Source organism: Syngnathus floridae, chromosome 9 (genome assembly GCF_059516105.1).
Source record: "Syngnathus floridae isolate MCC-2025c chromosome 9, RoL_Sflo_1.0, whole genome shotgun sequence".
NCBI classification, from domain to species: domain Eukaryota; kingdom Metazoa; phylum Chordata; class Actinopteri; order Syngnathiformes; family Syngnathidae; genus Syngnathus; species Syngnathus floridae.
In genome coordinates this window covers 163,294-431,995 of record NC_142421.1, presented here as the reverse complement: position 1 = coordinate 431,995, position 268,702 = coordinate 163,294, and the positions used below count along the sequence as shown (strand labels likewise).

General features: G+C 47.2%; 25 protein-coding genes and 4 long non-coding RNA genes across 79 annotated transcripts in view; 20 read left to right on the top strand and 9 right to left on the bottom strand.

Moving 5' to 3' along the window:
* The window catches only part of vax1 (ventral anterior homeobox 1), a 22,711-nt gene extending 18,387 nt beyond the window's left edge, over positions 1 to 4,324 (top strand). For both annotated transcript variants that reach the window (XM_088385665.1, XM_088385666.1), the window contains one exon: positions 2,282 to 4,324. In XM_088385665.1, coding sequence (XP_088241791.1) covers positions 2,282 to 2,812 — 531 coding nt within the window. In that variant the 3' untranslated portion in view covers positions 2,813 to 4,324. The remainder of the gene's footprint in view (positions 1 to 2,281) is intronic.
* Positions 4,325 to 7,080: 2,756 nt separating this feature from the next.
* atp6v1ba (ATPase, H+ transporting, lysosomal, V1 subunit B, member a) lies at positions 7,081 to 18,397 on the top strand. Its single transcript, XM_088384065.1, has 14 exons — positions 7,081 to 7,364; positions 11,838 to 11,893; positions 12,112 to 12,210; positions 12,365 to 12,458; positions 12,585 to 12,662; positions 12,788 to 12,927; positions 13,885 to 13,986; positions 15,135 to 15,232; positions 15,314 to 15,437; positions 16,050 to 16,200; positions 16,753 to 16,835; positions 16,922 to 17,026; positions 17,214 to 17,343; positions 17,556 to 18,397. Exons 1-14 carry the CDS (start codon positions 7,247 to 7,249, stop codon positions 17,696 to 17,698), a joined length of 1,521 nt encoding a protein of 506 aa, XP_088240191.1. The 5' UTR covers positions 7,081 to 7,246; the 3' UTR covers positions 17,699 to 18,397.
* A 415-nt stretch (positions 18,398 to 18,812) lies between these two features.
* shtn1 (shootin 1) lies at positions 18,813 to 41,505 on the top strand. Of its 3 annotated transcripts, none has more exons than XM_088384062.1 (16): positions 18,813 to 19,378; positions 20,237 to 20,289; positions 20,716 to 20,776; positions 22,277 to 22,371; positions 24,072 to 24,231; positions 24,316 to 24,413; positions 24,815 to 24,896; positions 25,043 to 25,137; positions 25,224 to 25,370; positions 25,921 to 26,074; positions 26,375 to 26,501; positions 26,584 to 26,663; positions 26,806 to 26,906; positions 27,170 to 27,220; positions 27,840 to 27,957; positions 41,429 to 41,505. In XM_088384062.1, the coding sequence occupies exons 1-15, from the start codon at positions 19,180 to 19,182 to the stop codon at positions 27,954 to 27,956; spliced, it is 1,620 nt and encodes a 539-aa protein (XP_088240188.1). In that variant the 5' UTR covers positions 18,813 to 19,179; the 3' UTR covers position 27,957; positions 41,429 to 41,505. The 3 variants fall into 3 exon arrangements, with proteins under 3 accessions (XP_088240188.1, XP_088240189.1, XP_088240187.1); XM_088384063.1 differs by lacking the exon at positions 41,429 to 41,505 and adding an exon at positions 29,021 to 35,198; XM_088384061.1 differs by lacking the exon at positions 41,429 to 41,505 and adding an exon at positions 36,865 to 37,144 and having other exon boundaries at positions 18,815 to 19,378.
* eno4 (enolase 4) lies at positions 29,117 to 35,216 on the bottom strand. 4 transcript variants are annotated; one of them, XM_088384057.1, is made up of 13 exons: positions 35,000 to 35,216; positions 34,191 to 34,319; positions 33,903 to 34,087; positions 33,603 to 33,739; positions 33,340 to 33,506; positions 33,082 to 33,207; positions 32,547 to 32,615; positions 31,940 to 32,104; positions 31,699 to 31,824; positions 31,251 to 31,425; positions 30,868 to 30,929; positions 29,820 to 29,937; positions 29,117 to 29,467 (listed from the first exon to the last, which is right to left on the bottom strand). In XM_088384057.1, the coding sequence occupies exons 1-13, from the start codon at positions 35,159 to 35,161 to the stop codon at positions 29,373 to 29,375; spliced, it is 1,716 nt and encodes a 571-aa protein (XP_088240183.1). In that variant the 5' UTR covers positions 35,162 to 35,216; the 3' UTR covers positions 29,117 to 29,372. The 4 variants fall into 4 exon arrangements, with proteins under 4 accessions (XP_088240183.1, XP_088240184.1, XP_088240185.1 ...); XM_088384058.1 differs by having other exon boundaries at positions 33,121 to 33,207; XM_088384059.1 differs by having other exon boundaries at positions 33,391 to 33,506.
* On the top strand, positions 38,485 to 53,913 carry hspa12a (heat shock protein family A (Hsp70) member 12A). 12 transcript variants are annotated; one of them, XR_015860134.1, is made up of 16 exons: positions 38,485 to 38,745; positions 41,429 to 41,505; positions 41,588 to 41,712; positions 41,836 to 42,022; positions 42,130 to 42,234; positions 42,476 to 42,592; positions 43,447 to 43,621; positions 43,708 to 43,797; positions 44,019 to 44,111; positions 44,784 to 44,888; positions 44,973 to 45,231; positions 45,353 to 45,456; positions 45,551 to 46,041; positions 48,727 to 48,917; positions 49,001 to 53,465; positions 53,872 to 53,913. XR_015860134.1 is itself a non-coding variant. In XM_088384046.1 (16 exons), exons 1-16 carry the CDS (start codon positions 38,715 to 38,717, stop codon positions 53,900 to 53,902), a joined length of 2,178 nt encoding a protein of 725 aa, XP_088240172.1. In that variant the 5' UTR covers positions 38,485 to 38,714; the 3' UTR covers positions 53,903 to 53,913. The 12 variants fall into 12 exon arrangements, 10 of the variants coding, with proteins under 10 accessions (XP_088240172.1, XP_088240169.1, XP_088240168.1 ...); XM_088384046.1 differs by having other exon boundaries at positions 43,708 to 43,722; positions 44,022 to 44,111; positions 49,001 to 49,075; XM_088384043.1 differs by having other exon boundaries at positions 44,022 to 44,111; positions 49,001 to 49,075.
* Positions 51,150 to 56,621, bottom strand: LOC148392748 (inactive pancreatic lipase-related protein 1-like). The gene is made up of 13 exons (XM_088384064.1): positions 56,525 to 56,621; positions 56,387 to 56,444; positions 55,994 to 56,145; positions 55,700 to 55,819; positions 55,244 to 55,378; positions 55,024 to 55,132; positions 54,838 to 54,957; positions 54,155 to 54,271; positions 53,004 to 53,122; positions 52,249 to 52,378; positions 52,035 to 52,149; positions 51,616 to 51,783; positions 51,150 to 51,253 (listed from the first exon to the last, which is right to left on the bottom strand). The coding sequence occupies exons 1-13, from the start codon at positions 56,525 to 56,527 to the stop codon at positions 51,184 to 51,186; spliced, it is 1,416 nt and encodes a 471-aa protein (XP_088240190.1). The 5' UTR covers positions 56,528 to 56,621; the 3' UTR covers positions 51,150 to 51,183.
* Positions 56,622 to 60,034: 3,413 nt separating this feature from the next.
* On the bottom strand, positions 60,035 to 71,380 carry pitx3 (paired-like homeodomain 3). Of its 2 annotated transcripts, none has more exons than XM_088384071.1 (4): positions 71,136 to 71,380; positions 65,464 to 65,624; positions 62,464 to 62,669; positions 60,035 to 61,740 (listed from the first exon to the last, which is right to left on the bottom strand). In XM_088384071.1, exons 2-4 carry the CDS (start codon positions 65,570 to 65,572, stop codon positions 61,153 to 61,155), a joined length of 903 nt encoding a protein of 300 aa, XP_088240197.1. In that variant the 5' UTR covers positions 65,573 to 65,624; positions 71,136 to 71,380; the 3' UTR covers positions 60,035 to 61,152. The 2 variants fall into 2 exon arrangements, with proteins under 2 accessions (XP_088240197.1, XP_088240196.1); XM_088384070.1 differs by having other exon boundaries at positions 60,036 to 61,740; positions 65,464 to 65,581.
* A 2,907-nt stretch (positions 71,381 to 74,287) lies between these two features.
* Positions 74,288 to 101,435, top strand: gbf1 (golgi brefeldin A resistant guanine nucleotide exchange factor 1). 3 transcript variants are annotated; one of them, XM_088384036.1, is made up of 41 exons: positions 74,289 to 74,514; positions 74,576 to 74,713; positions 76,425 to 76,528; positions 76,866 to 76,932; positions 84,458 to 84,589; positions 84,834 to 84,952; positions 85,134 to 85,242; positions 85,362 to 85,422; positions 86,399 to 86,453; positions 87,642 to 87,792; positions 87,872 to 88,092; positions 88,188 to 88,350; positions 88,726 to 88,937; positions 89,129 to 89,227; positions 89,302 to 89,496; positions 89,729 to 89,912; positions 90,049 to 90,180; positions 90,250 to 90,338; positions 90,464 to 90,666; positions 90,829 to 90,952; positions 91,369 to 91,494; positions 92,556 to 92,638; positions 92,712 to 92,948; positions 93,107 to 93,200; positions 93,488 to 93,664; positions 93,896 to 93,960; positions 94,104 to 94,227; positions 94,298 to 94,369; positions 94,531 to 94,625; positions 94,697 to 94,850; positions 95,277 to 95,505; positions 95,866 to 96,023; positions 96,094 to 96,343; positions 96,804 to 97,027; positions 97,219 to 97,369; positions 97,781 to 97,911; positions 97,992 to 98,093; positions 98,399 to 98,512; positions 98,588 to 98,765; positions 99,209 to 99,388; positions 99,594 to 101,435. In XM_088384036.1, exons 3-41 carry the CDS (start codon positions 76,433 to 76,435, stop codon positions 99,848 to 99,850), a joined length of 5,613 nt encoding a protein of 1,870 aa, XP_088240162.1. In that variant the 5' UTR covers positions 74,289 to 74,514; positions 74,576 to 74,713; positions 76,425 to 76,432; the 3' UTR covers positions 99,851 to 101,435. The 3 variants fall into 3 exon arrangements, with proteins under 3 accessions (XP_088240164.1, XP_088240162.1, XP_088240163.1); XM_088384038.1 differs by having other exon boundaries at positions 74,288 to 74,713; positions 87,642 to 87,774; XM_088384037.1 differs by having other exon boundaries at positions 74,290 to 74,713; positions 96,804 to 97,015.
* A 438-nt stretch (positions 101,436 to 101,873) lies between these two features.
* Positions 101,874 to 105,762, bottom strand: macroh2a2 (macroH2A.2 histone). Of its 2 annotated transcripts, none has more exons than XM_088384068.1 (9): positions 105,621 to 105,762; positions 104,751 to 104,938; positions 103,933 to 104,039; positions 103,599 to 103,790; positions 103,419 to 103,523; positions 103,229 to 103,328; positions 103,052 to 103,141; positions 102,790 to 102,964; positions 101,874 to 102,620 (listed from the first exon to the last, which is right to left on the bottom strand). In XM_088384068.1, exons 2-9 carry the CDS (start codon positions 104,920 to 104,922, stop codon positions 102,455 to 102,457), a joined length of 1,107 nt encoding a protein of 368 aa, XP_088240194.1. In that variant the 5' UTR covers positions 104,923 to 104,938; positions 105,621 to 105,762; the 3' UTR covers positions 101,874 to 102,454. The 2 variants fall into 2 exon arrangements, with proteins under 2 accessions (XP_088240194.1, XP_088240195.1); XM_088384069.1 differs by having other exon boundaries at positions 103,629 to 103,790.
* Positions 104,740 to 108,159, top strand: LOC148392744 (uncharacterized). The gene is made up of 2 exons (XR_015860137.1): positions 104,740 to 104,951; positions 106,193 to 108,159. It is a non-coding gene; the product is annotated as an uncharacterized LOC148392744 (long non-coding RNA).
* Positions 106,437 to 114,600, bottom strand: LOC148392743 (C-type mannose receptor 2-like). Of its 3 annotated transcripts, none has more exons than XM_088384040.1 (29): positions 114,262 to 114,600; positions 113,287 to 113,486; positions 113,085 to 113,188; positions 112,755 to 112,867; positions 112,608 to 112,649; positions 112,381 to 112,536; positions 112,147 to 112,289; positions 111,816 to 111,939; positions 111,700 to 111,717; positions 111,435 to 111,602; positions 111,147 to 111,269; positions 110,963 to 111,064; positions 110,855 to 110,890; positions 110,601 to 110,729; positions 110,368 to 110,511; positions 110,180 to 110,290; positions 109,945 to 110,099; positions 109,758 to 109,881; positions 109,576 to 109,633; positions 109,429 to 109,495; positions 109,233 to 109,363; positions 108,956 to 108,993; positions 108,715 to 108,888; positions 108,487 to 108,635; positions 108,257 to 108,403; positions 108,103 to 108,188; positions 107,915 to 108,023; positions 107,588 to 107,803; positions 106,437 to 106,666 (listed from the first exon to the last, which is right to left on the bottom strand). In XM_088384040.1, exons 1-28 carry the CDS (start codon positions 114,326 to 114,328, stop codon positions 107,630 to 107,632), a joined length of 3,192 nt encoding a protein of 1,063 aa, XP_088240166.1. In that variant the 5' UTR covers positions 114,329 to 114,600; the 3' UTR covers positions 106,437 to 106,666; positions 107,588 to 107,629. The 3 variants fall into 3 exon arrangements, with proteins under 3 accessions (XP_088240166.1, XP_088240165.1, XP_088240167.1); XM_088384039.1 differs by lacking the exon at positions 106,437 to 106,666 and adding an exon at positions 106,695 to 107,150; XM_088384041.1 differs by lacking the exon at positions 106,437 to 106,666 and adding an exon at positions 106,695 to 107,029.
* Positions 114,601 to 124,128: 9,528 nt separating this feature from the next.
* On the bottom strand, positions 124,129 to 129,348 carry LOC148392742 (uncharacterized). Its single transcript, XR_015860138.1, has 3 exons — positions 129,170 to 129,348; positions 127,743 to 127,847; positions 124,129 to 125,463 (listed from the first exon to the last, which is right to left on the bottom strand). It is a non-coding gene; the product is annotated as an uncharacterized LOC148392742 (long non-coding RNA).
* LOC148392741 (collagen alpha-1(XXIII) chain-like) lies at positions 129,312 to 150,127 on the top strand. Of its 2 annotated transcripts, none has more exons than XM_088384072.1 (3): positions 129,312 to 130,147; positions 133,680 to 133,749; positions 148,791 to 150,127. In XM_088384072.1, exons 1-3 carry the CDS (start codon positions 129,860 to 129,862, stop codon positions 148,841 to 148,843), a joined length of 411 nt encoding a protein of 136 aa, XP_088240198.1. In that variant the 5' UTR covers positions 129,312 to 129,859; the 3' UTR covers positions 148,844 to 150,127. The 2 variants fall into 2 exon arrangements, with proteins under 2 accessions (XP_088240198.1, XP_088240199.1); XM_088384073.1 differs by lacking the exon at positions 148,791 to 150,127 and adding an exon at positions 139,140 to 140,203 and having other exon boundaries at positions 129,313 to 130,147.
* Positions 150,128 to 151,462: 1,335 nt separating this feature from the next.
* col13a1 (collagen, type XIII, alpha 1) lies at positions 151,463 to 169,190 on the top strand. Its single transcript, XM_088384066.1, has 34 exons — positions 151,463 to 151,508; positions 152,576 to 152,611; positions 152,825 to 152,851; positions 153,177 to 153,203; positions 154,012 to 154,038; positions 154,113 to 154,139; positions 154,485 to 154,511; positions 155,028 to 155,099; positions 157,515 to 157,598; positions 157,806 to 157,847; positions 157,943 to 157,960; positions 158,124 to 158,150; positions 158,244 to 158,288; positions 158,679 to 158,696; positions 158,965 to 159,009; positions 159,533 to 159,568; positions 159,645 to 159,689; positions 159,946 to 160,032; positions 160,202 to 160,237; positions 160,314 to 160,370; positions 160,463 to 160,486; positions 160,656 to 160,709; positions 160,873 to 160,917; positions 161,030 to 161,071; positions 161,171 to 161,221; positions 161,377 to 161,403; positions 161,581 to 161,667; positions 162,424 to 162,459; positions 163,102 to 163,155; positions 163,225 to 163,278; positions 163,372 to 163,407; positions 166,392 to 166,469; positions 167,762 to 167,800; positions 167,896 to 169,190. Exons 4-34 carry the CDS (start codon positions 153,201 to 153,203, stop codon positions 167,896 to 167,898), a joined length of 1,326 nt encoding a protein of 441 aa, XP_088240192.1. The 5' UTR covers positions 151,463 to 151,508; positions 152,576 to 152,611; positions 152,825 to 152,851; positions 153,177 to 153,200; the 3' UTR covers positions 167,899 to 169,190.
* Positions 169,191 to 172,382: 3,192 nt separating this feature from the next.
* Positions 172,383 to 180,634, top strand: prkg2l (protein kinase cGMP-dependent 2, like). Its single transcript, XM_088384053.1, has 20 exons — positions 172,383 to 172,503; positions 172,758 to 172,920; positions 173,928 to 174,278; positions 175,232 to 175,398; positions 175,597 to 175,710; positions 175,803 to 175,908; positions 176,081 to 176,144; positions 176,239 to 176,316; positions 176,463 to 176,557; positions 176,817 to 176,885; positions 177,019 to 177,117; positions 177,201 to 177,348; positions 177,511 to 177,647; positions 177,978 to 178,067; positions 178,399 to 178,540; positions 178,616 to 178,779; positions 179,629 to 179,751; positions 180,039 to 180,101; positions 180,171 to 180,237; positions 180,392 to 180,634. The coding sequence occupies exons 2-20, from the start codon at positions 172,823 to 172,825 to the stop codon at positions 180,485 to 180,487; spliced, it is 2,271 nt and encodes a 756-aa protein (XP_088240179.1). The 5' UTR covers positions 172,383 to 172,503; positions 172,758 to 172,822; the 3' UTR covers positions 180,488 to 180,634.
* A 428-nt stretch (positions 180,635 to 181,062) lies between these two features.
* On the top strand, positions 181,063 to 181,999 carry sdhaf4 (succinate dehydrogenase complex assembly factor 4). Its single transcript, XM_088384074.1, has 3 exons — positions 181,063 to 181,231; positions 181,382 to 181,495; positions 181,574 to 181,999. The coding sequence occupies exons 1-3, from the start codon at positions 181,153 to 181,155 to the stop codon at positions 181,681 to 181,683; spliced, it is 303 nt and encodes a 100-aa protein (XP_088240200.1). The 5' UTR covers positions 181,063 to 181,152; the 3' UTR covers positions 181,684 to 181,999.
* A 151-nt stretch (positions 182,000 to 182,150) lies between these two features.
* cep68 (centrosomal protein 68) lies at positions 182,151 to 186,508 on the top strand. 2 transcript variants are annotated; one of them, XM_088384056.1, is made up of 9 exons: positions 182,151 to 182,311; positions 183,065 to 183,338; positions 183,417 to 183,429; positions 183,585 to 184,547; positions 185,010 to 185,112; positions 185,329 to 185,510; positions 185,671 to 185,784; positions 185,872 to 185,959; positions 186,036 to 186,508. In XM_088384056.1, exons 1-9 carry the CDS (start codon positions 182,251 to 182,253, stop codon positions 186,122 to 186,124), a joined length of 1,887 nt encoding a protein of 628 aa, XP_088240182.1. In that variant the 5' UTR covers positions 182,151 to 182,250; the 3' UTR covers positions 186,125 to 186,508. The 2 variants fall into 2 exon arrangements, with proteins under 2 accessions (XP_088240182.1, XP_088240181.1); XM_088384055.1 differs by lacking the exon at positions 183,417 to 183,429 and having other exon boundaries at positions 183,065 to 183,354.
* Positions 186,509 to 187,297: 789 nt separating this feature from the next.
* On the top strand, positions 187,298 to 195,038 carry hells (helicase, lymphoid specific). Of its 6 annotated transcripts, none has more exons than XR_015860183.1 (25): positions 187,300 to 187,679; positions 187,769 to 187,805; positions 188,346 to 188,443; positions 188,701 to 188,819; positions 189,278 to 189,400; positions 189,549 to 189,581; positions 189,663 to 189,690; positions 189,783 to 189,841; positions 189,910 to 189,951; positions 190,059 to 190,286; positions 190,495 to 190,677; positions 190,852 to 190,995; positions 191,145 to 191,341; positions 191,646 to 191,739; positions 191,819 to 191,980; positions 192,300 to 192,445; positions 192,557 to 192,704; positions 192,824 to 192,907; positions 193,013 to 193,132; positions 193,201 to 193,317; positions 193,461 to 193,620; positions 194,015 to 194,111; positions 194,193 to 194,269; positions 194,396 to 194,569; positions 194,614 to 195,038. XR_015860183.1 is itself a non-coding variant. In XM_088384194.1 (24 exons), exons 2-24 carry the CDS (start codon positions 187,798 to 187,800, stop codon positions 194,414 to 194,416), a joined length of 2,583 nt encoding a protein of 860 aa, XP_088240320.1. In that variant the 5' UTR covers positions 187,298 to 187,679; positions 187,769 to 187,797; the 3' UTR covers positions 194,417 to 195,038. The 6 variants fall into 6 exon arrangements, 3 of the variants coding, with proteins under 3 accessions (XP_088240320.1, XP_088240321.1, XP_088240322.1); XR_015860181.1 differs by having other exon boundaries at positions 194,396 to 194,573; XR_015860182.1 differs by having other exon boundaries at positions 194,396 to 194,577.
* Positions 195,039 to 195,159: 121 nt separating this feature from the next.
* On the top strand, positions 195,160 to 198,262 carry calhm3 (calcium homeostasis modulator 3). Its single transcript, XM_088384200.1, has 5 exons — positions 195,160 to 195,713; positions 195,917 to 196,044; positions 196,113 to 196,240; positions 196,451 to 196,909; positions 198,128 to 198,262. The coding sequence occupies exons 1-4, from the start codon at positions 195,424 to 195,426 to the stop codon at positions 196,904 to 196,906; spliced, it is 1,002 nt and encodes a 333-aa protein (XP_088240326.1). The 5' UTR covers positions 195,160 to 195,423; the 3' UTR covers positions 196,907 to 196,909; positions 198,128 to 198,262.
* On the top strand, positions 198,204 to 199,899 carry LOC148392734 (calcium homeostasis modulator protein 2-like). Its single transcript, XM_088384197.1, has 3 exons — positions 198,204 to 198,352; positions 198,507 to 199,100; positions 199,359 to 199,899. Exons 2-3 carry the CDS (start codon positions 198,549 to 198,551, stop codon positions 199,788 to 199,790), a joined length of 984 nt encoding a protein of 327 aa, XP_088240323.1. The 5' UTR covers positions 198,204 to 198,352; positions 198,507 to 198,548; the 3' UTR covers positions 199,791 to 199,899.
* Positions 199,900 to 201,037: 1,138 nt separating this feature from the next.
* On the top strand, positions 201,038 to 206,369 carry LOC148392733 (ras-related protein ORAB-1-like). Its single transcript, XM_088384198.1, has 6 exons — positions 201,038 to 201,413; positions 202,666 to 202,738; positions 203,172 to 203,267; positions 203,516 to 203,611; positions 204,129 to 204,260; positions 204,604 to 206,369. The coding sequence occupies exons 1-6, from the start codon at positions 201,400 to 201,402 to the stop codon at positions 204,802 to 204,804; spliced, it is 612 nt and encodes a 203-aa protein (XP_088240324.1). The 5' UTR covers positions 201,038 to 201,399; the 3' UTR covers positions 204,805 to 206,369.
* A 247-nt stretch (positions 206,370 to 206,616) lies between these two features.
* ncapd3 (non-SMC condensin II complex, subunit D3) lies at positions 206,617 to 217,341 on the top strand. 2 transcript variants are annotated; one of them, XM_088384192.1, is made up of 35 exons: positions 206,617 to 206,778; positions 207,320 to 207,492; positions 207,635 to 207,797; positions 207,876 to 208,033; positions 208,176 to 208,328; positions 208,393 to 208,454; positions 208,530 to 208,617; positions 208,923 to 209,056; positions 209,238 to 209,310; positions 209,402 to 209,527; positions 209,631 to 209,886; positions 210,360 to 210,398; positions 210,468 to 210,554; positions 210,663 to 210,736; positions 210,828 to 210,962; positions 211,036 to 211,256; positions 211,470 to 211,661; positions 211,729 to 211,826; positions 211,894 to 212,003; positions 212,225 to 212,332; positions 212,545 to 212,659; positions 212,786 to 212,875; positions 212,935 to 213,173; positions 213,300 to 213,379; positions 213,824 to 213,958; positions 214,084 to 214,217; positions 214,702 to 214,898; positions 214,976 to 215,086; positions 215,160 to 215,327; positions 215,701 to 215,816; positions 215,980 to 216,047; positions 216,193 to 216,240; positions 216,328 to 216,387; positions 216,584 to 216,632; positions 216,886 to 217,341. In XM_088384192.1, exons 1-35 carry the CDS (start codon positions 206,727 to 206,729, stop codon positions 216,950 to 216,952), a joined length of 4,179 nt encoding a protein of 1,392 aa, XP_088240318.1. In that variant the 5' UTR covers positions 206,617 to 206,726; the 3' UTR covers positions 216,953 to 217,341. The 2 variants fall into 2 exon arrangements, with proteins under 2 accessions (XP_088240318.1, XP_088240319.1); XM_088384193.1 differs by lacking the exon at positions 216,584 to 216,632.
* Positions 217,342 to 218,375: 1,034 nt separating this feature from the next.
* LOC148392731 (uncharacterized) lies at positions 218,376 to 229,322 on the top strand. Its single transcript, XM_088385241.1, has 8 exons — positions 218,376 to 219,034; positions 223,367 to 223,977; positions 224,516 to 224,677; positions 225,276 to 225,420; positions 225,998 to 226,113; positions 226,490 to 226,611; positions 226,891 to 226,999; positions 228,718 to 229,322. Exons 1-7 carry the CDS (start codon positions 218,956 to 218,958, stop codon positions 226,988 to 226,990), a joined length of 1,335 nt encoding a protein of 444 aa, XP_088241367.1. The 5' UTR covers positions 218,376 to 218,955; the 3' UTR covers positions 226,991 to 226,999; positions 228,718 to 229,322.
* A 489-nt stretch (positions 229,323 to 229,811) lies between these two features.
* Positions 229,812 to 236,590, top strand: LOC148392729 (uncharacterized). Of its 4 annotated transcripts, none has more exons than XR_015860455.1 (5): positions 229,812 to 230,002; positions 231,046 to 231,432; positions 233,588 to 233,706; positions 236,099 to 236,221; positions 236,331 to 236,590. It is a non-coding gene; the product is annotated as an uncharacterized LOC148392729 (long non-coding RNA). The 4 variants fall into 4 exon arrangements; XR_015860454.1 differs by having other exon boundaries at positions 235,962 to 236,221; XR_015860453.1 differs by adding an exon at positions 232,540 to 232,735 and having other exon boundaries at positions 233,588 to 236,221.
* tlx1 (T cell leukemia homeobox 1) lies at positions 230,448 to 234,019 on the bottom strand. The gene is made up of 3 exons (XM_088385242.1): positions 233,544 to 234,019; positions 232,510 to 232,747; positions 230,448 to 231,420 (listed from the first exon to the last, which is right to left on the bottom strand). Exons 1-3 carry the CDS (start codon positions 233,944 to 233,946, stop codon positions 231,210 to 231,212), a joined length of 852 nt encoding a protein of 283 aa, XP_088241368.1. The 5' UTR covers positions 233,947 to 234,019; the 3' UTR covers positions 230,448 to 231,209.
* Positions 236,591 to 240,154: 3,564 nt separating the features above from the next.
* On the top strand, positions 240,155 to 258,513 carry slc2a15a (solute carrier family 2 member 15a). Of its 12 annotated transcripts, none has more exons than XM_088384289.1 (13): positions 240,155 to 240,435; positions 250,000 to 250,098; positions 250,282 to 250,442; positions 250,685 to 250,809; positions 250,895 to 251,040; positions 251,145 to 251,277; positions 251,423 to 251,610; positions 251,702 to 251,816; positions 251,885 to 251,986; positions 252,114 to 252,189; positions 252,314 to 252,441; positions 256,575 to 256,618; positions 258,369 to 258,513. In XM_088384289.1, the coding sequence occupies exons 1-12, from the start codon at positions 240,337 to 240,339 to the stop codon at positions 256,601 to 256,603; spliced, it is 1,401 nt and encodes a 466-aa protein (XP_088240415.1). In that variant the 5' UTR covers positions 240,155 to 240,336; the 3' UTR covers positions 256,604 to 256,618; positions 258,369 to 258,513. The 12 variants fall into 12 exon arrangements, with proteins under 12 accessions (XP_088240415.1, XP_088240407.1, XP_088240414.1 ...); XM_088384283.1 differs by having other exon boundaries at positions 240,156 to 240,435; positions 251,702 to 251,812; positions 258,369 to 258,486; XM_088384280.1 differs by lacking the exons at positions 256,575 to 256,618; positions 258,369 to 258,513 and adding exons at positions 249,262 to 249,521; positions 252,861 to 253,282 and having other exon boundaries at positions 240,156 to 240,435; positions 251,702 to 251,812.
* LOC148392728 (ladderlectin-like) lies at positions 241,708 to 243,243 on the bottom strand. 3 transcript variants are annotated; one of them, XM_088384297.1, is made up of 7 exons: positions 243,144 to 243,243; positions 242,939 to 242,989; positions 242,806 to 242,827; positions 242,618 to 242,703; positions 242,378 to 242,512; positions 242,104 to 242,212; positions 241,708 to 241,988 (listed from the first exon to the last, which is right to left on the bottom strand). In XM_088384297.1, the coding sequence occupies exons 2-7, from the start codon at positions 242,987 to 242,989 to the stop codon at positions 241,912 to 241,914; spliced, it is 480 nt and encodes a 159-aa protein (XP_088240423.1). In that variant the 5' UTR covers positions 243,144 to 243,243; the 3' UTR covers positions 241,708 to 241,911. The 3 variants fall into 3 exon arrangements, with proteins under 3 accessions (XP_088240423.1, XP_088240421.1, XP_088240422.1); XM_088384295.1 differs by having other exon boundaries at positions 243,087 to 243,163; XM_088384296.1 differs by lacking the exon at positions 243,144 to 243,243 and adding an exon at positions 243,095 to 243,137.
* On the bottom strand, positions 250,699 to 251,362 carry LOC148392727 (uncharacterized). The gene is made up of 2 exons (XR_015860197.1): positions 250,924 to 251,362; positions 250,699 to 250,839 (listed from the first exon to the last, which is right to left on the bottom strand). It is a non-coding gene; the product is annotated as an uncharacterized LOC148392727 (long non-coding RNA).
* On the top strand, positions 258,377 to 265,575 carry fgf8a (fibroblast growth factor 8a). 4 transcript variants are annotated; one of them, XM_088384293.1, is made up of 5 exons: positions 261,292 to 261,430; positions 261,542 to 261,578; positions 262,092 to 262,239; positions 263,598 to 263,704; positions 264,575 to 265,575. In XM_088384293.1, exons 1-5 carry the CDS (start codon positions 261,402 to 261,404, stop codon positions 264,857 to 264,859), a joined length of 606 nt encoding a protein of 201 aa, XP_088240419.1. In that variant the 5' UTR covers positions 261,292 to 261,401; the 3' UTR covers positions 264,860 to 265,575. The 4 variants fall into 4 exon arrangements, with proteins under 4 accessions (XP_088240420.1, XP_088240418.1, XP_088240419.1 ...); XM_088384291.1 differs by having other exon boundaries at positions 262,059 to 262,239; XM_088384294.1 differs by lacking the exons at positions 261,292 to 261,430; positions 261,542 to 261,578 and adding an exon at positions 258,377 to 258,488.
* Positions 265,576 to 268,702: the final 3,127 nt, after the last annotated feature.

Below are 268,702 nucleotides of genomic sequence, written 5' to 3'. Positions count from 1 at the left end.
AAGTCTTATTTGTCAGTCTTACCGTCTTCATCTTTAATTGATTTGCAAAATTGATCAATGGTGGCGCATTTCGCATGGCCAAAGGTGATTGACTCATTTTTGCAGCAGTCTGCAGGTCAGCTTTTTCAAGGGCAAAATTGAGATTTCTTTTCTCTTTTTTTCGGCACGCTTTCTCAGTGTCACTTCTCAGTCACCAAATGACATAGTGCATGATTAGATTAACATTCGGTCCAAATAAGTCACATGATGCTACATGAATCAATCATTTCTATTCTCATCTTATCCTTGATGTGTGATGTGGAAAGTGGACTCAAACATCATTTACTCTTCCTTTTGCTTCCAGCAACAGGATCTTTACTTACGTAACAAAGAGAGCGTTGTTGACATCAAACGCTTCAAATCATTTGGGGAACTGAATAATGACGACAAATATGTTTGGCTTTTGGGACTAAGCTGTTAGGGGGGAAAAGAACAATACAGTCGCTCTGTCAAAATAACACAGAAAGGATCTTCTGAATCCTTCCTCCAAAAAATTCTACAACGCCCTTACATTTATTTCTACAGACTTTGAGCAGCCACTTGCACCGTCGTTCAGAATTGTTGCGCAAAAATGACCGGTGCGCCTCCGAAAAAAGAAGAAGAAGAAGAAGAAAAAAAAAGATTCATTGCTGCAGTTTATTAGAATTGAGATGTTTGAGCATATTATTTGAATTGAGATGTTTGAGCATACACAAATGAACATGAGATGATTCGCAACAAAGTTAAGGCATGCGTGACAAATGGAAAATAATGCATTGCGTGTTTGTCTTTTGTTGTTAAGGATCATCATTTTTATGATAACAAATGTACATGACATGATGATGAGTTGCTTTGACAAAAGCATACATTTTCATAATTGCATTTATAAAAACCACGATAGGATCTCAGTTTACAATACAGTGACGCCCAAAATTCCATAGATGTGGAAGGACATGAAATGCTTTGCAACGCAGCACATCAACAAATAGATTCACTTGCATTTTCAGTCTAACCAGGTTTAAGAATATTTGGAAGTTTTATTTGCGACAGCTCTCAAGAAAAATTCGACAAACATTTTGGAATTTACGATGCTCCTTGACACATTGGTAAATAGATTGGATTGGAGCGAGTGGACCTATCAAGATTGCCTGTCTGTTCCTCACCAACTCCCCAAACGAATATTTCTTTAAGTCCTGGCTCCTCATTTATTTGCGATTTCAACGATGGTGTTTGGATGTACTTCCATATTTGCTGACGTAAAGACAAACGGCAGGCTAAATCTTCACCTGTCGTGTCTGCGATGTCATTTGACGGACTTTGAACAGAACTGCACTATACGGTCTTTGTTGAGGCCTTTAATGCGTGTGGAACATCCACGCCGCTCCGCTCCGCTCCGCTCCGCTCCGCTCCGCGCCCTGCCGCTCCGCTCCGCTATGCAGTTATGGGCATTAGACGACCTGATTAATGCGACCTTGTCAATAAAATACATCAATTGCGCATAACCTGGGATTTTGTTGATGGCTGAAAAAAATGCTTTTGCTCGCATTGAGAAAGGAATTAATTAGTGGCGCTCCAGAAAACACCTTTCATGAGCCACACAACACGCGAGTTAATTTTCTACGTATTTAATCAGCATGGCTGTGGAGCAACTGCACTGCAGTGATTTATTTCGACATGGCTGTGAGCTTCAAAGGACTATGAGCCAAAGGTTAGTTAGGAGCCGAATCAGAAATGCTAAGCACCAATGGCCCCGAATATGTTCGATTGTATACATATTTATCCACCTCAATGCAGATGGTTTTATGTATAAGCGTGACTTGTAAACCCTTAGCAAACAAACAAAACAATTCCCTTTCTGCACGGGTGGACTGAGAATCTTTCTAATCCATCTGATTCATAGATTTTCTCACACTATATTTTGAAACCTATTCCAGAAATGAACAGCAGAAACACGCATTTTGTTTTTAGCTTTCATTTTTTTTAAAGTCAAGCCTGCATAACAGCCAAGCTCTCCAGAACAATATCAAGTTATGTCTACAGCAAATACAACTTTAATAAAAAAAAATTAAAAAAAAGATTTACAGACACAGGGTTTGGGTTGATGGATGGATGGATGGATGGATGGATGGATGGATGGACGGACGGACGGACGGACGGATGGAGAAGTAGGGTTCTCTATGTCCATGGTCCTTTTGTTGTATTGCAATCCTTTGCATATTTAAGAATTCCTTTTTTTGTTTGTTTATTTTTTTTTTGTCCACAGGTAAAGGTTTGGTTCCAGAATCGGCGCACCAAGCAGAAAAAAGACCAGGGGAAAGACTCGGAGCTGCGCTCAGTGGTGTCGGAGACGGCGGCGACCTGCAGCGTCCTGAGATTGCTGGAGCAGGGTCGGCTTCTCACGCCCTCGGGCCTGCCGGGCATCTTGCCTCACTGCGGGAGCGGCGCTTTGGGCTCTGCCCTGCGGCCCCCATCCATCAGCATGGGCGGCAATAGCGGCGGCGGCGGCGGCGGCGGCGGCGGGAGCCCGACTCTACCCGCCGTCAGCGGCTCCGGGACGGTGCCCGGGCTGCAGAGCTCGGCAGCGGCGGCGGCGGCTCACGGCTTGTTTAGCTTCCCCGTGCCCTCCTTACTCAGCGGCGTGGCCAGCCGCATGTCGTCGAACCCGCTGACCGTGGCCAGTTCGTTGGCCGGCAATCTGCAAGAACTCTCGGCCCGCTATTTGAGCTCTTCAGCTTTTGAGCCTTACTCGCGGACCAATGGCAAAGAAGCCATGGAGAAGAAGATTGTGGACTGACGCACTGTTTTCACATGTATGCTTTTGGCTTCAGCTGTCTTTGTTTTGGTTCCATCTGTCTGTGTCACCACAGTGTTCTGTAACTGTCTGCTAATCATCTAGATCCATATCATTTGAAAATGTTTATGATGAAGGAGGGCTTTAGAGAGGCCATTTCCAAGGGGGTTCTTTTCAAATCTTGACACCTTGAAGTATTCCTTGGAAAAATTGGAGGAGCGAGCCAGCGAGCCAGCCAGCCAGCGAGCGAGCCAGCCAGCAAGCGAGCAAGCGCACACCGCATCGGCTTTCAAAACTTACTACAAGATATGTGTGTCTTGACTGTGTAATATTCTTTCATTGTATTGGCTAGGTCAAACGAGACCCACCACGTGCGTGAGTAGTTGTAGAGAAGAGAAAGAAGCCCTTTTTGTCCCTCCCTCCCTCCCTCCCTCCCTAACCCCCCAGCGGAAGCAAATCACAGTCAGTGTGTCTTGTAGTATATTCACTGGTTGGTGAGAAAGCTGGCTTCAAGCAAAAGAAAAGAGATTGTCTTCTGAAGACTGAAATCTTTTTTTCACCACACATCTGTGGCTGGCGTTTTTGTCCTCAAGTTGCAGTAGCTAACCTTTCCGTTTGATCATTTTTCCCCCCTCGTCTGTGATTTCAGTAGCATTGTGAGTGGCTTTTGCTGTATAGTCTGTAAGAAAACGCTTGCTTTTCACCCGGCACCAATAGTGTGCTGCTTGCTGTGATGATCACCAAAATGGGAAAAGGTTTCTCAGCCTTGAAGAAATCCCGTCAGCTCCTTTGTGAAATCAGCGGCCATTCAGGCCGAAACAAATGATTGTAGTGCAAATGAGATGTATGTTGTTATTTTATTGTAAATTATTCCATTTGGTAATGATGACATTATTAGTACCTTTATCTGGTAATCAAGGATGAATGAATGAATGAATGAATTGAGTAATCTGTTCAAAGCTATTTGGTGCTGTACTGTGAGATTTGTCAAACATGGAGTACAAATGTGGATATATATACTATATATATATCTATATCTATATATATATAGATATAGATACTGTAAATCTGGCATTCTGTTTGACAACATGCGTTGCCTTTTTTTTTTAAATTTATCTTCCCGTTCATCAAGTTAATTGATCAATTCCATGACTGTTATAGTACATCCAATACATGGTGGTTTGATACGTATGACGACGCCGATTTTTTCAGTCTTTCAATGCTCAAAAGGTCAGCGCTCTTGATCATGATGAATTCTGCCAACACACTCTTTCCGCTGCATCGTGTAATATTTGATTTGATTTGCTCTTAATACCATACGAGCTGAGGAGTACAGCAAAAAGAAGGAACTTTAGTCAGAGGGAAACTATTCAGGACCGCACTTCTAGGTGCAGATAAAAGAAAGCATTTGTTTGGACAGCATCTGTCTTGGGAGGAGGACGAGGGAATGAAGGTCACATTTATGTAGGCTTCCTAACACCCCTCCAACCATCCTCCAAAGCTCCCCCACCTATTCTCTTCCTTCACCCTAAGCCCAATTAGGATGAAGATATGTGTTTTTTTTCAAAGTGTGTGTGTGTGTGTGTGCGCGCGTTTTGGGGTGGTGGGGTCGACATGGGGGTGGGTGGGGGGCAGTCATAGCAGCAGACCACCAACACATTTTCTCTCGTCACATGGTCCTCAGAGTATTCAAGCTGAGGAAAGAGAGGTCACAACCTGACTTGTTTTCTTTCTTTCTTTCTTTCTTTCTTTCTTTCTTTCTTTCTTTCTTTCTTTCTTTCTTTCTTTCTTTCTTTCTTCTTCTCGAGCCTTGCGTTTCAGCGCTAACGTACTCGCACACCCCTTGCAAGAGTAATCGTGAGGTCATTGCACTGGAAAAATGTTTCAAAGAAGCTCCTTTTTTTGTCTTCATGTGCGGAGGGGAAACAACATGCTGCGTCGCTTTATTGGCCTGCTTTTTTCAAAACGAACGAATCCCATTCAGTTATCAAACAAGTGCAAATGCTCAGAAATGATCCATCCACCTTCTGGATTTGTAAAGCAGAAAGCCCAATTAAAGTATGACATTTACATCGCTCGAATTATTACTTGAGCTTTGTTGGGTTGCCGCTAAAATTATAGACACGTTGATTGCACAAAAACATGAACATTGAGTCGATAATAAATTCCATCATTTGTCTTTGAAGGCGGCATGACGGAGCACCAGTTAACATGTCTGCCTCACCGGTTAACACCGGTCCGCCTGCCTGCCTCCCTCCCTCCCTCCCTCCCTCCGAGTGGACTGGAGCAGGCTGGGATTCCGGCTCCGGCCTCCCTGTGTGGAGTTTGCGTGTTCTCGTGGTGCCTGCGTGGGTTTCCTCCCACGTTCCAAAGACATGGTCGACATAGACAAAGACATTGGAAGCAGTGTTCCACCGTGCCGCCCGCCCGCCTGCCCTTATGAATGAACAGATGCCTGAAAAGAAATGAGAATATCGGCGCTCTGACATTTTTCTTCTTCTGTTTAATGCTTGATGTCCTGTGAGCTGACCAACTAATAATACGTAACAACAAGCATCATCCTGGTTGGGTAGGTGAAATCCATTTGGTGTGCCAAGCTATGACTCGTGTTTAGGTATTTGATACTATCTTTTTTAGTCGGAGCTTGGCTTGTTTAAAATTGTATACAAAAGTGTCACTTTAATTGGAATCCTTTTTGACTTCCAGCATACAGGTACATTCAATAGCAAGGGAGCTTGGCTGAGCAATTATATTCATCGGCAAACATATCAGTCATTGTAGGAGGTCCATTGTTGAAATAAATTCATCAAGATTTCAAGACTATCCGTAAATAGGCAGGCTTTTGTTTGATATGAAAGCCAGGGGTGTTCTGTGACCCGCACAATCTGCTGTTGTTATTCATTAGTGGACCTGCGATATGACGTTTTCAAACATGTCAAAGACCATCTATTCAGTCATTGACTGCATCTACAAGTAGAATGCGGAAGGAAGGAAGGAAGGAAGGAAGGAAGGAAGGAAGGAAGGAAGGAAGGAAGGAAGGAAGGAAGGAAGGAAGGAAGGAAGGAAGGAAGGAAGGAAGGAAGGAAGGAAGGAAGGAATTCTTCAGGCTGCCAGACTCCAAGTGACCAATAATCACATTGCAGGAGCTTTTTCTCATACGCTACCCAATTCAATTGGTATATCATGAAAATCAAATCAATCCGAATGGTTTCTTACTATTGAGATTTTCTGGGATAGAATTCATCAATTATTAGTCATAAAAAAAGATTTGAATTTGAATTTTGAAGCGCTTTCTTTCATGCATTCGTTGTTGACGCACATGCGCGGCGGCTTCAAGGGAACATTGGTTACAAGCTTCATCGAAAATAGTCGTCGAAAAATGGGATCAGCTGTTTGCATTGGTGCGATTGTAAAATACAGCAGCTTCACACATCCGGGAGGAGATCCAACCCCTTTGACCTCATCGTAAAAGAGTGGAGACAACAGGTACGTATATTTAGAAAACGAGGGCACAGCTTGTGGAGGCACAAGTCCTTCACTTGCATTATTTGTCTATTTTTGCATGCATCCTGAAATGTTTGAATGAGCTCTCAAGGGACTAGCATCAGCCTCAACCTGGCAGTGCTTGCCTCTTCAGTTTTGTAGTGCTTTTTTTTTGGGTGTGTTATATGCATGATGTGCGGCTGCCTGCAGCCTGCCTGCCTGCCTGCAGAAGTGCTAGTTAGGTAGGGGCCATGGTTCAATCATCTTCAAACACATCGTATTTTAGCTCATGTACAGATGAAGAATGTCCCATAAAGTGACCGACAACACTTCCAGGTACCATACCTTGCTGCACCTCACTGACATGAGAGGTACCAGATAAAATCTTAGCTCAATCTCTGGGCAATAGGTTTGTGCCCATTTGAAGTCGAGCTAGACGAGGTGTTCAACTCTTTGTGTAGGCGGGCTGGACAATGTTTTTTTTTCCTTTCTTTTTTTCATAGACACCCACTGCTTGGCATAGTTAAAAAAATGGCCGTTTTGTGCTGCTGTTGGTATGAAAACAGCCACATTTATAATAAATGCAAAAACTGAACTTGGAAAATACTGGCCAACCAAGGGGCCATTGCAAGTGACGAGCACTCAACAGAAGATTACTGTCTCGTGATAAAAAGGGAAAAAATGACAATTTCTTTGGTCGAATTATTTGGTGAATGCTTTTGTTTGTTTAGCATTAAATTCTTCTTGCAGAGACTCGGTGACGCCTAAAAGCAGCAGTGCGCGGCGGCGGCGGCGGCGGCGCATCGCAGCTCAGCGCTCAGCCACCGTCGTCATCCGCTTAGTCAGTCAGTCAGTCATATGACCGCTGTCATCTGGCTTGTGCAGCACCGGCCCGGCTAGCTAAAATCACCGAAGAACGTTCTCGTTGTCAACTTGTCGTCAATTAATCCCGCAATGGCAACATTGGTGGCAAACCGGGCGATGGACAACGGCTTGGCAGCGGCGGCGGCGGCGGCAGCGCGGACGCACACTCAAGCTGTGACCAGAAATTACATCTCTCAACCGAGGCTAAGTACGCTGCTTCGAGCTGCTAGCTAGCGTAGCTATAGGCTAACACAGATGGCAGAAGAGAGTAAATATGTATGTATATATCCTGATGTTGCTACCGAAAATTCACCGCAATAGTCGAATGCAACAAGCTGTTGAAATCTAATATCATGTTGCAGCTGTATCAAATGTGTCGTTTGAATACGGCCTTCAATTCATTTAAAACCGGAAGCAAAACGAAAGGCTACATCATTCAAGACTGTTTTGAATCGGTTTGCAAGGTGTCTGTCTGTCTGTCTGTCTGTCTGCGTGCGTGTGTGTGTTTTTGTTTCCAAAAGTGTCATTCATATCAAGTAGCAAAAATGTGAAGCTACCTCGTAAGCTATTGCTAAAGGTGGCTAACGTGGCTCATTTTGGCGAGATGTCATTCTCGCATTCGCTAAATTGTTGTTATTAAGACAAGTGTTGAAAATGTTTCTGCTTATATTTGCATTTGTTGTCGGGACGACTGCACTCCAGTCTTTGGCCTGCAAGTCATGCTGTAGAGCTCCGGCGGGTGTTGCGGTGCCGCCGCCGCCGCTGAGGCTATTTCTTGAATGATTTCGATCAACGGTGCTTGTTAGGTGGCTCGCCTGTCAAAATGTTTGCACATCAGCATAGTGTCCGGGAAACTCGGCAGAACCCCGTACGCTTGGCGAAGAGCAAACAATGAGGATTTGTCATGTGACACGATCACGAGCGAAGGTCACGTGAATCGTGGACTCGTTGGACACGCTTGCGGCATTCAGGACATGCCATGTTTGTTATTCTAAAATACGAAAAGCAAAGAAGTGTACAGTGTTTGTTTACACAAAGAAGCCATACATTTAAGTATGGCTTCTTTGTGTAAACAAACCGTGCACTGACTATTTATTATTGCGCACGAACAATCTTTGGAACAATTATGCTCATCATGGAGCGTCGTGCACAGAATTGAGATGAATTGCACAGCCCTGCCGGCCGTGGATGATGAATTTTCCAATGGTGCATGACTGCTCTGAATGCTGTTGGATTTGTTTTTTGAAAGCAACCTCTGTTCCCTAACATTGCTTTCACCACACAACACCATGATGATGTTGTTTTTGTGTACCTTTATGTCAGAGAGGCAAGTACTGTATGTATGCACTAAAAGCCTCTTGGAGAATGAGAAGAAAATGACTTAATGGGCCTTGGCCCATCTTAGTGCGAGGACAAGGGTATTTTGTAATGCGGCCCTTCTACTTAGCCCTAACAATGTGAAATGCTGTAATTCTGCTGCCGAGACTTTTTTTTCTGAAGCATATTTGAACTGCTACATGAGCTTGCCGCAGTCTTTATTTTATGATTAGCTGCATCGGTTCACTGGCCTTGGACTAAAGATGGGGAGCTGCTGATGTAAAAGGCTCCATTTACAGTTGGAAGAGAGACGCCTTCTAATTTGCTGTCCCGTATCTATTTTTTGCTGTCGGCCTATTCGAGAAATCAAACGGCACGGAAGCTTTGTTTCCTGAATGCGCTAACAAAAATTGCCGCAGCTAAGGCCTAACAGCACAGTGTTCACCACCGTTTCTTGGATTTGGTTTTGTTTGCCAGGCATCGTTGCTTTTTTAAAATGAAGCTTTTAGCGGTGGTAAATGGCAAATGGAATGCTTTTATCTACACTGTATTGTGCTCAAAGAACTTTACAAATACCATCGTAGCTGGGCTTCGAAGAAAAAAAAAAGTCAAATATACGCTCTGTGGAGAAAAAAAAATTCCCATCCACACTTGATTTGTTTCCAAACTTTTTCCATGTGGACATGGTCTGGGAGAGTCTCAAGGTCAGCGATAGGTGAGATATCCTAACCCTAGCCCAAGGCCAAACATCTATAGGCTAAGCCACTCTTTGCAAACGACCTAGCACAATTCCAAAATGTCTCTGTCGGTGATGGCGAATGCTGCTGCGGCTGCCGCCGCCGCGGCGGCTGCTGCTTTGAAGCAAATGACAACAGCTCAACATGAATGCGGGCGTGCATGTCACACAGTTCATAAGATCAACGCTTTTTGTCGACTTGCCGGAGGGCTCGGAGAGGCAACGTTTGAAAAGGCACCAAATGAGGACCTTTTTCCATCGTACTGCGTCTTTTCTTTCTGCAGGCTTTTGTCTCTCTGGTGTCAAACAAGACAAAAGCTATTAGTCCATGAAATGGTGGCCTTTGTTTTAGCCTTTGCTGCATTCTGACATCAAGTGCAATGAAAAGACATAGAGCAAGGCACAGTGCAGCTTTTGTGAACATTTAATTAGTCGTGGTGATAATTGAAAGCCTCGTCTGTCATTTCCATCAAAACTTGCCTAATTTGTATTCTAATGAGCAAACTTGCTCTTCAATAACCTCTTGCGCAGACATCCACCCGTCCGTCTTATTTTTGTCAGAAAGAACAGGAAGTTGTCAACTTGTGACTTGTGGCCGAAAATCCCCCGTTCCATGACTCCACTTCCTCCTTTTCACTCCATTTGGACAGTGTCGCTTGGTTGGTTCTCAACCAAACGGAGGTTTAGCATCACGTAGCAGTCGCCGTAGCCCTCGTCATACACAGTCAACGCGTAGTACTACATGCATCGAGTCATTCCTATTGATTTGACGGTAAGATTAAAAAGCCAGCCGGCGTGTCCGCAAACGGTGAAGCGCAAAGTGGCGAGGGATGGCTGTATTCATTTTCCTTTGCGAACCAGCTATTTGGCTGGCGCAGTGAATGTCGTCATGCAAATGTGTTGATTTGTCAGCCAATTAGCATTCCCGCTTTGAGCAGGGCTGTGGGAATCGTTGTGAATTTCAAGGTGCACATCACAGCAGCCACTGCTTTGTTGCGCTCATTTATTGTTGGAACACTGGCGCCCCATCCCATCCCATCCCATCGCAACCTTGCCCCCGACTCCGCTTTTTAGCTTGAAAATTGAATTGTGTTGGAATGCAACGTGTCTCTTTTCTCTGGCACTTGAATAGCCTCTTCAGTATTTCACACCAAGGTGTCCTTCAGGGTGCGAGGTCAGGCTAGCAAAACAGCCTCTAGTGGCAGATTAGGACCAATTAACATCTTTGTTCACAAAGGGCTTGGCAGTTGAACAGGCTGCAGGGTGACCCACACTGCGCTTGCATGCCAAGCCAACACCCCCACGCCACGCCACGCCACGCCACGCCGCACTTGAACTTCAGTCGAAAAGAAGGGTGGAGAAAGTTTGCCAAACCTAATGGCAATTGTTGCTACTTCACAACTCCTAAATACGTATATAGTCCATTCACTTATGGTGATTGTTATCAAGTGAGAGAAAACCCCCTTCACTTTTTTTTTTGCCTTGGTGATGTTTTTATTATAAAAGTTCTGCACACAGGCATAGTGCCACCACCATGCCACAAGAAATCAAAAGAAACCAGTCTTCAAAACACTCGAATCAATCAATCTTAAGAACACTTTGCCCCCCCCCCCCCCCCCCCCCAAGGATAAGAAGCCATTTAAGATATTTGGGCAGACTACAATCAACTTGCTGTATTTACACGCATGTTATTGAAGGCATCACTTAAGAAAACAATCTGGTAAAACCAAACGATGGACAGCAATGCATTTGTGAATTTCTGAGGTCGATATTTGATGGAAGAAAAGCGATTAACCGGCCCGTTCATTCTAAGAATGTACACCGCTTATTTTTCCCATCACTTCCAATTAATCTATGAATCAAATTGTACAGGACAAAAAAATGGAGACCAAAAAACGAACCTTCTCTTGTGTTGATCTTTTGGTGGCAAAACAAATTCTTTTCAGTCTACGTGAAATTTCAATCCATACTTTTCGAAGGGAGTGTATCATGATGGCTATACTGAAAGTGGAAATGCATATTTGTCCTAAAATGGACTTCACCGACCTCTTTAGGAGGCCTTTACTGGATGTGCCACGAAGATGCTGTGAATGTACCGATTGCCAAAAGCTTTCTATATTATTACGTCAATCAATTTTGTGATTATTATTGTCATCACCAGCCAGTATATACTTTTGCTGTATCTAGTATATCTCTTGAAATGTTTTGGCAAGTTGGAAATGTGGTTATTATTACCACCCCCCGCATTTTTGATTCCATTTGTGTTGGAGCCGCGGTTGTATAATTTTCTCGTGATTTTCTCGAGTGATGAGCCATTCTCTTTTCGAAGACGGTCGGCCGACCGGCCGGCCGGCCAGTGTCAATGTAATTGTCCATGGGCAGACGAGTGAATTTTCTCCATTTTGATGACATTTGCCTGCCTTTGACATTTGGACCCGGAGCATGTAATGCACAAAGCTCTGTGGATCTTCCAGTTAAAGGTCAACGTGTGACTATTCAGTGCAATTTGTGCCAGCAAGTTGATTGGTAGCTTGTAAATGTGAATACAGTCATAATGAGATTGCTTGTAGTTGACTGACACTTGAATCAGAAAAATGAACTGTGTTTTTCGATCATCTTGTCTTTCAGCTTATTCGACAGTGTCAGGAGTGAATGGACCCTTAGTGATTCTGGATAATGTCAAGGTGAGGCAACCTCTACTGTTCTACTCGTTTGCTTTATTCGCAGAGGAACCTGCTCTTTCATCATCACAATCTATTGATCACATGTACTTTCTGTGTAAAACGTGCAATGTTCAAATTGTAAAATACTTCAGCAGCCTATGGAATGCGCCTGTGCGACTGGTCAGTGTTTTTTAATATGGCAACCGTGTATAATCCTTTTTTTTTTCTTCTTCGACTAGTTCCCCAGATATGCTGAAATAGTACACCTGACCTTACCCGATGGCACAAAAAGGAGTGGTCAAGTGCTGGAGGTGATTGGTAGCAAGGCAGTTGTTCAGGTGAGACACAAGCGTCCATCCTGGAGCAAGAACAAGCGAGATGTGTGTGTGTGTGAAACAAACGAGAGGCATTTTGAAACGTCACTAACAATGTACAAGCGCTAACATTTTGGACAACGGTATCTTGACAAAGTGTGACGTTACGTCTCTTCAGGTGTTTGAGGGAACATCAGGCATCGATGCCAAGAAGACAGCCTGCGAGTTTACTGGCGATATCTTGCGCACACCCGTTTCCGAAGATATGCTCGGTATGAGGAAGGAAGAAAAAAAAAATCTTCACAAAGCCAGCGAGCTCATCAATTCATACTTGAAGTGTTTGTGGATAGCGATGAATAGGTTTTTCACATCTGTGTCAATTTCCTTGTCTTTTTCAGGGCGCGTGTTCAATGGCTCAGGCAAACCTATTGATCGTGGACCCAGTGTTCTGGCTGAAGACTATTTGGACATTATGGGTACCTGCTCTTTTTATCTGCGTGCATTTTTCCCCATAGTTCTACTCGCAGTCGATGAGCGAGTGCTACATGTAGCTTAGCTTGTACGAAAGCTCTTTTGACAAAGCCCCGTGTTTCCTCCCCAGGTCAGCCTATCAATCCTCAGTGCCGTATCTACCCAGAGGAAATGATCCAGACCGGCATCTCGGCCATCGACGGAATGAACAGCATTGCCAGAGGACAGAAGATCCCCATTTTCTCCGCGGCCGGCTTGCCCCACAACGAAGTGAGATCACACGTACACGCGCATCCGGGCTGTCGCTACTTAAAGGCGAGCTTCTGGAACCTGTTTGCCAGTAACGTTCTCGCAAATCCGTATTTGCGTGTACGGCGTCGCGCGACGTATTTGCCAGTAGCGTTTGTTGTTCAAATGGATTTGCGAGTACCATTTGTTTGAACATATTTGCATTCCAATACATTTTGGAGACCAGCAGGTGACTGTCAAATGTCAAGGTAGGTACATATGTGCAATAAGGAGAAGACAATAGCACCGGTTTCTTGAATGAGGATTGTATTGAAAAGGGCCGCGAATGCAACTGCCTGCTGCCATGTGTAATCTCATTCAGCCTTCCTAATTGGCTGATCAAAAGGGTCCTACTGTAGAATTGGTCAAACAAACACAGCTCCTAATGATGACCCACTTGTCGTGCCAGCTGTGAAATCCTGGCTGCTTATTTCGTTAAGTACAAGTCACGTAGGTCATTCATGTTTTGGTGGGGGTTGCTCTATGGACCAGGTGCCTGCTTACCCCTAGGGTGCATGGAGAGGTTAGGGTTAGGGCCGGATCAACACACATTAGGTGAAAAGCAGAAAATTCCTCTTCACTCCTTCTACAAAGGAGTGGCTGGCCGGCTGGCTGGCCGGCTGGCTGGCTGGCCGGCTGGCCGGCTGGCTGGCTGGCTGGCTGGCCGGCTGGCCGGCTGGCTGGCTGGCCGGCCGGCTTAATATTATATTTGATATCGTTTATTATTGTTGTTGTTATTATACAGTATTCTTGTGCTGGGTGGAAACTTCATTCTGATTGGCTCCGAAAATGACATTGCTATAATGTATGTCCTTCACACATCTCAAGTCGTTCCTTATCAAATGATGACATGGTTTCAAATGAATTTTTGTCTGGAAAAATCAATTGTGGATTTTGTTTTTGTTTTTTTATAATGACACTCCAAACACATTTGTTAAGATTGCAGCCCAGATCTGTCGGCAAGCTGGCCTGGTGCAGAAGTCCAAGGATGTGATGGACTACAGCTCGGAAAACTTTGCCATTGTGTTTGCGGCCATGGGGGTAAGCATCCGTCCATCCGTCCGTCCGTCCATCCATCCATCCATCCACCCACCCATCCAACCACCCATCCACCCATCCTCCCATTCCATCCATCCATCCATCCATCCATCCATCCATCCATCCATCCATCCATCCATCCATCCATCCATCCATCCATCCATCCATCCATCCATCCATCCATCCATCCACCCATCCACCCACCCATCCAGCCGACGTGCTTTCTATCATGCGCATCTGCGGCGCTAATCCAGCTCTTAACCCTGAAATGTCCTTTCTCCCAGCCTGCTTTCAGTCTTTTATTCATTAACCTTTCAGTCCTTCTTGTTACTTCTGCACCTCTGAGCATATCCTCCCACCACGTAGAGGTTACTAATTCAAGAGACTCTTAACACTGCCATCCCGCCAGTATCAAATTCTCTTCCCTCCCGCCTGCCTGCCTGCCTTTTGTGACAGGTTGACCTTTACCAAAGTCCCAATTTGCTTCACTTGCTGAATCCGTCCAACCCCCCCTCGCTAAGTCACATCCTTTGCAAATAAGCGTTTCTGTGAGTTACATTCCCTGCCAAATGCAATGAATGTCCTTGATAAAAGATTTCCATGTTTTCTGCAATGCGGCGAGTCACATTCTTCCGGACCTAATGCATTCATTTCACGTTTGAAAACAAACAGCTGCGTAGTCGTAATCCATCCAAAAATGCCAGGTGCTCTTTATTATTAATTGCTTGTGTCATCGTTTGCCTTTTCTTGACATTATCTCAGCACGTGATACTTGGAAGTGCAGTTTCACCTCCAAACTAGAGTTGGTGTTTTTTGTTGCTGCTTTTCCAACGGGTATTGTATTTTCCATGCGTTTGAAAGGATAACATAACGTGGGCTCCCGTTTGAAATGCAAGATCCATGTGTATAGCACACTGAACTTCTTATTGATTGTGAATGAACAAAAGATCATAAGCCGATAAACAGCAACACCTTTTTCATGGGTTCACCTGCATTTTGTCCGAGGGGTTGGAGGCGTGCGTCAAAATTGTGGAAATTCGGGATGCAGTCAAATACGACATACGTGCATCCACGGAGTGTGACGGTTGACGGACGGACAGAGGGTTTGATTTTAAAGTGCAGTAAAAGCCATTTGTCCATTTCGCCCCCAGGTCAACATGGAAACTGCTCGTTTCTTCAAGTCTGATTTTGAAGAAAATGGCTCAATGGACAACGTTTGTCTTTTCTTGAACCTGGCTAATGATCCCACGTAAGACTCGCTTGGATTGGATTTACGAGCTGCAACGACAGTGTTGACTCCACTTGAAGTTCCTTCTTTCTTACCGATTAGGATCGAACGTATCATTACTCCTCGCCTGGCGTTGACTACAGCAGAATATCTGGCCTACCAGTGTGAGAAACACGTCCTGGTCATCCTCACCGATATGAGCTCCTACGCTGAGGCTCTGAGAGAGGTAAACGCATCGACGGCGGCGGACATACATATTGAAATAAGCTCCGTCCAGCACACCCCGATGAGGATAAGCAGTATAGAAAATGGATCGACGGATACAAATGTAGTACGTGGAAACTGTTCTTTTGAATTGAGATTGTAAAGCAACGTGCAATTCGTGGCTAGAAAATGGTTGGCGGTCAACGCAAATGAAAGCTGAAAGTCTCCGCTTGAAGAGGGACATACCGGGGCCAAATGTTGCCATTGTGCTTCAAGACCGCGAGTCTTAAATATATTCATGTAAATGGTTCCAAAGTTCATTTTCCCCTTTCCCTAATCGATGGAGGTTTCATTCCACCTTCTGGGGTTTTGTTCTATTTGCCTTTAGCCATCGACAGTGTCGTCACCTCATTGTCTCTCAATGAAGATGCGCATTTTAAAAAGATTGAAAAGACACAACGCGTCAAATTGTTCATTTTGAGAATGACATTTGAATTTGTTTTCCTGTCACTGTGACTCAAATCCAGATTGGATAACGCTTGTTGGTAGTTTTTTTTGTTTGTTTGTTTGTTTGTTTGTTTTATGTGGCCCTCTCACTTCCTACTACCAAGCAAGCCTTTTCTCCACCTTAAAGGTGTCCGCTGCTCGAGAAGAGGTGCCCGGACGTCGAGGCTTCCCTGGTTACATGTACACCGACTTGGCCACCATCTATGAACGTGCGGGACGAATCGAGGGGAGGAATGGCTCCATCACCCAAATCCCCATTCTCACAATGCCCAATGACGGTACCAGTTGTCAATCCTTAAACAAAAGCTTATAGATCCAAAAAGCGAGCTTTCAGAAATGAGTCCCAGAGTCCAAGTGTGTCTCTCTTTGCCCATTTTTTTTCTTTTTCCCTTCCCCTCTTTCATTCAAGGACCTTCATGGTTCAAATTTTGTGTCGAAAGTGTGTTGTGTGGGTTACTTGTTTGGGAATGAAACCGATGAAATGTAAAAAAATGTACGAATTGGAAATGGGCTTGGATATTTCTGAAGTTACCATAGCAACTGCACACTCCTATCTAGTTGAAGAGTAGGTCCCCATTACAGCATTACAGGCGGGTGAGTGTGTTAACCTTTAGTCCAACACGGCTGGCTTCCCAGCCCTTCTCGGGCACTTGATTCCGAGTGAAGGTTGTCAAAATGGCTACTGGAGAGGTGAATGATCCATTTGCATCTTCTATATTTGGCTTTGTTGCTCCAAAGTCTTGATGACACCATGAGCTGGATCTGAGGAAAATGGCTAGTTTGTTGCTTTAGTCCATGGTGAAAGACGTGTCTTGTTCCCCCTTTGAAAGACATCACCCATCCGATTCCTGATCTGACGGGATACATCACTGAGGGTCAGGTGTACGTGGACAGGCAGCTGCACAACCGTCAGGTAGGCTAGCCAGATGCCCGCCCTTCCCAAAAAGTTTCGAATGCAAGTTTTCTTGAACTGATGTTCCAAATACGCTTGTCTTGCAGATTTACCCGCCCATCAATGTTTTGCCCTCCTTGTCCCGTCTGATGAAGTCAGCCATTGGAGAGGGTATGACCAGGAAGGACCACGCTGATGTCTCCAACCAGCTGGTAACACTCTATCCACTCGAGATATCGATGTTACAAGTAGTATGTCGAAGCGGGTACGCTTACTTCATTGAAGAGTATTTTGGTGCTGACTGACTGACTGACTGACTGACTGAGATGTTTGTGTTTTTTTTCGAGCCATTTGCCCCTCCATGATTCCTTTTCTTTTCATTGACTGTCCCATTTTTAGTATGCCTGCTATGCTATTGGCAAAGATGTTCAAGCCATGAAGGCTGTTGTGGGAGAAGAAGCCCTCACTTCTGATGATCTGCTCTACCTTGAGTTCCTACAGAAATTTGAAAAGAACTTCATTGCCCAGGGTGAGTTGCTTCCACCGTGTGTAGAGCAAACGGACTCCTTTGGCTGCCCGAACACACACACGCACACGCACACACACACACACACACACACACACACACACACACACACACACACACACACACACACGCCTGACCTAGATCAATGTAACCCCTTGGGTTGCCCAAAAACACGCCTTTCTAAAAACGACCAACAATGCGTGTCCCTCCCTCAGGGCCGTACGACAACAGGACGGTGTACGAAACCTTGGACATCGGCTGGCAGCTGCTCCGTATCTTCCCCAAGGAGATGCTGAAGAGGATCCCTCAGAGCACATTGGCCGAGTTTTATCCCAGGGAATCTGCCGCTCGCCACTGAGGCACCAAAAGGGATGTTGTGCTTCTTTGTCATCTCCTCCCTCCCTCCCTCCCTCCCTCCCTCCCTCCCTCCCTCTCTGATGCCGCCAGTCCAGTCTTCTGCCCTCTGCCTTGTGGCATGCAGGTGAATTTTCTTGAGCATCCTGATCCCAAAGCTTCCTTTCCCCAAGGTCACCAACTTCTCTCGCACCGCAAGATCGCAGTAGTCATTTTATCTCGGTGTGCCGTAGTGTATTGCTGTGCTGTCCAAATGATGTGGCGTCTGAAAAGTAGTATCTGTGCTAGCGTTCCTCTTTATTGCAAACAAATGTGATCATATCTGTAAACATTTAGTGAAGCCCATATACTACAGGTGACGCTTTTAATGTACTGTCCAGAATCACAAAGCATTTGTTCCGTTTGATATGAGCTGAGTGGTGTTGTTTCGCTCAGCAATCAAATAAACACTCAAAGCCGTCAGTGTGAAGCATATTCCTGCCGGGCAGCCGGGCAGCCGGGCAGGTGGTAGTCGTGCCGTACTTGACTCTTTGGGCACCCCGTACAAACTACATCACGGATGTTTACATTATTAGTGCTTTGTTATTTGTTTTGTCTTATATATTGAACATTCCCATTAGTCAGCAAAAACAAAGTTGTTGTGCAATCATGATTGTTTCTTGAGTTTGTGAACAGAATGAAATTAAATTATGAGTGAGTACAATTTGTTATCCGTAATCCGTCTATGCAAGCCTCCTCGGCACATTGCTAACAGCCGTGATCCGTCTTTCACCACGTCTCTCATCCTGTCACCTCAATTATTTCCAGTTGAAGCCAAGTCAAGTTTATTTGTCTTGACAATTGACAATTCTTCTCAAAGCATTCCCTGATCTTAAGCTCCCAAAAGGGCAAGGAAAAACTCCAAAAACCCCTGCCAGGGGAAAATGAGAAACCTTGAGAAGGGACCACAGATGGAAGGATCCCCCTTTCAGGATCACCAGCTTGTAATGGATGCAGAGAGGGCACAAGTAATACATCATATGAAAATCAATGAAAAAATGGATGTCGGAGGTGCCCTCGATTGTCCTGGCAGTGTCTTCAAGCCAAATTGATTTTGTATTTTACAGGATATTCTGGGCGTTTTCTCAATCTTTCTGCATGACGTGTCCGACAACAGTGCCCGTTTAAATGCATGTTCCACATATTGAAAACATCATTGTGAGTTTGGGTTTATAAAGTGTTGATACCGGCTGACGTGTGAATTCAAGGTAAGTAAACGACATGACGTGAATTCAAGGTAAGTAAATGACATGACATGAACATACTTTTTACTCACCAACTGCCAGTACCTAGTATGTATCTTTATATTGGTTGAACTTTTCCAAGTGACCTATCGTCGGAAAATGAACATTTCAGCACATCAAATCATTTGAGATTCACCCATACGTAAATATTCCATTTTCTTAAAAGGTCAATACTGTGTTTGTTCCCTTAAGATTGGTATGTATGTCACTGCAGGTGGGTCGCGTGCGTGCGTGCGCAGCGCGGACTTTGAACGGCTATGCTCGAGTTGGTGTCACTGAAAGCGTTCAGGCGTGTCACGACGTTCATTCGCTTCCTGCTGCAAATAATTTGAAAAAAACAAGTCCTATGGCTTCGGAAGAATTGGATCGAAAGAACACCATTGCTGACTTGACAAACAAAGGTAGGCCTGCTGTGAGACGACCAGTGCATGTCAATTAGTTTGGGGTTCATAACAACAACCAACAACGACGACAAGAATGTCAATTTCGTAGTACCTCATATTGCACTCGGCTGCAAGGTGCTGAATTGTATCCTGCCTATGTTGATTCAAAAAGCTACTTTAGCCAATACGTTACGTGTGCATGCAATGTATTTGTTTGACATGCCAAAGTGGAGAACCGGCTCGAGGAGTTTTTCTACAGCTGTACTTTGGAATGAGAGTCCAACTTGCGACATTGTGTACGATCAGCAAGCCCGAAGCACAACCAGAAGGGCATCTGAACGGGACCATTTTGGAACTATTGTGCTTACAAAGTTAACACCAGCGGATGGGTCTTTGTGCGGTTTGCTGGCTAATAGCCACGCCCACTGACCTCATTCAGCAGCACAAGAATCCCTCCCTTATTGCGATTCGGATTCATGGCACTTTTTCGAAATGCAAACGTTTGGTGCTTCTTGATTATGCTTGATATTTCAGTCGAATATGAGCTATGTTGGAATCACTTGGAATCATTTGTCACCATATGTGCGGGCGGACTGATGAATAATATACGTAGATGTCTGAAAAAATGTTGAATTTACCCAATTGAGGTTTTCAGGAACTCTAAAACATGTATTTATAGTATTGAGGAAATGGATTTGTTTCCCCCAGCCTCGTACTGCCGCACTCAAACAACACGAGCGGAATTAGTCACTATGTGAGAAGTTATCACATGTTTGAGAATGTCCCATGTGTGAAATATATTCATGTGAAATTGAGGAGGCTTTGTGTCGATTTTTGGTGTGATGATGGATGAGCGGCACCCTTTGCTTCCCACAGCTATACGGGCATATGAAGGCCTGCAAAGGAGACATGAAGCAACAACCAAGGAGGTAAATATCTGTCACAATCTGCCACTACTAATTGTAAGGAACAGATCACATTTGTTTGCCTTTTTTTGCTAATATTCTCATTCAGCCGGGTCTTTTCATTCTCAGTCGAATTGCTAATGGACTCTTTGAAATATTCCGTTTCTTTGAGAACCTATTAAGAAATGTCATACACTGTTTCAACAAAATGAAAGAAAGGTCTGTTTGTCCAAATGTATAGGACTGCGTTTGGACTATCAATCTATTATGCATCAACAATTCTGGCATGAACAGCAATGACTCTTAAGTGAAGAGCAAAATTATTGTTAAGTGTAAAAGAGAGAGAGAAAACTAACCTGAATTATAACGCATCAGAATGATACTGGATTATCAGTCTATAAATAATCTTCAGCATTTTTTGCATGAAAACTGTATATCTGGCTCTCCTAGTGTAAGATACTGGAGGAGGAACGAGATGAGGCCATCAAGAAGCTCAATGAATTTCAACAAGGTAAGTTGTTTCCAATACATATCCGCAGACTCTTTTGGAAAAGTTAATTCCGTCTAGGCAGATGGCCGATAAGCCACCCGTGCTGCCTGTGTCCAAATTGATTGCATCAAAGAGCTAAGTAAGACGGCAACGTCGGTGCTCCCCCCCCAACAAGAAACACATGCTTTGACGCATAATCTGGTGACATTTGCAAGGAACAATGGCACCTGGAGCGCCCTTAACCAATTGCCCTCCCTCCCACTAATGAAACATTGTGGTTGAGCACAGGAGAAATGAAGTTCCAAGACCAGCTGCAATTAGGTGACACCTAATTAAGATGGCCGGGCGGGATGATGCGACACCCATGAACTAACTCCCTGCGCCCGTCACGTCAATAGCACTTAGCTGCCTGCCTGCCACTTTTCATTGTGTTTCCCTTTGGGCGCAATCTCCCTGTCACGGCCAGCCACTCCGACAAATCTTCTGGCTCGGACCTAATGACGTGTTAATTATGATTACTGGTAGCCGTGGTAAACAAACAGCAGTGTAGAAGTGCTGAAAGTCAACGGGGGCCCCCGCTGCCGCCGCCGCCGCCGCTGCCGCCGCGTCAAATATGACAGTCTTAATTGTGAGTTTTGGCATGCCCATTATCCTCCATCTGTTTTCTTCCCTCTTTTTGTGTGTGTCCTTATTCATCGTCCTCTCTGCAAAGACAGTGATTAGCCACCCCTACGCCGACGGGCTGCATAATGGTATCAACAGAACAGTGAATTAAATCGTATCTGCAGCCAGCGCGAGGCCAGGCCAGGCGAGCCGAGCCGAGCCGAGCCTTGATGAGGGGGGCAGATGCCTTTGTGGTGTTATCATTATAACACAATGGTCATGTTGTCATCAACCTTGCCATCAGCAATTGAAAAGGCACGATTGTGTGTGTGTGTGTGGGGGGGGGGGACTTTTTGCGGTGTCCTCAGCGAGCCTGCCTGCCACCCCACCAGCCGTTTTGTTGTGAATAGGAGCAATTTTCTAAGAGCTATGAAATCACGTAATAGCTCCTAATATGCAGCTGCTTGGCACAGTCGGGCAGCCTCTATTAATGTGCGAGTCAAGCATAATATGTGTTTTGGCTGGAGAATTGCTCCATGTACGAGCAGCCGCCACATTTATTCCCATGAAAAACGTCTAGAGCTGTCATCGTCACAAACACAAACTGTTTGCTTTTTTTTTTTTTTTTTCCGGGGGGGGGTTAGATCTCAACCTCTATTTGAAATTCGATCTTCAGTAAAGTGGTCTCAAAGCGTTGGGCCTTTATGCAGAATCATTTGGGCAAAATGAATGGAAACGTTTGAAGCCAGTTGTGCTGCGCTCTCATCTTTTTTAAAATGATAGGTGTCGCGCTTTCTTTAATTGTTGTTTTTCCAAAATACTAGCTTGGCCTGGATGTCACTGAGGACGGACGGACGGACGGATGCCTGGTTGATCAATTCATGTGCCTTTCTCTCTCTCTCTCTCTCTCTCTCTTAGTGTCAACAATGGTCATTGAGGAGATCAACGAGATTCAGGAGAAACTGGAGATTGAGAGGACGTGCAGAGAAAGCGCTGAGGCCCTGGCCTCCAAGGTGCACTTCCACTACAGTTCATTTCAATGACTAGCGTTAACTCAATGACTTATGGAGAATGACGACTAAATGCGGGAGGAGCGGCTCACTCATTTGTCAAGTAAATGGTCCGAGTCATTTGTCGACTTGACGCGACGAAAGCAAAAGCACTCTGCGCCCACATACGTAGCTCCGGTGTCCAAAATTGCATTCGATCCGTTCGATTGCGACCACTAATTTTGGTGTCCTTGCTAAAGCGCGAGTTGTTATTTGGGAGCCATGGAGCCTGAGCATAGTGCTTTGCCGCTCTTTCTGCTTGAACATATGACTGTCATCATTTCTCTTTCAATTCCTGGACAAAACGCGTTCAAGCAAAGTGGCAGGCTGTGGAAAGCCAAGCCTTTCTCCTTACCTTCCAATGGTTGTTTCATTTTTACGTTCAAAGTTTCCAATCTCTACCACGGTGAGGCCCGATCCAAATTGGATTTAGCAAAGGGCGTAAGCGGAATGGCAATCGAGCGGACGGACCGTTGGCATTTTGCCGGCATTTCAATGAGAAGGTGACGTTATCGCGAAGAAACCAAAAGTTAGTCAGTCGTAAAGCACGGCTATGTCTCGGTTTATTCTCGGTGTTCATTTTGCCCATTGCGCGTCTTATTCCATGCTGGATATTGTTTGAAAGCAAAAAAGTCCCTGTTGCTTTTCTCACGAGGGTGCCGTTCAATGATCTTTTGCGGCTGTTCGCTCCCATCTTTGTCCGTTTTGCTTTTCTGCAATTGACTTTTCTTTCCTCGGTTGCAAATTGCATTCATCTCCAGCATTTGCTATAAGCCGCATTTATCTTTGGAACGGGCTTGGCTTCATGGCGCTGCTTCCTGCTGATTGAACTTGCAATGCAATCAATTTGCAAATAGGAAAGAAATATTCGATGCAAAGAAGTTCCAAGGCATCAAATGTGTCATCGCTCATGTTTTCCCCCCCATGCACCTGGTCATTGCTTTTGCATGGGTCCTGCCATTATGACTGATTGCAGAGCAAAAGAAAAGAAGAAAAAGCTCATCTGGCCTGTCACTTGTTTTGTTGCTTGATTGTCATCCAAAGTCGGTGGCACTTCACCCATCTGAAAATCTCAATACGACTTCCGTTATATATGCAAAGCGACGTCTTGGGCTTTCCACTGTTGCAATTGATGTATGTTGTGCCAAATGAAACGAGCGGTAAATGCTAAGGGATCGCTGTGAAAAAAAGACCCTTTCTTCCTTCCCGACTGTAATTGGGTTTTTATTGACGCATAAGATGTTTCTTGAAGCCAAAGGCCTGCAATCAGTTGGCCGTATTGCGTCATTCCCAGGCCAACATGGACACATTTCCCAAAGTCATTTCAAAGGAAATGGATTGTGTCATTTGTGACATTGTTGCGCTTGCAAAGGCCTCGTCCAATGGCTAGCTCCTAATGCTGTTCTGTCCGTCGAGAATGAACCAACCAACCCATTAAGGTCTTTTTCTCAAGGGAAGAATTTGATGACATTTTGACGAGCAGCGAGCGTAAATGCTAATGTTATGACAACCACCAGTTGAACACCGCATTTGTGTTTTGAAATCACGAAGCCACGCGCACACAATGGAATGATGGATGATTCGTAGGATTTGCTTGAGTGACTAGTTAGTATTCTGCAAAAGCATCCATCTTCATTTGATGTTTGTCTCTCTTTTGGCTGTAGTTGAACCAACAGAAGCACTCGTTGAAAAGGAAGAGCATGATGTTGCTGTCTCAACTCGGACCGGGGACCATCAGCCAGATAAACCTCGAGGATGAAGACGAAGGTGAGCAGCTGAATGCTGCCAACTGCTTGTCAAGCGTGTGCCAGTGCAAGATATCAGGTGCAGCATTTCTCTGAATATTTTCACGCCTCTTCTCTCTCCTGGATGTCCAGTCTGTCGAAATGATCATCTTTCTTCTTTCAGAGCTGCAAAGTCAATTGCAGTTGACACTGAGGGAGAAAAATCACCTTTGTGATAACCTTGCAATGCTGAAAGAACAACTTGAGGAAAGCAGGCAAGAGGTGAGTACTAGCCCAGCATTTCCTGCTTTGGCACCTGTCTGTCTGTCTATTTTTTTTTATTTTTTTTTTGTGGTCTGCGTTATTGACACGAAAACTCACTCAACGACTCTGTAAATGGCTCCTGAATGTTTTGCTCAGTGAAGCAAAGGGTGCTGTCCATTGAGGTTGGGAATTCATTCAATAGCCAGACGTGAATCCTATCAGGCATTGAGAAGGCAGCCATCACACAAGTCCAATGCAAATGTTTGGTGTTCTATTCTCATCATTCTGAGCTATTTGAACTTTCTTTTCCAATACTAGAACAAAGGCCAAATGGATTGCCACCCCGGTGATAAGCAAGCGCGGTGCTCCTCAGCCTTCATTGTTTGTTGAAAATCCCACTTTCTCTTTTCCATTTGCAGCTGCTGCAAGAAAAACATGCTAACAGCGTGTTAATGGCTGAGACGGTGCAGCAAAAGAAGCTTCTGAGAAAATATAACAGAGGTTAGAATGGGAGGCTATGGATGCAATGAAATCCAAACCATTTGGGGGGGGGGGGAACGTACGGTCTGCTAAATATGAACATGGCTCGTAAGGTTAACGTTAGGCGGATGGCTCGTGTCAAATCAATCCAAAATGTGGAAATTCAGTGTCAAGGTTTGCTGTGGAGGAATACCAAGCTCTACAGGACACCTTGAATCTGGAGCGGGACTTGAGAGAGGGGGCAGAGAACTTTGCCAGAGCAGTAAGTTATATTACAATGTCACCATTACGTATCATGGTAGCGCCCCCCTTCCTTCCAGCTATATTTCACAATGGTGGTGCTTTCAGATGGTTGTAGAACAAAAGATGCTCAAGCGACACAGCCAGATCCTGATGCAGAGCACGACACCGAGCGATGCTCTGCAGGAGGCACTCAGCCAGGTGACGTCGCTGACCAAGGATTTGGAAAGCCTGAAGCAGGAGCACCAGAGCCAGGTCGACCTGACGCCACACTTGTCAGAGAGAGAGAGAGAGAGTGTGTGTGTGTGTGGGGGGTCTCCTTGATGTTCTGTTGTCAGATAGATAGGTGGATAGAATAACACCGCTAATACACAAACATGAGTGAGTGAAAAGATAACCTCAGAGTTAAGCAAACGTTTTCGACATAAAGCAAAGCATTTAAGAAAAGGAAGCTTGGCCTGGAAGCACCTCCCTCCCTCCCTCCCACCACTGACTGATGTAAAACAATTAAAGCTGAGTGGGATCACTGACCTCTGCTGGTGATGAACAATTGGAAAAGGTTAGGGAAAAGCTGACATCTACCCAGCCAGGATGACTTAATTGCCACTGCAAGAGCTGCTCCAAAACATTTCAGTTTGGCACCCCCAAGTGAAATAAAACGGACTGGTGCTTAAAATGTATGCATGGATGGATGGATGGATGGATGGATGGATGGAGGCTAAACACAATCAATCACACTCGCCTCCTTATCAAGTTGTTTGTGCTGTGAAATTCAACACAAAAGGAAAAATGTTTGTGTGCTCAGATCAACAAAGTGGAAGAGAAGTTAAGTAGCTGCGAGGCGCTAAAGGAGCTGACGGCCTTGAAGTGTAAACTTGAGCTTGTGGAGGAGGAGAAGAAGGAGTACAGTGATGAGTGCTCCAAGGCCCGAGCAGAGGTCAAGGATCTGAGGTCCACAGGTAACAACACACAAGCATGAAAACAAGCTGCATTGACGCTCTGCCATGGATGTAGGCATGGATGCATTTATTTCTTGGATTCCAGCATTTTCTTGTGTCTTTTATGATATGGTGGAAGGGGGCAACGTGCTTCTGTTTGCAATTTCTCTTTTGAACAAGGGCGCAGCAGCAGCTGCAGCTGCAGCAGCAGCAGCAGCAGCATCCTGTCCATTCCAATGTCTTTAAGAAAGGGAACAAAGGGGAAGGGGTGTCAACTAGAAAGGTCTATTCACTCAATCATTTTCTCATTGGATTGATCAGTTGAAGAACTTCAAAAGAAACTGCAAACGGCCAGCGATCCTGCACATCTTCCAGTGCCTGTATGTCCACCTCCGCCGCCGCCGCCACCGCCACCACTTCCAACCTTGGCAGCCTTCAACCCACTCAGGTAAACTTTTCCATCCTTAGTAGAATGAAATTGGAATGGTAGATTGATCCAAAGGTGATGTTGATTTGTATGCTCTCCCTAGCTCCTTACTGTCATTAATCAGAAAGAGGCAAGACAGCAGTGACATCCCACTTGCGCTCCGCAATTCTGCCCAGAGAGCAGGTACCAAAATTGCAGACTTGCGGCTTGGCTTATCCATGCGCGACTCCAAACCTGGCAAAACACAAACACCTCTTTTTGTTGACCTGTCCTCCCACATAGCAAATAGCGTGCGCATGTGTGTGCGCGTGTGTGTGTTTTCCAGAAGTGGATGTCAGGCAGCAAGCTGTGGAGGAAATGATGAACAGGATCAAGAATGGGGTTCAGCTTCGGCCCGTCAGCCAGAGAGCCAATAACCGGAGAAAGGTTCGAAATTCTTCAATGTTAGGGGACAAATAAAATACAGTGACTTGCGTCGCTTCATGGCTATGCAGACTTCAGGGTATCTTGTCACGTAGTCCTCAGCCCGCCACAATAATTGGGAAAATGGTCCATCATTGAGACGCCTGCCTCCGTGCTGGGCTTTGTCATCTTCTTGTAATTGGAGGGGACTGAATGCATCGCGTCAGAAATAATAAGAACGATATTTATGTTTTGCTTGTCTTTTCCCATTATTTTCCTTTTATCAGATGGAGAGGAAGCCGTCTAATTCCGCCTTCCAGGAACTTCGAGCCATCATGGTAATAGCCTTTGTCAAACACTCTGGCCTTTTGACGGTTTGCTCAGAAGCCCAACAACTGGAAGGCAGAGGAGCCTGCGAGGTTCCTCCTCATTGAACCTCTGTGGAACGGAGAAACCTTCACCACTTTGGACAGTCCTAGCCGCTCGAGTTTGCGCGGCTGAACGTGGACGCGGAGAAGAAGAGCGACCGGCGTAGCAGAAGAGCGACCTGCGTAGCAGAAGAGCGACCGGCGTAGCAGAAGAGCGACCGGCGTAGCAGAAGAGCGACCGGCGTAGCAGAAGAGCCACCGGCCTAGCAGAAGAGCCACCGGCGTAGCAGAAGAGCCACCGGCGGAGCAGAAGAGCCACCGGCGGAGCAGAAGAGCCACCGGCGGAGCAGAAGAGCCACCGGCCTAGCAGAAGAGCCACCGGCCTAGCAGAAGAGCCACCGGCCTAGCAGAAGCGCCACCGGCGTAGCCGACCCGCTCGGCTCAACGTAGGCTCGTGCTCCGCGGAAATGAACGCCAAATATCAAGGCGCCGTTGGACACCGAAACTTAGAGCTTGTGTGGCCTTTGGACGATGCAGCCTAGAGCAGAAGAGGTGACCGCAACACATCATCCTGTATTTTGTCTTTCAGGGGAATTGTGACAGAAGCGTTCCTCCTCAGCCGAAAATGGGATCATCACCATCCCCAAATGACGAACTGCAGAAAGTCTTGCTGAGACGGCGCCATGTACTGGGGGCAAGCTCCTAAGGTATTGTTTTATTTACACGACAGACGACATGCATTTTTCTTTTGCTGAAATCACGTACACCTAACATCTGTCCGAGCAAATTCTTATCGGTTGAGCAATCGCTGGTGTCGGAAAATGACTTTGCATGAAAGCAGGGGCTTTTTAAACAGACTTGGAAATGGGTTATCAATGAAAATCTTTCTGCTTATGACTTCAATGTAACAACCTCTGGTGAATAGTCTTCCACACATACGTAGTTTCTCCCCGTTTGCACACGTAGTAGAGAGGATCCATCCGTATTTGTTTTCATTTTCACTTCTTGTCTGGACAGCTGTTGCCAGGATTTCAAATACTTTGGTCCAACCAATTAGAGTTGTTTTGTCATGGTTGAATTGAAGGCCGTGCCAGTTATTCGTTCGACAACGTTGGCTTTTGTCTTGTTTTCTCTCGACACCTGCCCGGCCACATTTCCCAGACGCTTCCCGGTCGGAAACACGAGAGCCCCGTGTCCTGCCCTGCCCTGCCCTGCCTTGCCCTGCCCTGTCCTGTCCGTCACTTATCGGACACTTTTGGTGATTAAGGTTTTAGGCTTGGTTTAGCGCTGAGGTGTAATTTCCAGCTTGCCGTCCCCTTCATGTGCACAGAGTGGAGCAAATGCCATTGTTGTTTGAAGTCGCCTCCTTTGCAAAGCAGATTCACCCTCAAAAGGCTTGAAAGAAAGCCAAATGCTGACTTGATTCAACAATAGTCCTTATCCAAACAGGAAGTCATCCATCCATGAAGAAAGCAAAGCGCATATGGAGCTAGAATGATGTTGGGTGTTGGGTGACACACTTGAAGGCAAGCAAAATGAGGGGAAAAAAAACAAGCGTGTATTGATTTGATCCCTCCATCCCAATGTCAAACTGCTGTTTTTTGTTGTCCTCTTCACAGCTCAATTTGAACCCAGTTTGACTCCCGCGATTGGTCGCGTGCGTGCGTGCGCGCGCTGGAACGAAAATGTGTTTGCTCCACACAACGGACGTAATGACAGAGGCCATATTGCGTCATCATTGCGGCTCAATTTTCCCCTCTGGCTTTTCAGAAAAGAATGACAGTGCCAGCCAGCCAGCCCTGAAGTCCACCGCAATCCATTCAAGCAGTTGGGATTCAAAACAAACAGGAAATAGAGTCATAGCAGTTACTGTGCCCGCAAACTATGTTGAAATGCAATTTGCTGCTACTGCAAGGAAGTACGTACATGTCATTCTTAAGTGTGCCCTAAAAGGCTTGAGAGAAGTTAACCATCGTGTAATCAGAAGGACAGTATCAAATCAAACATGGGAGAGCTTCTCATTAGTGCTGTGGCTCTTGAAAGCGGTCGAAATCTCACAAGTGACTGAAGGAAGCGCAATAAATGTGCCATATGCTGCCGTCCAAACAGCTGATGCTCTCTTTCAGACTTCCTCCGCTTCCGCTTCCGCTTCCGCTTCCGCTTCCGCTTCCGCTTCAGTTTCAATGAACAGCGGCAGGGAGTGTTGCTCCTTTGGGACTGCGGATGAGACAAATCATCAAATCATCAAAGGGAAAGGAACCTCTCGCTACCACTCAACTCATTTGGAGGACTTGGGGATCCTAGGACAACCCACAACACGTCGTTGCCTAAGGCTTTTCTGCTCAGGATGCTCGTCCTCATTTACTCTTCTTTGAAGTGCGTGCCGTCGTTTACAGACAAGGGAAGAGTTTGCCCTCGCATGTCATTAGGCAGCCAATTAACACGTCCGTTTCATCCATTTTGCACACTTCCTCACACACTGGTTTCTTTCACGCACGACAGAAGAGAGAGAGCGAGGGTGAGACTTCCTCTCTTGCTTTGGGCCTTTGTCAGAGAGAGCCAAGCATACCCAGGATCCCCTGTTGAGACAGCTCGTCCTCTATAGAAAGCAGCCTGTTGTATTTAGTCATCCTCTCGGCACTGCTCAGACCTCCCAGTTTGACATAGTCCAGGCCCAGACCCACAGCCTGAAAGAGGGGGGGAAAAAGAAAAAAAATCGGTCTGACGGCACCAAAGGAAGAGAGACAATTAGGCTGTGTGCGCGTGTCCGTGTGTGTGCGCGCGTGTGTCGTCTCTTTCTTTGGCATCGGAGGTGTAAACACTTTTACTGGCCTGGGACATTCCTGTTCCCGCAGTTGAAAATGTGCCATTTTGTGTTTTTCTAAACACATCCTCCCATTTGCGTACTCGCAGCCTCCAATCAAATGTATGCGGCTGCATTTCGTACAAAAAGCACATCTGAATGGGGTCCAAACAAAAAGATCAGCACAATCAAGAAGCTTCACCTTGTTTGGAGATGTGCGAGAACGGCCGCTGGCTGCATCTCGTCCGTGCCATATGGGCAAAAGGATTCCATGTTGTTGTTTGCAATTCTCAACAGGAATGCGTAGACTCACATCTCCATTTTAGCATCCAGGCATGCTGTGAGTGGACTACTATTCCAATTTGGAGGCATATTTGGCACAGTGTACGGCTTTTCAGATTTCTACTGATTTTGATGTGTATGGAAGTTCATTCCAAAGCCTGATATATATCTCTATATTTTGTTATTCTTTTGTTTGTTTGAGCCATTCAGAGGTGACTGGCTTGTATGTTTCCCATTACTGCCTAAGTGAGAGTGCTTGAGCTTGAATTGATGGCCAGAGATGTCAATGTGCTTTATGTGCTACCTGTACTGCGTATTGAAGAAACAATCAAGTGAAACACATCCCGTGTTTTTCACATGGCAGTATTTTGACGCCCCTATGGTGGCTCCTCTGTGTTAGATCATTACAATCCCATGTGTCCCAGTTTGCATAGCAAGTATGGATGGATGGATGGATGGATGGATGGATGGCTATCACCATTTCGCTCTGCCATTCGCAAGTAAGCAGTTTTCCGAAGCTCCAAACACTCACTATGTCTGACAGAGAATCATCATCGCAGGACTCATTCGTTGCTTTGGCCAGTAGTACAGAACCTGGAAGAGATGCAGGCACGCACGCAAACAAAAGTTAGCAGTGACAGCAATCCAACATGCCACAAGAGCCATGTTTGAGGGCCCGGAACCTACGTAGTATCATCTCTGAGTCTACATTTTGAAGGGAAGGCATTTCCATCATATTCTAATTTTTGGTCAATGATCTGTACATGTTTCATACAGAAAGAAAAAAGAAAAAGCTTGACCGATGATGACCTTCGAATTTTACTTGTGATCACTTTCAAATACGCTATTGTGCAGAAAGACGCATCAAACGCAAGACGAGCGAAAGGTTAAAAGGGCATGCATCGACGTATCTACCTTGATGCTCGGATGTGATGCGGATCAAGTCGCTGACCGTCATCTGGTTGGTGTGTTTTAAGAGATGACCTGTGACTCCAGGAAGGGGTGGAGCCTGCGCCTTGTGCGTGGCGTCAGAGAGCAGCACGCACGACTGTCCAATGGCGTCGCTCAGTTTCTGCCACTGTTCAGTGTCCTTGCAAAGGCCACGAAAGGATGACATTTGTCAGAGCTGGTCTACGTACGTACGTACATACGGCCACGGCCACCCTTTCTTTCATGGAACAAAAGCAAAAGCCGCAGCAAGCACTGAATGAAAGTCCTATCCTCATCAGTCTTACGTGGCCCAACAGAAAGCAAAGATTTGCTGACAGTTGGCTTTGCGTTTGTTCATGGCTGCAATCAAACGCTCAACGTGCGTTGTTGAACATCCATGCCATTTGTTTCTAGGAAAGCGAGACGGACATACCTCCCTCCTGAGTGGGTCGATCAAAGCCACCACTGCAGTGTACTTGCTTAGGAGGCTTTGATACACGCTTACGAGCTCGTCCGGGGACTTGAACGCTCCTGTTGCGATTTCGTACTTTTGTTTCGTCTGTCGGAGAGCGAGAGAGAGAGAGAAAAGAGGCGCTCAGCAATTGCCGTCTCCCCCCAGCCCCCCCCCCTTGCTTTCTCCCTTTCCCCGGCACTAGCATGGATGACTGCCTTACGTAGTCCATGAGGTCGGGGCCAGCACAGTTCACTGCCAGACGGATCTCCGTTCCCGCTTCCAGCTCAAGGTTGTTGCACGCTCCCATAATCAGATCCAGTGCTTGTTCAGGACGATCAAAACTCACGGGCAGCACACCGTTGTCGCTCAAAATGGCGGCGGTGACCTCGAAGGCGACACAATCGACACTTGATTTCTTTTTTTCTTCCTCCATCTCCGCACGTATTGAAAATACTATCGTTTGTGCTAAAAACGTCATCATTTATCCGGATCTGCGCAGAAACATCTCGCTGTGTTGGACTGACGAGAAACGAGCGTGAATGTAACAGTCGGCGGGATTGCAAGGTTATGGCAGTCGAACGCGGCCGCCGCCGCCGCTCACAAATTCCATTGTTAAGCATTTCTGTACGGCATTATCAACGGTTGAATCATCTTTTCAACGCCAGTCCGGGAATCGAAGGATTTGAAGAGTGGTTATAAACTTAATGCATATTGTATTTTTGCAGACAAAGGAATTGCACTCACATTAAACTTGTCAGACTATTGTTGAGAAAAAGGCTCCGAAATTCTTCCACTCCTATTTATCAATAGATGAAAATGTCCCTCACCCCAGGCTTTGACGATTCACTCAATATTCTCATCATTTCCTTCTGTAGCTGCGTTGCCATTGTGACGATCTGCAAAAGGAGGTCACGCTTTAGTACGACATGCGCAAACGCCCGAATCAAACCGTGAAAACGCAAACAGGGGATGTGCTGTGCACGCACACAGGACCACGTGGAATTCAAAAATAACAACGGGGGGCTGCGGAGATTGTCTGTCAGTCACGCTTAGGACAGATGGCCCCATCTTGGTGGCATTTCTTTGTTGTTTGTGCAAAAGACTTGAAATGATGATACAATCCGAGCCTTCCCATTGATGTCCGCCGAGCGAACGTGCCAATTTTAGGCCCATCTGCGCTGAAGCAAAAGGACCGAAAGCTCCTGAATGCTGCCCACGTACAAATGGGTGTACATGGCCAATCACATTTTTGAAAACACCACACGGTGCTGAAAGAGGTCACGCATCATGGAAAGTCAACAGTTTGGAGCCAACATCCATCCAGCTAGGCAAAAGCAACAATGCGACTGCTCGGTGGGCTACTTGTTTGACTGGTTGTCCTGCGTTGGGAATCAGTATGACCTCTTCCAGCAAGTTGAGCTTTCCAGGACACATCTTGCCACAGCTTAATAAGGTGACCAAGGAGACAGGGATGTGAAATGTGTCATCCTGTACACACATATATTGAAGACAGTGCTTGAGTAAGCAGTCAGTCAGTCAGTCAGTCAGTCTACGTTGATGAGTGATTTTCTGGGGGGGATGCCGAACCTCCCGTTATGCCCTGGGCTCTTTCTCTCTCACCTCTGGGTCCTTCAGACTGCGGATGTATTTGTAGAGCGGACTGGCCTTTACCTGAGCCCCGCTCTTGGCCACAGCAAGAGACACCGAGCCAATGGCCAAGCAGCCGGGGAGCACCGGCTCTGGTGGCTCTGCAGGACAAAACGGCTTCTCCGAATTGCGTCTTTTTTCTGTAGTGTCACAAAGACATCATGTTGGATCACACGTTTGGAAGGAATCGATTCCGCTGCCGTGTCCTGTCGGCTACGGCAAAGTGCGTCAATTACTTTTATCGTTCTTCTTGTCTTTCTTCTTTTCAGGTGGCGAAGACGGCGGAGGTTCCGCCTCCTGTTCGCTAGCAGAAAGAATCTCCTCCTTTTCCCTCTTTTCTTTCTCCTCCTGTTTGCGAGCCGCGAAGAAATCGCTGCGCAATGACCAGCAACGTACGCACTTTGATTGAAGATGAAATAATGACTTGCGCAAACAACGAGTCGCTCTGTTTCGTTTCACTTTCTCACTCGACTCCACTCGAGCGTATTTAACGAAAACGTTGGAAAGCAGCACGGCTCCGAACATTTCCATTCTACCTGAGTTGCTGGTCAACTTGCGATTGGTCACATGGGTTGTGTCCCTTCAGCAGTCCGTTCAGAGGTTCAGTTATCCACTGAACAGCTGTGGCGACGTGAAGCGCTCGCTCCTCGCTTTTTGCTCGCCACTCGGCCAAAGAGTCGTTCCGCGGAAAGTGACTGGCGACGGCGGCCGAGGACATCCGCTAGACCCGAAGAAACCGCACGGCTTATTCCGGTGGCAAATCGGCTCGCCTCGAAGAGCAACGCGTCGCTCACTGGGTGGCATGTTTCTTGAGCGAGCGTTACCTTTTCTTGATTGCAGATGATGCAAAAGAGTTCAGCCTCAGCACATCGTTGCCCTTTTGAGTCATAGACCTCCTTCCCGTTCAGTCTGCTGATGAATGGATGCGATGAGAGTCTCGTGAAATAATTGGCCTAGGGAGTCGGTGGTTGAAGAAAAACATGTTCAAATAGACAACATCTGGAATAGTATTGTAAATTCAAATGTAAACGGAATGTATACGGGTGGTTCTCCGAAAGTATGGCGCGGGCACATTTTCAAACGCTGACCCACTTGAACCGCTTTTCTTCCCGCTCCAATCAGTCGTGCACAGAGCAGTGCGGGAATGATTATGAAGGGGCGACGGCAATGGCAAAGGTTTACGTATTGGGTTCGGCTTTCAAAAGCTTGACTATTGTGCCTTGTAGCACAATGCAACACTCCCTTTGGTTTGGCCGCGCTGCGCTGCGCTGCGCTGCGCGTGGTGTCTTAGTGTGGTGTGGTGTGGCGTGGCGTGGTGTCTTCGAGTGGCCACCATGCAAAAAGCGCTCTTCGAATTGACTTGCAACACATCCATGCCCTCTAGCGGCCAACAAGAAATACTACGTGTTGGAACCTTCAATACAATGGCGTTTCCATTTCCAAATAAGACACGCTTGACTGATCTTGGTTTCTTGCGGGTGGTTGTGGAACGACGCACGACGCATCTCCCGCGATAAATGAGGGATCGCTGTCTTCCATACAATCACTTGTGCTGTCTTTGGTGCTGAGTGAACATAAAACAGGCTTGGCTGCATAGACGGGAAATATCAGTAGCAAGTAAAATTGCAAGCACCAGGTAACCGTGGATGTCCTCGGGGTTCTGGAAGAAAAGTTCTCCCAAGGCTTTCTCAAGCTCCTCGGGTACTCGGTTGGCCCGGTAAAACTCCGCAGCTGCGTCTTTGATTTGGTGAAACTCCTGGTCTTCTTCCGAAAGGGACTTGACGAAAGCAGACATTGTTGAGCTGTCTTAGCGATCGTCCTCGCTGAAACGGCTGTTTGCCGTTACCATGGCAACGCAACGTTCGCGAGGGAGGGAGCCAGGGAGGGAGGGACCCAGGGAGGGAGGGAGCCAGGGAGGGAGAGAGGCACCACGAGACAATCTCTCTCTCTCTCTCTCTCTCTCTCTCGCTCTCTCTCTCTCGCGCGCGCTGCACTTTTCCTTTTCCCTCTGTCACGCGCAATAGACATAGGTGAATATTGATTGTAGAAAACAAGCAAAATGCATCAAGTGTTCAAAATACGTGGATACTAAAATCGAATAAATGTCATTTCTATAAGAAAAGCATGTATCCACCCACTTCTGTGGGGTTATTTCTTCCTTTCTTTTCCGTCCAAGAAAATGGTGATAAATGATTCTCGAGAAGCCATGTGTTGGGATAAGTGCTCAATCTCTCATGAATACTTGCGAATATTCATTTGAATGCTATTTACGTCTTCATCTGCGTCGTGTAAGAAATTGGGTGGAAAAAAAATGAAAGAAGAAAACCAAAAGGACTGGTGAATGGAAATTCAATAAATAATCGCTACGCAATCGCTACACAAATTCAGATGAGAATGATGCGGATGGTCCTTGTCCATATTCGATTGTTCAAAGCCCTTAAGGTTGGAGGCCATTATTTACAAACTCTTACTTCATTTGCGCAACATTTCAAACATGATTCACTGCACATTTGCACATGTCTAATACGGGCAACTAAGTCAAATTGAACAGTGCAAAAGGATGAATCACTGTGTTCTCCTGATGACAAAACGAGAACCAAAAGAGGGCAAAGAGAGAACAAGAATGAGCAACCCTTTTTCATCCACTCAGGTCTTACACTTAGTAACTTAGTTGTCAGCACCCTTTGCTTCCCTTTGCAACATGCTATTTGCTTCTTTGCTTTGTTTCTTTTTACACACTCATTGTTCTGTCGCCATAAAAGAAATACATACGTACATACGTCAACAAAACCGAAGACAAAGGCAGTCATGATACAGAGCAGAATGCTGGAGCAACCTTTCCGAGCATTAAAAGACCTCTTGAGTTTGAAATAACGGTGAGCTACAGCCTCCTCGTGGACATTCTCCTGTCAAATGCAGTCGGCTCAAATAGGGCCATCATTGTCGTCTTGCGCTCTCTTTTTGTCGTCCGCAGGACAGAAGGTTACAACAGCAGGGTGTCCAAACACTCACAAAAAATTGCTGCCGCTGCTGCTGCTGCTGCTGCAAGTGACATCAAAATGTAGCCAGGCCACTCTGGTCTAATTGACATAAATGGCACATGAAATAGGGCTGGATGAAAAGTGTCGCTGGCTAATTTATCACTGAAGAGTAATGCTGAATGTCTGTTTAAAGCTGCTCTGGTTTCCATTGTGTAAAGGAGAGGGGGTGGCATATTTCCGCTCGTCTTCCCTGTACAGATCATTCCCTCGATGTAGTCCCCAAATCCTCCAATTGCTGTGCGCGAGGCCGTGAAAAGAATCAAGCGATCGTACGAATTTGTCTGTTTCGGAAATCGAGTTATAACATTGAGCTGCCTTGTGGTCGGTCGCCATTTTGTGTCCGTCCTCCCATCGGCGTGAAAGTGACGGCGTTTGTTGACATCAACACGCAACGCGCTCAAATGAATTGCCATTAGGCTACATGTGACATGAAACAGCTTGTATGGGCTCTGTGCAGGTCACAGCAATAAAAGTAGCCGGCCAGCCATCCAGCCAGCCATCCATCCATCCATCCAGCCATCCAGCCATCCAGCCAGGCAGCCAGCCATCCAGCCATCTATCCATCCATCCAGCCATCTATCCATCCATCCATCCATCCAGCCAGCCAGCCAGCCAACCAGCCAGCCTCATTAGTGCATCCTTTTTCTCTTTCCCCACTAAAGAGCAGGGGAGCTTTTGCTTGCTCCGTCACCCTCACTAATTGCACCTCATTAAAATATCCCAGTCATGTTTTCAAACTTGGCCAGGTGTGCTTTCAATGGGGATATTGCTCCTCTTTAAACTGCTATCGGCAGAAGAATGGCTTTGCATGGGTGCCGGGACACAGCTCAATGTTACTGAATAACTAGTGTCTATATACTGGTTGGCCCTTGGGGAATGAATCATTTCAAGGCTTCACGCTATATGTAGTATGTGTCCTTTCTGTGTTTTCCTTTACATTGTGCAGATAGACATTGGGACAAAGGGGCGTCGAGAGTATGTTTATTATATATAGAAACACTTTTAGGAACAACGACAACAAAAGACCGACTTGCTTTCCAAAATAGCGACAATGAAAAGTTGGAATTGATTTCTTGAACCATTGTCCCGTGCACGCTGTTGTCATGAATGAATGAAATGATATGATGACATCACACGTCCACAAAGTGCCCAATGTGTCAGTCCAGTCCACCACCTGCGCCACCATTGTGAGCTGCTTTGACTCAAATTGGCTCTCCCGGTTTTTTTTCTCCCAAATTGGCAGGTGTGCTGAAAGGGCTCTGGCTCCGTCCGCTAAAGTCGACTTGCAGCGCAACACCAAAATAGATGGAGCCCGCGTGTTGAGTGTCGCGCTGAACGTACGTACGCTGTCTCATCGTGGAATAATGCACCGAAGCCGTGAAATGGAGTTGTCGCTCGCTAATATCCTCAAATCAAAGCCGAGAGCGAGTGGATAACAAGTGAGGGGTGGCCTAATGATCTTGTTTTCTGCTCTTTGCGCTTGAGATGGCTTTTTGCCTCAATCATCGATCCTTGGTGAGTTAAAAGCCAGGAGAGGCCAAAAATGAAAAGCCTACTTTTTAAGGAAGCGTCTGCTGTGACTTCATTCTGGATGACATTTATGTAGTATTAAGCATGGGTGCTCGCCAGAAAGAAAATGACATCTAGATCAGCAGACGTACTCTCCATTTTACGATAGAGGCGAGACCTAGCTAGTAGGTGTGCAATTGCATTTGGTTGCATGGAGTCCAATTCACGTTTGTCTCACAGTCAAGAGGTTCTTGGTTCTTCTGCAAAGTGTTTGTGTGTTTCGAGTTGATGATTGCGTCAACTCAAAATCCACATTGAGTTGCATGCATGCATGTGTGGAGGGAGGGCAGCAAAGCATGGTGCAGGGAGGGGGTCCTGCGCCAAGCTGCGGCACCACCACCACCACCAGCAGCAGAGATGATTCCAGGCTAGGACAGCCGAGAATGTGATGGGCGGGGTTTTGAGTGCAGCCGCAGCAATGAGGGGTCCCAGCATCCTCGGTGCTCGCTCCTTCCGTGCTCTCTCCCTCCCTCCCTCCGTGCTCCCTTCGTGCTCGCTCGCTCCCTCCCTCCCTCCCTCCCTCCCTCCCTCCCTCCCTCGAGCAGGTCGTGCCTTTCCATTGCTCCATGTGCTTTCTATTCCCGAACACGGGACGTTGCAAGGGGAAGTGAAGTTGCAGTTCCCCCCTCGCTCTTCGCTTTGTATGTGATTTGACCGCTGCTTGGGTTCTCCCCCTAAAACGAGACGATTGCTTGGTGTAGCTGCATCGGGGAGAAGCACGGGAAACGAGGAGGCTCGATGACGACGAAAGAAGACAACATTATAACAGGTAACGCTCTTGGTACGGCGTGTTGTGCGCCAATGCACTTGGTGCTTGAAAGTGCTTCAAGACGATTTGCTACTCCGGAAAGTGTTTTCGAGGAGAGCACACCGTAAGGTCGCTCGCGTTAGCCATTGCCTCATTGTGGAACTAACTGCAGTGTGGACCGACCTCGCCTCGCCTCGCCTCGCCTCGCCCTGCCTCCTCCTTGACCAACCATCACTGCAACCAACATGGCGACATTGTAACTTAAGCATCCTTTTTGCAGTTAACCTTGCCATCTTTTGTCATTTCCGACGGTTTAATGATGCCACTCGGCTGCTTGATAACGGCACTGAGCTGGATCACGGCCCATCCCACCAGAGTTGAGACACTGCAGCAAAAAAAAAAAAAGTCTGCACCATGTCAGGTAGCGCAGTGTTTCACGCTTGGCTGCAGCTGCGCTTGCTTGCTTGCTTGCTTGCTTGCGTGCTTGCTGGCTTGGGTGGGCCACAACGCATCCCAAAGCTTCACAGTTTCACCTATTCGGAGCACTTTGATCAAATGAACAAAAGCAAAATACAAAACTGTGGTTCAAAGAAGTGTGTGATGAACAGCATTGGAGCTGATGTTAGTCTAAATGATCGTTAAATGGGTGACTTGCCCGATATCCATTCCATCGTACACTTGAATTACACTCCATTCGTCTTCCCTGCTACCAATAAAAATACCCATTGCTACTTAATGATGTTTTCAAAGAAAAATCGCCTCATTTTTCAGCTTGATCTTGACTCTTTTGTACCCTGTGCTTGGCTGGCGACCAGCTTGATGGTGCACCACATCTCATCCATCACCAGCTTGATGGTGCACCACATCTCTTCCATCACAGTCAACTAGGACAAGCACCAGCTCACCTGCAAGCCAAGTGGTACAGAAAACCTGATTAAGATACCTTTTGTTGAGTATCAACTTGTGTCTAGTTTAAACGGCCGACACTGCCAGAAGCGATCTGGACCTTTCTCTCTCTCTCTCCATCAGTTGGAGAGGTGTAGCGCCCTGCCCTGGCCTGCCCTGGCCTGCCCTGGCCTGCCCTGGCCTGCCCTGGCCTGCCCTGGCCTGCCCTGGCCTGCCCTGGCCTGGCCTGCCCTGCCCTGCCCTGCCCTGCCCTGGCCTGCCCTGCCTTGCCCTGGCCTGCCCTGGCCTGCCCTGCCCTGCCCCGCCCCGCCCCGCCCCACCCCGCTTTCTGTGATGCCAACCAACCCTGCCAGTCAGACCTATAGTGGAATCCTCTGTCATGCTACTGTTAGCTGTCATACCCTGCAGTGTTTGCCAACTGGTGACGAAAATTAGCCCAGGCAGGCCTATGCTAATAAGGCATACTCACCATTTGAATGACTTCCATGAGTTGTTGTTGTTGTTGTTGTTGTTATTTAGGCTTGAGACTGGCTTTGCAACTCTTCACATGAGAAGCAAATTTTGCCTGTGTGGACTTTGCACCTTCTTCCATCCCCTCGCTATGCTATTAGTAATGACCAGGAGGCTGCCTGCTCACTTGAACCATTTCATGTATGGCGGCAAGATGGAGCCGTAGCTGTGGAGCCTTCTCTGCGCAAGAAGGTCCAACCCTCCAGGATTCCTGCTCTTCTACTACTCTCTTGCAAGCCTGTGTGATAATGCTCCATCCGTTTTCTGATCTGCTTATCCTTTCGAGCATTTTCAGACAAATGGCACCAAAGAGAAAGGGGATCATTTGTGGGCGCCGCTGAGCCCTTTGGACGAATCACTGGCTCAAGTGGAATCGGAAGCCAGAATGACTACTTGTCTGTCAACGACCACGTACGACATGCAGGAAGCGGTGCAACCAAGAGGAATGGGATTCATCCAATTGAATGCAACAAATCGGACACTTTTTTTGGGCAACATGCATAATCGAAGTTAGTGCTTAGGTCTGCGTAGAAAGCCTTGCTGCCCATGACCGTATACACTTATGCTGTATCCATATAGTATAATCCGTGTGATAACACTTTTTTTGGACTCACGTTCAGGTAAGAGTCAAAGTCAATCATGTATTTCTGCAGTCGGTTTCATTTTGGGGAAGGTGACTTGGTGACTTGAACATTGGATTGTAGGTGTAGCCACAGGTGGTCCGTAATTGGCCTCTCTAATTGCTTGCCAAAGTGTATTAAGGGACTTGAGAGCACTCATCTTCTCCATAGGGGTGGAAAAATGAGTGCGCTCGCTCGCTCGCTCACTCGCTGGCTGGCTCGCTCCATAAAAGGATTGGATAACATGAGAACGTCATGCTGCGGGACAATTCGACAACATGCTTAGAATAAGTCCGACAAATTGATTATTATCGTGTGCGTTCACACAACGCTAAAAAGTGGAGGCTATTTAGACCGCTAAATACAACTAATGGTACACAAATGGAGACACACTTTCTTTCATTCAATTCAAATGTCACGTCATTTTCGGAAATGACTTTTACCGAATGGCCAAGGTGTGGAAATGTTACAAAAAGCAACATTAACTGCTCGTATATCTATCACATTTTTTTTTTTTTTCTCTCGAGTGATGTCTTCTAACACTTTTTAGGGACTTTTGGTTCTATCCGGAGCTGTATGACAGCGGGGACCTTTGACGTTCCGCTTGAGCTCATTGTTAGACGATGAAAGCGGAGATGGTATTCATGCGTCCTTCTTGTTTTCCCCAGATGAAATGGCTAACCCATCTCCAGCAAAGAGCATAGGCGACCCTGGAATCACCCCGCTGTCTCCTACACATATTCAGGCAATTCTTCTCCGCCGGTCGTGAATGTGCGTGCTCCGAGCTCGGCTAACTCGCGTCCCTTTCAACCGCGCGGCGGCGGCAGAATGACGCCGAGCAGGTTCCGTCAGGAATGGCCTTTGTGGTGGTGGTGGCCATTGACTTTGGCACAACGTCCAGCGGCTACGCTTACGCCTTCACGAAGGAGCCCGAGTGCATTCACACCATGAGGTATGTTGATGGTTTAAGTTTCCAACCATGAATTTCCTCATGGTCTCAGACATGGACAAAAAGAGAAAAAGCTCAATCCTACTTTCATGGCCTATCTTGTGTATGGGATGATTTGCACCCCAGGCGATGGGAGGGTGGTGATCCTGGAGTGTCCAACCAGAAGACACCAACCACAATCTTGCTGACCCCAGACAGAAAGTTTCACAGTTTTGGCTACGCGGCCCGTGACTTTTACCACGACCTGGAGCCCAGTGAGTCCAAGCACTGGCTCTACCTGGAGAAATTCAAAATGAAACTCCATACCACAGCGGTAAGAAGCGTGCTCGCAGAAACCAGGAAATCCATCCCTGTAAAAGTGACCTTTACTTTGTGTGTGTGCGTGTGTGCGCGTGTGTGTGTCATCATCCCCACAAACAGAATCTGTCCATCAACACAGATCTCCAGGCAGCCAACGGGAAGCGTGTGAAAGCTTTGGACATCTTTGCCTATGCGCTGGCTTTCTTTAAGGAGCAAGCACTCAAGGTGATCAGCGTTGAGGGCACCCTCTATTTGCAGACATGATTTCTTACTTCAACTGCACCTCGGAATACCTATTGCGTTCTTAACAAAAGGCCAAAAGGTTGCCGTTGTAGGGAGGAAGAACAAACGACCGAGCGAGCGAGCCTATACATACAAATGCTACATATATGCATGCATGCGTACGTGCTGTATATCGAGGTAGTCCATCCATATTTGACAGGCGTGTTTGCTCTTCACCTGGCAGGAGCTGAGCGACCAGACGGGTGGCGACTTTGACAATAATGATGTGCGATGGGTCATCACCGTTCCTGCCATCTGGAAAATGCCTGCAAAGCAGTTCATGAGGGAAGCTGCTTATAAGGTGGGCTCTGAATTCCATTTCAAACACCCAAACGGATGCAATGGGGAAACGCTGAGGCGTGTTTCCCAGGGTCAAGATGGGACGAGACCTTGCACACGGTGCTATGCTTCTGGTCGTGAGCATATGGGTTCTCCTCACGCCGCATCTTCCAGACGCTCGTGGTTACGTCGATGAGCGTCGGTTCTACTTTATGGCTCTGATATGAGCGGTTGGCTGCACTGCGTTGCATCTGGAAGTGGCTCTTTGTGTTTTGGGACATGACATCACAGTGTGCCGTTGTCCTTTTGTTGCACTTGCATGTTTCCTGTGTGTGGTGAAAAAGGAAGCGGGATGTGGATGATTTCATGGGTGCAGACACAGGAAGGAAAAGGCAGGGCTTGGAGCGCTTATCAGCCATGTGTCTGGAGGGAGGGAGGGAGGGAGGGAGGGAGGGAGGGAGGGAGGGAGGCAGCGTGGCGGCGTGAGCTGAATGTGAGAAAGGGAGCAGTGGATGGGTTGGGCATCTGCAGTGACTCAGCATTGGCACTGAGCTTGCTTCCGTCATAGAGCACAGAGGGAGGGAGGATCCATCCAATATTCAGTCCATCTCCCGGGGCCATGACGTCATCCGCAGCCCGGCGTTTCTAGACTAGCCAACCCCTCAGACATAATTGGATGGTCCCGATTCTTTGAAAGAGCGCACTTTGAAATAACTTAACGGCTTCGATGGATTTACCATCTGGAGAAGGCTAAAAACAGGCAGGCCTCTGTTCTGTTCATGCTTTATTCCTGACCTCATCTTGTTTGATTGATTTCCATCTGCAGTGCAATGTTAGGATGCAAGACGATTTTTCCTTCATTTTTCCTCTTTGTAGTCGGGTCTGGTGCCCCGTGACAACCCGGAGCAACTGATCATTGCCCTGGAACCCGAGGCGGCGTCCATCTACTGCCGTAAGCTCCGCCTTCACCAGATGGTAGATTTGAGCAACCAGACCGCCGCTCCGAACGGCTGCAGTCCCACAGACAATGTTGCCAGTACAGTGACCCAAGGTAAGTCATCTTTTCCAATCACACAAAGTCTTTCTTTCCCGTGACTTACATTGTTCTGCTCTGCTGTATCGTTTGTTCTCCTGTAGCTTCTCCGGGCCACGGTAAACAAAGCTTCATTTTACATTCCCATAGATGCATGGAAAATCAAGCACATCTACTACATGGATGCCTTTTGCGTATGGAAATCAATTCTCATCTAATTGAAACCAAGGCAAAATAGTTGTTTTCTTCAATGTTTTCTTGTCTTCTTTTTCAACAAATGTTTCATGCGCTGCATCTGAGCCAAGCCAACGTGTCTTTGGTGCTGGCTTCGCAAAGCAGAGCAGAGCAGAGCAGAGCAGAGCTTGGCGTTGCATTCCTTATCACACTCACACAAACTCTTTTCCCCGTTAACAAGCAGCCAACAAGGAGCATGTTCGGCGCAACCGGCAAAGTCGCACCTTCTTGGTGGAAAATGTCATAGGGGAGATTTGGTCGGAGCTGGAAGAAGGTAGCGTCCTTTTCACCTGCCTGTCCTTCTGTTTCTTCGGCTTCTGCTTGCGACTAACTCTTGCTCTTTCCTCTGATGCACTCGTCATTTACTCTATTAACCAAGCGGTTCTATTCCCAAGATGTTCTGAAAATCACTAAAGTGTATTTTCCAAACTGTAGCCTTCAACAATGATGCCCTTACTTCATTTACGTATTTTTAGGGCTGAGCAACGCCACTAATGTACGTTCGGCCATGAGCCATCGATCAAGTGTGAGAACAAAGGGGTGTCCAAATTCTCCCAAAGTCCGGAAGTGATGCCAGCACGCCCGTTTTCGACGGAATACGTACAAGCCACTTTCTGACAATTACAGTACAGTGGTCCCCTAGGGCCCTCTGTTTGCTTTTGTGCAAATTGCCATACTGAATGTCTAGCCAGGTTTTTCCCTGATGGATTTCAATGGGCGTCACCGATTTGGGATGCCATTGGGCCCATCCGTCCGCCCGTCCGTCCGTCCGTCCATCCATCCATCCATCCCGTGCGAATATTGTATGTAACATTTGGGAATAGAATCCAACCCCTATGAAGGATACAAGTTCATGCATGTGGGTGAAATCGTTTACAGGAATCATCTCATCATGTTGGATCTCTCCAAACACTTTGTTTTTTTCGGGTTTTTTTTTTACACGCAGGTGACCGATATGTGGTGGTGGACTGTGGCGGCGGGACAGTGGACCTGACTGTCCATCAGATCCGTCTCCCGGAAGGACATCTGAAAGAGCTGTACAAAGCTTCCGGTACCTCTTTTTTGTTTTTTTCCTGACTATTTCTCTGCACGTTGCTTTTGGCTTTTCACTCAGCTCACTGGTTTTCCACATCAGGCGGACCGTACGGCTCTCTGGGGATCGACTATGAATTTGAGAAGCTGCTGTGTCAGATCTTTGGCCAGGACTTCATTGACCAGTTCAAAATCAAGCGGCCAGCCGCTTGGGTGGACCTCATGATTGCCTTTGAATCGCGGAAGCGGGCGGCGGCACCGGGCAGGGCCAACCCGCTCAATATTAACTTGCCCTTCTCCTTCATCGACTACTACAAGAAGTTCAGGGGCCACAGCGTGGAGCACGCGCTGCGCAAAAGCAAGTAAGTGAGTGGTCTGCTGGCCAACAAGTTTGGGATTCGATCCATTCTCTTCTGAAGCCATCGTCTTAACCCGTCAGGTCATCCAAGTTTGTTTCATGATAACCGCCCCTTTTCTCTCCAGTGTGGATTTTGTTAAATGGTCATCGCAGGGCATGCTGAGGATGAGTCCCGATGCCATGAATTCCCTTTTCAAGCCCACCGTCGACCACATCATTCAACATCTCAGTAAGAAGAACACTTTTACAGGTCACATACGTACTAGAAGCCGGAAAGCAGGATGCGTATGAACGAACGAACGAACGTTTTTGATCCCCCGCAGATGAGCTCTTTGAGAAACCCGAGGTGAGCGACATCAAGTTCCTTTTCCTAGTGGGAGGTTTCGCCGAGTCGGCACTGCTGCAGCAGGCCGTCCAGAACATGCTTCGGGGCCGCAGTCGCATTATTATCCCCCACGATGTCGGTCTGACCATCCTGAAGGGCGCCGTGCTGTTCGGTTTAGACCCCAGCATCATCAAAGTCCGCCGCTCGCCACTTACCTACGGCGTGGGCGTCCTCAATCGTTTTGTGGAGGGCAAGCATCCTCCCGAGAAGCTGCTGGTGAAGGACGGCACGCGCTGGTGCACGGACGTTTTCGACACCTTCATCGCCGCCGACCAGTCGGTCGCGCTGGGCGAGATGGTCAAGCGGAGCTACACGCCGGCCAAGCCCTCGCAGCAAATTATCGTCATCCACGTCTACTGCGCCGAGAAGGAGAAGGTGGCCTTCATCAGCGAGTCCGGCGTCAAGAAGTGCGGCTCGCTACGCTTAGACGTGAGTGGCACGGAAAGCGCCGCGCCGCGCCGCGAGATCCAGACGCTCATGCAGTTTGGCGACACCGAGATTCGGGCCGTGGCGGTGGACGTGTCCACCGGGCGCACAGTCAAGGCCAGTATTGACTTCCTCAGCCATTAAGGGAGGAGGCGGAAGATGGGCGGGCGGGCCGACGGGCGGGCGGGCGGGCCGACGGGCGGGCGGGCGGGCAGCCGCATCCCTCCTACATGTACTAAATTGAGGCTTCCAGACTTTTTGCCCTATCCACATAGTAATATCAATTCAGGCCAGTCGTTTAACCAATCGGGCTGGCCCATTTAAATGTACTCTTTATGCCTGATCTCTTATTAGCTGACGCAACATGTCCAAGCCAAAAAAACAAACAAGGTGTAGATCACGTGGATTGAAAACAATGCTGAAGCGATGAATGTGCCTCCGGTAAATGTGCTCACACGAGCAGAAAAGAGCTCACGTGCATGTAGTAAAACTCGGTGGCAAGTACGCTTATCGCTCTTCTGAATTCAACATTTTTGTACATTGGATTCGGCTCGTTCCATGCAAGCGTCTCTCCGAATGCAGTTGAGCATGGCCGCCTTTGTTGTTTCTTTTCAACGCGCCAAATGTGAGGACGGGCGGGCAGGCGGGCGGGCTGTTTCCATGAAAGGCAAGAGCACGCACGCACGCACGCGTGCCTTTAACTGAAAGTCAAATGGTGAAACGTACATAAATGAAGACGCGACGAATACAAAAGCCTCAACAGTACCTACCGTTGGTGAGCATGGAAAGTGGCAAAGGCTGCAGTTGCGCTCAAATCTTTCATTCTTTGTTCATGCTTCCTTCCAATCATTCGTTCCCATGTTACCTTCCCCGTTGGATCGGCGCAGCTCTAGTGCGACAGAGTAATATTTGTTTATTTCTGTATATACGGCCTTTAAATAGTGTACAGATTTGTAGCCTTAGCGTGCGTTGACCTTTCTCAGTGAGCACAGCATGAAAGCCACCGCGGCAGGCACATTTGTGGGAGACAAGCAGGTCTTTCTTTCGTTCATGATGCTTCCTTTTTGTCACAACGCTGCCAGCTTGCGCCTCTTCCAAAAAGATGGCAATGGAATGTCTAATCAGCAGAATTCAGACCATCAAATGGCTTCCCTAATTTAGTCAATCACTGAATGGCAGGCGAAATGTTGTTTCTCAAAATGTCCGAGGGTGAATTGAAAGGGAATCAATCTGTGGTCGGGCAGACGATGGGAGCGAGCGAGCGAGCGAGGGAGGGAGGGTGAAAGGGAATGAATCTGTGGTCGGGCAGACGATGGGAGGGAGGGCCGCCAGCCTGCCAGCCAGCCAGCCTGCCAGCCCGCCGGCCCGCCAGCCTGCCAGCCTGCTTGTCGCTGACTGAAAAGTGTCACCGAGCGAGCACACATGCAGCATCTTGCTGTCTTTGTATTCCTACTTGTAGCGCTTTTGTTTGAAGCTGGGAATTTGTGCCTTGTTGACGTGTCGCCAACATTAGCAGTTAAGCTTGAGCCACGTCTTTGGCTTTTGTTTGTTTACCTTTCGGGAAATATAGGTAAAGCGGCGTTCATAAGAAGGGATTCAAGTCTTTCGGACTGTTCTCAACTCTCATCGAATAAATAGTTTGCTGTCGAGACAAGTCCCGGAGCTAGTCACGACGGCCGTACAATTGTCTTTCTGGTTTGCGTTGTTGGGCCAGTCCAAACGCTATTGAGCGCAATTTGCACACCACATGAGAAGTCAGCAAGACGTAGTGTATGTGCGCTGTCGTTGTTTTGGTGGGAAATGTGAATCAAGTCGCTACGGAGCGATGCTCCTGTTTGAATACTCCTCCAATAACGTTGAGGTCTTCAAGAGGGGTAGAGCGCTGAAAAGAACTTCCTGTTTTTTCTCGAGTGTGTGATATTCATGCCGTGCAGGCTTGTACTGTGTATCGCCCAGCATTCTGCGCCATTGGCAGGCAAAAAGGTCACTTTTCTTAGAATGATATCAAACGCCAATTGTAGTCTGGCAGGCAGCGGCGGCGGCGCACGTGCGGCTGCGTGGTCAGCGCTGCTTCCCGCAATGCACGCTTTGCATGGCTCGCAAACCCAAATGAATCTGAGAAAAAACAAGATTGACAGCTGCTTGTGTGGGAAGCTGGGAAGTGAGCACCACATCACTCTACTCTATACTGTACTATTGCATTTATCAAATGGAATCAATCACGTGTTCGCCAATGTACGGGGTGCTTTCACGCCTTTCTTACTTTGAATCAAACTCGATCGAGTTGCTAATGGTGTCACATTTGTCAGAAAGAGGGGCACGTCGACTGAACAGCAAGTGTTTAGAAGTTGCCAATGTTTTCTGTGCGGAATGTGCCATTTCAGTTGCTGAGTCGTCGTAAAGCGAGCATTGTATTCGCCTCCCGCAATAAGTCAATCACTCCTGAAGAATGCTTTTTCTCGTTCATTTTTCAATGGACACTTTTTCTGTTGCTTCGTGTCGTTGTCCGCTCATTTCATTGAATAAAATGTATTCTAATCATTTACAACTCTTCACTGTCAGATTGTCATGAATAAAGTAGTGTATTTCAAAGATTGGTTTTCTGATTGTTTTTTTTGTTTTCCTTTTATTGATTAAATTTGACCCCTCTGATCTAACCAAATGAATTTCTCTAAATGTTTCAATTAGGCATTTGGAAGGATCCAGACACATTTCTGCTGCTTTGTAAGCAATTGTGAAGCACCCCCCAGGGCTTGTCTAAAGGCTGGCTCATTTGCCAAGGCTCCATTTGGGTTGAATATCTCCGCAGATGGCTGCGCACTGATGTTCCCCATCCACCACTTCCAGAGGTGCATGCTGCCAGGAAGAATGGGAGAAAGGTACAAAGCCAAAGTTGTGCAGTATTGAGCAAAGGCAATGAATACTACTACTCATACGCACGTCTCACAATTCTGAGGCGCAGAGGTCCTTCCATTTGTCTTCTGGCCTGTCTTCTGTTTCCCCCCATCCGCGCCTCCCGCATTCCAAAAGACCCAAGGTAGGTAGGCTCGAAACTGGCCGTCAGTGCGAATGCAACTGAATGGTGGCTTGTTTGTGTGTGCGTGTGTGTGTGTGTGCCCTGCAATTGAACGGCAACCGGTTTAGGGTTTGTGCAAACTGCTGCTTTCAAAACTGGAAAAAAGTCAATATGACCCAACTTTTTTGCCAAACAACCCAGGATGATGGGGCAAATTGACCATACTGTGTATTCGTTTTACACAAGTAGCACTAAAGAGCCACTCAAGTTGCTGCACAGTGCGTTTGTGGGCAGGTTGCATAGGCATGGCCCATTTTCCTCCAATAGCCGTTGCTACGGTCATGGGGCAGCTCCTTCACTCCCACGTCCATTTTCTCTCTCTCTCTCTCTCTCTCTCTCTCGCTCTCTCGCTCTCACCGCACGGTGGCAAACCAATGAAAATGACCGCACAATAACACCGACTCGTCAAAGTTAAGGTCAGCTAATCGTGTTTGTCTGGACTGACTATTTGTTTAAAGTGTCAGGGGGAGGGAGATGGCCATTTCAAACTCAATCAGGAAGTGACGAGAGAGAAAAAACACGACACAACCTCACGTAAAGTTTGATTGCGTCGATTGCAATTTTTGTCTTGTCTCGTCAAATGTTGTTAAGGTGTGACATCTTTGCCCATTATTGACAGGAAGTCAAATGAAAGTAGCTTCCTGTCCTTTGTCTTGCGTCTTTGGCGCTCAGCTCAGCTCAGCTCAGCTCGGGCCGGGCCGGCGGCCGGCCGGCCGGGGGTCACGTTTGTTTTGCAAGCAGTCGCTCGGCCCGCTATTTTTCCTCTCCGTCTATGTATACCTCAACTAATTCACGACGTGTCGATAAAAGGCTTTGTGAGTAACAACGGCGCCCCCCAAGCTCGCGGCTTAAAGAGCAGAGAAAGGAAGTGCTGTCATTTGGAAATTTTCTCTGACAAACACACGTAATTACAGGAATTAGTCTGCTATTTTGTCATTAGCCTTCACTTTCAATGAGCCAATAATAAAAGGAGAAACAAGACTGTGAGACAAAGACGGACGTCTTTAGAGGATTTCAAGACACCCCCGATGCGCCGCCACGCCACGCCACGCCACCTCTTAGCCCACACATTCACTTTGCCCTTTTATTAATATTATTAATGTAGTCAGGCTTGAAGCGCGAGCGAGCCTCTGATTGGTATTGTGTGAGCGCTGATGGCTCCGCTCCGGGTGATTTCAAACAGACTTGGTGATGAGAATGGCAGCTCGCCTTTTTAAAGCTGTGTATTTGCAAGCGTGATTACAGGCTGGGCGTTTCAATAAATGAAGCCAAAACAATGACGCGCAATCAGGACTTCATAAAGCGCCCAAAGGCCACCGACAGATTAACGAGTCCATTGCAGACTCAAGACTTTGGAATTACACATATATTCCACACATTGTGCATTTAAATAGGCAGGTGAAAGCAGCGATCTCACCATGTCGTTTGCATAAATGCCACATGCATTCATCAGGCTAATATTTACCCTTGCCTTGTCCTGACAGCCCTTGACAGTGACAACAACTATGGATGTCACAAGCTTGATGCGTCTGTCTGTCTGTGTGTGCGTGCGTGCGTGCGTGTGTGGAGAGTAAAACCCTTTGGTGGGATTGTCTCCTCTTTTTAATAAGACGACTGGGGCGCTTGTTTTCCCCCCTTCATTCATTCACTCATGCATTCCCAATGGAGCAATTTGACTGTGGCAATTGTATCATGACCATTTCAAACGTTTCATTCGATTGCCATTGCGGAGGAGGATATTTCCAGCAGAAGATTCCTGTCAAGCATTGAACCTCATTTAAAAACCTTCCGCTCATGTGCCATTATTGGAAAGCTGGCGACGCCTTACTCACATCATCGGGCACAACGACCCATATGTGACGTGACAGAAATGTTAGCAGGAAGGCCAAAGCTTTTGTTATTGCGATGTTCAGACATTTAACATCGCGGAAAAGAGCACAACGTGAATCGCATCGCCCCTCGAGGGATTCAAATGAATCTGACGACACACGATGAGTTCATTTCCGTATTTACGAGTGAAGAAAACAGAAGTCACTTGAATCCAAGATATGTATTGAGAGGCAGGCCGCTTAAGCTTGGCACGGAAGCACAGACTGAACGGCATTCTCGGCGACATTTTCCGTTCCGCAGAAGTGAGTGCTGCAAAAGAGGGAAAAGTTGACATTGTCATTTCAAGTGGCTTTAACAATGTTAGTGGGGTTAAGTCACTCAATAAATATAGTCAAGGGGCTCTGGTTTTGTTTTCCCCAGCATGCGTTGACGCCCGTTGTCATTCTAATTGCTGCCCTCTCTCAGCATGAGATAGTCCAATGCTGCTCTCTAGCGGCCGCGTGAAGTACTTCGAGACCTCAGCTCAGAGAGAGCTGTTGAATCATGCGGTTTCAATTGCCGGCCAAAATGACACTTGTTTGTTTTGTGTGTTTAAAGTGGCACTCAAATGTGGCAAAGTCAAGCGGTGTGCTGATGGGGCCATTCTCCACACCACTGTTTTATTTACTTACACTTTCTTGTCTTTTGTTCTCAACAGCTCCGCCTTTGACACCCCATATTTTGGCTTCATGGGGTTGAAGATGTGGTTGTTCCACCGAAATTTGATTTCCGTGACAGAAGTCACATCAATCTCAGCATCAATGTGCACTTCGTAGGTCCTTCCCGGCTTCATCGTGCCCCTAAAAACAGACGGGAGCTCACTCCAAGCAATTTGTCGCCAGCATTTCCAGAGACGTGGTGGCTAATAGTTGCTTAAAATATCACGGCGTGCGTTTATGAGCTTGGCCAATGTCAGTCGCGGGACGAGGTCGTAAGAGAACCTGTGAGAAGTGTCAACTCGAGAAAACAACGCCAAATCCTGGTCCGCTTCAAAATGGGACTTTCTCAATCCAAGCGTGTGATCCATCACATGAAACAAAAGATGGCTTACACGTGAAGCAGGTATTCCTTTGTGCAGGCACCTTCTTCAGCGAGAGCTACATACATGAAGCCTGGGTTAGACCAGCTGGGACCGTCCAACGTTACCTTTACATTGTAGCTGTAACCTAGTAACACAATCGAGAAATCCATCAATCCATCAATCCATCAATCAACCAATCAATCAATCAGTCCGAGAGTTTGCATGATTTCACAATTGCACCTACGTCCAAAGGGTTCAGAACTGCCCGTGTTGAGGAAGTATTTGGTCTGCGAGGTGCTATTAGTCAAGGGGAACCGAGCCGCATACAGGCCCATCAACGGACATTTGTCGGCAGCGCACGGGAAACATTTGCCCTGGAAACAGAAGGCAAGGCAAAGCAAGGCAAGGCAAGGCAGCTTTACTTATACGCTGCATTTCAGACACATTTTGTCCGCCAAGTGTGCGGGCAAGCGTGTGTGTGTGTGTGCGTGTGTGTGTGTGTGTGTGTGTGTGTGTGGGAAAGCAAGTGGGTTTGTGGGCAGCTTCAAGAAAAACACAACGCTGCCTTTGATCAAAAGTGCCATTCTCACCGACAGCTGCAGAAAGGAAGGCAAGCTGTTTATACGTATCTGCTGCAACTCCAGTCCAATCTCACCAAATCATCTCGGAAAAGCAAATAAATGGTTGACGGCCGTATGGGTGTCGCATTGCAGCAACAGCTGCCGGGGCTGGGCAAACACGCTGCCGTGGACATAGCGGCAGGCCTGTTGCTCTGCTCCAATTCTTTCATCCCAAATTGCTTTCAATGAATAAACGTGTCGGCGTACGGATTGCTTGTCATTGCATTGTACGGACAAGTTGTGTACGAGGCTAAAACGAGAGTCGGTTGCACATTTCGGTCGCTGTCTTCGAAATGACACCAACGGCGGGCCTCCTTTCAGTCGTAAACGCTCCGCCGTTGTTATGCCTCGCTTTGTCAAGTTTAGCACACATACTTACAGCTGCAAAAGTGGCAGCGTCGGGGCAAGGGTAACCGACAAATCCTCGCGGTTTAACCATACTCTCCTGGTAGTACTGGTAGGCTCGGACATGATTGCAGGCATCGAATTTCTTCGTACCTGACGGGGAAGAAGATGTACCTCAGCGCAGTGGTTTTTCAAATATAGCCAATATAATGATGGAGAGAAAAGAGCTAAATGAGGCCCAAAGACCTTGCAAGCTTTGATGGCCTTCGGCCAGGCTCACTTCAAGCTCAGTGGTGATGACAGTGAGCTAAGGAGATAGAGACTGTGTGGAGGTTTCTTCCGGCCGCTAGAGGGCGTCGGGCTATCAGGTATTGTTAATTAATTACACCTTGTGGCGTTAGGCTTTCTTTCCGGTGTTTCTTTCCGGGTCGGATCGTGCAGCAGCAGCAGCAGTTTCACGTGCAGCTTGTTCCGTGCTGGCTGCCAACTTGAACTTGTGAGTGTCCCATTTGACTTGTTTTGCTCCAGTGTGTGTTTCTAGTGCTCTGTGCATGTTTAGCAAATGTGCTCATCGCTGAAACGTTGCACTTTCAGATCATAATCGTTTGTGTGGGGTGGAACGGGCAATGCCACTTGTGCCGACAATTGTAAAAAGTGCGCTTTTTTAAAATTGCTTCTCTTGCTATAGCTGGAACAGTGTAAGTCTGCACTTGCCATCTAACAAAGTGGAATGCAAGGCAGTTCAAAGCGCCTGCATTTTGCCTCAGACAGAACCCAATTTGCCAAAATGTCATCACAAGCAACTTATAGTATTTTGACCCCAAAAGTCCATTGCATTTGTCATACGTGCTGTATTTGAACTACGTTGGCTAACTTAAGTCTCTTTTGGCTATCCGTGGCAGGAATATGGTGACAGAGCCTCCGGTAAGGTAAGGTAATGTAAGGTAAGGTAATGTAAGGTAAGGTGATTACCAGACCTGTGACTATATCTTTAAAACTTGTCTGTTGATGTGATACAACTCACTTTTCTTGCATCGTATTGAATGAAATGAAACTTATCATGAATGTTGTACTTCTGACATGATGACAGTCTTGTAAATGACCGAAACAAAGAGATAAAAGACAAACTCCTCATCTTCATCGGAGTCATAAGAATCGGATCGTGCGTTTGTGAGTTCATCCCACCTTGCCAGACAGCATCCAGGTCGGTGAAAGTGCCTCTGTTTGCACTGCAGCCGGGCATCAGCTCTCCTCCGTTGGGGTAGAAGTCCACGTGGCCAATGGGCTGGGACATCCCGAGACCTGCCGGTTTTCAAACATTTTCGAGCTTTTGAAGGAAGCTCAACAAGAATGACCACATCGCAGTATAGCTGAGGTGGCAATTCTACTCGCGACAGACATTATGTCATGATGTGCATGCTGCTCCGAGCAAATGCACCCTTGTTTTTTGTAAGCGTCACATGTCAGGCACTTGCTGCGGATCCTATTTCTCCAATACTAGTCATCTAATCATCTAATACTGCACTGGCTCCCTGTCAAATCTAAAATAGGATTGATACGCCTGTAAGGCAGCATCTTGGGAAAATAAAATAACCGAAAGTCAGATTGCCTGTCTGTCTCTCTGTCTGTCTTTCTGTGTGTGAAAACACAGAGAGGGAGAAGCTTCAGTCAGAAGGACCTATCTTCCCTTACGCGTACGTACGTGTTATGCAACAGCCTTAATCTAGCATCTGTCTCTCTCGCAGCCCAATTGCTAGTGGTACGATCAAGTCGGCTGGAAATGAAACAACAAATGGTGACGAAACGTCCGTCCCCTTTCTCTTCAACGTCCCCTTGAAACAATTTCACCACCAATGACGGCCGGGTACCGAGTTCAGTGGCGAAAGGGCTGCCGTCGGTGTGAATGACGTCGACAAAGGCGGCGTCGCTGGTGTCCAAGCGCATCGCTGCGTTTGTGTCACGGAAGTAAGGCTCGGTCGGGTCCAGTCCTGCCGAGTGACGGCGCATCATCGAGCGGGCTGCCGACGACGGCGTCGCCTTCGTCTCGGCTTTACCTGTGATGCGTGCCAGGCCGCCGATCTTGCTCCCCGCTTCTCCAGCCACGTGAGCGCCGAGGCTGTGACCGATCATTTGGAACATATTTGCTCTCTGCTTGTAGTTGTCCTGGGCGGCAGGGAAATACGTACGTATGTCCACGTTAGTCATACTGTGGCTTTGTAAATCTGCGCAAATGTTGCGTAGTGCAGCCGTGAGTCATGAGTGCAAAGGGCCTACCATGAGAAATGTCATCATGGATGCCACCTGTGCAGCCAGCACCCTGCCATTGTTGACTGCCTGGGCATACTGAGTCCTCACCCCATTTTTCCACTCCACCGCGATACAGTTGACATTCTCCCACATCAGCATAACCTGGACATTGGAAAGCAATGTTGAAAGGAACACGCGAGTCACGTAGCGCTTTCTGTGAAAATGAGGTTAGCTAGCGCTCCAAATCTTTTTGGGGATGAGCTGCGCCAGCCGCAAACTGACTGGACCTCACTTGCTGTTTTGAAGCTGACAAAGAGTAAAGTTGGATGTGAGGAAGGTAATAGATCAAATTGACGCATTGCTGCTTGGCTATTTGCATAACGTGTCTGCACAAAAGGCACTAGCATGTGCCACTGCAAAGACAAGAATAGACAATTGTGTCATCATTCCAAGTATTCCTTCATGCTAATCTAGTATTCCAACCTTGCACATCTCTCGAGGCCAGTCTTCATCATCTTGATGCAGATAACCAGGAATGATGAATCGAGTCTTTCTCGTGCCAGCGTAGTTTGACGCCTTGATGCTCGGGTCGGTCTTGATCTCCTGAAGGGTTCAAGAAAACGGCTCCGTCACGCTGAGAAAAAGTACGTCGCCAAAAACGCAGACGGTCCTTCACTGGGGCGACAGAGGTTTGTGCCGGGAAGCCGGCGCCCTCCGGCCCCAGTGTAGCACCAGAGCTGTTGAAAAGACACAAGGATAAAAGAGCCTCCTTCTTGCCTGGTAGTATCGGTTTCTCTGGGTGAAGAGAAGGAAGCGGGTGCCTAGCCTGTCTGCAGACCACGGGAGGGCAGAGACGGGTCTTTGGCTGGTTCCCCCCCACGGAGGCTGGTCATTAAAGCAACCGAGCTCACCGAAACAGACCTCTGCGGCTACACGTGGTGGAGCAGATATGCATGCACTTACTCACTCACTCACTCACTCACTCACTCACTCACTCACTCACTCACTCACTCACTCACTCACTCACTCACTCACTCACTCACTCACTCACTCACTCACTCACTCACTCACTCACTCACTCACTTGCGTACATGTGGTCGGGCCCCTGTGCCAAACCCACGAGCTAGCATATTTCAAGAGTAGACGCAAACATTCAGCTTTCTAACTTACCATAAGATGCACCACCGGCAAAGAGGCACAACAGACATAAACTCCACATTGGTGACATCTGTTGAAAATAAATCCAATTCTTAGTCCTTAATAATACCAACAAGCACAATGCAATGCAAAAGGATGGACTCGATTTACCATAAGGTCAGGCAAGAAGACTGCAAATTGACACTGTCTTCCTTCACTCTGGACGGGCTGCTTTAAATAGTGCCGCCGGCAAATGAATTCAATCCTGAGCTAGTGGGAAAAGGGCAGATGGCAAAGATGTGGTAAACACATGTACATGGCTCATGAACTTCATGCATGTTCCAGCCTTCACCCTTGGCTCACGCTAATCAGTATGGACAAACCTGCACTCAACCCCCGACCAGAACAACTACAGATAAAGTAGAAAATCCAGTCAATTGGACACAACTCTCAAATTTGAAACTGTTATAGAATGAAAAGTGTTTGGAGCAGGACAATACCATCATTTTCTAAATCCATTTGTTCATTTCACCAAAAACGAATGAAAAAAAAGCCATGACTGAACTAGGAAAAGTACTCAAATCTGCTAGACACACACACACACACACACACACACACACACACACACACACACACACCTTCACACTCGCAATCCTACCTGTATGGACAATTTTGAGTGTTCAGTCAAACTACCATGCATGTTTGTGGAACGTTGGAGGAACACTGAAGAAAGCCAAACACCCACCCAGCCACCCGCGCAGGCATGTGAAGAACATGCAAAGTTCCCACAGGATCCCCCATTTGACTACCCGTAGCTCCGTATCATTGGCTTTGATCAATAACAAATTTGTGAGCACCCAAAGGATGGATCGTCAGTGGCCACAAAGTAGCTCTACGTTTTTATAAAGTTGCTCTCATTGGCACACGTGTCAATGGTTGTTTATTTGTGTCCTGTAATTGGTTCACCGCAAGCCCAAAGCCAGCTGGGAAAAAGCCGACCGACTGTATTGTTAAGAGCACCGGATATGTTCCAAACGAACGAGTGCAATGTCAGCAGCTTGGGACTTGTGTTGGCTAAACAGGCCAGCAGGGGCCAATCTTGACCAAAGCTGGTGCATGCTGGTGCACTCTCAACAAAGTCAGACAAGATTTGGACCTGGCTTCATCCCATGTGAAAACACTGCCACGTCTCTTGGATAAATATCTGCCAATTAGTAGTGTCAGGCTTCGCTTGGAGACAAGCTGTGTGCCTGCCTGCGTGGCTGCCTGGCTGCCTGCCTGCCTGCCTGCCTGCGTGCCTGCCTGCCTGCAGGGAAGAGAGTGATGGCCTGGCCTTATGTATTGTGAAAGCTTTTTTCTTCTCCTTTTCCTTCCAAAGGTGTCCTCCTGTTCATCGTGATAATTGCTCCATTTCAAGCAAGTAGTGAAGCAAAATAGGATCTGAAGAGATTTCAGAAAAATGGTCAACACAATTAGTCAGACACATTTTCAATGAAAGGCAAACACATTTCCAACGCTTTTTCCTCAAACATACTACGTACAAATTGTCAACGCAAAAACGTAACGAGTATAAAGGAGTAGAAAATACTGCAGTGGTGAGACATTTGTGCTCCCCAAGACCTAACAATAGATTGCACAAAGAAGCGTCAAAGTGGAGTGAACGTGCGTAGATGCTTGACTGGAAGGATTTGTCTGGCGCTAGCACTTAGCACAGGCATGCAACACTGTCACCGTTGAGCATGTTGATGGATCAGTCAGTCGCTGCAGTAACTCACTGCAATATCAACTTGGGCAATCAAACGGAGCACTAAGCCTTTTGGACCCTTTAAAGCCCACCCATTTTCAACCCAAAGCTAACATGTTGTACTAACATACAACAAATAGCGGTCAGCCTTCACATAGGCTCCTCCTGCGTGATGAAAGTTACGGGGCCGGCCGGGTCAATGAAAGTGAAATACGGCTCGAAATTTTCCTCGGCATCGTTGGCATTTTTTTGCTAGCTAGCTCCTGAAATAACCAAGACTCAATAGATTGAACAAACAGTTCATAAAAGTCACTTTGTTTAGTTAATAACTTTGAAAGGCATGACATTTGTGCTGATCCCCTACGCTAGCGGGAACAAACAGTACTAAGAGAATGACTCGCTCACGCTTGATTTCCAAGACTAATTACTGTGAAGGGCTTTTCATCTTGAATTCTAATGACATTGTCTGTCAAAATTGCAGCGTGAGGGATGATGAGAGAGAGAGAGAGAGAGAGAGAGAGAGAGAGGAAATGGAGCAGATACGTAGACACTACCATCCATCCATCCATCCCCCAAATTAGAATGGAGCGACATCATGAGCAATAAAGCCGCAACTAAACATCCGCTGATGGAAACATTTCTCATCGGGTTTAATCCTACAAATCCTACAAACAGGGCGGAGGATCCTTTTACCATGACCGTATGAGTCGAATCCATCATCTTTCTAATGACGTTAGCAAAGCGCCCGCAAGTGTGACAGAAAAGGGTCCTTCCATTCCAATCGTGAAAAAGTCAGCTGCGCTGTAGCGGCCCCTTCTCGTTGTGACTTATGAAAAGCGATCCCGTCCTTGATATGCCCCAAGAGGCTTACGTGAGAGATCCAGTTGCGGTGAAAGGCCTCCGTTCCAAGTCGTCACCTTGGTGCCGACACGATGTTGTCTGGCTCGCATTCCAAATGCTACGATGTACGTACGTCGCTCGTGTACAGTTTGACTTATTTATAAATCGTGTGAAATGACGCTAAAACTACTCACTGCCTTCATTTGAGTCTGATACAATAAGATGGGATTCATAAAGCCTTTCCACGTTGGTCTTGAGTCTCTAAAAGTACGTTTGTTATCATTTCAAATCTTTCCTCATGATGGACATCGTAAACGGCAAGCGAGCTAAGTCGACGGGCAGCGAGAGATATGAGGCGTCGGATTCTCCTTTCTAGTGCTCCGTCCCTCCGTCCGTCCGTCGTGTGAAGTTGTGAACGTGACATTGTAGAGTTGACGTGGAAATGACATTGAAGTGGTGAAATGTCTGAGCAGTAAACAGCTGCAGGAGCTGATGGATGGCGGGGATTGATGAGCTGCTAACCAAGCCCTCATTTGGCGCTCCCCTTACGTACTATGTAACAGCCGTGGCCTCTGTCAATTCCTGCTTTGGAGGTCAAGCATGTCAGAGAACCCCAATCAAGAACATCCACTATCCTTAATTTCCGAACAGAAATTCACATTCGGTAGGTCGGTGCGCCGGTTGATTGGTTGATTGATTCGATTGATTGATGCCGGAAATGTATTGAATGCCGGAAATGTATTAAATATCAGATCAGATGTCTCAGGATTGCTATGATATGTTGGGATGGATGGATGGACTGAATTGAATTGATTCGATTCATGGATGAGTTCTCAATTCCTGGCTTTTGTGCCATGATCCTGAACAGAACGAGCCAAATGAATGAAAAGTCATTCACTCACTCACTCACTCACTCACTCACTCACTCACTCACTCACTCACTCACTCACTCACTCACTCACTCACTCACTCACTCACTCACTCACTCACTCACTCACTCACTCACTCACTCACTCACTCACTCACTCACCTTTGCATTCAACCTTGTTCATTGCAGTCCCCAACAATGTTCAGACTGTGTTGCGTACTGTTTATGTTGCTTTACTAACTATTTTGACAGTGGCGTATGAAAAATAACAATTTACAGAGATGACACCCCAAATGTTCCAATTTACTCACGTCATCTGAAATCACTCATTTTAGAGAACATATTCATCCAGATGTAGAAACTTGGCAAAAGTGACAAGATCAACTGTATTTGTTTTTGATTTGCTAAAGAGATATCAAGAAAATGACAATTGTTGTCTTATTAGTAGTAGGCAAATACATAAAGCATACTAATTAACGTGTAGAAATATTTGAGTGAAGTGTAATTCCTTTCTCTCTTTAGATATACATACGTATATATATATATATATATATATATATATATATATATATACACGTATATATTTTTAAAAACTGTTCTTTTCATTTGTTCTTTAATGAGACAAAGCAGGCTACATCAGGGGAAAAAAACCCAACATCTTTTTTCTTATAACAACTGCACTCTTACATATATTTGACTTTCACATACTCGCTTTGTAGAACAGCACACAACTCAATATAAGCGATGGCTTTTTCATGGTGAAAAGGTTGATGAGATTCCTACTTGTTGCATCAAGCTGGATATTTTTGTAATCCGGTACTGCCCTGCTCCGGCTTACCTAAATTGGCCTTTGACCTGTGACCTTCCCGGGGGCAACGGAATTCACAACACAAGTATTCATTTTCCCAAAGGAGGTCAAGCCTGGAGCTTTGCATTTGAGGAACATGCTTCTTTTTTCCATTCTTAAAGTACTACAAATGTTTTCTATTTTGTCACATATTACAAAACTGAAAAGAGTCTGCTATGTACAGCCCAGAGTGTTCCGACATGGAAACCGCAGCTTCCTGATGTTGAAGCTTTTCTGGCTCATTGACCCGTCCGTGCTGACTAAATCAACGAATCATGCAATTTGGAAAATGACATCTTGTTAGGTTTTTTTTTTTTTAGAAATGTAGTTGCGGTTGGTCAGTCGGCAAAGTGTTCCTTTGCGCCCGGGTGGTCCGTCCATCACGTTATTTCTCGCGGCAGTTTGGAGGAATTGCCTGCCCTATTGGCTTCAGTCTGCAACACATCCGGCACTTTTGAGATGGAACCGAAGCGGGACGGTCCGTGACCGAGAGAGCGAGCTCATACCGGCCGATCGACGGCGTACTGGCAGGGGCTGAGGTTTGACACGCTGTTCTGCACGCTGGGATATGTGAAGTTGGTGTGTTGCTTGGCCTTGAGTCGCAGACTGGCCAGACTGGAGTTGCAGGTGTCTCTGTACATGTAGGGGCTGGCCGTGCCGGCGTACGGGCACGTGGCCGCCGCCGCCGCCGCCGCTGCCGCCGCCGCCGCCGAGTTGAGCGCCGTGGGGCTGTTGAGGCTGTTGAGGTTTCCCAAGTTGTTGAGGCCCGTTCCAGGAACACCAGGCACTGGCGAGGGCACCATGCCGGACGCCATGTTCATTGAGGGCATGGAGCTCGGGGGAGAGAACATGGGTTGGGATGACAGGGGGCTTACGTTCATGGAGTTAAAGAAGGGGAAGCTCTTGGCAGAGAGTTGGCCGCCGGCTAAACTCTTGCCGGCCCAGTTGTTGTACGAGTAACCGGCGTACATATCGTCGTAGGGTTGCACCAGTCCGTTAAACTGGGCGCCAAAGCCGTTCTTGCACAATTCGGCCTGTTGGTTCCTCTCGCGCTTTCTCCACTTGGCACGTCGGTTCTTGAACCATACCTGCAGAAACCAAAATGAGACAAATCTTAAGCGGCCGAATGCGCCTTCAAGTTGATTGCGCTCGGGGACGGTGGTTGCGGCGAGTGCAACATCAGGGCTGAACAAATGAGCGAGGCGTCCCATTTCCAAAGTGCTCGGAGCTCTGCAGTTTGACTTTCTGGAAATAGACGGACTTGCGTGACATGGTAACTTCTCCTATTATGATGTTATCGTAGTAACCAAAGACTGTTGACATCAATATGAGCGAGCGTAAAGCTGATGACTTTTCCATCTCACTCAGTGAGGGAAAGCCCCGCGAGAGGACACGAGCCAGCCGGCCAGCCGGCCAGCCAGCCAGCCAGCCAGCCGGCCGGCCGGCCAGCCAGCCAGCCAGCCGCTCAATCGTTGGAGTGACTTCAAGGCCATGCTGTTTGAAGGTTTACCCAAAGGGCTCAAGGTCAAGCGTTAGGTGCAGCGTCTCTGCCGACGTTCGGCTCATTGCAAGCAAATCAGACATTAGGAATGGTTCTGGATGCTAGACTCCCGCCCGTTGCAGCTGATCTGACTTTGAAGCGGTCCAGGTCATTGCACGTCCAGTCTAGGTGAAAACTAGGAACGGGCGTTTGACCGAATGTCCTTAATACGAGCATGTTCATCCATGATTCTGAATAAAGACATTCGAAGCAATCGAATCGATGGAGTTGATCGAATCAGCCGAAACGGCGGCGGCGGGCGCGTACCCACCCTGACCCGTGCCTCAGTGAGATTGGTCCATACGGCAATCTCCTCTCTCGTGCTCATGTCGGGGTAGCGGTTCCTCTGAAAGGTGGCCTCCAGCTCCTGAAGCTGCTGGCTGGTGAAGTGCGTCCTTTGCCTGCGCTGCTTCTTCTTCAGCGAGCCGTCATCGGTACTGGATTCATCCAGCTGGTTCTGCTGGGATTTCTCTGTGTCTAAAGGCACAGACGACGTACAGTAAAGATCAGCCGTTGCATTACTGGAATGACCAAACATTTGTGTCTTTTGGTCAAGGTAGAAATTGACGTCAGGGTTTGCCAGGGTTTGTCCAAGGTCGCAAATGTTTGCCAAATGCTCGACAGACATTTTGTGATTTTTTCATTTCTCGCAAGTAAACTTTGAACATGTTGAAAGTTCCCTTCCACTTCATGGCAGCTTCCATTACATTTGGAGATGTGCTGAGCTTGTGAGCAGTACAGTGAGTGTGGGGGACCACACGTCTGTCTGTCTGTCTGTCTGTCTGTCTGTCTGTCTGTCTGTCTGTCCGCCCGCCCTCTCGCCCGCCCGCCCGCCCGCCATTCCATGTTATGTCTGCCAGGAAGGACTCTGGCAGATTTGGCTGCGGCTGCAATGAGGACCTCACAGAAAGAAGTGAAATGAGTTGGCCAGCTAATCCGGCGGCTCAGGCTTTTGTGACTGGGGCAGGTTGGGCTCTGTTTGGTGAGGGTTTAACTCTCTGGGAGCGCTTGGAAATCATCAGCAGGGTTTAAAAAGACACTCCGCAGGGCCACCAGCAAAACCAATAAGAGCCAAGCTGAGGCTGTTATCTGCCAGTAAACTGACACTGGCTAAGCTGTCACTTAAGGCCAAAGTGGAAAACACAATACAGAGGAAAGGGCAGGCCTTTTGAGAGCAACGCGCTTCCTAACAATGGGAGCAATCTGACTGATAATGTGCTGACAAACCCGATTTTTTCCAGGTCAGCTTCGCCCAGCCCAGCCCAGCCCAGCCCAGCCCAGCGGCTTATTATGCCAGGCTTTTAAACAAATAACCCGGCTCATGTCATCTTCTGATTGAAAATGTACCCTCGCAATATGCGGGGAAGTAGAACACATATTTTGATCAGTCATTTCAGGCCATTCACCTGGAGAAAGAGAGAGAGAGAAAAAAAAAAAGCCAAATCCATTTGGTGTCTGCCCTGCAGGAAACTAGACAAACTCCTTTTACTAAGCTTATGAACAATAATTTCTCAGGGTGTTTAGGAGAACATTCATTCAATTTACAGTAGACGTCATTTTATTCGGGAAGCAGATCATGCATCCAGTCACTTTTAATTTTTCTTTATGAAGAAAAAAATGACCCTATTCAGCCTTCATGTTGAATTTCCATCCTTGCAAATGAAGCATACGGTGCTAAAAAGATCTGCTTGTATTTATTCCCTTTGTGCGACTTTTCTCAAACGAACGAAGGCTAAAATAAACAGTTGTTGGCCCTGCACTGTGTAGCTCCCTCCCTCCCTCCCTCCGTCAGCCCGCCCAGAATAGTTTGACTTTGACACTTAGTTAGGGCGTCAAAGCATGCATAGTCGCCGCCGTCAGCAAATGCATGATCCGAATCAGCCATTTCAAATCATAAAAGACGAGGCTCGCATTTATCTATGTAGATGTCCGTTTAACAATAAGTGGTTGTATTTTTTTTTTTTTTACAGGTGCTAATATATACGCAATTTGGCTTTGTGCAATTTATACCAACGTGGCCTGCGCGTGATTAGTTGTGAAGGATACATACGGTAGTTATTCATTTATTATCATCCTCTGAACTGCTTATTGGCGCGAGGAGGGTCGCTGATCTGTTTCCGTATATGCCGTCTAAATATTGACAGAAATGATTCGATTTGTCACGTTCATCTTCGACGTGATACATTTGATAATGCAGCAATGGTTTGCTCCCCCCAGTCAGGCTAAGCAATTGGGTATATTTTGCTTTTAACACAACGGCTCGAAAAAAAAATACACGACCATACCTGGATTAGTTGTTTCATCCTGCCAAGAATTTTGTTTTCATTTGATTCGGTTAACAATAACACTGGATGAAACGGAAGAGCGCGAGTGTGCACGGCGCTGACTCTCCGCCGGGGCGGCCGGACGGGCGGGCGGCCGGCCGGCCGGCCGGCGGGCGGGCGGGCGGGCGGGGATGTTTTGCGACCCATGCAACTGTATATTCAGCGTAGATGGAAAAAGCGAGCGCTTATCCTCTTAAGCATCATCCGAACATGCCACAAATTACTGACAAGAGTGTCTAATTATTGAGGATTACAGGATATCTGATTGGATCATGCATTTCATTCTTCATGCATTCACAAGCAAGTGCGCTTTCATTTACATATACCAAATGAGGCGCTAAAATGACCGGTGGCTGGATTTTTAAATAATAATCATCGAATCCAGGTTATGCGGGACAGAGATGTCTGAACTAGACCACTGAATAATAACTTCAAATGAATAATTCAACGCTATGCAATTAATTGAAAGCGGTCGTGTGAAGACACACTGGGGAATAAGGGAAATTAGCCCACGCAGACAGACAGACAGACAGACAGACAGAGAAGAATTTGCCATTCATTGAAGAAACGTATGTTGTCATTTCATTGCCGTTTTAGTGCGACTGTATTCTCAAATAATTATGAACAAAACCAACAGTGCTTGTGCTGTTTTAGTGGCGCAACCAGCTCGTCACCTCTCCTCGGATAATTGAAGCATAAATATTGTAGATGACGTGAGGCCCAGCCAAGTCTTTTACCCAACCAAAGCGTATAAAAACATCCATCCATCCATCCATCCATCCATCAACACATCTGACGTAGTGTTATTTTGAATGAGCCCTTCGATATGTAGATCATTTTCTTTTTCAATTTTTCCATTTAGCATATTGACGATAACATACAGAGAAATAAATACTTTGATGCTCGTCGTTCATGCAAATAATAGCGAGCGCTGGTTCGGCACTTACCGCTGCTCTCCTGGCCTTTGCATCCCTGGTCGTGCTGCGGAGTTCCGGAGTCGGAGAGCGACAGTGCCGGGCTGCGGGCGTCACTATCCGTCAGGAGGTTAAAATCCATAACCAGGCTCTGCACACATCGGAGAAGCAAAAGACACGTTCAACGCTGATCGCTGTCAAAACGAACAGATTATTTTTTATTTTTTTTCTCACATCACCAAGGTCCACTATCCGTCGCAATTTTTCATATTCCCATTTCCATGCATCCTTTAAACGAATTGCTTATTGACAACCTAATTAGGAAACGCGTGAAAACACAAATGTTGATTTAAAAAAATTCCAAAGTTCAATGCAGAAAATTGCAATTTGTTCATTCATTCATTCATTGTTCTTTTTCAATATTTATTAAATATATTCTATATTTCTGTTCTTATTATTATTATTATTGTTATCATTATGATCACTTTCATTATTATTATTATATTGTTGTTGTCATTGTTGATATTATCAAACCCTTATTATCATCATCATCATCATCATCATCACTCCCATTATTATTATTTTATTATTATTATTATTATTATTATTATTATTATTATTATTATTATTATTATATGTTGAAGTTGAATTGACCTGAAGCCATTCGTTATGTTCAATTTTCCACTCCCACTTTGTGAGCTGATCGAGGCCTGCCATAAAATGGCTATTTTAGGCTCGAGAGGAAAAGCAATATTTATTGCTGTTGCATTTGCAGGCCAAGTGGCAAGCTGATGAGACGAGGCCCCAAAATAGCAAACGGTTTATTTTATTTACTGCAGAGCAGTTAACACCTCCAATCCGTAGGCTTTGGGTGGGATGGATAGAAAATATGTTGGAATATGAAGTGTAACGTGTGATGCCTGGAGTGCAAAGTTTGGAATGCCGCATACCTTTTTGTAAGACGACACTAAGTCCTGACAGAACATACAGGCGGTGGGGGGAGTCCACCTAAATGCAACCTTGTGTCATCATTTAGGCAATATTCTCTAGGAAGTCATTCAAGCTTTCAAAAGGTGATAATCCATCCTTTATCCATCCTTGCATGTTTTGAGATTGCATTTACTAGACATTTGGATCCGGGCAGCCTCCATGCAGCGACGAGTGTTGGTGCTGTTACAGCTTTCGTACTGAGAAGTAGCACATTTAGATTTTCAGGAAAGGCTGAAGTGTATTTGCCTCCACGCATGCATGGCGCTCGCTCGCTCGCTCAGCTTCACCTAGCTCTGCTGGTGTGCAGCAGAACTTAGAGTTCAGAATTGTTGTGCGTCTTTGCCATAAGCATCACATCATGTGAAAATATCAAGGCATTTGAAGCTATAAAAGCTTGCTTTAAGCGCTTTTAAGAGCCCCGACCCCGTTAGGGGTTTTCCAAACTCATCCACTTTCTTTTGTGTACTGGGGCACAGTCACGTCCCAATAGAAAAGCGTTCCCGCAATTAAAGGTTGCTGCCGACGAGGTGTATCCCAATACTTATGTCCGTGTGTGGCTTGATCAAACAAGCAAAGAGGCAATCTTCCAAGGGAGGGTGAGCCCTCCCTGCCTCCCTGTCGCCCTGCCTCCCTGCCTGCCTGCCTCCCTGCCTCCCTGCCTGCCTGCCTGCCTCCCTCCCTGCCTCCCTGTCTCCCTGCCTCCCTGTCTCCCTGTCTCCCTGCCTCCCTTCTCTCATTCAAGGAGGATCAACTCAGGATCAGTGCTATAGATATTTCATGGCTCAGCTCCCTTTGAACATCATTCCACAATATGTATCCTTTACATTCTAACCGGATGACCCTCCCTCCCTCCCTCCCTCCCTCCCTCCCTCCCTCCCTCCCTCCCTCCCTCCCTCCCTATGTTTAGAACTGAACTGACTTTCACGCGTATCCGGTTGTGGGGGACCCCCACACGCCTTGCAAATGAGATGTGGCAACTCAAGATTTGGCCCCAGTTATTGCTTGGAACTTGTTGTTAATTGTTGTTTTTCAACGAAATCCCATACGAACGACATGATTGTGATCAAGCAGCTTCCAAAGGGCTTTACTTTTTACATGTAAGTTCACGTGACAAAGTTCATTTCGGAATGACCATCCAACATGTCCCAAGGACAAGAATCTTACTATGTTGGAGACACTTGAATGAAATCACATGGAACCTCTGCATCCTTGCTGATGGACGTATGAGAAGTTCCGAAACTATACTTTCAAAATGTTGGCTCTGTAATCTCTCAGCCTGACATCATTTATATTTCCCTTAGCGATATGCTTTCAGACTTAACGCGTCTTTACCGAAGCAAGAAAAAAAATCTTGAAAGACTCTTATTCCATCTGCGCCTAAATCGTTTTGATGCGACCGCTGATGGATTGTCACGAAATGGGAGAAAACCCATTTTAAGGCAAAAGTGAGCGGACGATACAATCCCATTCATCGTACATGAACACAAACTCACGGTAATAGTCTGCTATATCATTTCCACAGACTACTGTACAATAATATGTCTGAAATGTGAAAGAGCGCATGCAAACCTAAAGTGGAGATTTGGATGCCAGTCAATGGCATCTGTTTTCCATTGAGCGTCCGTGAGAATGATCATTGCCTTTCACCTCAACATTTGCTTTTCAAAGCCCTGGGCTAAAAGGCCTTTCTTGGGAAAGAACATTCGGGGCTTTATACATAAGGTCATAAACTGAGAGAGCTGATCTTTGTAAGCGCACTGCCTTGGATTATTGACACTGATAGAGAATTGGGAGGTTAAAGTCGATTTGGCGCTCACTATACTCCAATTGTTCACGTGCATGTGAATAATGGATGCAAATGATCCTATTCATGTCCTTTAAAGTATCATTCATTAGCAGACTGATAGTGTAACCCTAATGAAACATGCAGCTGGTTCCCATCACACGGACCAAGTGGGAAAAGGCTGACAAAATGTCAAATTATAAAAGATAGTCCTCAGATCAGCTTCCTGCTTTGAGTACGTCCTCTGTGACCAAACTAAAGCTTGAGTCCACAAATGAGTCCCTTTTGGTGGAGTCAGGCGGGCGGGCAGGCAGGCAGGCAGATAGGCAGGCAGGCAGGCAGATAGGCAAGCAGGCAGGCAGGCAGGCAGGCAGGCAGACAGACAGACAGACAGACAGACAGACAGACAGACAGACAGACAGACAGAAATGCAGCAGGCCCATTTGCGAGTGAGCAAGGTCTATTTTTTTGGGGGGGTCTGGAATACGATGGTAAGACAATCCAGAAGGGTGATATATGTCTGACAGTGATGGATGGCCAGACAGACTGGTGTCAATGTGGTGCTGAGAGGCCCAGCGGCTTGGCATGCAGGCAGGCAGGCAGGCAGGGAGGGAGGAAGGGCCTTTGGGTGCTGCAAGGGAGGGAGGCAGGCAGGCAGGCAGGCAGGCAGGCATTTTGTCCAGAACAAGGTGTCAGCACCCTGATGCCCCCTCCCTCCCTCCCTCCCTTCCATCATTCCTGCCTCCACACACAACAGGGGTGCCACTTGACAATATTTCCAAAATCAAGATCCTTCTACACCCCCCGCTAATGACCAACAAGCTGCCGCATAGGCTAATAGGGTGTGTGATCTAAGAACAAACTCAAATGTGCAAGTCACTTGGGAGGTTAATGACAAATATATATATATATATATATATATATATATATATATATATATATATATATATATATATATATATATATATATATATATATATATATATATATATATATATATATATATATATATATATATATATATATATATATATATATAATTATGAGTGAATTTGTTTTGATGCTGCAGGCATGTTTGACTGGCTGAATATTCCATTTGCAGTGGCTGTGCAGATTAGCATAAGCAGTATCCCAGCAACACAGTTCTCATTATTAAGTATAGTAGATCTGAGGATGATGACAATGATAAGAGTAATAAAAGATAATAAAGGATGTAAAAATCCTCTCATTTTTGGGGAGATTGCCGGGTCCATCTGGTGGTTCGTTGTGCAGACGCTTCACATTTGCACGGACAGCAGCTATCAGGGCGGGAATTATTCACAAACGCGTAGAGAATTAATTCTAGGGATTAAGAGTTGATTAAGATGTGTGTCACTTTGCTGTCTGAGAACTTATTAAGGGCCTCCTTGAAGAGGCGGCAGATGGAATTTCGGTCCACTGTTTGTAGATGTTAATTCGTGCCCTCCAATAAGAGTCATTTGCATATGATTGGGGGAGGGAGGGAGAGAGGGAGAGAGAGGGAGAGACAGGGAGAGAGAGGGAGAGAGGAGGCCGAGACCCGCACAATCAAACACCAACTAACTAACAGCGCACGTCTGGATGAATTGTTTACGATGACCAGACTATTTATTATAGTTTGTCACAAATATACGTAAATCGGTATTTGTTACTTTACATGTGGACATTTCTGAGAAAACCGAGTTATTCTTAACATTTGAACACATCCAGTCTGCTTGTACGGGGGCACCAAATTCCTTTACAGGGTTTGAATTGTAAAATCTTGACTTGTTTTAGCCATTTCGCATTGATCGAACAACGAGGGAGAAAAAGATTTCCGACTACGAATCTATAATGAAACGTTATTTTTGATGGTGTAATTTAAAATAATAATGCCGAGAGACGGGACTACAATAATAGACTGCTTGTACTATTGATTTAAATGACTCCTATTATAAATGATTTGTATATTTATTTTCACATGAATTCCTCTTGAACGCTCTTACTTCGGGCCGTCTCCCACCCAAAAATCACAAAAAGGAATATAGCACTGGCCAAACATTTATCGAAATGAACATTGCTGTGCATGTGTCGTTGCTGGAAGGTGCGTGGCTGCAATATTGGAAAGTAGTTTTTATTTTTATTTTATCTTCTTTCTTGCTTTCGTTCTTTCGTTCGTTCTTTCGTTCTTTCTTTCAAGATTAAATTAAATTGGAAATAAAAATCTCAACATCAACACACTGAATATATATCGGGTAGTGGACGATGAAACAATACCGAATTTGCTAAGATCTTTTCCATATACGTATATATTTATAGTATTTTTTTTTCTATTTTAATCAAACTCTAAATAAAAACAAGGTAAAGACATATTTAAAAAAATATTTACACTAACGGAATAGTTCTGTGTAAAGCGATAGTGAACTTCTACTTGTTTATTGCCGTGCGGCTGTGTGTGTGTGTGTGGGGGGGGGGGGTCGGGTCGGGAGGGGGCTTATGGAGTGTCTCTTGTGGCCCTGCAACCACCTGCCACCTATCAATTTTGGACCTCAAAATATTTTGCACATACTTTTCTGCAGCCTCACATATTTATTTTACAGTCATAAAATGATTCCAATGAATTTCCGCAATTAATTGGAAGCACTTGATTTTCAAGTGCAAGAACAATTTACTATGAAGTTTGATACACGGCAACAACAGACAAAAAAATGCTAGGAAAAATCTGTTAATTTGCTTTTATTGTGGATTTTTTTTTTTCCGTGTTAGAATCTTCACTAAAGCCAGATCATCTGTCAAATCGAAGGCGCAAAAGCCAGATCATCTGTCAAATCGGAAGCGCAAATGCGGCTTTTAGGAAAACGTGATAGCGGAAAACGTTCCCGGCCGGCGGCAAACAGGGTGGGCAGGAAAAAAAAGTGCGGTTGCGAGCACTTACATCCAATCCCGGTCTGGTTCAATTAATCCGTCGAGAATAAGGCAAAGAGCTTTGCTGCGGCCGCTGGCTGTCCTGGCTTCAGGTGTGACGGTGACATGGACAAAAAGTTGTCAAAAAGTCCCAAAATCATGCAGTCGGCGGGTGCGTGCGTGCGTGCGTGCGTGCGTTGGGTCGCTTTCTTTCCTAGCAGTTGCTCGTCCCCTCTTGCGCTGGCTGTCATGTAGACTGCAAGAAGAGTGCGGCTTGATCCCCCCCCACACACAATGTAAGGGTGGGGAGAGGGCGGGGTGGGGTGGGGGTGGGGGGTGTCTGCTCTCATGCTAAATATTGTGTGACAGACAGCCAGGCAGGTCCACCAAAGGACGGCCCCCATATCGCGCTACGCTCTCTCACTCGGACAGCACACACACGTTTTCCAACCTGTCTCACTGACGCAGCATTGCCACAATGTAACACGAATCTGTACGAGAAAATGACGTGCTTTGGACTCTGCACAACAAGACTGGCACGCCGCGCCGCGCCGAGCCGCGCCGCGCCGCGCCGAGCCGCACCGCGCCCGCTGCGCCGCGCCGCACCCGCCGCGCCGCGCCGCGCCCGCAGCGCCGTCCAAATCCCAGGAGATTCATGTCTCCAAAATTGGATTGGGGAAGAGAGGGCTGTTGAGCCCATCATGCAATGGATGACAGTAGTCACCCAAAAAAGTGTGGAATCAGATGGTGCAAGTGGACATCTTGGTTTTGGGATGTTGCCTTCCCAATTTGCATCTGTTTTTAGGTGTACTTTGTTTAGTTTAGTCACATTCCGCGACTTTGCTGTCTTAGGTAGAATCCAGTTGTCATAGTTGTATCACGGTTCTCATGAAGAGCAGGGGTCCCGGAGGCTATCACTGCCTGAAGTCGCTTGGGATCGGCTCCAGAATAGGCCGTTTAGATAACGGATGGGTTTCAAGCATTTATTGGGTAGAGCTTTCATTTACGTTGATGTGCAATCCATTTGAATTGGATCATATTTAGTGGCCTATTCCATATGTCAGGCTGGGTGAGTATGGCATGGTGGCGTTAGAGTCCCGCTACATCCAGGGGGAAAAAAAAAAAGAAGCAATGAATCATACATGTTTATCAGAGTATTAACAGATTCTTAACACAGCTGTGGGGGCTCCAGATATGACACTGTACACAATGTCAACGTTTGTTATCTTTCAGTGACCTTTACTAATGTTGTTCGAGCGGCGGGGCTTGCAAAATCTCCTGCCTGCCAGAGTTGGTTAGAAAAGTGACGGACGCAAACAATGACGCAGGTGTATTTGTTTCAAACACCTGCTTTGGAAAAGGAGCTGAGCTGCATGCCGCCACTGATAAACGCATTTGTGATTAGAGCAATGCCAACCAAGCGTGCAGCTGACAAAATGGAACCGAAAACAGAAATGGAAGGGGGAAAAAAAAAAAAAAGTCTTTCCATTTCTGAGCTGCAACATGTTTCACTTCAAGTGGTTGCTTGCTCAAAGTCACAATTTAGGTTGGAAAATAGGACTACTAGCTTTGTGACAGAATAACTTGGAAGTGGGGCAAATAAAGGAATATCTGATCTTAGAAGCAGTATTACAACCATGAAGGAGCGGACTTCAAGCGGAATCATCAACCCATGACGCACATCCATTTTCCTCATGCAGACTGTAGAGTTCTTATTGATTTCGAACTGCTACGCTCGAATGTGGGGAAGATAATGGATATACTTGGAGACAAATGAGGAAAATGACAAATCCAACAGGTGCGCAAGCATTTTGGATCAAGTCAACAGGGGTCGGATTCCTCACGCTGCTGTGTATCCTTGTGAGTCCCGAACGACCGCTGGAATAGACAGCCCCCATGACCGTCAAAAACATCCATTTGACAAGAGGGATTAGTCTGAACCAAGAAAAGGCGCAAAGGGTATACTGTAAGGCACAATACGCTCTTCATTCAATCTTGAGATAGATAGATAGATAGATAGATAGATAGATGGATAGATGGATAGATGGATAGATGGATAGATAGATAGATAGATAGATAGATAGATAGATAGATAGATAGATAGATAGATAGATAGATAGATAGATAGATAGATAGATAGATAGATAGATAGATAGATAGATAGATAGATAGATAGATAGATAGATAGAAAGAAAGAAATATATCAATTAGCACCTGCATTTATAGATGTTAAAAACAAACGACATGTTTTGTCGAAAAAAATCGCCTCTGACAATGCTTGTTAGTGTACTGCATATAAAAAAAAAAATCTAATTAGTCTGATAAACCGCTGAAAGCATATTGCTTCATGTCCACGAGCCAGAGGCTGAAACACACTATATTTGTTTATGGGGTAAACTTGAGGCTGATATCATATAAGATATTAGGACTATGATAAGGCTTGTTTTATTTGGAAATGTGTCTTTTGTTTTGCATTCACCACACAGTCTGGTAAATTGCATAAACAAAAATAAAGACTACAGACTATATTTGAGTTAAAATAAAATAGGGGCCAAACTAGTGGTGGCTAAGTTACAAGGTGGCAATGTTTCCTGTCACTTAACTCATATGTTCAATGTGGGAACTTGTTATGCTCTATAGAGTCGCACAAAAATAAAAAGAATTACATGGCATTTGTTAGCGACCCACCCAAAATAGGTCCACCACCCACTTTCGGGTCCCAACCCGACCAGTTAAGAATCACGTCCACCATACACGAATGTTTTTGAAAATACAACCAAAGCTTAGATGTCACAAAGAAATACAAAATGAACTATGTATCAATGATCGTTTTTGACTTAATCACACAAAAAAGTATATTCATCATTCAAGTCAGTGAAGCCTGAAATTGCAAGGGCAAATGTTGTGTACTATTTTAAATTGATCTGATAATACTTTATCAAACTGCAATTCATATAGTCACGTTTTATGCGCAATTTCTAAACTAATTGTGAGGGGAATTTTCCTCTGAGGAAATCCGCGTCCGTAAAGGTAGTCGCTGGGGAAGATGACGTCACCTCCGCTCTACAGCTCATCTAACTTTACTGCTGTGTTAGTTCCGCCTCTATTTGTTTTGCTTAAATATAGTTCGTCTTCTCTATTTTGTTATATGTACTTTAACAGATCGTATGGTTTGTACAAAACTAAAGGCGCATTTTCAAATAAAAGAGGCCTTGTTATATTCCTTATTAGGCCACCTGTAAGCGAGTGGCAAACTGTCAATCAAAATGCCGTTTTCAAGTGCGGTTGAGAGCGCATTGCTTTTTCCACGTCAGTGTGTTTACCAGGGCCAGACTGACAGCTTCTGCAGGGCTATTCTGCTTTCTCTTTCTTAAGCGTTCGCCATTTACTGATGATCGAATAAATTAGCGGTGCGTGGAAAATCGATGCCAATTTCCCTTGGAATGTCCCAAATTTGTGGTTTGTCTATAGGTTGTGGTGAATTGAACTACGATACTGGTCTTCTCCACTCACTGTTGGCCGGCCGGCTAGCTGCTAGCTTGCGCAGCTAGTTTGTCAATATCTTCCACGGAGCTGCCTCCATCTTCGAAGTACAAGTCACACACACAGGTAATGCTTCTTTCGTTTATGGTGAACCTTTCGGGGGGGACCCATTTCTCGTGAGCGTTATGCTTACTTGCCCGTGTTGTTTGCAGGCAGGCGACCAATCTGAGAGAGTTTACATGCTAGTCGCACCTGTCAGCCTTGTAGGCTGCTTTTGCTACAGGTAGCTTCAAATTTGACTCGAGCTGTGGTCGCGGTGACACTATGACACCGCTGATCGGAACAACGTCACCCGCTGCTGCTGACAGGAGTCGTTCTTAACAACCCTTGGAACGTGAAGCTGCATGCTGAAATGAAGGGATGGGAGATTTATTCACAAGTCTGTTATTTACTTGAAGCTATGCACAGTAGAGGAAAGAAGTAATTGATCCCTCACTCATGCTTGGGTCTCCCAGCACGACCACAACCCAAAACATCCACGGCCAAGGCATGAAAGGAGTGGCTCAAAAAGAAGCGCAGTAAGGTCATGCAGTGGCCAAGTTGTCTCCATACCTTAGTCCCATAGAAAATCTGCGGAGGGATCTGAAACTTTTAATTGCCAAGCGACAGCCTCAAAACTTTAAGGATTTCTCGATGAATTGCCGAGAGGAGTGGACCAAGAGTCCTCCTGATCAGTGCAGAAAAGCTGTAGTTAACTGCAAGAAAGGGTTTTACCGCCAAGTTCTAAGCCATGCTTTGCCAATATGTAAAATGCAAATCTGTTCATTTTGACTGTATAATGTGGCTTTCTGCATGAAAACCTCCCAAAAACCTATTCCAGCTGGCAGTGGACGGAGGAGACCCTGGACAAGTTGCCAGCCAGCCAGCCAGCCAATAGCCAGAAAGACCAGGGCCGGAATGGAAGCTGCAACATGTGCACTGTGAGGCGGACGTGCTCACCAGTGCACCTCTGTGCCTCCCTTTTTCACCCTTTTGATTTGATTTTGTTAGCAAAATCAAAATGATAGCCAGCGGCTGTGGCCGTGCTGGATTCTCAGCAAATGCTGCAGGCCCACCCATCCTCACTATCATTGTCTCCCTTCTTGCGTCACTTGTACGTAGTATGCGTTTGTCCGCTTTGCGACTGCTTATCGTTACGGTAAAAGAAGGTGGTGCCACCTACTCAGCAGCGAGGCGTGTGCACTTTATATTGCGTCAAAGTAGGGCTTTTATCTGGAATGGCTTCCACGAGTAAAAGGTTAATCCGGCAATTTTTCAGATGCACTCTTCAAATATGAACAGCCCAGGATTTGGATTCCTGTAATCCATATTGGTTTTAGGTGTTGACAAGGAAGACATCTTGCATGTCATTTTTGGAAGAATAAGCGTGGCTTCGAATGTCGCAGTTCTTCTGTCGCGGGGGCAGCAGCAGCTTTAGGAGGGACTCGCAGACTTCCCTCTCCCCAGCCACTTTGTCCAGCTCATCCTGGGGGATCCCAAGGCGTTCCCAGGCCAGCTGAGAGACAGAGTCTCTCCAGCGCGTCCTGGGTCGCCCACGGGGTCTCCTACCGGTGGGACATGCCCGGAACACCTCCCCAGGGAGGCATCCTGGCGAGATGCCCGAGCCACCTCATCTGGCAATCCATCGGTGGTTTTTGATGATCTACCAATTGAATGATTATGCAAAAGCTGCGCTGCTCTCGCACTATACTGCTCGCAGTAGCGTATATGTCAATCTATCTTCGTCAGTCTTCCCTTCCCTTCAGTTCAGTCATTCACACTTTGATTTTTCCATCAGAACTCAGCATGGTGGACAAAAGAATCTACATTGTCCAGGGTGAAATTACTGCTGTTGCCGGGGCTATCAAGAGGAACTCCAGATGGAACACCCACACTCCCTTGGTAAGTGGCTAACACTTTGCTTTTGAGCTGTGTCCAAAATAATACACACCTCGAAAGAAGTTCAATCGTCCCTTAATTGACAACTAGTCGACCATTAAATGACTCAATAATGATTTGGGATGATCAATCATTTATTGAGCTCCCCTTTTCAATGTCAAACCGTCCGAATTTCAGCTGTAAATGTTCTCCAATCCGTCATCCTCCGTGAAAGCAGTCTGATGGTCTTCATGTTGACATTTGTTACGTCCTATTTGATTTGATTTGATTGCAGCAAAAAGAAGGTTTCCGAATGAAACACTAATATTGTGCCACCCCTTCTCCTTTTGCTTGCTGTCAGGATGAAGAACAGGATCCATTGTTGAACAGCTTTGGCCACCTGAAGGAAATACTCAGCCACATGAAAGGTTTGCGCTTGCCATACTCGCAAGGTTCCTTGCAAGATGACACACTGCGTTCCAAATTAGGATGCAATGGCTAATGGCGGCAGCAGCAGCAGCAGCAGCAGCAGCAGAAGAAGAAGATTTGGGCCATTCAATCCCCCATGCTTGTGCGCTGCTGCTGCTGCTGCTGCTGTTGTCTGTCTCCAGGGAATGCCGCTGCCGTTGCGAGATGGACAGGCACTGCTGGCCGACAAATTCGCCACCAAGCAACCCTCCTGTTTTCTTTCCTTCCTTCCTTCCTTCCTTCCTTCCTTCCTTCCTTCCTTCCTTCCTTCCTTCCTTCCTTCCTTCCTTCCTTCCTTCCTTCCTTCCTTCCTTCCTTCCTTCCTTCCTTCCTTCCTTCCTTCCTTCCTTCCTCCCTCCCTCCCTCCCTCCCTCCCTCCCTTCCTTCGTTGTTCCATGATCACAGTAGCAGCAAAAAATCCAAACATGCCCTGTATCACTTTGTCATTCAACAGCGCACCCGATCCTTTGTTGCGGGTGGGCTGTGTTTGGTTGCCGCTCCAAGGCGTTGTGCTTTTCCCAGCTGAACGTGCATTATCGAAGCGGCGTAATGCCATTCGGTCAAGCGTGCGCGTCTGCTCTTCCAAAAACTATGAATTGGCTCCCTCAAGATTTGTCAGCTAGGCCAGGTCTCCGCTCTGTTGTTTCTTTTCTGGCTAACGGCTGTTGCGTTTGACACAGCGTGATTGACGGGAGCATGTGCCACCGAGCCGGAGCCTTGTGCAGCTGGAAGCATATCATCTGTGATTTTAGTTGGGTAAATATAGCAGGTTGTCTTGTCAAGGAGAGAGATAAATTGTTCTGGGAAAGGAAGTGTTGCCCTCTTTTGAAACGCAAGTTTCCATCATCTCCCTGAAAATCTCTGGACTGAAACAATGAGAGCGAGCGAGCGCCAAAAGAGAAGCTCGCTCCCTGATGGAACACGTGGCGCCGTCCGTCAACTGGCTCGACATTGTCCGAGGCAGCGGGGCCCCGGTGGCGAGGGGGAGGCGTCGCGGCTGGCTGGCACCTCGCTGGCCTCGAGCGTGTACGTGTACGACGTGCTTTCGGGGTGCACGCCATTCCCAAATTGTACAATACTTCCATGCTTTTCATCCAACATTGGGGTCTGAAGGTCTCTTTGGTACCATTGCTGTTTTGTTGTTGAATTGGCTTAGTAGGACGGCTGCTTGGGGAATATCCTTTGTTAGACACTGCTCCGCCTTCTACGTAAGTCACGGAGCTTTTCAAATCTTCCGTCCTGTCAAAATTCCCTCCCTCGGCTGCAATGGGGGTCAGTTTTTCTAAATCCCTTCATTCTTATTCATACAAATGCAGGTTTGGAGCCAGCCGGCCGGCCCCTGCGGTGCAAAACCTGAGTGGCCTTTTGACTCGCAGCTTTCCTCCATTAGATTCCAACGCTGAAGACACATTCACAAGCACACATCTAATTGACTGGAATCGGCACCAGAGAGTAGGATGTTGCCCACTTAGTCATCCCTACTTTAAAATTGCATTGTGGGATCTGGTGGATAGTTCACATCCATCCAAACATTCCAAATCCACTTACAAAAACTATTGCACTCCACCATGACAAAATTAGCATCATGGCAAAAAAGCCTGTGATTTTTAACGGGAATCTCGACTTTCTGTATAGCACTTATTGGCCACGTAGCAGCGCTCGTCGTGTCGAAGACGGCAGGCATCCGTCCTTAATTGGTCGCATTTTACGGCCACGTCAGTCATGGAGAGAGAATGCATTGCGCATGATGCCGATCCTTTCAAGGTCGTGTGTGTGTGTGTTTCTCAGACCTCAGCTGTGGCCAGCCAGGCGCTGGTGGGCGTCTCTGGGGTGGGTCATGGTCTGAGCACATGGGAACTGATGGTGGCCTCCCCCCCCCCCCCCCCCCCCCCGTATGCCATCTGATCTTTGCACATATATCACTCCCGATTGAACGGGCGGGCGCAAGGCAGCTGCTAAATGCCGATGAGCAGGAACCGTATTTCATATCGTTCACCCACTTATGCAAATCTGTTTACTCGCGCTGGCATTTGGAGCAAAGAGAATGCACCTCATGGAAATTGTCGACATGTCTGCCGCCGCCTGACCCTCGCTCGGGTCATGTCGCTTTCAAGATGAGATCATGGAAGAAGAGACTCTCGCTTTGCTGTTAGTGTTATTTTGATGAGCTGCTCAAAAGACAATACACGGCCGGCCGGTGGCGTCAGGCTACGCTTGCTTTGATCCTCTGCGCCTTGGTTTTTCTACAAATCTATTTTTTGCTGTAGGCCGACGCCAACAGACAGCGGATACGGTATTGCCTGCCTGCCTATTCATCTTTTACACATAAGGTTCATTGAAGAGCAGTAGTTAATCCCAGGTTTGACATCTAGTTGGGGTTAGTCGCTGTAAATTTCAACAGTGGCCTAACTGGGGAATGACAGGCAGGGCTTAGGTCCAGTGTGAAAAAAGGATGCAACTGTTGTCGTGAATCAGAGACTCCCTACTATGTGACGAGTAGAGAGCTATTAATCACGCACGGCGAGATGTCTGCAGGGGTCAAAGGGTGGAACGTTTCGACTGAGGACAGGTTGTCATCTGCTGGATCTTGATGCGTTGACAGGAAAAGCAGGCCGCGTTTCAGCGAAACTTCCCTTCTCACCCCAAACAAACAAAGGAAGGCAAGTTCAGCAACTTGAACTTGGCTTTTTCATGCACAAAGCAATCCAAGTAGAAATAACTAGTCACGGATATGTTGATGAATTTGGAAGCGAGAAAGTAAGAGCGGGAACGCCATGTGTACGTAAGCTCCTCCGAGCTACTGATTTGGAACTGGACTTTTGATTTCTGTCATGAAGGATCCGGGGGAGTCGCCCTTTCTGAGCTGAAAGAAAAAGCAGACAACCAGGAGCTTTTTAACCCGACAACACCTTCCATATGGCCGAAAAGACAGTGGAGGGAGGGAGGGAGCCAGGCAAGACAGTTGTAGGCTGACGAGGAGACGCAGAGACAACAAGGTGTTGATGGCTTTGAATGCAAAATAGATCTGCTGATATGTACCACCGTGTTCACTCCCTTCTCTCGAAGCAGCGTTCACAGCGTTGGGTTTCACATTGGTCGCACACAGATACCGCGCATTTCCAAGTGTGAGACAGTGATCCATTTTCTCGTCTGCCACCACTAGGTTCCTTCTGAACGTGTCCAGCCCGGACTGGCTCGGTGCCTGTCCCACCAGCGAGGTAGGCAGGCTGCTGCGCTTCTGGCATCAATAGCCTTCTGAGCTCTGTGATTTTGACATTGATTAGGGTGAGGCTTTACCTTTGTTTGGATGGCGTATCCCTCCAAATAGCTGTCTGAAGCTGTGTCGCAGGTCCCCACCGAGTCTTTACAAACGAAAATCCAGTCGGTCTCTTGGGTGGTTTGGTCGCTCAGGCTCAGGGGTCAAAGGAGCATGAACTTGTGAAGGAGTGGACTTGGCTGTTATTGGTGAGTCAAGTAAAGGGTCAAACTAGAAGCGTAAATTCCTCTCAACCCATCACCGCTGACTGACACTTTACAAGTTTACAAATGAACGGCTGTACTTAGGATGTTCCACACCAAAATGTTTGGATTTTTTCGGTTCCGTTTCCAAGGTGAAGCGACCTATCGGGGCCCCGTTGCTAATCTTTTAGTGTTGCGATCTTAGCATAAGGCCAGAGTCCTTCCACTTGATTGAATCCGTTCCGATTGGCGGACCCGAAAGAGCTGAGGGTTCGAGGGAAGTCAACGTAGGACGGGGTTAGGGTTAGGCACGTTGCTTGCAGGAATAACGCCTTCCCTCCCACCCAATTTGCCAGACTTGAGTTTGTTTGGACCGTAACGCCTCGACAAGTTGTCGCCCAAGCGTGCATATTGTTGGCAACTTTTGATTCCAGACTTGGGTTGTATCTACCAGCGCCTGACCACATGACGGCTGGGTGCCATTTTCTTTAAAGGTGACAAAAGCAATAACCAATTGTTTTTCTGTTTATCAGAGGTGACATGAGCAGTGGCGCAAGGGGATGAGGAGGCCCTGTGTAGCCATAGCTAAATATACATCCCTGACAGCTCCATAATAGGTTCCAGGAAGTTCAGTCGAAAATAAAAACAAAGCAACATTTCTAGCTGATTGGCTTTGAAAGGCCGCTTTTCCTTGCTGAATGGGAAAAATGTGGACTTCAGCATTCCATGGCCATGATGCCAGTCAGATTGGATCGACGCAGCCTTGCGTGTGCAGGCTGAGCGGAGCGGAGCGGAGCAGAGCGGAGCAGAGCATGCTTGCTGTTAGTTGGTTAGTTGGGGAGGAGACAAACACATTACACTGCAGAATTCAACTTCATGGGAAAGAATTTGTCCACATGTTTTCAAAGGCCTCCTCACATCATATTAACAGGAAGTTTCTCAAGTGTCTCTCAGTATTATCAATAAATGATAGTTGTCCCTTCCCGCTCTGTTTGAGTCTTGTGTTGTTGTGGTGTCCTTGGGGAAGACACTTCACCCACCTTGTCACACTGGTGTTTGGGATGGATGGGAATGTCAGGCGGTGGTCGGTAGGTGCACGGTGGCAGCCACGGGCAGGGCAGGGCAGCTGTAGTTGCAGAATGTTGTTTGCCACCAGCACCACCACCAGCACCAGCACCACCACCACCAGCAGCCAGCACCACCCACGTGTGAATTGCGCGTGAGGAGCATGTCCACTTTGGAGTGCCACATAAATCCGCTATCAATTGTTAGTAGCATTCATTCATCTTTTTCAAAATGTGGACAGTTTTTACTAGTTTCTGATTGCCAAACCAGTTATTGATCTTTTTGCTGACCTTCATCCATTCCATTTCTTTGGGTCGACAGTCAAAATGGCCCTCCGAAGTGAAGGAAACTGACTATGACAAAAATGACTTTGACACCCCAGCTGATGAAAGCATCAATGAATGTATTAGCTCTTATGATCAGAGCTCAAGTGAACTATCCAGCTGAATGACAGGTACCTAAGTCTTGTTTGCACATTTCATTGGTGACTCTTCCTCCCCATGTGCTCTTAAATAGAGTCCCCTAAAGCTGGCAGAGCAGACATGTGGATCCGCAGGGGAATCATGGAGGACAGTTGTCGCCTTGGTCCGCTAAGCCAGTCCAGGAGCAGTCCAAAGACGAAGAAAAGGGCATTTCGGGGCCGCCCCGGCGGGGTTAAACCTGATAGGCTTGAATGTTTCCCCGCCATGCAGCCAGTATCAGTGCTTTGAAATGGCCCGTGGAAGGAAGGAAGGAAGGAAGGAAGCCACTGTTGTTTGAAAGTCATTCGCACTTGCCAATCGGGAGCACGTCGTACTTTACGGCACAAACGTATTGTCTTTGCTACTTGTGAAATATCGACATGTGACGTGAGGTCCACCGTCTTTCCAAGACTTGCGTATTTCCGTACATGCAGTATCACTCAATGATGGCTACTATCAAGTCTCTTTGTGAAACAAAAGCACGGGTGGCTGACTGGCTGGCTGGCTGGCTGGCTGGCCGGCCGGCCGGCCGGCCGGCCGGCTGCAGTGGCATCGCTCCGATGATCTTGTCTTCTGATGCTGCTCTTTGCCTTTCCAGCCTGTGTGCTTTCTGGAATCTCCGCATGGGAATGTCATTCGTGGAGACTTGTAGGAGGACAGCAGGTCCGACAAACAATTAAGGGTCATCGATTGCTGCAGTGTTTTCTGGGATCTTATTCCTGCCGGTTCCCTCTTGTCACATCCATCCAAAAGTATCAAATCGCCCTTCCGCAAACAGTCCCTAAATTGAACTTTTGACATTGACGAGAGTTGCAAGGTAATCCTACTGTGCTTTTGATGTCCTTGCTCCACTCTTCAATTGTGTGATTCTGCCTAAGACTGCCCTGTTTGTCTAACTCCTGACTCTGCTTAGATAGCAGCCTTACAATAATCTGTCGACGCTCCAGATGGAAAGAATGATTATTTTATAGTCACAAGGTTTGCTACATAGTCGCTCGTGTTTGTATTTGATTTCTGATGTTCACTTCTTTTCGTCATTGTCTGGACAACACGGCTCAGTTTCATCTCCCGTTTTTTTTTTTTTTTTTTTTTTGGTTCTAAGCCTTTTCTGCTCCAGTGCCAATAGATGTGCATGTGTTAAAGCGAGCTTCTGTTTCTGCAGTAAGCCAGCTTTATCCCGAGGTGCTCTCTGGAGGGTTTGAGGTTCACCGGCGCACCTTTGCTTTCTGCTGGGGTCATTCGGAGTAGTAATCCACACATGGCTGAACTCAGAGCAGAAAGATGGCGCTTGAAAGGATGAAGCTAGTGCTCAATCAGTCTGTACACATTTTCGACCACTTTCCAAGAAATTTATCTTATGCTTGATTTGGCTTTAATGAGCAAACTCAAATGACATGACTTCTTTAGTTGCTGTCAGTTGCAAGTGGAGGTCATCTGGCTTGTTTCACCGTGACCACAGGCTGATTCCAAATCTCGAGTCCGTTGGTGGGCTTTATTTATGATTGCTGACGGCTTCAGTCGGTCAGTCAGTCAGTCCGTCAGTCAGTCCGTCAGTCAGTCCGCAGCGACCGACCGTGTGCACTGATGGCCATCCCGATCAATACGGCACAATTTAGTTTTTCAATCTGCTCTTTGGGAAAGAAGCTATAGCACTTATTGGGTGATCACCTCTGAAAAAGTCTTCATCAAGATCTATTGACAGATTCATTAGAGCACTCTGCTTCCCCCAATACAACCTGTTCCCCCCCTACCCCACCCCACCCGGAACCGTAATGCATCACCAAAAGCGTTTTTTTATTTTATTTTTTTGTAGACATAAACAAGAATTAAAAACCTCAGCATGAATTCCATTATGATGCATTTTTGATGATGCATTCTCTGGTTGTATTTTCTTGGCGTAAAGCTCCCATTTTCTTTTGCTTGCTTCTGAATTTACACTGGGTTGACCCCCCCCCCCTCCCCCCCCTCAAAGTATGACGGCTCAAAGCCCTCAGATTTAACCCGAAATAAAACACCAGGTGAAAAAATATTCAATAAAGCAGAAAGTAATGGGTTTGCCTTTGAAAGTAAAGAAGCCTTCAAGTGACCTTGGCGGCAGATAAAGTCTCTTTGAGTTTCCAAATGATTCCATATTTTATTTCCAAACAAAGCCGTAGGGCTATTGGATATCACGCTCTAATTCGAGGTGGTCATATGTGCACTTTTGGAAATGAGTTGGGCTCTGGCTGCAGCTCTTTTGATGCCCAACTTGTTTTTCTATGCCTGGAGTGGAGCCATGATCTACACAGTATGCTGAGGGCGTCTTTCACTATGCCATCCATGCGTGTCTCCCTCCGCTAACTTTGCCTCTTGTTGTTTTTTTATGATTTGCCTTACCCCCATGACCCCACCCTCTCGCTTGGAATGTTCCCGTGAAAGATGGGTTCCCAGACCTGCTGCCATATGAAAGGATTACGTTAATGATGTGCTGTCTCATCCTAGTTTGTATTTTTCCTTACAGAACTGTCCGACGTCGAACCCAACGTATTCCTACGACCGTTCCTGGAGGTGGTCCGCTCTGAAGATACCACGGGACCAATCACAGGCCTCGCCCTTACATCTGTCAATAAGTTCTTATCGTACGGCTTAATAGGTAAGAAGAGCTTAGCGATCTTTCCGAAAATATCGTGGAAATCAGACGACCCCCCCCCCGGTGTAGTCGAGCATTGCCGTCTCCTGTGTAGCAGAAAATATTCTGTATTTTTTTTTTCCCCTCGACCCTGACTGACTGCGCGGAACCCATATTGTCATATTTTGCTGTCCAGCACCTCGGTCATGTAATCAAGTGTTCAAGTTTATATTTAATAAACAGTGTATGGAAAATACTGTATTTGCAGATGCCAACCACGAAGGTGTAGCCGAGGCCATCGAAAATATGGCCGATGCGGTAACGCACGCCAGATTTGTCGGAACGGACCCTGCCAGTGATGAGGTGGTCCTTATGAAAATTCTACAGGTAGTGTCATTTAGTCTACATATTTTCACAACTAGGTACATTGGCTTCACAATCTCCTTGGTGCTTTAGCAATATCGTTGTTTATTATTATATTGAAGCAATGCTTGTTCATGGCATTGATTTGAAAGTAGACTGTCAAGTCCAAGCTGGTGATCTCCTCCTCCTCCTCCTCCTCTGTCAGGTCTTAAGGACCCTGTTGCTGACACCAGTTGGAGCTCACCTGACCAATGAATCCGTTTGTGAGATCATGCAGTCCTGCTTCCGAATCTGCTTTGAGATGCGCTTGAGCGGTTGGTTCACTATCCTCCATTTTTTTCAAACTTGGATTCTTTCTTGATTTTTTTTTTTTTTTCTTCTCTCTCTCTCCTTTCCTCCAACATCACGCATTGTTTTTTTGGTGTTGACACAGAGCTCCTGAGAAAATCAGCCGAACACACCCTTGTGGATATGGTGCAGCTACTGTTTAGCAGGTAAATTGATAGAGCTGTGGAATGAGCTACATTCTCTGCGGTTGTTGTCGTCGTCCTGCAAATATGTTGTGGCGAGATGCTTAGTATTTTTTCATTTCAACACAGGTATATGTTTTGCTTCATTGATCCTGTTATTGCAAAGTGCCCAAACCTTTGAATTTTATTTCATAAAAAAGAAAAGAGAGAGAACCCAGGACTGCTTGGACACGCCCAGCTATCTATCATTTCAAATGATAGAATGGATTATTCACACATTATTTACGCACACGCACACACACACCACCTTACTTAGCTCCACCCGCCTCCTGGCCATAGATGGTGGATAATAGAGATGTGAATGAAATGGAGCCTTGAATGAGCAGCGCCGCTCGTCTCGTGGATTCTAAGAGTATTAGCAGGCTAATCCGTTGGACCCACAGCTCATCCAATAATCATCCTTGTGAGACAACTGGCGAATATCACACTTGATGTCACTGGGGGCTGCTTTCTCCCCCTTTTTTTTTTTCTTCCCTTTTTCGTGTTTGTCAATTTGATTGCTGGTGACATCTCATTTTCCAGTCAAGCCTTTAAGTCCACAATATTGTAAAGATGCACACAGACACTTGGCTTCACCCGGCCGGGAATGTTGAGATTCCCACCAATTGATTGGCTTGAAAGTGTCCTACAGGCTATTTATTCCGACACAGGGCTGCTCCAGAGAACATTGAATGCCTAACCGAAAACCCGCTGCATTTTCACTGTATAGTAATTGATCAAACATAGTGGTCGTGGCTGTTTGCATTAACAATCCCATTTTGCAGCTTTAAATGTATGAAAGGCACATTTTGATTTGTGTTTCCAAATCACGAGTTTATAAGACGTAAAACAAAGTCATGCAACATGATTTTCTCCAATTGAACCCGTTTTGGGACGTAAGCATCACAATTTGGACAGGTACGCTTCTGACCCAAATTGTCTTTGTTTCCTTTTCTCAAAGACTTCCCCAATTTAAGGAGGAGGCCAAAACCTACGCCGGTGCCAGCATGAAGAAGGTAATGAAATGTTGCTCTGCTTGTAATTTGATCCTGAATGTGGATGTTTTTCCCCATTCTTTTGACACTGACTCGTTTCCTTGCTTGCCAGTGGTGATGGATGGATGGATGGATGGATGGATGGATGGATGGATGGATGGATGGATGGATGGATGGATGGATGGATGGATGGATGGATGGATGGATGGATGGATGGATGGATGGATGGATGGATGGATGGATGGATGGATGGATGGATGGATGGATGGATGGATGGATGGATGGATGGATGGATGGATGGATGACAAGTCATTTGTTGTGATTTGATTTGATTTTGGAAGTTGCATGGGCAACAGCAGTGGATGTAGCTTCAAAGTCAAAGAGCTTCGAAGCTGCACAGCCTTTTTCTGTGGCCTTCCGTCTCCTGCCTCCAACCAAAGCACATCCCGTGCAACCTTCTGAAGACACTTGTCAAACCATGTCAACTCCAAATCAAATCAGTCTTCAAACAAGTATATGAATTCATCTCAAGGATGACGTTCCGAAATTTTCAAATGAGGCTGGAACATCGCCGATATTTCCAAAAGTGACGCACTGAACAATTTCCCGATGGGCCTTGTACATAACTGTGCCTGCATGTTTTTTTGTGCCGCTGCCATGTTTCCTCTCACTAATCATGGGCACCTGCTTACTCCCCTTCTTTTCTGAGGCTTACAATATCTTATGGAAAAACAAACGAGTACAGGTAAGAAAGATGACTTTAAATTAAGGCCGAAAACCTTACCTCTCCCTATTTTAAGAGTACCGACCGACCCCGCACTGTTATGTGGGAGCAGATTGTCCGTAGTTGGGGGGGGGGTGGAAAAAAAAAATTAAGCAACACAAGGCTACAAGGCTCCCTCCCTCCCAGCCTTTGACCGTCGACTGGCTCGCACCGAATCTGAGTTCCTTGGCCCTCCGAGATTGCCGAGCCCATGGGAAGAGTGAACCATGTTGCGGCTCACTCCGCCCAATTGCCTAGATGACCCCAATCTAGGAAAGCCAAATCCTCTTTTCTTGTCCGCCCCATGTCATGTAGTAGCTACTTGCTGGATAAGATGTAAGAATACAATACAACATTGTACACAAAGCATGCTATGTTATCCAGGCCTTGTTTCTCATTCCAAAGTTTGGGGAGATGAATCAGGCGCATTGTCTTTGTCTTTTCAGTTGAAGATGCGTACAGGTGGGATGAGTGAGTCATCCAAATGGAAAAAGCAGAAACGGTCACCAAAGGCGACTCGCCACATAGTGCCGAGCGCTTCCGAAGCCACGGACTCCGCCGCCCAGTCTACCAACCTCGCTAATAGCAACTTGTCTGGTACGTGCTTTCTTCCAATCTCCTTTCTTTCCAATTGTATCTGACCCCTGTCGGCTCGCCGTCCTTGTTCTGGTTTTAGGCGCGGTCGTCTCCACGGAGCAAAGGTGTTCGCTGCCCGCCTCCGAGAGTGCCGGCTCATCCGTCTCTAGTCCCACCGCCACAGACAGCGGCTTCGACTCGTGTTCCAAAACCACTTCTCGGGAAGACCTCTCTGACCTGGATCAGTGTAGCTTGTTTGCAGCTACACCTGGCAATGCTAACCCGCTTTTGGAGACAGATCCTGGCTCCGCCAATGCGCAGGTGAGCGAGCTCGCGGTCCTATTTTTGGAGATGGCTAACGCGGCGGGAATCCTATGCTCACAATGCGCTCCATGTCCATTTGCGTGCCGTTCAAGTCGGACGATAGAGCGACTCAGTCGGCGTCGGTCGAGTCCATCCCCGAAGTTCTGGAGGAAAAAGACTCGGTTGCCGAACAGCCAGCAAGTAGCACCTCTGTCCACGACATGGACTACGTCAATCCTCGAGGTGTCCGATTCACACAGTCCACGCAAAGAGATGGTAAGAATATTCACAAAGTTGTCTGTGAAGCACATGTTGATTTTCCATGGCTTTCTCTCATCTCACCCTGCAGTTTAGACACGTTAGGCTCGCTGCCTCCATTAAGTCTGCAAAGGCTGCCTTTTGCTGGTTGGAGTTAGTCATTGCACCCTATTCCACTTCTATACATTCATTTATTGATCATGTTGAGAAAAAGAAAAGATGCGTCTCTTGTCATGTGTTTCATTTGAATTCCTATTTTGAAAGCGTCGGTATCATCTCGAGTTTTGTCCGTTTTTAGCACCGGTCGGTGCTGTGAAATGGTTCAAAACTGAAGAGAAAAACCAACAAAAATGACTTTTCCACCATTTTGCCCATTCCTGCCATTACCTTTAGGCGCATCCCTCATCCCCTATGGTCTGCCATGTCTAAGGGAGCTCTTCCGCTTTCTAATCTCCTTGACCAACCCTCACGACCGCCACAACACTGACGCGATGATGCACATGGGCCTGCAACTGCTGAATGTGGCCCTGGAGTCGGCGCACTTTGTTAACTACCAGTCTTTGCTTGGACTCATCAAAGATGAGCTGTGTAGGCATCTTTTCCAGGTAAACTGGGGTAGCTTGAGCACCCGCTCGTTCATTGTACATTCTTATTATCGTACGCATGAGGTTTTTGTGTCTGTCTGTAGCTCCAGAAATGTTCCAATTCAAAACGTAAATGTTCTCAAGTTTGATGAAAGATGGCAAGTGAATGATGAGGGTGAATAACTTTCTCTCGCTCTCTCCCCTTCTCGCAGCTGCTGAGCATGGACCGTATGAACCTCTATGCTTTGTCGTTACGAGTGTGCTTCTTGCTATTTGAAAGCATGAGAGTGCATCTTAAATTTCAACTGGAGGTAATGAGCATTTGTCAGTATTTTTCGAAAGGTAACAGAACATAGTAGTTGTTGTAATCCCCATAACCCGGCAGATGTATCTGAAGAAACTGATGGACATCATCACGTCAGAGAATATGAAGATGCCGTATGAGATGAAGGAAATGGCTTTGGAGGCATTGGTCCAGCTGTGGAGGATCCCCAGCTTTGTTACTGAGCTCTACATCAACTATGACTGCGACTTCTACTGCTCTAATCTGTTTGAAGACCTGACCAAGCTGTTGTCAAAGGTAACCCTGCATGGCTGGCTGGCTGGCTGGCTGGCTGGCTGGCTGGCTGGCTGGCTGGCTGGCTGGCTGGCTGGCTGGCTGGCTGGCTGGCTGGCTGGCTGCCTCCCTCCCTGCCCCCCTCCCTGCCCCCCTCCCTGCCCCCCTCCCTGCCCCCCCGTCGAGGACACATTGACATGACACATGATTCTTTCCAATGCTGTTTGTTTGTTGTTGTTCATTGTTCACCCGCCAGAACGCATTCCCTGTATCAGGGCAGCTCTACACCACTCACCTTCTGTCACTCGAAGCTCTACTCACTGTGATTGACAGCACCGAGGCCCACTGCCAAGCCAAAGTGCCCGACAACACGGCTCGGTCCGAAAAAGTGCCAGCGGAGGGAGAAAGTTTCATGAAAAATGGAATGGATGCGACAGCTGGTAAACTCCAGTCATAGTTGGCTACGTGAACATTGTTTACCTGTGGGGGATCTGGACTTTGTTTTCAATATTTGATCATGTCCTGACTTTGACTATGTGTCCATTCCGATTTTGATGATGCGCATGCGTCTCTCAGATCCTATTCAAGAGGCCAGTACCAATGGATTTCCACTTGTGGACGGTGGTCCAGGAGGCCCAGTGACCAGTGGAAATCTGATGGCAGAAAAGATGAACCTGTGTAGACAGGAGCAAAGAGAGAGTGACGCGGGTAAGATGAGCGACTGGCATGCTTTTCATTGTGTCCAAAAAGCAAAGGATCATTTTCTCTCCATTCCAGATGACAAGAAAATCTTTCAAAAACCTCAGCGTTTCACTTGCAATTTACCCGACTCCCAAGAGTTGCTGGAAATCAGAACAAAGAAAAAGGTGGCACGCACGCACGCACGCACGCACGCACACAGCTTCTTTCACACTGTAACACAATCGAGTGCTCTGTAACACAATCGAGTGCATCTGTCGTCATCAAGTTGCTGATTTTGCCTTTTTCCTAGCTTCTGATAACCGGAACGGAACAATTTAATGTGAAACCCAAGAAGGGAATTCAGTTCCTTCAGGAGAAAGGCCTTCTCAATCAGCCAATAGATAACAACCAAGTGGCCCAGTGGCTTCGAGAAAATCCGAGACTGGACAAAAAGATGATCGGGGAATTTGTCAGCGATCGCAATAATATGGAGCTCCTCGACAGCTTTGTCAAGTGAGAAGAGTTGCCAATTTGCTTGATGACTGACTGATTGATTGATTGATTGATTGATTGATTGATTGATTGATTGATTGATTGATTGATTGATTGACTGATTGATTGATTGATTGATTGCTAGCTTTGGCCCTCATTCCCATTTCCTTTGTCGCGTGGCAGCACGTTCGCCTTCCAAGGGCTTCGTATCGATGAGGCCTTGCGGCTTTACCTGGAGGCTTTCAGGTTACCCGGCGAGGCTCCTGTCATCCAAAGACTTCTGGAAACATTTACAGACAACTGGCATGTAAGACAGCTCATGGTGATATTGATTATTCATACCTGAAATTGTCTGCCGTCCGTTTTTAACAACACACAACAAGGGCGTCCCATTCGTTCGACCGACGATGCGTACGGTGGCAACAAAGTCAACAAGTGTCAGACGAACATATTCTAGTCGTTGGTTGACAGCGGGGCTCAAACGCACGAGAAAGACCTAGTCGACGGCGACAACATTTGTCTTCCCGTAATAGCGAGAGAAAGCATGTGACCTGGAAACTATTCCTAGTAGTGACCTTTTATTGGCTCGAACACCAAAATAGCCTTCTTAAAAGCGTCAATGAGTTATGATGACTCAGCGTGACTTCGCCACTCTATGGCTTCCAAAGGTTGCGTGTAATTTGGCTTCTAAGCGTGCCGTGATCTCTTGACTCCTTTTTGCAGAAAGTGAACGGCTCTCCCTTCCTGACCAACGATGCAGGATTCGCCTTGGCCTACGCTGTGATCATGTTGAACACCGACCAGCATAATCACAATGTCCGAAAACAGAATATCCCCATGACTGTCGAGGTGGGTGATTGCTCATTTGTTCGTTTTCTTCTGCCCAACTTTTGACTTGTCGCAAAATGTCAATGTTTGTCAACAAAACCTGAGTGGAGATGAAATTCGACCGACCTCAAATGTGCACATTCCATACTAATGAAGCAAAAGCTGATCGATTGTTGCCGGTGCCACGTCGGTTCCCCCGGGGGTTTTGGCATTTGCGCCGATTGAGCCGGGCGACTCGGAAAGCCCTCGCTCGACAGCTGCGAGCAGCGGTGGTCTGTCTGAGAGGCCGACTCGTTGGTGCCAAACGGTCGCCCGAGGGTCGGGCGGGGGAGGCGCGCTCGCTCGCTCCGTCTGATGTCTCTGCTACCTACGTTCCGTGGTGGCAGATTCCCAAAACTAAACAGGCTCTGGGGTCTTTGCCGATGGATTGTGGGTGGGCCACGCAGCTCCATTCAAATAGCGAGTTTTGATTTATTTTCTACTTGACCCACCCAGCCCCATTTCTTCCATGTGCTTTGAATGTGGAATGAGGCTTCCGATATCACGTTTCCAAGAGGGCATTTGTAGGTGAGGGAGGGAAAAAGGCATTTGAGCAGTTGGCTCTGGCTCCAAAACAATCGTTTAGATAGACCCAATAAAAGTGGCGCCAAACACTTGAGTGACGCCACGCAGCAGGTTGCAATGTGCAGTCGTATTCCACGTTGGCACCGACCGTGCTTCTTTTTGACGTGAGAAAACGACGCCGAGCATCCGAGCCTTTCGATATGAACTGACGGCGTCCACATTTAGCAAAGCCTACCGACCTGCCTGCCTGCCTGCCGGCCGTCCGTCACTTATCACTCAGCCCGAGTGTTTATTTACTGGCGGATCTTTGCCCTAATCCCTGTTTTGGAGACAACCGTATTAAGTGACACACGTAATGAGTGCCGTGCCGCAGTCAGTCACCCGCAAGCAAGCAAGCAAGCAAGAAAGCAAGCAAGCAAGCCCTTTAATTGTTCACTGGATGCTCACTTGAAACAAAGGCACGAGACGAGCTGAAATGCAACGGCCGGGACCAAAGTGTTTGTTTTTGTTTTCAACAGCAATTCAAGAAGAATCTGAAGGGAGTTAATGGGAACACCGATTTTAATCAGGACATGCTCGAGGATATCTACAATGCCATTAAGTAAGCTGGAGTACACACGTCGTGTCTTTCCTCTAATCTGAGCCCAGAGCACCAATGTATGTTCCTTTTGCAGGAATGACGAGATTGTGATGCCAGATGAGCAGATGGGTTTAGTGAAGGAGAACTACGTGTGGAGTGTGCTGCTTCACCGCGGCGCGACACCAGAGGGGATTTTTCTTCACCTGCCGCCCGCCAGCTACGACCACGACTTGTTCACCATGACCTGGGGCCCTACTATCGCAGCGCTCTCCTACGTCTTTGACAAGAGTCTGGATGACACCATCATCCAAAAGGCCATTACCGGCTTTAGGTATCTACGTCTTGACAGTTGGCTTGAACGAGAAGATGCTCAGCTTTTGAACATGTGTGTACGTGTGTGTGTGTGTGTGTGTGTGTGTGTGTGTGTGTGTGTGTGTGTGTGTGTGTGTGTGTGCGCGCGCGTGTGTGTGTGTGTGCGCGCGTTTGCAGGAAATGTGCCAAGATTGCTGCTCACTATGGATTCAACAATGTTTTTGACAATTTGATCATCTCGCTGTGCAAGTTTACGACTCTGAGCAGTGAGGTGGGAAAAGTGCACTTGTCACCACCGCGTTGTTATTAATTGGCAACAGACACGTAAATGTTTTCTTTGATGCCATACACGTCATTTCACAAAGGCACGATATAATGCGAAGCTCATGCAAGGTCTGAAGGTAAGAGCGAAAATATATGGAGGTCCGTTTGAAGAGAAACAAGTTCTGTGATGGCATCGGGCGTTTGCAACAGCATACTGCATTGACAGATGATGGAACGTTGGCGTTGGTATCGATCGATCGATCGATCGATCTGACTGTTTGTTCTCCTTTGTAGTCAGTGGAAAATCTCCCGACTGTATTTGGGAGCAACCCCAAGGCACAAACAGCCGCCAAGACAGTGTTTGATCTGGCCCATCAGCATGGCAACATCTTGAGAGAGGGTTGGAAGAACATCATGGACTCCATGCTGCAGCTGTTCAGGGCCGAGCTCCTCCCCAAAGCCATGGTTGAGGTCGGTCGGTCGGTCGGTTTCAATCGTGCTTTTTCATTTGGTATTGGGACCACCGTCCGTCACTTCAATTTGTAGCTGATTTATTTGATCATTGTTTCTTTTCTTTTTGATGACTTCATTCTTTGAGTTGCTGCAGCGCTGCACTTTTCTCTGGTTTGATTTGGAGGTCGCTGCTCCCACCTACTGGCAGTCTGTCAACATTGTTTTGGGCTTGTTGTTTTTTCCAATCAGGTGGAGGATTTTCTCGAACCAAACGGAACGATTTCTCTTCAACGAGAGGAAACTCCTTCTATTCGGTACGTGCGTTGTTTGGTACTGTGAAAAATCTAATAATAATAATAAGAATTCATGGATAATTCACCCATCTCTCCCAGATGTTTTCTCAAACTGCAATATCAGCTTTTCAAGCGACGCAAGACATAAGCATTTCTCATTTCAGTGGGGAGTCAGCAGTGCTGAGTTTTGTCAACTGGCTGACACTGAGCGGTGCTGAGCAGTCTGGACTTCGAGGACCATCGATGGAAAATCAAGAAGCCAAACAGGCCGCTATCCTTTGCATCAAGGCAAATATGCTCCCCAAGCGCAGATGCACAAGGGTCCGCTGCGTAATGACATTTTTGTCTTTATTTTCAGCAATGTGACCCTGAGAAAATGATCACAGAGAGCAAGTTTCTCCAGCTGGAGTCTTTACAGGAATTAATGAAGGTAATTGTTATTATTATCATTTTTTTTTTTTTTTTTTACATATCCTGCTACTGTCGAGTCATTGTTTTTGTTGTTGTTGCTGCTGCTGCTGCTAAAAAAAAATCCAATTTGTTTACGCTATTTGATTTCAAATGAAAGAATAACTAAATGATCCTCTCCAGGCGTTAATATCGGTCACCCCCGACGAAGAGACCTACGATGAAGAGGACGCCGCCTTCTGCTTAGAGATGTTACTGCGTATTGTCATGGAAAATCGGTAGGAGTGGGAACACAATGGAGTGGCGGAAGATGAAGGTGTTTTTCCAAATATTTCTCCTCTTCTTTTAGAGACCGTGTGTCGTGCGTGTGGCAGACCGTGCGCGAGCACCTGTGTCACCTGTGCGTCCACGCTAGCGAGAGCTGCTTCTTGGTAGAGAGGGCTGTCGTGGGCCTGCTTCGACTTGCCATCCGCTTGCTACGACGTGAAGATGTTAGCTCTCAGGTACGGCCCTCGTCGTTTTTGAGTCGCTGTCTGACAAAAGATGCATCCTTTGAATTGATTTCCTAAATAGCTCATTGCAATTGTTACACGTTGAAGGGCTACATCAATCAATCAAGTCAAGTTTATTTGCATAGCCCTAAATCACAAGCAGTCTCAAAGGGCTTTCAATCAATCAATCAATCGATCAATCAATCGATCAACAAATTTGACTCGAGTGAACCGGTCAACTGTTTGACGAAAACTCCACCACCCCTGAATGTGAAATTTGACCTCGCAAATAGACCTTACGATGGAGCCGTTTAGGTGGAACATAGGATGTGGAAATGTGTTTAACACTGATGACCCATCTGCATGTACTCGGTTCATTGTGGCATTGAGCTGCTTCTCTGTTCTTCATTCCCCCTTTTCTTGAAATGGCACACGTAGGTGCTGCTTTCCCTGCGTCTTCTGCTTATGATGAAAGCGCACGTTTTGTCCCGGGTAAGCCGAGAGGTGGCTTATGGCCTTCACGAGCTGCTCAAGACGAACGCGGCCAACATCCACAGTACCGAGCATTGGTACACGCTCTTCTCGTTGCTGGAATGCATCGGTGCTGGAGTCAAACCTCCGGCCTCCTTTCAGTTTACTACCTCTGCCAGCACCGACATTGAAACAGGTGAGATATTTCTTCTCTGCCTCTAGATGTCGGTCGGGCACACATTTGGATTCAGTACATTTTCAATGGATAAGTTGCGTATCAGATCCAGCATGTAGGAACAAAATGCAAAGCCCGGGCGCTCGTATTGGTCTTTTGCGTTCAATTGCCATCCATCCATCCATCCATCCATCCATCCATCCCTCCCTCCATCCATCCCTCCATCCATCCATCCATCCCTCCATCCATCCATCCATCCCTTGCTCCCTCCCTCGCTCCCTCCCTCGCTCCCTCCTTCGCTCCATCCCTCCCTCCCTCCCTCCCTCCCTCCCTCCCTCCCTCCATCCATCCATCCATCCATCCATCCATCTGTGCCTGTAGGTGCTCAGTCAGATAGCGAGTTGCCGTCCCCTCATCCGAGCGAAGTGACTTTAGATCGTGGCTACACATCGGACTCGGAGGTCTACACGGAACACAGCAAGGCCCGAATCCCTCGCTCGGCAACAGACGTGGACGTCGCGAGCAGTGGATGGCTGGTGGTCAGTAACCCACGCCGCCCGCGTATGACGCTTTGACATTGTTTTTCCAAGCCACAACTTTTGGTTTTAGGTGGGAAAGGAGGATTTCGAAAGCAATAAGAGCCCGGCACTCGGCTCCAAAGCGCAACTCAATCACCCCTTGGTGAACCAGTACAGTCTGACGCTGGGTCAGGACCTCGGCCAGCATGACACCAAGTCTCTCATCAAGTGTGTGGAAACTCTGTCCTTCATTGTCCGCGACGCCGCCCACGTCACACCGGACAACTTTGAGCTGTGCGTTCGAGCCATCCGGGTCTTCGTGGAGGCGAGTCTCAACGGAGGTTAGCCACGTACTCCGACGGTTCACACTGGCAGAAAGTGCGCGTGCGTTTTTGAGCGACTCGCCTCAACGCAAACAGCCCCTACGATGATACGACTGACTAGCGTGGAGGAAATGACAAAGCACTGACACAGGGATACATGCACACATTTGGCAAGGCACCATGGTGACTTCATTGAACCTCTCTCTCGGTCCCTATGTAACAAATGACGAGCTTCCCGCCCGTATTGAGTCCTTCGTTAACTCTCAAGCCAAGTTGAGCTCAGGCCCAGTTTCCAGCAAATCAATCATTGCAGTTCATCAAGAAGCAAAAGTTAGAGGTTGCGCCTGCCTCTCTCTCTCTCTCTCTCTCTCTCTCTCTCTCTCTCTCTCTCTCTCTCTCTCTCTCTCTCTCTCTCTCTCTCTCTCTCTCTCTCTCTCTCTCTCTCTCTCTCTCTCTCTCTCTCTCTCTCCATCCTCAGGTTACCGCAACCACGACAAGAAGAAGAGTCATCGGTACGATTCGGCCAAGTCTCGTTTGAGGAAGAAGGCCGGCGGCGCAAAGGAGAAAGAGAGCGGCAACGGCGCAAGACGAGGCGCAAGCCGGGCTTCCGGCCATCGTCCGTCGCGTTGCCATAGCGATGACGAGGAGGACGAGGGTGTCCCGGCAGGTTACCATACGCTGTCATTACAGGTTAGTCGGGATGTAAGTACCGGAGCCTTCTTTTTCATTCCGTCCAATGTCATTGATATCACTTTGACCAAACCCAATGGCCACCAATACTCCAGGAGTTTGCGATGGCATGATGGATGAATGTTTATGTTGCATTCTTACATAAACATTGCTGAGAAGCATACCCCTTTATTATTGTGTCGTGTTGTTTTGATGTTGCTCAGCTTTTAGATTTAATGCACACGTTGCACACCCGGGCTGCCAGCATCTACAGCTCTTGGGCAGAAGAACAGTGCAATGTGGAGGCTGCTGGGAAAAAGATTGAAGCTGACTCCCAGACACTGTGGACCAGCTGCTGGTGCCCACTGCTGCAAGGTTTGCATCCGCTTGGCACAAACACGTACTTGCAATCGTAGTCGAAAGAAAGAAAGAAAGAAAGAAAGAAAGAAAGAAAGAAAGAAAGAAAGAAAGAAAGAAAGAAAGAATGTCATCCCAAACTGTCCTTTCTTTGCACACAATACAGACAGGAATGCACACTGTAGACATTTTAATGAAGCATTTTATTTGAATTGTAATTTTTTCCATTCATTTTGCCACACGTTTCTTCATTCTAATAACACACACTATCTACACAAGCAGCAGCAGCAGCGTATAAAAAGAGTCCATTTGAACGCATTGAGCAATTCAAGTGTACTGTTGGAATGATGAAAACACCCCTGGTTTCATCTGTAATCAAAGCCGTTCAACTTGTTTGACACATTTTGTGCTCATTGTCTCTCGCTTAAGGCATTGCTTGGCTGTGCTGCGATGCCAGACGTCAAGTGCGCACGCAGGCCCTCAACTACCTCCAGAGGGCTTTGCTGGTACACGATCTGCAGACGCTCGATGCCACGGAGTGGGAGTCCTGCTTCAATAAGGTAAACCTTCATCTACTCCAGACTATGAAGAAGGCGTCCGTCCGTCCGTATATTAAGCCAAGCCAATGATCTCCTTGCAGGTGCTATTTCCATTACTAACCAAGCTGCTTAACAACATCAGCCCGGCCGATGTCGGTGGAATGGAGGAGACCAGGATGAGAGCCTGCACTATCCTATCAAAGGTTGGCACTGTGGATGGATAGGTCAACGTATTTGGATTGGCATTGGAATTTCAGTAACTGCTTGTACGTAGTATATTGAAGGCAGCTGATGAGCTTGCGCTACCTATGGCCAATTGTGAAGGTGTAGTGGCGGGCATCAGGCTCTCAGATGCCTGTGGCAGCCAGGCAGGCAGGCAGGCAGGCAGGCAGCCACGCGGGCAGGCAGGCAGGCAGGCGGGTTCTCTTGATAAAAGACCCTCATCCTTGACTTTTAGGCTCGTGCTGTGGGCAAACTTTCTTTACTTTTGTCTGTGTCACGTCGGCAGGTTTTTCTCCAGCACCTCCTCCCGTTGTTGTCCCTGCCGACCTTTGCTGCCCTGTGGCTTACCATTCTGGATTTCATGGACAAGTACATGCATGCAGGATCCAGTGACTTATTGGTGAGAACAAAAGTCATTTGAGTAGTATACCTTAGGAGTGTGTACATGTACGTACCTCTGTGTTGCCATGTCTAGTTGGAGGCTATCCCAGAATCTCTGAAGAACATGCTGTTGGTGATGGACACGGCGGAAATCTTCCACAGCCCAGATTCCAAGACAAGATATTCGGATTTGTGGGAAATAACGTGGGAACGAATCGACTGTTTCCTCCCTCACCTGAGAGAGGAGCTCTTTAAACAGACTGTTTTACCAGGTACTTCTTTCAAGCGCACACAATTGATCAATTAGAATAGATTTCCACGATACAATAGCAAGATGTAGTGCAAAACAACCAAAAGACAATCTTTTTGACTTTTTGGACTGCATGCTAAAAAAACACACCAAAAAAACCCCGTTTTTCTTCTTTTTTTTATTATTATTTTTTCCTTTTTTTTTTTTCCCCCCACTTCCTCACCTGCAAAATGGCACATTGTAAGCGACGCATAAGAGCCACAAGTGTGAAGAAGCGACTCTGAACTGGCAAATGATCTCATCTGGCAATGCCAGGCCAGGTCATCATGTCCCTCTTGCATTTGTAGGGGATCTGGTTTCTTCTCTGGACTACGCACTATATCTCCATCAATCCTGACTTTTCAACGATGAAACCTTTTGCATGTTCATTGGAGTGACTTGATATTGGTGATGTTGTCTCTTTAGGTCCTTCAGAAGCTCCTTCTGAGGTGCAGCCACCATCCTCATCCTGCCGGCCTCCCTCCCCGCAGGGCTCTGGGGTCCCTGCACTCCAACAACCGCCCTCCCCTGTCCCTGTGCCCGCAGAATCCCCAACTCCCAGCCGGCCAGCATCACCCCAAGAGAGCCAAGTGGCCGATTCCAACGGTACCTACCGCATGCAAATGATTCGGCACAGGAATAATGACAGCGCGGCTTCTCTTAAAGAAAGCAAAGCGTCTTCAAATGACACTTTTCCTTCACGTGTTGACCGATTTCAGAGAAGAGACCTGGCTCAGATTTGGGGGTGGGAGGGGGCGGGGCGGGGCGGGGATCTGTACTGTTGACATTGAAATGAAATTGGGTCTTTCAGGAGCAGAGCGATCATCTTCCCCAACGTTGCCCTCGGTGCCGGTGGCAGCAGCGCAACCCCCTCATGGTCAAGTGTGCGCAGCCTTGAAGCAGTCCCCACTCATCATCCAACCGCTGGCTTCCCCGCTGCAGGTGGGAGTCCCGCCCATGTCGCTCCCAATCATCCTCAACCCCGCCCTCATTGAGGCCACGTCCCCGGTGCCACTGCTTCCCGCTGGCCCCAGGCCGGCGGGAAGCACATCTCACGAGGTTCAGTAGGAGCTCTGTGGGACCTCCCTCCTCCACAAGTCAGATCCCACACTTTTGGCTCTGCTACTACTACTACTACTACTACTGCTGCGACTTATCATGGTCATTCTGGCAGAGGAGGCTTTCTTTTGACTCCAAATATAGACATGAGAACAACAAGCTCATCACGTTTCCTTTTTAGTAGCTACATTTGCTACTCTGGGAATGTTGGTGCGATGAGTTGCTCTTCATGTTTGAGATGATACTCTAAAGCCATTGTTTGTTTTCTGACAGCCAGACTTGTGCTTTAGTAGTGTTTGGACACTCCACAACAGTAGAAGGAAATTTACATTCACACAAAAGGGTGTGGGTGTGTGTGTGTGTGTGGGAGGGGGCATTCCATTCTTCTATCTTTTGTGCCACTTGCATCGTTAGAAAATATGTGTCTATATATATATATATATATATATATATATATATATGTTATTTTTTGTGGGGTCCGTCTCTTCTGTTGGACACTCCTGTAACAATTCCAAGAAGTGACGGTGCGCTTGCGTACGCTGGCGGAACGATTCTATAAATGCCTAGCAACTTACGTAGTTTGTCACCTTGCCAGTGACGAAGCATGCTCTGAGTGTGCTTTCCAACACGTGGCCCGCATTTCAAGGTCCCAAAAGTTGTGAGCTTTGCTCATGCCTCTTTGGCGTCTGTAAATGTTGAGATTGCAGGCAGAGTTCAGCATTTTCCATCCTGCATGTCAAGTTGGTTGATCTTCTTGGCAACCTCAAGTGAAGGATTTGTCTATTGAGAGAGGCTAAGAGGCCGCCGGTCAATGCTTCCTTCCCTTGCCTGCCCAGACCCCAAGAAACGATTTGAAAGCACCTCAGGAAGGCTTTATGTGCGTGCATGTGCAGTCCTTCAGAGGATCAACATTCCAATGTGGAGATGAATTCTGTGGAGTGCAATATTGTTATTTTGTTGCGCTTTGTATAACTTTGCACAATGTAGCACAGTCTAAAATCACGAGGCCTGCAAAAGTTCATGATGACCATAGATTTCCAAAATGACTTCAACGGAATCCTGAGGAAAGATCACATCGTGCTTGGCCATTTTCATCGACTAGCTTGCTTCCAGAAATTCTGTCAGTTCACGATAATATTATTTCCCTTTCAAGAGTATTCAACTTGAATTGATATACGTATATTTTCCGACTTGCTGAGCAATGGATACGTGACATTTACTGAATTTGAAAAGAGAATGTCATGTCTTGCTTCTGTTTTTGCATCATTCTGACGCTAAAATGTACGACTTGAATCCCAGTGATGTCACCAAGATAGGACAGGACAGGACAGGACAATGCGCCCAGAGGTTCTCTTTGTAATCTTTTATGTTATTTATTGACTTGGAAAAAAATCACACCACCCAGACCAAGCAGGAAAATGAGTCTCCTACCACCAACAGCTTACGAGATTTTGTTTTTTTGAAACGTTGTATGTTGATTTTCTTGTGGATCTGGAGCTGATGTTTTGCTTAAAGAGGAATCAAATGAATTGAATTTGTACATACTATATCAATGAAAGGTGATGTACTTATGTAGTAAAGCTCATGTAAATAAGTTGTTGTCGTTGGTCATCTTCTCCCGCAAGCCTCCTGGACTGAATTTCCGAGTGACTGCGTTGGCTTTATAGAGGGGAAAGAACTCGGGTAGTGTATTTGCAAGAACGTAATGTTTCCTTTTATAAGGTAAGAGGAACGTGAAAAGTCCGAAGATGTCCTTTCTTCAATGTGTTGAAATGTGTTTCCTTCATCAAGCCCAAATAGCGCAAATACGTAGTACCTCTTGATCATAAAATGAAAGAGCTTTGGACAAACGTCACCTAAAAGATGCAGCCATTATCATCATAGCCATGAAAGCATCCCAAATGTCCGTTTCAAATGAATTCTCAATCACAGTTGGGGTGCACCTTGGTTTAAGAGTCGTCGAAATGAAGCCGAGCTTGTTGCAGTCCATCCAGCCTTGGTTTCACATGTGAAACGCTCACCCAGAAGCAAATGATGTAAACCATTTTATTTCAAAGCAAAATGAGAACCCCCCCCCAGTATCAGAAACTACCGAAGCCAAGAAATAACTTCTATTTGTACATGGAATGTAAAAACACCTGTGACACAGCAACCTAATGGCAAAATTAGGGACTTCAAATCTCGAAGGGACAGACTTCCTTTGAAATTTCACTTGGAGCCACTCCTGCTAAAAAACAAAACCAACAAAGCATCCTCTTATCTCTCTCTCTCAAATTGTTACTTTTTTCAATTTGCCCTTTTTTACGATCATCAAACAAATGTAAATAGAAGAAATGCAGTGCAAATGGTGATTTGATTGACGAAAGGCAAACCAAATCTTTACAGTTAGCTGGCCCTGTGTGGAAAAGGTACCATGTAGCTTTGAATCCTTTTCATCCCCTTTTCTTCTCTTCTCTTCTCTTGACTTGGTTTGATCTTTACATTTGAATGACAAACTTAAAGTAGGGAAAGGATGCAAAGAAAGATCAAACAAGGAATTACTTTTCATCGACAGCAGCCAGCCAGCCAGCCAGCCAGCCAGCCAGCCAGCGAGCAAAATCCTCACGAGTCCTCTCACTTGGAGTCCAACTTGGCCATTTCCTGAAGGTATATTCCGATGCTCTCGCTGTCAAACACCACAAAGTATATATTTTTCAAAGAGGAGTTGGTGGATGACACAAAGTGGTTGGAGATGGCCTTGAGGACGAGCTGGGCAGCTGTTGGCTTTGGGAATCCATTCCTGTCAGGGAGGGGAGAGCGAAAGGGAGGTTCACCATTTTGACAAACTGAGTCTCAAATTCATCTGGTAACATTGGGAACGCTAAACATTGGCAAGGTTTCCTTTTTGTCACTCAATCAATCCCAGTGACCCCCTGAGCCAAGTTAAAAGCGGGTGCGTCCTCCCTCACCGTCCAGCAGGGAGTGACGGGAAAGCCAAAGACTTGAATTTCTTCTCCTCTGCGGCCGAGAGGCAGTTCTCCACTGTCTTTTCTAGATGTTCTTCACACTTGTCTGAACCCCACTGAGGAACATTGCAGTGAATGACGACGCGGGCGGTCATTCCGCTGGCCTGGCTCACTGCCACTGCACAGTGGCGAGAATAATGCATCAGCAAATGGAGGCCAGCACAAAGATCCGATTCCTTTCTTGCAACAGTGGACAAATGGGTACCTGACGCCACCTCCAAAGGTCCCTGTGCTTTCCGTAACTCCTTGACTCCCTCCAGGAATTCTTGCCCTCCTGCCTTCTCCAAAGCATTGCCTGCAAACAACGCGGCAGCGGCGGCAGCAGCAGCAACAGATGAGGACTAAAAGGTAGAAAGAGGTCTCCAATGCGCTGCTTTCTCACCTACACCGTCTTTGAGGTCCATCTCTGCATTTGTGGGGTTAATGATAGCATCCACCTTGATGGTTCCGATTTTGCCCATTTCAGTCACGGTGAGAGACAGCTGCCGTTCGCCGTCATCCACAGCATGGTGTTGGGAGGAAAAGCCACGGTGAAGAGCAAATGTGGCACATTTAGTCCACAGTCTTCTTACCTTTTGACCAAGGAACAGGCTCTTGGCTGAGAGGATGGTAAAGCCATCTCCTGGGCCATCTTCCACCGTGGAGTTGGGTACGGATTCTTTGTCGTTGTCTGTGCTCTAGGCCAGACGGAGAAGGGTACAAAGTATACGTTAACGCTAGCACTGCTGGGGGGGCTAGTTTTGGTGACGGACCTTTGGTTTTCGCCCTCGTTTGCCTTTAACCTTTTTCGAGGCACTGCTGGCTTTGGCGCTTTTGGCGCGGGCCGATTCCTGCTTCTCGGCCTGGCTGTCGGCTTTGACTCGGCTTCCTCGCTTCTTGGAGAGAAGCTCCGGGTGAATGCGAGGCAGAACTCCTCCGTTCGATATGGTCACGCCACGAAGAAGCTGGAAAATATGGATGGAAAGGTACTGTGTTGTCTCATTTCATCATGATCGAATAAAGCTGATCAGAGAAGCGGTTTTGGAAATGGACGGAAAAACAAAAAAAAAGGTGTCACTAACTCCAGCAACGGACGCTCGTCGCTACCTGGTTAAGCTCCTCGTCGTTGGCCACGGCCAACTTAATATGTCTTGGCGTGATTCGGCCTTTTTTGTTGTCCCTTGCAGCGTTTCCGGCCAACTCCAAAATCTCCGCTACAACGGAGAAGACAGTGGAAATTCATGAGACGTCAGCTATGCCCCCAAATCAGGGTGGCCAAGCATCCGTTAACGTCCACACAGTCATCATTCATGTCAGATGTCGGTTTGGTGCGTTGTGAACGTTGGGTGTTGCTGTCACGATCCGTCTCCGTTTGGTTCCTTCTTTTAATGTTGCCATGGTTTGTGTTGGCGTCGCCCCTCCCCTCCCCTCCCCTCCCGCGTCACCCCTCCCCTCCCCTCCCCTCCCGCGTCACCCCTCCCCTCCCCTCCCCTCCCGCGTCACCTCAATCAATGCAACCGCGGTCACCTGCCTCTCGTTACCTGTCTTGTATTTAAGTCCTGTCCGCGTTTCCCTCCCTGTCGGATTGGTCTCGTCTCATGTCTTCTTGTGTCTAGTCGCCGGTCCGGTCCGGTCCGGTCCGTTCCCGTCTTGTCTCTGGTCGAGCCTCTCGTCTATCTTTGGAGTTCTTCAATAAACCAAGCTGGTCCGAGCTGCATTTGGTCGCCCAGCTCCAATCTCTTCATGACAGTTGCTAATTTGAAATGTTTAAAAAAATGGATCCATTTTGGTGCTAATACGGACTTGGGAAGTGCAGTGTATCTCCAAAAAAGGAGGAGGAGAAGAAAAGTTGGATTGCCACAGAGAGTGTAAGCAAAAAGCCGCGCCGCGCCGCGCCGCGCCGTGCCGTTGCGCTGCCATCTCACCTGCCAAATATTCGATGACTGCTGCCATGTAGACTGGCGCCCCCATGCCAATGCGATATTTATGTGTGCCAGTGCGCAGGTACCTCATCATTCGGCCGACGGGGAAGATGACCCCTGCCCGGGCTGAGCGGGACAGCTTGGTCACCTTCTTTTTCCCCCCTCTGGCTGACATCCTCCCTCCAGATGCGCTAAGAGACACAGGTAAGGATGCACTGCCAGGTGTCCCAATACTTTGCTTGTGTATAGTATATCACGTCCACCGCACCGCACCGCACCGCACCGCGCCGCGAATCGGAGGCGATCATTTTGAATGTAGTTCTGGGAAGCATTTGATGACGTAGTTAAATGACGAAAGCTTATTGCAATATTTTGGAACATTGCGACGCCATTGAGTCACGCGCCGTGTCGTGTCGTGTCTGCACTAACTCGCTCGCTGCACGGCTTGAGTGGAGCGGAGCTGAGCGGAGCGATACAGGCACACTTCACGCAGCCAATGCTGAGGACGGACGGACGGGCGGACGGGCGGGCAGGGGGAGCGCTTCGCAAGCACAAGTCAACAACGCAGCTGCGCAGACGCTGCCGTTGCACATTAGTGTCACTTACTAGCGGTATAAACACGGAATCCGAAACCTTGTGCAGTACCCGAGAGACCTATGCAATGAAATGAATCATTTGGTTGTCAAATGACGCCGCACAACTCGCTCCTGTTATTTCGATAGGTTTTCCTTGACTTGAACAAGGCCCTTCCTTTTCCTTCGCGTCTTATTTTGACATGCACAGTTCCGATCCTCATGACAAGCACATCAGCCATGGAGAGTCGCGCCTGCAAAACATATGCGTGAATGGAGAGCAACGCTCCAAGTTTCCTACCTGTTTTTCTGGCACGCACGCACGTACACGAGACAAGCGCGCCCGCCCGCCTGCCCGCCTGCCCGCCCTCGTTGCTCCTGAAGCGAACACGCCAGATGAATCCAGTCGGCCAGCGCAGCGCAGAGCACAGCTGGCTGTCTCGATGTGATTTAGCTGCGTTCCCCTTCAAGCCCCTGTTAAACACGGCAAGAAGGACAAGCGCAGGGTTTATGGACCTCCGGAGGCTGCTGGCTGGCTGGCTCTGTGCTGCTGCTGCTGCTGCTGCTGCTACTGATGCTGGAAAGGGGAAAAATTCAATACCCGATGGTGGGGGGGGGGGGAACAAAAGCAAAAAAACGCCCCCCTGTAACGACACTTGAAGTGTTTCAATCGCGTCGCGATCCACCAGTTGATTTCGAAGAAGTCTAGGCGCCAGCAACCACCGAAATTGTGGGCTTTCTTTTTGTATATTCTTACAAATGTCGACGTTAAGCTGACAGGCTTTGTCTGATCATGTCACAATGGAAATAGAACGGCGGCCACATTTGGAATGACCTTTGATTTGATTTGACCTTTTCCAATCACTAACGCAGGGGCGTCGCTAGGCGTAAAGCTCGACTGGGGCACAGCGGCCCGCTATCACTACTGGGCTGCGGAGATGGTTAGACAAGTCAAAAAATGCCATGTGAGGTGTGCAATATTATTCTGGCCCCTTGCAGTATTGCATTTCCCCTTTTTAAATTTCTGTCATTTCATCTCAGGCTTTTTGGGGTTTCAATCGGACACACTTCTCCCTCCAACCTTGCCTCTTGCACTCGGTGGAAATGTCAGACAAGGTTTTGTCTTTGCAATTTTATTGAGCATGCAGGCAAGTACATTGGAATCCAAAATGCTTAAGGCTACATAGTGTTCAAAACGAGCATGCAGGCGACCACAACAATCCAAAACGCTTAAGGCTACATCATGTTGCAGGCAGGCAGGCAGGCAGGCGACAACAATCATCCAAATCAGCTCACGACTACTGTTCAGCTTCCGCTTGGGTCATGACGTGCGTAACTTTAGCAAATCTGTCAAGTAGAGAAAATGTCTTGTTACAAATCGACTTTTCGGAACCTCTATTGTTCCAAATCAGCTCACGGCTACTGTTCAGCTTCCGCTTGGGTCATGACGTGCGTAACTTTAGCAAATCTGTCAAGTAGAGAAAATGTCTTGTTCCAAATCGACTTTTCGGAACCTCTATTGTTCCAAATCAGCTCACGGCTACTGTTCAGCTTCCGCTCGGGTCATGACGTGCGTAACTTTAGCAAATCTGTCAAGTAGAGAAAATGTCTTGTTCCAAATCGACTTTTCGGAACCTCTATTGTTCCAAATCAGCTCACGGCTACTGTTCAGCTTCCGCTCGGGTCATGACGTGCGTAACTTTAGCAAATCTGTCAAGTAGAGAAAATGTCTTGTTCCAAATCGACTTTTCGGAACCTCTATTGTTCCAAATCAGCTCACGGCTACTGTTCAGCTTCCGCTTGGGTCATGACGTGCGTAACTTTAGCAAATCTGTCAAGTAGAGAAAATGTCTTGTTACAAATCGACTTTTCGGAACCTCTATTGTCATTTTAAACACTGTATTATACTTTTAAATGTCCTTTGTTGGTCAACATTTGAAAGTCAAGCTGGATGATTTAAATCCACCTTCTCCTTGATTGAACTAAATCAGAAAATAAACAAGAGTATATTGCTCTCTGGCCTTCCTATGCTAGAAGTGTGCAGTTCTGCTGCAAAGTTTGCCCGCCAACTTTCATTGGCTCTCGCTCCATCGTTCTCTTACTGGTTGTCCATGACATTCACAACATTGACCTACGCTCGGCTCCAACGCCATCTTTGAAATATTTGGAGCGTTTTGCTTTTAGAACCTCTTCCTGGGCTCATTTTGATTTCGTAACGTCGGTGCTTTTTTAAATTTTTTTTTTATCCCAGACTCGACTTCCGATTACCTTTTGAGAAGTATATTTGCGCGCGCGTTGTCGTCGTTTGGCTCACAACGGCTTCGTCTGGAGCTCCACTTGGAGGTGGTTAGCCCTCAGCAAGGTGTCGCCAAGCAGGTGCAGCTGCGTGATGTTATCGGGGCGGTACATTTGGTACGGGCGGATGAGCGGAAGGTCCTCGTCGATGAGCGTGCGGAAGGCCTGCTCGCCGCACTGGATGACAATCTAAGCACAGCGGGACAAATGGGTGTCAACAAAGCAGACTTTTGACTTTGGTCACGCGGGAGGGAGCACGCGAGCGAGGCAAGGCGCGTTTGTGACGTCGTCCGCCGTCACCTTGAAAGGGACGCCTTGTTTAGCGGCAGTCAGCGTAGCGTTTTTTTGCATGCTCAAACTCAACTGCAGCGCCACTTTGGTTGAGCCCATGTGCAGGCTGACTTGAAACCTGCAGCAAACGCACAAACATCATCACGGGAGACGAGCGGATTGATTTTCCTGCTCCCGAATCGTACGGCACGTCGTACCTGTCCGTCCGGCTGACTCGTCCTGTGATTGTGATGTTGTCGTTCACACGGAGACCGTTGTCAAAATGGACATAGAAGTAGTGGTGCTGCACACATACACATGATCTTGATTGAGCATCATTTTGGCACTCCGCTCTGCGTCGATCTAACTCACCGCATCATATGTCATGGTGAGCATGCTGGTGGAGAACTTCGGATTGCTTTGCGGATCGGCTTGACTCCCAAGCGCATAAAAGGCTGTGGGCATTTTACACATGAATATATTGGGAGTTTTGCAGGACATCCGCATCCATCTTCCAGTCTGAAAGACAAACGGGATAGGGAGGGTTAGGGAGGAGCATTTTCAGCCGACGCTGTGGACCAAATACTCATTTCTGCACATACCTGGGAAGCGGCCGCCACGCACCCGTTTGACCCAAACAAGTTGGGTTCTCCGGAGTTCCAGTCGGTAAATGTCACATTGCGGTGGTCCGACCACATGAAGGCGCCGCCAACTGCCAAGTCGTTCAATCCTGTCCACCTGTTGCCGGTGTCTACGGGAAATGGATGGGATCAGATGAGATGAGATGAGATGACGGGGTCAGATGTGTTGGCGTGAAGCAGCCTTCTCACCAAAGTACAAGGAGTCTTTCAGCCACTCCTGCTCGGCCTTGGACTGGATGGACACGAGCTCAGCGCCAAGACCTTTGCAGGCGTATTCAGCATCAGCCCATGGCTTTTTCTCCTCAAAAGTTTTGTAGCAAAAGCCTGCAAACTCCGCCCAGTCGGGTCCTGAGCATCTCAGCTCTGTCGATGGATGAGATCCCGCGTCATCAAAAGTTGCAGCGCAAAGACTGATGATTGATAAACTCACCTCCGTCTGCAAAGGTGAAAGCCTTTTCGGCGTCATGTCTGTGGATATGGAAAGGCTATTAGGGAGCGGACTTCAAAGAGGCGGCCGGCCAGCCAGCCAGCCAGCCAGCCAGCCAGCCAGCCAGCCAGCCAGCCAGGCAGCCAGCCAGCCAGCCAGGCAGCCAGCCAGGCAGCCAGGCAGCCAGCCAGCCAGCCAGCCAGCCAGGCAGCCAGCCAGCCAGCCAGCCAGCCAGCCACGCAGGCAGGCAGCCAGCCACGCAGGCAGGCAGGCCACTCACTCTTGCACGACGAGTCCGTTTTGAGTGAAGACGGTGACGACTTTTTTCAGCGCGCTCATCAAAGTACACACTCCTCCCATCTCCTTTAGAATGACGCCGGCGTGAAGAGCGGCCGCGCAGATGCTGGAACTCTGCGCTCACAGAAGAAATCAATGAGAACTCAAGCGGCAAGCTCAGGCTATCATCCATCACGTACCACTTTGTACAAGAACTTTTCCAAGTGTGCGTAACCCGATTGGGAGCAACCTGCTGAACAGTAGACCCTGCAAAAGACAGACGCAGCTGAAAGGTTTCAGGAAATAGCTTTCCTTCCTGTCACTCAACGCGCGCGGCGGCGACTTACGTCTTTGGAGCATGGTAGAAGCGGATGCTTTCGGCGGTGTCATTGCAGCGGATCAGATCTGTGGGGGGCAGGCAGGCAGGCAGGCAGGCAGGCAGGCAGGCAAAAGACGAAAAGTTAGAGCAGCAGCAGCAGCAGCAGCAGCAGCAGCAGCAGCAGCAGCATTCTTGTTTTGTCTTGCTCACTGTCAGGCACGCATCCTAAGACACCACAGCGGAGGCCAAAGCTCCCGCTGTACTCCAAGGGCAGGATGCGGATGAAGCGAGCCGACAGGGGCGTGTCCAGAAGCTGAGTCCCGCCGGTGACAAACTAGAGAGAAGATTAGCTTTGAATCGGGGCTGAAATCGGCATCTGATCTGTCTTCTCACTCACTTGCTGAGAGTGGTTAGTCCATAACACTTTGTCCATGCTATGTTGCATGGCAAGTTTGGACCAGGACGTGACGGCAATAGAAGGACACGACTGGATGACGATAGCCGTCACTTTTGCCACCCGTCTGAGGTCCATCTGGATCCAGCTGCCGATTGCTGAAGACGGGGGCTCAATTCAAACTGCAAGCACGCATGCACGCACGCACGCACGAGCGAGTCCTGAATTTTCTACGTACGGTTTTCGCTTGGCTTCCAGCAGCTCAGCCATTCCAGGGCCGCGTGGTCAGGGCTGCTTTTTCTTTGGGAGGAGGAGGCTGAAAACCACACGTGGGCCTCTTGAAGGCACTCTTGGGAAAAGCAACAAGTTACCATTGCGCTCAAAGGACTCCCTCCATTCTTTTGAGAACAACAAGATGAAGCTTACCTTGGGGTTTACAGCTGTAGACCATCTGGAGGTATTTGGAGACATTAGGGCAGGCGTTGGTCGCCATAGGCTCAATGAAGCACTCGCGATGGTTCTTGCATTGGTTCCTGTAGTGAAGGAGGCCACCTTCCACCGTGCACTCTTCTGCAAGTCACAACACAGCCATAGCAGCAGGCCTGTTGTACGTAGTAGCCTTATCCAAGACATGAAATATTTCTCCACTGGCGTCCTACCGCTCAGGGCTCTTCCACAGACGTGCCGACTCCTCCATCCGTAGAAGGCTGACTGGATACGGATGACTTGACCCTCAGGACACGCGATGCGGTTGGCTCCGTCCATGCACACGTCGCGCTTGACGAAGCCTATGGGGGGGCGGCGGCCATGGAAGGAAGGGAGGGAGGGAGGAAGGAAGGAAGGAAGGAAGGAAGGAAGGAGGCTCATTTCTCTCTCTCTCGCTCTCTCGTAGCCTTTGGAGTGACTTTCTTACCGTCGTGAGGCAGCCGCAGAGGTTTTGCCGTCTTTGCTGCAAGACCAAAGGCAAACACGCATGTCGACACCATGCCGCCTGCATATCAAGAGTAGCGTCAGGTCGTACCTCTTCTCATGCAGATGTAGCTGCTCAGGTCGTAGCAATTGCTCATTTTCCAGGAGCTGCTGCCGCTGACAAATCTCAGACATCCATAGCTATCCAGGTCAGCTGCGACAAAAAACGTCCAGCTGCATTTTATGACGCAAGCAAGCCGATAGATAGATAAATGTTAGCCGGCTTTCAGACAAACCTGCGTTCAATCGGGTGTAAGCGAAAGGGGTTCCATCCGCCCACTTGGCGCCGTCGCGAAGAAAGGACGTATTGGCATTCATCCAAAAAGAGACATCGTCGCCCAGCAGAACCTTGCTGTGACCTTTGGACCCAAGTTCAAACACAAAGCAAGAGTTAACAAGTGCTGAAGAGCGCGCGCAATGCGTGTTGCAGGATGGCAGGAGAGGTCAGACAGGCTGGAGAGAGAGAGAGAGAGAGAGAGAGAGAGAGAGAGAGAATAGGCTAGGAAGAGCTAGACAGACCCTACCAAGTATGAAACCCTGCTCATAGGAGTTGGTGATGGTGAGCAGGCTGGCTCCATTGAGGGCGCAGTCATCTCGTGCCTCCCTCCAGCGACTCCGGTCGCTTCTTATTAGGTAGCAGAAGTTGTTGACCGGGTTGTTCAGCCACATCCAGCCGCATTGGTCATTCCAGTCTGCAAGCAACAAGTCGGGAGAAACAACAAGTCGGGAGACACAACAAGTCGGGAGACACATGGCACACAAGCTGTGATGGCGGCGGCGGCCACTGACCTGGCCGATGAAGCCAGGCTGCAGGGATGCACGCCAAAGAGAGGGAGCAAAAAATGAGATGAGCACAAATCAACTGGCTGGCTGGCTGGCTGGCTCGCTCGCTATGACCCACGGACCTATTTTACAGACGACTGCAGCCCGATTGGAGCAGTTGTAGTCAAAGAGCTCTCCGGAATCTAACAGGTAAGCGCAGTTCAGCCTCTCATCTCTGGAACTTTTCTTCGACCACACCATTTTGCGCTGTGGACCATGTCGGTGTGCTTAGCAAGGGCCTTCTTTCATGTTGGACTCAAGTGAGTTAAATAGCATGCAAAGGTTTTCTCATCATGACACTTGGCGCCTCCCAAATTGCATTTTTCGTTCTTTCTTTTCCTGTCTGTCACATATTGTGTGGGAAGCTTCTTGCAAATGTTCAATCTTGCCAAATGAAAATGCTGCGTTACTTACGCTCAGTTGCCTATCAGTGCGTGTGCCGTCAGTTAACAGATACTCAGTACTGGTTGACATGCTGTTCACGTCCCTCTCAAGGCCCACCCAGGGAGATCTCGTTGCATTGTTCTTCGACACGTGCTGGACGACTCGCGTGTGATCTTAAGCAAGGAGAATAGCAGCAGCAGCTTGGAGACTTTTGGCCAAACTTGATGGCTGGCATTGTGTTGCTATGTGCTAAGCCTTCCTCACCGTACACCCATTTGGCATGGTGCCGCGAGAGGTAGTATGCAACGCTGCCTCCCCGTTGTCTGCAGTAGGACTTAGCTCCCAACCAGGTTTTAAGCGTCTTCCCAAAATGATAACAAAATTGGCCATAGATCAAGCCACCGTGGCTGCAGACAGAAGCTGAAGGCCAAAAGTAATATTGAGAGAAAAACCACCACAGTTGCTCGCTCAAGTGCAAAAATGCCACTCACTGTGCATGGGCTTGAAGAGAAAAGGGGCGTCTTTCTCGGAGCCTGCGGGAAGAAAAACAACGTGATTGCGCCTCTCCGTCCGTCCCTCCCTCCGTCCGTCCGTCCTTTCTTTCTTTGCAACGTGACGACCGTCGAGTGTGGGCTTACCGTTTGTGATTTTGCATATGTACGGCAATGCGGATTCGCACGGGCCGTATCTCCACGAGCCGTTGGAGGCGAGACCGCCTTGATTGACGTACACGCACGGCTCAATTTCAGATCTGTTGGTTGGTTGGTTGGTTGGTTGGTTGGTGCAAGTTGTGTACAATGACCGACAAAGAGGGACAAAGCAAATGTCCAAACAAATTAAGAACAGCAACAAAAGACCCCATCACAGCTTTTTTATTCGCCATGTTTGAGCGTGCCAAACAAGGAATTTGACTTCGGACTTTGAGAGCAGGTTTCAAAGCAAAGCAAAGCAAAGCCTTTTCCTCTAACCTTCCGTTTTGATTGGGAGCCCAGTTGGTGTAGTTGACCACAGTTTTGTCGGACCAAGTCTTCCTTGGCCCTTTGACCAAGTGACACCAGGTGCTGTGGCATTCCTGCAGGGAACAAACAATGCATTGCTGGCGCTGGTCAATCCCGTCGCACAACGCCATCAAAAGACGCTCGCTCGCTCAGTGGCTAAGCTTCGACCCACCAGATTGGAGAGTCCGATCCAGAAGGGAACGTCGCCCATTGTCTGCTTCACAAAGTCTTCCTCTCCCTTGGAGGTGATGGAGGTCAGGTCGGCGCCCATCATGGTGCAGTTGTTGTGGGCTCCCAGCCAACCGTTGTTGACGTTTATACTCTTGTAACAGTTGGGGCCGTAGCGCCTCCATCCGCGTTGGCACACCAGCGCTAGATGCACAGTGACTGATCTCAAAACATCTTCCTTCATTTGTGGCCATCACACATGCCCATCTTATCACAAATGAGCGATCATTCATTCAGAGTACGAGTGTGCCTCATCTTCCAATTGACCATCTTAGCCTCCTCACTTTGGAGGGCAGACTTGAATCTTCATTCTCAGACAGATGACATGGAATCACTTGATTTATCACTTGATTGGTGTCAAATTGGAAGGTGTGCGCGTGCGCATGCGCGCGCGCGCGCGCGCGCGCGCATCATCAATCCCCAAGGCGCGGTGTACTACGCACCATATCAAACTGAAAGTGCAGTGGAAAGTCGTGAACTTGACATCAAAGGAAACAAAACAGAGCCAAACTGGAAGAACAAGACGAGCTAGTACGCCATAAAAATGGATAAAAGACAAGCGATGGCGACATCACGGGGAAAAAAAATCAGCACGCAGAAAACCAGTTGTAATTCTCACATTCACACGTCCTAGCTCCAGAAATTGCACCTTCTTGTCATGTCAAACAATTTGTTTGGTTAATGGGGTCAATTGCTTGAGAAATGGGGAAAGGCGTCATTTGTTTGGTTCATGGGGTCAATTGCTTGAGAAATGGGGAAAGGCGTCATTTGTTTGGTCAATTGCTTGAGAAATGGGGAAAGGCGTTTTACAACCTTAGTTCAACTTCCGAATAATACCTATTCCGTTGACATTCTCCCCAAATGCGTTGCCTTGAAGTATTCCTTTCCTTTTGGAACAATTCCAAGTGAATTGGCTTACCGTTACCAAACGTCTTCCAGACGCTCAAGGCAAGCACTAACACGCCAAGTGCGCGCATCATCATCATGGTGTCCGCAGCCCGCCCGAAAAAGTCAGCGGCGGCGGCGGCGGCAGCAGCAGGGTTCGGATTTGAATTTCTTCTACGGGTCCAGCGGAGAAGAGATTTGAGGGTAGCACAGCGCTCACAGCCGACCGACCGACCGGCTCACAAGGCCGAGCGAGCAGGCGTGCAGACACGCCACAGAGCAAACGTGACGTGGGACGCGCGATGGTCATGACGAAGAGCTGGAGTCTTCATTCCCTCTCAAAGCGCCTTATGGTGTCACTTGAAAGCTTCGGCCGTCTTGGCAGCTCCGCTCCTCCCTCCCTCCCTCGCTCGCTCGGCTTTGAATGAAGGCAGGTAGGCAGGCAGGCAGGCAGGCAGGCAGGCAGGGACAGGAGTTCAAGTGAGGGCAACATGATCAAATGGAGATCTTTTGCCCTAAATTGGATTGATCTCAAAATGATTTGATAGCCGCAAAATCAATGCGTGCTCCTTGTAATGAGCCGAGAGCCATGCATCTTCTTCTTTGGCTGCCACAAGGCGAGAAGCCAGATCCAGCACATGGAGTTAAAGGGAGAGAGAGAGAAAAACCAAATCATGCTGTCTGTGGCCAAAGCACTGGGCGGGCTCACCCTTCTGTCCCTATGGCCATAGATTTGATATATTGATGAGATATATATATATATATATGTATAGACACATTTCCATCTAGGTATCATATTTCGCTCTTTGACTCCATCTCTATGGATTGTATACAGTTGGCTCCTGTTGTTTTCATCTTGTGCAGCAGCTATGCTGTTTCAAACTGTGTGAGCAACAGCAATTGGAACAGGAAATATTCATTTCATGTCAAATAGTCTTGCTTTTGTAAAGAAACATTTCATGAAATGCTTAGGAGTGAGTCCAATTGTGATTTGACTTCTTGTCAAATGGAATTCTTTAATGAATCATCACATGTTTCTATGTGGGCAGGGCCAATGGTGTTCTTTTCTTTTCATGATTGGCATGAACGAGACAGTTTACAATGAGCAATGTGCGTTAGGGTACGTTTGGTAAGAACTGCTGGACACTGCACTGGTTGGTGCTGTATTGCACTTCACCGGTAGAGGTCAGTGCAGAGCTGTCTGAAGTTCTCCGTTTGTCTATACGCGACAGCTGGTGTGGCCAAATCCTTTTTGCAAGAGGCCGGCCGGCCGGCTGGCCATATTAGACACTGGAAAGGTTGGGTGCCTGCCAAGGACCTCAATTGTTCTCCATTTCATGTGTTAAGAAAAAGACTTTTGCTTGCATCGTTTTCATCAACTTGTCATTCAAATGACATCAAGCGTACTTATTTTCATCACTATTGGATTCACAAAAAGTCTAAATTGATCTGTCTTTTATTTCTAAGCAGAATTGACTAGGCCTACTGTTAGTTGTGACTCACTTCACTCACTATCAGGGCAAATATCTCTCTTCATAGTAATGTTGCTACGTAGTGCTCGCTGTGAACACTTGGCAACAAATTCTTGTCCCTAAATTTGTAAGAGAAATGTCACTCGCTTGCTTGTACATTCAAGTAGAAAGGAAAAGAGCAACAACTTTCAAAACAGATGGCGCTCAAACACTGCGAACGGACCCGATGTGGGCCGCGGGCGCTGATTGGCCCTTGCAGGTCTCATCCATGCCTGACCCTGTGGCAAAAAGAAAAAAAGCTCCTATCTAGAGTGCCATTTGTATATTGAAAGAAGGCTGGCTGGATCCGCTTTCCAGAATGTGATGGCAGTCTGCTGCTGCTGCTGCTGCTGCTGGTGGTGCTGCTGCTGCTGCTGTTGCTGTTGCTGTTGTTGGGTAGGCTGCTTGAAGTTAGTCGTCAAGCAGATGCTCCAAAGTGGCCCAGCAGATGGCTTTTGCAGGCAGAGCTAATTGGGCATAGACAGCCATAGTCAGCGCTGGCTTGCAATGGACAAAACACCTGCTCACCAAAAGTACTACTTTCCCCAATGTTGAACTGTTTCAAAACATCACTTTCAAAACCAATTTTGAAATAGCCGGCCCGACCAGATGAGCGCACTTATTATAGATTAAAGCATAGCCGCATGAGCAATGACTTTGGCAAAGGCCAGAGGTGGGAGTAACTCACATATGTCTCAAGCTAGCAGAAAGTCATTTAAAGTCGTCCTCAAGTTGGACTATAGCTGAAACTGAAGGCGTCGCGTCGCGTCGTGCCGTGTCGTGTCGTGTGAGGAGTTTAGAAAAAACCCTGATCCCAGGCTTGCCAAAAACGTCATTTCTCGCTCGGACAATGGTGCTTGAAATCTCGACTCATTTGAATTCATCTGTTCATCTTATCCGCCGCAACATTGTTTGCTTCATCCTGGGAAAATGACCTCGTCAGCCAGGTTCAATTTGCCGTGGTCCTTGGGCCGAGAGCTCACACCAGTCCAAGAGGGAAACCCGGCCTTTCCTCTTTGCTCTTTATGGATGGAGGCAATGACAGGTTTGGAGGTCACGCTGGTTTATTTCAGGGTCTTTGTGCTTTGTCGACAGGCAGAAGGTGATGGAGTTCATCCTCGCTGAGGATAGGAGGGAGGGAGGGAGGGAGGGAGGATCTGGACACTTTGTACAACAATGAGCACTTATCCCAGATTAGAGTGAGCATTGGTGACGTCCATTCCGGCGCTTGTTATTTCCTGCCCAGAACGAAGCGCGTTTGTCGTTCAAACTTTACCTCCGCACTTCAGCTTTTATTCTTCAAATGATCCGGGAGCCTTGGTTGGGGCACCTTGGCAGTGCTCAGAAAGCAGATTAGCATCCCTTCAGAGAAAGTTGAACGCTCCGGAGGTCACCGCCGCCTGTAATTACTATTACAAGTTACTATCTTTGAAAGGAAAAAAAAAAAACCCTCAACTACAATTATCCCCAAACCTTTCCAGTTCAAGCCCTCCTCTGATTTATTGACATCATCGGAGTCCCCGACCCCATGAGAGTCTTCTGTTTTTGATCTTCCCAACATCCAGCGGTTTAGCGACACTTGCCGCAATTGCAGGCAGATGAAGCTCACTCCTCAGTTGAGTTTGGGCCTGTCTGGCTGTCTGGCTGTCTGGCTGGCTGGCTGGCTGGCTGTCTGGCTGGCTGGCTGGCTGTCTGGCTGGCTGGCTGGCTGGCTGGCTGGCTGGCTGGCTGGCTGGCTGGCTGGCTGGCTGGCTGGCTGGCTGGCTGGCTGGCTGGCTGGCTGGCTGGCTGGCTGGCTGGCTGGCTGGCTGGCTGGCTGGCTGGCTGGCTGGCTGGCTGGCTGGCTGGCTGGCTGGCTGGCTGGCTGGCTGGCTGGCTGGCTGGCTGGCTGGCTGGCTGGCTGGCTGGCTGGCTGGCTGGCTGGCTGGCTGGCTGGCTGCCTGCCTGCCTGCCTGCCTGCCTGCCTGCCTGCCTGCCTGCCTGCCTGCCTGCCTGCCTGCCTGCCTGCCTGCCTGCCTGCCTGCCTGCCTGCCTGCCTGCCTGCCTGCCTGCCTGCCTGCCTGCCTGCCTGCCTGCCTGCCTGCCTGCCTGCCTGCCTGCCTGCCTGCCTGCCTGCCTGCCTGCCCGCCCGCCTGCCTGCCTGCCTGCCTGCCTGCCTGCCTGCCTGCCCGCCTGCCCGCCTGCCCGCCTGCCCGCCTGCCCGCCTGCCCGCCTGTGTGACAAGAACATCAGCAGCAGCAGCATGTTGTTTGCTTTCCCAGCACTTCCCAAAAGCACACTCAGGTGGCAGCAGCTGGAATATCTATCTGACTCTTTACTATGTCCTAGCTCCACTTTCTCATGTCTGCTGCTTTCAAGTAGATGATATGAAGTTGGAGATATTTTCCATCCTGCTGGTCCTGGAGCCCGTAGCTGCTGTCGCCCTCAGCCGCTGACACTGGAGAATTAGCAAGACTCATCCATTGAATCTGACCTGGGCAAGTTTTGCAAATTGGAAGCAAAGGCAACAAGTTGGGAGATGCTGTCACATCTGCAGCGCTCGCTAATTTCAGGACAGCAACAGCTGGACTGGAATTTTCAAATCTCAGGTTGACAGTGAGTGAATCTTGTGGAATCTGCTCCATATCTGCTCCATGTCTGCCTCGCAATGTACCTTTCAAACGATTTGAAATACTATTGCCCTGCTCATACTGTGATTCTCGCGTTTCCATTTTCCTCCCCTTCCAAACGTCATGACAATTTACGTTGTTCTGAGTATGTTGGAGAATGCCCGCTGTGCCTATGAGCATTCATCTTCTGTCTGTCCTGACCTGAGGAGAGGCAGGCAGGCAGGCAGGCAGGCAGGCAAGCAGGCAGGCAGGCAGGCAGGCAGGCAGGCAGGCAGGCAGGCAGGCAGGCAGGCAGGCAGGCAGGCAGGCAGGCAGGCAGGCAGGCAGGCAGGCAGGCAGGCAGGCAGCCAGCCAGCCAGCCAGCCAGCCAGCCAGCCAGGCAGCCAGGCAGCCACGCACCTTTTGCAGCCAAAACATCAGCCAGACATGGCATTTCGTATCTGCCGTTGGTCTCGCCGATCCTTTCCACCTTTTTTGGAGCCTTTCCCAGATCTGTGCCTTGAACCAAAAATATCATGGGGAACAAATGGTAACAACGGTACTGCTTATGCACTTTCTGACTTTGTATGAATTGTTGCGCATTTTCCGTGGACCTCACAAGCGCATGGCTCACATTGCTTGGAGGACTTTTGATCATCTCAACAGATGCTTTGGACAGAGCTTGCTCCTGTTGAAATTGCTCAACTTGTAAATGTCACAACTAGCAGCAGCAGCAGGCGTGCCCTTGGACAAATGAAAAAAAAGGTTAACAGAAGCTAGCTCCAGGATATCATTCTCCAAATGAAATCAAAGACAGAAATCTTCCAGGCATTTTTGGTGTAGTTTCCGAATGCATGGTTCAAGTGGAGTGCCTTGAGATAACATCTGCTGGCGACTTGACAAAATAGGCCTCAAGAGTGGCGGCGACAAAGCCCAAGAAAGCACACGTCCGCTGCCACCTCTTGAATTCTAGCTGGCTATTTTCAGCGCTGGCATTTCTACTTGGCACCCTTTCACATACCCATACGGTCGATTCGCACCATTTCCTCTTCCCGTCGAAGCGAGCGTCGACAACGTTTCGTTTCGATCCAAATGCAACTCAATCGCAAGTGACTTTGTATTTCTTTTCAATTGATCTAGTATATCTAATAAATGACATTGTTTTAGAAATGCGACATTTGTAAAAGCCGATTGTTTCTGTCATTCTATAGTTTCTGTCATTGCGGATGATGACGATGAGCAAAACAGTGCTATTCTCCGTCTCGTCTTTTGTCGGAAGAGCGCAAAGCTACTTCAGTTCAGTGGCCGACTAGATACGAAGCCGGGCGAGCGGGCGAGCGGGCGAGCGGGCGAGCGGGCGAGCGGCAGACTTACAGTCCGGTGTAGGTAGCTCCGGAGCACCTCCCAAGCCTCCATCGTCGTAGCAAGCACACAAGCACTCGTGTCCGCTTGCCGTGCCAAAACATTCGGTCAGAAATCTAGGTTCACTCACAAACATTCATTGATCCTTTCAAATACAATGGCCCAAGTCTTTTCCCTATCCATAGTCAATAGAGTCCATTGGTGGCTGTTAAGGAGCTGAATTGTTCCAAAAACAGAAGAATACTTGGATGGATTGAGATTGCACAAGGGAAGCCTTCAATCCTTGCCCAATTCATAAGACCAGGGAGGGCATTATTTCCCCAAATCTTAGCTGCTGAATCCGCTGATGGCTTGATTCTGCCACAAGCATTGAGCAAACCATTGAATAGCTCAAGCTTTGAAAGCGCTGCAAGAATATGCTGTGATGAGAGCTGTTATTCATGCTCTTGAAATAAAACATGAAAGTGGAATGCAGCGACACCCAGACGAATGGCCATCACCGTATGTCAGTCATCTCGCCGATGTAAGCCGACTCCTGCGTGCGAGGGGACGGCGCCTCCGCCAATGTCGCTCTGCCCTGGCTGCCTGGCTGCCTGGCTGCCTGGCTGCCTGACTGCCTGGCCGCCTGGCTGCCTGGCTGCCTGGCCGCCTGGCCGCCTGGCTGCCTGGCTGCCTGGCCGCCTGGCCGCCTGGCTGCCCGCCCGCCCGCCTGCCCGCCCGCCTGCCCGCCCGCCCACCTGCCCGCCCGCCCGCCCGCCTGCCTGCCTGCCTGCCTGCCTGCAGGAAGATCACTTTGAATGAAGTTGCATATTCGCTGTGCTTTCTTCTGTCTCGTCTTCTGCATCCGTGGATCGTCCATCCACTTACAGGCCAATAGTGTTCAACTCCCTTTTTGGCCCAAGTGGTGAAAGGTCACAAGAGCGCAAGCTCCTTGTCACTGCTCTGCCAGGTTTATTTCCAAAGACAAGCTCGCTCTGTCGACTCCACTCCTTTCCCAGCTTTGGAGGTTTGCCGTGTTCCATCAAGCGAGGAGACAGACAGACAGACAGACAATTTAAAGACGCTTTTACTCTTTCAAACAAAAATAAAGCGAAACACAATATGTTGAAAGAGCGGAATAGACAGATGGCCATGTATAACCTCATTGAAGTCGCTCGCATGACGTTTATGACCAAGTAATGGTTTGCTGCTCCAGCTTCCAGAGCGACGGCACGGAGTTTCCATCCGGCTCACTGTGCTTTTGTGCTCCATGCGAGCGTTGTCTTCCTGGGCTCTCTGTGTGTATTTCAAAGCACCGAGCAAGTGCCTCAGGACAAGTGTCGACGACGGGCCTATATCCTTTATCCTCGACCAAGAGTGAGCGCTAGATACTGAGTGACTTTCTTGCATTTGTTGACTTCTTCTTGTGATTAGGAATTGTTTTTTTGTTCCGTATCCATAGGTGTAGCACAAGTGCGTTTTGATTTTCAAAAGGATCTAGAAATAACCTTGAGTTGAGAGCCCAGTGGAGTTTTGCCTCGTCCCTCTGCGTACATTTCCAGTCACCATTCGACGCATATCCTCTTTCGACTTCTTAACGGCTACCGGGAAGCTATCCCAGATAACCAAATGCGACTGACTGCATTGCTCGCTCGTCTCTATCCACTTGTAATTCTTGGGAGGGTTACTTGGGGCATGGAGGGAGTTCAAGTTTTCTCCTCGCTGCAAGTGTTTGTTTCCTTCTAGGAGTGTCAGGATGACGGACAGTTGCCCCGCCGCTGCCGCTGCCACCGCCGCCGCCGCCGCCATCCCAAAGCGGTGTTTGCTTTCAAAGGCCCCCTGTCACTATGCCAGCCTCTTAGTCGGGCATCCCTTTCAAGTCCATATCTGCTGGACAAACAATACTTGGTAAATATAGAGAGAGCAACGGAATCACATCCTGACTCAGGGATCGGATCAGGAAATGGAAATGGTATCGGATCGGACTTTTCACCCAGCGACGTTTCAATGTGATTTTGAAAGGAAAAAGAAGAAATCACGTTGCTTACGACGCAAACGAAAAAAGGTCCAACAAAAAAAAAACTTGTGAACTGGACTAACTAGAAAGTCGAGGAAGAATTAGTCAACAATTTGGGAAGAGGAATATAGCTTGACACTTTGAACTCTGCCCAAATGAGTCTCTTCCCTGCCTCCCTCCCTCCCGCTCGCTCCAATGAGTCGAGCAGACACAGGAGCTTTGAAACGCTGCGTGCTACCGTGCTACTCGGAAAGGGCGCTCAGCTCAGCTCAGCTCAGCTCAGCTCAGCTCAGCTCAGCTCTGCTCTGCTCTGCTCACATATGTTGGACGCATTCATCACAACCGCAATGCGCTGGTGAATGCTTACAGATGACTAATTTGTGTCACTGCTCCCAAGAGAGTTCCAGAAAGGAATATGTTTTTTTGCGCTGCATGCTTTTGTCATCTTGTCATCATCCTTCGCCACAGCTCCCGCCATGAGTAACCTTCCCCTTACCGACCTTTGCAAAAACCATATCATGTCAATCAGGAGGCGCGAGGAAGTCATTAAAGTGAATGAAAAAAACAGAGGTTGACCCAAAAGAGAGGAAACAAATGCTATATCCTCTTTTCTCCTCTTCCTGTGGCTTTCCACCTTCCCTCTCTTGAGACCAAAACAAGTCAACCGCAGTTGGGACCCACTGCAGACTCCAACCCGTACGCTGTAATTAGGACGTGCTAATGTTTAAAGTCAAGCGCTCGCTCAGTCTTCTTCTCAAACAGGCTATGTGGAAATCGAGACGAAATCGGTGAGACGAAATGCTGGACAAAATAGACGATTGTCGTCCGGCTCAAACCTTAAAGTGGAAAAAAATGCCTTTTGTGTGGCCTTGTGCATGGCTTGTGCAGGTGGGCACCCCCCCCAAAAAACCCCCAAAACAAAGTCTTCCCAATGTGGCTTTCCTGACCTTGGGCTTTTGTCCAAAAGCAGATGAAAATGTGGAAAGTCAGGGATTCCATCATCTGGGCTTGAGAGATGTTAATACTTCTTCCAGAGAGTGTCAACTTTAAAAATGTGACACTTTAGTGTAGTGTTGTCAAACTGTTGTTCTATTCAAATGAATGCAAACAATAATGCTGCTGATAATAATAATAATGAAAGCCAGTGTATACAAAAGAGATGATTTGATCTATATTCTTTTTAGCGTAGCACACCCTGAGCTTCCACCCTAACTTTTGACTTCCTCTCCAAAGCCGCCGAGCTCCTCTGCACAGCCGCTAGCCGTCAAAACAACACGTCAAGAGTACTGGTGTTTACCTCAAACTTGATGATTGCCCACCTTCTGCTTATTCTAATCAAGCTGCTCTTCATTACACTGGCTTCTATGAGTCATTGTGAGAGAGAGAGAGAGAGAGAGAGAGAGAGGCCAGACTTTCAACTATCATCTCGGAGAGTCTATTCACATGCTTGCTACAACTTGTTTGTGTAGAAAATGATCTTTCCCAACACTGCTTGGATGGAGGGAGGGAGGGAGGGAGGGAGGGAGGGAGGGAGGGATGGATGGAGAGATGGATGGATGGATGGATGGATGGATGGATGGATGGATGAATGGAGAGATGGATGGAGAGATGGAGAGATGGATGGATGGAGAGATGTCTGTGTGAGTCAGCAACGGTCCCTCCCCACGAGGGAAGCATTTGTGGTGGCCATCATGCTCATTCACAAAAAGCTGATTATTTTTCAGGCTCTGTATGTGCATGATTCATTTCTGTCAGGTTGTGATGGACATTACAGGTTGGTGGCTGAAGGGGAGAAACTGACTGGTGGGAAAAAGACACATCAAAAGAAAGGAAGAAATGTGGGAGGCCGAACCTTATCAAGTTACAGGCATACCGTATATACGTATATATAGGTTTTATTTTTAATTTCTTTCTCTCTCTTTCTCTCTCTCTCTCTCTCTCTCTCTCTCTTCCGGATGTTTTCATACTTACTGTCTGTAGTTCCGTTCATGACATCATGAACTTCTTGACTTCCCGGGGTGGTTTTAACCATTTCGTCGCAACCTATAAGATGATGCTGCGTTTTGATCCATTCCAACCACATTGGCAAAGAGAATATACTGCGCAAGCTACTGCATTAAATGGCCAGAAAGTAACGGCATGTTGATTTCAAAAGACGAATGATCATATACTAGTGTTCTGGATGTACGTATTTTTGACATTGACCCTCTCGTGACTCCTTGGCTTGGGTGTCCCCGTCGTTGAACTCTTTGAACTGTGCTGTAGCCTCTGCCATATCCTGTTACTATATTCAGGAACAATCGGTCACTGATTGACGCTATCTGCATGAAGCCGCCTGACTCTCACACACACACACACACACACACACACACATTTGAATATTTGAAGAACACAACACATGTAACGACTGTCCCAGCTCTGCATACCCTTTTTTTGGGGGGGGAATGGTTCTACAGGTCTTAATGAAGTTAATGGTTTTGAAGCTACCAGTATCAGCAGGATATCCCCGTCCGTCATAAACACAAGAACAAAGGAAATCCAACATTTGTTCACTACAGAGGAAAAACGAGATGATTTGATTGTCTTTCGGTGTATCATGGGCACATGACAGATTCTTTCCTGGCTCATGTCGACCACTGACTGATATTGTGACAATTTGGAGGAGTCCCATATTTTTCACTTCAAAGCCAATGTCAGAGGCATTGGTTTCCTTCCAGATTGCGTCGATCTTATTTGTCATGTCGGTGGCTATTTTTACGTCTGTCCGAGCGTAATCTCGGTCGGACGGACATACAAAGAAGGTCCGAGGTTCAAAGGGTTCTGGATGAACGGAATCTTGATGCTAATTGGACATAATATGGACTCATTTTGACATTTGAATCGCAAAGTGTTGCTCGAGTGAACTCAATTCTACTCTATTTACGTATGTGGCCACAGTACTCATGTTGTGGGATGACGCTATGGGATGGGCCAGCTCCATCCTGAAACGTTTAATAAGTGCTCAGTGCTTTGCCACCAGCAATACAAATAATAATAATAATAATGATGATCATAATAACCAAAGTGCTTCATTTGGGTCGTTTCTTCCTTTGGATTCTCTGTAGACGTGTGTGCGCGTGCGGGCGTGGCAGTGTCCTTGTTCCCAACAATTGCTTTGGGAAGGGCAGTAGAGGATGTACAGATAAGTCAAGGAATACATTTGAAGGAAGAAGGGAGGTCACCGTCCTTGATGGAGCAGCATTATTCCATTTTAGGGAGTGATTCATTTTTCATACGTATGTCCAAACAGCAAGGTTGAAGTCATTCATAATGATACTATTTTCTGCTTGGCAGTAGCACACAAGAGGCGCAGGGAGGAGCTTTTTGGTCTTGGCTCAGGTGCTAAAGCGGCTCGGAACCGCTTGAATGCCACTCCGTCCAAGTCACGTGCCGTAGGGGCATTGCGGCGGCCGCGCCTCCATCAGCCGAGCCCGGTCGGGGCAGCTGGGGCGACAGAACCGCGACCGGCACCAGCGTGAACGTGTGTGTGTGTGTGTGTGTGTGTGTGCGCCGGCATTGAGAATGTAGCCATTGCGTAGAAAGGCGCTCTATCAATCGGATGTACGCACGCATTCTTCCTCGAACGATGATTATACCGAAAGCGTCTTTATCGACATCTCGAATGCATCATCCGTTTTCTTCTCTGTGCTCAAGCGCGTTATGAATGTTGACAAAAGTCCATGTGTTTGACAGTCAAGTGCAATTCCTTCAGCCTGCACATGCTTGCTGTGTAATATGTCCTGAAAGAAAAAGAATCAGATGAGTTGGCTCATTTACAAAGGCACTGAATGGGCTCATAACATGGGAGACGGAATCCTCCATCACATGTTTCAATAAGCACAAGGCATACTTTTCCTACCATTAGCATCAGCACTGGCAATCACTTACCGCTAATGGCTGAACTGCATGTGCGCAAGTCGGCCAGGAGACACAAATACTCCGTCAAGGTACCGTACCATGCTAGATTCGTAGCATAAGAAGGAATATCATTCATAACAATAAGCACGGCAAATTCGGAGCTCGAAACTCTGTCCATTTACGTAGTATGTGCCACAACAAATAGGAATGAGTTCTGCAACAAAAGCCAATTGTGGGCCATGACAGTGTTGCTAATAAATGTGAGGCAGCTGTAAAAAAAAAAAAAAAAAAAAAAAGAGCACAGGTGGAGGTGATTTGGAGTGGAGTGGAGCAGAGCAGAGCAGAGCAGAGCAGAGCGGAGTGGAATGTCATGCGCTTTTTACCTCTGAAACCCGGAAAGGACAATTGCCTGGCTGACTACTGGGACAGAGGTAGGCAGGCAGCACTTGGCTGCTATTTGATTTGAACTGTGCCAGCCAGCCAGCCAGCCAGCCAGGCAGGCAGGCAGGCTAAAGTGTGTCTCTCTGATGAGCTAGCAATTGCAGCCATTACAGAGGCTGCTTTCATGTTTTGTCAGCTGACCGTTGCAGCCATCATGTATTGTAGACCTGCCTTTCTTTTTAATGACTGACTGAGTGAGTGAGGGAGTGAGGGAGGGAGGAGGATATTTGCAACTAGTAAGCTGATGGAAAAGTAAGCCCCCATGAGCATGAAAGCTCTTCCTCCTTTGTGGAGAACTGCACCCCAGGGAAAGAGGTTTTTTTCCCTAACAGTCAAGTTTCTTTCCGTGCATGAAAGTGAAAAGCTTGTGAGTGATGGCTGGGATGAAACATTGATTGCCATGGACACTCCGCCGGAGCTTCTACTTGACAGTGTACTAGTTTGCTCTTTTCCATATAGTTCCGAAACGGTATTCCCACATAAATCTGCAAAACCTCCCTCCCGGGCAGGGCTTAGTGTGTGTGTGTGTGTGTGTGTGTGTGACAGTTTGTGCTGAAAGCTTTGCCTCTTTTCACCACAAGAATGTGTTCAAGCCAACAACATTGGCTTGTTCTTCATTTCTTTTCTCTCTGGTGTGAAAATGAAGGATGTTAAATAGTGACACATCTGTCACTTCCGCATGTCCAAAAAGAGGTGTAAACCCGATTGCTCGGTCGGTCGCCAGGTGACCCGGGTCTGATTCAACGTCTGACTTGACGGCCTTCTGACTGTGTGCGGCTGGATCTTGATCATCTTAGCAGTGCTGGTTGAAGGCCCAGCTTTGGAAGAGGCCAAACCCCAAATCTAAATCAGTCTGCTCAGCTTCTATTCTGCAGCCAGCGGGCAGCGGGCAGCGGGCAGCGGGCATGAGCGACCAAACAAACGTGGTTGTGAGGAAAACCCGGTGCTGTGCTGAAGCAGCACTTTTCAAAGTGGCTCGCGAGATAAACGTCCACATCCAATGAGCTCACTCACCTTGTGCTTTTCCTAATGAAATGATCCAACTGTGGATGATTTACAAAGCTGACTAGCGGTCCAAAAATATCACCGACACTTGCTTGTTTTGAACGACGGTAACGGTGGCTAGATGTTTTTTCTTTCTTTTTTTCCTTTATGGGATTGTTTCATCCATGTTGATCTTGAATCTAAATTGATTTCAGCCTAAATATTGTCAGTGATGGGTTCAAATTGTAAAGTTGTAAAAAAAGAAATCATTGTGAATTGTCCAAAAGAAGAACACTGAAACATCGGACACTTTTAAAAAGAGCGGGTTTTTTCAGTTTCAGATTTCCTTGAAGCTCTCACCCCTTTCTCTCTCCATTTGTTGCATTTAATGAGGCTCCGCTTTCCGCGGTCAAACCTCCAAGTGGATGCTTCGAATTTGTCTTAGCGAGTTTGGCGCAAACTTGTCCAACCGCCGGGGGTGGGCAAAGTAGGGAGTGGGAACCGTGCTGTGCTGACTGGGAGGAGGATGCCACCAAATGAGCACTTGTGTATCTCTTTGCATGTGCTAGTCGTTTGTGTCCCGCGGGGCAACATGTTGCGCGAGTCATCCTCAGCCAAGGCAGATGGACATGTCGGAAATGGAAAAGCCATCTGCCTCAAGTTTATGCCACATGACCTGATTGCATGCACTTGTTTGGCGCCGCAGAGCAGAGCAGAGCAGGCAGGCAGGTCCCACCTGATTTTATGATGACCTTGTTGGTCTGGTCCAGTCCATCGGTGGGTGGCCAAGAATGATCACTGCGTGATGGATAATTTTGATCCAAGCCTTCAATGCCTGACTCTGTATTGTAGAGGGAGCAGGAAACTTAGTCATGGTTTGAAAAATGACAAATATGACACCTTCAATGACCGCTCACTGAGAGACGCACGCATATGACCGTTGGGATCCTCATAGGTTGAAACGCGTGCAGCTTTCCTCTTTGACCAAAAGCACCTTAATAATATAGAGTAACTCTAATAACACAGCAGAGAAGAAGAGGTTGTAATTTAGATATTCAAAAGCCACAGCAGCTTGATAGTGTGGTAAGAGAGCAAAAGCTGGAAGATTCATAAAAGGTGCCCTGAGCTCCACAAGTCCTTCAGCAGCACATCTGCTTTTGCCGACACTGCCCGCCTGCCCGCCCGCCCGCCTGGCCGCCTGGCCGCCTGCCTGGCTGGCAATTGCCCATCTAATATAGCAATTTTCGGCTTGAATTAGTCCAAGGTCAAGCGGAGGCAACCGGCTTTGCAATAGCAACGCAATAACTCGCTGTAACGAAGCCTTCAATCAATTGATTTGAGGTGGGCAGGCGGGCAGCCACGCAGGCGGGCAGCCACGCAGGCAGGCAGGCAGCCGCGCAGGCAGGCAGCCGCGCAGGCAGGCAGACTGTGCTCTCTGCTGTCCTGTTCCGTTTGTGCACTCCAAATGACATCTCTTATCATGATCTATATTTATCCACTTTTGCATTCCTTTTGTCTCATTCTTTCACGTTTTTTTTGTTTTCTCACCATTTTTTTTGTCCTTTCCATATTAATTTAGCCTGTTTGAGTCACAGATAGTATTAGAGCTGGGATTATTGTAATAAATGCATGTTGAGTTTTGAGGATCATTTTCAGAGCGTTTGAAGGATCCCAAATGCAGCTGCCTGCCACCGCCATCGCCGCCGCCGCCGCCGCCGCACTGTAATTATAAGGCCAAGCTGCACATGGCGGCGACATGACGCATGCCAAGTGATTTTGGAGCGGTAAGCTTCCGTCATAAGCCTTTGCAGGCACACATGGGATCCTAAGATGTGGCTGACACTGAAGGGACATCCTATGATCCACCTAAAATGACCACCACATTTTTATTAGCTATTTATACTATGCACCCTTCTGTACGGATCGGATCCACATTCGAAGATGACAATGACGTGATAAGAGGCCCACCTCGCTCAATTATTATTTCGAAACTGCTTTGCCAGAAGAGCACTCCAATGAACGTATGTGGCCTTTGTTGATGGGAAAAGAAAAGAAAGTGTCCTGCCACCATAGCAGGAAAGCCTTCTTCTCCAGGGACTGAAAAAGCTTCATGGGCATAAAAAGCAAAATACTTTGACATTTACAACGTGTGTAAATGAATACCTGCAGCAGACACCTTCATCGGGCACCGCGCAAGCCATTTCAAATCTGCTTGGCCGAACGAACCATCACGGCACCGCTCTTCTGAAGAAGTGGGATCCGTTTGCATTTTGATTTGCTTGGATGACAGCAGTCCGGTCAGCAGACCCAGCAGTTGCTGCTTTGCGTCCCCTAAAAATACCCGGCACATCAAAGGGGGCTAGACGGAATCCCGCCCCGGCTTTTAACCTAAAGCCCTCCACGGCCAGGGAGGAGGAGCGTGCAGCATCTGAGGCAGGCAGAGAGAGAGAGAGAGAGAGAGGAGAGGAGAAGAGAGGAGAGACGCTGGCTCAGGTTACACTAAGGCGCGCTGCCCTGCCCTGCCCTGCCCCGCACTGCACTGCATTGCACTGCACTGCCGGCAGACCTACGCTGCGGCACACACAGCCGACCGGCCTCTCGCTCGCTCGCTCACAAGCTTCAGAGTGCAAGTGAGATGACAACCGCTCCATCTCTCGGCGCCGTCAGGAGCATCTCTGACCCGTAGGAAGCCCCAACATGGATTTCTTTCCAAGTTTCCTATAGTTGCTCACCTCAGGTCTCAATTAGAACATTGATTGGAGGCAACAGGTTGGCAAGCCAGCAAGATATTCTCAAGTGGTCCCTATTGAGTTGATTGCTTCTCAAGAGGACAAAAGGAATTGGAAGTGGAAAATGGAAATGGAGCAGAAGTGGACAGAGGCTGGGAAAAGGAGTGAAAAGCTCGCCAAGAACCCTTCCCAAAAGCTCAAGTGGGACAAGCGGAGAGCTTTTTCTTCCGTAAGCGTTTGCATGGCAGTATCTCTGCTATGTGTCGGAATATGCATTGGCTTTTGCGTGCGGACCACGGCGTTGCAGTCCAGGATAGTAAGTCTTGAGCAGCGGCACCTCTCCGCCTGGATGTTGTCCCTGGAGCAGGTGGAGCCCCTTATTTTGGACAGACTGGACCAAATCCTGGACAAGGTGGGCGCTTGCTTCACTTCTCCAATGAGGTCTTCTCAGAACAAAACTATGACCTGCGTCCGTTAGAAGCTCATTTAATTTGGAAATGAAAAGGTTGGAAATTCAATTTGGTTGTTGGTTCTCAAAGACTTTGGAAGTTCGACTAAAAGGAGTCCCCAAAAAATGGTTTTATTGATCTACCGTCCAAGTGCGCTTCATAAAGCATTTCAAAAGACATCAAGTCGTGTCGGTGTCGTGTTAACAAAGGTATTGTTTGTTTCAAAACAAATGAGTAGTGAGATCGTTTCGATTGTAGGATAGCTCGGATTGTAAAAAAAGATCAAAATAATCTTTAAGACACGCTTGATGTGCCCAAAGGATTGAGCTTGAATGAATTTGGCCAAATGAAATCATGTATTCCTTTGTAAAAGTGAGTGTCGTTCAATACGAGGACCGTCACTATGAATCGTTGGTTCACATGTGTCGCTCCTTTCATTGACCACTTGCACAGCTACACTAACAAGCTTTTGAAGAGTGATTGAAGTCTTGTGTTTTCTTCTCTGCCGCTGTAGCTTTCTCACCCCCCGCCTGCCCCCCTTCACCCCACTGCTTTCTCACCAGCAGGCATTTGCTCTCTCTAGGTGAGCTCAAAGCCCCAAAGTGGCTGCATTCAGATCAAGAAATGCAAAATAATGTCAAACACATTTCAATGACAAACATCAACTCTATTCCTTCTTGCCTTTCTGTAATACACTTTGAAACAGTGGAAAAAATGCATTTGATCCTTTGTATTCCTAATGAACGCAATTAGAATTTAGTTTCGAAGTTGAATTTGATTCTCTAGTAAGAGCTGTGGAAATCTGTTAGTGAGGCCAAGAGTGATGAGAATCTGCAGGCAAGGCAAGGCAAGGCAAGGCAAGGCAAGGCAAGGCAAGGCAAGGCAAGGCAAGGCAAGGCAAGGCAAGGCAAGGCAAGGCAAGGCAAGGCAAGGCAAGGCAAGGCAAGGCCTTTTTTGTTTATCTTTGGTCATTATTAATGGGGCACAACCAGCTGGAGCCTTTCATAGAAAGAGACTTGACCGTTACTTTCACCTAAACACATGAGGCTTTTGGGTTTTTTTTTCGCTTTGTTTTGAACTCATTTGCAGTATTTTCAACACAGGTGTTCCTAACTTTGTATAGAGCAGAGAGGAACTCGAACGCTCCAAGGTGCCATCTATTGCAGGACACAGGTCAAGCCTCCTCCATTTGTTTCAAGTTTTCAACCATTTTCCATAATGGCCATGGACTAAATAGGTTTTGAGGTTGAACTGTCCGTCCCCATGGTGAAACAAACCTGTTTGTGGGCAATCCTAGTGCCATTTTAGCCTCCGCAACTCTTATCTAGCATGGATCGAGTGTATGCTGAAGGGGATTCTTGTTCGCCTCGTATTTCAATTTGTTGTAATGATATAGCCAACCAAGACTGTGACTGTCTCAATGAATGACTGTTTCAGTTTGACATGGTGATTACAAGTCAAATAGAGGTGTGTCGGGAAGATTTCATCTTGGAAAGGTGGCTGCCTGTGGAACTTGGACCAAGGTTCAATTTCCATTGCCGGATGCAGCTCAAGTTGTTTTGCCAGACTGTGCAGCGGCAGCACCAGATTGCTATGGAAAAAAAAAAATACTTGTGCTTTTAACTTGGATATAGATGTCAATAGATATGATATACCCATCATTCTGCTTGTAAGTGGACCGTTTATTGATGATCGTCTTGTCTGATTTGCATGGGAAGATACAAGGTACAACTGTGACCGTGTCGTTGGTGTTGGCACTATCAACTTGTGGGGTTGCTTCCTTTTTGTACTTTTCCGCCATTCTCCAATTGATGCACTGTGGTTACTGCAAGTGCGGCCCATTTTTAACATCAAATGTGTTTGGTGAAAAAATGAGAAGAACCTGGGCTGATTCACGAGAGCAAAGTTGTCTGAAGGAGCATAATTCCAATTGATTGATTGATTGATTGATTGGATGGATGCACAGACCGCAATGACAATATAGGCCTTCTATTTATATTCACAGTCATGAATCGAAATAGAGCCATGTCCTCACCATCAGCACCCAAAAATCCTTGTGCCCTCCTGACCTTCTCCTGCCCTAAACATGGCCCCATTTCCAATCATTCAAGAAGTGCTTTGTGCAGGCATGGCAAAAGTCTGTTGCGCATAGTGAGCGCAGATGCTTGCTGGGAGCGCCCGCCCGCCCGCCCGCCTGCCCGCCCGCCCGCCTGCCCGCCCGCCACACCAGCCCACACCGCATTTGAGGTGAAGAAAAGTGAAAAAGGCTCTTTCTCGCTGCACTGGCTTAACCACACAGCTAGATCCCCACGGAGCCGTCACTCGCTATACTGAGAAGCAACTCTGCTTTACGTAGACTTCGCAAACACAAAAACCCGGTGCGTGTTTGTGTGTGGCTGTTTAGGAGTCGACATGACGCATGCTAATCAGAAAGCAGACTGCAAACCGTACACTCAAGTAAAAGTGTAGAGCTCTGCACTCCATCAGGAGACAGTTAGTTGCACACGTATAAAAAAACAACGCACGCACACACACGCATACACTACACATGTAATAGGGGTCACTACTTTCAGCACAAACTGACTTTGGAGCTTGAGACGAAGCAGGCATGCTGCCAATTGTATTGACTGTATTGTCAAGATTTCAAGCGGACAAGGAAAAGCCAATGAATGATGGCAAAAGTCAGCCTATGTCAGGAAAGTTCAATTCATTTGAAGGGGTTTGAACACTTTGAAACGCAAGTTTGTGTCATACTGAATAGAGAAATATTTAGATTCAAATAGACCTCAACATGAAGAAATGGATTTGTTTTGCAACAAACCATCATTTTGTTTAAGACTTTCCCAAATCTTGCGGTGTCTTGCTGGTGCATTCTTCAACAGATTTTTTTTCTTTTTTATAACATCTGCAATCCCTTTTAACATTCCATTACCCTCAACAACATTTGAACCCCCACACACACACACACACACACACACACGTACACACACGCACAGTAAGTTTTCATCTGTGTGAACGTATTAGCAGCCTTCCCTGAAGTCAACTTGCCAAGCGTCATTTAGTTTCAGACAGAAACTTTTGAAAGTGTTTTGTTGATCAAACCACGGTGCCCCAGACTGAGATAGATAAGAGGCACCGTCGAACTGTGCGTGGCGTGGCGTGGCGTGGCGTGGCGTGGCGCGGCACGGCACGGCACGCCACGGCACGGCACGGCACGGCTTGGGCTTCAGCACCTGTCGCCAGCCTCTAAACATGCAGCGAGCGCATGCTACCATTCCTGAGCGCTACGCTTTGGAGTACTTGCATGCTTTTCTATTCTGCTTAGGGTCAAATCAAAGGCAGACATTTGCACTTTGAATCAGGTCAACGATGAGACTTTGAAATGCAGAAAGGACTTTGAGATATTAGGAGATTTATTTTTCCTTACTGAACAGTTCAAATAAAGATGAATAGCTTTATCAAATTGGATTCATTCTTTCTTTTTCCCCCACACAGAAACTTGCAGCGCGATTACCAAAGACGCGAGAAGTGAGGGAAGCTCCTTACAGCTGCTTGTGTCCTCCAGGTATGTCCCCCCCCCATTCTTTTGCCTTCTCTGAGGAAACTAAGAGTACACATGAAGTCTTTGTGCATCATTTCTTGCTTTGTTTTGACCTCATTTGGGTGGTGTGCAATGTTCCTTCTCTCTTTTTTCGATCCACACTAAGCAGGACTGGGGCATTGGGGTCTCTCGCGGTTGACATCTTCATTCGCTTACTCAGACTCAAACAATGTCTATGACGAATAGGAATCGACTGTAGTCGATCGGTTGGCGTGTCACGGTGCACAGGTCGTGGATTCCCGTACGGCTTCGGCCTTCCTTCGTTTGCACGTCGCTGGGTTCTCCCCGGGTATTCCGGTTTCATGCCGCATTCAGAAAATGTGCACGGAAGGTTACGTGAGGACTTGCTATTGTCCTTAAGTGTGATTGTGAGTGCGTGTGTGCGCTCCCAACAAGTTGAGTGAAAACCCATATGAGGATAAAGCAGTTCAGGCGATGGATGGATGGATGGATGGATGGATGGATGGATGGATGGATGGATGGATGGATGGATGGATGGATGGATGGATGGACGGACGGACGGACGGATGGATTGCTTTCCTGGTTATTTTTGCAAATATGAACTATTTTTATGCTTCCCGAAAATGCTCCCAGCTCTGTGGTCTGATTGGATGTGGCGCGATTGACTGTGCAATTCAACGCGGAATGGCAGAATGATGTGATTGAATCTCATTTCAAATAGTGACATCATTTGACTCCTCTTTTGTCGTACAGTAAAGAGACCTGACTACCACGTGGAAGAGAGTATTCAATGACAAAGAAAAGAATGCAATATATCTGAAATTGCTATTAACCAAATGATTGTGCAAGTAAGGGAATAAGATGTTTTGCAGGAGTTGCCTTCTCGAACTCCAAAGGTTTTTAGCTCCAAGTCCTGCGTGAGACGTATCAAAGTATTTATTATAAGAAGGCCAGCGGTTAAAGATCTCGGGGGGACCAGACCCATATTTTTTTTCCAAATTGGCTTTCATTGCCACAGAATTGCAGACTACTGAGAAACACCCTGTCTAAAAGCACGTTTTTAATCCAAGTGGTAGATAAAATAAGGAAATCCAAATCCTACAAATATCACAGAAATATACAAAAGTCACACTATTTGAGTTCCTGAATGACATTTCATAGAAGGCATTTGCCACTCTTGTATTGTGTGTGCAAAACTGAGATTGCACGAGCCCCGGGGCCGGCCGGCCAGCTAGCCAGCCAGTGCTGGGGGAAACACAGCACATTAGCGCTAATTGGTCTTGTCAATAGGATGCGAGTGTTCCAACGTGGTGCCAAGTGTCTGCGGGTCAGCCCGTTGATGTAGTAACGGGCTTGAGGAGAGCGTCTCCACTCGCTGCAGGTGTGGCAGCAGTCTTTCAAGTCCAAGCCAAGCAGATGCTTTTACGGCTTCTTGTGACTTTCAGTGTCTCCCCAGAGAACAATCGGATTTTGCTCCTAGTATGTTGTAAACAAGCCCCATATTGAGGGTGTCGTGGCATAAAGAGTAGTACGTATGTACATTTGTAACTTGGTGCTGTGACATGCGTACATGCATACTGGATAGGCTACATCTCCATAATCATTTTCTCGTCATTCTTCTGCCGTCACATTTTTGGCTCTCCAATAAGATTAGAAATGAGGATGCAATTGCTTGCGCTGATTCAGACGTGCTCCCGAGTAACATGCTTTTCAAAAGGAGCGCTTCAAAGCAACTCCGAATCATGATCCAAACTCGGAGAGTAGAGTGTTGGTGCGGTAGACGGTAGGAAGCGTTGCCCACCTGGCTCCTGCCAGTCATCAGCAGTGGCACACTCTGTTCACACGAATGCCATACTTTTGATTCTTGGCATTGCCTGGTGAGCGAGAGGGCAGAACTGCGGTGCCTTGATGGAGACAGGATCCTCAATGAATGAGTCCGGCGTAAAGGAAAGAAGTCGCTCCAGTGACAGATGATCAAAACCGGTAACATCATCTCGGACTATAAATGTAGCAGCCGTGCAAAACACACCGCTCGTAGGTACAATACCACGCATTCGATAGTCTTCAAGTCATATTGTAATACATATACATGTAATGCATACCTATGCCGGCCGGCCGGCCGGCCGGGTGCTCGTTTACGCTCAAGAAAAATCGCCAAGCTATAAATAGCTTCATTTTAGGCTCGAATAGACGTACGTATCTTCAGACACAGAAAGAACTAGCGTACGGTGATTTTCCTCCCAACGCAAGCCTTGATGCCATTTGTTTGGGAATTCACTTGATCTCTCACGGCTGGGCTGAGGGCAATCCTTTTTCGGTTTACATGCGCCCGGCCCGGCATACCTAACAATTTGGCGGTGAAATGGAGACGAAACTTTATGCCTCACACTATTGCTGCAAGTGGCGTCATGCCATTTTGGGAAAAAATATCATCATGGTCGGACGGATTATGAACGGCATTGTTCTTCATTCATAAATGGGACAACAGTGCGGCCCGTCGCCAGCTGTCTCTTTCTCTTTTGTTTTTTTGTTTTTTGCGATGGCCCACGGAGGCCAAAGCGTTTTCGAGTACGGTGGCTTTAAGGTGGACTATTGACTGCATGCATTATTCACAGGCAAACTGTGAAGTTGGAAACGGAAACTTTTGTTTCGTGGCAGCCCTGCAATCCTTGTCGATCTCTGCTAATTCACAAAACAGACAAGAAATGAATGGAAGTACTAGTACGGTGTGTATTGAAGGAGTCGAATAACATTGATTGCAAATTTTGCTTTGTATAGGTTGACATCATAGATGAGCATGCCCGAGAGGAATACGTGACACTGAGCTTGACATGTTTGCAATCATGTGAGAAATGAACTTTGCTAAAAGTAGAGCTTGAGAATGTGAGCCACTGCGGCCGGGCCTCAAAGGTGCCGCCGCGGAGTCTTGTTGTTTGTCATGAGCATAAAACGGAGCCATAGGCTGCTCTAAAAGGATGGACATGAATCATCAGGTACATCTCTTATACTATTTGAGTGGCATGATTATGCTGTACAAGTCGGACGCCACTGACACCATTGTTGTGACACGGCTGTCCATTCCCATCTCATTTTCCCAGCCCGATGAACAAATATTTCAAATAATTGACTGCACAAAGACGAAAGATTTGATAGATTTGACTTTTGTTCGACATTTGGCTGTAAGGCTAAATGTTGCTGCGTTACAGACCCTTTTCATGGCCTATACACTAACTGCGGACAAATTTGCACCAATTTTAATCAACACATTGAGAAAGAAGCTTGCAAAGTTGGGTTATTGCAAATACGAAGAATTCATTCCAAAATGTTATGTTTACGATGGACCGTTACAACCTGGTTCATTGATTTTTGCCGGGGCCGGGGCCGGGGCCGGTGCCGGGCCGGTGCCGGTGCCAGTGCCGGGGCCGGTGCCGGTGCCGGGGGGGGGGTCTCAGGGTCACGGTGTTGGTTATTTAAGGAGTCCCCCAAGTTCACCTTGACATGTGTGCTGACAGGAAGAGAGCACAGCAGATCCCCTTCCTTTACTCACGATAAGTTTACAGTGCAGCTGCCGGTGTGCGGCCATAATTGGAGGAATGTGGCAGCCAGAGATGGGGAGAAGGAAGCCACTGGACAGCTCAAAGGTGGACCAAGGTCATTGAGGAATCAGAATGGCACTACAAATCATTCAAACAATCGAACAATCGATAGTTTTAGTATCGGGGCAGGAATGGGCTGAAACTAATTCATGGAATTACCGAAAATTGAAGGTACCAATATGCTCATGGAACAAATTCAACTCATGACGCCACTTGCCATTTAAAGTTTCATTTTCACTGTCATCCATGTATCCCTTCATTGCACTTCATTGAGATACTACGTATGTAGTTGGCAGCCTGTATTTGTTGATCGGCTTTTTCAGGTTTCAGTTTGAGGTAAATGTTAGCACGGTGAAAGAGACGGCCGGACGGCCGGACGGACAAAGTTCCGTTTCTTAAATCGCAGTTGTATGGAAATTAGGAGATCTCCAAACCTGAATCGAAATGACTGCAATCTGGCCGTGTTGAACAAGGCTGACGTTGGAGGAGGTGAGCTGCGTGCGGTAGATTAGCCAGGAAAACACACCATCTGGTTTCCTCATAAAAAATGTTGTAGTGAGCATTCCGCCACCTGATCTCTTGCTCCCACTATTGCAGCTCTCTTAAACACGACACGCCATTAAACTTGTTAGTATCTTGTTTGGAGAGTGTTCACAGCCAACTCGCAAATGTTTTTACAGACCCTCATGGGCACTTTCTCCAATTTTAATTTTCGCAACTGCAAAATGGACCGACTTTGGGGAGCTCGCCATGACCTTTCTCTTCTGAATAGCACAAATGTGATCTGGAGCGTTCATAATGCAAAGGTTTGTCTCGCTGATGTAACGAATGCGTTGACCCTAACGTGATGCAGGAAAAGCATCGTTGTCAGGCTGACCAGGAGCGAACCGGCCTTTCAGCAAAGCACGATAGTACTAAATCCATCAAGGTGAAATTAGACGTGACCGAGTGCGACGTTCCCTGGTGCGCGCCGCTTACTGTAGTCCAATTATGGACCTTATGGGAGAAGAAGTTCCAAATGGAGGCCAGCTGTCTTGCCAAACTGGCCTGCAGCCCTGCAAAGCTTCAGACTGACTGACACAATGAAGGCGTTTTGTTGGGCCTTGACACTCGGACCGCGGCGGGTCACAGGTTGACTAGGATTGAAAGAAATGTCACTCGAAATCACTGCATTGAGACGCTTTAGTGTCATGTCAATAACTTGCACCTTTGCCCATTCCAATTGTGCGTGAGGAACCTTTGAGCGTGAAACTGGCATTATCAATCTTGAAAAAAAAGAAAAGCACCGTCTTGTTTTTCCTTGAAACGGGCAAGCCCCCAAAGATACTGGCTTCTTACATTGTTTGAAAACGGTCCTGTGTAAACGGCCGCTTTGGGTGCGAGGTCCCCATTCCCAATTCCCACCGGCATTCACGCCTTCGGAGCCTTGAAATAACCTTACGTTCACATTGTGGGAGGAAGTCAGAGTACCTGGAGAGAACCCCGACTCTGGGATAACGTGTTCAAATCTTACAAAAAGAGAGAGACGACTCCGAGCCCAAAACACCTTTTTGCTGTAAATCTGTCAAAGTGCTCACGACTCCTCCAATGATGCCTTACTATTATTCAGAAATGAACTTTGATTTGTTAAATGACATTATCATGCAGCTTGTATAATTCCGGTATCATTATAGTCATAAAATTGTTGATAATCTGTTCATGATGAAGAGTGAGTGGAATTTGCGGCTATACAAATATACGTACAGAGTGTGTGTGTGTGTGCGCGTGTGTGTGTGAACGCATGCTGCTTTGTTCCAGACATCCTGTGGGTACCGGAGTAATTGAACAAACCGACAGGGAGCAAGCACACTCTTATGTTAACAGAGCTGGGCAGCCTGCCAGAAACAGCACATTTCATCTCCATTTTTTGGAGCGGAGTCTTGAATCATGATTTTTTTTCGGCTTTCCTTCTCCTTGATTCTTAAACCTCAGCTGGTTACTTGAGAGCAGTAGTCATGGTAGTCAAAATTGCAGTAGCTCATTTGCAGAAGGTCATGCAGCACCTTTAAGGTTCAAGTGTAATTAAGGCTCCTTGAAAGAGGAGGTCAGGAGGTACCACAACTCAACCACAAGACTCTTTGCTCTTTTTAAGGGGCCCTATTATGCACAGTTGACAAGTCCAAGCACGTTGACATCGCTATATATAGCTGGAATTAAACGGAAAAATGATCTTCTTTTTTTTTTTTTTTCCCCCCCCAACCCAAGAGCTGCGCTTGTCTGACATTTGGCCACACAGCCAGACGGAAATGAAGTCAAATGATCAGCACCCATCGTTGTTTTTCTTTGAAACAAGCGTGCAAGTATGTGTGGCTCGACGACCAAGTGTTAAATGATTGATTAGTGAAATGAGTAAAAAAGTGGATATCTGAATGTTAACTAAGGGATGGCCATCTGCTCTCCATCACGCCTGAGCTGGTCAGAAAAACAAGAGTGTGAGAAATGGTACATCTGTCTGCCTGTAAAAAAATAGATACATATAAAAAAATGTCCTCCGCCGCTCCAGTAACTCGGCAATGTTTTCGTCTCTTTTGCCCGTCACATTTAACATTAAGGCCAAGATGATTTATTTGCCGCAGTGACGTTGATGGATGCCTCCCTTCTACATTGGACAGCAAAGTCGTTTTTCATGAGCTTACCAACTTAGCTATTGTTGACGGAAATAGAATGAAAGGTTTGTGGATTGAATAGAAGCGCGCTTTGTGCTGCGCGGCCATCCCGTCCGTCCGTCCGTCCGTCCGTCCAGTATATCGGCACTTTGGGAAGTGAGTTTGCTTCCCAAGTGTGGCTATCCCACTGTTCTTGAATTTCTGCAGACACTATTCCGTGTTTATATTTGGTTGCTGGAAGAGCGCTCGGCATATTTGGCTTTGTGAAAGAAGCGAGGAATGCTGAAAGATGAAACCTACAACCTGGAATACAGGAGAGGATGTGTGCCAAAAATGGCTTCAATGTTCAACCACAAGTGGAGCTACTATAAAATCAAAAGCACACATACCTACGTACATCTATAAAAGCTCACAGCATTGTCTTTTTGACCTCCAATCTGGACGTTTGCCACCTTTTGAACGTTGATAACCTTCCACCAAAAAGAAAGAAACCATTGTCTTTCTCAAATTGTCGTTGTTGGACTGGAATCCAAAGTGGGACAGTTTGGTTTGCCTTGGACTACTGGCTATTAACTACGACAAAGACAAGTTAGCGTGAGATGCACGTCATTTCTTCCCAAGTAAGAAGAAGATGTTGGTGGTGGTGGTGGTGTTGTTGTTTGACGGAGCCTGCCGCAGATGAGGCTTAGAATGGGTTTCTGAGCGTCATACGTAGTATGTGCCGTAACATGTCATCCATGTGTCCCGCGTGAATGTGAGATTCCCAGTTGGGATTCAATGCGTGTTCATCTGTGTTGGAAACAGGACCTTAGTTAGTTAGTTTGTTTGTTTGTTTCTTTGATTTGTTGCAACGGTCTACTCTTAGCACGTTGACGTCGAACCACTTGCACGCTTAATGGCTAAGGATGCCACTTTGATTGATCGTGCCGTTGCCGTTGGATTTTTGGTCCAGCAAGTTGCTGCATTTCAACATTGCTCCATGTTGTCTTGTAAAGACGTTAGCGCGCCAGGTCTCTGAGGTGAGCAGAAGAATGTAGCGGGAGCTCGATGGCTTTTCCAGACAGAAATTGTCAGTCCGCAACTCGTCGGAGCCGTGTCAAAAGTTGGGGAACGGCTGAGACGGACTTGATTTAAGCACACCCCGTGCCGCCTCGTCGATATGGAAAGTTGACTTTGGTCTCCTCCGCAACGGGCGGTTGCTCTTCAATTGACTGACATGCCATTGTGTGCCAGGCGTCTCTCAGCCAGCCCAAAGCGACAATGGGCGTGAAAAGCTGCGGCGGTACCAATTCTGACGTTTACGCTTGCGTATCACTTGCATCCGCAGTCCAACGGAAGAGTTGAACGATGGCTTTACCCTACCCCGTAAGAGGGACAAATGATTTTAAAAGCCATGTTGGTGACAACCTCAAAAGCAAGTTGTGACGCAATTCGAGCTCGCAAAGAAAGAACTACGACGACGCCGTTCCGAGCGTTCCGAGGTGAAAAGTAGCACCGTTGAGAGGAGAGTGACAAGGCATTGCGTGTGTCCAAAATACTGTCGTAGGCTGCAATCCCCACGTGAAGGTTCTTGTTGTGAATTTTATGAGGGGATGCTCTCTCGCCGAGTATTTGAGGACATAGGTCAAACCGAGTGGTCTGTTTGTGCGCCGCGAGGGCAGATGATGACAAAGAGCATCTGTGCGCAACGACTTCCCCAGCTGGGAACCAAAGTGCACCAGGGAGGGAGGACGGGAGGGACGACGGGAGGGACGACGGGAGGGACGACGGGAGGGAGGACGGGAGGGAGGGGAATAAATGAAAACAGATGACAGATAGCCAAAAGACAGTCACGTCGCTTTGCTCACTCGCTGTTAAGCAGCCATTGATGTCCCTTCCGTAAATAGGCTTTTTTTATGGTAGCGCGCCGGACGTGACGGCCACTCACTCTCTCTCTCTCTCTCTGGCTCGCCCTTGACTGAATGGCCTCCTCGGCCGGCGCTCTGATGTGTGTTTGTCAGTGTATGGGCGGGCCCAAAGCAAGTTGACAGCGCGCCATGCTGCTTTCCCTCCCAGCATGCCTCCCATTCATATGGAGGCTTCCCGCTCGCGTCAAGACTATTTGCTTTAAGAGATGAGGCTGGCTCTTTGACTTTGCATAGTGCCACTTCACACTCACTTTCACCAGCCCACGTTGACAAAGGCAGTCACAACGGTGAGCCACTTCAGAGAAAGGCGACGCGCTCACTTTCGGATGATTTTAGGATGCAAAGCGTGGGTAAACTCAAATAAAACATGAAGCAGACTGACTTTACATTGTCTAGAATGTGCCGCCACGCATTCAATAAACCATCTCGACAGTCGTGAAAGAAATCCAAATTGATTTTATTCTCAGGCTATTTTCTTTCAAGTCAGCGCCAAACCACCTCATGCAGTTGTCAGTCATCACAAAACGATTTCAAATCAATAACCTAAACTGGATTTGCAGAGGTTTTTTGGATATAGTATAATTTCGTTCGTTATTGGCTGACCTATAGATGGGCATCTTTGCATTGTGGTGAGTGACCCTCGTTCAAAGATCATGTTATCAGATTTTATTTGGGGGGTTCGGTCAGGATGAGGTTAGAACATATGGAAGTCTGGAAGGGGCCACTGGTGTTGAGATGAAGAAATCTGAGAAAGTCTTGTCAGTCATAACTCTGCCAGGGGGGGGGGGGGGAGAAATTTTTGTGGCCAAGCCTGCTTTCCTCATTTAAGGCTCCTCCAAATGAAACCTGATTCCATGGTGTGATTGAGCTTTTCATTTTGTTTGTCTTTGCCGTGAACATACTATCCCTCATCAGACATGAGTGCTTATTTGGATTGGGAGGAGAATGAGACACTCCACAGAGCATCAGCGTCAGCGTTGCCTTTACCACCGCCATCACAATGCTCCTCTTTGTGCTAAATGCAGTACTGTGAGATCTCCAAAGGATTGATGGTGTTCTCCTCTAATAACCACTGGCGCGGTTCATTGAAATGTTTTGGCAAATGATCTTAATCGCATGGTGCTCGTTACTCTTAGAATCTGAGCAAAACTGCAGGGGCTGCGTTTGAACTTTGATTTGGATTCAAATTGTGTTCTCTCCACGACAAAGGTGATGCTGTGTTTCCCGAAACTCTGCATACATGTAACGCAAGTCAGATGTTCCCAAGCACACGTGGATGGAGCAGGCGCTCTCCGTTCATTTGCACTCTCCGTGGTCCTGGTCGAAATGAAGCTTTGCTCTTTGATTTGCCCTCCTCTATAACCGGAGCTGCTGCTGATGATGATGATGATGGTGATGATGAACTCCATCGCAGCGTGGTAGAATTGACATCTCTGTGCAAAGGAGATGTGCATGTGCTCATGTGTTTGAACGAGGCTTAAGCAACATGTTGCACTCCTCAGTTTGTGTGTGTTTAGAAAGGATTGTTTATCCCCATCAGTTCTCCGGGTGTATGTGATTCATTTGTTATGGCTGATGGTGAGAGGTCACCCCAGCTGACTAATGTCTGTGATGACAGCATCCATCCATCCATTCTAAGCCTGGCCAGCCATATGACATTGAAGTGAGTCCAAGTATGCCCTGCTAAATACAAACGACACACTTGGATTCCTCCAGATTGAATGGCTTCCAAGTCACCGGATTTGTTGAAAGTGTTTCATTTGGGAAAAAAACAACAGCATCTAAAAGCCTGCTATCCTCGAGATTATTTGGACGAATGAAATTGAGGTTCATTTGCATCGGGAAGCAAGTGGTATGATGGTGGACGGACGGACGGACGGATGGGAGGGAGGGAGGGAGGGAGGGAGATCTCAGCTTTCCTTACTGTTCCCAAATACAGGCCATCTGATCTTTCTTTTTGTCGCACATGTTAAAGGATTTCATTTCCCCCCCCCCGCAATGATAAAAGCCAGACAGTCTCTCACATGAAAGACCTGTAGGATGTTGTTTGTGGGGTGTGAACTTGCTCAACCTCTACAACAGATGGTAAAAGTCTTAGCTTGGCCCTTCCTCTCTCTGTCTGAGCTTCTGTTTTTGTACCTCGCAGAATGCGCAGCGTGCCAGCTCGACTTCTTCCCCTTTCTCGTAACGCTACGTGCCTCTTAAAATCCCGATGACACCACGGTCTTCAAGTTGACAGAGGGCCATTGCCAAGTCAAACAGGGGACGTGGCTTTCTTGTCCTCGAGATGCAGCGCACCACATGACAATAGCAGACGGCCTTCTCTGCCCTCTTTTTGGCCTCAAGACGTTGTTCAAATGTGGCAAAAGAACGGGTCTGCGTCCAAATTTCTTCAGACAGCTTTTCGATGCGGTGAGATTGCGTGTCGTCAATGTAAAATGTCAATGGCGATTGGATGTTTCCTTGATCTCTCTGGCATTTTGGCACTTTTCAAATGCTGTCACCGTTCCGCCACGTCCCGATGACAAACATTTCATTGAGCATTTGATGTCTTTATTTCGTAGGATATAGTAGGTACTTGTTACCCAATGCATCCGATTGTCAGGAGTGAGCGGCAAACAATCGAGTCTTTTTCAAAGCAAGGTTCCCGTCCGAGTCGGCGTGGGTTGGTTCCGGGCACAACCTTGGGCAGGTTTTGGCTGAATCAGGCCTTAGCATTTTCAACCACAATTGGCTCCCACGTGCTGGGCTTGAACAAAAGGTGGCACGTGGGCAACTGTGCCACCGGCCGCCCAGCAGGCAGGCAGCACAATGCAAAGGCTATTGTTTTAAGGCGTAGGCGAAACGCACGCGGGGTTCTCCTTGTTGTTTTAACCTTGGCCGGGATCCCATTTGTCAACGGCAAAGAAGTGCGCTGGGCCGGCCAGAGGTGGGATTTTGCTCACAGTCTGCTGCTAAAGCGTGGCTGACAGGAAGCCAGTGGCGCCCCTTTGGAAGTGCCATTTGTTGCTCGCAGTGTCCGACGAGGATGTTATCATGAGCTCGCTCTGCTGATTGATTCAGTGCAGGGGCACGGGCCATAAATGTTTACTGGCCGAGAGCGCCCTGCTCTTGTCTTGGTGAAAGGAATGTCAAAATGCATTTTCCTTGGCTCCCAAAAAAGGCATCGTGCCAACGTCAACACGCGCACACGGCTTTGTCGTGAAAGTCCGGCCGATGGGGCTGTGTTTTCTTTCCTTCCGAGCGGTGAGTCACTTTCTTAACGTCGTGCGGTAAGTCGTACGATCCAGCACGTGTGCCACGCTCGCGGTCTCGGATGCGCCATTTGAGTGCGCCTTGCAAATCGGAATGCTTTCCCAGGATTTGAAAATGCCGCTGGCTTTTGAGCCCCCAATCGGCCAGTGCAACCGCTGAAGACAATTGTCCGAATTGTCAACAGGCAGCAGCTAGGGTAGCCCGTGGGCCTGTTCCAAAAATGCCTCCATGTGGGACATGGTTTGGAAGTTGAAGCACTGGCGGAGCTACAAAGTAGTGCACGTCTCTCTCCACGGGGCCACTTCTCTGGAACTCGCACAAAAGGGCGTGTCGAGCGGACGAGACACTGCTGCTGTCCCGTAAGCCGAACCACCCGTGATCTTTGGTTCCTGCGTCTCCTTGTTCTTAAGCCTCTCCGACTGTCAAGCTCTCACTTTCAACTCCCACCTCAGACATCCAGTACCCAAGCCACAAGCTGAGAGGAAGCGTTCCAAAACTCACCGGATACGTTTGAGTCAATCTTGATGATTTTAAAAGCTGGAGCGGATGAATTGCAAGCGGCGTCTGTCTCTGGCTTTCCACTGCACGCTCTCTCGTTGACTTGCCATAATTCTGCTCCTTCCTTTTGCTGGTGACATCGAGCAAAGGAAGTTCAACGTGGATGACGGATGGAGGCCAGGCCGGTGGTGGCCTTTGAAAGGTTCTTTAACAGCGCAGGGGCCCCTCTTGGATTACAGTGTGGGAGGTAAGGTGGGGTGGGTTGTGTGCAAAGGAACAAGCAAGGAGTCGCTTCCTTCGGGCCTTTTGTTACGACACGACTTCTCTTTCTTCTTTTCCCCGCGGTGAGGATTTCCAGCTCGTTTCGCTCTCATCCCCCTTACTTGGACACTTTTATGTATTCCCATGTTTCCCATGTACCGTAAATATTTTCTGAAGTAAGGTTTTGGCTCGCTGAGGTCTGGACCTATTCGGCCTTTTGTGCGGTTCCAATTCCTGCCTGTCCCGAGACAATGTGTCAAAGAAAAAGCTGAACAAGTCACACTGGATGAATGCGAGCAAGGCCAGCATGAAAAAAAAGAGGGCCTGACTTTCTAGTAGTTCCAGTGCTGAGGAGCATCCATCCTGTGGCACTTATGTTGAGCCTAATTGTTTGTAGAGCATGGCTTGCTTGCTTTCCCAGGCTTGAAGGAAGCAAAAGCTCACACACGTTCACATTGCCACTTCCTTCTTGAGTATTTACTCGCTTTTTTGTCTTTTGCTTTTTAATAACAAGGTGGAATAGCCAACTTCAAGCAGATGCAAATGCAGGATACAAATCGTTTGCATATACATAAATGAGGCTCTCCAATGGATCATATGAATGCTCAAGGTCCAAATGAGCTTGACGGAGAGCAACGGTACGTCGACTTGACAAGATGCACCGGAGAATATGCAGCTCAAGGTTACCGTCAAAGTCCCAAGCTTGGTCTCTGTCCAGACTCAAATGGAGCCGCTTTTTATCAATGCCTCCTCCTGTGAAGGATTTCAAGTCAGGCTAATAGGGCCTTCCTTTTCTGCTCAACTTCCAATTTTGAAGCCATCTACTGAAAAGGCTGCTGTGTAATTACTTCACTCTACGTCTTTAGCAGGCCTGCTTTTTGTGGTCTCACCCTTCTTGGGGGAAAACCAAAAATGAGTCACAAGGATTAAGAATGGAGAAAAAGCTGCTCTGTTTATTTTCCCATTTTTGACCCTGCAATTGGGATTTTCGCCTTATTAAGGTTTGCGCGTGCAGAAACAGGGATCCAACTTCATTGCTCTTGCAAGCAGGTGTCCGAGAAAATCTGCCAATCAGGTGTGTCTGACAAACGTACTGTCACGTTTCGTCCCCGGTTCTTTTAGTATGTGCATATTGTTATAGTTTCTGTCCGTGTGTCTGTTGGCGCCTCGCCTCGCCTCGCCTCGCCTCGCCTCGCCTCGCCTCCCCTCGCCTCGCCTCCCCTCCCCTCCCCTCGCCTCGCCTCGCCTCGCCTCCCCTCGCCTCGCCTCCCCTCGCCTCGCCTCCCCTCCCCTCGCCTCGCCTCCCATCAGTGTGATCGTCCTCACCTGGCTGTGCTGTATTTAAGTGCTGTCTGCGTGTCGCTCCTGTCGGATTATTTCTTGTCTCTCGTCGGTCCTGTCTTTCTGTTTTTGCCTGGGTGATTTTCTGTTCGCCGTCCCTGTCGGTCGGTCGGTCAGTCGGTCAGTCCGTCCTTTTGGTGTTTTGTGATGCTGTTAAAAAGTTAGCCAGTTCCTGTCTGTTTCCCTTCATGCTCCATTCCAATTCTCTTTTCCCTAAATAAACCCTGGTCCAAGCTGCATTTGGTCACCCTGCTCCATTCTGATCCTTGACAAGTGCAGTGCAGAGCAAGTTTTTATTTGTTTTTGTCCCCCCCAATAGATAGCAACTCAAGAAGCATCTGCACCTGCCCTGCCCTCCTGCCTTGGAGCAACTGTTGAGGCAGGCAGGCAGGCAATCTGAGAAAAGTGGATGGTGGCTGGTTTTGGTTTAGATTACACCGGTTATTCCGGGAGCCATTTTATTGGACTGAGCCAGTTTAGTTTTGATGATCTGGCCATGACATTGTTTGATGATACGTAATTGAATGGCTAAAGTCAAGTGAGGGCACATAGCAAGTGTTATTTGGAAGGCCTATTGAAATGGTGGATGTCCAGGTGAAAGCAACGATGGAAGTGGAAGTGCGCACCTTTCAATTGGGTGCATCTACCCTGTTGTTGTTGTTGTTGGAAATGTTGACGACTTGTGCCTCCAGAGTGCGCTTGTCTCAATCTAGTAATTGTGTTTGTGCACATTGCATGTTAACAATAAATGATCAAGAAAACGACAAATGCTTGGTAATGAAAGCACGATGTCGGCGTGCAAGATTTGCTTTCTATTTGCGGTGCCCTTACATAAGTGGTAAGAACAGGTGTGAGACAGCATTAATCCCGGGAGTGGGCAAATTTAGCATCCATACGATACGAGAGCAGTCAAACGACATCCTCCGCTCTTGTGTGTGTGTGTGCGCGTGTGTTTATGGCTTTGCGTTTTGTTTCATGTTGCGCCCGGTGCTTGTCGCGCACAAAGCCGTTCATCAGGCGCCACGTTCTGTACTATATTTGAACGCTGTTGTCTTTGGCGTCCCAACGTGCCTTTGGACGTGTGGCTCCGGCCGGGCTCCTGTGTGAACAGCTCGAGCCAACAGGATGTGAAGGCAGGTCCGGAATGTAGCAGGAATCTCGTCTTGATGTTTCTTTTTAACGCTCATGCGAGCTGCACCTTCACCTGTTTTTCCTTCACCTATCAAGTACAAGAACATTTTTCCGAAATTGTCTTTCAATTTCCTCTTTTCACACTTTGTGCTTGTCCCATTGGTATGTAGTATCTGTCTGTCAAGTGCTTTGTTACAAATTCTGATTCATTCTCATGTGCTGGTGAGAAAGTTCCTGATTATTTGGAGGCCAAGAAGCCTACGTCGATGTTGGCTCCATATACGTATTTTGCAGTCTCTGTGTTTCACCCCGAAATGACTCAACGCTTTGACAATCTTTGTAACTGAAACAGTATGCTCACCTGTGACGACAGCTAAATGTATGTCCCTCTTCTTTGTTTTGTTTTGCAGGACCTCCAGTAAGTAGACAAGACACCTTGTGTGATCCATGTGGGGTAACGTAACGTAACGGAACGGAACTCAATCTCTCTGCCTTTGGGTGGCTGTGAAGTGGCTGAACAGACTTCTCAAACTGAAGTTGCTATTATGAATAAGCCTGTTTTGCCGGCAATGTTTCTCACATATTGTCTCATTTAAGTCACTGAACATTTTTCCATTGCTAATATGATCATCCCCAAAACTGTTTACACCCAAATTGAAATCTGTCAACCTTGTGTGTCGCTTACAGAAGCCAATAAATAGGCTGCTGTGAATATGCAAAAAGCAATGTCGTTTTCCAGCACCTATTTTTTTTTTTTTTCTTTTCTTTTCATGGCCCAATAGTGACATTTTAACCATTTACTACATGCCACCTGAAATGGTCAAAGTACTGATTAGTTTAGGTACCCAAATAATCCCAGGGGCGGGTGCCCTGATTTCCGAGTGCCGCTCATTCCACTGTACTCGTAACGCTCGCATCGCAGATGATCTTTGAATTCATCCCTGTCCCACGATAATATCCTGATGTTAGCAGTCTACGGTAACAATCCAATCCAATCAAATGAACCAATCCAAGAGAAGATGCCCCACAGCAGAGAATCTGGGCTACTGTAGATGACATACTTTTAATTGACAATAATACATGTTGGCAAAATGGGAATAATTCCTTACCCAGTCACGCACATGCACACATTATGGACAAAGAGATGGAGCAAAGCTCTTTGTTGAAAATTGCATGATTGTCCTGTGGTACTTTTTGGATGGAAATCATGCAATGTTCTACGATTGGTGGAAATAGTCCCCCGCCCCCTGCCAGGGCAGGTATCTATCTATCTATCACTGTCCTCAGTGAAGCCTACTTGCTTCTTGGAAGTTCAAGTCAAGAGTTCCTGTTTTGACTTGCATCCAATTAGCCTCCCATTCTGCCACTGATTTGGGTTCCGCTCGGAGAGAATAGCCACTTGTCGGTCGGCAAAATGGAAAGCTCCTTTTGTTGCATTCGACGGAGGGAGGCTGACATGGGATGTATCGCCACCGACAATATAGTCAGTCAGTCAGTCAGTCAAGAGATCTGGCGTCAGCTGCTTGAGATGAGTCATTGTGCAGGGGCATGAGGGCAAAACGCTGCATGCTTTCATCCAAAGTCAGTCCTTGCATGAGACTTTGTCATCAAAACAAAGTGTTGTGTTGGTCAATGGAATGGTAACACAACCGAATAGTGGGCTCCTCCTGTCTGTCTATATTGCATATCCGGCCGGGCAGGGCAGGGCAGGGCCGGGCCGGGCCGGGCCGGGCCGGGCCGGGCCGGGCCGGGGCCGGGCGGGATATTTTCCATCATGATTTGAACTATTGTGGTCTGGTTCAACGTAATGTTTACTCTTCCTTTTTTGTACCATCATTTCTCTCACTCCTTTTTCAGGGTCCTCCTGGACGGGCAGGCTTTCCGGTAACTTGTCTTCCTTTTTTTTTTTTTTTTAACATTTGTGTCTCCATTTGCATGTGTGCATAGCAATCCCTTGCTGTGAGTGCTGATCTCTCTGAAGTATTGACATTGATTTTGTGCTTTTCTTTGGCTAAAGAATGTTCCTGCGTCTGCTTGCGATTCCAAGTGCGCAATGTCCTTTTCCTTTGTGACTTTGCCTTGTTCATTCCACTCAAGTCACCTCATCTTTTCTACTACTGTGCCTTCCCCTGGATGTTGTGGAGTGGTTGGTCACCAAAAGTTGTTTACACCTAAACACGGCTTACCTACTGTATGCCTTTCTGATTCGAAGTGAGGATTGATTGAGAAATAGATGTGCATTTGATGGATGATGATGATGATGATCACCTTTGACCTATTGCTAGGGCGCGTCTGCCTTTGAAAGAAGAAAATGAAATGCTGAGTTTAGCCAGATGGCTCAGTTTGATGGAATGGTACAGGCAGCGTGCATTGATCAGATCCTCTCATCCCAACTATGAGAAGACAGGCACGACCTGTGTCTGGAAAAAGGAAGCGAGATGAATCAATCGATGAGTCAGCTGCCCCTTGCGGATTCCGTTCGAACAACGGCTTGATGTGCTCTATCTGGCTTGAGCGGATCATTTCAGCGTTCCGCTTCTGCCGTGAAATAGTAATAAAAACTCCTGCATGTATTGTTAACTGACTGTAAATGTCTCCGTCGTGCATGCGAGTGTGAATGCCTTCCTTCCTTTTTTTTGTTTTTTTTTGCCCTGCCTGAGATGGACTGCTGACCAGTCCAGGGTATAGCTCATCTCTTGCACAGTCAACTGAGGTAGAGTTAAGTTAGCGAGCGGCCTAGAAACATGAAAGTTCCATTTCAGCGCAGGTACACTATGCGCGCCCGCCTGGAAAAATGACGAGCATACATTTCGTTTCGACGAATTATTTGTCAGCATTACATCGAACGTTAACCTGGGAACTTGCTGGCTTCCGCGCACGAGCATCCTTGAAACGTGTACCCGAATCGGAAGTGGCGTAAGAGGCGGGCAAATGCGGCAATCCCGACCTATTTGAGCAGGGGCCATTTATGCCAGACGGGATGGCTCTTTATGGTGTAACATGTCTGGAGCAGCCATTGGATTGCAACATTTTCATGACTTCGAGGTCTTCCTTACTATTTGTGTTTTGTCCTCCAGGGAGCCCCAGGAGAACCAGGTCTGTCAATCATTGGACCAAGGGGACCACCTGTAAGTGTGCAAACCTCATTTTCTTGCCTTGAAGCCAATCGATTTGAAACTAGCGCCGCTGTCACGTCATTTCGTAAAATGAGTATTCAAGTGAATGATTCCTTACTACCATTGGTGATTCTAGCATCAGGCTTCCTTTCAAATACAGGAACGCAAATCAAATGTCCCATTCAAATCAAGGTCAGGTCAGGTCATGTCATTGGGGACAAATAAAGTTGTCATGCGTTATTGTCATCCGATGAACACAGCATGTCATTTAAAAGCAGAAAGAGTTAGGAAGTCCCAAATAATGGAGGTGTGTGAGTGTGTGTGAAGAAATCTTTTTCCGTGTATTGCTTCTTGAAAGTCCTAGTTGTGTTGCTCACCTGGACAAAGTTGGGCCCTTGTGTTTCCTGGCTTCTGGCTTGATGTTGGCTGGCAAAAGTGGGTGAATGCTCTGCTAATGATCAAATGATTGGATGTAATTGCAGAGTGTGGAATTATTCAAGATGTAGTCGAATTGGGCCCCCATTCAAATGAGGCAAGCAGACCAATCGGGGGTCAATGTCACTTTTCCAGACCTCTGCTGGCTCAAATTCGTCAATTATTTCCCAATGAACTGAGGGATTTGTGTATGGTAATAATGACATTACCTTGTTCTCTTCTTCAAGAGCCAAGGCCATCTGTTTTAGCCGTCATAGCTTCTATATCTTCTTTGTGTGCCCGAGCTCTGCTAATAGGCGTCCGTCATGAATAACAGTCTAGGAAGGAAGGAAGTTCCTCACAGTACAGAGCATCCACTAACACGCAGAAGGTGGCGCTTTACCGCAGACATGAGAAGATCGCGAGCAGAGTTTATACGTTGACTTGGCGTTGAAATGTGAAATGGGACTGCTACGTCTGTACCCGCACATGTATTTATTATCTTGCAGTCTTCCGTGTTCTATCTTTTTTGTCCACCTACGTACGTACGTACGTACGTAGTATGTAGATACAAACATGCTGTACGTACGTACGTGTATGGAGGCACTTCTACTCGATACGGAACGTTTTGTTTTGCTCATCTAAAAGAGCATTTTTCTCTTCAGGGTCAGCCTGGAACAAGAGGATTTCCAGGCTTTCCAGTAAGTAACTCACATTATTCATCAAAAATAAAAGTCAAGTGACAGCTTCGGTAACTGGGTGAATGCAGTAACAGCACATAGAAGAACTGAGAAAGCCCATGTTCTTCTATTGGCCAAATGCCTTTTGTATTTGTTTTGCTGTTCAAGTTGGCAATGATATTTGTGCCTAAAAAAGGATGTGTTGTTTTTTATTTTTATTTTATTTTATTGCAGGGTCCCATTGGGCTGGATGGCAAGCATGTGAGTTTCTTTGAATTCACTTGTGCAAAATGCTCTATTTGCTGTGGAGTCAAAGTCGTACAAAGGAATACACACTACAACACAATATATCAATCATTAATGTTCAAATAAATACAATAAATATATGTATTTTCACATTTCTCTCACACTGTAACTGTAGAACATAATTGCACCGCTCAGAGAAAAGCTGTTTTGAGGGTCAATCTTGATTTCTGGAAGCTAAACTGAGGGATATGTGAACTTGCAGCAAATAAAACGTGGAGAACTGAAGTCATGTTCTATAAATGCCTTGATTGGAAAATGTGTGCATTGACTGTTCCCACAGGGACAGAATGGCCCCAAGGGTGACATGGTAAGTAAGCATTCTTTAAATCTGCACTGTAGTTGAAATCAAAATGTACATATGACACTTGCACTTGAGTGTGTCACAATAGGAAATGGCAAACAAGCCATCTTTGTTCTCCTTGCTGCTGCTGCTGCTGCTGCTGCTGCTGCTCTGTTTTTCATCATAATGGCTTTCACTATTGCTTTTTGCCAGGCTCCCAAGCCATTACTCCAGGCACACTTGAGTGGGAGACCCTTATTCCTGTCGTTTTTTTTTTTTTTTATTTCTTATTTCACTTGAGTGACCCGCCCTGGTGTGCCAAAAGGTAGTATATGGCTGAAATAACATTGAGTGTTGAGTATTATGATTGTTCCTTCATAATGCGCTCCTTTAATTGCCTTCTTCCTAACATATGTCAGTAAGCAGTTAGAAGACATTTGAGAAGCAGTCTGTTTAATATTAGACATACTATTGCTTTCCAAAAGTAGCTTTGGCGCTGTTGAGCCTGTAGGCTCACCCTTATGGATTGGAATAGATGTGTCGCTCGCTCGTTCGCTGGCTGGCTGGCTGGCTGGCTGGCTGGCTGGCTGGCTGGCTGGCTGGCTGGCTGGCTGGCTGGCTGGCTGGCTGGCTGGCTGGCTGGCTGGCTGGCTGGCTCGGCCTCCCACCATTCATTAATCAAGCAGTTGCTGTACTCTGACAGCTCACACCACTGGGCCTGATGGAAAGTCAAACTAAAGGCCTTTGGAATTCGTCATAGAAGGAATTTGTGTCACCACATACTATGTATTTGCTGCCTCTGTTCAAAAGATTTTCATTGGTTGATGTCTTTCAGGGTCAGCGTGGACCAAAAGGACTCCCTGTAAGTCACGTTTGCGTCAACACTTTTCCCCCCATCACGACAAATAAATTGACATGTATTGTTTTCTCACTTAGGGAGAACCAGGACCTAAAGGAGAGAAAGTAAGTGTTAAAGGTTGTGCTTTACAGAAAGTACTACGTCCAACTGAAATGGACCTCATGAGAAAATACGAATCCATTCCAAAAAGATTGCAATCCCCAAGCATCCGGGAAGAAGATTTCCCTGTTGTTTCTGCTGTCCTCAAGCGGTCAGAACAAATATTGCATGTCTACGTCGAGTTCCGAGAAAGATTTCCTATTTTCCAGCGCGTCCGTTCATGCAGTACTAACTTTTGCAATGATCAAATGGGTCTACTATGATGCTGTTGCGTAAGTCCAGCTGCTGAAAGTCTTTTCCCCGGATGCACGTAAAGCCTAATGAACGCTTTGCTTTTCTATTCCCTCCAGGGTGTCTGCGGCGACTACGCACATCGGGTAAGAACGCATCTCGTTAACGTTGATGGTGTTCAAGCAATGGTACGCGTTCATCTCGATGAATTTGGCTCCCTTGGAGACTGTTTGATTCCGCAGCTGTTCATCTTAGCTCTCACAAGATACTACGTATGTACAGTTGAGACGAGAAATGCCAAAGCGGAACATTTGCTTTGGAAGAGGAGAAAGTGAACAGAAGCCGGATAGTATACAAATGACAAGTGGCTCAGTGATGGCCAACATATGCAAATCCTTGTGCGGTCATTTGGCGCCATCCATCCCCAAGGCAATTCTGCCCCAACGTGACGAGGGCCCGCCCGGGTGCCAAGAGAAATCATTTCCCTTCACGGGAACCTTTCAGGCACTGGCAGGGAAATATTGACCATTAAAGAAGAGAAAGAGGGGCAGACTTGGATGGAATGTGTCAGCTCAAGGCACACGCCTCCCTCCCTCCCTCCCTCTCTTCTTTATCTTTTGGCTAATGGTTTGCTGTCAACACGGCTTGCACTTCTCTGGCAGAGCCTCTTTGTGCAGGATCTTCCCTTGAAAACCTTGGCCGCCTTGCGCTCCAGTCAACCGCTGATGTTGAAGGTTTGTGGGTGGCCACAGACACCCCGACGGACACTTTTGTCACCTAGTCGTGCCGCAAAGAGAGGCAGTGCCCTGAAAGCAAGGCACTCCTCAAGCATTTAACGCTCTCCACCAAAGCGAAACCAAGCAAATGTCACAATCCATCCATCCATCCATCCATCCATCCAACCACCCATCCAGCCATTGTGTACAGCTTGTCCTCAGAAAAGCACATTCCTAAATTCATAAAAGCAGATTTTCTTTTGGTAAAAACTACTATTGACGTGATTTGTGCTTTTTCAAATGTAAACGGTGGAAAGCCTCAAATGTGCGGGACCAAGCTCGCCTGCTTTTCCCCTGTTCAGTCTATCTTTCCATAGCAGCTCTTTGAATGATGAATGGAAATTGAATTTGACACGATCGCTGTGACAAAGCTCACATGGAGGAGAAAAAAAAAAGCTACGGTTCTATCACATTGGTCTTTTGGAACTATGTACTGTGTGCTCTAGAAAATGTAGGCAAGGTGCACTCAAACCCATCTGGTTTGGTGTCAAATAAAGTGAGATTGCTATTTTTTTTATGGCTGCTATTTTGTAAACGTGAATTTGATGACGCTAATCATCTCAACAGAAGCGACGTATTGTACAGCCCTGTGCTGGACACTTGGCTACAGTAAGTCTGGATATGCACTAGAAGCCGTACTCTACTCTCTTTGTGGCAAGACTGGCGGGCACACCTGCCGAGCTACCTAGCTACCTACCTGCCTAGCTACCTACCTACCTACCTCATTCATCATTGCAATCTTGGGGTCTGGCTAGTCCAAGGGTTGCTTCCCTCTCGGGAGATGAATAGTATGTGTCATTTGTTCTTGGACATGCGTAAGGGAAGCCTAACCCTCTAGCCAGTCCAGGCCCAGAGTTTGCAGTGCCTTTCTGCCTTTGACCTTGTTTTGTGTGGCTCCCTTTTCTTCCTTGCTTTTCACTCTCATGTCATGTTGTATTGTATTTCTCTCTCTCTCTCTCTCTTTGTCCTTTCTTTCTTTCTCCACCCTCCCTTCAACCTCTTGGTCTATCTCCCCTCTTTGGTTTCTGCTGCATCCCTCCCGGTGACCTTTGCCCTGTGACCTTTTTTGGCCACCTGTGCAGATGTTGCCTATCAGCGTGCGCAACATGCCCTCAATAAGCCCTGTAATCCTAAAACGCCTCAAGGTACAATTCTCTTTTCCCCGCTACTCGTCTCTCCCGCTCGTCTCGAGCCGCCTTTGGCCGAGGCCGTAAAATCTCCCCCGTCTGACCGTCTGGCTGGCTGGAATTAACCAAGTGCTGCAGTGGCTACCGCTAACGATTGGCGAAGGGCAAAGGTCTTTTCTGTCCATAGTCTTTGTAGCAATACAAGTAGAATCGTTTTGTGTAGCTAAATTGAGAAGCTGACTCAGCTGGGAGATTATTATTGGAACACCACTGAGAATGTTCAGATGATTTGATCAAGTAATCACTTGGCTGACTTGGACTTTGGTTCATGGCCCGCACCATCATTTGTCTTGAAATACAAAATCATTCATGCCTTACTTTCACGGTATGGTTTTGTTACGATAGGCATCAAATGGGTCATTCCTTTGAATTTTGGCGTGCGTGTGCTTGTGCCTGCATAACCCCAAAAAGAAGCACCAAAGACATAGCTCAAGAGACCCCACAGTGTGGTCAGGGAAGACTGAGAATAATGAGTTTGTTTTGGATTTTCCCTATGATCTTACAATAGAATGTGTCTCAAATGGCAACGTAGTCCTCACGTTGAAAATCCGGCCGGCCAGGTGGCTCTTCAAACAAGCTTCAAGCAATTGCTCATTCATCCCAAACAGATGTACTGTTGTACATTTTGCATGCGCTGCACAAGACGAAAATAGAATGGCAAGGCCACATTGGCGGCGTTGGCTTTGGCTTTGGCTTTGGCGTTGGCGTTGGCTCTGGCTCTGGCTCTGGCTCTGGCTCTGGCTCTGGCTCTGGCTTTGACTTTGGCTTTGGCTTTGCCTTTGCCTTTGCCTCTGGCTCTGTCGGAGCCATCTGGAAGTGAAGCGTCACGCTTCACTCCAGTGCAAGCAACGCTAATGGTCAAAGTGAAAATTCATATATTGCTGGAAGCTTTCCGGGAGACCCTAAAAACGTCACCTTTGTCCAACGCGCACATTGCAGGGCTGTCAAGCACAAGCAACTTTGCGCTGACGCCAACTCTCATTCTGAAATCCGACAAGCCTTTGTTTCATCCTCTTCTTACAAATCAGCAACATGTTGACATATTAGGATCGAGAATGGACCTTGAGTGTGTCTTTTGAACTGCTTGCTCTGCAACCCTGCTAACCTGAATGTGCTTTTCGTGTCAATTTGTGGTGCTGGCAATATGACAAGACTGACAGACAGGTTGTAACCCAAAGTCTCTCAGCAGGGTGAGCCGGGAGCGCAGGGGCCTCCGGGACCACCAGGGCCCCCGGGGAACCCAGGTCTGAACGGAGCAAGCGGCTCGCCCGTAAGTCCCAGCAGAATCGTGCGCAATTTCGCTTTGACCTTGTCCGAGACCTTTGATTATTCTGCAACCGCAGCAACGAGTACTATCGGTCATTCCCGTTCACATACGTATGAGAAAGCGACTCGTGGTTTTCAGCGCACAATCAATAGGGCGCGTGGGTCTAGATTTGGATGGCTGCCTTGATATCAAATCGCAATTTGCCTACAGGGTAAGCCCGGTGAACCGGGAAAACCTGGAAAAGACCCAAGGGTGAGTGAGCTTTGATCCAGTCTCGCTCGCTCGCTCTGATTTCTCCAGTAAATGTCTGCTCACCATGAAACGTTTTTGTGTTGTTGACTCTCCAGCTATTGCCAGGACTGAAGGTAAAACCAAATCCTCAACGTTTACAGTATGATGATGATGATGATGATGATGATGATGAAGACGACGACGGCCAATTGTTCTTTTGAAAGCACACATTGTCACTCGAGCCTAATTGATTGTTGCTGTGTTGTTGAAGTCAATGAAAACTATTTGTGCGTCTAGGGTGAGCCAGGTTTACCAGGACAGAAGGTGAGCTCCTTCCAAAAAATCCTCTCTTCACGTTTGTACCTATTTGCTAAGATGAATGGTCCGTCCATATCCTTAAGGTGTGTTTCTCCACAGGGCGATCGAGGGGATGTTGGGCCGACGGGTCCTGAAGGGCCAAAGGTACGCCTCCTTAAGCCTTATTCAAAGTCAAAGTCAGCTTTATTGTCAATTTCTCCACATGCCTCTGGATAAGCAGAACGCTTGTTAGCGCAGTCGTTTGACCATATGTGCAGATGAAGGGAGAGACTTGAGTCAAGTGTAAGTCACAAGGATAGGGAGGGCCAATGATTTGAAACGGATGGACTTTCATCACCATATTATCTTATAGTCCGTTTATTGCAACCACGATTTGGTTTGGGGGATCGGATTGGTGTCAGATGACGCACCGGGGCAATCTTTTCTTCAACAGCTGTGCACCTTTGATTCCAACAATCTATTGGACAGTTTGACGGACGGGTCTTAGCTCTTGGACTTCTTGTCTAAATGCTTTCTTTGTCTTTCCCTTCGCAGGGTGACCAGGGAGCCAAGGTAATTTCTGATGATGACGACTTTGTCCTAGGTGTTTTGAGAATAGAACGGTTTCAATTGCATCAGCCCCGTTCTCCAACTCTCGTACCTGAGGCAATTTGTGCCTCTTGGACCCATCCTCTTGTTTTTCTTCATTTTTACGGCTTTGGGTTTTGATGTAGTCTGAACCAAGTGAGTCTGTCGTAAATACTCCGCACTAAAGGGAGCCCGTTTGTTTTGCGTGTTCTGTGCTGCTCCGGCCGGCTTTGCTGTTCCATTGCCTCCTCAGGGAGATGAAGGGAAGAGGGGCTTTGCGCCAGAGAAAGGGGAGAAGGTAAAGTCGCAGCAGCAGCAGCAGCAGCAGCCAAGCATGTCGTTGGAAGTGGATAGAAGATCCTGCATGGATTTTTTTTTTTTTTTTTTCCCCCAAATGCATTTCATCCATGGGCTGTTTGTCTTGCAACCATTTTTACAAAAGGAATGGACTTTGGTGTTTAACCTCAAAGCCACTTTCCTCACGGAAGGAAGCACTCTGACTTTTCCAATGCTAATCCATTGTGGTGATTGCATAGTGGACAGAGAAGATTGTGACCAAAGTTGGATGCTGAGGAAATGCATACATAGTATGCTCCACCTTCATTGTTGGATTCCTCCCTCGGTTCTGTGGCACTTTTCTACCATTTCAGCTCAGTTGCTCAATTGTCTTTATAGAAATGACTGCACTTACTCACCTCTCAGGTCTGCATGGCGTTACTCATCAGCCTGACTTCATCTCCCGAATGTCTTTTTCTGCCATTTGAACCCCCTTCTTTTTCTTCTTTCCTTTTCTGTCTTTGCTTGACCTTTATGGTGTCAAGGGAGAAGCAGGCTTCCCGGGCCCTCCGGGCTCCAAGGTAATAATGTGGCTAGTCGTGCTGTACTTCCGAAGGAGCTGAGAAGGTGATAGCTATTTGTGTTTGACTGCAAAAGGGCCAGAGCGGCACCCCTGGCATCCCTGGCAAGAGGGGCTATAGGGTAGGTAGGCAGGCACGGCACGGCCCGGCACGGCACGGCACGGCCCGGCACGGCACGGCCCGGCACGGCAAAACCATTTGTGCGGCAACTGCATGTTTGTGTCGGATACAATCGCATTCTTGCTTGCGTTGTTCGTATTTTGGACAAACGTGACGTGAACGTAGCGCGTTTTTACGTTGTTGTGAGCGCGCTCATTTTGGGGCCAGTGAAGGCTTTTGAATCAAGTGATCCTCATCCAGAATGTTATCTCTACTAGGGAGAGAAGGGAGAGGCTACTATTTCCTCACTTGGAATGAAAGGAGAACCCGGCTCCCCAGGAGTGCCAGGCCTCATGGGACCTAAGGTACCGAGCAAAAACGTCCAGTACAATGTGTGATCAATTTGATTGAATATGAAAAGACGTGGAATACAATACAATGCATCAGGTATGTGCGTATGAGCCTGAGGTTTTGGGAAGTGTTTTGAAATCGCAAGAAACCACCCCAACTAAATGTGAACTGTCGGAACTCTAGGGAGAGGCAGGCCCCGAAGGCCCAGCTGGACCAAGAGTGAGTCATGACTCGACGGCTTTTCATGGAGTACGCTCATGATCATGATGTCAATCATCTTGATCTCTTTTTCTAGGGGCCCCCAGGTGCAACCGGCGAACCGGGAAAGGCTGAGATCCACAATAATGAAAACGTACGCTACTCTTATTGCACATCATTTATTTGTACCGTACAATCAAATCATCCGTAAACATTTTCTAATCCGACGATCGCTCTCCCTTGCAGGATATTCGCAATATACATCTGATGGTAATGTTTGATCTACCGATTTACTGACCTTCCTAGCTCGAGTGCTAGCTGTCTATTTCATTGTTTGTTTATTTTTTTGGGGCGGTAGTGATAAATCAACTCTCCGTTCAGCTATTCATAGGCAATCCCATTTTCGATGTGTTAATGGTGTCTTCCATCCAACTTGTAGGGCCCACCTGGATTACCTGGACCTCCAGGCCCTCCCGGGTTTTCAGGGACAAAAGTAAGATGTGTTTTTTTTGTTTTTTTTTTATACGACCGAGGAAGGCAGGAAGGTTAAGACACATTTGTGCCCCATCAAACATTTGGAGTGGAGTTTTGAATCCATCCAGGCTATAGCACCTTCACGTGTCAAGCCTCAGCTATCTCTCTTTTGCCATCCTTAGGGAGAAGTTGGCCTCCCAGGTCCTCCAGGCCTTGATGGAGAGAAGGTACCACATTTCCTTTCTATTCACGTTTGGTCATCATGTCATGTTACTGCTTGTAGTAGCGCAAAGAGTGACTTCAGGACTTTGTGTTTCTTTGTGTTTTTGTCTTTTTCAGGGCACAAAAGGTGATCCTGGGGAAGGAGGAAGATCAGAGATGGTATGATCACAGTATGATATAGGACAATCATATGATATACGATAAGGGAAGCCTTTCAAGTCCTCCTAACCCTGAACTTTTTTTTCACTTCTTTTCTAGCTCTATGGCCCTCCAGGTCCCCCAGGTCCCTCCGGACCAGTCGGCCCAGCGGTGAGAGCAATATTTTCTGACCTCAAATTCAAATAAACATTGATTGCTCACACACACACACACATGAATAGTCAATGGCAGTGCTTTTCAACCACAAGCACCTAGACAACAACGCTGACTACTTTTAGGGCTTGACATTTGTCTGTTGTTTTTAGGGATCTCAAGGACCTTCAGGGCCAAAGGTGAAGTAGCTTTTATTTGGAATGAAATGGAAGCACAGAAAGTTACTTGCAAATCTGTTTTGTTTTGTTTTGTTTTGTTTTGTTTTGTTTTGTTTTGTTTTGTTTTGTTTTGTTTTGTTTTTTCCCCTTCTCTTCATCATTTGTGGGTGAAATGTGTGTGCGCTTGTTGTCCGCTAGGGAGAGGCAGGCGTCGGCCTCCGTGGAGAAAAGGGAGCAGCAGGTCAGAAAGGTGACAAGGGGGACAGAGGCCATCTTGGACTGCCTGTAAGTGCTTTCACTTTTTCCACACCATTTGAATAGAGATGTTTGAACAACCTAACTTTTAACCATCACTAAAGTTACGCTGAATATTACGAAGTTAAGACTAGACACACACACATTGTTTTGGTTTGTATTAGTTGAAATGTTGCACAGAAAGGTGGACTGGATGGTACGAAAATGAGAATGTGCTAGACCTGTGTTATCATTTATTTCTCATGTTATTTCCCTCCTGTTTGGGCCCATTAAGGCACTATCATCCAACAGTACTTTGGGATTTCTCCTAGTATTTCTTACTCTTGGAAATGAAATCTACAATATGTCCAAAAGCTTTCAACAACCAGCCATCATTTAGATAATAAGTACTTATACACATTGGATTTCATCTACAGTATGCATTCAATTTGAGACAACAAGGTTTTCACATATTCTATCAAATGAATCATGGGAATGACATGGGCCAAAATGATGCGTTTTATTGTGAAGCCAAACTCTAACTACTATAACTGGTCAAAGGGCTTTTACTGACTTGTAATCACCACGCTTATCTCCAAACTTCCATGACACTTTTTTTTTTTTTTTTGGGGGGTCACCATCTGAATGAATTGTTGAAGTCACTTGAGTCACAGCTTCACTCACTCACTCACTCACTCACTCACTCACTCACCGTCATCCACCTCCCCAATGTGACCCCCCCCCCCCCCCCCCCCCCCCCCCCCCCCCCATCACCTGTGCTCTCTAACTGTGTACAACGCTATCCAGGGGGCTCATGGGTTAGACGGCAGACCCGGTCCAGTGGTGAGTGGTGTTCCAGCCCCCTTCTCTCTCGCTCTCTCTCTCTCTCTCTCTCTCTCTCTCTCTCTCTCTCTCTCTGTCCTTCCTTCCTTCCTTTTTCCACCTTGTCTTCCTCCTCCTAGCTCGCTTGATTTGTCATGTGTGCTTGTGTCGTCTGCTTGTCGTCCCGTGCTTGCATTGTTTTAGTTGCAAGAACGTTTTGCGAGTGTTCAGGGTCGGGTCGGGTCGGGTCGGGTCGGGTCAGGTCGGGTAGGCTCGGCTCGGCTCGGCTCGGCTCGGCTCGGGGGGCCTGCACCGGCGTCATGTGGAAATGTGCTCATGCTGCATGTTGAGAGGTTCTTCAATGATTTGGAATGAGCCAAAGGTTTCCTCTCCAATTGTGACCGCTATTGGGAAATCCGTGCAGCTGTGGACATGTTCTTCTTTTTCCCTCCTTTTTAACCCAACAGTCTGGACAGTAGTTCAACAAGCTTAGTGTAGTCATGATACGCATTGGGAAGGAAAAGGACTCCATCGAATCTGTTCTTTGAAAGAGTCATCCATTTTGTATATTCTAATTGATGGAAGCTTGTTGACGTGCTGAACGGAGATTTTTTGCTTGAAAGTTGATATCCACTATAATGATTGGCTTGGTCTGTTTTGAAGGGTCTGCTGGGGCCAGCAGGAGTAGCAGGGCCAGCAGGACCAAAAGGAGAGAGAGTGAGTTTCCTTGCACTCGGACAGACACCACTTGACATTTCTAGTCTAGTAATGATGATGTCTTTGCAGGGTGAGAATGGAGATGTTGGACTACCAGGACCAATTGGCCCGCAGGGCATTCCTGTAAGTCCTTTTTCATTGCAGAAAGAAGACATCATTGAGCTCATGTGGAACAAGTCCCATCATTCAGCTCTCTTTCTCTATCTGCTATTTCAGGGCTTTGTAGGACCACAAGGACTCAAAGGGAATCGGGTAAGAATGAAGCATTTGAAAGACTCTGAAGATATTGGAGCCACACATACTCGCTTCAAGCAAAGTGGTTTCATTCCACTGATAACCAAATGCATTGAAGGAGGTCAACACGCTCAGTCAGTAGCTACTTGTGGTCACTGGCTACCTGTGGTCAGTGGCTACCTGTGGTCAGTGGCTACCTGTGGTCACTGGCTAGCTGTGGTCACTGGCTACCTCTGGTCACTGGCTACCTGTGGTCACTGGCTACCTGTGGTCACTGGCTACCTCTGGTCAGTGGCCACTTGCGGTCGGTCAGTAACTACTTGTCACTAGTATTTTTGGAATTGGAATATTTGATTGAGCCAAAACGTAAGCATTATTCATCATGCCAAAATGATATGAATTGACATAATGTACTTTTCTGATTGCCTGGCTCTGTACGGTCCCAATGAAATGTTCATTTCATTGCCACCGAGCTGAATTTGAATAGCTTCAAAGGCTCCCAAGCGCATCTGAATTGGAGCGCTGACCTTCCAAAACTTTGCTTTGATTCTGTGTGATTATGAAGAATGAACAGAAGATGCACATGATCATATCGAAACACAGCAAAGTCGCTTCATGAGACCAGAGCAACAACAACAACAACAACAAAAATCAGCGTTTTCTATTCCATTTTGGATAAGAACATTCTGTCTTGTTGTTAAAATACATTGTGGTGAAAAAGTATTGGCTCCTTCCAGGTAGAACTTGTTTTCATATTTATCAGGCTCATCAAGCCCATTTGGGATATTTCATTGGTTTTGTAGTGTGAGATATTAAAGTTGATTTGATGAGACTAAATGTATGATAGAAAAAAAAAAAAAAATCAGGAAATGGGCAAATACTTTTTCCTCATTTAAGGTGTTAAATTAGGTTATGTGAATATATTTGTGACTTCTGCTTTTAATCTCCTTATTTTGATTTGATTTTTTGATTGTGTCCACCACCATGTGTAAGATGACTAGGATGCCCTCCCTCTAAAATAATGTTCCTGTTCCTTCCTATTAACATGTTTAATATTTCCACTCCCATCAATCAAGTCTTCACATTTCATAAGCTTTTTTTTTTTTCTTCAACACATTCAACTGACTTCCATGGAAGAACTCAAAGCAACATACTTGAATTGAACATGGCGAATGAAGAAGCCATTCCAAATTTGATCGTAAAGTTGAACGTGTAGAAGATGAAGCTATGGGATGGTGTAGTTATTGTTCTTTTTTGTTTGTTTTTTTATTCTTGTCCTTTGTATCCACAGGTCTTCCTATCCCCTTTTTCCTTCCCTCCACCTTGCCCCATGGCTCTTTTTGTCGCAAGGGTTGCCTTCCTTCTCTCCCTCTCACAACACTTGGCCTCCTCCTGCTCCTCCTCCTCCTCCTCCTCCTCCTGCTCCTGCATTCTAATTCAAGTCCTGGGTTACTACTCCTCCTCTTGGCCATTCCTATTCCTTCTTAACACCACATCAATTTCCCATGCAAGTGCTCATCAATCAATTGAGCAAGCGAGCAAGCAAGGCAGCCAGGTAGCCAGGTAGCCAGGCAGCCAGGCAGCCAGGCAGCCAGGCAGCCAGGCAGCCAGCCAGCCAGCCAGCCAGCCAGCCAGCCAGCCAGGCAGCCAGCCAGCCAGCCAGGCAGCCAGCCAGCCAGCCAGCCAGCCAGCCAGCCAGCCAGCCAGCCAGCCAGCCAGCCAGCCAGCCAGCCAGCCAGCCCTGCCCCCTTTCCGCTATTCCCTTAAATGACAAGCCTTCATTGCAGGCTTCTAAAACGCTATGTTTATAATTCCGTGTCAAGCGCAACCAATTTGAAAAACATGGTCATCATGTGCTCATGTCGTACAAACCAAATGTGTCCTGCTCCCATCAATGATGAACAACTTGCGTTCACGAATGGAGCACTTTCAAAGCCCTCGTTACACAATCGAACGAATACGCCGAGCCAGGCGCCGTAATAGTGCCGTATTGTCTGGTGGGTGAGGAGCTGCAATAGCTTCAAAGCACATTGCAAAAATGATTTCTTGACAGACGTAGTATGTTTATCGTTCTAATCGAGGCAGGCGCTATGCCCCCATTTGACCTCTTAGTCTTTGAGGGAGACGACTCTCCAGTGAGGTGTCATTGTACTGATGATCTAAAGATCATTTCTTTTGCTCAATTGAAAGGTGCAGCATTCAGTAGGCAATTCTGTCCAAAAATGCATTTGCTCTTTTATTTGCCATCCCTAACCAGCCAACTATCCCTGCACTCTCTTATTTCCTTCCAATACAACACACTAAAGCACATTGGTTCATTTTGCAGCCTCTCAAATTGACACCAAGGAGGACTAAAGTTTGTCATTTGTTCAATACGCTGTTGTTTGCAGGGAGAGAGGGGCAAGAAAGGCAACAGGGGGGCCAAAGGGGATAAGGGAGACCAAGGAGCACCTGGATTAGATGCCCCGTGTCCGTTGGTATGTCACTAATCTGTGTACGACTCGGAGCCAAAAACAAAAAGGTGGCAAAAGCTTCTTTTTGGCTCTGCTAGATTCACTCGCTCACTCGCTCACTCACTCGCTCACTCCCTCAGCCACTCACTCACTCGCTCGCTCACTCACTCACCCACTCGTTGAAGCTCCCTCAGGCCTCTGTTCTCTCCCTAGGTACAAGGCTGGCGGGAATAAATCATTGATATGTGTGTCATCAGCTTACTTCCTTTTTGAAAGGGAGTCCCTCAAACTCTCAACTCATCGACCGCATGCACCATTGTATCCAAAACACTATTTGGCCATCGTGTCTCAGGTTAACCTGTTAAGAACGCTTGATCATCGCCCATCTCAGTGAATTGCGTTCCCGTCAGTCCGGGTTGCCCGCATGTTGAGGCCAACCTGCATCGAGCGGCCCAACGGACGAATCCTCCAGACCGACCGACCGACAGACACTTAGCTACGAGGGCTCGGGCCGCGGAGCCGCTTTTAAACGGTTGATTTCGCAAACAGGGTTTCCGAGGCTTTAAAGGAGAGAAGGGTGAACCGGGCTCGCCAGGCCTGGACGGGCTGGATGCCCCTTGTCCTGTGGTACGGTGCTCTCTCTCTCTCTCTCTCTCTCTCTCTCTCTCTCTCTCTCTCTCTCTCTCTCCCTCCCTCCCTCCCTCTCTCTCTCTCTCTCTCTCTCTCTCTCTCTCTCTCTCTCTCTCTCTCTCTCTCTCTCTCTCTCTCTCTCTCTCTCTCTCTCTCTCTCTCTCTCTCTCTCTCTCTCTCTCTCTCTCTCTCTCTCTCTCGCCTCCCCAGCATGCACACTTGCAAATAGCATGAGAAAGTAAAAAGTAGTAAGTTTTGTTTTGCATTGCATGAAAAGTTGGCATGAAACTATTCATTGCTGTCCAGTAGATGATTGATTTGATTCCTTTTGTTCATTCGAAGAAAGTACGATCAACTCGTGAGCTTTTATCGCCATCCTAACGCACTCGTTGTGACCGACGCGTGACGTAGCCAACTTTTATTGGAAAACATTGATTGATCAACCTGGCTGTACAAGTGGACTCCAAACGCTTCCTAACAATAACGATGAATCGCTTCGTTTCTCTTTCGTCTCTTGCATGGAGCACCGATTCTTCTAGGGAACATTACCACAGGTTAGGCCGAATCGTAACTAGACGGAATGATGGGGTCAATTCAAGCGGACGCTTATTTGATTGTTTTCACTGCCAAATTTAGCTCGTGTTCAATTTTACTGCTACACTTGCAAACTGGCTGGCGACCAGTGGAGGGAGGGAGGGAGGGAGGGACGGAGGGAGGTTGGGAGGGACTTGCAAAGTTAAATTGCAGAATGTTTGCAAATAGCTGTTTTCACCATATGGCATCTTCAAGGTTTGGAAGAAAATCTCCGTATGTGCATTTCATCGTTTAATGGTCATTTCAGCCCAACCAATTTGACCCGCACACATCAGTCTGCCTTTAGTCACGATAGCCTATGATTGTCAATCAGCCTTGCTTCATTCAAAGATAGATGGAAAGGAAGAAAGGGATGAAATGAACGGAAGACGTGTTGTCTAAAACGGACGCACTACATGTCGCCAAGGACACTTGCGGCAGTGAATGATTATGTTGCCCTTCTCAAATATTTTCATCGGTTGTTTGCTAATATTGCATCAAGTCGTCCATTACGAGTAATTATATTAACAATGAAGAATTAAAGTGCACGTGTATACATATTCCTATACGTGTACAGAGACACGGTGCATACATAAAACTATATTGCTTTCCAAATCTCTGGATGCAACAATATGACTTGCACCTCCGCGCAAAGTGTAACTGTTGAATTTTTCCGTGCAGCTGATTGTGTTGACAATTCGTTTTTCTTTTTCCAGGGAGATGACGGCCTACCCGTACCAGGCTGTTGGAACAAAGTAAGTGAAAGTTTGAGCCTTACTGACCTCATGGTTCTAACTCCCCAGTGACGTTTTTTGGAACTAACATTTTGCCCTGTGCTTTTTCCCTGCAGTGATAACTTTGGAATGGCTTTTGTAATTGTACATAGAATATTTATTTTTTTTACTTTTTCCTGATTGTATTCGAACCTATTATATTAAAAAAAAAAAAAACCAAAAAAAATCTTAAAGACCAAATGTTTTGTACAGTTTTGCTTTTTGTTTTAACACCAGTGACATTGTATTTGAGTGTATATCCCCGCATTTAGGAATCGTATGTATGAATTTGGAAAAGTGAATACTGACTTGCAGATGCATGATATTTGTGCATACTGTGATGTGGATGCTTTTTAACTTATTCTAGCTTGTTTTATTATGTTGGACAAGAGCACGTTGTGCAGCTGGAAAGATTGTGGGCAGTCCCAGATCAATGCAGTATACTTTTTGTTGTTGTTGTTGTTCACACCGTGTTCAAAAGTCTGCACTCTTATTTAGAGCTGACATTGTTTTATTTTCTTTTTATAAATTTGATGCAAGGTGAAGAGTGAATTTGGGTTGGATCGTGTTGAACTCAAACACGCGTGTCAAACGGAAGCGTTACTAGATGACATTTATACTCAAGAATGTCACGTGTATATCATGCAAAACGTAATACTAAGTTCATGAAATATTTGTCATAATTACATCCATGTCCATGATCCCACATTTTGCTTCAATTAGCTTCGACTAACCAAGTCATGAACAAGTCATGTTTTGTCGGTAACAAATCCAATGCACCTTTGTCTCTACTTGGATCTCCTAACAAGTTTCAAATGCATGGAATGTCCTGAAAGTGTTCTTTTGCATATCAGTCATGTTTGCATTATAGCAAAAAGTTTCCGTTCATTGTATTTTGTTTTTACCAGTACTTTATTATTATAAAAATGATACGGCTCAATCATGAGCGTAACCAAAATGTTCATTCAGGCCTCCCCTTGAAGCACCACATGGCTTGAATGGCACGAAAGGCGCCAGTGGCAAGGGCTTGGTTCACGTTTCAAATGGATTGCCTTATGGAGTTCTGCCAATTAACTTCACAAGTGACCTAATGTTGGGGGGAAAAGTTGCACTGATTACTTTGTACCTTGATCTATTCTTTTCTATTCTTTTCTATTCTTTTCTATTCTATTCTATTCTATTCTATTCTATTCTATTCTACGTACACATGCGCGCCTTCTCTCTGCTGAGATTTTGCGCTGCCTGGATTGAATGATATACATAATATTGATGATCATCCAGTACCTTCCATTTTTGGAACGCGTTGTTTATGTTCTAAAATGACAATCACGCTTCCTTCCATAAATAAAAGTAAACCTGTTTAAAGCTCGTACATGAACGAACGATCCATCCATCGGTCATGGGTTGCGTTTCCTTCAGCGCCTCGCCAGACATGAGTCATTGTCTAAGTGTTGTAGCAACCTATTCATCACTAAGCATGAGCCTGACCAGAGCGACCAGGGCCGAATTGAGTTGCAGCGTGTACAAATGAAGTTTGCACAGTCGAGGCCTTGATCACTAACCTGGAGCTTGCACTGCATGCGCTGAATGAGGTGGTGAGTTTTCAACGAGCGTGCATCCAGAGTCAAACATCAATTCAAACACCAAGCACGCATATGTACGGAAGTTTGTATTTGTAGCTGTAGCACTCGGAAATCAAGTGACATTTGTATTCATACATTGGCGCGCGGACAATGTGATATTTGAAGTGCACCTCATAATGCCAGGTCCAGAGAAAAAAGAGCAAAACAACAACAACGATGCACCAGCACCACGCTCTCGCCCGAAACTTTGGACCGCACACACATGTAACCCCTTTGCGCATGCAACTTCTTTGTATTGTTTGACTAAAATGTTGCGCTAACTATTTCAGGGTCAACACCCCTTCCAACTGGCTAAGAAGTAAGACGAGCAGAGGGGCCAGATCCCACGGGGCCAAGTCCCAAGGCATATGGTTTTACCAGAAGCTGCAGTTGCCAAGACAACATGTGACTGTGAGACATGTTTGAGGCTCCGTTGATGAGCAAAATGGTTGGTTGGGTGTGTTGCTTTTTAAAGGCGATGCTACAGAAGAGCCTGCACTGCCACGCACGCACGCACACACCCGCACACACACGCGCACGCACACACACACACACTGCATGCTATACTACGTACAGAAGCGTAGCTGCTGATGGATAGCTTTTGGGAGACATTTTGTGAAAATTTGCACTTTATGTGCACAGCTCACCACAGGGTCATGATTCCTTCTGCATTTGATCTGAGGGGAGCAACTTGGAAGAGTGGCTCGCTTCATTCACATCATGGCTGGTCACATACGTATGTGATAATGCTGCTTGTTTTCTATTTGATCGTTCAAAGCTGTCGTTGTAAGTATTGTATCAGAATGATTGTGTGCGTGTGTGTGTCTATATTAACGGGCAGGCTTTGTACGTATACATGTATATACTATACGGATTGCAAAGTAGCCACGTCCATCGTACTGCATCAATAAGCAGCATCTGCATCTTTCTCCCTACAGACATTTAGCAGGCAGAAGCTTGGCTTGTACATAATATGGACCTTCCTTTCGGCGGGATCCGAGTCAACGCGCACCCGCCTCCGTTTGGGCACTGCACTCGCAGATGTGCAACAATGTCGAGAGCAGTTTGGCCATTGATTGACGCACGCACGCACATGTTATTTCTTTGACAAGCTAGTGGAGAAAGCATTCCTTCAGTCACAATCGACAGCTAGCTCCCTTGTTGTTTCAATCTTTTTCTGATGACAACAAGTTGAGGCAACCAGAAACAGTCCAATGCCCACATTTGGAAGTATTGAGCCGAGAACAGTTTTGTTTGCATCTTGTCATTGCACCAGAAGTGAGTATACTCTTGCAGTGTTTAGGGCTTTTCTTTTCACATTTGACCACATTCACATTTGGAAGGTCAGAGGTCACTGCTCACCACCTCCCAAACGTGCGAAATGGACATGTTCGCATGTTCAATGGAGATAGGATGACTGTCCGTAAGGTGAACTTGTACACTGGAATGAATATTTCATGGTGTTGAGAAAAAGAAGCAAATATTTGATTGAGTATATATTTTTTTGTATAGTTTCATGCATGGTCTGTTTCAGATCCTTTTCATTTTTTTACTTGTTTGATTATTTACTCTCCAGGGACTTTCCGTCTTTCTTTTCTTTTTTTACAATCGAGTAGACATAGATTTAGAAGTTGTTGTTTTTCCGCCTACCACCGCCACCACAATTGACTTTTTTTAATCAATAAAACGTGATTGAAGTGTTGACTTCCAGATTTAATTGACAAAATTTGCCAATTAGGATTGACAGCCAGCATTTCTTGGAATGTTGATTTTCAGGTGCTAGCTAGTCTTTGCCGATTTGCAATTACTAAGGCGCACCGCAGATTAGCTTGAAATGGTTCATTCCAAAAACATGTCAAAGCTCGAATCAAAGACATTTTCTGTAGCCAAGTCAAAGTGTTTCGAGCGTATCGCTCCTGTATTTTTGGTCTGTTTATCATTTGGACGTAACCGATGACAGAACTTGACAGAGTCCTGGTTTAATGTCAGAATACCACAAGTTCCCTGCTGCAATTGAGACTGTTTTCATGAAAGCCCATGGTTGTCTTGCTTTATGTTTTTCTTTGTCGCGGTGCCATTTTTGTCTGCTGCCTGCCTGTGTGTTCCACCAAGTCGTGGATTCTTTTAGCAAACAACGCATCCAGTCCTCTTCAAGGGAAACATTCATAAAAACGAGCTTCTTTTGCTGTATATCTAGTTTTCTAGAAACATTGTAGGAACAATGAAGAATCAAATATTTATTTATCTATTTATTTTTTTATTTGGAATTCAGATGAGTTCAATGTCCGACTGCGGACCAGGGCATTATACACACTGCATGAGATTGGTACGCTTTTGACTGTATTGCTTTTTTTCCTTTCTTTCTTTCCCTTTATTGATATGTACAAGCATACATGCAATATTGAATGTGTCAAATGTTTGTGCAGATGTGTGTGCCGTCAACATCGGTGAATTGAGGTGTACGTACAGAAGATCCACGTATTTATCCATTTAAGATAAGTGTGGTGTCTAAAAAAAAGAATGTTTTGAACAGTAAATATGCTGATTTTGTTTTCCAAACATGTTTTAAATACACAACGGCAGCTGTCATTACTGAATGCCAAACTGTTTTTCCTCAACTTTCATTGAATGGGAATTAAAAAAATAAGAATTCAACATCCCTTGTGTACTTTGTGCACGATGAAATTTGTGATTGTGGCAAAGTGCTTATGCAGAGCCAGACAGTGTTCTGTGTATAGGTCTGCCATGCCATGCCATGAGGTTGGGCAGATTGGATCGCTGCGCTCCCATTGACACAGTAAACATGCACGCACGCACGCACGCACGCACGCACGCACACACGCACGCACACACACACACCAGTATGTGTTCCCAGCTTAAGACCACCAGGGGCTGCCAGATACTTCCATTTAATCCAAAGCCCCCTTGGCAAGCCATGAAAAAAAAAAAGGAAAGGCAGCTCCCAGCAACCAGTGGCATTGTGCTTATGGGCAGCAGAACGCAAAGACGCAGCTGCGGGAACATGGCTTACCAATGTGAATTAGCTGCACAGCAAATTGAAAGGTAAGTACCCAAATTCAGATTTGTCTGTTCATTCAATTTGAATTGACGAGAGAAACGGTGCAGAAATGTTTCTTTTTCTTTGAGAAAAACTGTGAATCCATGGACAAGTTGATGTTTGATTGCACGCTCCTATCGAACAATAAGAAAGCATTCGTAGCATTTCAACGTTCTACTGAAAAATGACATTGCGCAATCTCCTTGCATTAACCCCGAAAACACCTCGCTGGGGTGCTTTTGTTCATTTTGCCATCCAGAACCTGTTGCAGAGCATCTTCTTAAGCAGACAGCGCTGATTTTTTGTTTGAATGTCCGGCCGGATATGGGCAACGGTTCAATAAAGGCCCCGAGGACCGAGGAGAACACCTGCTTAGTCTCCATCCGCACCGACTCCCCGAGCCTGGACACAGAAATTCTCAGGTTAGTCAGTCCGAGTCTCGTAAATGTTCGAACGAGTCAAGTCTGGGAAAAGAGTTGAACTTTGCATTCACAGCCACCGGGTACTCGCCATCCCTCAATTTAGCCGCCGTCTCGCACTCTGACCACCTCCTCTCCGTGGTTAGATTTCAACCTTTGCGCTGACAAACGTAGCAAACGTTACAGTGGAAGTTTGAAATGGCCTGATCACAACAAATTGGGACTGATTTGTAGCCCTGGATGTCATTTCATCCATTGCATGCAAACATTTCAAAGTAACAACAGAGAGCAGAGCTGGACGCAGAAGGCAAACGAAACCTTCGGACAAAGTGCAACTGAGTGACTCAAGTAGATGGAGACAAACTGATGGATTTAATCCTATGTGGAAAAAAATAAGCAACGACGTCACAAACGTAATCAAATTTGAGACTCGTCTCTGATTTAGGGCTGTATAATTCAACTTGACTTGACCGACCGACGCCACTAGCGTAATCAAGGACCGACATTCATAAAGGACCAAGGCCACTAACGTAATCAAGGTATTATTCCCCCAGTAGGTTTTTGTCATGAAGGGCCATATCAATAAGTCGACTGACGGACGGACGGACGGATGGCATTTATGATGCAAGGCAATGACGTAATGTCATCTTTAGTAGACGTCTCCTTTAAATGAGGAGATGCCTCCATCTATTCGATATTTTGACCCCGTCCCACCTCGCTACTCGAGATGATAAAATGCCCCGACCGATATTGACTTGATGTCAGTTTTGGGTTGTTTTTTTTTGTTTGTTTTGTTTTTAAATCTCTCATTGTTGTGCTTTGTGCACATGTGTATCATATCACATCCCGGGAGTGCCGTGTTCACATTTGAGCGTTCATTTGTTTTTGTCATGTGAACGAGTCGACCAAAAAAGCCATGGGATTGAACAAATGACAAATCCCAATTGGGCATCCAGCCCTGCATTTGATCTTTGCTCGGGCGCTCGGTAATTCAAATTTCTCAATCTCAGGATGCGAATAAACTGCCTGGAGTTGGAGCTGGTACAGAGGGACCAAGCATTAGCAGCTCAAGAAGTTCAGCTCCAGCATCTGCAGAGGGAGCTAAATGCCAAGGTGTCCCAGATTGACAAACTCCAAGATGCTATAGGCTACAACAAAGGCAGCAGCTTGGGAAGAGCGTGTCACTGCCGCCTCAGCGTCATCGATGAAGGCGCCGGTCGTTTCCGCAAGGTGGCTGTGGAGGACCACCAAAGGCTTAAAGCAAAGGAAGGCGTCTCTGCTGAGCCTACTTCTGAAAACTTCTGCGGGGGACTGAGACCTTCTCACATTTCCATGCTGAAGTCGATCCGCAAAGATTCAGAGTAAGATTGACTCAACTTGCACTGGTGCACCGTCCAAAACATTGACCAAGTCGGTCGGTCGGTCGGTCGGTCGGTCGGGAAACGCAGCGGGAACAGAACAGGCGGCAGGCGTGCTAAGCAGACAAACGGGCCAGGAGTGACGGGCGGGAGTGCAGCAGGGTGTGCTGATGAACAGGTGCCGACCGTGGTTCTGAAATACAAGGAAGAGGAGCGCGTGGAAGAAAGGAACTAACCGTGGTGCTGATCGCGCCGACACGTGACGGGCTGTCTGTCGTCCACCTTCACCATAAAACAATTTGACAGAGTATGGACTTAGGTAATACGGTCATATTGGCCACTTCTCATTTCAGTTCTCCAATGTTGCCAGTAAGATGAAAGGATCCGAGCGAGCGCCTACTCGGCTGATGCAAATGCGATCTTGGCTAGATAATAGGGAAAGACAAAGAGCAACAAAAGGCTCCGGGCGGGATGCGAAAGCAGCAGCAGAGTCATTTTGCCTTCAATTACACAACCCACGTTATTCTCCACAATTCGTTTAGCATCTTCTTTTTTACTTTGACATCATGTCTGTGATGTGCTAATGAAGAGGACACACACACACACACACACACAGGCACACACACACTTCTACAAAGGGAATGACCTGAAGTGAATAATACCTAAGCCTGTTCCTCCATTGGGCCTGGTTCATTGGAAAATGAATGAAAACAAAGGATTTTTTGGGACAAATACTATCATAATGACCATCCAAAGGAAATATCCTTTTCTATTTACAATATACAACCAAGCGCTTCCTTCTTTCCTTCCTTCCTTCCTTTCGGAGGTGCAAGTAAAAGAGAAAAAAGAGAAGCTGGAAAAGATATTTGGTCCAGTCTGCCAGTCAGTGTGGGAGGGGAGCACTGCTCCAGATGATTTCAGTCAGTCACCAACCAAATGACTTGTTCCCTCTTCAGAATTAAAAAGCTCATGAACGACGCCATCACAAACAATGACTTCCTCAAGAGACTGGAACCGCAGCACACCAGGGAGATGGTCGACTGTATGTATGAGAAGGTGTACGCTCAAGGACAGCTCGTCATACACGAGGGCGAATCTGGAAACTACCTCTATGTTTTAGCAGGTGGGTTCGCAACGCGTGGATTTCCAAGTCACGTTGCAGATGTGAAACACTTGAAACAATCGGCTTATTATCTGCGTTGCAGACTCAAACGGTTATGTCGTGTTTCCCACTCGTTGCTACAAATCATCGTCGGTACATATACCATGAGGAACACTTGCTACCATTTCAAAAATGAACTCCCTGTGTTTTGTATTTCAGACGGCTCGCTCCAAGTCATCCAGAGTGGAAAGCTGCTCAGTGAACTGCGTCCTGGGACAGCGTTTGGAGAATTGGCAATTCTGTACAATTGCAAAAGAACAGCCACCGTGAAAGGTACGAATGGGATCTTTGACGTAGGTAGCCAGCCAGCCAGCCAGCCAGCCAGCCATTTCTCACTGTTGCGGCATTACGGACGTCTTTTGCAGCTGTGACAGAGTCCCACGTATGGGCCTTGGATCGCCAGACTTTCCAGGCTATCATGATGCGGACCGCACAAGCCAGGCATGAGGAGTATTTCAGCTTTTTGCGCAGGTAGAGAACCCTTTCAAACATTCGCAGCGACTGTACGAACGTAGCTGCACCTGGACCGGTCCCATTAGGTGAAATTGGACATGCTACAAATGTTTTGCTTTGGGAAAACAATGTTGACTGGTAGAATGTTCAATTACAAATGCTTTGATTCTCAATCTGTTTCTTTTGAAAGTGTGTCTCTGCTTCAAGAACTGCCCGAAGAGAAACTTGCCAAGATTGTTGATTGTCTTGAAGTTGTGAGTCTTGAATGCAATTGATTTTCACGGAGCTTTTTTCCTCTCTATACGTACGAGTGTGCGTGTGGAACAAATGCGCTTTTGGTTTTTGCAGGACTATTTTGAGAAGGGAGATTACATTATTCGTGAAGGTGAAGAGGGGAATACATTCTTTATCATTGCAAAGGGACAAGTAAGATCCACACCCACGCGCAAAAAAAGATATCAAATAGGCTTTTTTTTGGGTGTACTATTATTATTACCTTTTCTATATTTCTCAGTGTCGTGGCAGCAGAGCAAAGTGATTTTGAAATGTTCATGTTGGCTATCTGTCTGTAGGTGATTGTGACACAAAGCACAGAAGGTTTTGCTGAGCCTCAGCAAATCAAGACCCTTGGAGTTGGCCACTATTTTGGAGAGAAAGCTCTCATCAGGTTTGTCGACGTAGGATGGATGGATGGATGGATGGATGGATGGATGGATGGATGGATGGATGGATGGATGGATGGATGGATGGATGGACGGACGGACGGACGGACGGACGGACGGACGGACGGACGGACGGACGGACGGACGGACGGACGGATGGATGGATTTGGGTGGGTGAACGCACGCACGCACGCACACACGCACGCACTTTGTAGATCTGATTTGATGCCTCTAAATATTGTCATCCTAATGTTGTTGATCCAGTGAGGATCTCCGCTCAGCCAACATCATCTGCAATGAGAATGACACACAATGTCTCGTGGTGGACAGAGAGTGAGTAGAAGCTTTACTCTGACAGCAAATCAAAGTGGAATATGACAGCCTGCTCGAGGAGTTGCATTTGTCTAGATTGAGACTCTTTCGTCCAAACAAAACAAAACAAAACAAAAATGGATTCTCTCTCCAGCAACTTTAACCAGATGGTGGGAACCTATGAGGAACTTCAATCTTACCTGAAGGAATATGTAGAAGAACTTTCTCGGAGTGACCAGAGGAGGAATGCCCTGTGAGTGCAAGAGCGGCTGACGTTGCACTCGATTCAATTGTCAACGAGAAAATCTCTAAGTTGCCGTCGTATTGCCGTCCCAGGCCGCATTCACCGCCCATTGATTCTGCGGAAGCCCAAGAGTTGAGAAGGTTAAAGGAGAAGCTCGTCCCCTTACCGCATCATCAGCCTTTCCAACATTTGGAGGTGATAGCAACGCTGGGGACGGGAGGGTTTGGACGAGTGGAGCTGGTAGGTTTTCTTCCGTCGCGTGCATGATTGACGTACGTACTGTTTGCCATGCTATGTTGCAAAGATGGCTTCCGTCTTGAAAAGGTTGACAAGGTGTTTTGGGGCAGGACCCGTTGTTCCTACTTCCCTTCCCTTCCTTCGACCGTGTTTATTGTGGCTCAGGTGAAGCTAAAGGACGAGGACGCCACATTTGCTCTGAAATGCATCAAGAAGAAGCACGTGGTAGACACCAGACAGCAAGAACACATTTACTCAGAGAAGAACATCCTCCAGCAAACCAACTCGGCATTTATCATCAGGTGAGCGAGCGAGCGAGCGAGCGCCTTTCCCTAACAAAGCGAAACTTTGACCTTCCCGTATGGATCGCGTTCAAGTCGACCCGATGACACGAAAAGCGGGGTCAGGCGGGCCCGCCCGGGAGAATGCAAAAGTTGCCCTACAGGCTGGCGTCCGTTGCCAAGGGCTGCGTGTGCGCTGCAGAATGCCGGGCGGGCCACAATTTATCTGGACTTTGGAGAACAAAAGCCTTGTGTACAGTCTTGCGCGTGGAGAAGTTCAGCCAAGATGTGAGCTGGACTTTTCCCACACTCGCGCCAGTCATGTTCATGTCACGGTTCTTGTCATTTGAGGTTTTTTCGAACATTTCGTGACAATAAACACGTCTACATGCTGCTGGAGGTGTGTCTTGGAGGAGAGCTGTGGACTGTGCTGCGTGACATGTGAGTCATTTTGCAATCCAAAACACTTCCAAGGGTGGCAGGCAGGCAGGCAGGCAGGCAGGCAGGCAGGCAGGCAGGCAGGCAGGCAGGCAGGCAGCCAGGCAGCCAGGCAGCCAGGCAGCCAGGCAGCCAGGCAGCCAGGCAGGCAGGCAGCCAGGCAGCCAGGCAGCCAGGCAGCCAGGCAGGCAGGCAGGCAGGCAGCCAGGCAGGCAGGCAGCCAGGCAGCCAGGCAGCCAGGCAGCCAGGCAGCCAGGCAGCCAGGCAGCCAGGCAGCCAGGCAGGCTTTGAAAGAAATGTTATGAAAGATTTGATTTTCTTCTTTCCCTTGGAGGAATTCTTTCGATGAAGCCACGGCCAGATTTTGCATAGGTTGCGTCTTAGAGGCTTTTGATTACCTCCACACCATGGGCATTATATACAGAGACCTCAAGCCCGAAAACCTTCTCCTTGATGCCAAAGGTTACGTCAAAATGGTGAGTCATACGTCGTAAAGAATATTCCGTCGCTTGGGCCATGACAGACAAGCTTTGTGATTTGGGCTCCCGCAGGCAGACTTTGGTTTTGCAAAAAAGATTGGTCCGGGAAAGAAGACCTGGACTTTCTGCGGCACCCCAGAGTATGTGGCCCCGGAGGTCATCATGAACAAAGGCCATGACTTTGGAGCTGACTGTTGGTCTTTAGGAATCCTCATATTTGAACTTCTAACTGGCAAGTAAGCCAGTAGATTGGAACATGCATTCTGTATGCAATGGGTGACGGGAAAAAAGATGACGGATGCGCTTGTCACCACTCGTCCCCGGTTGCTTTATTATGTTCTATGTTGCCATGGTTTGTGTTGGCGTCGCCCCCCCCCCTCCCCTCCCCTCCCCTCCCCTCCCCTCCACTCCCGTGTGCCCATGATCAGTGTGATTATCCTCACCTGCCTCTCGTTAGCTGTCTCGTATTTAAGTCCTGTCTGCCCCTCACCCCCCCCCCCTCCCTTCCCCGTCGGATCGTTGATGTATTCACGTGTGATGATGTTTCTTGTTTCTTTTCGTTCCTGTCGTTGTCAGTTCTGTTCGGGTTAGCCAGCCAGCCAGCCAGTCTGTCTGTCTGTCGGTCGGTTACGTTCTGTCAGTTTGCCGGTTCTGTTAGTATATTTTCCCTTATCCTCTCTTCCAACTCCCTTTTCCCTTCAATAAAGCAAGCTGGTCCAAGCTGCATTTGGTCGCCCTGCTCCATTCCGATCCGTGACAGCGCTGATGAGCAGGAATTCAGACAAGAGCTTTGCTCTTTCACTTTATACTGAGCACAACTCAACGAGTGAGTCAAATGTCAAAAGGAAGGACTTCTAGGCATGGAGAATTGCCCAGAACATTTCCTCAATTGATTGTGCAGTCAGTCAGTCAGTCAGTCAGTCAGTCTCGATGACTGGAAAGATTGTGTATGTGTCAAGCTGAGCACAGAAACGTTCATTCTTCAATCGTGAAGAAATACCCCATGTATTGCTTCATGAATCCATCCAGGTTTTAGATATTCTTTGCCATTTGTGCTCTCAACACACCATGTCTTTTCTTTCCAGCCCCCCTTTTACTGGATCTGACCCCATTCGGATCTACACCATGGTCCTCCGTGGCATTGAGAAGGTGGACTTTCCAAAGAGAATAGGCAAGCGTCCCGATGACCTCATCAGGAAACTCTGCAGGTATGGACTGGGATAGGGTAATCGCAGTCGCTAGCATTTTCATTCCAATGAGTGTACGTACGCATGTACGCATGTATGTATGTATGTATCATTTCAATCTCGTGCATGAAATATTTCTAACATTCCTTCATGATGTCACATTTAATGCCAGAGACTAACTTACAAGGCTAGCCGGTTTAAAGTGTCTCATTCGATGTGTACTTTGTGGTGGCCAGTTTTACAAGAATAAGAAATCAATCATGCGTGGAAATAAAGTACGTACGTGCATTCCACTCCTTTACATCCAGGTTAAACCCAGTTGAGAGAGTGGGGAACAAAAAGAATGGGATCATTGACATCAAGAAGCACAAGTAGGTCCGCTTCAAACGTCCCCAAAAAACAATGGTGTGATGGCTCATGTGACCTCTTGGTACATACAGATGGTTCCAGGGCTTCAATTGGGAGGGACTCAGGCGCCGCAAGCTCCCGTCTCCCTTGAAGAGAGAGGTAAGATCTTTTGCACGCACACACATACGTACAGTAGCGACATGGCATGCACATCGTATCAAATGTCATGCAAAGATTGTGAGCGTTGTGCAATAAACAGGATGAATTGGGAATTCAGGTGTGAGCAAAGCGACGGCCCAATTTCTTTCCACAGCTGAACGGCCCACTGGACCACAGCTACTTTGACATCTTTCCTCCTGACGCAGAAATGACCCCTGAGGAGACTTCTGGCTGGGATAAAGACTTTTAATCCCTACCTCCCTGAAATGAGTTGAAATAACTGTTCCAAGCGCCCAAAAAAATGATGTAATCAAGTATGTGTGTTTGTTATTGTTTAAAGGCGATCTCGATCAAATTGCACTTTCTAAATAAACATACAGTTAGTGTGAAAAAGAAACCATTTGGGGTACATTTTTTGCGCCAATTCATTGGACAGGTCCTTTCAGTGTACCCGCCTTGGCCAATTGAAAGCGGTATAACACGCACACACACGCGTGCATAAATCCACGGCGACTCAATCACGTCATTCTCTCGCACTTGCTCTCTCTCGCGCGCTGTTCTTGAATTATATCTAATCATATGAGTTTTATTTTTATATTTTTCTTCTGCTTATTTAAGTTACTATGCTGGGCATATTTATAGGAATGAAAGAATATCGTCTTTTTTTGTAAAACTACAAGGCAACTTCACCGATGCCATCAAATAAAATACAGCGTAAGGCCAGTAAAACGTCAAAGCACTAAAAGAGAGCTTTGTCGCCCTCTTGTGGCGGTATAATACATTGAAAAAAGGTCGTACCCATCCGTCGCAAAATGATGACGTAATTTACGCGACAAAGCGTTACAGCAACAACAATTGCGTAATTGACCGGCGGACACCGAGTGGGAAACGTTGAAGCGTAGCTAGCGATTACAGATGTCTCGCTTGCCGTTTGGTGTTTGCAGCTGCAAATACTTATTTTCAAAGAGTCTTGTCTCGGCATCACCATTGACGGGTGAGTGACTCTTTCGTTATTTTAAATTGCAATGTTACTTAACTTGGATGCCGGCTGCCTACTGCAGTTTTGGCCTAAGGCTGGCTATAGGAGTAGACGTACACTGTGCCCAATTTGAACAGATCCAATGTCATTTTGGGTTGCACCCAGGATGGTTCCGGTTAGCCAGTGGTGTTGTAAAAGATCGAGAACCTCTGAAGAAAGCTGTAACTCCCCAGGGGCGCTTTGACAAGGACGAGGGGAAAAACAAGGACGTTCTGGAAAGTAAGAATACTTGATTTCATTCATTCTTTCTCAGACTGACTGAATAACTCGCCGTCCGTCCGTCCATCCATCCTCAAGGGTTTCCTGAAGATGTCAATCCTGTGACCAAGGAGAAGGGAGGTCCCAGAGGTCCAGAGCCCACTCGCTATGGAGACTGGGAGAGGAAGGGTCGCTGTGTGGACTTCTAGTTCACTGTACCTTTGCACCTTTGTTTTTTTTCATCCCTCGGTGGGCATCGGCCCTTGTGTTGAACTGTCACTGTTGGCAAAGAATCTTTGCAAATAGATCTGTTTATTTTGCTAGCTTCTGGATTTACGACAGCAACTCGTCAAGAGTCGGATTAGACAGATGAAACAGAGAATTCAGTCGAGTACTATGTTTTTTTTTCTCATTTGTCCAATCAGAATCATTCTTGATGTGTATAATACGATAGATTTGTCATGAATTGAACTCAACAGCTTTTGAATCATTCTTGATGTAATACAATACGTTCACAATCTACAACTCAAAAGCGCTTGAGACTTTCTATATACACTAAAGAACAAGTTCTCTCAAATATTGTTCACCGTTGAGGCAGATACAGACGGGTGTGACTGATTAGAGAGCATTATTATTGGACGCCTATATGAAAAAGCCACTCAGAAATGTGGATTTCTATTCCCGGCGCAATGCTACCTTGCCACATTCAATATGGCAGCCACGTTGACTTTATTTTGACCGCTAAACGAGTCATCGGTGTATGAAGCTAGCACTAAATGAAACGGCTAGTCGCTAAAAATAATGGACATTCGAAGACAATATACTTCGGTTCTTTGGGTAAGAAACTCGACCACATTTTCTCGGTTTCTGCCGGTTTTTAGTTTGGTGACTTGGCTAAACAAACTTCATTCATTGCTTGTCTTACACTCGTCGAACTAGATTTTCGTCAATCAGCGTTTTTGTTTCAATTGCAGGGCTATGTAGATTTTTCACAACTATTATACGCCGATCCAAATCGCTGCAGAGTCTGAGTCTAAATGTTGGATTCCTCATGTGGAAGTTTTTTTTTTTTTTTAATGTTGCGACAGTGAAGTTGTTTCGAGTTTTGCGCATCTTTTGGTTCGAGTTTATATTAGTTTCCACTTTGTCTCCTGAGCAAATGCTAATGTTTTTCGAAATGTATTTAGTGTGCCTGTTGCGAGATTCCTTGCACCGTACCAAAGCTGATTAATGCCTCAACCAAAAAAAAAAAAAAAAACCCCACAACGGCATTGTTGTATGATTCCGTTAGTTCACTTCCCTTCCCTTTATGTATAATTCATTACCACCGGCCGGCAGTGTATGAGAAAATGTTATGTGCTTAATGGTGGCAGGAAAGACTACATGATTGCATCTTTGTGTCTAATACCAGTCATCTATAATTGTGCTACTCATAAAAACGAAATGATGCCCATTTTGTTTGATGATAGACCCTTGTGAGGATAAAGCGGATCAGAAAATGGATGGATTTAATGATGGTGAAAAGATCATTTAAAAAACAAAAAAATATATATACATACATATATATGTATATATCCATGTCTTTAACAGGAACTTCATTGATGCCATTTTATCCAATGGACATTACTGAATGCAGCCGGTCATGGAAGTTGCGCGCTCCAGATACACACGGCATGAGATTGACTGCAGTGAAGAGTGCGAGCGACGAAAGAGCAACAGAATGGGAAAAAGAACAGCCCCAGAAAAGTGTTACCATGGCGCCTTCTTCCTGGTATCTGACTGACCGGCAATATGTGATGAGAAAGCCTCAGTTCTCGATCGAACGCTCGTCTATTTTGAAGAAGACGCAGCAGCAGCAGCAGCAGCAACATCAAAACGGGGCAAGTAGAGTGTTTTTGTAGTCCAACATTGATTTTCAGTTGCATTGACAGCAGCAGCAGCAACATCAACACGGGGCAAGTCGAGTACTTTTGTAGTACAACATTGATTTTCAGTTGCATTGACACGACCCATTTAGTTGCTAGCCTTGTCTCATCAGATTACATTTGTGAGCCCCACATCTTTTTTCCCTTACTCAAATGCTGTAATAGACATTTTTGGTATTTCACAGGAGCTGCACGTCAATTCCAGAGGGAACCAAGGTCAGCATTCCGCCCGGATGAATGATCTGACCGGGTTAGGAGAAAACCTCAATTCAGCGAGCGGCAGCTTCAGTCCCACTGACGATGTTGCCTCTCATTCAGCTTCTAAAGACGTTTGCGGCTCACTACTGGGTATCCCAGATGTCAGCAGTAGGTTACACGAAGAAGAAGAAGAAGAAGAAGAAACTTTAGTCGGATCCACTTTGACCAGAAGTGAACGGCTCCGGTGTGGCCTCATTGCAGAGTTCCCGCAGAAATGCCCTCCACAACTAACATCCACTGCTCTGTCCCCTACCTCGAGCCCCAGCCCGCCATTTTCTTTGGCTCAAACCGAGCTGAAAAAACAAAAGACCTGCTCCTTAGCCGAGGAGCCGAGAAGACGATCCATGACATATCACCAAGCAAACTATTGGGACTGTGCAATCCCCAAGTCTTTGCCCAAATTCACCAATAGGCACTCTGCATCTTGGGATCCAAACAAGGAGTACCAAGCTTTGCTCGACTACACTTACCCCCTCAAGCCTGAGCAGCCGGACGCAACGTGGGACAGCAGCACTGGGTTCCAGGGTGACTCTCAAGACCTCTACCTCCAGGATTCTGGTATCCAACTCAATAGCCCTGGTAGCACCGTGCTGTCCGTGTCGGATTTCAACCTGAGCACCAGCGTTGGGCCAAAAAAAGCCTGGGACACCTTGGATGGGGAAATCGATTTTTCTGCAGAGTTGTTTTTGGATCGGTTCGACTTGGTTATGGACCGAGATCTGGTCAACTGTCACCCGGGTAGAAGTCAGCGCCATGCTCCACCGTACGCGCAATCCTCCTGCGTCGTCCCAAGTGTTCTTCCTCAGTCCCAGTCTGTAGTCGGGGATGTTGACAAGGAGTTCTGGTCCCTGCCTGATCACCTGGAAGAGGTGCAACTCCTCGCTCGACAGGTGAGTGTTGTGGAACTTGCGTTTCCTTTCCAAAGTTGCAGCGTGGGCCCACTTTCACCAAGCGAATCTGGAACCAGTTGTCAAAATGTGTGAAAGTTGTTCAAGCAATAAACGAAACGAAACGAAAGCAATCCATTGTTTTTGTTTCTACTGCACGCGACTGTTGCGGGAGCCAACCGGAGCATTTTGCTTCCAAAATGCTGCATACGTTCACAATAAGGACATTTATTTGCAAACGCTCATGTTTCCGCTTTCCTTGCGCTTGGAAGACCTTGAAGTCAGCTGGTTGATGCTTTCTTTGGGATACCGTTTTCTTCACGCTGAAAGGCAAGCCGGTTGAAATATCAATGAATCAGATCGGAGAAAGCAAAGTACGGCCCGGCCGGGTCCCTCCCCATATCCCGATATCTGGCACGGGGGTTGAAAACGACGTACGACCGGAGCTCTTTTCTCCCGTTGAAGGTAAAGGAGGTGACAGCCAGGCTGAAGCGTATGGGCCCTGCCTCCAATCTCCTGACTCTATCGCCGCCGGAGAAACGAGTGTCTCAAGAGGCTGGGCAGCAAGGTGAACAGAATCACAATCAGCTTGATTGGCCACGTTTGTGCATGCCAAACAAGGAATTTGACTCCAGTTGATCTCAGCCTCTGTGCAACATTTAAGGTGACTCACAACATTCAGGTGACTAACAACATGGAATGCGACCATATCAGCGACCGATGTGATTTGGAGCCATTCTATTGCCGTTGCCCAGGTTGAGTGTTGTTTCTTGTTCATCATCAGCTGATCATCCCAACTCTGAAGCAGCAAGCAGTTTGTTGATGGAGTCTGTTGGCTCAGGACTGACTCAAGACAGTCTCGAGGAGGTGGGGACCTTGGTGGAGCCACTTTGTGGCGTCCACCTGAGAGACACTCTCAAGGAGGAACAGGACCAAAGTTGCTCCTCTCTGATGCAACATATACGCGTAAGTATACTAAAACGAGAGACGCTGCTTGGAGTGGCCTGGTTCTGGATGCTTCCAGTGTTGACATTTTTCTTCTGATCCTCTGCCTAGTTTGCTCCTGTGCCTTGTTGGAATTTTCATGTTCCTTGACATTAGCGCGCGGGCGTGCCTTTTGTTCCAGAGGTTTTGTTCACTCTTGGAGCAATACATTCACTGGCTCTACGAGGTTTCCGAAAAGACAGACGTGTGGGCTCGACCCATTGACAACATGAAGAGGTCACTTGCTGAATATCAGGTATCATCCACAATTTCAGAGGTTCAAAAGCCAAAGCTTTGCCCCGTTTGACGCTACGACTTGTCGTTTTGCTCTCCGAAATTTCAGCAAGAGTTGAGTTGTCATCAACATCTGACCTCTCATGTTCTGCAAACCGGTGAGCTTCTTCTAGGCTTAATGGACAACACGTCTCCACGTAAGGTTCCTCATTGGCGTGGTTGACAACACCCCACTGGGGAGAAAAGATTCAGCTTTTGTTTCCATCATTTCAGTGTTAAGGAGCACGCTGCTGTTAGTTGAGAGGCAGTCAAGAGTCATGGAAGATCGCACCCAACGCTTGATGTCCTTGGCTGAGCGCTGAGCCAAAAGACTGGGCGGGCTAAGGAGACAGCGCAGCGCGCTCTCTCTCTGCACGAGCTGACATTCAAGCCTTTGGTTCGTTAATACTGCTATGTTGACGGCTATCGTTGCGAATAAGCTGGGCAAGCCTATTTCTGAGCTGGGACGTTCACAGTTGTGCTGAAGCCAGTTACTGTGCTGCACGTGCCTTTTACCAAACCGTGTCGTCCGTACGGTCGCTCGTCTCTTGTTGCATTGCGGTCCGGTACACAATCTGAAAGCTTTTTAAGACCTCCCCAGTACTTTTCCCCTCTATCAACCGCTTTCTTATTCCCTTAATAACCATTCTCACATTGTTCTGTGCGTGCATTGTACCTTTACACGAAATAAAAGAACAAACACTTGATATTGTCACGCGTCCCGACTCCTTCTGCACCGGTTGGTTGGTTGGTTGGTTAGTCGTGCGCATAGCCGGCCGGTCCGGTGTGCTGCCTGCCGCCTCCTTCGCTTGAACTCAGTCACATTGCTTAGAGGACCACCCCAACAAAAAGTTCTAAACATTTATTAACACACACACACTAAACGATCTATTAAAGCCGACCGACCACACTATTCGTGGTGGGCAGAGCCCCCCGGGGGACGGACGCAAACCTTGGCATAAAATTGCCGTCCATTCCATTCAAATGTATGGATGAAACAACAAAAATGTACAAACAAAATGCAAATACATCACCAAAACGGATTATAAAATATTTGGGGGGAAAAATGAAAAGAATCTGTGAATCTGAAAACATGTATGCGGGGTTGACTACATTGCAAAGTTTTGCAGCAGTAGGGAGGCCTAATGGAAATCATTCTTCCAAAATGAATCATTTTTGAAGCACTTCAAAGGACGAACGGATGTAACTAAAAATAACGAATGTAACTCAAAAGCAATAAGAAAACATGGCTATCTGTATCCGTTGAAAGGAAGGATCTGGTTAGGTTTGCTCCATTTGCCAACTGTGAGGGGTGAGACATTAATTGTTATTTTTTCTTCGTTCACTATAATACGTTATATTACATGAAATGAAGTCATATTCACGTTTTCTCTATCACATAAGCACGTTATTGTCATACGCATTTCCTGTATCGTAAATACAATAGTATTGATGTTGTTCAAAGAACCCCGGTTTATTAAACAGTGGATTTGTCTTCATTTGGCGCGAAAGGAACGCAAAAGCACCGCCCTTTCCACACTACGGCATGCGTGGACTCGTCTAACTTAGTATCGGAAATGACATTTTATTTTTCAATGTAAAAGTATAGATAATGACAGACATCTAATATGCGGTGACGTTAGCGCGTCCTATTTTATGTTGAAAATCTCAAACGAAGTTTTCCGTCCTTTTCTTGATGTCTATCTGCTTGATGAACAACGTTGAAATTCGGCTTTACGAAAGCGCTTGGTAATGCTTGGTTAAATCAAATTGAACTGATAAATCCGTTTACTTTGGAAGTAACCAGCAGTTTGTATCCGCTGCAAATATCTGTGTTCCTGCACTTACATCCAGTTGTGACCAAAGAGTAGCTTCTCGGTACGAACGGAACGCTACTAACTAGTTGCAATTGTCGAACGTTTTCTATGTAGTTGACTTATGAGTTTAAATATTTGCTTTGTTTCCAGATAAAGCGTTGTCCCTTCCCTTGGAAACCATGAGCTGGTAAGATGCATGGATTTGTGCTTAAATTCGTTAAAAGTGTTGTCTTTTTTGCTCGCACACCACGTGTTCACGTAGACTTGCCCAAAAGATTGCAATTCCCAATTCCCGGCGCAACCATTCCGACACAGCACTTTGTATTCTGTGCGATCTTTCGCCCCGGCTGCCTGGTGGTGACGCGCCAATGATGCCATGGCGTCTGACGAGTGGGAATATAATGTGCTGTGATGTATTGCCCTTACTACGTCTTAGTTGCTTTTATTTAAAAAAAAAAAAAATCCCTCCCACGCATTGCACCCATTATCAGTTTTATAATAACCATAGTGAGTTGTCCAATGATTATGTCAAAAACGTTCTATGTGTAAATACAGTGACAGTCTATGTTTTAGTCAAACCCCAGTAAAAACATTTTGCTCACTCTGTTTCATTTGTTTTCTCTCTCTCTCTCTCTCTCTCTCTCTCTCCCTCTCTCTCTCCCCCTGCCCCCCCCCCCCCCTCCCTTACCCCTTCATCCTATCTCTGTCTCTCTCTCTTCATGGACAGCATTAAACAAGAACCTGGAAGTGTTTCCCCTCAGTGCCCGAAACCTGATGAGTCTGAGGAGCCACTGGGAACAGCAATGGAGACTGGAACTGAAATTGGTCAGTAACAGGAAGTACATTGGCCTGATCAGGGAGCAGAAGATGCCCCAAAAGTACTATTGCTGGTAGATAGATAGACAGACAGACAGACAGACAGATAGTCCATTTTGATCATGTCTCTAACATTTGACAGTGTAGAGTCGCGTCAGACGCAAACGCATCGTTACATACTGATACGAGATAGACATGGCACGATGTGTTGCATGGAATAATTGTCTCACTCTCTGATATTCACATCAGATTTTTGTTTGTCCAAGATAACAGTGTGAAAACTGCGAATATACCATCTGAACCAATTGTCACCAAAGAAATGGAGGAAGAGGAGAAACTTCTGAGGGAAGAAGGTGAAAAGAAAGAGAGTGAAATGATGAACAAGGTGTGTTCCAACAAATCACTCGAGTTAATTTCATTGCACTGCACCGCTCTCATGAAAGTGCACCTTTTTAGTTGATTTTCACATTTTTTGTCAAGTTGTGCATAGACCTCTTGAAAGTTAGTAAACATGTGATGTCATTCCATTCCATGTTACTTGACTCGTATTTAGCAAGCCCTGTCTATGCCCAAGTCACTCACTGAATGGGCAATTTCACAGGCCTGCCCAGCGTGCAATAGCCAGGCCCTTTCCCATAGAACAACTTGACTTTTGTGTTGCCGAGTCAACGACAGGGACTTGGGAAGAGGAAATAGCAGGCGCGGGCCATGATCAATTCCAACATTTTCTGATTTCATGCTACAGCTGACCTGATACGTAGAGTGAGCGGCATGTTTTTTTGTCGGGGATGGTCCGTCCGCTTTAACAAATCAACTGTTTGTGCCTTCATATGAAACCGAAAGGCTCGGCAGTCTTTGGAGAGAGACAGTCACGAAATGCGCTTCAAAAGACTGCAACATTTGCTCCAGAAGAGCAACATCTACTCTAAATTTCTGCTGACGAAAATGGAGCAACAACAGAATGAGGTACTACGTTACGTAGGAATGAATGAATGAATGAATGAATGAATGTGCTGAGGCAGCAGTCGTCATAATAGGAACAAATATTGTGATTAGTGCTCAGAATGGTTGCTCCTTACGAATTGTTTGTTGCTTTGTCTTTTCTTCATACCAGGAGAAAACCAGGAAGGAAAAGATGGAAAAGAAAGTGAGTCCGTTTTGTGCGCATGTGTATCATGTTTTGACAGACATGAATGAATGAACGAACCTGTTTGTGTTTTCTGCGCAGAATGTAAACGGCACTGAGCCCGGAAAAGGTAATGGTTTATTTTCAACGGAGAAAGCAGCATGAATGTCATTTGCTGCTCTTCAAATTGTGATTCTTTTTCGACTGTTCATTCCAAACTAGATCAAAAGAAGAGACGAAGGGCGGCTGACTACAAAATTGCTGATGTCATGTCTAAAAAAGTAGGACTCTTCCTTTTTTCTTCTTCTTTTTTTCTTTGAAACCCCATTATATGATCTTTTTCTTGCAGGAAATCATGTCACAGGCAAAGAGGGTTAAAGTGGAGGAAGCGGTAATATGCGTTGCCATTTTTTTATGTCTTTTTTTTGACATTGGACCTCAAAGTCTGTTTGGTTAAGAGCACTGTATGACTGAATGAACGTTCCACTTTGATGTTAGGAAGCAGCCCCTGCCCACAAGAAGCTGGACGCCAGCGATCTGGAGAACATGAGCGATAGCAACCAAGACATCAAGAATCGTTTGGCGGAGACGGTGCGAGATAATGCCAAACATCTCCTGGACCCTGACAGGACGGTAAAAGGAGAGCCGGTGCCTGCTCAACAGCCGCAGCTCTTCACCGGCGGGGTCATGAGGTGGTACCAGATCGAGGGCATCGAGTGGCTTCGGGTGAGTCGTCGTTTCAGCCTGATTGGGAAAGTCGCGCTGGCCCGAGAAGCAAAGCTCCTCTTTGCTTTCGAAAGGCCGTTTGAATCATCTGTACGACACTTGAATCCGATTTGCGTAATCCCACCGCGATTGAGCTTTTGGCCGATCTTTCTTCCACCCAAACAAGTGACCGACCGACCGACCGACCGGCCTTGTGTTTTGGTCTCAGATGTTGTGGGAGAACGGCATCAATGGGATCCTTGCCGACGAGATGGGGCTGGGAAAGACAATCCAGTGTATTGCACACATCGCCATGATGATTGAAAAGAAAGTCTTTGGGCCATTCTTGGTGGTTGCGCCACTCTCCACTCTGCCCAACTGGATCAATGAGTTCAAGCGCTTCACGCCAGAGGTAAGAGGGAGGGGGTGGGCTAACACCGTCCGGTCGAAGAAATGGAACGTTTGGAACGCGTCAACTCCCTCCAAAGGTTGCAATCAATCCAATCGGCGGTCTGAAAAGCAGCAAATCTCAAATTTGCTTTCTTATTCCAGCGCGGAAATACTGTAACAGTTGTCATTTGTGTAGGTGTCGGTCCTGCTTTATCATGGCCCCCAATCAGAGAGGGGCAAGCTGCTGAAGCACATGCGCAAACCCCAGGGCCCTCTCAGTATGTATCCTGTCGTCATTACCTCCTTTGAGATTGCCATGATTGACCGAAAGTACCTTCAGGTATCCTCTCCGTTCGATTTCAACACGGAATACAGGTTTTAAAAGGAAATGGCAGGATTGCAATTGTTTTAGTGTACAAACAAACAAACGAACGAACGAACGGAGCCCTCCCTCGCTGCTGACCAAGTTCATATCTGCTCCCACTCTAGCGATGTCAGTGGAAGTACCTGATTGTCGATGAAGGCCACAGAATCAAAAACCTCAATTGTCGACTAGTGCAGGAGTTGAAGATGCTTCCCACCGACAACAAGCTGCTGCTTACCGGGACTCCACTCCAGAACAACTTGGCTGAGCTCTGGTCCCTTCTCAATTTTCTCTTGCCTGAGGTTTTTGATGACCTTAAGAGGTAAGGGCTCTTCCAGCCACATTTATTCCCACCCGCTCGGTCAGCAACATTTCCGTGTGCAAGTGTGAACCAACTTCATACCACAAAGTAAGTTGAGGACAATTTTCAAGCTGACATGGTCGTGCCGCAACACCACCAACAACAACTGTGTCAAAAGAGAGCCACGGACTGACCGACCGACCGACTGACTGTGCGTGCCGTGCCGTGCCGTGCCGTGCCCTCTTTGAATGTCCTTGGGTAGTCTGATTGAAGACAATCTGCACTAAGTCACTCTGACAACAGTAACGCCTGGCTTCTTTTCTAGCTTTGAGTCTTGGTTCGACATTGACACACTTGGCGAGGCTGAAAGTGTGGTGGCTGCTGAGCGCGAGCAGAACATCCTAAGCATGTTGCACCAGGTCAGCGGTCCCCAAACGCACGCCTGCACGCTGTACCGCATGTATTGCTGAGCCAATCGATGTGACTTTTCTCACTCAGATTCTGACTCCGTTCCTGCTGAGGAGACTTAAGACGGATGTCACGCTGGAGATTCCTCCAAAGAAAGAGATCATTGTTTACGCCCCTCTGACTGCCAAACAGGAAACCTTCTACACTGCTGTGGTGAACAAGACCATTGCAAAAATGCTTGGTCAGCACAAGGTATCTTGACAAACTTGAACGTGCGTTCAACACCATATGAAAAGTTGTAGCCAGCCATTCCGATCGGCCAACGATTATCATTTGATGTCTTCCATATGATTGGGACAAAATCTCCAGGCTCTCCACCGCCTCAAATCCAAAGCGTTACACCAGCTTCAATCTTAAAATGGACCGACTGCAATGCCGACACGCTTTCTAGTCTTGAACTGTCTTGCCTAGATTGGATGATGTCGTACCAAAAATGAATGGCGTCACTTCATTTCGGCCTTTGCCTTTGGAGAAGCGACTGCTACCTGTCCCGCTCTCTCCTTGCTTTCAGAGCGAAGGACCGGCGGCAGCTTTGACGCCGGACGGCAGACCAAAGCGACGCTGTCGAAAGCTGGTCGACTACAGTGAAGCAAAGGACGAGACGGGCTTCGAGAAATATCTGGAACAGCTTCAGCGGGAGCAGGAGCGGGAGCAGAGGTCAGAAAGCAACTGTTAGGAGTGAGCAAATCTCTAACAGCAACCTTCCAGACTCCGCTTGGCTCAATCAAATAAGCGCTTGTCCATCAAAGAAGTCGCTTCTGCTTTCAGCTCTTCTGCTGCCGTGCTAGACATCCAATGCCCTCTGGATGCTCAGGTCAACTTAAAGATGCAGAATATCCTCATGCTGCTGAAACGATGCTGTAACCATCCTTACCTGGTAGAATACCCCCTGGATCCAGCCACTCAACAGTTCAAGGTAGAATATGGAGATTCATTCCACTTATTGCGGCCATTTTGGGGACGGTCATCCCTGCGAGAAATGGGGGGGGGCAGGGGCAACACTCTCATTTCTGCGCTGTGCCGTTTTTCACGCAGATTGACGAGGAGCTGGTTCAGTCTTCTGGGAAATTTCTCATCCTTGACCGACTTCTGCCCGCGCTCAAGAAAAGAGGACATAAGGTAAAACACCAGCCACCACGCTTTACTGCAAAGTCGTCTGCCGTGGTAAATGGACCACGTTTCAACAGCGGCTCACTGCGGTACACTTGACTGTCTGTGGTTCAGGTGCTAGTCTTCAGTCAGATGACTTCCATCTTGGACATTCTAATGGATTATTGCTATCTACGTGGCTTCCAGTACAGCAGATTGGATGGCAGCATGTCCTACGCCGATAGGGAGGACAATGTGAGTTGAAATAAGACACACGGCTTGCTTGAGGCTTGTTGATGTCCCTGCTCCTCTTTTGTTCCCAGATGGCCAAATTCTCCAAAGACCCCGAGGTTTTCATTTTCCTGCTCAGCACCAGAGCTGGTGGGCTTGGGATCAACCTGACGGCTGCTGACACTGTTGTGATTTTTGACAGTGACTGGGTAGGTCCCCGAGAGGAACGTACATTTTCGAAGCATTGGTACGATGCCAATGGCGTCTATTACGAACGGCAATCTCCCGATCTAATCGCACGCGCGACACGCGTGGCTCGTCAGTCTGCATTTTCAAATGTTTATTTGTTCAGAACCCCCAGGCAGACCTCCAGGCTCAGGACCGCTGTCATCGCATTGGGCAAACCAAACCAGTGGTGGTGTATCGTCTGGTCACAGCGAACACCGTCGACCAAAAGATTCTGGAGAGAGCCTCGGCGAAGCGGAAGCTGGAACAGATGGTCATCCACAAGAGTTAGTCCTTTTGTAGTAGCTGAGCAAGAGTTAGTCCATTTGTAGTCGCTGAGCTTCAACCGTGGAAATCTGAGAGTGCTGCCATTGTGCTAAAGAAGCGTGTTAAGCCAAGCATTTAGTGTGGCTGGCGCTTTTCAAGAGCTGCAGAATCATGTCATCTCACATGACCTAGAAATGGCAAAAGAGTGGTGGAAGAAAAAAAACCCCAACAATTTGATTCATTTCCTATTTTGTTTATTTACAGTTTAGAGTGGTGGGGAAAAACCCCCCAACAATTTGATTCATTTCCTATTTTGTTGATTTCCATTTTGTGATCTGATTGTAGCGATCGTTTTTTCATGATTTATACGTACATTTTCTCGACTATTTATTTCCGTATCTCTTTTGAACGCAGATAAATTCAAAGGTGGCAGGGCAGAGTTGAACCAAACTAAAAGCTGCATTGATCTGGATGAGCTGAGGGAGCTGCTCCAAGCCAGAAACACTGAGAAGTAAGTGGCAATATTCTTCGACGCGAACTTTAGTTGTTCTCGACCGACTTTCACTTTGGCTGTCCCTTTTGCCTTTTCCAGGGAAGTGAAATCATCGAGCGGGCAGGTGATCAGCGATAAAGACCTGGAGTCTTTATTGGACCGTAGTGACTTGCTGGGTGGGTACTCGAGGATTTATTTGAAAAGAAATGATTTTGTCAGTCAAGATTCTATTCCATTTTGGTAAGAAAAAAAACAAGCAAATGAAATGAAGTATGCTTGTGTGTTACTTTGTGGAATTCCAGATAAAGACAAAAAGGCAATGAGGAAGGAGAAGGTTGGTGTCTTCAGAGTTATGGAGGCCACGGAATCATCAGACATGGCCCTGATTTAAAAAGAGCTGAAGAGTTGACTTTGATAACAAACATTCCCTCAGAAAACTGAAACTCTGCTCAGGTGACTGCTGTAAACTGGATGATGCTGGCTGGCCGGCCGGCCGGCTGGCTGGCCGGCCGGCCGGCAGGCTGGCTGGCTGCCGGCCCGCTGCAACAATTTGCTTGCTGTACCGTTTGTAGGCTCTTTTGGTTCATGTTGAGTGCTTTGATTGTACTTGCCTCACTTAAACTCCTGATGCTTTAGTTGTCTATGAAAGCAAGGAATATTCATTCATGCTCTGTAGTAGCAGTGACACGAATCACCTCTACAGACCACAACAGTCGTTCGTATTTGTGTGTATGGTCTGATGAGTAATTGATATTTCTTGGTTGTGTATTCCTGTTTTCATTTGGGTGCTGCCGTGTGACTTGTAATTGACATTAGTCGAAACAACTCCATGAAAGTAGTCACCCATAGTTCTGTAATGCGATTTTTAAGGTTCCAAACACTGTAGGCATTGTTCCCCTCGATCCCCCCAATAAAGTTGAATTTATTCCCGCCCCATCCACTAAATTGATGTTTTATTTTTATGGCTTCAATTCCGGCTCCGGGCACATGTGAGGCCTATTCTGACCCATCTGAAACGCCTTTATTTGTATTCACAGTACCACTGGCAGGTATGTAACGAGGAGGCTAGTTTGGGAGCAGCTTTCGTCCTTGCTATGAATGCAAAAGGCTCAGCTCAGCTCAGCTCAGCTCAGGGCGGGTGTGTGTTCAGAGGGCGCACAGCCGAGCGAGCCGCTGTCCCTCCCTGCGCAGCGAATGGAACCTTCTGATTTGCCTTTCGGTTCAGGAAATGAGCACACGTTGAGGGTTATCTGAAGTCGCCGGGCACACTTGTACCCCACTTGTACGTGGTCGCGGGCGGCGGCCGTTTGTTGTCCGAACTAGCCTTGGAATGATGGAGCGTCTGAAGTTAGTTTTGCAGTATTTCCAATCCAACTCTGAATCAATCTCCAACGGGATTTGTATGGTGCTGGCTTTGGTCAGCGTCAAGCTTTACACCAGCTTCGACTTCAACTGTCCGTGCCTTCCGCAATACAACAAACTGTACTCGTTGGGAGTGATGGTCTTTCCGCCGATAATCCTTTTCTTCCTGGGGGTTCTGGTCAATCGCCATACGGGTGTCATGATGGATGAATGGATGAGACCTCCTGGAAAACGCTCCAAAAACCTGGCTGTGGTCAAGTAAGTCCAGCAACGTGAAATATACATATACTGCACAACTTGAAGTGAACTAGCTGAAAGTGTGCGATTTGTCCTCTTGTGTACTCTCTCGCTCGCTCGCTCGCTCTCTCTCTCTCTCTCAGGTAGTTCTCCACGTTTCACGACTAACACAAATGACCGAATGTGAGGAAAAGGTGAACAGAGTGATTCATCTCTTTGTGCAGATATTTATTCTCAGCCATGGTCCAGCGGGCCCTCCTCGCGCCAATGGTGTGGATCCTCGTCACCCTCCTGGATGGGAAAATCTTCATTTGTGCCTTCAGCGCCAGTGTCGATCCTGAAATCTTCTCAGGTAATGCTCTGGACCCAAGCAGTAAATTGATCTTGCTTTCTGACGGATGCTGTGCGCCATGTTTTCAGGTATGCCCAACAGCACTGGACTGGATGTGATCCAAATAATGGCCAAAGTCCCCTGCAAGGAGGATGTCCTCTTCAGGAATAGCTCTTTCCACAAAGCAGTGGCTCGTTACGTTCGCTGCTATTCGCAAGTAATGGGCCGGCCGGCCGGCGTGAATCAATTGTGGGCACGGCACGCTGATTACTGCGTCGCCATTTTAGCAAGAAGCTTCTGGGTTGGCATCTCCACTCAGACCTTTGGCATGTTGCGTTTTGTTTGGTTACGTTTTTTGTTTTCGATTGCTAATTTCAAATGCATTCATCGCCACCATTATTACTAACGATGACTAATTTGTGTCAAGGCAGTCGGCTGGTCCATGCTCCTTTTCCTGATCGTACTGGGAGCGCTAGGACGGGTCCTCAAGCCTTGTTTCGAAGACCATGCCGCCTTCCTGCAAACACGCTACTGGAGCAACTACCTCGATGTGGAGCAGAAGCTCTTTGACGAGACCTGCGTCCACCACGCTCGAGACTTTGCTCGGACATGCATCGCGCGCTTCTTTGAAAACATGAGGGAGGACGTCCAATTGTGCCCCTCACGTCATAAAGTCATAAAAGACTTCACAGAGGACTGGGAAGAGGAAGAGGAGGAGAAGAGACTTCGTGGCATAAGAAAGCAAGAGCAAGTGGACCACTTGCTGAAAAAATGGTACTTTAGTAAGCCTGAATTGGATGTAAGCAGAGCTGCCAGCATGTGCGCTACCTGCAAGGAAGAAAGAAAGAAGAACTCTACTATTGTCATGTCTTCTTGTGGCTGAATGGTACCTCCTTCAAATTGTCCACCGTCAATTCATTATATTTGGCTCATCGTAAGAAAGTGTGATTTCATTCGATTTGATTCGAGGCGCAAGTCGTACGACGCAAAGGCTTTGAATAGGTGATGGTACGTTTTGCATCGGTTGGAAATCCACCCACATGTTCTCATGGAAACATGCAAAGAGACATCATTATCTGAAGCGCTTCTCCTCACCAGGGTTGCGGGCGTGCTGACTTGGGGCGCGAGGCAGGGGACACCCTCAACTGGTGGCCAGCCAATCCCCGGCCGGGCACCAATAGCATAGGGACGGACAACCGTTTGAAGCGCTGAATCAGCCGGCCGTGCGTGTCTTTGGAATGTGGGGGGGATAGCCGGAGAAAGCCCACGCGGGCACGGGGAGAACATGTCAACTCCACACAGGGGGGAGCCGTATTGAACCTGCAACCTCTGAACCGGTGCGCCACTGCTCTTCTTTATTGCAATTCAGTTGACAAATCCACACCCAGACGCGTGCAGGCACACCAACAGAGACACCCAAACATTTGAAAGGTTCAAAAGGTTCCAGTATTTATTTAGAGGGAGACATTTTCTCGTGAAAACCTAATGCCTCATTCCGTTTGAGGTCGGCCGCCGGGCGGTATGTTTGAAATATTCTACTCTCAAGGGGAAAGTCAACAGCCACAGCAGCTACGTATATTGTATTTGCGCAGCGCACAGAGAACCCGACCTAACACAGGCGTGTAAGGGGAGATGGCAGAGTGAACAAAGAGTTGGGCGTACCTCTTGAGCTGGGGAGGAGTGGGGTGGGGTGGGGCGGGGCGGCGCGGCGCGGCACGGCACAGCTGCTGACAGTTGCCAACCGCTTAAAAAGCCCACTAGCATCTCTCCAATGAATCGTTTGCCATTTTTACACGTTGAGGCTTCATTCTCAGGCCGCCAATATGCATGCAATATCATTAGCACAGTATGCGCGAGTGTAATATGTACGATGTGAACGGAGATGCGTATTGTGCTCCACTCCCCAAAAAGATTGACTCCACTTACAGTCTCACCCCTTGATAACTGTTGTTTTTCCCTCTAAGGCTACATCAGTTACCATATGTTGTCAAAGTTTTCCATGCTAATCACTAATATTTGACCTATTAGGTTACACAAATGCATTGGGCGAGCAAGCTTTTCCAGTTCCTGACTTGGCTGTGTTTGCACGTGTTTTCACTTGTAGTTTTTTTTTTCCCCTTCACTGGGGAGGAAACCAGAGGGCAGGGCCTTGCCGTGAGTCATCATCGGTGCCCGCAAAGCTCACACAAACTCAAAGTTGAGCTCAGAAGGAAGACTTCTCCTTGAGCTGGAAAAAGAGGCTTTTTTTCGACTCCATCTGCACAGAAGGCATCGCTAACTGGATTCTAAAAGTCCAGTCACATGTTTTGCCTGAGGATACTGGAAGGCTGTAAGTTAGCATGACTGACTTTTTGGACCGAGTCATACGGTTCGTGACATGTGTGCGTGCGATGTCAATGTTTGTACTCTTGAAAATGATCGATGATGTGATTTGAGAAGCAAATGTAAGACTTTTAATCTCTCCATCTTCTTTTCCTTTTTAGCTTGACAGCTTGCTTCAGTGATCTTACCCCAACATCCCAAACATGGCCGCTTATGCCCTCGTCACGCAGAATTTTAAATTTGCGTCGCTCTTCTTCAAGAGCAAAGATGTGATGATCTTTAACGGTCTGATTGCTCTGGGCACTGTGGCGAGCCAGACGGCGTACAACGTTTTTGCTTTCGATTGCCCGTGTTCCCCTGGGAGAAACTACTACTACGGCATAGCTGCCATCGGTGCGCCGGCTTTGGCGTTTTTCATCGTTGGAGTCATGTTGAACAAGAGAACTTGGGATCTAGTGTCAGAGTGCCGCCTCCGGAGGTTCAGGAAACTGTCCACAGCCGCGGCCTTCGCGGTACTGGGGAGTATTCTGGGTCGAGCCGCGGTGGCGCCTCTTACGTGGACCGTCCTATCCCTGCTGCAGGGTCTGGCGTACACGTGCGCCCTAAGCGAGTTTACCGACCCCAGCAGCGTCAAGGGCTTCCCGCCTGGTTATTATTCCGAGGACATGGCAAAGTTCCCTTGCAAGGAAAGCGTTCCGACCGAGCTGCAAGGCTTTTGGGCAGAAATTGACCGACGTCTGAAATATGAGTCACAGGTAGTGGAAAACAATCTTTCTTTGTCTGTAGCATGTTCTCACCACGAGTCATTTGAGAAGAAAAAAAAGAAATGTAGACATTTTGGATTGGTTCATGAATGAAAACATGGCACAAACTGAGTTTTGAGCAGCAAGAGGGCGTGGGGGGGCGCGGCGCGGTGCGGCGCGGCGCTCGCCGCAGACTAACGTACTCCAAGTCTAATCGTGCAAAAATAGCACACCCAACAATTGCCTGACTGAACGATTGTATGTTTTCAGCTGATTGGCTGGCTGGTGGTTGCCGGGACGTCTTTGATGGTTTTCTTAGTCATGTGCACGAGACATTGCTCATCGCCCCTCGGCTACCAGCAGGAAGAATACTGGAAGAAGTATCGCGCCAACGAAAAGACCCTCTTTCATCGCACGGCCGCCGTCCACGCCCAACTCATGGCTGCAAAGTATGTGGAGAGCTTCTTCGGTTTCGTGGCTCTGGAGAACGATGAGAAGGAACACGTGCAGGAACACCAGGCCGCGGCGAGTCCCATCTGCAGCAGCGAGTGGAACAGAGTGAGCGGTGTCTACCTTTACAGGGAGAAGAATGGACTACCTCTATACAGCAGACTTAACAAATGGGCCACATACAACGAGCAGAACGCCCGGGAGGAGGACTTTGATAAAGAAATGCAAGTCTTTGACAGTTTAATTGCCTAGCACAAGCAACATGGATTGGCCTGGCCTGGCCAATCCATGTTGCAGTGATGCGTTCAAACATTGACAAGTCCATATGAAATAACATGTCCCCATTAAAGTAGCAAATGTGGTTGTTTGGTTTTCTATCCGACGCACTCGTGATGTGCTTTGTGGGTTTGGGTCAGTCGGTCGGTCGGTCGGTCGGTCGGTCGGTCGGTCAGTCAGTCCCTTCAAACAATCCCTTCACTTTCATCACAAATGGTGACCGATACATCGAGTGCGCAAATTGTTGCCCATCAACTGCAATGATTTCATTTGCCAGTTGCAATTCTTGCATGACCTGGTGCAATATTTCATACATCACATTTGGTCGAACTTCATGGAGGGAAAAAAAAGGTCAAAACATGTTATTTCAACTTCAAAAGTAGCAGCGAATCCTAAAAATGCGACACTAACAACGTCCCCAACACCCGCAGAATAACACTAGCCTTTTATCACAAGTGTCACATGTCGTATGTCACAAGAATACGACATGATCATCAAAATCTTGTTTCAGCAGCGAGTCAGACCGGATGAGAGCTCTGCCACAATGGAAGACTTGGATCATGTGACACTTTTGGGCTCTATTTTCAGCACATTTGCTGCAGGGCCTCTTTTCCTTCCCACTATTTTCATACCTCTTTTACATTTGAAATAGGCATGTTGTTTATTTGTTTGTTTCAACATGCCTTCCTCCTTCCCGATCTGTCTGTCTGTCTGTCTGTATTCCTTTTTGTATTTATGTATATAGATAGATAGATAGATAGATAGATAGATAGATAGATAGATAGATAGATAGATAGATAGATAGATAGATAGATAGATAGATAGATAGATAGATAGATAGATAGATAGATAGATAGATAGATAGATAGATAGATAGATAGATAGATAGATAGATGGATGGATGGATGGATAGATGGATAGATGGATAGATAGATAGATAGACAGACAGACAGACAGACAGACAGACTGGCAATATATGGCTATAGCTGAAGTACACGGTTACTTGACATGGAATTGTTGATTGGTGGATCACCCAAAGGAAAAATAGCGACACATACTTAATTCTCTCAAGTAAAGACCGGAGAAAAATAATTGTCCAAATGTATTGTCAACAGAAGGACTTGGACTGACACGAGAAATCCCTTTGCCACGTTTCACTGATGACGTCAGCGGTTTCCGTCCGACTGACACTTTTCCGCTGCACGAACGACTTTCCGGTGAGGAGAGGGAACGGACGCTTCGTTTTTGCGTGCCTATTTTTCTTTCTTTCTTTCTTTCTTTCTTTCTTTCTTCCTCTCTTGAGCTTTTGTCAAATAAAAGGGGCGACAGACAGGCTGCGCAGCGATTGTTCCACTTTCTACCGTGCTGCTGAGTTGGCGACTGTTAAGTGCTTCCTGCTTGGAGTCAGCCGCAGCCATTTTGGAATTCGGAGCGAGCGAGCGAGCGAGCGGGCGAGCATTGAGCAACAACTAGCCGGCCGCCGTGCTTGTGGGAGCCGTCGAAGTTAGCCACCGCTACCCTTTGCACACATCCTATCAAATCTTCCCCCGCACAAGACGCTAACACACTTTCCAACAGCTCCACAATGAATCCAGAATAGTAAGTACTTTCTTGATGACCAATGTGGTGTCACGTTCGAGTGTGTCGCTTGGCAGTACAACAAGCAAGTTAGCAATAGCTCTTAAGTGAAGCTACGTTAGCAGCTAACGTCAGCTGACTGCGTCTGGCCACCGGAACCTACCACCGACGTCTCTGATGATGAATAACGCATTGGTTGTTGTTCTTTCTCATTCTTATTCTTATTTGTGTTGTGCGGTGACTGCTTTCGTTGCTAACAAAAACGTAGTTGAACCGTTGTGTCAGAAAAGGCTTATGGCAGGTTGTAGGCAGGGGATCTAAACTTGCATCGGTAAACATCTTGACAGCTTTGACTGTCATTTCGATCTCTCTTCTGACTGCTGTGTTTGGCTCCTGAGAGAAAAACACAACATCTGGACGCTATTGATGCAAACCTGGGCGGGCCACGCTACTTCGAACTACGAATCATTCTTGTTAGACGACAGTGGATCGCCAACGTCAAATGTTTAGTATTCATCAATTCGTGTTTTGTTAGGCTTAGGGAACCGGTGGCACCGGTTCGTTGAATTGGACGCTAATATGACATTTACATTTGATGCGAGACCAGGCTTCTTTGAGCGAGCAGAACAGAAATGTCATTGCGTCGCAAGTTAAGCGTCTAAATTCCCTGAGACTTTATCTTTGTTGATATATTTCAATCGGATAGCGAGCGAGCGTGAGGAGGGAGGGAGGGAGGGAGGGAGGGAGAGTCGAAGTCGAGCCTCCCTCCCTCCCTCCCTCCGGAGGTCAGTCAGTGTCTTGGTCATGAGATCATGAGGTCACATGCCAGGGCCATGCCAGGGCCATGCCATGCCATGCCATGCCATGCAATGCCACCTCGCTTTTGTTTTCTAGGTCTCGTCATCCATTCCAAATTACGCAGGTATTTTTCGCTTTAAACATGCACAATGGCACATAGTAAACACATCTTTGACACTTCATTCTCATTTACGATCCTTTGAAGAACTTTTTTTGCAATACTTCATCCACACATTCCTTAGAATGGCCTGAATTTTGAAGAGGGTGTCAACTGTGGCAATATTTGAAATATGTGACTGTTGAGATTGTCTGTGGTCACAAATTGTAATTCCTTTGCAATTTCTTTTTTTATGACTAAGGAAGAGTATATTTCTTAGACCGATTCACAAACGACTTAACATGTTGATCATAATTGACCAACACATTCTATCTATCTTTCTATCAATCAATCTGTCTATCTGTCTGTCCTTTCCAGTGACTATTTATTCAAACTGCTCCTGATTGGTGACTCTGGTGTTGGAAAATCTTGTCTCCTGCTCCGATTTGCCGTAAGTATAATTCTTTGAGAATATGACTAGCCCTCTGTAATCCCTCTTAAGACCAGAGTTGAGTTGTATTATCACGCATTCCTCAATGAGTGCACATCCATGTCTCACTGGAAGAGAGAGAGAGAGAGAGAGAGAGAGAGAGAGAGAGAGAGAGTATGATGTGCGTATGGGAAAAGATGCGATGGTGTGTCTTCAACAGATTTGCATGCAAGAATTGTGCTACGGACATAGTACTTGTTCTATTTTGCCACTTCTCTGCAAAGTGTGGCTAAAACAAAATTGGACTGGTTGCTTATTAGCGTGTTTGAAAATGCCTCTTCATATTCAGGATGTTTCATTGCACATTCTTTGCATGTGTGACTAAATCCGCCTGTTTCTCCCCTCCCTCCCTCCCTCCCTCCCTCCCTCCCTCCCTCCCTCCCTCCCTCCCTAGGACGATACATACACAGAAAGCTACATTAGCACAATTGGTGTGGACTTCAAAATACGGACCATAGAACTTGATGGAAAGACTATTAAACTTCAGATTGTAAGTCACGCACTATTTGTCAAGTTCTAGAAATATAAAGCAAACATCAATCTTTAGGAAATGGCAGCCTGCCTTTCTTTCTTGCTTGCTTCTTCATTCTTTTTTTGAACAAATGTCTGGATTTTAAAAGTGCAAAAGTTCAATCATAATAAAATATCAAATAATAAATTAAAAATTAATAAGAATAAAAACTGAGACGTAACATCATCCCCCCCCCCCCTTTTTTTTTTTTGTTTTACCTCGGACAGTGGGATACAGCAGGCCAAGAAAGGTTTCGTACGATCACGTCCAGTTACTATCGAGGCGCTCACGGTATCATTGTAGTGTATGATGTCACAGATCAAGTAAGTGAAAGCATTTCTTACTTTGAAGCACTCGACCTATTCTATTTGAATACAAGTATTACAAATATTATAGTACAATAGTACAAATATTCTTCTTATTAGGAGGTCCACAGCAGGTGGAAGGAAGTACACGACCAAATGGCTTTTTTTTTTTTTCCTTCTTCTTCTTGCACTCAATATGTGGTCGTTTCAAGAAATGACAGTTGTTGATGATGTACGTTCCTTTTCATGTTTCATCCAAATCCAAACATCCTTGCATGTTGTCCTGTACTACCTACCTACCACCTGCTGTCGACTGAAATTAGGATCACTTCAGTGCACACGTAATCAAGCACATATTTAGTTAGAGGTCGGTCACATTTCTGTACAAAGTTTGGTCAATCGTTGGATTTTTTTAAATTTGATGCTATCATGGCCTCACTTTAAATGTGAATAAAATGATGGCAATTGTACCCATTTTTGTTTGATGTGATGCAGTTCAGTAAATTGATGGTGCTCTCTCTTTTTGACCTCACAGGAATCCTTCAATAATGTTAAACAATGGCTACAGGAGATTGACCGTTATGCCAGTGAAAATGTCAACAAGTTGTTGGTAGGCAACAAGTGTGACCTGACGACAAAGAAGGTGGTGGATTACACAACAGCCAAGGTAAGGCGTACTCATGATTCAGCATCCGTGGATTGGCTGATTCGGAAATACTTTTTTTCACATTCATTAGGAATGCTCGAGCCCACATTTTTTCACCTTTTCAATACCAACATACAATACATAACGTACGTAGTCGATTGAAATTGCTAAGGGTTCCTCGCGTATTTCTAAGGACTCATTTTCACAAACAATTCTGGGCAATTTGGACTTGGCTATTTTCATCTGCCGTGAAAAAAGGAAACTTGAACCATCAGGAAACTCCACTTTCGATATTTCTGTTGCGACTGAGGCGCATCCGAGTCTTTGTCGTAAACTTTCTTTTCTTTCGGTGCCTACTACCCAGGAGTTTGCAGACTCTTTGGGCATCCCCTTCTTGGAAACCAGTGCCAAGAACGCCACCAATGTGGAGCAGGCCTTCATGACCATGGCTGCAGAGATTAAAAAAAGAATGGGCCCCGGCGCCGCGGCCGGCGGTGGCGAGAAGCCCAACGTGAAGCTGACGCCCGGAACCACCGTCAAGCCTTCATCGGGCGGCTGCTGTTGAGCGCAAACGCGCAGCCCGTCCCGCTGGCGATTGATTCGACGCTCGCTCGCTCGCTCGCTCAGTCGGTCAGTCGGTACGCCTGGATGCCATCTTCCTCTGCCGCAACCTGACCGGGTAGGGATGACGTAACGTGACATGACATGAATCACATGCTTATGTGAGAACAAGATGAAGTTGCCTGTATTTCTACCATAATGTAGCACACTACCAAAAACAAATAAAGCCTTCGTCTTGTCACCCTGTCCTGCTATTGATGACAAATTGGATCAAACGGTGATCATTTTACCAGACTTGGCCCAGACAACCAATATCTATCGATCTATCTATCCATCTATCTATCTATCCCATTTGGCTCACTTCACTCACACTAGTTTTATTCCACCTGCTCATCAGACTCTACAAGCGTGTGTGTGCGCATGTGTGTGTGCGTGCGTGCGTGTGTGTGTGGTGCGCGCGTTCATCACTGCATTCCATTTTCAGTTTGCTAACAATTTGTTTTGTGAAGTTTTTTTTTCTTTTGTATGCCTCTCATTATCTTGTTTCGGCTTTCCTTTTGTCGTTCTGTTACCTATCTGTTCTGCCTCCATATGAAGCCCCCCCCAATTCATCAGCCATAGATGTTTCACAATACAGCATCTCAACTTTAGTACTATGTGCGCAAATGTGTGTGTGTGTGTGTGTGTATATATATACACACACACACACACACACACGTATATATGCAGGAAAAAAAAACTTACATACTTGTGCGGATGTGTGTACATATGTGTAAATCTTCTTCAGCTTGGGTCTGCTAAATGCATTGGGCGTATTGAGAGAATTGCACATTATCTTAATTTTTCTTATTAGTAGATGAAGTAGTACGAGTAGACAATATTTATGACGGAGAACCCTCAAGCTTGCCACTTTCTCTTGGAGGGGACCTGAGCCCGAAGAACCCATACACATCATCCCCACGGGGTGAGGGATTTTTTTTTCCTGTTTGTGTGTGTGTGTGTGCGTGTGTGTGTGTATGTATGTATGTATGTATGTATGTATGTATGTATCTATATATATCTATATTATATATATGTATCTTATATATGTATATATATATTTATATAGATAGATATAGATATATTGATATAAACTGAATGATAGGTGGTCATATGACTAGTACTATAGCATAGTACTATTGCTAGTAGTAGCAATAGTACTATCTCTACATATACTATATATATATATATTCTAGATATATATAGATCGATATGTATAGACCCATATGTCAGATCTCACATCTGTTCAGTAATCTAATGCATTCTTAAAATTGTCTTGATTCAATATGTAATACTAAACAGAAAATAATGTACTCCAAGACTATAAAATGAAAAGGTCCTTCTGTGATTCTTGTTCAGATGCATTGTAAAGACTACATAATTATTTATTCTACATTTGGGGGAATTTGACCGTTACATAAGATCTGTTTGCAAACTGTTGTGTATGGTGGTATAACCTGAGTGCAGAATTTCCTATAAATACAATGTTCTCTTGTTTTCATAATAAAGGCAACTGAATTCAGTTTGAAAGACTCTCTGGGAATGTCTTTTTATTTCAACAATGTTCAAGCTACTGGAATAGTGTTTTGTACCGCCTGATGCCACGTCACATTCAATCAAGCCCCAAACTGAGCCAAAATGGACGATTGAAAGAACGAAACAAGCCCGTCGTCATGGAAACGAAGGCCGGTTTCATGGCTGCGTTCGTGTGTCACGTGACGTGTTGCCGGGCGTTCCGAAAAGGACGTCGCGTCGCCTGGAACCGTCCTATCGAGGGCGCAGCCTGCGAATTCGGCCACGGATAATGACGAGCAACAACGTCATTTCCGATGAAACCGACATGTACTGCGCAAGTGCAAAACTGGCCGGCGGCGGGTTTTATTCAAAATGGAGTTGACGTCTCCGTTGCGGTTTTTGAAGCTGAACCAAGTCCCACAAGGTAACATTCTGAATACGAGATAATTGCAGACAAAATGACGCGTAACTTAAAGGTATGAGGGCCACGAGTATAACACATTCCATGGATAATCTATATTCTTTCTGTTTTTATGACTACACTTGTACATTCTTAACTCCTTTCTTGTTTATTTTACGCATGACCAAGGGCACAGCGGGCTTTATTGACACGATTACATTGATTTAATTAACAGTATCGATATTAATTTCGAGTCGTAGTATTGAGTTGTTTTACTGTTAAAAAACCCAAACAAACAAACAAACGGCATTCTAAGGAATTTTGAATTGACATTGAGAAGGTTCCTGGCCAACACTGCGCGTATTTGGGATGCAACGTTTGAACGGTATTACTGGCTTGACCGAGAAAGCCACAAAGCATGCATGTTATGTTAATGCCACTTCTGTTTTAACGTTGAGTATTGTAATGACTGACAACTATGGTGGATATTTATAGTTCTTCTTGGTAATGTAGTAAACGTTGATTATCTCTTTCTTTCTTTCTTTCTTTCGTTCTTTCTTTCCAGCCTGGGTGAATGCAGTGTGGGACGCAGAATTCACAGAGACGGTACCGATGGACGACGATAACGTCGAGGAGGAATTGGCAGCCTGCGGAGAGGAAGATTTCAGAAGACTGTACGCATATCTGCTGGCGCTTTCTGAGGAACAACAGTCTCCTAGCACCGATGCCAGTTTTCAGGTATACATACGCTGTGATGTGCAGAGTGCGTGCGTCAGGGAACGAAGAACCAGAAAGGGACTGCGATTCAGCACTGTCTGAAGGTGCTCCGCATTCATTTGGAACGACAATGCTTTTGTCAAGCCTCTTTGTTCTGCTGTAGAGTATCTGGATGCAGCTGAGGGAGAATGGTGTTTCGGTGCAGTCTTTGGTGGCTGTGCTGTCCTTCTTTGTTTTGCCAGGAAAAGCCAAAGCAGCCAATGTTCAGCAGAGGGTGGCTAGCCTTCATGCTGCTTCTCTCTATCTGTTGCTGCTTGGAACCCCAGGTAAATGGAAAGTATAGTTTGACGTCCATCGTTTGTGTCGAACAGTTCGACAGATGACGGTCGGTATCTGTCTTCTAGGAAGCGTTGGCAACGAGGTTTTTCACGAGATTTTATTGGACACTTGCTTGAGTGCAAGCGCTCACTGCTGGCCTCAAGACTTTGGCAAAAAGCGCAAGAAGGGCACTTCTCAGGCAGAGGGCAAGCGTTCCAAACCCCACCGGAAGGAAGCTCAAGAGGTCTGCCGATTAAAAGAGCCGTCTGCTTGATCTCAATGGCAGCTGTAGACTCCGCGTGACAGTTTCAACCATTTTTCTTCCGAGCGCATTCAGTGAATAATGTCGGGCGATAGTGATGCATAGGTGTGTCTGTCGCCTGCAGATGGAAGCCGATGAGGAAGAGGAGCTCATCTTCTCAAGTCAAGACCTAAATAAGATCCGAGATGCGCTGGTTCTTCTGCTTCAAAGTCTTCTCCGACTGTTGCAGACGTGGTCGCTCAAAGACAAAGCGCAAAGTGCTTGCCGTTGCGTCCAGGTAATGCTTAAGATGCTGGCCGGCCTCCCCTGTTTGTCATCAACCTGTTTCATTTTGGCTGCAGATTTTTACCAAGTTGATTTACTTTGAGCCGGTCATCGGAGAGCCCATCTTTTCTGCCCAACGGTACGGCGCTCCTATTTGACTTTTCCCTTCATCGTTTCGAGCCGAACCTGCCGCTTACATCGTTTCGATCCACAGCGACGTCCGAGAACTGCGGAGCGTTCCCGAGATGGCCTTCTACGGCCTGCAGCTGATCTGCGCACCGAGACACGGAGACCGAAAAGAAGTACTTTTCATTCGCATGCTGACATCCGGAGTATCCGCTTCATCTCGGTCTGTCTGTGTGTGTGTGTGTGTGTGTGTGTGTGTGTGTGTGTGTGTGTGTGTGTGTGTGTGTGTGTGTGTGTCTGTCTGTCTGTCTGTCTGTCTGTCTGTCTGTCTGTCTGTCTGTCTGTCTGTCTGTCTGTCTGTCTGTCTGTCTGTCTGTCTGTCTGTCTGTCTGTCTGTCTGCCTGCCTGCCTGCCTGCCCGCCCGCCCGCCCGCCCGCCCGCCCGCCCGCCCGCCCGCCCGCCCGCCCGTCCGTCCAACCAGTCGCTGAGGAGGGTTTTCCACCGACTTCTCTACGTAATCCTGATGATGAATAAAGAGGACCGAAGCAGACCGACCTTGCTGGTACTCAGCCGCGCAGTACTCGCCGCACGGGATCAAGCCATCCGCTTTGTCTGGTAAAGAGTAGAATGATGATTGGCAAATGACGACTACATATACTGTGCAGCTAGCTCCTAAGATGTGACTATAAATGAGCCCTATATAGTAGGGCCTACAGACGAACGCCTGGAAACAAAGGCGAAGGTGTTGGACGCGTATCAATCTGGTAATTGTCTTTCTTTCCATTTGGAATCGTAGTCACATTGTGAATGAGCTGAAAGAAGTGGCACTTCCTCTCTTAAAAGTGCTCGTGCAGCACATTTGTTTTCAGGTGAGTCATTCAGCCAAAATAGCCCCGGCATTTGTGTCGCACTGGATGCCACCTGCTCACCTTCTCCCATGTCTTTTTCCACGGGGTGGAGATTGTGGAAAAGTGCGAGTTTCGCAACCACGCGGCCCAAGCTGTCGGCACGCTGATATCAGAGATGTCAAGTACGGACTATGCGCACTTCATCAAGTGGCTGTATGACTTCTCCAGACAATCCAAGGTAGTCCCCACCCATATACTCGGTACAATCCAATGTTCCGTGTCTCGATTGGCACTTGTAAAAGACCACGACGACGGCAAACGATTAACGGCTGCTTTGGTAGATGGTGTCTCGCCTGTTCTCTGTGGACGTCACGATGGTTCTACTGGGGCAGCCGGAGAGGAGGCCGGAGGAATGTGACGAGCACGCGGCTCTGGCCCGCTACCTGCCGCATCGCTTCCTCATCCAGAACCTGTTGTTCGCTCGACGCAATGACCACTCCACCACTGTCCAAAGCCACGTCCTGGCCTGCCTGGCTCAGTGTCTGGAATTGCCTTCACTCAATGCTACCTGCGCGATCCAAAGCCTCTTCTCTGCCAGTAAAGATTTGTTCAAGCTGTAAAATTGCCCTTTTCATAGCTTTAGATTGATCCAATAATACAGAATGAAACCATCGATCGATCAACTAGGAATATCTTTGATTCAGAATGTTGGCCATGTAGCATCAGATTTCAATCGTTTGGCAAGAGAAGAAAAAAAACCAATTTGTCGAACGCATTGCACATTTTCGGATCGGGTTCTTTTCACTTTTCACCCCATCTGGGTGACATTTATTTTGCAATAGCAATGAAAAAATACGATTGTGTCTTCTAAAAGTCGATTTTCCCCAAAACATTGAAATAGAACGAACGAACGAACGATCGAATTATATCACGATGATAAGTGATCAGCCGATGATGCTATAGTGACCAAAATGAACCACCGTTTGGTGTTGTTTTCATGTTTCCATTCAATGTGACGCAAAGCTGCTCCTTTGTTCCTGCAGAATGACTAAATGACCCTTTTCTTCTAGCTGCAACCCAAACTCTATTGGAAGGGGAAAGTACAGAAGGTAAAGTTTGGTAGGGCTCTGTGGTTTTTGATGAGCCTAAAATGCATTTCTGAACGGTGGGTGTTTCAGGCGGTTCCCAGCATCCACAGAAAAGCTTCCAGACCTTGCCGTTCAGGACTGTGGAGGTCGCGAGCACCGAGAGCTCTGTCTGTGATGGTGAGTCCTGCTAAATGCGCCAAAGCTTGGAGGCACCGCTGTTTGTGAACGCCAATGGTTCTGGTGAGATGGATAATGATGATGATGAGTTTTCTTTTTCCAATGAAGCAAGAGAGAACATCGCGCTTCTCATGCGGCGTGCGCAAGACTCCAAGTGTAATGTTCGCAAATCAGCACTGCAGGTAGTTTGACCTGAGCCCGTCCTTCCGTGCACGCTCTCCACGTCCACATTGGGACGGATGGTTCCATTCCTTTTCTCGTTGCCTTTTCCAGGCCCTCGTAGGTCTTCTGAAGCATGGCGTGATCCCAACGAGCTGGGAGAACCTTTCGATGCTCTCGGAGCGCTGCCGAGACCCGGCTGTGTCTGTGAGAAAGAAAGCCTTGCAATGCGTGGGCGAGATCCTTCACGTGAGTCCGCCTTTTCAGATGGAGCGAGCGCGCCGAAACGCTGGCTTCATCCCCTGCCAACGGCCACTCGCAGGCTAAACCGGATTGCAGCCTGGCGCAGAAGGCGTGGCTGCTGGGCGTGGTACCGGCGGTTGAAGATTGCGAGAGCTCGGTCCAGGAGAAGGCCCTGGAGGCTCTCGACCACATCTTGCTCAGCCAGGTCAAAGCGTACGCCGCCTGCCGCCATCTTGATAGCGGTCAGAGGCTGACCTGGAAGCTGCTAAATCTGCTCTGCGACGAGTGTCGCAACCTTAGGTTTGGCACTTGCTTTCGTTGATTCGCCAGCATGGACTTGAATGATAGCACATCAGCTTTGAGTCCCTCAAAGTGCGTGCGTGCGTGCGTGCGTGCGTGCGTGCGTGCGTGCGTGCGTGCGTGCGTGCGTGCGTGCAATGGGCATTCTAGTTGTATTGAGAGAGCGTGATTATTATGCTCGTCATTATTTGTTGGTTTGTCTCTGCTCTCTAGCCAATATTTCAGTCGGGCCATCACCATCTGGACGAAACAAAACAAGTTGACCGAAACCTTTGTAACGAATCTGATTTCGCACACGGAGGCTGATCACAGTAGTGGAGCCTGGCTGCTGCTTTCCGAGGTGGTTTCTGCATCTCCCAAAATCCCATATGGCAAACTCATGGATGCCTGGGACATCATGGTCAGGTAGGGCGGGCTACATTTCGCATCTGCAAACATGGACGTGATGTACTCATCATCTCGCCTTCCCCAGTTCCAAAACTGTCAGCGCGACCACCCGCTGTCACATTCTGGGTGTGATTGGAGACATTTCTGCTCACTTGAACGAAGACACAAAGGCTCGGATCGTTGGTGAGCGACGGAACCGCCGTCACCTTTGTCCGAGCTGTTTCTGGATGCATTTTTGCTCGGTCTGCAGATGATGTGATGCGTTGGCTGAAGTCCTTTACCATGTCTCTTGAGGCTATCAGTGCTGCAATAGATACTCTGCATCAAATTGGCAGCAGTGAAGATGTCCAGCAAACTCAGGTTGGAGTTTGCTTTCAGTAACAGAGCCTTATTCAAAGTAGTACTTGTCCACAAACTAACTAACTTTGTCCCTTGTAAAAGGTCGAATAAATATGTACTACGTGCGTTGACAAGCCCGACGGAAAGAACGTTTGCACTCTTCTGCGCTATCGCCAAATGCATTCGATCAAACCAACAAAGGTCTGAGGAAAGATGACGAGGTCGTCGTTCTTTTTCCTTAGGCTTTCCTGAATCGTCACTGTGGTGAGCTGGTGTCCGTTTGTGAGTCTTATCTGGCCGCTAGAATCCTGACCAAAAATGGAATCCACAACATGAATGAGGAGCTGATGGTGAGAAATACTACATTTTCAGATAGGTGACTAGTATGTTTCCAAGAAAGCAGTGTGGCCCAAAATGATGCTACTCTTCAATTTGGAGGCCATTCCTGCACTCAAACAATGTTTTGATTGAGGCCCTTTGAGCACTTCACTCCAAATGGCGCACCAATTCAAAAGCAAATGGTTTCATAATTGTGTCTCACTGAAAGGAATGTGTCTTCCAGGTGAAACACCTTCACACCTTTGGTGTTGCCTCACTCAACTGTCCTGCTCGAGTGTCCAAAAGAATGATCTTGCTTGTGGAATCTGTCCTTATCCCAAATCCAGACAAATTACAAGGTACACGACTACTGCATGGCTTTTCTTTTTGCTTTTTTTTTTTGCTTCCCCCCCCCCCTCTCTTCTTCTTCTTCTTCATATTTGTTGTTTGTATCCACAGTTGTCTTCTCCATTTACAATTGACAGATTGCCAAGATGAGCTAGCAGCTTCACTTCCCGTCTTCAAAAGCAACTTGCTGCCGACCAAAGTCCGAGCCCACGGCGTCATTACTTTGGGTGAGCAATCTGGCGCTGTTCTTGATTTGCCTTTGTCCAATACTTTCCAACTGGCTCAGGTAAGCTGTGTCTGCAACATGAGGAACTGGTCCAGAAGTACCTTCCCGTGTTCGCCAGAGAGCTGGAGCTCGGTACAGAAGTGGCCGTACGCAACAACATTGTGGTGATCATGTGCGACCTATGCGTTCGATACACAAATATGGTGGATCGCTACATCCCCGACATTTCCGCCTGTCTACGAGACGAGCAAACAACCATCCGGGAGCACGCTCTCATCATGCTCACCAACCTCCTCCAGGTAGGAAGAGACTGGGCCAAAGGTTTGTGATGTTGTGACACTCTGTTGGAAATGCATAGCATGTCTCTCGCTCGCTCTCCTTTAGACATGCTAAAAAAAGCCCAACCCTTTTTGGATTCTTTTTAGGAGGAGTTTGTAAAATGGAAGGGCTCTCTATTCTTCCGCTTCATGGTGGTGCTTGTTGATCCTGTCCCAGCCATCGTCAGGTGAATGACATTTGACATCCTGTGCTTGGATTTCCTCCAACGTCATAGCAGGTTTCAAACAGTGGCGCCTGCCAATCGAGCTGACCATTTGGGAAGCGCACGCAAATCCTTTTCGTGCACTCGGAATCAATCATTTGACTTGCGAGCATGCATACGTATGGTTTCTCCAGTTTGACTTCCTGATCAGAAAAGACGGCATCTAAAGAATCGATTGGATCTGGGCTGCTGGGAAGGCATACGTTGTTTTGAGGAGGAAGCGTGTACTTTTGTCACTCGATTGAGTCCGTGGCTGTATTCATGGAAGCTTCGCAGGAGATCATCAGCGTGCGCAAAGCCAGCCAGCCAGCAGATGAATTGGATGACAGTGCAAGATAAAAGCATGTCAAATGTTTGCTTTCATTGCTCGTGTCAAATGACTGCATTGTCCTTTCTGTCTGTGTACAGTCTGTGTGAATACTGCCTGGTTCACATACTGCTGAAAAAGAGCCCAGAAATGTTTAGTCAGCATTTCATTGAGTGCATCTACCACTTCAATTTGTACAGTGGACACAATTCCTACAAGTTGACTGAAACGGAAAGGTAAGGAATGAGAATAGGAGCCAAGTTGCCAAGGGCTCGATCGCTTGCCGCTTTTTCTCGTGAACCAGTACACCGCAGTATTTGCATGTATTTATTTCTTTTTTTTTCTTCTTCTTCTTCTTCAGTGGAAAAGTTCGCTTCTCCCTAAAGGGGCCTCAGCACCGCGAGAAACGTTTGCGCATTTACCGCTTTCTACTGCACCATTTCACGGATGCTCAACGCTTCAAGATCACCAATAAGATGAACCAAAGTGTCCTGGGTGAGTGAGAAATGCGACAAATGCAATTTGCTGTGCAATAAACCCAATCAATCAAGCCAAAAGTCCTTGAAGTGGACAAAGACTGATCTGGTGACAATGAACCCTTCGTTACACGGCTGTCACTCTCAAATATTTCTCAAATACATTACTCCATCGAATCATCGGCTAGAATTCTATTTGAACGAAAGTGTACCATTTCGAACCAACTTTGATTGACTGTCTATTCATTTTTGTTCATTTGCTATTCTTCCGTGATTTGACAAACAACCAGACAACGGTTCAGCAAGATTCAAGCCTTTTTAAGATTCAAGAGTATTCAAGAGTTTTCAAGCGCAGCATGGTTTTCCAAATCAGATGCTTGCAAATGTCCTCCGGCGGGCTGCTTTCCTCACAAAGGACGAGCAAAGTCCGAGAATGAGCACTTTTGAAATTCTCGGTGACGAGACGTGCGCGCTTCTTTCCCTCCCTTTTCCATCCGTCGCAGCCTGCTTTGCCAATGAAGAGCTGCCACTGAATGCAGATGCTGAAGACATTTTATCAGACACCTTCAACATACTGACTTTGAAAGAGATGAAGCTTCAGGCCACCGGAAGCGCTGCAGGGGAGGAACAAGACGAGGAAAATATGAGCACCGTGGCAAAAGCAGTTTTCCAGGCAGCTCAAAATAAGGTGATTTCTCAGGTGAGTCAATGCCAATCATGCCAGGTTCACCCTCAGCTTGCTCAAAGCTACTTGAAGCGTGCTTCTTTGAACCCCAGGTCAGGAAGAAGGCTTTCGTGGAGGACACCGTTCCTCTCATCATCAGTCTTAAGCGCTTACTGGAGCAGAGACAGTCTCCTGTCCTCAAAGAGCTCACAGCCTACCTGCAGGTTGCTACAGGTGCACTTTCAGGAGGTCATCGACACGGAAAGACGAGGCACCAAATGTTGTTGTTTGTATTAGGTGACAATGCAGGACTACCCTCAAGAAGTCAAGGAGTTTTTTGCCGGGGATGAGCAATTAGCAGCAGAGGTGGACTTTGCCCTAAAGGAAGCAGGGAAGGACCGCCAGCCGGAGAAGCCCATGGACAACTGCAACCTGAATGAGGACTCCAAAATGCTTGCAGCTCAGGTTGGGAGGGGTGGGTCGGTTGGTGGTTGGATGCATGGATGGATGGATGGATGCGTGGATGGATGCATGGATGGATGCATGGATGGATGCATGGATGGATGCATGGATGGATGCATGGATGGGTGGATGGATGCGTGGATGGATGCATGGATGGATGCATGGATGGATGCATGGACGGATGCATGGATGGACGGATGCATGGATGGACGGATGCATGGATGGACGGATGCATGGATGGAGCTGACCACTTGCAATACATCAATCCTCACAAAACATTGTGAATCAAGTCCATTTCTGAGTCAATGCCGCAAACCACAAAGCATTGCCTATTGTGGTCATTTGCCGCACTTCATGACTGGCGATCTTCTGCTAGGCTTTGGCGCACCGCTCTGCTGCTTTGTCGAAGAATCTGCAACCTTTCAGCTTTTCCACGCCACAGTCCACGCCACATCCAAATCAGCTCCATGCAAGACTTTGGCAGAGTGAGAGGTACGTATGTACATATGTTGTTGCCCTCATTTCTTCTGGAACTTCAACATGTCTTTTTTGCTAACCTGCAAAAGTGAAAAAGAAAACGACAACAAGTGCAGTGAAAGTGAATCTGAACAATACTATGGATATGCGTAACTATGAAAATGAATTTGCGGCGCAGGCGTAGGCATCTCCTGGCCAGAAGCGGGTCAGAACGACAGTCAAACTCCATTGCTCTGGGAACAACAGGTGCACCAGCTCAAGTGTATATACTGTACTGTGTGTGTGTGTGTGTATACACGCAACCCCCCCCCCCCCCACACACACACACACACACACGTGGATATCTAAACTAGTTGCCAAACAAGGAGCATTCCATACGCGTGTTTTGCAGAAAAGTCTCAAGGAGTCGTGAACAGCAGAGCCATCAGCACTCCAAACGGTACGATGCCAAAGCCTTAGCTCGCAATGTTGCTATTGCCTCACTGGATTGACCTTAGTCTTTCCATCCAAACCTCAACCTTTCCAGATATGGGCATAAATGTGACTTTTGAGGAGGGAGTCAGTGCCATCTACAATGATAAAACAAGTATGACCTTTCCCTCCACTTATTGTACGAATGTGTTGTTCCCCTTTTTTGATCTGGTCCTGTGTCAAGGAGTTGACCTTGTGTCTCTCTGGAAACCGGACTGTACCAACCAAAGTGTAACTAGTTTTCAGCCCGACTTGATATTTGTCAGACGTTGGTGGGCGTGATCTTGAACGTTGTCTCTGTGCGCTGACAGGTTCTCACCAGGAAAGTAGCGTTCTTCATGTACGGTCAGATGGAAATCAGTGAGTTGTACCATTATGTCGTCGTCGTAACCCCCCCCCACCCCCCACCCCCCCACCCCCAACCCCTGTTTGTGTCAACATTGCTGAGCTGAAAACACCTCTTTGAAGTAAATGCTTCTATGAAGCTACCGCCACTAGAATATGACAATATTTTGTTGCTGTGTTGAATAAATGCTGATGCTCAAGGCTTTCCGTTTGAATTTGAATTGACATCTTATTCCATATTGGACTCTGCTATGTTTTTCTGTTCCAGACCTTCTGGACCGAGGCAGTGGAATGACCAGTCCCCTTTCCGTCCTAAAAAGAAAACCAGTGTTTAGTCCACCTTTGGTTTGACCTGTGTGTCTTCACTCCCCATCACATAGTTTTATATTTTAACTTTGGAATTGCGAGCAGCCTATTTAATCTCCTAAGAATGTTTTTTTGTTTGTTTTAGGGTCCATTAACACTCTATGTTATCCTTTTTTCCTACTCTTCTAAGGACCTGTAAGGTCTTTGGAGCAGATGGACCTACGTATTTACTCAAATCTAGACGCATGCGCTACGCAATTTTATTTGAATTTTATCTTGTCGTCCCTTCGGTTTCCCAGCTGTCAAAAGCTTTTCTGATTGTCTCCAATTTGAAATTTTATACTGAACATTATTATGTTTCTTGTCATTTTAAAACCCCCTTTTTGAAAAAAGAAAATAAAATCTGAAAAAAGTCCTATTTTCAAACTTTGTTTGTTTCGTCGCTGTCTTTATGATTTGACAAATTCAGACTATACACATCACATCATAGAGTCTCTGATGTGTATAGTCTGAATTTGTAAGTGGCCACAGTGGGGTGCCCCACACGGTTGTGTGGCGGGCCCCAAATGTGCATTTCTACACAGAGGACACTTGTTATTTACTGCAGTCCATCAACTCTTTTTCAGACGGAATCTTTTGTCGTCGTACGAATGGAAGGTCACGCTGCGCCCGTCAATCGAGAGAGATCTCCCTCTGCACGTTTGATACGTATGATGATGTACGCCTGAAAAAAGTGCTTGTCTTTTGAAAACTAACCTCATTCAGCTCATGATGACCACTTGAGTGAGAGAATGTGACTCAAGTCAATATAATGGCAGAGTGAGATGGGGTGGACAAATCAAGCTATTTGAGCAGGCCTCCCTCCCTGGCAGTAATCAATTGCTCTAAATGGCCTTATTCTTCGGCCAGTAACCTCGGCAGGCCTTTTACGTATGTCATTGTGAGAGAGCGCTCCTGAGGAAATGACTCTTCCTCCAGGTGGGATGGCGGATGTTGCCTCTTCCACGTCCGTCCGTCCGTCCGTCCGTCCGTCCCCCTCCGTACACCAGAGGGAAAGCACATGAAAATCACTTGGGAGCAAAAATTTGACGGGCGTTTTTGGACGTGCATCTTTTTTGACTCATGCATAATGTGTTACGGGGAGCAGGTGGAAAAACTCGATCCGAGGTGGCCACTTGGCCAAATGTTGCCCGTGTGTCTGTCCTGCAACTTTCTTTCCGTCCTTGTCCGTGAGGGCTGGGTCTGAGCACTGTCTAGTCACGTGAATGAGATGACGGCGTGTCTGTCACCACTCGTCCCCGATCGTGTCCATATTGTCATAGTTTTGTGTGTGTGCGCTCGCCCCTCCCTTCCCCTCCCCTCCCTTCTTATGCTTTCTTATGGAATTGTGAAATGTCTTTTTGGTTTGTGGTTGAAATGAAATGTGCAGATTGTAACACCATGACAATTGTGAGCATGTGTTTCGCAGCTTTTGTCACTGGCTAGCCTAGGTTCCGAGTGGAAAGTATTTCCCTAAGCCCGAGGGAAGAATGGATGCAGCCAGCATTAATTTCCTGCTTGATTTTCGACGTATGTCCTTTTGGCCTAAAAGCCTCCATTGTGACTCCTCCTCCTCCTCCTCCTCCTCTCGCTCTTGCTCTGGCTCTGGCTCTGGCTCTGGCTCTTGCTCTGGCTCCCGCTGCTGCTCCTGCTCCTCCACCTCTTGTCACTTGCTCTTTAGCACATTCCTCCACATTTCTCCACTATCTCACTCCCTTGGGCAGGCACTCTGCCAGCCCTCTTGCTTTTTCTCTCTCGTCAACTTGTCCCGTTGGAGCCTGGCCCCTTTCATTTCCCTCAGCTGCAGCGAACATGGGCATCGTGACCCTATCCAAGGACTGGGCAAAAGACAGCCAGCGTTTCCTTCCGTTTTGAGGGAGAAGAAGAAAAGCAATTCTTTCTTCTTCTTCTTCTTCCTCTTCTTCTTCTTCCCAACGTCAGAATTAAGTGACAGGGCGGCGAGCGTTCCGTACATTCCCAGAGCAGTGACAAGATGAGCGTCAAGAGGAAAAAGAGCGGGCTGATTATCCGTTGGCAGAAGTCATTCTCCGTCCTGGCTCCTTGGACGAAAGGTACACTCAACTTTTTGCCTAAGCCTCGCTTGTCTTGAAATGTCTTGAAGTTGACATTGTGCGGTGTGCTCATGTCAAGTTCCAGATGGTCCCAATCAACGGCTTGGCATCAACCCGCATTTTTCGAAGCAATGCGTTGAAAATGGGATCTTTTCACTTTACGGCTGCCAACCTTAGCAATCACGTTTTGTTGGCTCCAAACACTTTGAAAATGCGCAAGGTGGGCCGGCCGGAGCAGTATTGTAGGATTTTCTTTGACTTTTTTCAGGTGTCAGGTTGCGGCACATTCCATGCGCACGCCTTGCTGGGTCGGAGATGCCTTCCTTTCCACACCTGCGATGCAAGAACCCTTTCATTTGGTTCTTTGGTCTCTTTTAGGATCAATCAGTCCGCTTTTAGTTGAGTTTTGGAGTCGTGTGGCCCATTGTCAAGCTTCCACTTAGAGTGGACACACGCATGCATGTCATTTTAAAGCGGCTCGAGTCACCATCGGAGCGGGACAGGCTTATGATCCGGAGCCGCCTCAACTCCGGTGCACGGATGGATGTCAAATGGTGCACTTCAACAATGACCGGCAGGCAGTCTTTGGTGTCACTGTACACCTTTAAATAGAAAATGGCATTTGGCCTGACTTGTTTTGACTATATGCTTTCCAGGTGAACATAAAACTATCAAAGAAAAGTGTCAACTTTCAGTGGAAGCGATGCCTCCGTTACAGGACTCTGTCGTCCCCGCTCGTGGCCATATTGTCGTGGTTTCTGTCCGTGTGTCTGTTGGCCCCTGCCCTGGCCTGCCCTGCCCTGCCCTGCCCTGCCCTGGCCTGCCCTGCCCTGCCCTGCCCTGCCCTGCCCTGCCCTGCCCTGCCCTGCCGTGTGCCCTGCCCTGCCGTGTGCCCTGCCCTGCCGTGTGCCCTGCCCTGCCGTGTGCCCTGCCCTGCCCTGCCGTGTGCCCATGAGCAGTGTGATCATCATTCTCACCTGCCTCTCGTTAGCTGTCTCGTATTTAAATCCTGTCTGCACTCCCCTCCCCTCGGTAACGTCTTCACGTTTGATGCCTTCTTGTCTCACGTCCCGGTCAGTCAGTCAGTCTAGTTGTTGTTTTGTTACGTTAGGTCGGTTTGTCGGTCGGTTCTGTCGGTTTGTTGCGCTCATCCTCGCTTCCAACTACCTTATCCCTCAATAAAGCCTGCATTTGGTCGCCCTGCTCAACTCCGATCCGTGACAGACTCCAAAACATTCTTTTCTTATCCAAATGTTTTTGATAAGCCATGGGTGGAGCTGAGAGCAGGGAGGCATTTTGATAAAGACCCTGCAGGCAGCGTCTGGGACTCGTCCGTGAGTTTGATGACACGATTTGCGGTGCTGGCAAACAGGGATTCAGAGACTCAAACAGGCCCATGTCTTGAGAAAGAAGGTGGCTGGCCAGTGACTGGCAAAAATAGAGAGGAAGTGATACGTAGTGGAATGCTGCTGCTGCTGCTGCTGCTGCTGCTGCCGCCGCCGCCACCACCGCCGCTTGTTCTCACATTGATGGCACCGTGATTATCGGCCAAAACACCGAGGCAAAAATATAGCGAGCTGTACTTTGAGCAACAAACATAACTCGTCAAAAGCGCCCCTTTTTCATCCTGCTTACTTGACAGAATATTAACCATGCATGCATGGGCCAAGAATTGAGCATGCAAAAACCTTGTTATAGTGCATGTCAAAAGAACAAAAAGCTGTGTTTTTTTGACTTAACCTGTTGACCAGTTTTTACCCTCAGCCTCTCTCTCTCTCTCTCTCTCTCTCTCTCTCTCTCACGCAGCTGAAATGCATTGAGCTTCAGGCAAAGCAGCAACAACACCTGTCGAGGTGGGAGCGAGCGAGCGAGGGAGGGAGGGAGGGAGGGAACCCAAGTGAATCACAATCCCACTGTTGTGTGGAATGTCACATTTGTATGGCGGGAAATGAGCAGGACGCTTTTAGACAATAACAAGCAAAAGCGGCTTAGTCACGTTTGGAAGGGAGAATGACCTAGTTGTAATGATACGTCGCTGCTTTTAGCCAAACACAAAGCGAGACAGACAGACAGACAGACAGATAGACAGGCAATAAAGCAAGTCAGTCAGTGACTGCAGACAATTATAGGCAAGAGCTTTTTGTGCAAGAGCTCTTTGTGCCGCCGTCGTCGCCACCACTGCATGAGAGCAACACCTGTCTGGATGACGCCGGTCGTCGTAGAAGACGTGTCATTAAAAGTCCACCAGGTGTTCTTGGCGGAGTCTTTCAGAAATCATAAAGGATAGCTTCTCGGTATACAGTATAGTAGATGATGACGGCACACTGACAATAAAGTACGGTACAGTGTCAAATAGTATCTGACATGAGACCAGAGTGTCACATACGTACTATAGCTCAGTACAGAGAGAGAGAGAGAGAGAAAGCGCTGAATTTCTAGTTGATGTTAACTTTGGCACTGCAACCTTGTTCCAGGGGTGAGAGTATTTCATTTTCAAAAGGACAGCCACCCCCCCATGAGAAAAGGCAGCTTATACCCTCCACTACCCCCCCCCCCCCCCACTCCTCTTACTGAGAAAAAGCTCCATCTGACTGTTCTTGAAAAAAATGCAGAAGTTTCTTTTTTTTTTTTTTTTCTTTTCTTCTTTCCACCTAACATTGTTGTTGGTCTGATCTGAGAGATGAAGGGCAGGCAGGCAGGATGTTGTGCCTTGGGGCCAACTGAGTGTTGGCTTTCATGGGCTAATGTCGTGTTCGGCACAATGTTGCCCACTTCATTACGCAGTACTTTGGAATTTTGATTCTATTACAAGTTTGAAGTGATTGATTATTATGCAACTCTTATGCAAAATAGGAAGTGAGCTTTTGGAAAGCGATATGGTCAAAACACATCAGTGGCAGCCTTTTGCCAGAGTGACTACCATTCAACAATACTACGTGCAGTGGCCGGCCGGCCGGCTGGCCTGTGGCTGAGAGATTAGGAGAGAAATCAAAACAAGCCTGGCTCTGGCTCTGGCTCTGGCTCTGGCTCTGGCTCTGGCTCTGGCTCTGGCTCTGGCTCTGGCTCTGGCTCTCACACCAAAGATACTCTGTTGTTTTGATACTATTGATTTACACAATCGAATCGACTGTACATTTCTGTACTTTACAGCAGCAGCAGTGGCAGCAGCAGCCGCCGCCATAATAAGCACGTTGTGTAACTGGCTTCCATGCCAGATGATACTTTTGCACAGTTGTTTATTCAGCTTTGTTCAGCAATAACACCCCCGCCCCCCGCCCCCCGCCCCCCCTTCCATTGTACTGATTTCCAGCACATGCTTCAGTTGAGTTGAGTTGATCTTCGCACATGCATCAACTCGGCTTTTAACATCATCTTTTAACATCTAACATCTGTGATGGTGTTAAACTTTGAAACGTGAATTTGTGTCATGCGTTAATGACAATAAAAGAGTCCAAGTAGCATTTAAATCTTAACAGTGGAAAAAAAACAACTTGTGAGCAATTGGGTGTTACGCACATTTCCAGAACAAAGCGGAATAACAATAACATTCCCATGTTATGTGTGTGTCTGTGGGTGGGGTGGGATGGGGTGGTTGGTGCCTGTGCTTCCACTGCACCCCTCCCTCCCTCTCAGTCTTGCTCCATCTTACACTGAGTCACTCAGCCTTTAGAAGGCTGTGTAAGGAAAGCTTATGTGGGCCCATCTCTCTCTCTCTCTCTCTGTCTGTCTCTCTCTCTCTCTCTCTCTCTTTTTCTCTCTCTCACTCCTTCCCTCCCTCCTTCCCTCCCTCTCTTGAGGATAAAAGGCTCCGATTTAGCACTTGAAAGAACTTTTAATCTCATATTTGCCTTGGTGGCATCTGAAATTCACCCTGTAGAAAGCCACACAGTCTGCCTTGTTGTTAAAGTCAGTCAAGTGCGGTGCGATTGGGTTAGGGTTAGGCCTGGCCTGGCCTGGCTTGGCCTGGCTTGGCCTGGCCACATCTGGCCTGGCCTGGCCCGGCCACGTCTGGCCTGGCCTGGCCACATCTGGCCTGGCCTGGCCTGGCGTGCAAGCCCCACACAAACAAGTACAGATATGGTCATTTTGTTCCCAAAAGCCAGCAGCGGTATCAGCATTGAGTCTATGGATGAGGTTGCGGTGGCGAGGCGGCGCTTGGAGAGTCTGACGCCTGAAGCGCTCACTTGCACGTACTTGTAGGTGGCCACAGCTTGCACTCATTTTCTTCTCAGCCATAGTCTGCACATGGGGCACCTTTGACACGGACTTCCTTGTTGAGATGAACGGAGGTACACCGTGCCAGGCTGTAAAATGTTTGCTCTTTCTTTGCAGGCAAAGCGGCCCGAGACACAGTCGTGGACAGTGGCGTTGTGCTGACCAAGATCAAGCCATTTGGCAACTTCCCTGCCACTCTCTCCGCAGCTTGTCAACACAAGCTGCCAATGCGTGGCTCCAAAGACTCTTTGGTGGATTTTCAGCCTGATGACAAGTCAGGACAAAGTCCAAGCTACGGCAACGCAGACGACCTGTCGGGAATTTTCTCAGGCTCGCCGCTGACCAGGTTGTACAAGTTTGAGTCCGAGGACTCTGGAGTGGAGTTATCCAGCGCTAACTCGCCGTCCACGGGCTCCGACCAGAGCTTTGCCGTCCACAGCCGCGAATCGTCCTGTGACTCGTCTCGTTTCAACTCTGAGCCTTCCACGCGCTCTGCTCAGCAGACCCGACATGGACAGTGCTGTGACATTTCTCAGTCAGAGGTTGGGATCAGCTCTTCAAGAAGTGAACGGCACCTTTGTGAGGATCTGGAAAGAGATGAGCGGAGCGCAGCGCCGGAGGGCGACCGGGAGATGATTGAAAAGCTCAACTTCAAGGCTTGTAAGCAACCCGTCCATGACTTGAAGGGGAGCGCCGCTTGTGATGACAAATGCTGCATACTCCATGAGGTGAGTTAGTTCGTTCACTCGTGGTGGTGGTGGTGGTGCTGGTGGTGGTGGTGACGATGACGACGACGACGACGACGACGACGACGACGACGACGCTACAAGCAGCAGAACGCCAACACTCCTTCAACCTTCATTCCAATCAACAGCCATTGGACCTTAATAGATGAAACATTGGATAGTAAGAGACCGATGACATTGCATCATTATTGATGTTTACTACGTCTTCTAGCGCGGCAATGTGTCTGTGTGCTCATAAGGAGAGTTTGTGCATAGCAGGCAGGAAATGCATGATGTCACTCTGCAAGCCACATTGCTTCCGTTTGAGTTTCCAGTGGCTGGAGAGGACAGCATTGTCCTGGGAAAGGAACGTCAAAGGGGGACGGGACGGGACGGGACGGGATGGGACGGGACAGTAGAAACTCCCAAGAGATCTGGCTATCCTGCTTTTGTTGGGCTGAAGCAATCTGCACCCAGCAAAAATGCTTTTGTGAGTTGAGTCTTAATTGTGGACCTTTTTGATTCTGCTCTGCTCCTCCAGACACAGGAATGGAGCTCCAATCCTTTGGGCTCAGGACTTGGCTATTTGGAGCACATCTGCCAGCTCATTGAAAAAATCGGCCAGCTGCAGGAGAACAACCTTGGTCTTCAAAAGCAGATCTGCCGCTTGCAGAAGGACGCCCGCTTGGCAAAGACTAAAGAGGTGATTTTCTCACGACAGCCATTGCAATCAACAGGTGAACTCAAAACTCACTCACTCAAAAGCCATTTTCTAAAGCCCACCAAAGGAATCAAGGGGCCAGTGGTCACATCAGACGCCCCATGATAAATTGAAGTCCCAAGCAAACACCACAATCCTAGCAGATTCATCCAAACAAGAAAACATGGGGAAAAGTCAATATGGACACCATCCCAACCAAAATGAGGCAGGAGGATGTTGACGCAAACAGCAAAAGCCAAATTGAAAAACAATGCAAAAAAGTGCAGTCAATACGCGACGAAAGTACGCATTGCGTTCATATTTTGTCCGACATGAAAATGACAATTTCACCTATGGCCTTGTTTGTGCCATGTCGTATTTCACCAATCGCGTTGTTTGTGCCATGTGTCCGCCCGGCACGCTGCCGGCATCTGGAAATGCCTTTGGCAAGAACAAGGATAAGATGAGAAATGGCAGAAGCGTGTCGTCACCTCAGTTCCTCAAATATCTGCTGCTTATGCAATGATCAAGCATATTGGAAATGATGAAATCTGCTGCTGCCGCTGCCGCTGCTGCTGCTGCGGTGTTGTTGTGATGACAGGACTTGTTCCAAGCCCATTGCAGCTGCGCTGCAGCCACGCTGGCTTTTGAGGACATGGCCCTTGATTTGTCCCGCAGTGGAACACTCTCCGATCCGTCCGCCGTCCCAGTGGTCTCCCGCCATCCGCTCGCATCAGCCCAGACTAGTAAGTCATGACAATTCATTTACCTTGACGCAAGAATGAAAAATGGCTCTTGTGCTGAGCCTTTAACGTATGAAAGAAATGGAGTTGACATTTTGGGGATCCTGCCTAATAGCGCACTCAAACAGAACGATGATGATATTGAATCTCCGCCGCCGCTTGACAACCTTTCAATATGCTTTTCATTTCCTGGCTGACACCCACCTTTGTGGAATGGATCCAATGCGTCTGTTATTTGATTTTTAAACCCCCAGCCTACAGCAAGCCCTAAATGCTTTTCACTTTCCCACTTTACCTTGTCATCAGAGATCAGCTCCCCAAATTTGACTGCAGTCTTTTCAAATTCTAACTGAGGCAGGCCGACAGGCAGGCAGGCAGGCAGCCACGCAGGCAGCCACGCAGGCAGCCACGCAGGCAGGCAGGCAGGCAGGCAGGCAGACAGACAGGCAGACAGGCAGCCAGCAGGCACGAGGCACAATTCCTGACAGTAACAAGGCAGAAAATTCAGTCTTCAGCTCAAAGCAAGGAAGCAAGCAAGCTTCTTGCTTGTAAAGGCATCTGGATTGTGCTGTGCTTGCAGACAGGCTTTATGCTAGTTTGACACCAAGCAAAAGAAGTCTCAAGCCAATGAGTGACAACCAGGGGGACGTCTTCCTCCGTGAAAGCAACCAAGGGCTTTCCATCCCTCATCGGCCGGTGAGTCATGCCAACCGCCCGCCCGCCCGCCCGCCCCTGTAGCAATGGCAGTATTTGGGGGGGGTTCTTTGGTAATTTTGCAGGATCGGAGTCATGCCCGTGCTTGTTCGGCGGCGCTTGATACAGCAATGTGTCTTTTGCTACGGAATAGTGGGAAAGGTCATCTCGTTTTTGCACAGTGTGGAGACTTTTAAAAGCGCTTGCTACGGTCTGAATAGCGTCCATTTGAAATACTACTTGTATTTGTGACCAAAAGAATCGGGGTCCGCGTCGCGTCGAACGCAAGCGTGTAAACTGGAGCTCCGACGACTGTTCATTGAGCTTATTTGACCGGACGCGGTGCTTTTGTGTGTAACGTTTTGCTCCAACGCCTCAGCTGGCTGATTGTGACACATGGGGCAGAGTCAAGGACCTATTGAAGAAAACAAACGTAAGAAACAAGAGCAAAGTGGGATTAACGGCCAGCTCACTGAAGATGTCCTGTCCGCAACTCTACAGGTGGGCATCGCTGCAAATCTGCTGATGTTAATTCAGCAATTTTTCCAAAATTCGGGCTTTTTATTTATTTGCAACCCAATACTCACATCAATCGACGAGGGCTTATCTTCCAGATTGCGAAAGCGTGTGACGATTCCAAAGACGTACATGATGCGGACATGAACTTTTCCCGCAAACATTTCAAAGCAGTCAAATGCCTTCCAGGCTCTTCGCATGTTATATTTTGAGAACTGTTTGATATGAAACTAATTGACTTTACCATTGCTTGGATTTTTCTAGGCCTGATGTGGGACAAAGGGAACCTGATAACAGAAACAGGAACTCCATGATTGTCATGGGCCACATCAGCAAATTGCACGTCCCTTGGCTACAATCCTAAAATACTGAGGTACAGTTGGAGCCTGCTGACTGACAAATAAATACAGCATACATTTATCAACGTGAAAGGCAAAGAATCGACGTAGAAGTAACGTGTCGTGAGGATGGCGTCCCCAAGTGGACAACCACTGTACTGCATGTACAATATGAAGTGCAAAGCGCTAGCTATCCATCCATCCATCCGTCCGTCCATCCATGTATGTACGTACGTATGGATGGAGGGAGGGATGGAGGGAGGGAGGGAGGGATGGACGGAGGGATGGACGGACGGACGGACGGACGGACGGACGGTGGGCCCGCCCATCCCGCCTGTGTACGTTGGAGAAGCGCTTCTGGCAGAGGTGAGCAGCAGCAATTGCGCTCAAATGCACATTTGAAAACAAGGAGTTTTCTCATGGGTGATAATGGCTTGAAGCCTTCGCATGAGCTCTTCAATCATCCAGAAGCTTTTATAAACAAAAGAAGTTAGGTGGCCATCCATCCGTATTTGCACTTGCCTTTCAAAAGCACTATTTGAAGATGCTCAATGTGCCTCTTGGCTTTCATTGCCAGTGCCAAATGTAAATGTGGCGGCATAAGGTGTCTCTGCGCTATGCATTTTGAAATGATATGACATCATTCATTGTTCCCCAATTTTGAGAAGGGCTACTAAAAGTAAGAGTGTCTGTCACGTCTCGTCCCCAGTTTTGCTGTGTCTCGGTTGCCATGGTTTGTGTTGGCGTGGCCCCTCCCCTCCCCTCCCTCGTCGCCCCTCCCCTCCCGCGTCACCTCAATCAATGCAACCGCGGTCACCTGCCTCTCGTTACCTGTCTTGTATTTAAGTCCTGTCTGCCCCTCACGCCACTCCGCGTCGGATCATTGCGTGTTGTTGTCGCCGCCGCCGCCGCCGCCGTTGTTATGTCTTGCTGTCTTGATGTGCTGTTGTTTTCTTGTCTCACGTTCCGGTCAGTCTAGTTCAGGGGTCGGCAACCTAGAATGATGTTCAAAGAGCCATATAGAGATGCAATCCACTTGTTGAAACTGTTTTTTTCGTTCCTCAAGTTGCACCTTTCCTCTCAGTTCCAACTGGGTGATCGGCAGCAAATTGAGCATGCTTTAGCTGAAAATGTCGCTCCAAATTGCTCTTGTTATATTTGACAACTTGTCATCGCAAATCAAACATTCAGGCAATCCTTCGGCACTGGCACTGGCACTGGCAATGAAAGCAAACAGTCGAGTCCATTCTTTCTGAAAGCCTCTGTTCTCATCAGCAGTCTTTCTCTTTTTGCCTTTTGAATCCATGGCCCGTCACTCGCAACCTGTTTGTTTCCAACTCGCCTGTGCTGTGTCGCTTGCTATGACGCAATTTTGCGCCGTTCTGAAATTCGCTATTTTTAACATATTTACAACTACATAATTTTCCACAGCATAAGAATGTTTGTGTCATGATTACCATCTCAAAAACCTATGTAACAAAAAAAAAAAAAATCTTTTTCCATTTTCACGCCATTTGGCAAGAGCTCCAGGGAGCCGCTAGGGGTGTGCTAAAGAGCCGCATGCGGCTCTGGAGCCGCGGGTTGCCGACCCCAGGTCTAGTTATTGCTTTGTTAATTCATGTCAGTTTGCCGAGTCTGTCTTTTGAGCAAGCTAGTCCAAGCTGCATTTGGTCGCCCTGCTCCATCCGTTCCGTGACACAGAGTAAAAGTCAGTGAGTAACACAATCTATCTTTGTCCTCTAATCCCATCCAGATGTTGTCGAGCAGGATTAGGAGGAGAGCGAGCGGGAGCGGAAAATGGAAAGAACGGAGAAGACGAGCGATAGATAGTAACTAAGGAATTAAAGGGAACATTCCAACGCTGCAGCTACGGTACGTGGGAGGGAGGGAGGGAGGGAGGGAGGAAAGGTCAAACTGCAAACATTGGCACTTTGCCTGATGACTTTAGTGGGGAAGAAACAAGATACATGCAGAACCATATGATCCCTAATTCATTTACAGTCCATTGAATGTGCGCCATATACAAATATCTTATTTAAGTGCTGGTCTATATCTATCTATATCTATATCTATAGATATAGATATATAAGTAAAATATTCAGGACCTTAGGATTGGGACAAACGTAGATCTCGGTCAAGACTTTGACGTTTTGATGATCATGTCAGCATGATCTATGATGGGAGATACCAGTTCACATCGATATCTTCTCTTAAGTTACAATCATGACGTCGTTTTTTTGTATTTTATCAAATTAAAAAAAAAATGATTTTTAGACTTGCCAAACACCTTTAGTCGATATTATGTTACTGTATGCATATCGCAGTGATGCATTTTCCAAATACAGTATTTTAATGCTATACCTCGTCCTGTGGTGTTTATTTTTTGAATTCAGCTATTGTGGCTTAAGCAGCCAACCGTGACTATTTTCTTCAGCAGAGGTGCAAGCAAAATGTCGCCATCACAAATGTTCCTCAAGTGATAAAGCAAGCACATTGCCATTGTTCGTCATGCTGAGCTAGCCAATTTCAGCTTGCAATTTTCGAGCAATCTCGGCACACCTACTGTTAAAACTGCAATACTACTGACTACTACTTGGTTGTTTAGCCACTGCCTACGGTCATTGCATGCTAACTGCACAATGTCGCCGTAGAGAAAATGAAGCGAGATTGCTTAAAATCATTCATGAGTCATTTTGCTCCATAATAAGCAATTCAAGATTTCATTTGCTATACTTGCCAGTGTACAGCAGGTGGCAGGCGAGAGAGAGCGAGAGAGAGCGAGAGAGAGCGAGAGAGAGCGAGAGAGAGCGAGAGAGAGCGAGAGAGAGCGAGAGAGAGCGAGAGAGAGCGAGAGAGAGCGAGAGAGAGCGAGAGAGAGCGAGAGAGAGCGAGAGAGAGCGAGAGAGAGCGAGAGAGAGCGAGAGAGAGCGAGAGAGAGCGAGAGAGATTCCCGTGTTGAAAGGGTTAGGGTGAATTGTTGTTTCAGGTTGAGGAAAGCGGTCCTGTCCTGGGGAATGTCACATTACACTTCGGCACTGGTACGCATATCTCTCTCCATAAAATGCAGTATTCCTCTGAGATTTTGAGCTCATAGTACACATTTCACTACGCAACATTATGCAATTGCAACTCGTTCAAATAGTTCCATAAATGATCGATATGTATATGTCATTCAATTGATACAATTTATATGAAGAAGCAGTCAAGTTTGGATGAGCCAGAACTGCAGCCATTGCGTGTGCGTGTGCTTGTGCGTGTGCCTGTATATGTGCGTGTCGTGAACGTTTCGTGCTTGTGGTGAGTGGGACAACTTGCAAGTACAAAAAGAATCGCTGCAGCGTCCGTGCTTTCCAAGAAAAGAGAATATTTGAACTCGTATCCCCAAAATCCAATGCAACGTGAACAATGTTCAATTCAAATTGTTTTGTAACATATCGCTTCGGAAGATTGTCACCAAGAGTTATTTTTGGAATGATTGCGGTTGTCTTTGAGAGAAGCAGCTGTGATGTACAACTGCATTGAAGTCAAATCATTCAAAACATGAACGGAAATTGTATTGCAGATATAGATATAGGCTTGACCATAACGTACAATACACATGAGCGGTGTTAGACACTTTTTTGCCGGTTTTGCAGTCAAGTCAAAAATTGAAATCAAATAAAAATTCGTGGTTTGGGAAGAAATGCAGCAGCAGCAGCATAATATAGCACGTTCATTCGTTTTTGTTTTTTTCTTCTTCATTTTGTCCATTGTGAATTGTAATGATTTACAAGTTGAAGGCCTTTGACAAATGTTCATCAAAAATGTGAAATGTCACATTGAAATCATGTCTGGTGGTGTGTTTTCACGATACCTTCTTCATGATATGTTTATTGGCCTGTAGGCCCATATACATACAAATAGCCATTCACATCTTTTGTTAAACAATTGGCAAATATTGAAAGGTGCTCTCTATTTTACATTGCTGTCCAATGGTCCAGATAGATAAAAAAAAAAAAAAAAAAAAACTTGAAGTCCATTAGCAACGCCTTATAAAAGTCTTTTTTTCATGACTGATGGCGGACGATCGGGGCCTGTGCAGGGGACCCCATCCGGAGGGAGGCACATTCAGTCAGAGAAAAGGAGGACGGAAAATGGACCGGCGAGTGCCAAATCGTTTCCAGCGTGTGCCAAATCGTTTCCAGCGTGACAGGCCGCCGCAAGTCACGCGGGCTGCTGCGCATGCAGAAACTTTGGGCCGGCCGCCTACTCGCAGGCCGACACGCTGCTGATCTTAGCGGTGTTCTCGGTCCAAGGTTGCAGATTCTGCAGCGCGAACAAAGAGCTATTCTGCAGGCACAGCGGGTCCGGTGTCACCGGCTGGTTGATGGACTTCTGGAAGGCCTCCTGCTGCAGTTGCATGAGAATCCGGTTGGCTTGCTGCCTCTCCGCCTCTCTCTCCTCCGCCGTCTGCCGCCTGCACAACCAGGTCAGTGCACGCGCACAAATCCAAAATAATACAAATCAATCAATCAAATGTTAGTTTGTTTTGAAGTAGGCTATGGTATTTGTTCTCTTTGAACTTGCATAGAATCATGTAGATTTTGTCATGCAGGCTGAAGTTCTTTCGTTTTTCATGCTTTGATGGATATGCTTCAAAGAAAGGATTTCTAAATCAATTCAATTGTGAATAAAAGAAATGGCATCATTAAGATAAACATACATGCTTAAAAATGCTGCTTTAACGCTAGGGTTTTTTGCTAAAAAAAATTCTTTGGTTGTTTTGTGCAATTTTAACCCATATTGGGTTGGGTTTTTTTTTTTTTTTTGTCCCAGCATTTTCAGGGTGCAGCGTTCGAACACTGTTCATTAAAAAAATGACGTTTAAAAATCGGATTTACTTTTGATATTATTTTCAAATTCTTTCAAACAGTCCGAATTGCAAGGTGTTTAAATATGCAGGCAATTCTAGATTGGTTTCAAATGACGACAAATTCCATTATTACCGGCGTTACGGGATGATCCATGCGAGGGTTTATGTGTGTGTGCTCTCCATTCATGAGAAATGCTGAATATTTTTCGTCATTATCTTTCCATTAAAAATGGAGAATTCCGACTTTGTTTGACAACATTAAATTTGCCACGTCGTCGGGAGATTAAAAACAAACAAACAAACACGTTTTTAAACATATTTCTGAAGTCGGCAATCAGAAATGATTTGCTGCCTGCAGAATTTTGTCTGATTTGAACGAAATATGTTACTCAAGCGGGACCATACTAATGACAAGCTGTTGAATCGAATCGGATCCAGATTGCACTTTGGCATTCTATTTAATTTGATCATCCAATTATGATTTACATGAGATTTATATATATATTTATATATATATTTATATATATATTTATTTATATATATATATTTATATATATCTGATTGGTGCAGGATTAATTCATGAATTAACAAATTAATGTTGAACTCCGTGATTTCAAAGTGACCCTAACCTACTCCAAAGATTCAGTATTTCCGCTGCCATGCAGGTGAGAGTACTCGTGAAAAATGCTCCACCTCCATTTGGTGCGTCTGTTTTGGAACCAGGTTTTGACCTGAGCGTCGGTCATTTTGAGGGCTTTGGCAAGGGTGGCCCGCTCGGCAGACGCCAAGTACTTCTGGCGGTGGAAGCGTTTCTCCAGCTCGCAGATCTGCAGTCGAGTGAACGACGTCCGCGGTTTCTTCTTCTTCGGCGGCGTCCGGTTCTGGTAGGGGTGTCCGACACGACGCGTTACAGTGAGGGGTGAGAGAGACACTGGACAGACCGAAACAAGAAGAACAAGACAAAAAGAAGACCATAATGATTGAGAATGGAAATGATTATACATCTATATATATATAGATGTATAATCATTATATGTATATATGTATATATGTATATATATGTATATATATATATATATATTACAGTCGTCAGCCACAGGCATTTGCACATTGACAAATGCAGCTAATTAATGTTTCGTTTGAAGTTGTCAGAAAGGCATACATTTAACATCGTATTGGCCGTGCAGCGGGGTGCTTTTTAATGGTTTCATTTGATCGTCTTCAAATATACATTTTCTTCCAATCGGATGATCAATTATTTTTTTCTATTAGCCTATAGTCGTCAGTTGAGGAAATAAAACTAGACCACACAACAACCTAACTATATTCTCTGTAAAGGAAATGTTTTTATGCACTGTATCACGTGTATTTTATTTTAATGTTTTCACGAAAGTGCTTCATTTTTTATTCTTGTCACTGAATATTTTGTTTCGCATTGAAGTTTCTCCTGTGTGCATTTGATGTCAGTTCAACATGTTAAATTGAGTGGACTTGATGTCAATACCGTGCCATCATTATATTATATTATATTATATTATATAATATTATATTATATTATATTATATTCCGTTCTATTATATTATATTCCGTTCTATTCTATTCTATGCCGTTCTATTCTATTCTATGCCGTTCTATTCTATTCTATTCTATTGTGCTCTATTCTATTCTATCCTGCTCTATTGTGTGTATTGTGTTCTATTTCGTTCTATTGTGTTCAGTTGTCATACCTGTGAACCTGTCCTTTGTGTATCGTCTGTTGCTCTCCATCCAGGGGAAGGTGAGCGCGCTTATGCTGTTTCCCGGCGGCATACAAGCGTTGCCGGCGCTCAGCGGTCGGTGCGCAGGCACGCGGATGACCCCAGCGGGATTGGGCCCGCTCACGTTCGTGTGGTAAGGGCCGCCGAGTTGCACACTGTTGCAGTTATATCCGCCGCCGTGAGCGCACGCGAAGCCATTGTTGGGGTTACAGTTGTATAGCGGGTGTCCGTAATCCGTCTCGTGCATCCTCGCACTCAGCATGCAACTTTGTTCCACGGTGCTGAGAATCTGGTCGATTCCAAAACTGATCGACTCCTGCGCGTGCGCGTGTTGCTGCTGCAGATGTGCCCCCGCTAGTCCCATGTGATCCATGGCCGGCCTCCACGCATCGGCGGCGGGCTGGCGGGCTGGCGGGCTGGCGCGCTGGCGCAGTGGACACGCACGCGATAACTCCAACAGTGAGCCCGGGCCTTGCCGCTCTGGCCGTTATCAAGTGAGAGCGGGCGGGTGCACGTGCATGTGCGCAACATCCACGCAGACAGGCTTTTGCATCCCCACTGAAAGTCGCCCCCGCCCGCCCGCCCGCCGGCCCGCCCGCCCCCTTCCTGCGCCTCATCCTCTCCCCAAAAGGCATCAATTCATTGCAAAAATTCGCCTCTTTCAAAAGTACAAGCAACACTCGGGCATTTAGCAAGCATGCAAACCGCACGACATTTCTAGGCAAATAAAAGAGCACAATTCCATTCAAAGGCAATATTTTCCATGTCAGCCGATTCCAACTGAGCCAGGGCGCACTCGCGACTGGTCGCCCACTTCTAAGAAGACTTCACATGCCTCATGGTCTCTCAACGTAAAGGCACAAATAAAAACAATTCAGCTTTTGGAAGCGTGAATGTCTTGGAATGCGAGTAGCCGTTTCTAAATGGCTTTTCCTTTTCAGGAATTCAGATGACGTCATTAGGCAGGCCAATTAAAGCCACTTCATTACAGGGCACAGACGTATCAATATAGGCAACCATTCATTCATACTCACAAACACTAAGCTGGAAATGAACCCATTTTATCATGACCACATCATCATCATCATCATCATCATCACCCCCGCCCCCTCCCCCCCCCCCCCCCCCAAAAAAGACAACAATTTGGACAGATTCATTTGCAACAAGATGCAGATGCGGTTCATGTTTTCAACTTCCTTATTACTAAGCTCAAAATCTACTCGTCGTTGAACCCTCCCTCTTGTTTTCTTCTTCTTCAAAGCTGATACTGAAGTCATCGGCAAATGCAACAAAACGAGTCCCTGCAAAATGAGTGATGTTGGTGAGATGGATGATTTATTTCATGGAGCAGGTTCCATTCATAATTCATGTTGAGAGGGATGCAATTGATATGAACACTGATACGCTTTTTATTTGTTACTGAGGCTGTGGAGGATGCTGGAATGTTTCATTGCAACCCGAAAACCAAGCGACTCATACATTACTAAATCTGCCATTAATATTCATGTGGAGACCGCACTCCATGCAATGATGAATTGCGCCTTTGGATCCAATGGATATTCATTGGAATACAAAGGGTGGCAGTTGATAGAAACTAAAGTACGTCTTATTTCCCATTGGGAGAGGTGCCAAGAACTGAATTCAAGCAGCAAGTACCTGAAAAAGAAAGTGACCGACCGACGACCCATTGATCTTTTCTGCGGCTCACAGCCACTGGGACTTAATTACTCCACACAGGGCATTAGGTTGTGAATATTTCATCACTTTTAAATGGTCCTCATTGGTCACGTGGCTAGCATCAAATTTTAATGCTAACAGACTATCATGAAGATAAGGGAGGGTACTTGCAAAACCATTCAAACGACTGGAGTCCCATTAGACACATGCAAAGTGCAAAGTGTGTACTACATGGCCCAATGATACATGTGTGGTGGATTGCGCAATGCCGCATATTCTGATTGTGCACTCATGAATCTTTTGGGTCTTGATGGATAAGGAATGCTTTTTAACAAAGGTTTATGTCGCGTAAAAGTATTGGGAAGGAAGGGCTTCAAAAGTTGTTACTCTATAGATTGTGTACTGGACCACAATGCAACGGGAGGGAGGGAGGGAGGGAGGGAGAGGGGGAGGGAGATTTGTGCGCAACTCTCACTCACTTTGGTTTGGCTGTGCACGATGTCCCCCGCCCGCCCGCCCGCTCCGGCAGAGCGGGTTAGTGCAGCGTGGTGTGGTCAGTCATTGTGACGCTGGAGCCTTTTTGCAAGGAAAAGCACACCCATGCCCTCTAGCGGCCGACAAGAAAAACAATGTTGCAATACAATGGCGTTTCAATTTCCAAATGAGACATATATCGTTTGTGCTTACTTTACTGATCTTCGTTTATTGCAGGTGGTTCTGGAACGCATCTCCCGCGGTGGCTTCAGCAGACTGACTCGCTGCTGTTTGTCGTGTTGTTGTTGTTGTTGTTGTTGTTGTTGTTGTTTTTTCCTCCCTTGCTGAAGCAGCGTGCTGCCTTCTACCTGCAGAGTCCTTGACTCTTGACCTCCAAATCTCTGGCGCCAGCTCTGTCAGCAACTCACTCCACTTTCCATTAACGCAAAGTGCAATGGCAACATTTGGAACCTCTTGGAGCACTTCAATTGCTGGGAGTGAGTGAAATGTCTTCTTTCAAGGATTTGCACATTACAATGATCAGTGAATATCCAACAAATCAATGTAACTAATCAACGAGTGTTTACATTATATTTCATCCATTAGGCATTCATTGCGGACATGGCAAACAGGAGAGAGCTTCTTTCCACATACATACAAGCTGTCGCTGTGATTGGGCGGTGTGCTGTCACGGTGGCGCCGATGACATCATCACAAGGGTTGGAAAAGAACGCTCTTTCATATCCAACGACGCATAAACCTGCAGAATGTTGCATGGAGAACGTTTGGCAGGCAGACAGTCAAGTGCACCCATCGTCTACTTGAATGAAAGTGAGCGAAAAATAGAATTGAGCTGCTGCTGTGCAGTCAAATGTTTCTGTGAAGTCAACGCACAATGACACTTTGCAATTTCGAATAGCGCATCACCAGTCCATTCCTCTCAGTTCAAGTTGTCCCTTGTTGCGTTGAAACCGATAAGATGTCGTTACGGCCACTCGGTCTGTCAACGGTGCTCACAAGTCGCTTGGCTGCGCGTCAACAAGCGGAAGCGACATGTGCTATTAGTGGCGAGGGCAAGACACAACAAATGAACGCACGGAGCTTTGATAGTGTAGCCCCTCCCTGCGTGCCCCTGTCTGCCCGTGACAAGGCCAAACACAAGTCAGTCATTACAGAGCCACTGCGCATGGACGTTTGGACTTGACGCAGCGAGCTTGGATTGATTGGCTTTAGTTTCTGTAAATTGGAAGGAACTGACACGCGCACACACACAAGCAGGTGGGCCGTGTCGGCTCGAACGCTTGAGCCTCTGTCAGCGGAGCACAAGTGCTGTCCGTCACCCCTCCTCCAGTCCCGCCGTCGTCCCGTCCCCAGGCTTTGCGGCTCGGCTGGACGCTTCCGGATGGATGTTTTGGCTGATGATTATTCGGGCTTGGAGGGCTCAGCCATCTTTGCATCTCGCCAGAAAGAAAAAAGCGGATCACCTATTTCTCTTCTCTGACATTTTCTGTACCATGAGTATGTTCAATCACTTCATCGTGGTGTTGCAACATTTTGGCCCCACTTTGGCTGGCTGCCTCGCGGCCCAGCGACTAGTCACGGACTCCAGCGAGAAGGCTCTCTGCTCAAGCGTTTAAAGATGTGTGTCCCCACCCCCCCTTGTGTGTGACGGCAATCCGGCAATGACGTGAGCAGTGTGTTCAAACTGGAAACGCAACAACAGATTAAAAGGTGAGAGTTCAGTCGAGAAGCGTGTCTTTTTGTTTTCTCTCATTTCGAATAGGTCAAAGGTCAGGCTCTAATTGCCTTAATGGACTGTCCCGACCGACTAACAACAAGCAGATCGCATGCCGGCCAGTTAGGTAGGATCTGAGACACAGCAAAAGCCAAGAGGTAGTAGCGCAAGTCGCTACGACCGCATGATGTTCCCCCAAGCAATATGAAAAGGTTTTCACTCAAAATGTCGCATTCATTTCTTTTCACCACATACGTAGCTCATGCCCAATCAAATATGACCCTAACGCTGTCCAGATGTCATAGCTGCATTGGAGCAAGTCTACGTACCTCGGTCTTCACTTATGACAACAAGCTCATACTCGTAGCTTTCATTTACTAACTAAAGTCAAGTTCCTGTTAACTGTGTGTGTGCGCGTGTGTGTGTGCGCGTGTGAACTTTGCTTTCCAGGTCATAAATAAGTGTAACTGTGACAGACAAGCAGTAAAGAGCTTCCGAGCAGCTCCAGGAAGCTGCAGAAGCACCCTAACCCCAAACTTGACCTGGTAAATACACTCCACACTGTGTCTGGCTTTTACATAGATGTGGAAATTAGAGGCATCGGCGCCGCCGTGATGAGCAGACACGGAATGGCGTAACGGAGGAAGACGTGCGACGTACATGCTCAGCCATCCGGAAGGGGAAAAAAAGTATGCTGCTTTGCTTTTGTTTACATTGTCTTCAGCTGTCAGAGCCAACACCAATTTGTCACTGATGGCGTGCCATCTCCTCCGCCATCTAGATCCGCATAAGCTCAAAGTACATTTAAGAGGGTCGTCGTCACTCTCCAGCGACCCGTGAAGCAGGCCGCGGCTCTCACGTGAAGTGAATGGGACCCACGGGCTGAAATGTACATTCTCTCATTCTTTTTTTGGGGGGCATTTGCCGTACGGTGAGATTTGGGCCAGGCCGAGAGCCCTCCCTCCGTCAAATGAAGCGCTCCGGGAAGACAGTTGTCTCGCTGTTGACTTTTTATGTCGCACTTAGCGGCGCCAATGCGCTCGAGACTCCCACTCTTAAAATGAAAGTAACCAGACAACATTAGTGCGGTTCATGCGGCTTTCCATACTGGCCAATTCAATATTATTGGGCCGATAATTATCAGACGGACCGTTTCATCCCTAAGAAAGATACAATTTGCGGACAGAAAACAAAACTACAATTGCAGACTTTTAAAAGGACTTGGAAAAAAAATGGCATGCTTGTTGAACTGGAAAGGACAATTTCATTCAATGCAGTTCTAACTTTGTCAAAGTTTGTGCATTCAACCTTCCAATCAATGTTCCATTCGAGAGGGCTTTTTCTCTCTCAGCCAGCCTGCCTGGCTGGCTGGCTGGCTGGCCGGCTGGCTGCCTGGCCGCCTGGCCGCCCGCCCGCCCGCCCGCCCGCCCGCCCGCCCGCCCGCCTGCCCGCCAGGTGTACGCAAGACCTGTCAGCGTCTCCATGTCAGCAGAGAACCCGCACATGCGCCTAACCACTGTCACGTTACGATTTCCTGGTCTAAACTCTCACTCACCGAGAGAGGCAAACATTGACGCATCAATCTAACAGCAATTACAAACGGCTCCACGCCAAGCGCCCCCCAGTCGCCGTGACAATCTGGATGATTGATCACCGGCGCCACCGACTCTCTAACCTGATCAGGCAAATTACCGTGCCGACCGCCAGGGCCATCTGAGTCCCCGACTCAAAATTAAATCCACTGAGCTCATCACCTCAATGCAGTGACATGCTTTCTCACACGCTACTACATGTCCTCCCTCCCTCCACACTTCATCGTCACAACCCCCTCACCTTTTTCTCCAAAAGAGGGAGAGCCACTAAACAGGGCCTCTGGGGGACCGTAGCCCCGAGTGACAGCCATGCTGGAGGAACATGAAGACAAATTAATGTACTAAAGACTTAATGATCCTGCACCCACAGAGGACGAGAGATGGGAGGAGGGAATGTTGTTTACTTTATTAGTTTACAGCAGATTAATGGGGATAATCATTTAAGTGATGGAGATGGATTACCCTTTCAAAGCCGGACACACACACGCCAACACACGTGCACGTGCGCGCACACACGCACACGCACACGCACAGACACTTACTCAATATAACAGAACTGAAAAGTGTGTTGTGGTGTTGGTATGTCTGGCCTTCCATCGCAGTCATTATAAATGTACTCACTTTGGTTTGGCTATGCATGATGTCCCCCGCCCCGGCCGGCCCCGGCCGGCCCCGCCCCGCCCCGCCCCGGCCGGGTTAGTGGAGTGTGCTATTTCTAAAGGTGGACGGACATTTTGCATTGCTTGATTCAAGGAAAAGCACTCTTCTAATTGACTTGCAATCCACCCACGCCCTCTAGCGGCCAACAAGAAACACACTAATGCATATACTGTTTCGATTTGGCGGATTTTCGTTTTCCGTGGGTGGTTCTACAACGCATCTCCCGCGATAAAACAGGGGGTCAGTGTACTATAAATAATTTGAGCCTTGCAGACGCTCTCCTGTTGAGACGACCAACCAATCGCACTCACACTGAGTATGAACTGAAAGCACCGTGCCTGTGTACAGAATTGAGTGTCACGTCTCGTCCCAGCCGTTCCGCTATGTGTTTGTTGTCATGGTTTCTGTCTGTGTGCGCAACCGCCGTGTTGCCCCCCCCCCCCCGCCGTGTTGCCTCACAATCAATGTAATCACGGTCACCTGCCTGCCTGCCTCTTGTTACCTGTCATGGAGATATGTCCCGTCTGCCCCGTCGGATCGTTGTTGACTTCGTGTCTTTTTGGTTCTTGTCGTTTTCAAGTCTATTTCGGTTAGTCAGTCAGGCATGTTATCGTTTTGTTAAGTCATGTCAGTTTGCCGAGTGTGTCTTTTGAGTTCCTCCAATAAAGCAAGCTGGTCCAAGCTGCGTTTGGTCGCCCTGCTCCATCCGATCCGTGACATTGAGGTGAGTGAACCACTCCAATGAGCCAGTGGCCTACTACTCTCTTCTATTCTGTTCTGTTTTATTGTAATATGAACTCAATGGAGACGGCAACTGAATAATTCAACATTGTCTGATGTCATTTATTGTATTGGGTTCGAATGTATTTTCTAAGCACATGATCTGCAGGCACTTGAAGACTGAGGAACACTTTCACATTGTAATGAGTGTCCACTAGGAAAAAGTAGCTCTATCAAGAAATTCTGCTTTTGCCAATCCAACAATGCTATTTGTTTTGCTTGACTGTCAGTATGGTATTCACTACCCTGTATACAGTACGCGCAATGCAATGCAATGCAATGCAATGCAATGCAATGCAATGCAATGCAATGCAATGCAATGAAGTGGTACTGGACAACGGTTTTCCATCATCATACTGAGAGCTGTGGCTAATATTTTGACAATCAAAATAGCATAGATAAAATCTGAAAACATCTGATCCAGTTGGACTCCAATCTTTTTTTGCAAACCGGCAAGGTGAACAAAGGAAGTAGTATTTTCTAATCTCTCACTTGAGTCACATATGGCGGTGAGCATACTCCCTCTAGCGGTTGAGCAGTATAATGCGAGCACAAACAGAAGTGAAAGTGAGAGAAGAGATAAGCGGGAGGGGAGGGAGCGGCTGTCCTCACTCGTATGTGTGTGTGTGTGTGTATGTGTGTGTGTGTATATATATATATATATATATATATATATATATATATATATTTTTTTTTTTTTTTTATGTGTGTTGTGAGTGACAAAGACTCGAAAGTGAGCCTTATCTGCAACGCCATCTCTATTGAGGAAGTGCAATTTGAGCACTTTCCCCCATGACTGAAAAGATCTATCGCAAGCAAAGATGGACTGTTTGTATTTTCACCAATAGAAAAAAGTGTCACGACTCGTCCCCGGTTGCTTTATGATGTCGATATGTTACCATGGTTTGTGTAACCCTCCCTCCCTCCTTCCCCAGCTCGCCTGCACCTTTTTGCTATTTAAACGATGCCGCGTTTCGGGGATTAGAACAAAGATCAATGTCTGTTTTTTCATGCATGGTAGGGATGCGCACTGTGGACCGCTCGGCACCATAGCACCGTGAAGGTTGTATACAAATGATACGGCTAACGCTCGGCCGACCGAATGAATGAATGAATGACGACTTCATTCCAATCATTCATTAGGACTACTTTTGGATGACCCTGCTGCAGAGATGGGCTCTGACACACTTTGTAGACAAGCATTGTAGACAATAAATATATAGAATGATTTTATTGTTTGATTGTCTTTAAGGATCACAAATGCTCCACAATCGATCCCTTACACCTGATTGTATGCAAAGAAATGAAAGGCCCTCAATGACAGCTGCTACCCACTGCAAAACGATTCAGCGAGTTAATCATTTGATAGCATTTCCCAGAACGATTGATGAACAATTGATTGTTTGCAGAGCAAGAATGCTTAAAAGTGATGCAGGTCTCTTGCACACACGAAGGGTAGTGTACCACCACAGCCGCGATCATTCCACTGATCGTTATCTGTAGGAAGACAAAAGAGAAGACAAGTTCTTTTCTGGTGAAATGTCCATTCCCTTCATGGCGGTTGGTTCGCTCGCTCGCTCGCTCGCTCGCTCGCCCTTCCTCATGTACGTACTTTGGAAGTTGATCTCGACACAGTCTTGATTTGTGTTCATGGTTGGCCTGTTATTTGCCCAGTCGAAGAAATCAACCACTGAGCCATCCGTCCATAAATAATCTCCATCCTGAAAGACGACGTTACATTTTTTGCTTTTCAAAAAAATGACCATTTCACTTCCAGGGAAGCTGAATGAATGAATGAATGAATGTCTGAATGTGTGAATGTATGTCGGAACAGCCCAATGAACTGACATCAGCTTGTTGAAAAAAACCAAAAGCATGGACGTTACCACGATCCGGTCATATAGTCCAATCCAAGTCCGCGCAAAAGAGCCAGCCCCAGCCAGAATCACATGGCGGACGACTTCATTTTCGAGTTGATTGTGGATGGAAACCAGGTTTCCGCCGAGAATGTTGCAGATAGTCTAAGGTTGGAGAAAGCCAATGACAAGATGAACAGAAGCCAAAACCCAAAAAAAGCCCCCCCCCCCCCCATCTCGTTTTCATTTCTGCGTCAGCAAAGGTTGTACCTCCGCAGTACGAAAACGGAATGGCTCGTTTTGGAAGATGAAACAGCGGGTGTCCAACTGAGTCCAGCCGGCAGGGCAACCAAGTCCTGCCACACACGTATTTGACAATCAAAAGCAGTTCAGAGAGTTAAGGAGCCAACGGCAAGACGCCTTGTTGTTCGCAAAGGCTATTCCAGACGGTTACCGACCTTTTTTGATGGAAGCGGCCCACTGTGAGAAAGGAAGAAGAAAAGAGTCAATCCTTTTCCACCAATACGGATGGAACGACCGGCAGTCAAATAGGGCGAGCGCAAAGCACCCGCCGGCCATTGTTCAACTTACACTTCCACTCATGCCGCCACACAAGAGTAACACACCAAGGGCAAAGTGCATCTGTCAAATGAAAGAGAAAAGCATTTGCGGTCAATTGAATGTCAACTGACTTTGGCAATATCAAAGAGGTTCGGGTGCCATTTGATGCTGAACAAACCTTGTTACCTTTGCTGCCTTTGCTGAGGGATCTGAACGAACGAGCGCAACTTCCTACCTTTTTATCCAAATGAATGACGGCCAGTTATTTTTGTGAGGCGGTGACGCACGCTGGAATCAATGTTGGTTTCAGTTGGCACTTGGTGTACTGAATGTAATTACAGAGATGCGCCTTTCTAGTACAATTAAAAAAAAAAAAAAAAAAAAAAAAAAAAAAGAGGTAAGCGTGTGAGCATCTCAGAACTGGGACAGCAGCCATCGTGTCAATAATTTGTCAGCTTGTCATTAAGCCCATTCCAGATCGACAAGCCAGAAGCGGCCGTCGTGTCAGTCATTTGTCAATCGTTCACACCATTAGGGTTGGGCAAGGCTGTTAGGATCCTGAACTCTCTTCCCCCTTCTGCGTAGCGTCCTGTACTTGCGTATTTATTGTGTTATTTGTTTATCTATTATTTATTCATTGTTTGTGCCTTCTAGTTTTGACTTTTGGTATGTTTATTGTGTATTATGTCTTGTCACCGTGGGATAGTGGGAATGTCATTTCGATCTCTTTGTGTGTCTTGGCATGTGAAGAAATTGACAAGAAAGCAGACTTAGCCCAATTCAAGTCCATTGGTTTGGGCGTGGTATGGTGGAGGCTATAATTGGTCCGAAACAAACGTTTCTTCCATTTTGCTGCTTCCAAGCTGGATTGATTCCACGCCCCGCCCCGCCCCGCCCAGCTCATACCACCCAGAGACAAGCATTTGAACCTGTCAAACAAGAGTGCATGGAAGAAAACCAAAAGAAAAAATGTGAATCTGAAAGATCTCAAATTTTGAAAAAACATACGCAAGTGAAAAGAAATAGATGATTCCAAATAATGACCAAAGCAAAGCCGACATACTTGCGCTACAAAGAAGCCGGATGTTGGCCAAGGACCAGCAATATCTAAAAATCGGAACCTGCTCTTTTAGCCACGTCAATGGAATTCAATTTCTAGGTCCTCCGAATTGAATAAGATCTGAAATTCAGCAATATATGTCTCAATTTGCAGCAAGTGATGGGAAATGGCCATCCTACAGTCCAGCAACCTGCTGGAAGCGACGCAGCGCCAACATATACCAGTCAGCCCATCATTATGACGTCCGTATTTATTGAAGTGGTGAAAGCCAATGGGTGAAAGTTGCGTTTGCGGAGTGACTGCGGTGCTAGAGGGTTGCGGGCTGTCCCTTCGATCCTCATGCTCCAAGTGTCCCAGAGCAAGACGCTGGCTGAACCCTCCAGCGAGTGCTACTGATCCTGAGCGGCACTAGAAGATCCTCCGAAGATGTCAGCCCTGTCACTTTCTTCCTGATAACAGGCTGGATTTCCATTTTACAATCCATCCTGTGACAAGTGCTTTTGTGATGTGGTCCTTCAGGTTCATCACCATCACCAATTAAATCAGCTCATCACCAATTAAATCAGCTCATCACCAATTAAATCTGCTGGAAAGTCCCCAGGTTGTTTTTTTCCCCCCGAGGGTAAAAGTAAAGACCCAATGATTGTCACACACACACACACCTATCTGGGTGTGGTGAAATTTGTCTCTGCATTTAACCCATCCCTGGAGGCAGCAGTGAGCAGCAGCGGAGCCACGCCCGGGAATCATTCGGTGATCTAACCCCCCAATTGCAACCCTTCATGCTGAGTGCCAAGCAGGGAGGAGGCAATCTTTGGTATGAGCCGGCCGGGCGCCCGGGCTTTGAACCTACAACCTTCCAGTCGCAGGGCGGCGGACACGCTACCACTAGGCCACTGAGCTGGTATCCCCTTTCGTCCATTTCGTCCATTTTGTCCATTGGGAAAGGAACATTGACGGAAAGACTGAAGACTGATTGATGGCCAGCAGTCCCGCCAAAGAGAATGGGCTCTCCATTGACAGCAAACACCTTAAGTTCATCCAATTCCTCAATTATTTCAGGCAGGCAGGCAGGCAGGCAGGCTGAGCTCAGGTGCACATAACTCACCTTGCATATTGACTTGTGGCCCTGAGGCAAAGTTAGTGAATTGCATAGGCGCACGTATGCACATAAAAAGGCAGCCAAGTTGGAATTGGGACTCAGCTGTACACAGTCCTGCCGTGTGGGAAGACACCAAAGAAAACTGCAGCACGCCAAGACAAAGTCTGACCACCTTTACGGATTACGAAACAAACGTAGGTCCCCTTTTGATGAGTCTTTGCAGTGGAGTTGATGAGCTTCAAAGTTGAGGTCAGGCCAAGGTTGAAAAGCCGCGAGTTGCGCTCTTTGCTTCGGATCGCTCAGCACAGGCAGCAGATGGAACGAGGCTTGTTCAGCATCAAATGGCACCCGAACCTCTTTGATATTGCCAAAGTCAGTCAGTCGACATTCAATTGACCGCAAATGCTTTTCTCTTTCACTTGACAGATGCACTTTGCCCTTGGCGTGTTACTCTTGTGTGGCGGCATGAGTGGAAGTGTAAGTTGAACAATGGCCGGCGGGTGCTTTGCGCTCGCCCTATTTGACTGCCGGTCGTTCCATCCGTATTGGTGGAAAAGGATTGACTCTTTTCTTCTTCCTTTCTCACAGTGGGCCGCTTCCATCAAAAGAGGTCGGTAACCGTCTGGAATAGCCTTTGCGAACAACAAGGCGTCTTGCCGTTGGCTCCTTAACTCTCTGAACTGCTTTTGATTGTCAAATACGTATGTGGCAGGACTTGGTTGCCCTGCCGGCTGGACTCAGTTGGACACCCGCTGTTTCATCTTCCAAAACGAGCCATTCCGTTTTCGTACTGCGGAGGTACAACCTTTGCGGACGCAGAAATGAAAACGAGATGGGGGGGGGGGGGGCTTTTTTTGGTTTTGGCTTCTGTTCATCTTGCCATTGGCTTTCTCCACCCTTAGACTATCTGCAACATTCTCGGCGGAAACCTGGTTTCCATCCACAATCAACTCGAAAATGAAGTCGTCCGCCACGTGATTCTGGCGGGGGCTGGCTCTTTTGCGCGGAGTTGGATTGGACTATATGACCGGATCGTGGTAACGTCCATGCTTTTGGTTTTCTTCAACAAGCTGATGTCAGTTCATTGGGCTGTTCCGACATACATTCAGACATTCAGACATTCAGACATTCATTCATTCAGCTTCCCTGGAAGTGAAATGGTCATTTTTTTGAAAAGCAAAAAATGTAACGTCGTCTTTCAGGATGGAGATTATTTATGGACGGATGGCTCAGTGGTTGATTTCTTCGACTGGGCTTCCGGCAGGCCAAACATGAACACAAATCAAGACTGTGTCGAGATCAACTTCCAAAGTACGTACATGAGGAAGGGCGAGCAAGCGAGCGAGCGAACCAACCGCCATGAAGGGAATGGACATTTCACCAGAAAAGAACTTGTCTTCTCTTTTGTCTTCCTACAGATAACGATCAGTGGAATGATCGCGGCTGTGGTAGTACACTACCCTTCGTGTGTGCAAAAGACCTGCATCACTTTTAAGCATTCTTGCTCTGCAAACAATCAATTGTTCATCAATCGTTCTCGGAAATGCTATCAAATGATTAACTCGCTGTATCGTTTTGCAGTGGGTAGCAGCTGTCATTGACGGCCTTTCATTTCTTTGCATACAATCAGGTGTAAGGGAGCGATTGTGGAGCATTTGTGATTCTTAAAGACAATCAAACAACAATAAAATCAGTCTATATTCATTGTCTACAATGCTTGTCTTTATTAGCGTTGCAAGTGTGTCAGAGCCCATCCCTGCAGCAGGGTCATCCAAAAGTAGTCGTAACGAACGATTGGAATGAAGTCGTCTTTCGTTATAAACAAACGAGCGTCAGCCGTATCGTTTGTATCCAACAGACCCGGGCAAAATACGGCCCGCGGGCCCTATCCGGATCGCTGGAATGATCGCCGCTGTGGTGCTCGGCTACCCTTTGTGTGTGCAAAAGATGTGCATCACTTTTAAGATGCATTCTTGCTCTGCAATGCCAATGGTTTGGAAATGCTATCAAATGGTTTGTGTGTATCGTTTTGCAGAGGGGAGCAGCTGTGATGGACTGCCTTTGGGATATTTGCATACAGTCCGGTGTAAGGGTTAGGGATGATGATGATGATGATGATAATAATTAATAAGGAAGCGTGAAGCGGTGCAGTGCACAGCGTGCTGTCTGCTCACAACGTTAACAGGCCTGCCTGCGTGGCTGCTGGCCTGCATGGCTGCCTGCATGGCTGCCTGCATGGCTGCCTGCGTGGCTGCCTGCGTGGCTGCCTGCGTGGCTGCCTGCGTGGCTGCCTGCATGGCTGCCTGCCTGCCTGCTTGCGTGGCTGCCTGCCTCCCTCCCTCATCAGCTGTGGAATAAACTTGACAATTGTCCATTTTCCCGAGTGAGCGTAATTGGCACTGGAGGACCGTGCACTGCGCAAACTCTCAGTGCATGGGCAGCCATTGTTATTGCTTGGCGTGCCATTGTCAACCGCTGTTGTCAGACGGTGCATTTCTTGCTCTCAAGTTGAGTCCTTTGGGAACGGGGCCCCTCGCTTTGGTGTTGCATTGCTTGACTCTTTTGCTTGATAGACATTTTGTTTGTCTCTTTTATTCCTTGCAAACTCTTTTGCTTAACTGACTTTGTTTTTGTCTCTTGCAAAGTCTTTTGCTTGATAAATGTTTTGTTTGTCTCTATTGCGTGCAAACTCTTTTGATTGATAGCCTTTTTGTTTGTCTCTTTATTCCTTCCATGTTTTGGCAAGCACCTGCCTTCAGCATGTCGACACACCTTTGTTGAAGAATGTGTTGGGGAAGGCGTAGCAGATTGACAGTAGCTAAACAATGAACTGTTGTTTACATTGTTTTAGCAGGTGTGTGTGTGTCATCAGTTTGGAAATGCTTGGAACTCATTTGGCCCTTCGCGTCTCCATTTCTGTGCCCGTGAGAAGGTGGCCCAAATTCCTCACCGAGCTCCAGAGAAAGCAAATGGCCCGCAGTTTAAATAGGGGAGCTGACGAGTGGCCGTTACGGGCCGAGCGTGACAGGACGGGAGGGGCCAGAGCAGAGAGACAAAAACCGCTTTTGAATTCCTCCTATTTGATTCAACTCATAGGAAGGCTTGCAAAATGCGTGCAAGAGTCAACAATATACGGCCACTGAACGAAAAGGCTTAAGCAAAATCCCCCAAATCCCAAAACCGCTTGGCCAAAATACGTAAATGGCAGCGTTTCATACCAAAAGAGTTTGGCCTGTTTATGACGCACTCTCCCCGACAGGAAGGAGATGTTCTATGGATGGACAAGTGCATACAAATCATGATTGAGCTCCATTTTCAAGGCCGCTCACATGAACACCGTCAAATGGGCTCCTATTGTCGCATACGCTGCCCAAAGTCTGCCGGCCAGATGATCTGCACCATTTTTTCAGTTGAAGACTAATTGGGAGATTTTCTTTGAACAAACGCTTCTTTTCATTGTGAATTAGTTGAGGTCAAGTCCAAGCCAAGTCGAGGATCAGTCTGAGAAGAACACACACTACTCTCCTTCATTGCGAGTGGAGGGGAAGAAGGAGAAGAAAAAAAAAGACCATTTGCACATGACTGCGCTCGCATTTGTTAGATTAAGACCAAAGCTGCACGTGACGACAATTCAGCCATTTGGAGAGGAATGAACGATATTGATTCCGTTCCTATCAAGAACAAAACAAATCACCATGCTCAAACTTAAACAGTTGTGCTTGGCATTCGTACAACTTTCACAAATCTATATTTGAGTCTGTAGTTGGTGAAATGCGTCTTCTAGTAGTTTTGCTTTTCTTTTGTCTGACTCTTGTTTGCTTCCCTTGTATTTATTTGTGTGTCGCATGGAGCTTAAGGCGCCGTTCGGAATCGAGCGCTAATCCTCCCCGAGCGAGCGAGCGAGCGACCGAGCGACTTCCTCAATACTTTTCCTTTTCCCTCGACCATTTGATTTGTTCACAACAGGGCTCATTGTCCCACTTCTCTTTCCTCTTGGTATTTCTTTCTTTCTTGTCCTCCACTCTGCTGCTAGCCTTTGCTTTTTGCCCCCCGCTCCCCCCCTCCCGGATTTTTCCTCATCTAAATTGACTTAGACTTAATTGCTTCCCGCAGGTCTTTTTCTCGGTCTGTCACGTTGCAGTCCGTCATGTGATGACACTAGCCCGCTTGTGTATTGGATCTTGTGCACAGCCGAAGGACGGAAGGAAGAAAGGAAGGAAGGAAGGAAGGAAGGAAGGAAGGAAGGAAGGAAGGAAGTGAGACATGCTCTGCGGTTTATGAAGCCACGGACGCACGCAGTGGCTTTGCACTCGAAGCCCAACGCGACTTGTTCAGCTATGCCGTCCATCGCTCGTAGTGTACAATGAACTCTCCTTCTGCGTGGAAATTCACGACGACAATTTTAAATGGCCGAAGAGGTTTTAGTGCCGGCATCTGGCAGAATAACCCCGGTAAGTAAAACCTTTGGTCAAAGTGCTCCAGATCAGGGTCAAATTTAAAAGTGGCTCTCGATATCGTGATTATTTTTATAGATTTTTCGTTTTTGTTTTTTTGCACTGCATTTTCCTCCTCTTTGGTCAGCAGCTATTCCGAACGGAACCGTGTGACATTTTCTTTGATGGTTTATTCGACCTTCTCCATCGTTTGTGCTTTTTGCGTCCTTAATGTATGAAACGTAAACGGCAGTGCACTCTGACCTTCTTTGGTCGCCCGGAGGAATGCGAAGCGCGCCAAGACGTTTTTAGAACAAAATGCCGTTTCACTGACGAATAATAGCCATAGTGTTTGAACACGAGTGAGCCCAAATGCGAAGCACAAGCCTCAAGCAAGGCAAGCAGCAAGGCAACGGTAGAGGAATGCCTCAATTGACATTGAGTGGTAAGTCCGATGATGTCTCCTTTTCTCTTCTTTTCTCTTTTGCTTCCTAAGCACCTTACAGGCTCACTGTTGGCCGTGGCTTTTCTGACTTCCTTTGGAAGTTCCATGCTCTATGGATACAATTTAGCTGTGGTCAACTCCCCAGCGCTGGTAAGCAAGCGACACTCCCATCGATCTCAAAGTATTTGAGTCCAAAAACACCAGAACCACGTTTGATGAATAGAAACAAGAGATCAACATTCCATGCCAGGAACATAGACTGCCATGTTTGTTTGTTTGTTTGTTTGTTTGTTTTTTCCTCATTGAGCTAATCATGCGTCTTTCTTTCCTCAGTATATCAAGGACTTCTACAACCAAACGGCGTTGAGGCGCAATGGAACCGGACTCAGCGGGGAGACGCTGACACTGATGTATTCACTCACCGTGTCGGTATTTGCTATCGGTGGTCTGCTGGGTTCATTGATCGTGGGTGTGCTGGTCACTCGCTTCGGCAGGTGAAATATTTCATATAGTAACCAGTTGATCGAATAGTATTCAGTAAAGCCTTACGGCGATTACGGTCGTGTCTTTAGCGTGGCACGCGTGTGTTGTCGATGCCAGCCAGCCAGCCAGCCAGCCAGCCAGTCAGGCAGCCCCATACCTTTGAGCCGCACCAGCTGCCGGATTGTTTCGGAATGTGCCTTTTTGTGGTCTTTCTCTGCCCAGACCACCACGCGTATCTGTGCTGTCGTTTCAGAAAAGGGACAGTGGTCAAGAGCACAGTTCTGGTGTTTATTGCCGGTTCCTTGATGGGCTTCAGCAGGAGCTGCGGTTCCCCCGAGATGGTCATACTGGGTCGTTTCATAACAGGGATCCACTCAGGTCATCGTCTCTTTCCGTCAAAGTAGCATACTATGACCACAACGCAGAGCTTAAGGTCTTTAAGGCGTCTTTGTTTTTACCACAGGCATCTCTTTGAGCGTGGTTCCAATGTACCTGGGTGAGATTGCGCCCAAAAACCTCCGGGGCTTTCTGGGTCTGGTGCCAAGTATCTTTATCGGCACAGGAGTCTTTGCTGCCCAAATCCTTGGACTCCACGAACTGTTGGGAAAGGTACAACTCCCAGCTAGCCTGCCGGCCGGCCACTGTGCCGATATGCACTTTCTCTGTAAAGTAGCTGTATTGTGCGCATTTCCAATAAAGGTCATGGTTTGCAGGAAGAGCACTGGCCTCTGTTTCTCTCTGTGGTGGCGGGACCCACATTTGTCCAGTTGTTGCTGTTGCCGTGGTTCCCAGAGAGCCCCAGGTACTTGCTGATTGACAAGCACAATGTCCACGCTACCATCACAGGTCAGTAGCGGCATCGTTAGCGCTCGGTCCGTTCCTTTCCTTTGCTTTCCTTTCCTTTGCTTTCCTTTGCTTTCCTTTCCTTTGCTTTGCTTTGCTTTGCTTTCCCGACACGTCTCTGCGGTTTGCTCGCTGTGTCTTTCCTTAGCTCTGAAGCGGTACCGAGCCAATTGTAACATCCAGGCCGAGATTGAGGAGATGCAGGAAGAGCAGCGCTCCTTGTCGTCAGTGGAGACACTGTCGGTGTGGAATCTGCTCCTGGACGAGACGGTCCGCTGGCAGGTCCTCAGCGTGGTGGTCGTCAACGTCGGCATGCAGCTCTCTGGCATCGACGCTGTAAGGAGTATGGCTTGAGCTCGTCCGGGCTTAGGACGGCGGAGGGCTTCTTTTAAAGTCGCACTCATTGGTTGATCTCCTCATCTGATAGATCTGGTTCTACACCAATGACATATTTGAGAACGCAGGGATTCCCACGCCAGAGATCCCTTACACGACAGCAGGCACAGGCGTGATAGAGATCATCGCTGGACTCGTTGGGGTAGGTACGCTGGCAAACGAGGCCAGATCCTAAAACGGAGCGTTATCTAATGACCACGTCTGGTCTACCTAGTGTTTCACCATAGAGAAGCTGGGAAGAAGGCCTCTTATGGTTGGAGGTTTCACCATGATGGGAATCTGCAGTGCCGGGATCACGTTTACCCTCATTTTACAGGTCAGCGTTGCGGCTCAAGCGATTCCACTCGCTCCTCACTGGCAAATGGTGCTCTCGCCTTTCCATCCGGAGTGACTTTGACAGCTACGTTTTTGTTTTTCTTTTTGTTTTTTTCTTCTTTCTCCAGACTCGTTTACCCTTCATGCGTTACGTGAGCGTCTGCTGCGTCGTCGGCATCATCGCCGGATTCTGTATCGGCCCAGGCGAGTCGCTCCGTCGGGACGTCGCGCTCACATGAGTCGGATGCTTTTTGGCCATTTCCGATTGGTTCATTTCAAACCTTTTGTCTGTTGTTGATACTGAGGCTGCAAAATGTCATTGTTGCAGCGGGGGTCCCTTTTTTGGTCACAGCAGAGCTGTTCAAACAGTCCCACCGCCCAGCGGCCTACATTGTCGGAGGATCTCTCAACTGGCTTTCCAATTTCACTGTGGGCTTTGTCTTTCCCTTCTTGCAGGTGAGTGCGCTGGGGGGGGGGGAACGGAAACAAAAGTAGGGGAGGGGGGGCCTGGCTTTGCTTGTAACATGATCTTTCGAGTATTTAGCCACTGATTGATTGCATGTGGCTGGAAACAGGTGCATGCAGACAAAAAGGATTTGGAGTTAGAAAAGTATTTTGGACTGGCAAATATCACATTTTCTTTAGTACTTTTGCAGAGCAAATTGTGCATCTCTGACGAAATTGTAGTTTGGCATGGGAAGGGATGGGATGGGATGGCATGAGATGATGGGATGACATGAGATGGGATGGCATGAGATGGAACGGCATGGCATGGGATAATGGCGTGGGATGGCTTTGGTCCAAGGCTGCTCAGTGAAAAGCAGCGCACAATTGAATGTCCCATACTCTGTTTTTCTATTTGATCCAATGACTAGATGTCGGCCGGGTCTTACTGCTACTTGGTCTTCGCCAGCATTTGTCTGTCGGTGGCCGTCTACGTCTACGCAGTCATACCCGAAACCAAAAATAAGACCTTTATGGAGATAAGCCGCTTGTTCTCCAAGAAGCAGCCCGTTCTTGAGACCCAGTGCCTTCTCCTGGTGGACCAGCTGAAGCTGAAGAAGATGAACGGCTACGGAGGCCTAGAACATCACTCGCTGGACTTTGAGAGCTCCTCCTCTATACCTTAAGGAAGCTCTCCGTTTGAACTCTTGAGTGTTTGTTGAGGACACACGTGTGCTGCTTCTGTAACATTGGCGAAACGCAGAAAGCAATTCATGAAATACTGTCCATGGTACAATGTAACTCAGCTCGTGTGGCAGTTCCGTCCAATACAGCCTGCCCTGAACCAACCACATGGCGGATCCAGCACTCGTATTTATGCTTGTCATCCATTTGAACCAATGGAAGAGTCAACAATTGCCATAGCATACTCTTTATAAACCAACGACTTTCTTGGCGAACGCTTATGCAGACAATAACAATGGCGCTAATGAAGCGTGGCTCTACTAACATGTTGCAAACAACGCATCACTTTGATGCTTACGGTATGTAGTGTGTGTGTGGCTCATTGCTGTCAATGTGTTGTGTATTACTAGAGGAATGGATTTAGTGAGCGAGCGAGCGAGCGTGTGACGCCTGGGCGGCGTGATTATGATGGCTGATTGGGCACACCTGAGGCCTTTTCCATACCTGCTCCCAGCTGCCCTATATAAACCCACCCACCCAGCCAACCACACCCCACCCAGCCTCTGGTTCTGTTGCCCTGCCTGCCTGCCTGCCTGCCTGCCTGCCTGCTGTCAGGTCGCTATCCGTCTGTTCTTGGCTTCGCTCCCTGTTTGGCCTTCCCTCCAAAGTGCTGAGGAAATGGCTGAGGGTGCGTGCCATTTCCCCATCCATGTTTGCAGAATTGTGCATGTTTTTGTGCAGAATTGTCTTCGAACTTTGGATAAATATTGATTGACGTCATTATTGGATTTGTTGTCAGTTTCTGTGCTGAGCAAGCTTTCCAACGATGCAAACATTTGGATGACCATTCAGAATGGTGTGAATTTCCCTTCCCTTATACAACGGGAGTGCGTGACTCTGGTGCCCGTTGTCGTAATTGGTAAGCAAAGCAATTGTCACGAACAAAGACTGGGGCGGTGGCAGCTTTTTCCGAAAAATCGCTGCTAGACGACAAGTTGTTTTGATTGCGGGCGGGCATTTTGTTCTCTAAAAATGGCATACAACCGGTATTATTGCATTCGTAAGTTGCCACGTTTTTAATTGAAAAACAATGACAAAAGGCGGCAACTAAATACCAACAAAGGAGGAACACGTTAGCGCTTTTGTATTTTCCTCCCGCAAGCAGACGCTTGGAAAGCGTTTCAAAGCCATTGCTCATGCACAAGTCAAGTCAGCCATGTGCTTGCCAAAGAACGAACCATTGTGTCGCGCCCAGTCAACAGCAGTCCCCTTAGCACGCTTTGAATAGGATAGGATAGGATAGGATAGGATAGTACAGGACCGTTGCCAATTTCAAAGCGCAAATCATCTCTATTAGAAATGGATGACAGCGTGACAAATTCTTTGACAATGTGGGTGCGGGTGCTTTTGTGCGAAGGCTTCGTCTCAGGCTTTGAGTTGCTCTGATTGCTAGTTACATGACATTGCAAAGGAAAGGAAAGGAATGCAGTGCAACGCAATGCAAGGAATTGTTGGGTGTTAGCCGCAGCCGTCCTTGAAAAAACCCTGATTGCAATCGACCACTGGAATGTTGCCCTACAGCTGAGGCAGCGCCTTCCCCAACTCGCTAGCGCCCTCCCACGGACAACCAGCACTACTGACTCCAGACGATACAGAAGCAGCAGTACTGACGACAGACAGACAGGTTGACACAAGCAAAATATGGTGTTGCTGATTTTTTTCTTAGCTCTCTAGATGTTTTACTTTGACATACTCTTCAAATGAATAGACAGAAACGCGTCAAAAAGTTGCATTTCAATCCTGCATGGAGCCATCGTCCGATCATTTGAGCACAGCCCAAGTTCCTTCTCGAATCCTTCAAACATCCCATTTAAAAAGCTTTTCCCCCAACCTTGTTTTCCCCCAAGTCATGCATGTCTCGCTTGCCCGCCTCGCGCCAACTTTTCGTCTGCACATAACAAGCTTAGCCACGAGATGGCACCGACGATACATGCAATCAGTCTGTTGGTGGAGGGACAGCGGGCGGAGCAGGTTGGCGAGCTGAACAGAGAAGGAACATGTTGCCTGCCTGCCTGCCTGCCTGCCTGCCTGCCTGCCTGCCTGCCTGCCTGCCTGCCTGCCTGCCTGCCTGCCTGCCTGCCTGCCTGCCTGCCTGCCTGCCTGCCTGCCTGCCTGCCTGCCTGCCCAAACGCCCGCCCGCCCGCCTCCCTGCCTGCCTGCCCAAACGCCCGCCCGCCTCCCTGCCTGCCTGCCCAAACGCCCGCCCGCCTCCCTGCCTGCCTGCCCAAACGCCCGCCCGCCTCCCTGCCTGCCTGCCCAAACGCCCGCCCGCCTCCCTGCCTGCCTGCCTGCCTCCCTGCCCGCCCGCCCGCCTGCCTGCCCGCCCGCCTGCCCGCCTGCCTCATTGGATATTTCCAATAGACTGCTTCACTCTGTTTGATCACAAGAGAGTTGCTCACCCAAGGCCTCATCTTGGAATGGCCAAAATGACACCCACTTGTTATTGCTCAAGTCGTTTACGATTGTTGAAAGCCAGAAACGACAAATAGCCAATCCGCAGCTCAATACGCAAGCGAGGGAGTCTGTGGGCCTTTATCTGCTGCATAGCCAGTTTACCTTGAAACCTATTTGAAGTCATTGTCATCTGGGCTGCTTGAATGTGTCCCACAGCCTCATCTTAACAAGTAGCGGCAGTTCACAACTACCTGAAATAGTGGAGCCCCCCACGCACACACACACACACACACACACACACACACACACACGAGTGTCTGCCTCGGCGCATGACAATACAAGCGTTTCCCACCGTTGTCATCCTCCCTCCACTTGTTTCTCTTGACCCTGAGAATGGCCTTTACAGCCTTAATAGCCACAACACGGCAATAGGACGGCGCTTTGGCCGGCAAATTGAAACCGCCGCCGAGCGCATTTGGGCATCCGGGCCAACCATACGGTCGTTCGCTTTCAAACATCTATACAGTGGTACTGTCTGTACAATACGTACTGGATGTAGCTTTTGAAAAATATTAGATCGTTACATTATTTTCTTTGGTGTGAGCTTGTGCGACAGTGAGAGAGTGCGTGTGTGCGTGCGTGCGCGTGTGTGTGTGTGAGAGAGAGAGAGAGAAAGAGTGGTGACATGAGCAATAGACGGATTGCTCTTCTAAGTCTCATCCTACAGGTGATTGATCAGTTAACAACTATTTCCCTTACAGACCCTTGATTGAGTGAGTGCTGCGTGTCTTTTTTTCTGTGCGTGTGTGTGAGAGCCTGACGGCGATTGCCTCAGCTTGGGGTCTTTCAGCTCTTTTTCTGTGATTTTCCTTACATATTCATTGTGCTGCTGCTGCCGCCGCCGCTGCCGCCGCCACTGCCGCCGCCACTGCTGCTGCTGCTGCCACTGCTGGTGCTGCCGCCGCCGCCGCTGCCGCCGCCGCCGCCGCTACTGCTGCTAAACAAAGGTTCTGCATTTCACCCTCTGTGCTGTTGACAGGGGTAGCTCCAGGTATCCTAACCATTAGGATGGAAAGATTCTCTGCCAACCTAATTGTTGTCCATGGCTTGGCATATTGCTGACAATAGTGGGGGGGCAATGCGGGCAGGCAGGCAGGCAGGCAGCCACGCAGGCAACTTTGTGCATCGATTGGGTCAAACACCAGAGAGAGACTCGGATGGCCTTCAATCTGGCTCCCAGTTTAGCACCTATGATGGCTTAGCTCGCTCATGTGTCACCATTGTCAACTGCAAGATCCTGAGTGACATCCCCTGGGCCGGGTGGAGGGAAGCCAATGCTCATATTTCTACATATAATACCTTAGTCGATTGATATGAACATTTGAAGTTCAGCTTTGAAGGCACGCTTACTTCTTGACTTCTTCTAACGGCGAGAAAAGAGTAATCGGACCCAGGTTGAGTGAAAGAGCGAGCTGACAGCTGTGTGCACTGCAAGGCGGCCGGCCATTTGATTGGCGGGCGGGCGGGGGTTGATTGATAAGGACCCCCCTGCTATTTCAGTGACAGCTTCTGTCAGAGAGCCACCTCGCGTCAAATCGGATGAATCAACTGCTCAAGCCTGCCCCCACCCCGACACACACACACACACACACACAGGCAGTACCGCTGTGAATCCAATAAAAGCATGCCATGCTCAAAGGTTTTGAGAACGAACCTTGCAAATTTGAAAAAGCATCCCAAACAAAGCAAAGCGTAATGCTCCATAGCTTTCAAATTCCATACCAAGAGAAAGCTCAGCTTGGAATTAACCAGACCGCTTGAATGGAGTCTTTTGCACCAAACATGGCACGCCGTTCATCCGATCCAATCAAAGTTCTGTGCGCTCAGATGTCTCCGTCAACCTTGCTGGCTATTTCAGTCCGCTGATAAGTCCGTGTAATAGGCAAAAGGCGGAATGTTCTGAGAAGGTCAAGTGAGTTCACGCTCCAAACTAGGCCTGATAAGACGAGCTGCGTGAAAACACACACTCCAATTCATCTGCAAGACAGGCAGGTGTGCAAAGCTGACCCCCGACTGGACATGAATTCATTACAGCGTCTTCATGGGCAGAAAGCTGTGCTTGGGCAGATGTACATTCAAAAGTACGGGTAGTATCAGACCCCCCCCCCCCCCCAAATTGATCGACTCCAAATGTGCCGTCATTCCGGTCGGCCGGAATGACGGCGAAGGTTTCCGTGAGTTGTCAGGGTTATCAGCCCACGGCAGATAGCCAAGTAACCTTCTCTGTCGCCACCTGCCGTGATAGGTGGAGCACAGATAACGGCTAAAGTGTCACATACCCGAGCGTGCGTGTGAGCGAGCGAGCGTGCGTGCGTGCGTGCGTGCGTGCGTGCGTGCGTGCGTGCGTGCGTGCGTGCAGCTAACCTCCCAGATCATCCCAAATGCATGAAGAAAGAACTTTATTCAAAGATGAATGTTTATAAAAATGGCTAGCAACATCTATTTGTAATTTTAGCACCGCCACGATGCTCAATTTGTCTTTGCGGGCCAAATATAATGACATTGCGGCTGGCCAAATTTGGCCGGCTGGTGGGCCAGAGTTGGACGGTCTTGCTCTTCCTCTGGCTGGGCCTTCGTGGAAGTCATTGAAAATGTCATCGAAGAAATTGACATTGTGACTAAAGACCCCACTCTATAGTTGACCTAGACAAATCTAAGATTTACAACCACTGATTTGAAAATCAGTATGGATACCATTGTAGCTCTCTAGGTCCTTGCTTGCCAGTCATCTGTGTGTGCAGGTTCAGCCGTGTCAGACTACTATCGCGACGGCGGCGGCGGCGGCGGCGGACTACTGCGCTCCGAGAGCGACATATGATTAAATGATCACAGCCGGCGCCTCTCTGGAGGAGAAACAACAGGTCTGAACATCATATAGATCCCTTTGCAACCTTCTCTCTCACTCTCTCTTTTGCTCTCCCTCCCCTCTGCTTTTTCGATTATTCATTTATTTATTTATTCATTCATTTATTTCGTGCTCGTGCTATGATGACGGGATAAGTATGCCTCACCTTTCATGTAGATGTGTGTGCATGCAGACACATGTTGCTCCATTCAACAGCAGGCCCATTTGGTGATTGTCCCTTGGAGGAATTTGAAGAGTGCAGCATGTGCGGTCCCCGTCAGCTCATGCTAATGTCATTGTCATGGCGTGCCAACGTTTGAAGTTAGATGACAGTGAAAAAAAAAGCCACCATATGCTCACTGCAATCATTTTCAAGTGACATGACTGGAATTTGTCACCATGCAAATGGGGATGATGATGCTGCTGCTGCTGCTGCTGCTGCGGCTGCTGCGGCTGCTGCGGCTGCTGCGGCTGCTGCGGCTGCTGCTGCAGCTTTTTGCAAAGCGCTGGCTGGCTGGCTGGCTGGCTGGCTGGCTGGCTGGCTGGCTGGCTGGCTGGCCAAAGAGAGCAAGGGGGGGGGGCAGATGGCTGCATCTTGCACCATTTCAAATTGGGCTGCCCCACTCGCCGTATTTCATTTTAAAATTGGAGTCAGTGGCTTTTGACTGTTAGGTAGGACACAACACATGCAAAGAGAAGGTGCCTGAGGGTTTCTAAAGATGATCAAAACGAAAAACAAAAGATGGAAAGCCAAACTCGTGAGCCTGGAGGAGGGCTGGACGAGGATGTGTCCGTACTAAGTGTCAACGCCTTACCGTGTGTCCAGCAGTGACGATGTTAGATCAAATGAAATTGATTGAGACTGAAGCGTTTCAATTCATTCTGCTCTCCAGGTTCTTTTGGAGCTCCAAATATACTACGTGGTGATGTCTTTGTCAATATTCCACCAATGTTAGCTGATTCTTTCGTTTCTATTTTGGCTGTCAAATGTGAAGTCGTCAATAATTGATTTCCATAACTCTGCTGGGGGAACGGAGAGAGACCGTAAAGTAGCCAGAGAGCAGGAGCGGAGGGGGAAGGGGATTTGCCCCCCGCTGGGCTGCTGATGGATGGATGGATGGATGGATGGATGGAGGCAGGCAGGCAGGCAGGCAGGCAGGCAGGAAAGGCAGGCACCCAGGCAGGCAGGCACCCAGGCAGGCAGGCAGGCACCCAGGCAGGCTGGCAGGCTGGCAGGCAGGCAGGCAGCCACGCAGGCATGCACGTCATCATCCTTCCAGTTTTCCTCCCTCCCTCCCACGAAACCCCCACTGGTGACCTTACCCTGCATTAAAGATTGGAACTTGTTTCATCAAGTATTTTCTCCTTGACAGACAGGTCACAATAGTGTTCTCAAAAGTCCATTTCAAGTGCTTGGCCGATTTCATGAGAATGTTTATTGTGAGGCGTAGTTTCACCGATACACATCAAATGCCCTGTCTCTGAACCAGTCAATCAAGCCTAATCAATTATGGTCGCATCGACCAGCGCAATTGACACGTATAAGAATGGCTCTTTTCATAATGAAACAGGCTACTTGAGGTGTAACTAGCCAGATTTGGTCGAACTTTTTCTCTCTCTCTCTCTCTCTCTCTCACATGCTTTTAAGACTTTACGCGCGTCCCGTTGATTGTTGCAGCTAAAAGGATCGACAAGGCTGCTCGTTTCTTCACTCCACAAGCTTTAACAAATGAAAGGAGGGCTCTTTTTTCAAAAAACGCTAATCGTTTGTAATCCTTTTAATGTCTGTCACGTTGCTCCGTCAATACACACAAGTGAGCCCTCGTGCGTGCGTGCGTGCCTGCCTGCCTGCCTGCCTGCAGCATCCCGAGCGAGCCCGGAAGAGTGATGGAGCTGCCGCTCGGCGCGCGCGCGCGCTTTCACTCGGCCGCGGCTGCATTGCGCTCAAATTGAGGATGTCCTTATTCGACATTATAGGCTGATGACTGTGATGGCGCAGGTTGCCATTTGCACTCAGTCCCAGAGTTGGCTATGTCTCTCAGGTAAAGAGATGTTTCAAGTCAGAGGGGACGGCTGGGAGGGGTCGACGGGCGAGGAGGGTGTGAGGAGGGGTGTCTGCTTTTGTTCCACAGAAAAAGGGGGCTTGTTCTTCGCAGAGCAGCTTGACATTTTAACCGGCGAGGAGCGCCAAGTGAGACGCTTGACAGCGGAGCGGTGTGTGTGCGTGCGTTCGTGCGCGTGTTTATGGGTTAGGGTTGGAAGCAGTCAGTGCGGAGGTGCACCGTCCAGTCCAGTGTGAAATTCTACCAGAGCCGAGTGGGTCAGGGTTCTGCAACCTCTCCGAAACCAGTGACGAGACCGCACCGGCGGGCGGGCGCACGCAGGATCACTCACAACACCTGAACGCCGCGCCGCGCCGCGCCGCGCGGACCACGAGGAGTGCAGGCGTGCGGAAGAAAAAAAAATAAAGTCTGATGATACGGACGAATTTCTAACACGGTCGGACTTCAAGGAAAGAAACAAAAAAAGAAGAAAGACCGAAAAATGAAAGTAGCTTAACTAAACCATGCAGCGCCTTTTCCAACAATTCAACTCTCTGCCCGGCTTCTGCAAGTGCACTTAAGACTTTTGCCTGCCGGCCAGCCGGCCAGCCAGCCAGCCAGCATTATCTATTAGGACCAGTTGAAATCAACTTGAATAAGTGTGCTCAGTGGACAACAACGGACTATGTCCGTTTGACACGAATATGCTCCAAACCAAATTGGCTGTGCGCCCGTGAGCGCTCGCTCGCAGCGCAGCACGCACCTCTGTGACTTTTGTGGATTTCTCTCAAATCACTTGGAGCTTGAGGGATCTATTTCCCGCACGCAAGAACGTCTGGAGTGACAAGTCTTTCAATTCCTGCAAGTGCTTGTCCCCTCCATCCAATATGCGGCCTACAACGAGATGTAGATTCGTGTAAGTATACCGACTCTTTTCCTTTTTTTTTTTTTTTTTTTTTTTCTCAGCTTCACTGTGTTTGCATCAATATTCCAAATCCGCAAACTAAATGTGATTTGCACATTACAGGTTTATACACATATTCGCATTCTTCTTCTACGCTCAGGTAAGTTGTTTTATTTTTACCTCAACAATATTCGTTCAGTCTTCATTTTGGAATGACTATTTGTTAAGCGCAACCTCCACTAGGATTTGAACATAAGGTGAGGGCAGAATAGAATAGGCGGCCGGTCGGCTGGCCGGCCCACCCTGCCGGTTGCACGTATAGCGGACCCGGTGCACGGGCTTTTGCTTGCTCCGAGACAAATGTATACGCTTGCTCTCATTCTACCACGGCCGACTAGGACAGGTGGAGAGGAAAAGCAAATAATACATTTTGATTTTATTAATTTTTTTTTACGGTTTCTTACGAAGCTGTCCTTCAAACTGCCGTAAATAATAAATAAATAAATAAATCATAATACAAAAACTAATTTGTTTGCGACTCCTGCCGTCGATTAAAAAAAAAAAAAAAGAAAAACACTCGATTGAGTTTGCATTTTTAGACGTAGAGGTACTGATTGTGATGACATCTAATTTCTGACAGGTAACCAATCAGTCCCCGCCTAATTTCACGCAGCATGTAAGCGAGCAGAGCAAAGTGACAGACCGCGTGAGCCGCAGGTTGATCCGGATCTACCAGCTGTACAGTCGGACCAGCGGCAAGCATGTGCAGGTCCTGCCCAACAAGAAGATCAACGCCATGGCTGATGATGGAGATGTGCACGGTAAGCGCAACGTCGTCTGCATGCGTCGCCGATGGGAATTCGATTAGAATTATTGACATTGAAGAAAATGTTTTTTGTTGTTTTAAGATGCATTCTAGCCAATTCAAATCAACCATTTTGTTCTGCTGAAATGGGCAAATTTACATTTTCACTTTTGCTTGGAGCATGGAACAAATCTATCGATTGCCCTGTACGCTAAAGTATGTAGGAGGGTCCTTTATGTACGTTCTCAGTCTTGTTGTTATTATCCATTTCCAGTCAATATTTTGGTATGATTCTTTATGAGAAATAGAGCAGAAACAAAGTTGACTTCAAAAGGCCACAAAGAGAAGTTTTGCTCGTGAAAAATACTACCAGCAAGCTATTTGTAGATCTCAAGTTGTTTATTGAGCTGGATACTATATTTGGATTTAAGAAAGGATGAAACATCAAGTGACTATTTTAGGTACAGATCGTGTGCAAAGGCATTTGACTGCGGTGGGTGCTTGACATCTTTCTGTACGTCTGGAAGAACCATTAAAGTCTTACATCCACCTCCCCAAAATTTCCACTTCACAATTTCAAATGCTTGAAGTGGAACTTTACAGCAGTTCCCTGTCGTTTTGTTGTTACAGGTGAGGGAGTGTGCCTCGTTGACTCAATTTGAATATGACACAAAATAATGTCTCTTTTTTTTTTTTTTTTTTTTGCAGTGCAACAAATAGAAAGGGGGGGGGTCTTTGTAATAGATTTGTATTCAGTTCAACAGCAGTCTCAGCCCCCACTGCCATCATAGACTTAAGATACAGTATTTTCAAGACAATATAGATTCACTCCAATTTTGTACATTTGTGATGACGAGTTTTTTTTTTGGGGGGGGGATACATACCAGTGCATAGGAAACTAAAAATGGCATATTGCTCTGCAAATTCCCTAAGCGTCATAGATCTCAGCCCCTTTTTCATGTGGCTGAAAAGCAATCCAGCCGAGGCCGTAATTCCTTAGCGTTACAGTAGTTGGGGGGATATAGAGACAAATGTGAATGCAGATTTATTTGAAGATAAATTCCTGATGGGGATGATGGGCTTGCCTCCTTAACTTTCAAAGACTCCAAAGACACCTGGTTATATCATTTTGAAAGAATTTCAGGATACATCAATCCATGGAAGGGAATGATTCCACAGGTTCTTGTTTTACGTGGATACTATGTGTGTACAGGAAGAAAGGGAAAAGAAAGGCTCCTGAAACTCAATTTCAGACCTGCATGCACACGTGCGGCGCTCATGTAGCTGATGAGCATAGTCATAGAAACATAGTTGCTCAAAGCCTTCTCTCTCATTAGCGGCGGTGTTAGTGACAATGTTTTCTTTTTTGCTCAGCCAAGCTCGTCGTGGAGACCGATACGTTTGGAAGCCGTGTGCGGATCAAGGGAGCCCAGAGCGGCCTCTACATTTGCATGAACAAGAGGGGGAAGCTCATTGGCAAGGTGAGAACTCCCATGACTCTCCTTCTTGTTGTTGTCGTTGTTGTTGTTGTTGTTGGCTCTCGGGTCAAATGTCAAAGGTCATGTGAGCTCAGTTCATAAGAACCAAAGTCTAGTTTTAAAGATGTTTCATGTTGACACAAAGCAAGATGAAGCTAACATCAATGATGCAACATGAGAGACATCTGAATTCACAAGACTGTGAATGAACACATTTAATAGCATAGATCAAGGTCCAATGGAAAAGTGATGATCTAAATGGCGGTAAGATTGTAAGAATCATTTCACGGATCCGCTCCCTACCTCCCTCCCTTCTCAACGCACACACACACACACGTATAAAGAGAGTGGCCGGCCGGCCACCCACCTAGCTAGCACCCTGCCTCGTACACCATCTGCCCGTAGCTCAATTACAGCATGTCCCAGCCCCATGAAAAAAAAAAGATACAACAGAAAGAGTCTTTTGGATGTACCTGTTCGTAAGATTGCATCTCCTGTTTTGCAATTGAGTCGGTGCGCGAGCACTTCTTGTCCAGCGAGTTGAGTCATAAATTATCCATGAAACTACGCAATGTTATCAACCAATGAAGAGGAGCACTTCACTCAAATTCCTACAAGCCATACCGACAGTCAATCAACAGTTTGTAAGTGAAAAGTGGCTGTTTTCACCCCAAGCAACCGCCCCCCCCCTCCCCTCCCCTTCCCTCCCCTCCCCTCCCCAGTTGTAATGTAAGTAACATATGCTGCATTTCCAGAATGAGGGGAGGAGGCATCATTGCGTTAGCATGTGTCTGTGCATGCAGGGTACAGGCACTTCCAATTGGGCTTTTGAAAAGCAAATCAAATGGCGCGCGCATCACTCTGACTGTGCAGAAAAACGGACAAGGGCGCGACTGCATCTTCACTGAGATTGTGTTGGAGAACAACTACACGGCGCTGAGGAACGCCCGCTACGAGGGATGGTACATGGCCTTCACCCGTCGAGGACGGCCGCGAAAAGGCTCGCGGACGCGCCAGCACCAGCGTGAGGTCCATTTTATGAAGAGACTGCCCAGGGGTCAGCAGCCCGCGCACCCCGGCCACCGGCGACCCTTTGACTTTGTTCACTACCCCTTCAACCAAAGGACTAAACGTGCGCGCTACTCCGCAGAGCGCTGAGCAATCCAAAAAGTGCTGAGGCAGGCAGAAGGGAAACAAACTGCCAGGCTGAGCCAGGTTGAGCCAGGTTGAGCCAGGTTGAGCCAGGCTGAGCCAGGCTGAGGCAGACTGAGGCAGACTGAGGCAGGCTGAGGCAGGCTGAGGCAGGCTGAGCCAGGCTGCTACATTTATCATCACTAGTTGATTCAGTGCTCTCTTCTGCTATGTGTAGTGGATGTATTCTTTTTTTTGGGGGGGGGGGACTGTAAATAGACAAGAACTCTATTTTTGTACATGAGATTTTTAATTTCTGACTATAAAATCAAAAATAGTGAGTTATTTTTTAGAAGCACAGAACTTATTGAACTATTATTGACAAGTTAGTAGAGCCTTGTTGTTTTTTCAATATCTCTTTTGATTGTGTCCCTTGAACTGTAACTTGAACAGATTGATCGCAGTTCAGTGGCCAATGACCGTGTTCATTTATGAGGGAATATGCGGCAAACACAGGAAGCTACGTTTGAATATCAGCGCTGAGTACTATTATGACATTAAGGTGAAAAAAAAAATCATCTTGGACATACTCATTGCCCCTCCCCTCCAACTCTCTTGTTCTTTGTATGTCTGTTTTGATACATAAAAAAGGATATATTTTATTTGACGTGTAAAAAAGGATGAAATATTTATTGAAATATGTCATGAAATACTGAGAATAAATACCTACTTGTTTGCTACTGCTTAGATTTCACCTTTATTTGATGACTTGATTCATTGATTTGATTCCAACGCATTGCTCTGAGCTTGGAGCTCCTCTCCAGCAGCCCTGGATAGACCTCAGCAGGTCGGGAGGCTGAGGAGCGCGAGTCGTCTGTAGTTGCAACGCACCCTACTACCCCTCCTTCCTTTTCTCTAGATAGCGGTGTTTGGCACTTGGCTGATGTTGCGAGGATGGTGCAGCCATGTCTTTGGCTTATACGCAGCAAGGCTCTGACACGCTCTCTATCTCCACTCCTTATGTGTGGATGCCGATCCATATGGTTGCTGCAATGTGAACTTCTCATCAATGGAGACCTATTTATTGACAGTGGAACGGTTGTTACTTGTTGATTTGTGATTTCTCTCTGCCGTTGTGTTTGTTTGCCAGCCAGCAGGGGCGCAAACGGCTCCTGTAGAGCTGATTGGAACTTTGTGACTCGCCACCCTCGCATTGTGTCACATTCAGATTGATTACTTAGCCCGTGTTCATCGTCACCCTGGCTCCGTCAATCATCCACGCGGTCTCGTATTCCGGAGCAGACGAGGCGAGGAGCGAGCGCTGGCCGGCAGGCCGGCGGCCGCCCGGCGGGTCGGTTCAGTGCACGCAATAGACCGCTTTTGCTTTGCGATACGTTGCTGAACTTGTCATTTCCCCAAATCCTACTTGGGATGGTGCTGTGGCTTTTTTGTCTCCACACAGGAGAGGTGGCCATTGAGGAAAATCCTATTTGTGAGCCATAGCTATGAGAGAAATGCAATGGACCTTCTGACTAGCTGATCTGTTGTAACCTGAGTGAACTATCTGCTCCAAAACCAGTCAGTCAGCCAGTCAGCCAGTCAGCCAGTCAGTCACATTACAATGGGCTTCGACACCTCGACCAAACCATCCTGTGCTCATGCTTGACCGACCTTCCGTTTGTTGGAAATGGGCTACAAAACGTGTTGCTTAACACTCTTGACAATCATACAAATGAGTTGCAGAGAGCCCAAACATTTGTTTGACGTGACAGTAAGCTGATTGTTGAGCGTTCTTCAAAAGAGCCACCAATAAAAGGCACTTGACAATACTTGACATTAATCTGTTTAAAGCCTTCCGCATTGGATTAACCCGGCGTTTTCAGACGCAAGGACACTGGAAGCTAGTCAGTCCCTTGGGATCACTTGATCCGGTAAGCTGCGTTTGGTTTGTGACGACGAACGACAGACAGCACGACACGTTTATTGCGCTAGCTCTGAAATTTGCATGCCTGCAGCAGCAGACTGTAAATGGATTAAACGAGGCTACTGCTCGAGCCCGTCTATAGAAGCAGCTTGTGGGAAAAATCACACCTTCCGCCTTTGGCAATTCCGCTGAGGCCAGATCACTTTCATCCATTTTATTGAGCGCAACTAGCATCCCTGAGAATAAACAAACAAAGGTAGCAATTGAACCCCTGCCTGCCCTGCCCTTCCCTGCCCTGCCCTGCCCTGCCCTGCTCTGCCCTGCCACGACCCCCCTGCCGAGCGGCCGTAGAATAGCGGGCCTAGGCGGGCGGGGAACGCGGCCACCCTGCCGAGCTCAGCGGCGGCGGCAGAGCTGCTCCAATCCAAAAGCAACGACTTGATGAGGATGATGAGCAAACAACTTTTGTCGACAGTCTGTGACGCTGAGGGAAAGTGAGCTGGCTGCTGGCCATTCAGGCTTTCATGGGAAGCAATATCTATCAGGATGGGATGGCTTTCATTCCCACAATACATTGCCCATGTGAAAGAGATGGGATTTTCGTCTTTCCCCGAAAAACGGATGATGAATCGTTCTTTTTTTTCAACCTCATCCTTCATCAGGCAGGGTATGTTGATGTGAGGACTCGAGGACTTGTTAGCAGTGCCCCCAAGTGGTCAACAAATGCTGATTTTCAATGCAGAATGCAGCCAATTTCAATTTCGCATTGTCCACTCATTCAATCGAAGCAATTTTTGTATTTCATATTCTTCATTTTGTAAAAATATCAAATGATATGTCTTCATGCATGGCAATGAAACAATTGTGTTCCGATAACAAACCACCCGCATGCATTGCCGATGTAAGTTTTTTTTTAAATCCATCAATATCACTGACTATATGCGGCGTTTCTTCCTATTGCTGCACAGGTTGCCGCCGTAACTTCCACCAAAATCACGTTACATAAAGAATGATGCCATCCACAAATCACTGATGTTTCTGAATGATGGATGTCACCATCGTCACACAAGCAATGCAATGCAATGTATAAAATCCTTGCTAGCGATACGGAAATCACTTGTTTTTTTTTTTCCAAATGTTGAGTCAACTTTTGTTGCTCAAATGTATGAAGGAATTAGTCCTGTGCTAATTGTGATGGATGGCTTTATTTCATTCTCTGAGGGGTCTTCCCATGTGCAAGGGATGTTTCCAGATTGGAAATGACAGGCCGCCCCATGATGTGCGCAGGGTTAACAAAAGGCGGCGCTTCAACCAGGCTGAATAATTGAAAGGCAAACAACTGATCAAAGCGGAGATCCATCTCAATAGTTTCATTGTTTATGGATGTGAGATCTGTTGACTTTTCCAATTGGAGCTGTAAACTTTTGTTTGTCCATACATTTCTAAGAGTCTGAGCTGAACAATTACTGGCTAAATGTGTTTGCCAGCTCCGAAGCAACTCCCCCGCTTTGCCCTCAAAAGATCAAAGGGAAGACACCCCCAAACCCCAAAGGTCCCCCCCCCCCCCCCACCACACCCCTCACCCCCGCCCCTCTCCGTTTCCTTTCAGCCATGACAGTTCAGCCGGAAAGCCAACCGTAAATGATTTTCTTTATTGGTTTTTTTTTTTTACCCCCCCCCATCTTTGGAAAATGCCATTTTGGAGCGCAAAGCTTTCAACATTTCCCTGCAAAACAAAAAAAGTGAAAGACAATGATCTGCATATTCTAATTGTGTGTTCAGCCGATCAAAGAGCCGGCGGGATGTCAATTGTAACGGAAGGTCGAAAGAGCCTCATGATGTGAATGAGCACAAATTGATGCTACTGATGCTAAACGGTTAGGCGCCTCACAGAATGTCAGAAGGTCAATCAACTTTTGGTAGTCATTTGACCGTGACACAACCTT

Excerpts from the sequence above, each read along its gene's own strand:
- atp6v1ba (XM_088384065.1), top strand. The coding sequence starts at position 7,247 with ATGGCAACATTGGTGGCAAACCGGGCGATGGACAACGGCTTGGCAGCG. Across the intron at positions 16,836-16,921 it reads GGCAGCTGCACAACCGTCAG|ATTTACCCGCCCATCAATGT; the intron begins GTAGGCTAGCCA and ends CTTGTCTTGCAG. Across the intron at positions 17,344-17,555 it reads AAAGAACTTCATTGCCCAGG|GGCCGTACGACAACAGGACG; the intron begins GTGAGTTGCTTC and ends TCCCTCCCTCAG.
- shtn1 (XM_088384062.1), top strand. The coding sequence starts at position 19,180 with ATGTCACTGCAGGTGGGTCGCGTGCGTGCGTGCGCAGCGCGGACTTTG. Across the intron at positions 24,232-24,315 it reads GTGCCAGTGCAAGATATCAG|AGCTGCAAAGTCAATTGCAG; the intron begins GTGCAGCATTTC and ends TTCTTCTTTCAG. Across the intron at positions 24,414-24,814 it reads TTGAGGAAAGCAGGCAAGAG|CTGCTGCAAGAAAAACATGC; the intron begins GTGAGTACTAGC and ends TTCCATTTGCAG.
- eno4 (XM_088384057.1), bottom strand. The coding sequence starts at position 35,161 with ATGTCTGCTTTCGTCAAGTCCCTTTCGGAAGAAGACCAGGAGTTTCAC. Across the intron at positions 34,088-34,190 it reads TCATCTGCAATCAAGAAAAG|CGGATGTCCTCGGCCGCCGT; the intron begins GTAACGCTCGCT and ends CTTCGGGTCTAG. Across the intron at positions 29,468-29,819 it reads GTCTCAACAGGGGATCCTGG|TCCCAAAGGAGCAACACTCC; the intron begins GTATGCTTGGCT and ends TCTCATCCGCAG.
- hspa12a (XM_088384042.1), top strand. The coding sequence starts at position 38,715 with ATGACGACGAAAGAAGACAACATTATAACAG. Across the intron at positions 45,232-45,352 it reads CACGCGCTGCGCAAAAGCAA|TGTGGATTTTGTTAAATGGT; the intron begins GTAAGTGAGTGG and ends TTTTCTCTCCAG. Across the intron at positions 45,457-45,550 it reads CCACATCATTCAACATCTCA|ATGAGCTCTTTGAGAAACCC; the intron begins GTAAGAAGAACA and ends GATCCCCCGCAG.
- LOC148392748 (XM_088384064.1), bottom strand. Across the intron at positions 55,379-55,699 it reads GGCCTCGAGAGATGTGCAAG|GTTATGCTGATGTGGGAGAA; the intron begins GTTGGAATACTA and ends TCCAATGTCCAG. Across the intron at positions 51,784-52,034 it reads AAGGAATACCTGCTTCACGT|GGGCACGATGAAGCCGGGAA; the intron begins GTAAGCCATCTT and ends GTCTGTTTTTAG.
- pitx3 (XM_088384071.1), bottom strand. The coding sequence starts at position 65,572 with ATGGATTTTAACCTCCTGACGGATAGTGACGCCCGCAGCCCGGCACTG. Across the intron at positions 62,670-65,463 it reads CAAAGGCCAGGAGAGCAGCG|ACACAGAGAAATCCCAGCAG; the intron begins GTAAGTGCCGAA and ends CTGTGCCTTTAG. Across the intron at positions 61,741-62,463 it reads TCACTGAGGCACGGGTCAGG|GTATGGTTCAAGAACCGACG; the intron begins GTGGGTACGCGC and ends TGGTTTCTGCAG.
- gbf1 (XM_088384036.1), top strand. The coding sequence starts at position 76,433 with ATGGTGGACAAAAGAATCTACATTGTCCAGGGTGAAATTACTGCTGTT. Across the intron at positions 93,201-93,487 it reads TTACGACTCTGAGCAGTGAG|TCAGTGGAAAATCTCCCGAC; the intron begins GTGGGAAAAGTG and ends TCTCCTTTGTAG. Across the intron at positions 93,961-94,103 it reads GAGGAAACTCCTTCTATTCG|TGGGGAGTCAGCAGTGCTGA; the intron begins GTACGTGCGTTG and ends TTCTCATTTCAG.
- macroh2a2 (XM_088384068.1), bottom strand. The coding sequence starts at position 104,922 with ATGTCAGCCAGAGGGGGGAAAAAGAAGGTGACCAAGCTGTCCCGCTCA. Across the intron at positions 103,142-103,228 it reads GGACCTCAAAGACGGTGTAG|GCAATGCTTTGGAGAAGGCA; the intron begins GTGAGAAAGCAG and ends CGTTGTTTGCAG. Across the intron at positions 102,621-102,789 it reads CCGTCACTCCCTGCTGGACG|GAATGGATTCCCAAAGCCAA; the intron begins GTGAGGGAGGAC and ends CCTCCCTGACAG.
- LOC148392743 (XM_088384040.1), bottom strand. The coding sequence starts at position 114,328 with ATGATGATGATGCGCGCACTTGGCGTGTTAGTGCTTGCCTTGAGCGTC. Across the intron at positions 113,487-114,261 it reads CTGGAAGACGTTTGGTAACG|CGCTGGTGTGCCAACGCGGA; the intron begins GTAAGCCAATTC and ends CTGTGCATCTAG. Across the intron at positions 108,189-108,256 it reads TCACCATGACATATGATGCG|CACCACTACTTCTATGTCCA; the intron begins GTGAGTTAGATC and ends GTATGTGTGCAG.
- LOC148392741 (XM_088384072.1), top strand. The coding sequence starts at position 129,860 with ATGGAAATGGAGCAGAAGTGGACAGAGGCTGGGAAAAGGAGTGAAAAG. Across the intron at positions 130,148-133,679 it reads TGGACCAAATCCTGGACAAG|AAACTTGCAGCGCGATTACC; the intron begins GTGGGCGCTTGC and ends TCCCCCACACAG. Across the intron at positions 133,750-148,790 it reads CAGCTGCTTGTGTCCTCCAG|GACCTCCAGTAAGTAGACAA; the intron begins GTATGTCCCCCC and ends TTTGTTTTGCAG.
- col13a1 (XM_088384066.1), top strand. Across the intron at positions 160,371-160,462 it reads AGATCCACAATAATGAAAAC|GATATTCGCAATATACATCT; the intron begins GTACGCTACTCT and ends TCTCCCTTGCAG. Across the intron at positions 163,156-163,224 it reads CAGGACCAAAAGGAGAGAGA|GGTGAGAATGGAGATGTTGG; the intron begins GTGAGTTTCCTT and ends ATGTCTTTGCAG.
- prkg2l (XM_088384053.1), top strand. The coding sequence starts at position 172,823 with ATGGGCAACGGTTCAATAAAGGCCCCGAGGACCGAGGAGAACACCTGC. Across the intron at positions 176,317-176,462 it reads TTATCATTGCAAAGGGACAA|GTGATTGTGACACAAAGCAC; the intron begins GTAAGATCCACA and ends ATCTGTCTGTAG. Across the intron at positions 178,068-178,398 it reads TGGACTGTGCTGCGTGACAT|GAATTCTTTCGATGAAGCCA; the intron begins GTGAGTCATTTT and ends TTTCCCTTGGAG.
- sdhaf4 (XM_088384074.1), top strand. The coding sequence starts at position 181,153 with ATGTCTCGCTTGCCGTTTGGTGTTTGCAGCTGCAAATACTTATTTTCA. Across the intron at positions 181,232-181,381 it reads CTCGGCATCACCATTGACGG|GATGGTTCCGGTTAGCCAGT; the intron begins GTGAGTGACTCT and ends GGTTGCACCCAG. Across the intron at positions 181,496-181,573 it reads AAACAAGGACGTTCTGGAAA|GGTTTCCTGAAGATGTCAAT; the intron begins GTAAGAATACTT and ends TCCATCCTCAAG.
- cep68 (XM_088384055.1), top strand. The coding sequence starts at position 182,251 with ATGAAACGGCTAGTCGCTAAAAATAATGGACATTCGAAGACAATATAC. Across the intron at positions 183,355-183,584 it reads AGCAGCAACATCAAAACGGG|GAGCTGCACGTCAATTCCAG; the intron begins GCAAGTAGAGTG and ends GGTATTTCACAG. Across the intron at positions 185,113-185,328 it reads TCAAGAGGCTGGGCAGCAAG|CTGATCATCCCAACTCTGAA; the intron begins GTGAACAGAATC and ends GTTCATCATCAG.
- hells (XM_088384194.1), top strand. Across the intron at positions 189,842-189,909 it reads CTGATGTCATGTCTAAAAAA|GAAATCATGTCACAGGCAAA; the intron begins GTAGGACTCTTC and ends TTTTTCTTGCAG. Across the intron at positions 192,705-192,823 it reads CAGCCACTCAACAGTTCAAG|ATTGACGAGGAGCTGGTTCA; the intron begins GTAGAATATGGA and ends TTTTTCACGCAG.
- calhm3 (XM_088384200.1), top strand. The coding sequence starts at position 195,424 with ATGATGGAGCGTCTGAAGTTAGTTTTGCAGTATTTCCAATCCAACTCT. Across the intron at positions 195,714-195,916 it reads AAAAACCTGGCTGTGGTCAA|ATATTTATTCTCAGCCATGG; the intron begins GTAAGTCCAGCA and ends CTCTTTGTGCAG. Across the intron at positions 196,241-196,450 it reads ACGTTCGCTGCTATTCGCAA|GCAGTCGGCTGGTCCATGCT; the intron begins GTAATGGGCCGG and ends ATTTGTGTCAAG.
- LOC148392734 (XM_088384197.1), top strand. The coding sequence starts at position 198,549 with ATGGCCGCTTATGCCCTCGTCACGCAGAATTTTAAATTTGCGTCGCTC. Across the intron at positions 199,101-199,358 it reads GTCTGAAATATGAGTCACAG|CTGATTGGCTGGCTGGTGGT; the intron begins GTAGTGGAAAAC and ends GTATGTTTTCAG.
- LOC148392733 (XM_088384198.1), top strand. Across the intron at positions 203,612-204,128 it reads TGTATGATGTCACAGATCAA|GAATCCTTCAATAATGTTAA; the intron begins GTAAGTGAAAGC and ends TTGACCTCACAG. Across the intron at positions 204,261-204,603 it reads TGGATTACACAACAGCCAAG|GAGTTTGCAGACTCTTTGGG; the intron begins GTAAGGCGTACT and ends CCTACTACCCAG.
- ncapd3 (XM_088384192.1), top strand. The coding sequence starts at position 206,727 with ATGGAGTTGACGTCTCCGTTGCGGTTTTTGAAGCTGAACCAAGTCCCA. Across the intron at positions 208,329-208,392 it reads GTGCTTGCCGTTGCGTCCAG|ATTTTTACCAAGTTGATTTA; the intron begins GTAATGCTTAAG and ends TTTTGGCTGCAG. Across the intron at positions 213,174-213,299 it reads TGCTCACCAACCTCCTCCAG|GAGGAGTTTGTAAAATGGAA; the intron begins GTAGGAAGAGAC and ends GATTCTTTTTAG.
- LOC148392731 (XM_088385241.1), top strand. The coding sequence starts at position 218,956 with ATGAGCGTCAAGAGGAAAAAGAGCGGGCTGATTATCCGTTGGCAGAAG. Across the intron at positions 226,114-226,489 it reads TTTCCATCCCTCATCGGCCG|CTGGCTGATTGTGACACATG; the intron begins GTGAGTCATGCC and ends CCAACGCCTCAG. Across the intron at positions 226,612-226,890 it reads TCCTGTCCGCAACTCTACAG|GCCTGATGTGGGACAAAGGG; the intron begins GTGGGCATCGCT and ends GGATTTTTCTAG.
- tlx1 (XM_088385242.1), bottom strand. The coding sequence starts at position 233,946 with ATGGATCACATGGGACTAGCGGGGGCACATCTGCAGCAGCAACACGCG. Across the intron at positions 232,748-233,543 it reads CACAAAGGACAGGTTCACAG|TGTCTCTCTCACCCCTCACT; the intron begins GTATGACAACTG and ends CGGTCTGTCCAG. Across the intron at positions 231,421-232,509 it reads AACAGACGCACCAAATGGAG|GCGGCAGACGGCGGAGGAGA; the intron begins GTGGAGCATTTT and ends CTGGTTGTGCAG.
- slc2a15a (XM_088384278.1), top strand. The coding sequence starts at position 240,337 with ATGTCAGTTTGCCGAGTGTGTCTTTTGAGTTCCTCCAATAAAGCAAGC. Across the intron at positions 250,443-250,684 it reads CTGGTCACTCGCTTCGGCAG|AAAAGGGACAGTGGTCAAGA; the intron begins GTGAAATATTTC and ends CTGTCGTTTCAG. Across the intron at positions 251,987-252,113 it reads CGTTTACCCTCATTTTACAG|ACTCGTTTACCCTTCATGCG; the intron begins GTCAGCGTTGCG and ends TTCTTTCTCCAG.
- LOC148392728 (XM_088384297.1), bottom strand. The coding sequence starts at position 242,989 with ATGCACTTTGCCCTTGGTGTGTTACTCTTGTGTGGCGGCATGAGTGGA. Across the intron at positions 242,828-242,938 it reads GTGGCGGCATGAGTGGAAGT|TGGGCCGCTTCCATCAAAAA; the intron begins GTAAGTTGAACA and ends CCTTTCTCACAG. Across the intron at positions 242,513-242,617 it reads TCCGTTTTCGTACTGCGGAG|ACTATCTGCAACATTCTCGG; the intron begins GTACAACCTTTG and ends CTCCAACCTTAG.
- fgf8a (XM_088384291.1), top strand. The coding sequence starts at position 261,402 with ATGCGGCCTACAACGAGATGTAGATTCGT. Across the intron at positions 261,431-261,541 it reads ACAACGAGATGTAGATTCGT|GTTTATACACATATTCGCAT; the intron begins GTAAGTATACCG and ends TGCACATTACAG. Across the intron at positions 261,579-262,058 it reads CATTCTTCTTCTACGCTCAG|GTAACCAATCAGTCCCCGCC; the intron begins GTAAGTTGTTTT and ends AATTTCTGACAG.